Source organism: Rhineura floridana, chromosome 1, assembly GCF_030035675.1.
Source record: "Rhineura floridana isolate rRhiFlo1 chromosome 1, rRhiFlo1.hap2, whole genome shotgun sequence".
Taxonomy (NCBI): Eukaryota; Metazoa; Chordata; class Lepidosauria; order Squamata; family Rhineuridae; genus Rhineura; species Rhineura floridana.
Genome location: NC_084480.1, coordinates 183,490,608 through 183,718,025, shown reverse-complemented (window position 1 = coordinate 183,718,025; position 227,418 = coordinate 183,490,608). Strand labels below are relative to the sequence as shown.

The 227,418-nt window shown below is 42.2% G+C and overlaps 5 protein-coding genes across 12 annotated transcripts; 3 read left to right on the top strand and 2 right to left on the bottom strand.

The window, feature by feature from the left end:
* The first annotated feature begins 6,805 nt into the window (after positions 1-6,805).
* On the top strand, positions 6,806-53,333 carry MAJIN (membrane anchored junction protein). Of its 2 annotated transcripts, none has more exons than XM_061588693.1 (11): positions 6,806-6,891; positions 23,794-23,911; positions 24,524-24,569; positions 25,427-25,502; positions 28,429-28,554; positions 29,517-29,548; positions 30,854-30,963; positions 38,113-38,176; positions 39,149-39,224; positions 43,322-43,454; positions 53,130-53,333. In XM_061588693.1, the coding sequence occupies exons 1-11, from the start codon at positions 6,873-6,875 to the stop codon at positions 53,185-53,187; spliced, it is 858 nt and encodes a 285-aa protein (XP_061444677.1). In that variant the 5' UTR covers positions 6,806-6,872; the 3' UTR covers positions 53,188-53,333. The 2 variants fall into 2 exon arrangements, with proteins under 2 accessions (XP_061444677.1, XP_061444669.1); XM_061588685.1 differs by having other exon boundaries at positions 6,827-6,891; positions 23,791-23,911.
* On the top strand, positions 53,185-92,725 carry LOC133366029 (sodium-dependent neutral amino acid transporter B(0)AT1-like). 2 transcript variants are annotated; one of them, XM_061588672.1, is made up of 12 exons: positions 53,185-53,208; positions 69,216-69,356; positions 73,028-73,165; positions 75,226-75,407; positions 76,649-76,759; positions 77,650-77,762; positions 78,399-78,527; positions 79,915-80,071; positions 84,832-85,036; positions 86,089-86,248; positions 87,492-87,654; positions 90,726-92,725. In XM_061588672.1, exons 2-12 carry the CDS (start codon positions 69,224-69,226, stop codon positions 90,936-90,938), a joined length of 1,704 nt encoding a protein of 567 aa, XP_061444656.1. In that variant the 5' UTR covers positions 53,185-53,208; positions 69,216-69,223; the 3' UTR covers positions 90,939-92,725. The 2 variants fall into 2 exon arrangements, with proteins under 2 accessions (XP_061444656.1, XP_061444646.1); XM_061588662.1 differs by lacking the exon at positions 53,185-53,208 and adding an exon at positions 63,741-64,202.
* A 2,237-nt stretch (positions 92,726-94,962) lies between these two features.
* SLC6A18 (solute carrier family 6 member 18) lies at positions 94,963-158,060 on the top strand. The gene is given in 13 exon segments (XM_061588650.1): positions 94,963-95,008; positions 99,364-99,480; positions 107,202-107,342; positions 110,300-110,437; positions 116,713-116,894; positions 123,771-123,881; positions 126,155-126,267; positions 131,084-131,212; positions 137,022-137,178; positions 141,708-141,912; positions 148,866-149,025; positions 151,762-151,918; positions 157,836-158,060. Coding segments are annotated over 13 exon segments (1,839 nt in total). The 3' UTR covers positions 158,019-158,060.
* A 3,026-nt stretch (positions 158,061-161,086) lies between these two features.
* TERT (telomerase reverse transcriptase) lies at positions 161,087-193,594 on the bottom strand. 6 transcript variants are annotated; one of them, XM_061588639.1, is made up of 17 exons: positions 193,186-193,592; positions 189,703-191,605; positions 187,945-188,143; positions 186,800-187,001; positions 185,181-185,363; positions 183,659-183,820; positions 181,810-181,905; positions 179,968-180,053; positions 175,412-175,525; positions 171,031-171,102; positions 170,179-170,367; positions 168,855-168,981; positions 168,554-168,615; positions 164,837-164,961; positions 163,938-164,075; positions 162,601-162,649; positions 162,300-162,367 (listed from the first exon to the last, which is right to left on the bottom strand). In XM_061588639.1, the coding sequence occupies exons 1-16, from the start codon at positions 193,411-193,413 to the stop codon at positions 162,645-162,647; spliced, it is 3,891 nt and encodes a 1,296-aa protein (XP_061444623.1). In that variant the 5' UTR covers positions 193,414-193,592; the 3' UTR covers positions 162,300-162,367; positions 162,601-162,644. The 6 variants fall into 6 exon arrangements, with proteins under 6 accessions (XP_061444598.1, XP_061444614.1, XP_061444623.1 ...); XM_061588614.1 differs by lacking the exon at positions 162,601-162,649 and having other exon boundaries at positions 161,087-162,367; positions 193,186-193,590; XM_061588630.1 differs by lacking the exon at positions 162,601-162,649 and having other exon boundaries at positions 161,087-162,367; positions 186,800-186,989; positions 193,186-193,589.
* Positions 193,595-196,197: 2,603 nt separating this feature from the next.
* On the bottom strand, positions 196,198-223,248 carry CLPTM1L (CLPTM1 like). Its single transcript, XM_061588582.1, has 17 exons — positions 222,848-223,248; positions 219,689-219,789; positions 218,226-218,415; positions 217,198-217,343; positions 215,411-215,489; positions 213,989-214,106; positions 212,449-212,543; positions 211,339-211,423; positions 210,254-210,357; positions 207,742-207,807; positions 206,128-206,178; positions 204,684-204,766; positions 203,022-203,056; positions 201,132-201,187; positions 200,985-201,029; positions 200,141-200,256; positions 196,198-199,045 (listed from the first exon to the last, which is right to left on the bottom strand). The coding sequence occupies exons 1-17, from the start codon at positions 223,028-223,030 to the stop codon at positions 198,961-198,963; spliced, it is 1,638 nt and encodes a 545-aa protein (XP_061444566.1). The 5' UTR covers positions 223,031-223,248; the 3' UTR covers positions 196,198-198,960.
* Between the last annotated feature and the right edge of the window lie 4,170 nt (positions 223,249-227,418).

The following is a 227,418-nucleotide window of genomic DNA, read 5'->3' as shown; positions in this document are numbered from 1 at the left end:
CAGCAGGAGTCCAGAATGGCAAACAAAAGCACTAAAAATTTTAAAATATCATAAAAACAAACCTTAAAACACATTAAAACAAAACATTTTCAAAAATGTTTCTTAAAAAAAAAGCTTACAAAACATTTTCTAAGATTAAAAACATTTTTAAAAAGGAGGTTTAAGAACATATTATGATAGTCCATTTACCTGCATTACAAGGGCTGCAATGTAGCCAGTCATGGTCCCATCATCACAAGGATTACTATTAGTGCAACGGGACTTCCCCCCCTCTCTTTCCCCCTGCACACCCCCTTAACTTGTCCAAACGGCTCCTCTAACCCTCAGGGGCAGATTTGGGGAAGGGGGCAAGGTGCGCACAGAGGGAGGAAAGGGGGGAGAGTCCCACTGTACTAATGGCAATCCTTGCACTGACAGGACGAGTCACTTGAATACCACCCTAACACTATACTTTCTTGATATGTTAATAATTATTTTTTTTTAGAATGCAGTATTATATATTTTTCCTGATAATTTGTTTTAGCATTTTGGCATGCAGCCTGTCATTTACACGTGAGAAAAGCTGCACCTGCTGAAATTCCCTTTTCTACACAGGTAGACAAAGGCCCTTTCCTTCTTTGCACCAGGCTACAAAATGTGTGACCCAGCAAGCCAAATGCAGACCACTGTGGCCTGCCTTGGAGTTTGGGGAGAGGTCAGCAATCTAATAATTAGTTTGTTCTGCCTGCTTGGACTGCTAAAATGGAGAGAGAGAAATCAAACTGCTGACAGACCACAATACATGGCCAGTGGGCTGTGACTGGCTTGGTGGCTCATAGGAATACCTTGCCCAGTTTTCTGGGCATATAACTTCTAAAACACTCCTTTAAAACTGAAAGTTGGGGATGGCGGGTCAGTTTGAAATCTAAGGTGGATTGCACTTGTTGAAGCCACAACTATATTTTTGAGAAAAGGGGAGTAAGATCTAGACTAGGGTTGCCAGTTCGGAACCATCCAAAAACCTGAGAAAATGGGGGCGGGCCCTAGTGATGTCAGGGAGCGGGCCCTAGTGACATCAAGGGGCGGGCCCTAGTGACATCAGGGGTGGGCCCTAGTGATATCATTAAACATGATACATTGTATCAACCACAGTTGCTTGGAGCATACCATTCAAAAAAAATTCTCTGGAGATTAAAATAGAAATCTTACCTAAAATAGGGTGTTCCTAGGTCCATCTGAAGTGACAAGGTCATTCTTTCTCACAAGCTTAGGGTGATGCAAAATGGAAATGGACTGCCTTCAAGTTGATCCCAGATAGGGTCTTCATGGTAAACAGTACTCAGACAGAGGTGGTTTACTATTGCCTTCCTCTGAGTCTGAGAGGCAGTGACTGGCCCAAGGTCACCCAGGGAGCTTCATGGCTGTGTGGGGATTCAAACCCTGGTCTGCCAGGTCACAGTTCAACGCCTTTAGGGAACATTTAATCTAGTTTACTTGCTTCTGGGAAGAAGGGTTTACGTGCCCTCAGGCCAGCCCATTATTGGAAGAAAGGAGCTTAGTGTTGCAGAGACGTTAGATGGGAGCACAGATAGATGCCCCTGAAGGCAGCAACTGTAAGCATGCTTATTAAGGAACTAAGCCCCATAGCACTCAATAGGACTTACTTCTGAGCAGATATGGTTGCAGCCATGTTAAGGACAAGGGAGGGCATTCTAGGCAAAACAGACAAATAACTGGGTGTCAGAACAAATTAAACCAGAACTATCACTAGAAGCTAAAATGATGAAACTGAGGTTATCATACTTTGGACACATCATGAGAAGACATGATTCACTAGAAAAGACAATAATGCTGCGAAAAACAGAAGGGAATAGAAAAAGAGGAAGGCCAAACAAGAGATGGATTGATTCCATACAGGAAGCCACACACCTGAACTTACAAGATCTGAACAGGGTGGTTCATGACAGATACTCTTGGAGGTCACTGATTCATAGGGTCGCTATAAGTTATAATCGACTTGAAGGCACATAACAACAACAACAAACCTCCCTGATAGACTGTGGGAATGCTGTGGACACAATATATTTCAACTTTAGCAAAGCTTTTGACAAAATGCCACATGATATTCTGATTAGCAAGCTAGCTGAATGTGGACTGGATGGAACAGCTATTGGGTGGATCCACAGTTGGCTACACAATCATATTCAGAGTGCTAATCAATGGTTTCTTCTCAACCTGGGGGGGGGTAACTAGCGGGCTACTATAGGGCTTTGTCTTGGACCCAGTGCTCTTCAACATTTTTATTAATGACTTGGATGAGGAGGGGCAGGGAATGCTTATCAAACTTGTAGATGATGCAAAATTGGGAGGAATACCTAATTCCCTGGAAGACAGAAACAAAATTCAAAGGGATCTTAATAGGCTGGAGCATTGGGCTAAAAACAGCAGAATGACATTTAACAGGGATAAGTGTAAAGTTCTACACCTAGGAAAAAGAAACCAAATGCAGTTATTAAGATGGGGGATACTTGGCTCAGCAATACTACATGCAAGAAGGATCTTGGGATTGTTGTTGATCACAAACTGAATATGAGCCAACAGTGTGATGTGGCTGCAAAAAAGGCAAATGCTATTTGAAGCTGCATTAACATTTGGAGGCAATATGCCTCTGAAGGCCAGTTGCGCTTATTTATTTTATTTATCTATTAAACTGATATCCCGCCCTTCCTCCCTGAAGGGTCCTGCTTGCAGGCTTCCTATTACGGTTGGGGTGAGGAACTAGATGTTCTTATGTCCGTAAGGGAACCTGAAAACTACTGAAAGGTACCAGGAGAACAGATGGGCCCAACTCCTGCTGTGCAGCTCCCAGCACGGGCGGATGAAGCAGGGTGGCCAAGGCAAACTAAGACTCCGAGCCCTGGCCTGAGGCAGGATTGGACCAGATGCGAGGATCCGCTTCATTTACCCAGGAATGTTGGATGCAGACCCATGGGTGCTCTCTAGCCCAGTGCTGTCTGCACTAGCAGTGGCTCTCAGGGCTTCAGGCAGGGGTGTCTCTCAGCCCTACCTGGAGATGCCGCTGAGGACTGAACCTGGGCCCTTCTGCATGTGCAACAGTTTCCCTAAAAATAAAGTAAGACTCTAGTCCTTATGGTTCTGAATGAAGGGTGATTTAAACAGGGAGCTGCTTTATACTGAGTTAGGCCATTGGTCCATCTGGTTCAGCTTCAGCACTGTCTACAGCGACTGGCAGCGACTGTCCATGTTCTCTACCACTGAGTTACGGCCATCTTCCCTTGATTTAAAAGGGGGGGACGGGCTCTGGCCTGCAGGTCCCCCAATATCACCTGCTCCACAGGCTCTTCTCAGGCGGGAGGGTGTTCAGCACTGGGCAGTCTCTGCTTGAGGAGAATTTTGAAAGTGCACATTGGGCAAGCTGGCAGCTGACCCAAGGCATCTCCTCAGGCCACTGACCCACAGACAAAGCCAGCTGGGGCCTCAGGTTGATTTGGCTGCTGGTGGTCAATGGCTCTTGACAGACAAAAAGAGGCTTCCTACTCTGCTGCGGGGGGCTTTGCACGCACACTGAGAGGTTTAACTTCTAGAGTCTTGAGTGGAGGCAACTCAATGCTGAAAAAAGACTAGAAACTTGTTAGCAGAGTTAGGTTTGGGATCAAGAGCAGACCCAGCGCTGATGTGTGTGTGTGTGTGTGTATGTGTATGTGTGTGAGAGAGAGTGAGTGAGAGAGACTTTCCCTGTGAAGTAGCAGACTTTTACGCTGCAGCAATAACTGAGGATTCAGACTTAGTAAAATAAGGAACAGCTTGCTTCATTGAAGGAAATACACAATAGATAGGAAAGGGATTCTAGTTCTAGTAAACTACCTGCATTGGAGGTTCATGGACCTGACATGGCCTTTGCCCTCATGCTGCAGGTGAGAGAGACAAAGCAAAGACATCTCTTCTCTTCAAGAGACAGCGAAGAAGCAGGAAGGAGAGAGTTGGAAGGTGTGGTCAGCATTCCTAAGAGGTATCAGTTTTCAGGAAGGAAGATGAGCAAATGACCAAAGGAAAGGCACAGCCTAGCAACCTGGAGGTCTCCTCTCTGTCTCCCTCCAGACATGGAAACACCCAAATCGAGTTGCATTTCCACAATTCCAACACAAGTGATGCTTAAAATGGAAACTGTGATTTATCAGGGACAGGGATTAGGAAACAGACATTGTTCCTGGGGAACCTGGCCTGGTTTTCCCTGCCTTCCATCTGCAAGATTCTTTCTTTATTTTAAGACCCACTCTGCACCCACCTGTTCCCGGGGCTGCCAGCTTTCTTTGGGTGGCAGCCAGAAATTCAAGACGTAGAACTTTCATTGTCACAGAGATGAGGGGACGGGCCTGTTTACCTGCTGAAGTTCCATACACACACAAACCCAGCTGGAAAAATCACATGGCAACCTCATCCTGCTATACATTTTGCTTATTTAAACATTTGGTTTTCAACAATCCAAGGAGCAGTGGCAGACATGGAACCACCAGCTTTCCACAATCAGAAAAGGAAGAGGGGGGGCAGGGTGTGAGAGTGTGTGTGTGTGTGTGATGGAATTTCCTCCCCCAAGGTGTGGTGATGGCCAGAGACTGCTGAGCCCCATCTCTCAGGCCTCTCTCTCTCTCTCTCAGGCCTCTCTCTCTCTCTCTCTGGCCTCTCTATCTGGCCTCTCAGGGCTCTCTCTCTCTCTCTCTCAGGCCTCTCTTCTCTCAGGCCTCTCTCTCTCTCTCTCTCTGCAATCAGCTGCAGTCCAACCTGCTCCAGCTCCTGCCACCTGCAGCCTTCTGCTTCCAAACGAGATTCCAAACTGCTCTATCCCCGCGATGCAAACCGCAGCCAGAAACGCCCATCGCGGCTGCTCCTCCCACCCAGCAGCCATGCGTGTCAATCACGCATGCGTGCTTGAGGGGGACGTCCAAAAGCCGGAGATCAGCCTCTTCACACCAAATATGGCTGGAGGCCGGAGACGGCCCACTTTTGCTGGAGACTCCGGCAGAAAACCGGAGACCTGGCAACCCTAATCTAGACAGAACTAGCTAGTTAGATATAGAAAAGGCAAACATTATTTCCAAGGTCAACATTTAAGTGTGGGTTCCATGCATGCAGGCTGAGGTTAAAACAATGAACCTTGATTCTGGACAAATTATTATTATTATTATTATTATTATTATTAAATTTCTATACCACCCCATAGCCAAAGCTCTCTGGGCGGTTCACAACAAGCAAGACAGCAAAAATACAATTAAAACCATTTATAGAACAATTAAAACATACTAAAATACAAATATACTAGCATACTAAGATGCTAAAAGTAAGTTGAGATGTTAAAATTTTATCCTTACACCAACCCTGTGAGAAAGATCAAGCTGGGAGACTGTCAGTAGTTAACAGGCAGTTAAACCCATTAAAACAAACATTTCAGAATTTTCAGAGATACCTATCCAGAATGTGTATAAATTTATTTTATATTCCTATTTGACTGCCCAAACCATAGTATCCTATCCATTCTCCAAGGTGTTCAGGCTCACGAGTTCTCAGACAGCCTCCAATCCAGGTATCCACAAAGCTAAGACCTGCTTAGCTTCAGATATAGAACTAAGGCCAAGATGAAAAGATATACATTTGCATGTACTGTAGCAAAAAAGTTTTTTAATCAAGTCACATCCAAAGCTTTTTTCCTACATGCATATGAGAAAGCTTCTGAAGAAACTCAAGGCACAATTTAGCTTCCTATGCATGTAGCTTATGGTAGGATTTGGCAATGTACTCTGAAATATAGTCTCTGTGCTTCCAGACCATTTTCTGGGCAGAAGAGATTCTTCTATTCAGTGTTGCAATATAAAATCTATATATTAATTATAGTACAAGGGGTGGGATAGGGAGAGAAAGAATGCTTTACCCAAAACAATACAGAAGAATCCCTCCTGTACTTCCCGCTATGGAATTAAAAGAGTCTATTGTAAAGATAAATCATAACAAAGACCTTCTGTATTCAGTGCTTTAAAAAAAACAGAGTTTGCAAAGCTTGAATTATTACCATCTGATACTGTAGAGAAGTAAGAGTACGCCCTGGAAATGTTGACATTTATTTTAAGCTACAGCAAAAACTATATTGTCATAAACTGAATCCGGCAGTAACCTATTCCAGGGCTACTGCCACTAGATTATTAAATTAGCTTGTGACAGTACACAATCAAGAAAATATTCAGGTTTTTTAACTAGATGAAAAGTCAAGATCTATCTATGATTAGAAAGGCTGAAAATACTTCATTAGAAAACTCAATTCATTTGATCTCTCGATTACCACTGGAGTTTATTCCATGCCAACAATCATTTTATTATTTATTTTATTTAGTGTATTTGTATGCCGCTTTTCATCACCAAGTGATCTCAAAGCGGCTTCCATATAAAGAACAAAATAATATAATATAAACAATTCAGAACATAATAATAAAAAACTACAACAGTATCAATAATAACACCACAAAATATCATAAAACAGGCTAAAATCTCAAATCAGTGTCTTCACTCAGCTGGATATTGCTGAACAGAATATCCACACCACTGAGTTTACGTGTTTGTCCAAAAGTCTTCTCTGAAATCACAGTCTGATTAGGGAACCCTCTCCTACCAGCAGGGGTCAAATGTAAGTTGATAATGTCATGTTTCGTCTGCAACGTTTTTGGAATTATGGGCTAGAAGATACCAGAATCTGTTCTGGCATCTGCTGAGCTCCAGCAGGGGGTGCTATACCATTAAAACTATAAAGATAAAAGGGTGTGAGAAAGGCTTCACCTTCTGATCTGATGCCTTGATCAATGAGAGCCCTAAACTGAAGTAAGGACAAGATGGAGGCAGAGGTAGAAGGTAAGAGGAAGAACATAGTCTGAGGAAGGAGACAAAACTGGCCCTTGTTTTGCTACCCAGATGCCTGACCTCACTGACCCTGTCTCTCACAGGCAGCAAATACTTTGTCCTTATAAATCCTCTATCTGTACTCTCCCTTTCCCCTTGCAATGTTTATTCCTTTTTTCCTCTTATTTTCCCTCAGGAGTTAATCAAATTAAGGACATTTTAATGTAAAAAGAAATATAATTGTAAAAGAGGACAACTTCCCAGGAAACAAGTAGCAGCAACCTAGTTTTGTCAGTGTGGAGATAGCTGTTCTTTCTTGTTTTTTATCTTAGACTGGGAGCAGGACAATGTGTTCTGAGAGGGAGACCCTTGCTCTTCACTCGCAAAGCATTACGCTTCCTTTTTTCCATACAGGCCCGTCTGGGGCCTTTTCCCTGAGAGGCCAGGAAGGGTGAACCAATGTGCTCTGTTGTTTACTTGCAAGACAGGTTGTGCTGGTGACATCTTGTGACGATTTTTTGTGAAAACCCTATTCTGATAACCTTTACACAAGTATGGAGGGCAGTTTTCTTCTAAAAAGGACAGCTCGTGTACACACATGGAGAAAAACTTGATGATGAAAATAGTTTCAAGATAGCTCTACTTTGTGTTCCTTTATGGCTCCAAAGTGTATTCTGAGTGAAAATCACTCTCCAGTCACATTGACACAGTTGCCTGCCTCAGATGAAACAGACACTGCTTATTTTGCTTTTTTAGTGCACAAAATTTGTCCCAATAGCTTCATATTAATCTGGAGGGAAATATTTTTCCAGAAAGAGAAATTCTTAATGCATGTGGAGGGAAATCTGATGAAGAAAATCTGTAAACACCATTTCCTTCAGAAACGTCACCCTTGGGTATTCCTATTAAACTAGGAGTGCAGCCCAAATGGGACATTGGTGAGGCTGGTGAATCTGCTATTACTTCTCAAGCCAGGGCAGGAAGTGGGGGTGGGTGGGGTTTTTTTTGCCATATACCCCCCTCATCCCTGGTTACAATGGGGAGGAGGGAGTTAACTATACCAGCTTTAGTTTGGTGTTAAAGGGAGGGTCAACCCCAAGGCCTCTCTGATGAACTGAGGCTTCTCCATCCTGCTTCGCCCTGGAATGCCCCATTTTTGGGGCTTAATGGCTACTACCACCAGCAAAAGTCCCACCAGTGCTAGCTCTGCACCTACAGATTTATCCAAGAATAGTGCAGGCCTTTGCACCTGCCCCTCCACCAGAAAAGTTCGGCCAGCAGAGAGGCATCTCTGTTCCTTCCTAATCCTGCCAGCCAGCTGACCTGGGGGTTAGGATTGCACTGAAAATATTTTATTTGTGTGCCTTCCAACATGTTTACTCATACAAAAGTCCCACTGAATTAACTGGGACTTACTGCCAAGTAAATGTTTTCAGGAATGCAATCTTCATTTTATTTTGCTTCTGTTTCTTTTTCTACTCAGAAACAGTGAGGTTAACAGTGCAGACAGACAAAACAGTTTCAGAGCAGTGCTGCTGATTTAAAAATGCCCTCACCTCATATACAAATGTATATTTCTCTTTCCAAGAGTGTCCAAGAGTGAAAAATTGGTTCTGCAGATTTGCAGGGTAGTGCAGTTTGATCTGGAGAAAAGCTGGCTGTGGAGGATGCTGATTGACTAGTACTGATGATATCCCCAAAAATACCAGTCCCAGCAATTCTTCTCAAAAGTGAAATATAAATATTTTGGGTCATATCCAGTAGTGTCTCTTGTTCAGACAGAAAGCTCTTTGATCCAGCAGAATCTTCCATCAGTGGAACAGGAAGAAAAGCTATTTCTGCCAATTCCTCTGTCCCCAGCCACCCTCCCCTCCACCTTCCATACTTTAATGGAAGAGTTCCCCAATCCTTTGGAAGTTGGAACAGATTTTTTGGGGTGCAAGGGGCAGCAGGATAGAAATGTGCATGTGCAGCTTGAAGAAATTAAGAAAAAGGAAAATAAAATAGCCTAACCAAATGGAGGTAGGATAAAACTAATAGCTGCCTGCTGATATGTATGTGTGTCTTGAAAATTGAAAAGCCTTAGGCTGCTTATAGATGAATCTGTAAGCTACCAGTGGAATTGCAATGGACTTTAAACACCGTTAGATATATTACACTTTTCCTCTGAGTTCATTACTACTGCATTCTGTCCACACCAGTGAACATGGCATTTCCACTGAGTATTAATAAGGAACAAGGGATTTAGCACTATAATCTGAGCAGTATTTCTCTTAACAGTTTAATCAGTGTTGTGGGCAGAAACATTTCTGGGGATTTTTCCAGTGCTTTTCTTTTTGTCGACATTTTTCTATTTCATAAGTTCATTAGTAATTATGAGTGGATGTCAGCTGCAACTACAATATTAAGCAACCTTCACATTTTCAAAGTTTTTAGCTTTTACTAAATAACAAGTAAACATGCTAAATGGGATCCCATTATAGCCTTCATCCAGTCTTATGGGGTCCATTTGGACCCAAGGTACACTTTTCATTGTGCAAGTTACCCCTAAGCAGACCAACAGGAGTGTCCTGTTTTAATAATTTTTTATTAATAAACTTTAATAAATGTATACAATGTCCCTGAATTTCAGCCAGTTACCATTTACCGTTTTCCTTCTGGAAACGAAAAACCACCTGGGGCCAAAAAATACCACAGCTAAATGCCCTGGGGGAAAATTTCTGCCTTTTATTGTGTAATTTACACAAGAGTAGACCCACAGGGTTGTCCTCCTAGGAAATTGGCACAGGCTGTCACCCAGACAATGTCACTTCAGCCAATTACCACTTAAACATTTTCCTTCTGAAAACAAAAAAACCCACTGGAAACAAAATACTCCAGCAAAAAGCCCTGGGGGAAAATGTCTTCATTTTATTTTTTATTTTACACATGTGTAGACCTACAGGGTTATCCTTCTAGTATATTGTCACATACAGGTTACAGTTTAATGCTCTCAAATTTTAGGCAGTTACCACTTACCGTTTTCCTTATGGAAACAACAGAAACGTGTATCTAGAATATACCCAGAAATTTTGTGTTTAATCAATATGCGTGGAGAAGGGGCCAGCAGTCACTGCTCAGAAAAATTCTACCTCCTCCAAATAAGTGTTTTTTGGTTCAGGATCAAGCACACTTGTGCTGACAACAGAGACAAAAATGGTCTCTGAAGAGCAAAGTTGCCCCATTCTTCCATTGAAAAATCAACCTGTGTGATTTTCCCCCCACATTTTCATTCAGAGTGTTTTAAAAAAATTAAACGCTTCGAATGAAGGCTAGGGCAGGAGTGGGGAGCCTATGGCCCTCCAGATGTTGTTGGACTACAACTCCCATCATCCCTGATCACTGGCCATGCTGGTTGGGGCTGCTGGGAGTTTGATTCCAACAATATCGGCAGGGTTGCAGGTTCTCTGCCCCTGCTCTAGGGCATAAGAAAAAATCCCAAAGCAAACTGCAAAGTTTCCAACGCAAATTCCCCAATGTAAAAATTACCTTTGCCCATTGCAAAGGTTACTGTGTCTGCATACACGCTATGCTTTGAAGCATATTCAGAGCACATTTTTTCCTTCAAAGAATACTAGGCACTGTAGTTTGCCTCTCACAGAGTCAGAAACCCTTAAAAAACTACAGTTCTCAGAATTCTTTGAAGGGGAAAATGTTCTTCAAATGTAATTCAAAATGTGTAGCTGCCTGTTACTTCACTGCTCACATCAAAACCATCTCTTAACAAAACCAAGAGTAGCATTAAGAGTATCTACACCTAAGAGTATTGGGAAGATAGAAACACTGAAAACAAAGGATTACAAATGGCTGATGACATTGTGTGGATGTTGGCATAGTGATTTCACACTAAATGCCTAGTGTAGAAGCACTACAGGTGAATGATGTGTGAGATCACTTTTAAAATGAGAGATCCATGATTATAGGCAATTCTTAAAGATAAATAAATAATACAATATTATCCTTATTTTCAACCCAAATTAATCTTTCTAATGTAGAAATATCTGATGTTTTAGAATAAAATCTTGTTTGGTATAAATAAAATGGTTTGAAATAAAACATTTTCTGAAAAGCTGAACATGAGGTGGGTTTATTGCCAAATGCAAATGAAGCCTGTGGACAGCGTAATGCATGTTTGTCCGTGTGAAGAACTGACTTGGAGTCAAAGAGGGAGATAGTTATAACAGCTTCTCTGTTATTAAGCCGGACTGAATTCCAGTGAGTCCTCTTAGTGCTCCAGCCTGAATATGAGTTTCCGTGTGACTGCATCTTGGCATTGGAATCGGACAGGGTCAGGATGCACTGGGTGTAAGGGTGGATTCTCACTCCATGGAGATCCTCAACTGGATAAATTAGATGGGATAATAAATATGAATTTGATACTTTTTATGGTGAGGTGGCCGCTTAACATGAAGCCTACATAGGGTCAGTTTGGTTTGTCTTGCACCATCTGCTGGAGGTGCATACGAGCCTACTGGAGCAGGTTGGACATTGATACAGTCAGTAGTTTGGAATGTCTTGCAATGAGAAGAGATGCTTTGGGGGATGAGTGGAAGTACTTGGTCTCCGTGTCGTACCTGCAAATCTACTAAGAGAAGGTTTGGGACCTCTTAGGGACCTCCTTCCATGGCTTGCCAACAGGAAACGCGATCATGCCATTCATTCCCATTGACAAGCACATGCTGACACACATATTGACAAGCTCATATTGACAAGCTTATATGGACAACTGGTTGTCATATACAAACATTCTTTGCCCACATAGACCAATGCAAAAACATTCTTTAAGACTTTGTTAAGAAAACCAAAGAACATCGCTTTTCTTGGGATTTTAAAAGCAAAATCCCATTCTGTAACACTTTGATTATGTAATGAAAGATAGCAGTGGTTAGATAATCAAATCCTTAAAGCACAGTACATGAGTATTTAATTACATTCAATAATACAATGAATATCCACCAATTGTGGAATAAAACAGTTTTTGTGATCTTGAAGCATACTGCAGGGTGGCTTGTAAAGAGTTCATCTTCAGGAGACCGAATGGTTATGTTCAGTAGAAGCTGAACTGAACTGTCTATGGTTTGTTGATGCTAGCCAGAAAAACTTGAATAATGAGAAGAAGAATCAACCCCCTCCCCCTGAGTGACTGTGGTAAAAGGTTGCATATCATTGCCTTGGGACATCTTGCCAAAAAGAAATACTGGTGGTCCACTGCAGGATGATGACCAAAGTAGACCTTCTGTAGTCGGGAAAGAATAAAGCAGGTCTCTTCACTGTTATTGTATCAACACAGGAAAATGGCATGCCAGCTCCGTATCTGGGTCCTGGTTCTGGAGCAATTCACGTTAACCAAAGCTTTAGTACTGGCTTCATGCCAGTGATCTGTTAGGATCCAGTCAAAATGCATTTAATAAAATCTTCTGTGGTAAACACAAAAAGAACAACTAAAAATAAAACACTTCTTTGAAAAAAAGTGCTTCCTTAGAAAAACATAAAAATAAAATATTTACTGCAGGAAAGACAACATAAAAATAAAATATTTTCATGGCCATAGGTGAGACTTTTGGAGAGGAATGGAACAATAAAAAAACTAAAATTGTAGCAACCAACAATTCAGCTGCTTTGCACTTGGGCCTATTATTGGTGAAAAATACAATTAAAAGATTTCAGACAGACAAACAAATAACAACACGACACATTCTAAACTTTTTGGGATTCCATAGCGTTTCAATGTGCGGAGCATTGCACATGAAAAGTAGTCACGGATTTCCCTGATTATGGTGTCAGTGCCTGACTTAATTGCCGTCAGAAACTTGGTTCCACATGGATATCAACATTCACAGATGCTGGGTGCTCTAAAAAAAACCCTGTTCACCTTTTTTCCCCCTTTTTAACACTGCATTTCAAAGTGAGACAAAGGAAGAAGTTGAGGGGGAGTTGTTTTTTAAAGCTTGCTATGAAATACAGTGCAGCCTTCAATGTTTCAGTCGCAGTGAAGATTGCACTCCCTTCCCACAAGTTGAAAGCAGAATTTCTCACAGTGCTTTCAGACTGTGCTTTTGAGTGTTCCCTGACTAGCAAAGAAGGAAGGGGGTGGTGGTGAAACCCTCAAGTCTTTTGTTTTGATTTCTTCCTTATGAGATGATTTTACACTCTCCTTTTCCCAATACCTTAATTAATTTGCCCCAAGACATTATTTAACCACTACAAATAGTAACTGACTCTTTATTCTTTTAACTATTTTTCTAAGTATCTCAAACCTTCTGTCTATTTATTTATTTACTGGAATTTTTTTTTATTGTTTTAAATTTTTAAATTGTGTTTTAAATTGTTTTTAAAAGATGTGTTTTAAATTTGTATATTTGTTTTTAATTACGGTAAACCACCCAGAGAGCTTCGGCTGTGGGGCGGTATATAAATACAATACAATAAATAAAATAAACAAATCCCTTCTCACCTCCTCTCTCCACTAATCACTTACTTAGACCAACTAGGCAAACCTTTTCCTTGTATTAACATCCTGGAAAAAAGAAAGCTTGCTTATTGCACCATTTAAGCCATGTCCAATTTACTTGATGAACAATAAAGAAGGGGGGTGAAACAGCAACTCTTTACTGTATGTTGGTAGCCATAGACATTCTTTAATAACAGACAGAACTGGCAATCCTTAAAGAATACCATATTACATTTTGAGCAGTGAAGTCCTGAATTTGGAATGCATGCACACAACTAAAACTGGAGAGAGAAAGCACGTCAGGTGGTTTGTCCTTCCACTCCTTGGTTACAAGAAAATATTTAGTATTGCAGGCATCTTTGTCAATGTCTCTGTTTAAAGCAGCAATTCCCAATGTGGGCAGTAGCGCCCCCCTGGGGGGCATTACAGCCTTTCAGGGGGCGTTGGCGTGACTACAAACTTTAGGGGGGTGTTTGGGTTCATTAGGGGGGCATTGACATTTGGCGGTCTGATGCGACAGTTGAAGCATTTGAGTTTAATTTTACTTAATACACAAATCATTAATTTTTAAACTTTTGTCCCCAGTTAGAATGTATTTAATAGTCTCAATTCATGGAAATAACACTATAAATAGTGTGTGCTCTTTAGTAAAGAAATTCTGAATAGCAGCCAGTGTCATATCAAGGAATGGGGATATTAGCCACGCCCCAGCACTAGGTAATGTTCCGATGCTGTCTTGAGGGATGTTGGAACCAATCACGAGAGAGTGTTTGATAAGCTGGGTGTATTGGTGGAGGGCAGATTCTTCCAACGGAGTGCCATGTGCAAACGGGTGACGCAGACAGTTATTCGCTGGTTTTCTTCAGGAATGGGACACACTACCCGTTGTTTCTGTGATGTTTAAATGAACTTGTTTAACGAAACAATGCCAGTAAACTGAATGAGTTTGTTGTTAAGTATATTAAGTATAATAGGAAGCATTGGCATATACTTAATCTGAGGGGGGCGTTGGGCACAAAAAGATTTTGCAAAGGGGCGTTGGGTCAAAAAAGGTTGGGTAACGCTGGTTTAAAGTCTTATCTTCATGTCTTTGTCTACTATCTGAATGCATTTTCCCTGTTTCTTACCATGGGTCATCCAATGTCTGTAACCATTGGGCTTTATTGGCTTACCCGTATCTTCGTGTTTCTTAGACCTGAGTTTTTTTTTTTAAATTTATTATTTAATTTATATCCCACCCTTCCTCCGAGCAGGAGCACAGGGCGGCAAACTAAAGCAGTAAAAACACTTTAAAACATCATAAAAACAGACCTTAAAATACATTAAAACAAAACAACTTTAAAAGCATTCTTTAAAAAAGTTTTAAAAACATCTTAAATAAAAAAAACATATTGTTTAGGGGGGGAAAGGGTTTTAAAAAAATATTAAAAGCAATTCCAACACAGACACAGACTGGGATAGGTCTTAACTTAAAAGGCTTGTTGAAAGAGGAAAGTCTTCAATAGGCGCCGAAAAGATAACAGAGATGGCACCTGCCTAATATTTAAGGGGAGGGAATTCCACAAGGTAGGTGCCACTACACTAACGGTCTGTTTCCTATGTTGTGCAGAATGTACCTCCTGATAAGATGGTATCTTCAGGAGGCCCTCACCTGCAGAGCGCAGTGATCGACTGGGTATATAAGGGATAAGACAGTCTTTCAGGTATCCTGGCCCCAAGCTGTATAGGGCTTTGTACACCAAAACTAGAACCTTGAACTTGGCCCAGTAGCAAATGGGCAGCCAGCGCAATTCTTTCAGCAGCAGAGTGACATGTTGGTGATACCCTGCCCCAGTGAGCAGTCTCGCCGCCACATATTGCACCAGCTGCAACTTCCGGACCAACCTCAAGGGCAGCCCCACATAGAGCGCATTACAGTAATCCAGCCTGGAGGTTACCAGTGTGTGGACAACAGTAGTCAGGCTATTCCGGTCCAGAAATGGCCACAGCTGTCTTATCAGTTGAAGCTGGTAAAAGGCACTCTTAGCCACTGAGGTCACCTGGGCCTCTAGCGACAAAGATGGATCCAGGAGCACCACCAGAGGGTTTGCTTACAGGATCCTTTGCTGCTTTTGTGGGTTTGCTTACAGGTTGCTTTGCTGCTTTTGTGTCCAAATCTTTTTTGTGTAATGTATTTGAATCCGAGATAGAAATTCCTTTCCCTAATTTTGTGCTTAATTCTGATATATGTGGGATCTTCCTCTTTTGGAATTCTCTTGCTGCAGATGCAAAACAAAGCACAGTTAGTAGCACCAGCATATAACATGCCAAATACAATTGTGCTTCCATTTCTACCATGGCATGGAGTTTCACTGGTGAACACCCTGTTTGCAGAGCAATTACTCTGGGTTCCCTGTTACTCAGCCTGTCAGTGACTGTATGCAATAACACATTTGCATCAGTGCCAGAATTTGCACACACAAAGGGTGACAATGAAGAAAGCTGCTCCCCGCTGGAATCAGGGCTTTGCAACTGGTCCATTCTCATGCAGATGGCATCAGAAACCAGCTGCTGTTTTGGAAGCCAAATTGCATTAATTTTCAAAGTAAATTCAAATTCTGGATAGACTCTGCCTGAAGCTAGAAGCCCTATACACCGGGTTTTGTTCTGATCCAACGGCTGTTTGCAAGCAATGGATTGTTCATTAGGGAAAGAATGTTCATTAGCAAGAGACTGTAGTGTAGTAGACCCAAGGGAAACATTGAAATCAGTATTTCTTTCCATGAAAGTGGGCACATCTTGTTTGTTTTCAACCAAATCTGAAGCATTTAAATGAGGGTCTGCACTTTCAGAAGATGTTCGGTATGCTCCTCTTTCAGGACATTAATAGGACTTTGCTCAAAGACGAGCCTTCCTGGTTTCAACTGTTTCTGGGAGGGGAATTTCAACTTCTTTGGTTAAAGATGCCAAAGAGGGTTTTACACTGTGATCCATGACACACTATTTTAGGAGAGAATTGCCTCCCCCCATGGCTACAGATTTTGCACTAAAGACCCCGGGTTTTTGCAGGCTGGATTTGTCTGAAAAAACCAAGCCTGGTTTTCTGGCAACTGTTCCCAGTTCCACATTCATTCTGCCCCATAAAGCTGGCACTAACTTAGCCACAGTCATAGATGGAGCAGTGGGAACTGGCAACCCTATGCTTGATTGTGGACATCTTGTATGGGTTGCCCCTGCTCTTCTGAGTGAAGCTGTCTAGTGGAGCAGTGGGGGTGGAAACAGGAGAGGAGGTGGAGGGGCCATAGCTGGAGCCTGTACCTTCAATCTCCTATTTAAGGCCTCTGCCAAAACTTCAGTGGGTTGCTTGTGAAATCGATCCATATCTTCTCCCAAATTTCTAAGTGCATTCTACACATGACTATGGACGGCATCCCCAAAATCCACCAATTCATTCCCTTGTCTGGTCTGAGTAGGGCCATTACTTTGGTGGGAGGGAGAAAAGTTACTGCAATTGCTGCTGGAGTGGTTGAACCTAGGTCTCCTATCTCCCCCGTTGAGGCTAAATTAGCCCTATTGGAACGAGGGACCAGGAAAGGGTGTTAGTTTCTTCTTTCCTGGGGTCCCCGATTTGAATAACAGATGAATGAAGTCCTCTATTGGTATATGTGACAGTTTGAATTGGCTCCAGCTGAACCTTCTTCGGTGTAGTGGCAGCTTTTCAACCCCCTCCAACCTCTCGAAGGAGCTCAGAGACTTGCAAAATAGCCACACTTAACTCCTGCCAGGTAACACCTTCAAGATCCATTCTCCCTGTTGCTAACTTAGTTTGAGCATTTAACCCCATGTGCACTGCTTCCAGAAATTCTCTGTTATACTCATGCTGGCCATCTTCTCGTAGTCTCACATGGTCTGATAAATGTGCAAGGAATTTCTTCCGATTCACATAAACCTCTGGGCTTTCCCCTGTACTTTGACTCTCCATCACATATGCCTTTAACACATTCATCCCAGGTAAAAGCCTTAATCACAATTCTCATCCAATCATACACATTCCCTGCATTCACCATTCTGAACGTTGCCTCAGTGGAAGCTGCATCTTCCTCAGTGGCACAATACCTGGCCACCTGCATTAGATCTTGAGCATCAGCAGTAGGATATATTTCATCTGCCGTAGGGCTCATCCAGACGACTGCAAAATGTGTGACAAGCCCACTATGTGTGTTTATTATTTTTCGGTCGTCCAAATGACGTCTTGTGCTGTTACGCATTTTCGCGGGTTAAATCCGCTCCTTGCAATACCGGCAAAAATGTGATTTGCTGTTTAAAATCAGGAATCATCCACTGTGCCTTCAGGAGGTAGGATGCAATACTGCAGACTTTACAGCTGATGGGTGGTTCTTGGGCATTTCCCCTTGCCCCTTCTCCTCATTCCAGCCAATCATGTATCTGCACTTTTGTGCATGTGTGAGAATAAGCCCGGGAAAATTGAACCAATCATCGCAACGGTGGGGTGTTGGGGGGGTCGGCAACTACTGCGCAGATGCATTTTATTTTTTGCCAGCCTGCAAACTGGGCAGCCACTCTGGGTGAGATCTGCAATGCACAGCAAGCGAGAAAGGGGCTGCTGGTCAGTTTCACACCTGCCTCCAGAAAGCTTTGTCAACTTCATTCTACTGGCTGGGGTTTTTGCTTCAAATCATTTCGCTGTGGGGAGGAAAGGGAGAAGGAGGGGGGGGTGACACGTTTCTTGCTTTTTTGGAGAAATAAGTGCAATTAACATAAGAACATAAGAAGAGCCTGCTGGATCTGGCCAGTGGCCCATCTAGTCCAGCATCCTGTTCTCACAGTGGCCAACCAGGTGCCTGGGGGAAGCCCGCAAGCAGGACCCGAGTGCAAGAACACTCTCCCCTCCTGAGGCTTCCGGCAACTGGTTTTCAGAAGCATGCTGCCTCTGACTAGGGTGGCAGAGCACAGCCATCACGGCTAGTAGCCACTGATAGCCCTGTCCTCCATGAATTTGTCTAATCTTCTTTTAAAGCCATCCAAGCTGGTGGCCATTACTGCATCTTGTGGGAGCAAATTCCATAGTTTAACTATGCGCTGAGTAAAGAAGTACTTCCTTTTGTCTGTCCTGAATCTTCCAACATTCAGCTTCTTTGAATGTCCACGAGTTCTAGTATTATGAGAGAGGGAGAAGAACTTTTCTCGATCCACTTTCTCAATGCCATGCATAATTTTATACACTTCTATCATGTCTCCTCTGACCCGCCTTTTCTCTAAACTAAATTGCCAGTTTGTGTATCTCCTTATATATCCATAAAGGCAGAAAAGCATACATTCCATAAAGGCAGAAAAGCATACATAAACATAATATTGCAAATACAAACAAGAAAGCAAGCAGGCTTCAAATGGGTAGACCTGGTGGCCTGGTCTACCCATTGAAATGCATAGACTTTCCAGAAGCCAGGTCTACCCATTGAAATGCCAGATCTACTCATTGAAACACATTGGCTGTTGTGACGCCATGTCAACCCATTGAGACGCATGGGCTTTTCTGCCCCCAGTTCTACCCGTTGAAAGTAATGGGCATTCCCTGCCCTGCATATGTGTGGTTTGCTACAGCGTCCCTGCCGCCCGGAACCATAGAGACTGGAGAACCATAGACCAAGAAACGTGTCACCCCCCCTCCTCCCTTTCCTTCCCGCGGCAAAATGATTTGAAACAAAAAACCCAGCTAGTAGAGTGAAACGGACCAGCAGCCCCTTTCTTGTTTGTATTTGCGATATTATGCTTAAATGAACGTATGCTTTTCTGTCTTTATGGATATTTAAGGAGATACACACGCTGGCAATTGCACTTATTTCTCCAAAAAAGCAAGAAAGGTGTCACCTCCCCCTCCTTCTTCCTTTCCTTCCCCTGGCGAAATGATTTGAAGCAAAAACCCCAGCCAGTAGAATGAAATTGACAAAGCTTTCTGGAGGCAGGCTGAAACTGACCACCCCCCTCCTTCTCCCTTTCCTTCTGCTGCAAGAACTCCTTTACAGCCATATTGTGCTTTGTTGCAAAGGGGGAGAGGAGCATATGCCATTTTTTTGCTGACCAATTGGTTGATAGGGGGAGGTTTTAGAGGCGGAGCTTGGAAAAAGCAAAAAGAATGTAGGGGTCTTACCGCTGCGTGTGCGTGTGCAAAAAAGCATTTTTTTTAATTGGGAAAGAGCGAACTAAAAGGCAAAGTGAGGACTATCAGATGACAAACCGAATATGGAAACTGTGGATTATCCTGCTCTGTTTGGATAAGCCCCTAGTTAACCATGTCAAAGCTGTATCCTTATTCAAAGAACCTAAACTATCTGCCACTGCCTTTGCTTGTGGAGGGCCCCAACGCACAATCTCTTGTACAGTGTTATTATGGGCTGGCCCATTTGCCGTGGTTTCTACCACATTTTTCATTGTAATGGGTGCAAGTACTTGTGACGCCTTGCATTCAGGATTTAAAGGAGCAGATGGTACAGCATCCTCCGGGAGATTGGGAATGGAGGGGGGAAAGTCCCATTCTTCATCCCCATCACTCGAAACATGCATGACTGTGGCCACCAGCCCTTGTTGGATCTGTAGCTGTTTTTCCAGTTCCTTAATTTGAGCCCTGCACTCATCATGGCTAACATTCATCCGTTGCTCTCGTGCTGTAACTACCAGGTGTTGAGCAATTAATTTTGCCCTAGTACATTCATCCTCTTTCTTTTTCAAGTCCTTATTTGCCATCTCAGCCTGGGCTAATGCCTCGTCTCACTCCCTCTCCATTTGTCTTAAAGAAGAAGCTCACCTGATTTTTTTCTGCTACCATATTCATTTGTTCACAGTCAAAATTTTCACACTCATTTCACCACTCTTCCTTCAAGTCTACACTCTCCTTTTCAAAAGCATCTCATTCCATATAAAATGCCTCCACCTTACTCCTTAACTCCTGATTTTTCTTGCATTCTTCCTTTAAAAGATCTGACAAATCATGACATGCTTTATAAAGTCTCCAAGCGGCTGCCGTACTTTTCTTTGATTTTGAAGGCTTATACTCTTTACAATATCCCTCATAGGCTTCATTCATTGTTTTTATAGGGTCATCTGTTTTAAAACAATGATCACCCCCACACACCTTCTTTTGTTAGCCGACCATTTCTCTATTTTAGATAGGCCCTCTGCCTCCTGACACATAAAGCTTTTTGTTCTCCCCATGGCTGCCTCTTTTGCCATAGCTTAGAAGTCTCTAACACCAAAAGCCAAATGCAAAGAGTAAAACAGTGCACACATAAAACAACCAAACCTAGTCTCAAAATAAGTTCAGGGATGAGCCACCTTCAAATGCCACATTCCCAGATCAAGTCACTCATGAGGAAAGCTGTTGCCACCAGCTTCTCCTCCCAGATGACTCTCAAAAGGAAAAAGGGGGGTATCTAAAGGGACAGGAACCGGTCAGGAGTCTCTGCCACCCAGAGCACTGCTTCTTCCCAGTGCAAATCCAGCTTCCACCTTTTCCAATTGCCTAGCACCACCGGCTCAAGGCTTCGTTCCCAAGGATTTTGCGGAAGGAGAGGGAGACACAAGTGTTACCAAGGGATTTCAAAATGGGTGGGACCCAGTTGAGGGAACCCACTTAGTAGCTTCTGGCCACTACAGGGTTCACCTTCTCTATCTAGTATCAACTTTGGCCAAACGCTGTTCCACAATGGCCACCACCGTTTGCCGAAGCTTTGTTGCCAGGGAGGGAGATAACAGTGTGCCAAGGAATTTCTATACTTTAACCTCTAAATGTTAACACAGCATTTAAAGGACATTTCCCCACTTATTTTAAACCAAGAGACAGCAAAACATGATAACAAAGGAAAAGGAAATCACACACATTCCAGACACATTTGGCTACCTGTTTCCCTGGATTGCAGGACTATTCACATGTTACTTTATTTCCTGCCACCCTTGCTGCCTGCGTTACTCCACCAATCTGTTACGACACATGTCTATGGGGTCTGAGTGTGTGTGAATCTACCACCCACGTGTCCCATTAAACTTGAGAGGAGGGGGATCTTTTGCTAGGGATAAACAAGCGCTTTGCTCTGAAGTGTGCCGGTATAACCCTCAAAATGCAGGTCCAAACCATACTAAAACAAAATTTGCTTTTATCGAGAGAAAAGAGAAGAATAGCATTACAAAATTACTGGGTGCATGGCAATATCCTAACCCATTCATAACTTTAAACTAAAGAGACCAAAGGTCCCTATTGCTATAAGGAATGACAGGTAGCAGAGATTACCTATCCTAGGCCCAGGAATGAGCAATGGAATACAGCTGAAGTGGTATGAAGGAGCTCTGCCCAAAAAGCAGGAAGGAATTTCTTGTCTCAAGGCTTGCCCCGAGACACAGACTCCCTTCCTGATCTGTGGCCTGCAGTCCTGCGCTGCGTTCCTTGAGAGCGTAGTTATACATGTTGGAGCTCAGATCACCATCACTGCCTGCCTAGATCTCAAGCCCTGCTTTTTTATATATACTTTCCCTCTTACAAATCAATGTGAAAAGAAGGGGTCTGGGTATAAGGTGATCTCATGTTGTGTGTGTGTGTATGTGTGTTTCTTGCTGACAATCAGAGAAACCAAGGCTACTTTCTAATGCTTTCTTTAAACAATGGGATTCTTCTGCTGAGCTTGAGGGAAGCCTGCCAAGGAAGAAAAAACATTTTTTTCAGTTTCTCTTTGTTATTTTAGTTGCCCATTGCTTCTGTCCTTTTTTCACAGTACTGCAGGAATGCACGAGTCAGAAAATGGGGTGTGGGGTGGGAATTATAGTCCAGAATACTCCAGGGCCTTGCCACCCCTTTGAATCCACATGAACCACAGTGGGGGTTAGCCGAGCACTTGTAACAATGGTTATCATACAGGTAATTTTCAGATTCTCAGGCTTACTAGATTCAGGAAAAGTTAGTGGAAATTTGATAATTCCCATGTCTGTAAGTGTACATCAATTTTAAACCCATCAATTTGGAAACTATCCGCCAAATGACACTGACTTGCCGTACATGAAACATATGTAAAAAAGCATGCAAGTTAGTACAGCAGTAAATAACATCCTAAACCCACACATTTGTGTCCATAGTATTGACGCTGTGCTTTTTCTAAGTGCTCAAAACTGATTTTACTACCAGCACAATAATCTCTGTGATGTCCGAGTAATATCCTGTTTGGGGAAACTGTCCCTCTTGATAAGCTAACGTTTGTGTTTGTGCTATCCTTGTGCTTTAATAAATCAGTAGTTTAAGAAAGTGCTGTGTTCTTTTAGTTGCACTGTTCTGAAAAGTAACTTCGTGTAAATCAAGTAAACAGTGTATGTTTGCATTTTGCTATACAAATGTGTTCTCCTTCTTGGCGATAATATCAAATATTGGAACAACGATGATGTAAACTAGCAAGATTAGGTGAGGTTCCTAGTAACTTGAAGGTTAATCGGTATTCTATAGCATTATGGCTTACATATGGATCACAACATGACTTAATAAGTAGTGCTTATCTTCACAAACAGATCATTACTTTAACATCTGTTAAGAACGTACTGTCCTCTCTAATGATTCTGGAGTCAGAAAGGGTAAGAGAATAATGGATCAGCTTAGTTTCCTATTCATATTAGTTTACCACTTTATTTCAAACTCTTGTGGTACTGCTTTTTGAAAAGTAGAATTGTTGGAAAGAAAAGCAAAAACTAAACTCCTGAGGAAAAGCTTGAAAAACAGCAATAGTTCTTAGGAACTACATATTGAGGCAAGATTCAAACATGTTTTTAGTATGCTGGGAAAGCTTATATAAATGTTATATGGCCTGTATGCAATAGAGGGTAGAATTGGGACCGGGCTGTACATTTTTGTGGCTTATTTATAGTAGTAGTAATTTTTCCACAGTTTTGTAAGGCAGGCTAAGGAATAAATTCATATAAGCAATTAAAATCTGAGTAATTTATGATACCTGAAAACCCAGCCTTTGCAATTATCTAAGTTGATGTAACAGAATTTATAATTCTGGAATTTAGAAAGATGTGTAAATTTTTACAGTTTTCTTTACGTTGTTAATTATAGCATTATGGACGTGGGCCACAATGGAAAGAAGTCCAACTTTTGCATGAATTAGAGCTGATGGGGTACCAGGGGGCAGAAGTAATTCCTTTTTTTAAAAAATCTGTAACAATTTCATTTCAAGTTTGAGAGTCATCATAGATCTATATTTTGGCCACATACAAAAAACTGGACCGCTATATTTTAATATACTCACCAAGCCCATAAAACAGCAACTTGTGCACTACACTTCCAGACAAGTGTGTAAAACCAGGCCAGCTCATTACACCTTATTTTCTTGCTTCAGACAATGGAATTGGGAGGATAAGATGGATAAGATTTTCTTCTTCTTTTTAAGTAGGTTGGTTTTCTGAACACACATCTTTAAAACCATTTATATATCCAGTACCTGAGACAAGGTTTCTTCATGCAGGAGTGAATGTGTATAAATTTAAGATCAAATATGGCAACTCTATGAGGTAAGTATGACAAGTCAATTAATCTGAAAATCTTCACTCTTGGCAGTATAGAGAAATTGTTCAAAATGGGAAATGGAAATAAAAGATACTCAAGATCTCAGATGTCAAAAGATGTCAAAATCAGAAATCATATTAGAATATTACATATATTTAACCTAAAGCTGGTTCAGAATTTTGACTAGGAGAATAAACTGTAATTTTTTCTCCACCTTCTCATTCTCATCCCTCTATCTGCAGTGTGAGGATAACAGTATTGGTCTGCCTTACAGGCTTGTTGTAAATGGAGATAATTTATGTGAAGCACATTGAACAGTCAGCAACCAATATAATAAGTTGTTGTTGTTGATGATGATGATGTTTTAATTCATAATGTTAATTTTAGATTTATCCTTGTTTAAACTAGCTAGAGCACCTCCCAGTTCAGACCTACCAAGTAGCTTGGGTTAATTTAAAACAGGAAGTAAAAACTTCTGTTCTCTTCTTTAAAGCTGCATTGGCGAGGAAGGAGGAATGCATGAGCAGATACTTCTTGGATCTAAACTAACTGCAATGTGTTTAAATGCTCATTGCTCTTGTTTTCTGCAGTTCTCTTTTGTTATGTTTATTTTACAGTACTAATGACGACCTTTATGGAAGTATTGTCAATGAAGAACTACAGGTAAGATATGAAACAGAGATTTGTGTATATCAGAAATTGTCATGTGACAGATGGAGAGTTTAGACAGGCCTCTTTGCTTTGGGGAAGCAGTATAGTGCATTTAAGGGTCAAGCTCCATTAAAATAGTTACGAACCTAATAGGGAATGGTTGTTTGGGAGTTTCCTATTTGCTGGGAGGCATACTTGCAAAAATGTGGCTGTTCCTTGTGTAAGAGCTGGTACAGCATTTCCTTATGCAGTCTGAGTCACCAATGATGATCTTTCTGTTCTCATCATGGCATGTAGTATTGCATGGATGGCAGTCAGCTTTGTTTCTGATTGGCTTCTGGGTCTTTGCAGTGCTGAATAAACACTCATGAGACCCCCGCCCCCCATAATCTCTGCCTTGCTGTGCCAAGTCTGCAATATGCCAGTCCTGCAATAATGTCTCTTAATTATTGTATTCTCTTTATTAAGAAACATATAACAGGCTTTTTACAATTTGGTAAAAAGGAAGTTCAGAGACGAAACTAGTATGTCAAAACCTTTTTTTTTTTTTTTAGTTTTAGCAGCTATTTCCCGGTATTACTTGAGTGAAGGAAGATGTTAGAAAGTATACTGAGAGGGCAGGGAATTTGTGACTGTGTGGATGTGTAGACTCCAGCTGCCATCAGGCCCAGTGGCCAGGAATGATGTTGCAGTTCAGCAACATCACAAAGACCAAGGATCAGCATTAACAGGTTTTAGAAGTGAGCTTGATAAAATATGAGAACAGCCTTTTCACAGGAACTCTGACTAGGCTAGTCCATTTTATTGTGTTTAATGACAGAAATTAGCAAACCCTAATAAAGTTTAAGAACTTTCTTCAAATCTTCCAGGATGCTATTCGAGTAATACTTGGAAACCTTGATAATTTATATCCATTTACTACTGAACACTTTATCATTTTTCCGTGTATCCTTTTATCAGTGTGAGCTGCCCAAGTAACGTGATGGTGTGGGGGGGCATAGGCATCTAATAGAAAAATAAATAAATAGACATGAAGCTAATGTGGGAAAGTATGACAACCTATTTCACATACAAAACACAGAAGTGTCTCTTTTCATCACATCACAGTGAGAAGCATTTATTGGTTGTAGGTTGCCATGGAATATGCATGCAGTGAAATAGATGCACATGTGTTCATAATGCATGAAGGTACACAGCAGAGATGCAGTCAATATTAATGGGCATTTAGATGGGGAAGAGGATAAGCAATAGGAAGCCAGGGAGCATTGGGATGGGAACAGTGTGCATTTCAACTAGGACATGAACTAACATGTGCAGTAATAAGCTGGTAACGTTAGATGGCAAACAAAGATAAACAGTGACATTAAGAAGCTGAGAAGATTATTCTTGGATATGAATTATCAGCACTCGTGAGACATTAAAGGGGCACTTAAATTGGAGGGAGAGATAAGCATTTTTAATGGGAACTAACAAAGCAGCATTTTGAACAGGTACAGGCAGGGCTTTTGTTGTGACAGTACTCACTGCTACAGAATGCTAGCATCTCTTTTTTACTGCCCATGCAAACTATTTTGTGCTGGCAGCACCCATGGCACTTTTATCAAGGTATGAGTACCGGCCTCAATTTTTTTTTTTACCGAAAAAGCACTGGCTACGAGGCATACTTATGCTACAATATGAACTATGCATTTGGAAAATCCTGCTGAATGCAAACATTTACATAACTGCTTTTTTTTAAAGAAATCACTCAAACACATAACATCACTTTTCAGCAGGGTGAAAAGACTTGTGGAAATAATAGAGAACATTTTGCACTCAATGCCAGTTTGTATATGTGGTCCAGGTGGTAAAGTTGTGTTTATGAAGTGGTCTCCACCCTGCTATCAGACGGTTGCTTAAAATTACCTATTCTCATTGATTTCCTCCCCTCTAAGCATTAACTGTCTTTGTCTAAGCATAACTTCTTCCCGTCGCATCATCTTCCCACCTTCTCCTGCTCTGTCCTATTCCCATCCATAGCCCTTAGATCAATTATTAGCAATTGGCAGCCCCTGGATCAAAGGCAGTTCCCAGAAGTGGGCTGCTTGTCCTCCTCCCTCCCCCTCCCCCAGTTCCCAGTGCAGAGACACTGGAGTGGTGTGGGCAGAGTGGTAGTTGACAACATGGGACTTATTGATGTAGAACACTGAGGGGGGTGGAGCCTGCAGCTCCTTCTCAAAACTATCTGCTCATTAAAACCTTATTGAAGTTTTTTAGCTTGATTCTTTTTAGTTTGATTTTTTTTCTTTGCAGTTTTCTTGTTGTTGTGTGCCTCCAAGTCGATTATGACTTAGGGTGACCCTATGAATCAGCGACCTCCAAGAGCATCTGTCATGAACCACCCTGTCCACATCTTGTAAATTCATGTCTGTGGCTTCCTTTGTGGGATCAATCCATCTCTTGTTTGGCCTTCCTCTTTTTCTACTCCCTTCTGTTTTTCCCAGCATTGTTTTCTTTTCTAATGAATCATGTCTTCTCATGATGTGTCCGAAGTATGATAACTTCAGTTTCATCATTTTAGCTTCTAGTGATAGTTCTGGTTTAATTTGTTACAACACCCAATTATGTGTCTTTTTCGCAGTCCATGGTATCTGCAAAGCTCTCCTCCAACACCACATTTCAAATGAGTTGATTTTTCTCTTATCCGCTTTTTTCACTCTCCAACTTTCACATCCATACATAGAGATCGGGAATACCATGGTTTGAACGATCCTGACTTTATTTATTTAGTTAGTTATTTATTACATTTATATACCGCCATTTTGGTTAATGATTGTGCCAAGGTATTGATAATCTTTGACAAGTTCAATGTCCTCGTTGTCAACTTTAAAGTTACATAAATCTTCTGTTGTCATTACTTTAGTCTTTTTGACATTCAGCTGAAGTCCTGCTTTTGTGCTTTCCTCTTTAACTTTCATCAGCATTCATTTCAAATAATTACCGGTTTCTGCTAATAGTATGGTATCATCTGCATATCTTAAATTATGGATATTTCTCCCTCCAATTTTCACACCTCCTTCATCTTGGTCCAATCCTGGTTTCCATATAGATTAAACAAATAGGGTGATAAAATGCACCCCTGTCTCACACCCTTTCTGACTTGGAACCTGTCGGTTTCTCCATATTCTAACCTTACAGAGTGGAACATAAATTCATAAAATAAATAAACTAGGTGGAAGGATTAGATCTTTAATTCTTCTTAAATGTGTGTGTTATCCCTACTTTTCCTTATGTCAGTGTAGAACATATTTGGCTTTGAAGTTGTGTAGCTGTATCGGTAGGTCGTGCTGCTGTGTACAGGTTTATGTGTTCACACAGCTTTTTATATACAGCTCCTCATTGCCTCCAATTCTGCACTCTCACATTGATGCCTCTCTTTTCCCTACTGGCTTCCACACATAACTATGTCTTAGTGTGAAGAACAAGTGTACTGGTGCGAAAAAATCATGGCTGCTTTGCTTCTTGCCTGCTCCTGCCACCACACTAGCGGGTCGAAACGAAGCCATGGTTTGGCTTAACGTTTTGTCTGAATCTAGTTTGTTTACTCCAAACAAACGACAAGCAGAAGGGTAAGAACAAACCTTGTTTGCCTGGAGCTAGACAAACCAAGAGACCAAGTTTTGATGTAACAGTAAGCCAAAGCATGGCTTAGTTCTGAGTATCACAGTGGAAGCAGGACTGGGGAGGAGCAAAGTGGCCTTGGTTTTCTCACTGTGCACCACTGTGAATATTAGTAGTAAGCAGTACCACTGTATTCCTATACATCATTTTCAAAACTTTTTCTTTGTTCCAATATACCGCTAAACTGTTGAGCCTTAACTGCGCCTTTCAGATTTAAACAAATGGGAAAAAGTGTCAGACTTGAGATTCATGCATGGTGATGCATTTCTTATTCCCTATCCTTATGTCTGCACTATCTATGTAGAATTAAATTCCCTGAAGCAAAGTGTGTTGTGGGGTAAGTTCAGAAGTTCGAAAAGGAATATTTGAAGTCTAAAGATATGCGACCTGACATAATTGCCACATGAAAAACAAACAGTTGATTTTGCCTCTAGGATATTCCTACTTTTCCAAGTAAGGATAGTCCCTGCCCCTCTTGTTGATGTGCATCGTAGGCCAATTAAAAATTCTGATTATCTATCTATGGGTCTGTAAAAACAATGTTATTGCAGTCGTATGTCTTATTACCTTCAAATTTGGACTGAGAGTAAAATAACTTGGGTCTACTAGAATGTTCCTTCTATTTCCATGGGGCAGACTTCTCAAATCTGGAATTGCCAACGTCACAGACTATTGGCTCTGTCTAGATTTGTACTGAAAAATGTATAACAACACTAAACTCACGTTCTTGGATCTGACTTTACAAAACTTTCATATCTCCCCCAAAAGAATCCTGGGAATTTTAGTTTGTTGAGGTGCTGAGAATTCTGTTAAGAAATCTCTTGCCCAATGATTAGAGGGAGGTTAGTTAGGACCTTCATTCATATTCTTTAGATGCCAGTAAATAGTTTTTCTTTTAACAATACCTTTTATTGACTATATCTCTGGAAACTGCTGCTTTTTGGTCTTTTCATGATGATACTGGATTTCTATATGGATTTCAAGTCACCTTGAAATTTCATTTGAGGATCTTACATGTCCTTTGAACCTTGTGTTGAATATAAGATTTAAAAAGTGAATTTGCAGTGAAAGACTATGGGATGTTAATTGTTTCTTTGGGCATCTGTGTAACAGCCAGCTTTTTGCCAATAGTAGGGTTAAGAGTTTTTGGGATTATCTTGCCTTTTCCTTGAAAAGTCTTGCTATGCTCTTGTGGATTGCAGTTCATGTGTATAAAGGAATATGTTATGTGTAAAGTGTGCCAGTGAATAAGTTGGTTTGGCCTATTTTTTATCAAGTACTGTATCTTGCATATTTCAGGTAAAGCAGGATATAGAGAGCCCTGTAACTCTGTGAGTATTTTCTTTGAATTTTCAGACAATAGGGTGGGAGAAAGAAGGGAAATCATTCTGATGGAATGAATACTTTAATGAAATGGGGGTTGAGGAGAAAACTGCTTCAGCATGTGTTTAAATATGATGGTGTTTATTGGCTTCATCTGCATGATCTATGTGCTTCAAATAAACCAAAACAAAGTGAAGCTTGTTGCAAATTGGTGCCTTGGGCAGTAACCCTATACACACATACCTGGGAGTAAGGCCCGTTGAACCTCATGGCTCTGAGTAGACAATGTATAGGATTGTACTGTTACTGTGTGTCTGTAGTTCAGAACCCAGTAACTGATAACACCAATGGTTTCAGTGGAAATTGTTCCTCATTTGTAGGTACAATTAATATAGGAAAGGGGGCAATTTAAATATCATGGCCCCTTGTGAGCACTGCTGAAAAATGCTTCTACATGTAAATGACTTACCCTGTGGCTGGGACTGATCATGTCTAGCATTTCCACAGGGACACTGCCATTCCAGGATAGTAGTTTTAATGCAGACACTTCATTTGATTATCCACAATCACATGGTAAGTCACTGGCAAACATTGTTATATGGTAGCAGTCACTATGGAATCTATAACATTTAAACTGGTTCTGAATTTCCTGCATTGCAGTATGTTAATGCTTTAAGACTGCTTCCTTTCTAAGAATTTTTTGGTTTGTTTGGGTTGATTTGGCTTTCTCTTTATGTTCTCCCTTGTTCTTTTTTCTTTTATTTGTGTTCTGTTGTTGGCCTTTAGGGTTAAATTGTATTTTTGTTTTTGCTGTACTCCAAAAAATTTAATAAAAATTATGTTAAAAAAAAGATAGCGGTGACACAGTCACCTGGCAATACATCTTATTGAACAGAGTATGTAATGTAGAGTTGGGCTGAGGAAACATTTTTTCTAAGTCCACTTTCCCATGGAATGGGGAGAGCGGCATGCTATGCAGAAGAGATATCAATATATTTTTGCTAAAGATTACTATTATTGTTGTTGTTATTATATTTATTATTTGCCCTCTACCAGCAGGTCCCAGGACAGGTTACAACAGTTTCAAATTCAATATTAAAACAGTAAAACAGCAATAAAGAGCAAACCTTACAGGTTTTCAAATGCATTTTTGTGTGTCCTTTTTTGCAGTTTCCCCAGATACTATTTCTAAATGTAAAGAACACACAACCAAATATCAGAAACATGTTTATATTATATGTTAGTACATCATCTTACAAGTCTTGCTGATATTTTTTTATAAATAAATATGGCAATTCAATACATCTTTAAAGGACAACAGTAGAAGTGAACTTGGAGAGACTGTGGACACAGAAAGAACTGTTAAGTGGAGAAGACTGGAAAGCACAGTAGAAATTTCACATCCACAGTTATATGTGGACAGGTCAGTGATTATTTTCTCTCTAATTTTGAGCACAAACTCATTGTTCTTATATTTAAAAAGTTTGATGGCATTGCTCAGATGTCCTGTTAAATAGGTTCCATTTTCTGAGTTGTTGAATAGTGTGTGTGCTTTTGCAAATTGTGCTATATATACACACTTATAGGACTTTATAGAGAGAAGGTGGTGCACATAAATATACATTTCTTTGTTTTGGTTCAGAGGGGAGTAAGGGATGAGGCTTGCTTTATTTCCTGGTAAGGTGAAATGGTGATGTCATTATCTCCCGGTGATTATTTCATCTGACTCATATGGTGACAGCTGATATTTCTAAGTCAGTAAAACTTTAAAAACTCGAGTTTTCCCTGCTGTGATAAATACCAACAGGTCAAAGATTCAGAAGAGTTATCTAAAGACTAAGAATTGTTATTACCACATGGAGCATATTTAGATAAAGTATTCACCATGAAACAGATACGTATAAGCACTGCATGACCCTTTTACCTTGTGAAAAGTGAAAATATAGCATACAATAAGCTTTTAATTTCTAATTTCTAGGATTTTATTTATTTGTTTATTTATTTATTATATTTCTATACCGCCCAATAGCCGAAGCTCTCTGGGTGGTTTACAGCATAAAAACATCCAATATACAATTAAAAACATATATCAAACACATTGAAACAATATAACAAATAACTAAACATAGTTAAACACATGGACACGACAAACACAATCCTAAAATGTTAAGTATAAAAACGTATTAAATCAGTTAAAATATAAAGCTGTTTAAGATGTTAATGTTAAAAATTACTAAAATTAAGAAAGTGAGTGATAGATGTAGGTGTTAAAAGTAGATATTAAAATGTTAAAATGCCTGGGAGAACAAGAAGGTTTTTACCTGGCGCCGAAAGGATAACAATGTTGGCGCCAGGCGTACCTCATCAGGGAGAGAATTCCATAATTCGGGGGCCACCACAGAGAAAGCCCGTTTCTTTGTTTCCTTGTTGTCACCTTCTGGGCTTCTCTCTGGGTGGGTCCCCGAAGGAGAGCCTTTGATGTTGAACATAGTGTACTGGAAGGTTCATAACGGGAGAGGCGCTCCATCAGGTATTGTGGTCCCAAGCCGTGTAAGGCTTTATAAGTCAAAACCAGCACTTTGAATTGAGCCCGGAAGCGTATAGGCAGCCAGTGCAAGCGGGCCAGGATCGGTGTTATATGTTCACATCTCCGAGTTCCTGTTAACAATCTGGCCGCCGTGTTTTGCACGAGCTGCAGCTTCCGAACCGTCTTCAAAGGCAGCCCCACGTAGAGAGCATTGCAGTAGTCCAATTTTGAAGTTACCAGTGCATGGACAACTGAAGCAAGGTTTTCCCTGTCCAGATAGGGGCGTAGTTGGGCCACCAACCGAAGTTGATAGAAAGCACTCCGTGCCACCAAGGCAACCTGTGCCTCCAGTGACAGGGATGGTTCTAAAAGAACTCCCAAACTACGAACCTGCTCCTTCAGGGGGAGTGCAACCCCATCCAGGACAGGTTCTCCCATCTGGTCAGGAGAACCACCCACCAACAGCATCTCAGTCTTATCTGGATTGAGCTTCAATTTATTCGCTCTCATCCAGTCCATTACCGCGGCCAGGCATCGGTTCAGCACCTTGACAGCCTCACCTGAAAAAGATGAACAGGAGAAGTAGAGCTGCTTGTCATCAGCATACTGGTGGCAACGCACTCCAAAACTCCTGATGACCGCACCCAGCGGCTTCATGTAGATGTTAAAAAGCATGGGGGATAATACTGACCCCTGTGGGACTCCATATTGGAGGACCCAGGGTGCCGAGCAAAACTCACCAAGCACTACCTTCTGGAGACAACCCGCCAAATAGGAGCAGAACCACTGCCAAGCAGTACCTCCAACTCCCAGATCAGCAAGTCTCCCCAGAAGGATACCATGGTCGATGGTATCAAAAGCCGCTGAGAGATCAAGGAGAATCAACAGGGTTACACTCCCCCTGTCTTTCTCCCGACAAAGGTCATCATATAGGGCGACCAAGGCTGTCTCCTTGCCAAAACCGGGCCTGAACCCCGATTGAAATGGATCTAGATAATCGGTCTCATCCAAGAGTGCCTGGAGCTGATCCGCAACCACTCTTTCTAGGACCTTGCCCAAGAATGGAACATTCGCTACCGGCCTGTAATTGTTAAGAGTTTCTGGGTCCAAGGAAGATTTTTTCAGAAATGGTCTCACCACCGCCTCCTTCAGGCAGCCAGGGACCACTCCCTCTCACAATGAGGCATTAATCACTTCCATGGCCCAGCCGGCAGTTCCAACCCTGCTAGCTTTTATCAGCCAAGAGGGGCAAGGATCCAATGTAGAAGTGGTTGCACGCACCTGTCCAAGCATCTTGTCAACGTCCTCGAGCTGCACCAATTGAAACCCATCCAACAAAGCATGACCAGACTGTGCTCCGGATACCTCATTTAAATCCACTGCTATAACACTGGAGTCCAAGTCCTGACGGATGCGAGAAATTTTGTCCTGGAAGTGCCTAGCAAATTCATTACAACGGGCTTCAGATGGATCTATCATGTCCGTAGGGCCAGAATGTAACAGCCCTCGGACAATCTTAAAAAGCTCCGCCGGCCGGCAGATAGAAGATTGAATAGTGGCGGCAAAATATTGTTTCTTTGCCATCCGAACTGCCGCTAAATATAATTTAGTATAGGCACGTACCAGTGCAAAACTTCATCCATCAGGGGTTCGTCTCCATGTGCCCTCAAGCCGTCTCCTATGCTGTTTCATCGCTCTCAGCTCTGGAGTGTACCATGCAGCTGTATGAGCTCTACCCAGGAGAGGGCGCTCAGGGGCGATCATGTCAACTGCCCGGGTCATTTCGGTGTGCCACAGTTCGACCAGGGTTTCGACAGGAGCCCCAGCCTTATCAGCCGGAAAACTCCCAAGAGCCTTTTGAAAACCATCCAGATTCATTAGTCTCCGGGGGCGGACCATCTTAACAGGTCCCCCACCCCTGCAGAGGGGGAAAGTCGCTGTAAGTCTAAACTTCAACAAGCGGTGATCTGTCCATGACAAAGGGGCTGATGTAAGACACCCTACCTGCAGATCACCTTCATCCTGTCCAGTTGCAAAGATCAGGTCCAGAGTATGGCCTGCCACATGCGTTGGGCCAATAGTATATTTGATTATGTTTATATGAAATGTACTTGTGTTTGGTTGTAAGTCGCCCAGAGTGGCAGAGTAACCTCTGCCAGATGGGCGTCTAACAAATCTCATAAATAAATAAATAAATAAATAAAATACTAGGAGGAAATTAATAAGGTGGAATTCCACAACAGAACAGTAACTTGACTTCCTAGTAAAAAGTGCTATCTTGTTAAGTGGCTATTTAAAGAAAGCACTTAAAAAAACAACAATTGAGAGTGGTTATTTTCTTGGTACAGACTTGAGGCCAGTCACACATAATGCTAAATCATAGGTCAGCATTGCATGAATGATCCACAGCAACCCTTGGGCTCATATGTGCCCCCCTCCCTTCCATACAAGAGGCGATTGGAAGTATCTGCCTATACTTTTAATCTGAAGAGAGTTGCCTGTTACATTTAAACTTGGAGAACTCTGGTTAGTTTAACTCTAATTAGTTCAAACTAGGGATGGGATTAGGGTTGCCAGGTTCATGGCCTGAGACTGATCCTGCATCTTTGGGAGAAGAGAAAGTCAGCCAAATGCAGGTGTTCTTGCAACCCTGTAATTGGAAAAACCATGAGGTGGAATTCTCCCTTCCCCCTGTACAACTTTTAAAGATACAGAAGACCTCTTGGAGGCCGGGCCTGGCAATGAAGAGGTCTTCTGTATCTTTAAAAGTTGTGCAGGGGGAAGGGAGAATTCCACCTTGTGGGTTTTCCCATTACAGTGTTGCAAGAACACCTGCATTTGGCTGACTTTCTCTTCTCCCAAAGATACAGGATCACTCTCAGGCCATGAACCTGGCAACCCTAGATGGGATCTGTTAGCTGGTGCCTCTTCAAAAGCATCAGTTTGAGTTCCTTCTTTGTCCGCTTTCTGCTGCTTTTACCAGTCCGATTTTTCCCCTCCAAAAATTGATATTTATATTTTTTCCAAGAATATTGATATTAATATTGATGTATCAATAAATAAAAGAAAATTCCAGTATTTTGAAAGAAAAAAATTGATAATTTGAAAAATATTGATCAAGGAAAGGAAAGCAGTTTTGCCACTGCCTCCTTCTGTGGTGTGACTGAGGCTAGTCAGTTTTCATCTTAGCAAGCAAGCAGAGACCAGCTGAGAAAGAAAGCAGCTTTTAGCGCGCCCCCTTCTCCTAGAGTCAATGTGGTTGAGACTTGGCTTTTTTCCTCCCGTTTGGAGTTTGTATTATTGGAGGGGGAGGGATGGCACAGAGGAAGAGTATGGTGGAGGGGAAAACCAGTGTCAGGGGAAAGCCACTGAAGTTCGGAGGAAACAGGATTGCTCCGCAAATTTGGAGAATATGCAGACAACTGAAAAATCTAGTACTAAATCCAAATTTAGCGGAATTCTCGCATATCCCTAGTTCAAACAAGCCAGCTCAACCTGTATTTTGAACCTGGATTGTTTCTAACTAGAGTGTAATCTAAACATAGTTACCCAAGTTTGGATGTAATAGTAAATGCTTTTCAGATTAACAGTATAGGCAGATAGTTCCAGTCTTTTCTTCTGGTATGGGCTAGGAGAAGAGAGCAGGAGCACTCGAGCCTGAAGTTCTCTGAAGTTTATACACATAATGCTGACCTGTGGATTGGGGATGATAACTTTTTTTTCTGTTGAGGTGCTACATGTCCTTAGGGGCATTATTTCAGAGGCCACATACTGGTGGTGGGCTAGAGGCTGCGAGTAGATCCAGGACTGCATATTTGTCACCACTGGTTAAGGGTGAGATCTGAACTGGCCTGGCCTGTATATTTCCATCACTTTCCCATCAAACTATTCAAGGTGATTTCCCACCAAAAAATATGATAGCAATATGGATAGCAATATGACTAAAATATAGAAAATCACATAGAAAATCAAGAAATGCAACTGATAAAAACAAAAATCAGCAATAAAATTATAATGAAAAGCCAGAGCAGACTGAGACATTGAACAAATAGCACTTGAGGTGATTTTCACAACACTCAAAAATAGAACCACTTTTAAAAATTAAATAAATCTGTTGTGTAGCAAAATGATTACTTTGCAGTATATCATAAACAACCAAACAGATCCACAATAATATTGTACAATAAAACTTTAAAATGTTAGAGGTTAGAACTTAGCAGTTTGTTTTTACTTAAATCATTTTTCTCCTACAATAATTAAGTTTGATTGTTCCGCTTATTGTTGGCCAAATATCCTATTTATAAAAAGTTATTTGAAATGGATGTTTACTCTTTTCTGTATTTTTAATTATTTTCAATAACCAGAGAGCTTCGGCTATGGGGTGGTATACAAGTATAATAAATAAATAAAATAACTTGTTGCAGAATACAAAGGAGATACACATTTTATAGTGTTTTTATAGTCCTCCGTGCCTGAGGACTGGAAAGTGGCAAATGTAACGCCAATCTTCAAAAAGGGATCCAGAGGGGATCCCGGAAATTACAGGCCAGTTAGCTTAACTTCTGTCCCTGGAAAACTGGTAGAAAGTATTATTAAAGCTAGATTAACTAAGCACATAGAAGAACAAGCCTTGCTGAAGCAGAGCCAGCATGGCTTCTGCAAGGGAAGGTCCTGTCTCAGTAACCTATTAGAATTCTTTGAGAGTGTCAACAAGCATATAGATAGAGGTGATCCAGTGGACATAGTGTACTTAGACTTTCAAAAAGCGTTTGACAAGGTACCTCACCAAAGGCTTCTGAGGAAGCTTAGCAGTCATGGAATAAGAGGAGAGGTCCTCTTGTGGATAAGGAATTGGTTAAGAAGCAGAAAGCAGAGAGTAGGAATAAACGGACAGTTCTCCCAATGGAGGGCTGTAGAAAGTGGAGTCCCTCAAGGATCGGTATTGGGACCTGTACTTTTCAACTTGTTCATTAATGACCTAGAATTAGGAGTGAGCGGTGAAGTGGCCAAGTTTGCTGACGACACTAAATTGTTCAGGGTTGTTAAAACAAAAAGGGATTGCGACGAGCTCCAAAAAGACCTCTCCAAACTGAGTGAATGGGCGGAAAAATGGCAAATGCAATGCAATATAAACAAGTGTAAAATTATGCATATTGGAGCAAAAAATCTGAATTTCACATATACGCTCATGGGGTCTGAACTGGCGGTGACTGACCAGGAGAGAGACCTCGGGGTTGTAGTGGACAGCATGATGAAAATGTCGACCCAGTGTGCGGCAGCTGTGAAAAAGGCAAATTCCATGCTAGCGATAATTCGGAAAGGTATTGAAAATAAAACAGCCGATATCATAATGCCGTTGTATAAATCTATGGTGCGGCCACATTTGGAATACTGTGTACAGTTCTGGTCGCCTCATCTCAGAAAGGATATTATAGAGTTGGAAAAGGTTCAGAAGAGGGCAACCAGAATGATCAAGGGGATGGAGCGACTCCCTTACGAGGAAAGGTTGCAGCATTTGGGGCTTTTTAGTTTAGAGAAAAGGCGGGTCAGAGGAGACATGATAGAAGTGTATAAAATTATGCATGGCATTGAGAAAGTGGATAGAGAAAAGTTCTTCTCCCTCTCTCATAATACTAGAACTCGTGGACATTCAAAGAAGCTGAATGTTGGAAGATTCAGGACAGACAAAGGAAGTACTTCTTTACTCAGCGCATAGTTAAACTATGGAATTTGCTCCCACAAGATGCAGTAATGGCCACCAGCTTGGATGGCTTTAAAAGAAGATTAGACAAATTCATGGAGGACAGGGCTATCAATGGCTACTAGCCATGATGGCTGTGCTCTGCCACCCTAGTCAGAGGCAGCATGCTCTGAAAACCAGTTGCCGGAAGCCTCAGGAGGAGAGAGTGTTCTTGCACTCTGGTCCTGCTTGCGGGCTTCCCCCAGGCACCTGGTTGGCCACTGTGAGAACAGGATGCTGGACTAGATGGGCCACTGGCCTGATCCAGCAGGCACTTCTTATGTTCTTATGTTTTTACTTTACAGAAATGCAGCTAAGAATGCAACCTGTTTTTATGACATAACCAAGCCAGATGTTGGCTTTGATAAGGTGAGACTTCAAAAATACATGATTCACCTAACTCAGGTATACACTGTAATTTTTTTAACATTAGATCCAGATTTGATCTGTTAACATTAATATACTACTACTACTACTACTAATTATTATTATTATTATTATTATTATTAATGATAATGATAATATAAAGTTGAAATGTGTATTTAAATGAGTTGTTCAGGAATTCAGATTGTCTCTTGTACTGATTAAAGTTAAAGTATGAGTCCTTTCTAGACTAAACTGATCATAAATTCAGTGTAAGCTTCATAGAATACATCTGCCTATGCCTTCTTTTCAATTGCCTAAACTTTTGCTTAGTTTATCTCATGTCTTATCACCCTACTAATCACACCCTTCCTCCAAGGAGCTCTGGGGGCAGTGTAAATGGGTTTCTTCCCGGTTCAGTTTAATCCCTCCCAAGTACTCAGATCCAATATCCTGATAATGATTCTTACCTTTTTGTACATTTTCTTACCACTGTTCACAAGATCTGCTGCTGCTTTGCAGATCTCTCTCTTCCCTTACAGTCATTGGTATTGTCTCTTGACAGTACATAGTACATATTAAGGGTCGCTGCAACATAACATGGAATAGAGACAAGCTGGAGATTGTATGACCCCGCCTTCTCCTCTCACATGAATTTTCCCCATCCTTTCTACATGGTCTTTTGTGCTAAGCTAACAAATGGATATGAAAATTGCAGACAAGAGCGGGAGAAGTTAAGTTTATACAAGTTTGGGGCTTTTTATAGATGCTGCTCTGTAGTTTTAAAATTAATGATGAATTAATTTTAGCTGTCCTTATATTTTAATTATATATTTGTTTTCCATTGAAACTATTGTTTCCCTCCTTGAGATCTTGTGATATAGGTGGGGTTATAAATATCCTAAATCAATAAATGAATGTTAGAGGAGACGGATAAAATGCTGAAATTCTTTTCTTTTTTTGTTTCCCTTTCCACAGAATCAGCCAGGAGCAACTGAGTGTCAGTGTTGTGGCTCTGCCTCTGTTAACAGTGGTTATGAAAATAGGAGTTTGTGTAAGTATAAAATTATATACGGCCCCAATTACCGTAGTGACGGGCAAAGGAAGGTATGGCGCTGTGAGAAGGACGTGCCAGGTAAGGGGAACGCGGTCCAGACATGTTGTGGCTGTGCCTTGTTCCGGTCCTTCCCACACCCGCAAGGTTGTTGGTAGTCCTATCAGCCAACTCTCAGATCTCCAGTTGCTGATATTAAATGCCAGATCGGTATATAATAAAACCTCCCTCGTCCACGATTTGATTGTGGATGAGGCAGCCGATCTGGCATGTATAACCGAGACCTGGGTGGGTGAGCAGGGAGGAGTTGGTCTCTCTCAGCTCTGCCCACCGGGGTACTTGGTTCAGCATCATGGTAGATCTGAGGGTCGGGGAGGTGGGGTTGCTGTCGTCTATAAGAGTTCCATCTCACTCACCAAGCACCATGTTCATTCAGTTACTGGCCTGGAGTGTTTGCACCTTGTGTTGGGCCAGAGGGACAGGCTGGGAATCCTTTTGGTGTACCGCCCACCTTGCTGCCCAATGGCTTCCCTAACTGAGCTGGCGGAAGTGGTCTCGGATATATTGTTGAGGTCCCCCAGACTAATAGTACTGGGGGATTTCAACATTCATGCCGAGACCACTTTGTCTGGCGCGGCTCAGGACTTCATGGCTTCCATGACAGCCATGGGGCTGTCTCAATATGTTAGTGGTCCAACACATGTATCGGGGCACACTCTAGACCTTGTTTTTGCTACTGAGCATGGGGAAAGTGATCTGGATGTGGGGAGTTTTACAACACTCCCTTTGTCATGGACAGACCACTGCTTGCTGAAGTTTAGACTTTCAGTAACCTCTTCCCTCTGCAAGGGTGGGGGACTTATTAAAATGGTCCGCCCCCGGAGACTAATGGATCCTGAAGGTTTTCAAAGGGCTCTGGGGGATTTTCCGGCTGATAGGACTGGCGCTCCTGCTGAAGCCCTGGTCGCTCTGTGGAATACGGAGATGACCCGGGCTGTAAACACGATCGCTCCTGCACGCCCTCTCCTGTGTAGAGCTCATACAGCTCCATGGTATACTCCGGAGCTGAGAGCGATGAAGCAAGATAGGAGGAGGCTTGAGCGGAAATGGAGACGAACTCCCGACAGATACAATTATGCGCTGGTTAGTGCTTCGACTAAGCTCTATGTAGGAGCAGTGAAGGCAGCTAAAAAACATCATTTTGCTGCCACTATTAAATCATCTCTTTGCCGCCCAGCGGAGCTCTTTCGAGTTGTCCGGGGGCTTCTCCATTCAAACCCTCCGGACACGGTGGAATCATCGGAGGCCCGCTGTAATCAGTTTGCCGATCACTTCCAGAATAAGATCTCATGTATCTGCCAGGACCTAGACTCTCAAGTTATAGCAATAGATCCTAGTGAGATGTCCGGAGCACAGTCTTGTCCTGTTTTGTTGGATGAGCTTCAGTTGGTTCAACTCGAGGACGTGGACAAGGTGCTTGGACAGGTACGTGCAACCACTTCGGTACTGGATCCTTGCCCCTCCTGGCTGATAAAAACTAGTAGGAATGGAACAGGTAGCTGGGCCAAGGAAGTGATAAATGCCTCTTTACGAGAGGGAGTGGTCCCGGGCTGTCTGAAAGAGGCAGTGGTGAGACCACTCCTGAAAAAGCCTTCCTTGGACCCAGACAATTTTAACAGCTACAGGCCAGTGGCGAATGTTCCATTCCTGGGCAAGGTCTTGGAACGGGTGGTTGCTGGCCAGCTCCAGGCGCTATTGGATGAAACTGATTATCTAGATCCATTTCAATCGGGTTTTAGGCCCGGTTTTGGCACTGAGACAGCCTTGGTCGCCCTGTACGATGACCTATGTCGGGAAAGAGACAGAGGGAGTGTAACTCTGTTGATTCTCCTGGATCTCTCAGCGGCTTTTGATACCATCGACCATGGTATCCTTCTGGAGAGGCTCGCGGAGTTGGGAGTTGGAGGTACTGCTTGGCAGTGGTTCCGCTCCTACTTGGCGGGTCGTCTCCAGAAGGTAGTGCTTGGGGAACATTGCTTGACACCGCGGGCTCTCCAATATGGGGTCCCGCAGGGGTCAGTTTTGTCCCCCCTGCTTTTTAATATCTACATGAAGCTGTTGGGAGAGGTCATCCGGAGTTTTGGAGTGCGTTGTCATCAGTATGCTGATGACACGCAGCTCTACTTCTCCTTTTCATCTTCTTCAGGTGAGGCTGTCGATTTGCTGAACCGCTGCCTGGCCTCGACAATGGACTGGATGAGAGTTAACAAACTGAAGCTCAATCCAGACAAGACTGAGATGCTGTTGGTGGACGGGTTCTCTGATCGGATGGTGGATATATACCCTGTCCTGGACGGGGTTACACTCCCCCTAAAGGACCGGGTTCGTAGTCTGGGAGTCTTTTTAGACTCTTCCCTCTCACTTGAGGCTCAAGTAGCCTCGGTGGTTAGGAATGCGTTTTACCAACTTCGGTTGGTAGCCCAGCTACGTCCCTATTTGAGTAAAGAGGACCTTACATCAGTGGTACATGCTCTGGTAACCTCACGTTTGGATTACTGTAATGCGCTTTATGTAGGGCTACCTTTGAAGACAGTTCGGAAGCTACAACTAGTGCAAAATACGGCGGCCAGATTGCTGACAAGGACCAAGCGGTCCGAGCATATAACACCTGTTCCGGCCAGCTTGCACTGGTTGCCAATATGTTTCCGGGCTAGATTCAAAGTGTTGGTATTAACCTATAAAACCTTATACGGTGTGGGACCACGATACCTTGCGGAACGCCTCTTCCGATATGAACCGGCCCGTGCACTACGTTCTGCTACGAAGGCCTTCCTCCGGGTTCCAACTCACAGGGAGGCCCGGAGGGTGATGACAAGATCTAGGGCCTTCTCAGTGGTGGCCCCCGAACTATGGAACAGTCTCCCTGAGGAAGTACGCCTGGCGCCGACTCTGCTCTCCTTCCGGCGCCAGGTCAAAACCTTCCTATTCTCTGAAGCATTTTAAGTTACACTGATTTAATTTTAAAAATGTTTATTGTATTGGATTGTTGATTGTATTTTAGTATTATTTTGTTATTTATTGTATTTTTATGCTATTTTATGTTCACCGCCCAGAGAGCTATTGCTAGTCGGGCGGTATATAAATTTAATAAATAAATAAATAAATAAAAATAACGGTAGAGATATGATCCTGCAAAGAAGTGTGATATACTATTGGGCTTGGACTGGGAACACCAAGATGAAACTTCTTCTTAGCCATGTAGCTGGCTGGGTGACCTTGGGCAACCTTACTTGCAATGTTGTTGTGAGAATAATACCTAGAATATAGGAATCTGCTTTATGCTGATTCAAACCATTGGTCCATCTAGCTCAGTATTATCTACAGTGATTGGCAGTGGCTCTCCAGGGTTTCAGGCAGAGAATCTCTCCTAGCCCTACCTGGACACGCCAGATTTTCTGCTGCAAAGCAGATGCTCAACCAGTGAGCTATAGTTCTTCCCCTCGAGCTTCTTGGAGTTAATACAGGAATCAAATGTGGTAATTATAAATTGCCAAATTCGTGAAGATTCTTCCTGTTATTTATTTCTTTTGATGATGATGATAATGATTATGCATCCTTCACCAGGTCCCAGGGCAGGTTACAGCAGTTTAAATTTCATTATTAAAAACAATTACAACAGTTATGCTCCGTTCTTTAATGTTTCTATTTTCAGGACAGCTTGCTATAAAGAACAAGACACAATTTTTTTTGTTAAAAACCCACCCAAAATCACGCAATAAAAAGATTTAAACAATTAAAAACAACAACAGTAGAAACAATTCCAGCAGAGATTAAAAACAAATTCAAATGATGAAAAGCCCAAGGTAAATAAAACAATTATTTTTGCCTAGCACTGAAAAGATTTCAGAATAAATCCTGAGTGAGCTTCCCTAAGGAGAGAGTTCCACAGATGGATTGCTGTACCAAAAAAGTGCTATATTTGATTACCAACCACCCGCCTTCTTTCATATAGGGAAAACCACTGCTGATTTTACACTTTCTGAATGGAATTCAGAGTAACTATGCTCTTTCACTATGTGATTGTTCTTTGATAATAGGGGAATCTGTGCCATATGTCAGGACAAAAAATGCAGAGAACCGCCAGCAGAATCAACAAGCAGCAACCATGCAAAAGAGATCAGAGAAAAGCACGGAGTTAAAAACAAAAGGCTTTTTAGAGTTATTGAAAAGGTATAATGTAATAACCTTGAAACATTGAGACTTCCTAGCAGGAACCACTACAGTATTCACAAACTTCAATAAGGGATTTATCCAGAGATTAATTTGATCCCCAAAATCCACTGAGGCTATTAATGTAATGATGTGTTTTGCGTCTGTATGACAATAAAGGTGGGTATAGCACTGAAAGCAAGTATCTTTTTATTTATGTATTGTTTTTCCAAAAGTATTTTTCCATATAATTCTAATAAATCAGTAACAAGAATATATTTGGGACAGGAGGCAAGAACATGGGAAGGGCATGAGGTAGAGAGGAAGAAACTGTCAATTATTATGACAGGCAACTGAAGAACTCTGAGTCATTGAGCATTGTCTCAGTAAAGAAGGACTAGATAGTCACATAAAGCGAGTATCTTTTTGTTGAAACTGTTGGAAGTGGGGCAAGAGCAACTCCTGTTTTGTTATTTTGTTTAAGCTCCAGAAGGAAGATAGAGCTAGGGTCCTCCAGATGGATAGGCTTGTTTACCTTTTACCTGTGATGCTCTGACTGACTTCCTTCTGTCGCTAGACTGTGACGCCTTTAAGGAAGCTTACCTGCCCCTCCTCCTTCTGCCCTTTCCCCTCCTTTGTCCTCCGGCTGTCCAGGAGAGAGGAGACTCCCTTTGTCTCTGCTCTCTCTCCCAGCATGGGGCTGACTCCTACACCTAGGAGTTATGCCTCCAACTTAGCTAGTTAGTTAGAACTAGGTGTGCCTTTTCTATCTACTATGTATTTCTCTAAATAAATTAGCTTTTCTTATTTTACTAAGTCTCCAGTCTCAGTGATGCTGTTGCAGGGTAAAAGCCTGCTTTCTTAGGCAAACGCATGCACACGCTGGCAGACTCGCATTTCAACATCTGCTGTTACTCTCTGCTGCTGTGGTGCTGCTTTTAAACGAAATTAAGCAACACAACTACACACAGCGCAACAGAAACCACCAAGTTAGTTACACTCTTTCCACTTTAAGCAAATGCTGAAGTGGGACTGCAAGATTGAGAAGAGGGAGGGGGAGTGCACTAACCCAAGGCTTGCCACAGCCCATTCCTGCTCATGAACACTGCACTAAATTATGGTTGATGTGGGAATGTGATCCAGCTGACCTCCTAATGAGATGTTAGTCTCCATAATAAAGATGCAAAATTTCTAGTTGTAGGACCACCCAGATTAAGAAGTACATGCTGTCTGTCAAACATTACAAACTAGAGGAGGAAGGTGGGAGGCAGTGGGGAGGTCAGTGCAGTGCACCCCACTGATGTGCCTGCACCACACCCACTTCCCTGCCATCTCTTTCCCTCTCCCTCCCTGCAGGCAGCAGGGACACAACTGCAGGGAAGGTAATGTTGTGGTTCTACTTTGCTGAGCCACCTCTGAATTAGTTACAAAATTCAAAAAAGAGATGTAATGTTAAAATACTGAATACCCATGTCTTGCTCCATTAAAATACTTTAATTTTCCTCAGTACAATTTTACAATCCATTAATTAAAATTTGGTAGGCCTGCCAGGGGCTTAATAATAGTATAGTCATGTACATTATGTCGATGATGGAGAGACCTGTGAGGCGTCCTTCCCTGGCTCTCCCTGTCAGGTTCTTACCTGCTCGTGGCTACTGCCTGTCACTAGGCACCACCAGGGACTTCACCAGTCCGGACCGCCCTCTCTTATGGTTTCTCTCCCCGCTTTAGCACAGATCTCAACAGATCCCCCTGCTAGGCAGCACCACCAGTCACGTTCTATAACCAGTATCCCTAGAGACTCTGCCTGAGTCTCTCTCAATCAGGTTACTTCTGTGACTGCGTGCTTAAGCTGTCCCACTCTCTTTGTATCAAAGCAGATAATTCTGGTATGCTCTGGATACTTGTGGTGTTATATTATTCCCTTCACCGCTGCCACCATTTGTTACCCTTCAGCCTTGGTATTTACCTTACCCTCCCTTCTGGTCTGTGAAACCCCAGCCAAGGATCAGGCCTTTGGTAAACCAAATTAAGTATTTATTGAATAACACAGATAACAAGATAACAAAGATTACTTTAACAGGCACTTAAGCATATGGTTTTATCTAATACTAATCCGAACTCCACCCCCCTCCTTCTCCACGCTCTCCTGACATACACCACCAAACACTTCTCAAACAACTCTCAGAAAACCCCCACACGTCCACCTCACATTCCCCAACTTCCACCCTCTCAAGCAATCCACTCTTCCACCCCGATTTACCTGACATCCTTCCATTTTATACTCTCAGCCATTTTAAACATTCAGCCAATCATACAGCATTCTACTGCCCATTCACTCCCCCTCCTCTCTCACTCCACTTACCATGTATCTTCTATTCAAACAGCACTTACCATATTTACACTAATACAGAATCATCACATTTCCCCCCCCTTAAAACAACGGCAGAGTATTATTCCTGTTCCAGGATTTATACGCCGCGTTAACAAATAAACAAGTCTGTATGGGGAAAATGTCTTTTTTGTTCCTCCGTCTGGTCACGTCACTGCAGTCCCAGCCACTTGCCTGGAAAGTCCATCGGCCAGTACATTGTCCTTGCCTTTTATGAACTGGAAGTCCACTTGATAGTCTTGTAGGGCCCAGGACCACCTCTGCAGCATAGTGTTATGGTTTTTCATAGTCTGTAACCATAACAAGGCCCGATGATCCGTTGTTACCGTGAATCTTCATCCCCACACGTATGGGCGCAACTTGTTCAGTCCCCACACGATCGCTAGGCACTCCTTTTGGACCAACGAATAGTTTTTCTCCCTCGGCGTCAGCTTGCGACTCAGATACGCCACTGGATGTCTGGTGCCTTCTCTCTCCTGCAGCAAGACGACTCCCAGCGCGAGGTCTGACACATCTGTAGCCACGATGAATGGTTGCTCATAGTCCGGTGCTATTAATATAGGTCCTTGGCACAAGGCTTGCTTCAGCAGATCAAAAGCCTTCTGACATTCATCCGTCCATACCACACGCTCAGAACACTTTTTCTTTGTCAATTCATGCAAGGGGGTTGCGATTTCCCCAAAATTTTTCACAAACTTCCTATAAAAACCAGCCACACCTAGAAATGCCCTAACTTGCTTTTTGGTTAAGGGGATAGGCCACGCTTGTATTGCCTCCACCTTGCTCCATAAGGGGGTGATTTTCCCACTCCCCACCTTATGTCCTAAATAGACCACCTCCTTCAACCCAAACTGGCATTTCTTCACTTTTATTGTGAGGCCTGCCTTTCTTAATGCCTCTAATACTGTTATCAGGTGTTGGACATGCTCAGGCACCGACTTGCTAAAAATGGCCACGTCATCGATATAGGCCACTGCAAAATCTGACATGCCTCGCAACACAGTATTGATTAGCCTCTGAAATGAACTTGGTGAGTTCCTTAGTCCCATGGGTAAGGTCACAAACTCGTATAACCCATCTGGTGTACTGAAGGCAGTTTTGGCTCTGGATTGCTCGTCTAGTTCCATTTGCCAAAATCCTTTACAGAGGTCTAATGTAGAGATAATGGTTGCTGCCCCCAATAACTCTAACATTGCGTCCACCCTAGGCATAGGATACGCATCTGGGACAGTAATTTTATTGATTAGCCGATAATCAATGCAAAATCTTGTCGTTCCATCTTTTTTCGGAACCAGGACAATACTTGAGGCCCAGGGACTGATGGATTCCCTGATCACTCCTAGTTCCAGCATATCTTCTACCTCTTTTTTGATTTCACTCAAAACTTTCCCATTCACACGGTATGGCATAGATCTGATTGGGGCATGATCTCCAGTATTAATGGAATGTTTGGCTATACTGGTTCGGCCAGGTCTATTGCTGAAGAGATTCCCATAGTTTTTCAAAACTCTCAGAATCTCTTCCTTTACTTCCTCCTGCACCTCCTTTGACCATTCCAATTGATCTACCCCTCCTTTGTCTTTGCTTTCCTGTACCAAATCTGGAAGTTCAGGCCCACTTCCCTCAGGGAATAAGGTAACTTGCAACACCTGTGCATCCCTGGTATGGTAAGGCTTTAACATATTTACATGAGCCACTTTGTTTTTGTTTAAATGGTCTGTGGTAATTACATACGTCACTGTGTCAAGCTTTTCTCTTATGGTATATGGTCCTTCCCAGTTAGCCTGTAATTTGTCATGTTTCCTGGGTATGAATGCCATAACCATATCTCCCACATCATACACACGTTCCCTGGCTGTTCTGTCATACCAGTAACTTTGCTTCTGCTGAGCTTGACTCAAATTCTCTTTCACCACTTCCATCATTGATGTTAATTTATTGCGGAATTCCAATACAAAATCTACTACAGATGTTTTGTACTCTCCCAGGGTTCCTTCCCATGAATTTTTTAACAGTTCCAAAGGTCCCCTCACTTTTCTAGTAAACATTAGTTCAAAGGGTGAGAAGCCTGTTGATTCTTGAGGGACTTCTCTGTATGCAAATAAGAAGCATCCCAAACGTTCATCCCAGTCTTGTGGGTGATCTTGAACATAACTTCTTATCATGCCCTTCAAAACGCCATTAAATCTCTCAGTCAATCCGTTAGTGGCTGGATGGTAAGTAGTGGTCTTTAGATGTTTTAGACCACAACACTTCCACATACATTGCATCACGTCTCCCATGAATACACTGCCTTGATCTGTCAGCACTTCATGAGGGAAACCCAGCCTCATAAAGATTTTTAACAAAGCCTCTGCCACTACAGGGGCTTCTACAGATCTTAATGCTTCTTCATCTGGGTACCTGGTGGCAAAATCCACCACCACCAATAGATATTTCTTGCCATGCCTTGTGGGTTTGGAAAAAGGGCCCACCAAATCTATTCCCACTCTATAAAAGGGTTGTCCAATTATAGGAAGGGGCTTTAAGGGTGCCTTAGTCTTTACTCCGCTTTTTCCCACCTTTTGGCATATACCACAAGATAGACAATGTCGTTTTACATCTTTGGAGATGTTTGGCCAATAATAGTGTGCAGCCAATCTCCTCTTGGTCTTTTTTATTCCCAGGTGTCCTGCACATGGGACATCGTGGGCTACCTCTAGCAATCTGGTTCTGTATTTGCTAGGTACTATCAATTGCTTCACTGGTTCACATTCATCCTTTCTCTCAGCAGGCATCCACAGTCTATACAAAATCCCATTCTCACACACAATTTGATTCCTCAGCTTGTCAGTAAAGGGAATCTCTTGTGTCAGGGCTTGTTCTTTTATTTGGTTCAAACTTATATCTTTATTCAGCTCTTCCCTGAATTGATCTGCCTCATCATTATCAGAGACCACTTGATACAGTTTGTCTCCTTCAGCTGGCCTGCTAGGGGTTGCTATGGTGACCTGAGGCTCGCAAACAGATTCCACCCTGTTTCCTTCTGTCCCCCTTAACATGGCTTCTTTTTCTCTGCCAAGTTGCTGTCTGGTCACCACATATATCTTCCCCTGTGCCCCCATAACATCTCTTCCCAGTATCACTGGTTCTTGTTGGTGGGCATTAATACCGACTTTATATTTTCCCTCTTTATTTCTCCATTTCATTTTCACTAGGGCTATGGGTAAGCTTTCTGGATCTTCCCTCACTCCTTGGATAGTCACTGTTTCCTGAGGTAATATTTCCTCAGATTTTATCAAATCTGGCCTCAGTAATGTCTGAGCGGCACCAGTATCAAGCAATGCCCAATAATTTGCCCCTTGAACACACACTTCCTCTCTCAGACTCGAATCCAAGTCTTTTACTTCTGTCCAGTTTATCTGACAGAACTGAACCTTTTTTGCTGTTTCTAAAGCCTTGGGTTCTGTTTTCACTGCCCTACTCTGAGCAGGATTACTACTGGGGTTGGCAACCTCACATTGAAAACGTAGGTGCCCCGGTCTACCACATTTGTAGCATAATTTCTCCTCTGTTTTAGGGTACACAGATCCACTCGGGGGTGTCCTGTGCCCTTCAGATTTTACTGGAGGACTCACTCGCTGTGGCACCACATCCTTTCTGCCACCATTATATGGTCTGGGTTTAAACTCTCTTGATGTTTTCCCCACCCAGCCAGTTCTGTTGGAGGCGAAGTGATCTGCCATCTCTGCTGCCTCCTGCACCGATGTAGAGGAACGGTCTTTGACAAGGAGCCTTATTTCTGGTGGTAACTGATGGTATAATTGATCCAGTATCATGAGGCTTTTCACCTCTTCCACTGATTGAGCTTTTGCACTACTCATCCACTTTCCAAATATATCCATCAGCTTTGTTCCTAGTTCAACAAAAGACCTCCCTGCTTGGATCTGACAGTTTCGGAATAACTTTCTAAAATAGTCAGGTCCCAGTCTGAATCTTTTGTAGACTGCCTCTTTAAACTCAGCATAAGTGACGGGCTTGTCTGAGGGGAAATATTGGTATACCTCTGCCAATTCCCCTTTGATCAGGTTTGATAAATACTGCATGTATTTATCTTCAGGTAGCCCCCACAATTGAGCTGCCTTTTCAAAGGTTGTGAGATAAATTTGAGGATCTTGACCAGGCTCATAGACAGCAAAGTCCTTTGGAGTAATTTTTATTTTTGCTCCATCTCTGTCTTTCCTTGTCTCCTCAGAGTGAAATTTCTCTCTATCTAATCTTAACTTTTCCACCTGTAATTCAGCATCCACTCTCATTCTCTCAAATTCCAACTCCCTCTGTTTTTCCTTCTCTGCTGTTTCAAAGACCCTCTGCTTGTCTTTTTCCTCAGCCTCCCTCCTCAAACTCTCAGTTTCCATCCTCAACTTCTCAGTTTCTAACTCTCGCTGTTTATCTTTTTCCTCAGCCTCCCATCTTAACTTCTCTCTCAAATACTCTATATAAGCGGGATTGCTTAAATATCCTTCTGGGGTCTCTTCCCTGACAGGTTGTTTTTGCTGGGCAGTTGCAAATCCTATAAGTGCTACCCTCAATTCATCTACCCCTTTACCCTCGTGAGGTAAATTGAATGTTATACACTTCTCCACCAGCTCCTCTCTTTTCATTTTTATGTATTCAGCCATGGTGTTTGAGTTCACTCACTCTTTGCCACACACTCTTTGCCAGTCACTCTCACAAGTAATCTTGTTTTGTTATTTCTGTTTGCCACACAACTGTTAGGGATTCTCTAGTATGTGTACCACCGCTACAGCCAACACCTGTGACGTAGTCTCCTTTGTTCGTATCCCACCGCTACTGCCACTACGTGTGAAGCGTCCTTCCCTGGCTCTCCCTGTCAGGTTCCTACCTGCTCGTGGCTACTGCCTGTCACTAGGCACCACCAGGGACTTCACCAGTCCAGACCGCCCTCTCTTATGGTTTCTCTCCCTGCTCTAGCACAGATCTCAACAGATCCCCCTGCTAGGCAGCACCACCAGTCACGTTCTATAATCAGTATCCCTAGAGACTCTGCTTGAGTCTCTCTCAATCAGGTTACTTCTGTGACTGTGTGCTTAAGCTGTCCCACTCTCTTTGTATCAAAGCAGATAATTCTGGTATGCTCTGGATACTTGTGGTGTTATATTATTCCCTTCACCGCTGCCACCATTTGTTACCCTTCAGCCTTGGTATTTACCTTACCCTCCCTTCTGGTCTGTGAAACCCCAGCCAAGGATCAGGCCTTTGGTAAACCAAATTAAGTATTTATTGAATAACACAGATAACAAGATAACAAAGATTACTTTAACAGGCACTTAAGCATATGGTTTTATCTAATACTAATCCGAACTCCACCCTCCTCCTTCTCCACGCTCTCCTGACATACACCACCAAACGCTTCTCAAACAACTCTCAGAAAACCCCCACACGTCCACCTCACATTCCCCAACTTCCACCCTCTCAAGCAATCCACTCTTCCACCCCGATTTACCTGACATCCTTCCATTTTATACTCTCAGCCACTTTAAACATTCAGCCAATCATACAGCATTCTACTGCCCATTCACTCCCCCTCCTCTCTCACTCCACTTACCATGTATCTTCTATTCAAACAGCACTTACCATATTTACACTAATACAGAATCATCACAAGACCAAACATAAATTTTACACCTTTGACAAAGATGTCTTGTGATGGATGCTCAGGATCAGACTGATATTCAAAGAGGTTTGTGGACTATGTAGGTCAAATCCAGTTGCAGACAGGCAGAGAAATCCAACTCATGGGGTGCCGGCGGAAGAGGAGCTGGGGGCAAGGTCTGTGTCATCCAATTGCTATTGGGGAGCCTCCAGGCTGCCTGAACGTGGGCTCAGCTGGAAGCTGTGTGCAGGGACCGGAAGTAAAAGCCGGCTCTCACGAATACTCCTACCAGAGAGTAAGCACTCTCCATTGACTTCCATTGTAATTATTTTCTTGACCGACTTTTTTCTTGGCTTAACTTTGGCATGAATCGGGACCTGGAGCAGTGCTCCAAACATGAGTAGGATGTGGCATAGGTTGCCTCCCATGGCCTCTCCTCCAATACGCCCCCAGAACACCCCTTTTTTGGGTGTTACTCTGGCTTCCACCAGCTCCTCTTCCACTGGGCTGGGCTTCCCTGGCAGACCCTCAGCTGAGCCAGCAGGGTCCTGGTTCCACCGCAGCGGAGCTGGGATGAGGGGTGTCTGCCGGCGGAGCTGGGACCCTGCTGGCTCAGCTGGGGGTCTGCCACATTTAACTGCGCTCAGCCTGGTATAAATAGCAGTTGGACTGAGCCCTTAGAAATTACATACAAATAACAGCTATAGTGAGAAGAATGTCAAATTCTTTATTTTTGTATGATTATTCCAGTGAGTCAATGTTTTATAGTGCAATCCTGTGCATCTCTACTCGGGTAAGTTTGACTGAGTTCAGTGAGACTTACTAATGGGTACGTGTGGATAGGATTGCAGCCTTAATGTTTGTGTTATAATGTGTTAGTGTGGACTGTGATTAATTTATTAAATTATGATGAATTTTATAGTAAGCTGCCTTTGGAGAGTTAGTCCTGAAAGATGGTATACAAAAATGGAAAAATAATTACACGCACGCACGCACAGAGAGAGAGAAAGAGAAAGAGATACTTTCCTTGAAAAAGGGCCATTGACTTGAAAAGTTTCAGGAACATTTTTTAAAATGAGTACCTCTCATGGAGACATTTTATTTTCCTCCTTTCCTTAGCCACTTTTGTATGTCACATTCTTAGATAATGTACCTTGTTAGTTGCCTTGCAATTGTTTTGTATTTGCTTTATTTTTATTGTAAAATCGAGCTTATATAAATTGTTCTTTTCTAATGCTAATTCTGATTAAATTAAAAAAACACCTAAAAAGCACCATTGAGGGTTTCATAAAATGTATAATACCAGTGACACTAACTGCTTTGCAAAGAACATGACATTCAGTAATACAGTTAATTTAATTGTTGTGCATTAGGAATAAGTGATTGTGTGCAGTTGGTATAGTGTGTATGTTTGCACATGCATGTTTCTTCAGTGGTGCAATAATATCTCTGTGTGTGTATGTTGTGGTGAGGTGGGTGTGGGGATGGGAATGGACTTGATAACCAAAGCTTTGAAAGGAACGCAACACAAATGTTCTAGTGTGCAGTATAACAGAGGTTGCCTTTTCCTTGAAAAGCTCATCTTGCTGAAATTCTGCTTTGTCAAGCAATGTTCTCAGTGCGATGTCATTTTTTTCATCCCCTACAGCACTCTCTTTCCACCGTTATTACAGCGCATTTTTAGTGGAAGCAGCCAGCTCTCCTGAAGTATTAACAACACTGGAAAGGTATCATTACCTGTATCTTTAGAATTACAGGGGCTCTGTTTTACATTTGGTGTTTGTATCCTCATTTCAGCTTTAAATACTTAGTTTAAAGGTACAATTGATTTTAAAAGTTTATTAGAGATGTATTGCCAGTATTTAAATTGTTAATTTGAATTACACCTTTTAAGAGGCTGTACTTTTTTTTTACTGGAATAAACTATTACTTGCAGATAGTAAGACATGCCTGTCTTGTGTTTTTCAGTATTTAAATAAAGTTAAAATTGGTTGGTAAAAAATATAATATATCATCTCTATCTGTCTTTCTAAGACTCTAGGAAGTGGCCTTATACTGAGTCAGACCATTGGTCCATCTAGCTCAGTATTGTCTACATTGACTGGGAGTGGCTGCCCAGAATTTCTCTCCTAGCCCTACCTGGAAATGCCAGGTATTGAATCAGGGACTTTCTGCATGCAAGGCAGACATTCTGTCACTGAGCTACGGCCCTTCCCTGATCTGTCTATAAATCATTTGCCGTTGAATTTCCTGCAGTTACGCCACAGTCAGGGCTTTTACAAATCTCTGGTCCTGGTTTGCAGATAGTAAACTTTGGATATTTTAAGCATGTCATCTTCAGCTGATAAAGCAGAATTAATTTCTGATTCTTGCCATTTTAACTTACAGTAACAGCCATCTTCTCAGCAACAATTTATTTATTTGAAGGTGTCCATTAATGCAGAAAATGCTGTTGGTGCACATGATATACATGTGTGTACCTGCTAATTTCTGTAATGTGTGCCAGCCCTCAGTGTAAGAGTGTTCATGCCCCCTTCCACCCCTAGCTTCTGTCTGCCTTTGCTGCTCACATGTCTGTAGCTGTCTGCTACTTTCTAGACAAATGTTAAGTATGGCTTCAGAGAGTGTGTTCACATCAGCTTCTTTTCCCATGGAATATGATACAAGTTGCAGCAATTCCTGGGTGGAATTCCAGATCACTTCCTGACTGGTTGTGGGGAAAGTAATATTTTATTTAAATATGGGAAGATCAGATATGCTTGTCAGAATGCTCTTTTCTGCTAATCTTGTATCTTGTTCAGCTGATAAATCTGTTGACTGAGCAGAGATGGAAGAGAAATTCAATTCAGTTCACATTTTAGTGTGAATCTACCTTGTTTGCACTTCCCAAAACAATAAATGAACCAAAATGCAGTTGTCCTTTGAAATTAGTATTTATCTGAATTTCGCAATGCTGTTGTCCAACAAAAAATGAGCATATTAGGAGAAATGCATGCTAGTGAATACTAATACTGGTGAACTTTAGTGAGTAGTTTCTCTGATTAGTATTTTTGCTGCTAGTGGTTCAAACTGTACATCTACAAGCCCGCCCCAAACAAACTTACCTGTAGGCAAAGGTGCCCACAGGGGACAAGGAGGTGCTTGACCCCCTGAAATTCTAAATGTAATGGTGAGTGGAATGGATTGCCAATGGCTTGTAGTATTAATAAAACGTGCCCTCCCTTAGAAATATTTATGTGGATTCTCTTGCCTGCAAAAAAGTGGGGTGGTTTATGGGGTGAGAAAGGCAGACACCATGGCCACTTTTGGCAGCCAGTGCCAATGGGCTTGCCAGCTGGACAGGGCCACACGATGGCCAGAAGCTCTTGGCTGTTGTAAGAGTTCTGGGACCCATAATCTTGTGAGGCATGGAAGCAAGAATTGGGCTTGGCGTATATAAGGCCTTGGCCCCTGGCCTCAATCAGGCTGGATCAGCAGCATTAGAACACTTAGGCTTGTTAGCCGATTGTGGCCTATTGCCGAAATAAAACACAAACACCATTCATTGGGTTAAATCATGCGCCACTTTATTAAACGGAATCAATTAGAATAATGAACCTGCAGAGGGGAAATCAAGTGCGGGAGCATTCTGATGATCCAGGCAAAGCCTGCTTGCAGCCATAGGGCGACTAAACCTTGCCGGAGCCCGGGGCTGCCCTGTGCCAGACCCCAGCTCAGGCCACACCCTGAAGATGTGTAGGGGGTCCAACCCGCATCACCATCCCCCGGAGCCGTGAAACTCCGAGCGGATGAAGCACGTTGGCCCCAAAGGCGGCCCGTGTTCTGCCCCCCGGGCCGTATAGCCCTGAGCTGCAGGCCCCCGGACCACCAATCGCCCCCAAAGGCGCCTAAAGGTGTCACCTAGCTGCCCTTTCCTTTTAAACCTTTTCCCGCACTTCTTTGCCACAAGTGACCATTGACATATTAAAGCTAGAAACAGACCAATCAGCCTATTAACCCCAAAGGCACCCGTGCTAACCCTTGACCCGTCCCCCCAACCACAGTGTGGAGTAGGCAAAAGAAACCTGCCAGCAAAGCGAGGCAGGCAGGCCAAAAATTCCTAGTCGGCCCCGTAGCGACCAAATGAATCACACTGCAGCAGAGGGAGGGTCGGGCGGGCACCACCAAAATTCAAAGGAGGGCGGGAGGCTGGTGGAGTGGCCATAAATGGCCTTCAGCCGCCCCGCCTCCTTCCTGTGTGTCACGATGGCGCGCCGCGTGCACACATGCCCACCCGATGGCGGCCTGGGCTTCGGCTGTGGCCGCAAACACGCCCCTTTGCCCGGAAGTACCGGGCACGGAACGGGATTGCGGCCTATTGCCGAAATAAAACACAAACACCATTCATTGGGTTAAATCATGGGCCACTTTATTAAATGGAATCAATTAGAATAATGAACCTGCAGAGGGGAAATCAAGTGCGGGAGCATTCTGATGATCCAGGCAAAGCCTGCTTGCAGCCATAGGGCAACTAAACCTTGCCTGAGCCCGGGGCTGCCCTGTGCCAGACCCCAGCTCAGGCCACACCCTGAAGATGTGTAGGGGGTCCAACCCGTATCACCGCCCCCCGGAGCCGTGAAACTCCAAGCGGATGAGGCACGTTGGCCCCAAAGGCGGCCCGTGTTCTGCCCCCCGGGCCGTATAGCCCTGAGCTGCAGGCCCCGGACCGCCAATCGCCCCCAAAGGTGCCTAAAGGTGTCACCTAGCTGCCCTTTCCCTTTAAACCTTTTCCCGCACTTCTTTGCCACAAAAGGGGGACAAGCCTCTGCTTAGTCTCCCTTTACCCCACACCCGATAAGAATCTCGTGCAGACCCCTCTGCAGGTCCATCAGGAAGATGCCATCGTTGCCCCACGAACTGCATGTCCACGCATGCCTGCTACTAAGGGCCTTGCCCTCCATGTCTGACCACAGCAGACGACCCAAGGCTACCGAGGCCTCAACTGCATGTCCTCACATGCCTGCCACTGAGGGCCTTGCCCTTCCTGTCTGACCACAGCAGACGAACAGAGGCTATTGTGGCCTCAACTGCATGTCCTCACATGTCTTGCCGTTCAGTAACCAAGGTAATTCCCACCCAGGGGAATGACCACCACCTGCAGAACCTTCCGCCCTGAACCCTGCTGGAACAACATGGGTGGGAGACCATTCCAGTGCATACTCTGTCGACCCAGCCACCAAACTGTGGCCCACCATCAGAGGCCCAGCTGTGAACCAATGTGCGTTTGCGGCCCCAAGGCCAGCCTATGAGATCATGCCATGGCTGCAGAGTAGGCTGCGCATCTGCTCCATCCCCGTCCAGCAACCTGCCAAAACAGAAACAATCGTGAACAGTTGGGTCATGGACCTTCAGACTCGCCCCCATGGTGAATGTATTCCATGCGCCCCCTACTTCCACCTCCTGACGGCGTGCACCTGCATATACCAAAACCAAATAGACCGTCCCAGGTAGGCAATTCCACTGCCGGGTAGGCAACCCCCATTCCGGAGGAGCATGTCCCTCAAACCCCCATGGGTCTGCTCCCAGGCACTGCGACACTAGACTGAAACTTTATAAGGGAAGATCCCTCCCCCTGAATATCAGGCAACTAGGCCTGTAGCTTCAGGCCAAAAACACTATGACGCCGTCATGGGGAAGTGTCCAGTCCAGGGGGAGGGTAAAATAATGTGGACTGAGTCTTGTACCCCTGGTCTGCCTGGAAGTCTGACTTGGCCCCCAAACACCCTCGCCCCCCATCCGGAAGGCTCCAAATTAAGTGTGAGGGCCGCTACATGCAACTGCTGAGCTTTGAAGCATGATGGTCACAGGGCACCTCCCTGATCAACAATCCCTGGCGGGTCAGGTGAACATGGAGGATGAGGATAAGGAGTATGGGGGTGTGCATGGGCCAGCTGGCCAGCACATGACATATCCCAAGACATCTGAATGGTCCTAAAGGCCCCCTGCCAGCCTACCTTGCGACACACTGACAGACAAGCTACACTCCTACCATCTGTGATGAATTCCAGCACGTGATTCATAGGAATAGGCCACACTTTGCATAGCCCCTGCCAGCCCCTAACTCCCAGGAATCCCCTCCTGCCCTCTGATAGCTGGTGAGCATGCTGGGGCAGCAGATAGGCATATGGCCATCTCTGACTCCCTTTCCCCATCTCCCAGTATGCGGTATGGGACTAGCCGAGTCGGTCCTTCCTCTAACTGAAACACCATTGACGCGCCGCAGGAAAGGAGGGGGCCACACCACAGGTTGGCGCACAAAGCAGCCAAAACTTTGAACTTGTGGTAAGGCTGTGAAATCCCTGTTATGGCACCATCACCCCCACCGTAGAAGGCCCCCAACACCTGAAGGGGAGGAAGCAAACACCTTCCCCAGCCCCTGAAAACTGCAGGATCTTGATCTGCAACAGTTCAAGCTTTTCCAGGGCAGCCTGCAGCCCTGGGTCCAAAAGTCAGTCTTAATACCCTGGAAGGTGAACACTGGGGCAGGATCTTCCCTTTCCCCAGCTGCCAAAGGAACCCCCCAGTTCATAGCTACGCTATAAACTGTGCCATCAGGTGCTAACATGCACCCAAAGTCTGCCCTACCCGTAAACTGTAAATCATGAAAGTAGTGCCCCACTGCTTCTGAGCCCTCTCGTCTCCTGACTGTCCCTTCCAAGAAGGGGCTGAAGTGCTCCATGCAAGAATACAGCAGCCCCTAGGTAATGCTCTGCTGCACAGTTGACTTAAAGGGCAAAACTCAGCAGCTCAAAATCCACCGTGTGTAACACCCGGCAATGCAGGCAGATTAGCTGCCACACTTGCCCATAAGGCATCACTGACTGACCCCACTTGTATGACGGATGGTGAATCAGGTAGACTTTGCCCACTGCCACTTTGGGCACTATATGGGGGGGGCACTGAGAGAGCAGAGGTAGGGGATGATGGGAAGGGGCCAATAACCCTGCCCAGCTGTATGTCTTCATCAATTGTCTCCTGGACCAGTGCATCCATAGGATCCGGAAAACCGCATAATAAAGAAAAACCACATCATAAAATGAGTCTCCCCATAACTGGGCAGTCTGCAAGCAAGGTCCATAGCCCTCGAGCGTAGCTGGGAAGGGACACTTTTCTCGAGCAGCCTCTGCTGGGGGCTGCTTCCCACTCCTTTGAGGGGCCCTGGCCCCACATATCCTTCTGGCTTGTTGTTGTGCCTTTAATAGCAGGTTCGTATTCAGCAGTTATTAGATGGCATGGAGTTAAGCAATGTCATCTTCTAATGTCTGCAGATCAAATGACTCTTAAAAGCACAGGACTAGAGGCCTGTAAAAAGGTGGGCACCTTATCTACAGACCAGTTTGTAAACTAGCTAAAGAGAAGATGCAAGCAAATGTGCAGCCTGCACGTGATTAATTCCATTATGTTTAAATAATTTACTCAGAGAAATATGAATTGGACCAATCCTATGCATACTTACTTATGAGAAAATCCCCGAGTGTATCGTTACTTCTTCCCCTGGAAGGGTGCATATGATTGCACACATACAGCAGAATCCTATGTGTGTTTACTCAGAATATCACAGATTAAATGGGTTTTAGGACAGAGGTTTATGGGACTTAACTGATGGAAAGGTTCATATATTTTTACCTGGGTTTTGAAGAACGTATTTGGGGGGGGGGGAGAAGCTTGACAGTGAAAAAAGGGGGGATGAGTTCCCTTTGCATTTTGGAGTTGAGGTAGTTTTGGAGGTGAGGTTGCAGCACTAACTGGGGTCCCTACTGGCTCCTGCCGCCTCCCTTCTGTCTCCAGCTGCCCCCCACCCTCCTCAAAAAGCCTCTGCTCTTTGTAATTACATTGCATTGCTCCAATCCAAATGGCCGCTACGTTATGACAGAGCATCTTTCTAGGTTATTCTGCAAAAGAAGTGGCGGCCACAGGCAGCAGGAGGGTGAAATTTAAAAGAGGATTAAATTTAAAAGAGGATTAGACAAATTCATGGAGGACAGGGCTATCAATGGCTACTAGCCGTGATGGCTGTGCTCTGCCGCCCTAGTCAGAGGCAGCATGCTTCTGAAAACCAGTTGCCGGAAGCCTCAGGAGGGGAGAGTGTCCTTGCACTCGGGTCCTGCTTGTGGGCTTCCCCAGGCACCTGGTTGGCCACTGTGAGAACAGGATGCTGGACTAGATGAGCCACTGGCCTGATCCAGCAGGTTCTTCTTATGTTCTTATGTTCTTAACCCATGGCTGCTAAGCTCTGGAGGAAACCAGGTTAGGGAAGGCTGACTTATAATCATAAGATCACCTAGCTTTTCATTTTCATAAACTGTTGTGGTACCTCAGTTTGGTTCTCCAGCTGAATCCCTTTTTAAACAGTATTGTCACACATTGTATCACATTGATTCACCATTCTGTGCAGTGAGGGCCCAAAACTTTTTGCTGCCTAAAGACAAGCCAAAATGGCACTCCCTCCTTCCCTCCACATACATACATTACAGCCAACACTGATATCCCACCCTTCTGTTGCATTTTCAGTTCTCAGGGAAGTGAACATCAGGAGTTAAAATAATTATATATATCCCACAGGAATTAAATGATTGACAATCAGGCACCTGGTTGGCCACTGTGAGAACAGGATGCTGGACTAGATGGGCCACTGGCCTGATCCAGCAGGCTCTTCTTATGTTCTTATGTTCTTATGACAACAAAAATAAGCAGCTGTTTTTTAAACAAAACAAAAACACTCAACTAAATTGTACTGAATGGTTTTGATGTTCAAACAAAAAATCAACCACCTGAATTTCCCGCTATCCAGGGATCTGCAGTTCTGACTCATTTAAACTTCAGATGCATTTTCCATCTCCACTGCATATTAACATATCCTCCTGCTAGGATACTTTGAAAAACATGGATTAAATGCTAGCTTGCTCTTTATAGTTCCATGGGTAGATCGAGATAATGAAGCAGCTGCCTTTTTATGAACAGCCACAGAGAATCAACAGGACTAATCAAGTAGTTTGGGGACCAAAATCTTTATTAACCTCATTGCCATGCTCGAAATTCTCACTGATGCACAGGATGGTGCTTTCAAGATAAACCAAGAAGCCAACCAAGTAATTAAAAAGAAGCTGGTAAAGGTCCCTGGCTGGCACTCATTGCATGATTAACAAACAACAAAGCACTAGTTTAGATCTTATTTTACCGAGTGCAAGGGCTGAAAAAGACCTCTTGATGGCAACTGGGAAGAATAGCATAAGCAGGCTGATCCTTTCTATGCTACTTAGAAGTAATTCTCACCGTATTCAGTGGGCCTTATTTATTCTCTAAGTGTGCTTAGGAATGCAACCATAAATCTTCCTTACACCACCTCGCCGCGGCTGAAAGTCCTCCCGCGCCTCGCCGCCGCCACCGGAAGTCCTCATGTGTGTCGTCGCAGCCGCAAGGCCTGCCCATCAAAGGCCTCGCCATGGCCGGAAGGCCTCCCGCGCCTTGCCCGCGCCGGGAGGCTCCCCGCGCTGCGCAGCAGCCGCCGCCACAAAGCCTCAGCCGCCAAAATTCAAAGGAGGGCGGGAGGCTGGTGGAGTGGCCTTAAATGGCCTTCAGCCGCCCTGCCTCCTTCCTGTGTGTCACGATGGCACGCCGGGCTTCGGCTGTGGCCGCAAACACGCCCCTTTGCCCGGAAGTACCGGGCACAGAACGGGAATGCTTGGGGAATAAAAGTGGCATGATAGCCAGGTCAGCTCTCCAGCTAATAGGCTAGGCCTTAAGGCTCCCTGCTAGGGATGGGTGAGAATTTCAATTCAATTTGCATTTCAAGCAGAATTAATCAAATTTGCAATTTCCGAAATGAGAACCAAAAGACAGCCATCCTTCGAAATTCGCATTTATTAGAATTTTGGGGTGCAATTCGCAAACTAAACATTTACAAAAATGCATATATTAAGGGAAAGTGTGCATAAAAATGAATACATGAGTGAAAGTAACCTGCAAAAAGGCATGAAATGATGAGAAATGGCTTGCAAAAATGTGTACCTTTGTCAACACTGCCTACAAAAATGTGTTTATTTGGAGAAATTCACACTAAAATGGTGGAGAATTTTCATGAGGATTTTTAAAAATAAAATCACAGATTGCTGTAGAAATGTAGAGAACTGAATTTAACATTGGAGAAATGAGAAACTGAGAGAACAGAAACAGACAGACCTTTCCATCCCTACCCCTCGCTCTCCGTGTTTTCCCTCATTTGACCTATCAACCAGTCTGTATACCGATAAAGCTGTGGCCTGTTTTTAACCCATGATTGTCCAGCCTTTTCTTCCCTTTTGCAAAGAGCAGCAGCAGCAGATCATTCTGAAAGGAGAAAGAATAGGAACGAGTTTCTTATCTAACCTCCTGGGGAAAAAACTGCTGGGTACCTACAGAGTCACTCTAGTAACCATGTAAGGAAATTTCCTGACCTGGCTGTTCTCATTCTGTGGCACCCTAGTCATGGAATGCCCTCCCCTTGGAGACCTGGATGGCACCAAGTTAAAACATAGCTTTTTTTACCCAGTAATTTGCACCATGTTGAGGGTAATTCAGTATTTGACCTGTGCTGTTTATTATTGAGTATTTAAGATTTTATGCTGAATGTGCTTATTATGTTTCGTGGTTTTTGGTGTTCAATTATTTTATATTTTTGTTTCGCTGTAGTATCCCACCCTAAGATCAATTGTTATAGGGCAGATTAGAAACAAATAAACAATAAAATTCAACTCTTTGGGTGATATTACATGTTCAAGCCTGAACTTACAAGACAGGATGGTTCACAACAGAGGCTATTGGAGGTCGCTGATTCATAGGGTCGCCATAAGTCGTAATCAGCTTGAAGGCGCATAACAGCAACAAACATATTCAGGAGCAATCATGAGGTTCCCAATCTGGGGTTGCTCCTACTGTGATACAGAGTGCGATACAGAGAGCCGCACTGGTTGCCGATGTGTTACTGGGCCAGGTTCAAGGTGTTTCTATTGGCGTATAAAGCCCTTAACAGCTTGGGACCAATTTCCTTGCAGGACCATCTTACCCCATATGTGCTGACTTGACGTCTTTGATCTGTCAAAGTGGCACTTTTACAGGTGCACATAATGCTTGTTCTGCATTCGTAAGAAATGGTTCTTTTAGTGTGGCAGCATCTGCATTTTGGAACTCCCTGTCTATTGACAACAGGCAGGCCCCTTCGCTGTACTGTTCTTGGCGCCTGCTTAAAACTTTTGTGTAAGCAAGCCTATCCAGATGCATAGATGTTGATATGTTTTAATCTTTTTAGTCTTTTGCTGTTCTAGCTTTTAAAAATGTTTTTAATTACTTGTTTTTAAGTTTTATTGATAGTTTTAATGTCTTGAAAACTATCGAGGTTTCTTACAATCAAGCAGTATATAAATTTGGATAAATAAATAAATATTAAGGAGAGAAGCAGTGGGTGGGAAAGGGAGTGTTTAACCCTTTCCCAGCTCACCTTCTTTCCTTTGTGAACTCCTACTTGCCAAACGTGTTGTTCCATCATTTGTTCTCTGTCATAAGAAACTTTTTAAAGAAGGTCTGGATAAGGGCTTGGTACTCAGTGGATGTCATTGCCTTTAATAGGGCTTTAAATGGGCTCCTGCTGGGAGGAAGGGCAGGATATCAATCAATCAATCAATCAATTAATAATAGGTCCTGAGTAAATTGTGTATTTTCACTCTAATCTACCTCACTGGGCTGCTGTGAGGATAAAACTGTGTATGCCACTCTGATGTGATGAATAGTAAGAACAGCTTTTCTTGCTACTTCTAATGAAATTCAGAGCACCTTAACATCCAAATAAAATCAAGAAATCAACCTTTTGGCTTCAACATGTCATACCATTTATTTAAATATATGTGTCTTGTTAAATTTTCTAATCTACTGTTTCATTTTTACCCAAATTGATCAGTAGCCCTATTGATTTTGCTCCCTAAGAATAGTGAAATGTAAGTTGTGTAGAGACAATAATTCAGGATGTGCAGGCAATGCACTGGGGTGAGGTCAGCAGGCATATTTTCTAACACACGCACACACTGAGGGAAAAGAGAATTACAGGAACTTGCTTATGAGCTTTGATTCTGCTGGGGTAGTTTTCTCCACTTTTTCTGTGGCAAATGATGGTTAGCAGAGGGGTGTGGCAAGGGCTATTTAAAGATACTGCTTTATGTACCTTGCAGCAAATTGCTCTGTGAATTACCATGACTTGTATTGATAGTTTTGATACCAAGCAATCACAGTGTTCAGTTGGAGCTTTGGCAGATAAGGCATTAATAAGTCTGTGAGTAACCTTGGTTAATCAAATGACTTGCTGACGCTTCCTTTCCGCCCCAAGTCAGCACCATCAAGTTTAGTGTCAAAGGTTTACTACAAAGAGCAGAAGCCAGCAGTCAAGGCTCCCATTTTGACCAGCCCCAGAACCAGCTACATATTCTTGAGCAAGGATATCCAGCAAGAGCCATCATGGTAAAGCTGCAGCTGCCAAACCCTGGCCTGGAACTGAGAATACCTTCCCACAAGGAACTGGAAACCATTGAGGCTACAGAGGCAGACACAAGACCCAAATGGGATAATAAGGCACAATACATGCTCACCTGCATAGGGTTTTGTGTAGGCCTGGGCAATGTATGGCGATTCCCCTATCTTTGCCAGAGCCACGGAGGAGGTACGTCTTTGATCACACAAATGATGAAGACAAGCATTGACTGGATGAAAACTGCTTATATAGTACCAAAGATAGTACATGCTTTTCTTCATCACTATGATTTTCAATAACAAAAAAACCATAGTTTGGAGACAACCTGCAAAATCATATATCATTTGGGGAGATTTGTACATGATGGTGTTACATAGTCGTATTTATTCAAAAGCATGTCCTATTGAGTTCAATGGGTTGTAATCCTGAGTATAATATGCATGGGATTGCAGCAATAGTTACAGAGATAACAAATCTCTCTACAAATGGTTATGATCATAAAGTTAAGAAATGCAAGCCAACATTTCTTGTGGTTTCTCAGTTGTTCTCATTCATGTTTCACTAAAAAGAAAAAAAGGTGGGGACTAGATGGGCTGCTGGTCTGATCCTGCAGACTTTTCTTAAGTTTTTATGTTATTAACTTCTTAATTACAAACATGAGAGGATTTAAATTGCTCTGTGAAATTAGCATTACATAAATGCCAAAGTTTGTATATAGAATTTTTGTTGTGAACAACCCAGTTTACATGAAAGGCAAACTGTGTATGACTGTTTTTAATTATTCGGTTAATATATGTTGCTTTAAGAAGCCTTTTGCTTAATCAGAGGTCTTTCTAACTTCAGGATTTCATGCAATTAAAATAGGTCCTAAAGTAGATACCATTGCAGCTGTTTTGCATTATAGTATTTATTTTGGGTCAATCTTCTAAAATAGGAGAATATAGTTAAACACTTTATAATACTTTAGGGCCTATGCATGTTCATGCAAGTCTCCTTTTCCTTCAGATGAAAAACATCTGTATTTGTGTTTATAAATGTATCCCCCATGTCTATTGTTAGTAAACTCTTGCCTTCTTAGATACAGCATATTTCAGCTGTCCTAGCTCTTTCCAGCTTTTTGTTTTGGGGCGGTATAATTTAGAGACTGAATCCAAGATAGCAATTACTTCAATAACACACTGCAGAGGGGCTGGGGGAAAAATATAGTTGCTGTTTATTAAAAACAAAACTCCAGGATAGACCATCATTTAGCAAACATTGTTTGTTGCCTGTTCTGGGTCTTAGACGGGTTATATGGCTGTGGTTTCCTAAACTGATATGCTCACAATGGAAGCATTCAACCTCAAACATTTTGCTACAGGAGACATATACTTAAATAGTTTCCCAAACCTTTGAGACCTAGGGTACATGGTTATTTTCTGGATTAAAACTGAAGGCACACTTCATTTAAGATTCAAAAGGTATTATTTATTTCTTTATAAAAGTATGTCTATAGCACTATATCATAAAATATCAGGGCAGTGTACAACAATAAAACATAAAATATCATTACAAAAATACAGGCAGTTAAAGTGGCTGGGCTGCATACACACCATACATTTAAAGCACATTCTCACCCACCTGTAAGGGAAAGTGTAGGTCCATGAGGGAAAAACTAAAATTCCTAGGATTCTTTGGGCAGAAAAATGATTTAAATGTATGGTTTGTATGCAGCTTAAACAGCTGCAAAGGCCTGTTGGCATGAAAAGGTCTCCAAGAGACACTCAAAAGTCAAAAGTGAGAATGCCTGCCCAACCTTTGCTGGAAGAGTGTTCCACATCGTGGGACCAGCGAATGGAATGGAACCCTGCTTTGAGAGCAACGGCAATGGTTCTGGGATTGCACCAGGTCTGTCAGCTGTAATGCAGGGTGCATTAGGAAATTCTGGCACACTCTTTGTCGATCAGAATGTTATCATTACTCATAGATTGGCAAGGTGGGCATCAATGCATGAGGTTTCTCCACTCAAAGGTGCATAAAACAGTGGATACATGATGGTTCAGTTTTTCAAGACCTACTTCAGTCCTTGCAGCATGCTAGCGTATCTCTCCCAGGACACAGTTTGGTATCACTGTAATATGAAAATGGCCAACCAGTTTAGAATTACAAATTGCAATCTTACCATATCATGGGAAAGAGGAGGGGACTTTCACGGCAACGTTTTATGAAAATTTTGCTTTCTAAATTGTGTATTTTTTTAAATCTATTCGACTTATTAGTCGCTTATCTGGCTGAATTGTCAACCACTCAAAGCGACATACAAAGCAGAACATGTAAACATCAAAACATTAAGAGACTAACAATAAAAACTAACAATAACGTAAAAGCAACAAGTTCCAATAACAATAGGGCTTCTCTCCTGTATAGTCCGTATAGAAACATAAGAATTGTATTGCTATTTCAGAGGAAGGCCAGTTTCTGTGATCCTCATCATAAAGTTTTCCTGAACTGTACCACTTACTGTATACATTTGAGTGGTTGCAAGTATGTTTGAATGCTCCCTAACATTAAAGCAACTACACAGAAAACCATTGTGTCACGAACAAAATGGTTCAGTTTAGCTTTCTCTTTGATATGCTATTTTTCTACGCTTTATTTGATTGGCTATTTGTAGCTCTTATATAGCATCCACATAACTTAGTTCTCTGTGCAGTTTACAGACCATTAAAAATACAAAAGCAAAACTGAAGATTTAGACAATAAAACCAATTATAGATAATACAAAACAGCAAACAACAAAACTAAAACCCAGCATACACACAGTACCTGAGAACAATTTAAAACTAGCATTAGCCCCAGATGAATACACCCATTGTAATACGTCTTCACCTGGCTCCTAAGAGATCAAAGCATGGTTGCTGGGCGAGCTGCTCTTAGGAGGATAATCGGTTAGCATTTAAAAATGCCAGCCCTTCCCCACCTACAGCCTGAAGTGATCCCTTGATTTTGATTTGGCTGCCTATATAAATTAGCCCTTAGGTCCACCTAGTCCAGCATCTGCAAGAGTGGAAAGTGAGATGCTTTCGGAAACTTGCCAACAGGAGGGCCAGTAATAGCCATCCCTTGGTTGTCTGTAGACAGTTTTTGAGCTAGATGAGGTTAACATATATATTTTAAAGGAATCTTGTAATGTAATCAATTACATTTAATTCAGTGTAGTTGTGACCAAATTCTTAATGTTGGATGTAATAATTAAAATGTACTTAAAGTTTGTTTTTAATACTGAAGAATAACCCCCAGTGGGAAAAAGATCTCCAATTTATCCATACCTCTCTACAATTATCCCTCCTGGACCCTCAGCAAAATAACTCAACTGGTTTATCAGCAACCAGCGCCTACATATTGTTCAACTACACATATAGACTTCTCTACCCCCCCCATCCAAAAGCAAACACAAGATACAAATGACAATGTGGGGGAGGTTGTAACTTTTATTTCGATGATCATCCTGGCTTTAGCCCATTCTAAAAGAGAATCAGTGCCCAGGTGGTAGTCAGAGAGGCTTCTTGAAAACTTAGGCCATTGCATTCACTTGGTTAAAATCCATATCTCACAAAATCTCTTTGTTAATCTATTTACTGAATCTCCACCTTGCCAAAGTGCTAATCCACTCAGTATAATGATTGGCTTGACATGATACAGTCAGGCCAACAATCTGAGCAAGCCTCAAACTGCCACGGATGATTTTTCTTTTTCGTTTTAAAAGACCAATTCAGGGATTTTTCAATCCTGTCCTCTTCCTTCCTCCCTGTTTCCACAGCATTTCGGATGTGTTAATCTTTATCTCAGGAAAGGGTTTGATTTAAAAGTGAGTCACACATTCTCACTCAGGACACGTCAATTTCTAAACTTTAAGTACTAAATGTGTTACATGGGTGGCATACTGATTAACAAGATCATTAAATATTAGTAAAAGAAGTTTGCATTCCACAATCTTAGATGCACATTCCTCTTTGTTATTGGCAATCCATAATAGGTAAACATCAGCTTAACATTCTTTTCAGTGTATGGTTTTGTATGCTGGGGCGCTGACCTTCATTATAAGGTATACTTGGCACCCAAAACTTCAAATGTTCAATGTAAACATGTCCCACTTTCAGACTTCTGGTAATCACAATGCGTTCCAAATTTCAACTGGAAACACACTTGCATTTGTACTAGTTTCAGCGTGTCTCCACCTCTGTTTTCTGAAACCAGGGCTGACAGTGTTAGTCAAACTCTGCCACTTTTTACTCCAAAACCTGGGAAATGGGAGATAGAGTGTGTTTTACCTTGAAGTCAGCTTGACACAGATCAAAACTGATTGGCCATCAACCCCATGGCCACTCTGAGACATGTGTAATAGAAATGCTTTGCTGTAGGCTCAGGCAGAGACAGTGATTGGCCCAGTGCTTTGCTGTGGGTGGTCCTAAAAGGTCTGACATCAGCAGTGGGGAAGGGAGCAGGGCCGGTTCTAAAGGGCAGCCAGGTGGGGCACTGGCCTGACTGCCCCTGGAGCTACAGGGGACCCCTCCGCTCCCCTTCCGTGATCCATGCCCCCCCACCTATCTGTCTCCTGTCTTTTACCATTGCCCTTAACGAAGATGGCGGCCGTGGTTTCCCTAAGGTACTGAAGCCCCTGCTGCCATCTTAGTTGATGGCAGAGATGCGCGCGCGTAGCACGCATGAGTGCCATCAACAAAGATGGCGGCGGAGGCGTCATCCCCTTAGGGAAACCGCAGCCGCCAACTTCGTTAAGGGCAATGGTAAAAGACAGCAGACAGGTGGGGGCGTGGTGGGGCCGCGTGCTTGCGTGTATGTACGTACGTGCGTGTGTGTGCACACACACTCACAGCAGGGGCCAGGGCAAGCTGATGCCCAAGGGCCCCAGCACTCCTGGAGCCGGCCCTGGAAGGGAGATGTGTCCAGCTGTTGGCAAATATGTTTCAAACCGCAGCCAGGCAAAATGGTCTCATTGCTTTTGAAACAATTAGTGTGCACGTAGTTAGTGATGTGAAAGTAACTTAATTTGATATACTTTACTTCATGTTCCAATTTTTAAGAGGGAGATGCATAAATGTTCCATTGTCAGACAATAAAATAATTTTAAAAGTGTTGCTTGTCCACATAGGGCTTATTATTACATGATTTAATATTACATGATTTTGGATTCTACCCCTACAGGAGCTTTTATGATCCCTTTTCTCATTTTGCTTGTCCTGGAAGGCATCCCATTGCTCCACCTTGAATTTGCCATTGGACAAAGGCTCCGGAAAGGTAGTGTGGGAGTTTGGAGTTCTATCCATCCCACCCTGAAGGGAGTAGGTAAGTTTTTTTAAAAAATAATAATAATAAGAGCACAACAAACAGCGTTTATTCCACTTGGCAACATGTCTGTATTACAAGTATACATATAGAGTGGAATCCAATTGGTGTTGCTTCAGTGTTGGCTCCAGTGGTAGAGTCCACTAATGGAAGGGGAAGTGGGTTTTGCTGATTTCCTATCCCTTGAACTTGCAAATCCCTGTCTCAGATCTGTTCTTGAGGGTTGGAGAACCAGTCAGAAAAGATTGGGAGGGAGGATGTGGAGGGAGAAATAAGCTAAAATCACATCCTCTCCTTTTCGGTAAGTAGATATCTCCAGTGGATCAAAAGCCTTTGTGACCACGGAAGGGCAGCAATTGGACACAACCCATAGAACCTAGCTAGAGTGAGTGCATCTGAAATTTGCAACTGATAGAAGCGGCAGTGGCAGAAACAGCAGAAGGATAATTTCATCAACATTTGACTGATGAATATTTAAGGGGAAAATCAAATGAAATTAGGATTGCAGAACCGCAGCAACAGCCTCTGCTGCTTACCAGCAGATGGAGGAAGTGGCAAGGTTGGGACTGTGTGAGTGCAGCAGTGGGAGTACCAGTTTGGCTGTGCTTGTGTGCCAGCACACACAACCTTGCCACCTCACCCCTTGGTAAGCAGCAGTTATGCCCCTGCCGGTGTGTGTGTGTGTGTGTGTGTGTGTGTGTGTGTGTGTAATTACTACAGCTCTACCTCACTGGGCTGGGTTTTTACAGTGTTTTACAAGTTTTACACTGCACATTTGAAGTTCTCCTAAAATGCATTCACACTAAGTATTTAGGGTGGAATCACCATGCTCATTCATTCAAATTTTATAAGGAAGGGGGTACATGACATCATCATCCATTTGCAATTCTCCTATATTTTCCCAGTGCTTCTTCTTTTTTCTTATAGCAGAAAATCCGACTTCTTTTTGAGAAGGATGGAAGAGTAATGCAATCTACATAGCTGTAAATACCTGTAGCACTATGTTTCCATCTTCTTTAAGAGGCGTGGTTTTGTCATGGGCAGTGACTTATCATCAAGAGGTGAATCTATCACAAACACACAAACAATGCAGCACACATTAACTATATCCTTTGCTGGGCACACTGTTTAAAATTAAAGTATGATCAAAATACTGCTGAATGAAAGTAGCACTGTAACACTATAATGCCAATTTTTAAAAATAAAAGAATTTTTCTGTCACCATTTTAGCAATGTGTTCCTAATTAAACAATTATCATCATCATCATCCTGATCCTGATCCTGCCCTTCCTCCCAACGGAGCCCAGAGTGGCACCTCCAATCCACACTTCCAATAAAAAACAAACATAACACTTTTTTTTTACATTTCATGTCTGCCAATCAGAGCTTGGAAGTAATTAATTACAAGTAACGAATTACTTGTAATTCATTACTTTTTTGAGGAATGAGTGGGTAATTCCTTTACACTTTGATTGCAATAGAACTAGGAGTAATTTTATTACTTTTGTGGAGTAATTGTAATGTTTCCAGCATTACTTTTGGGCATTACTTGGAGGGGGGGAAGCAGGGGAAGTCTTCTTCTCCATTGACTTGTGGATGAAAATCATGTGCCTCAAACTGGGCTTCTGTGCAGTGTCACTCTTCCTTTGTGCTCTGTGGGTGCTTAGGAGGTGACGAGGGAGGAGGTGGAGAGTGAGACAGGGTGGAGTGGAGAAAATTGTTTAAAAAAATGGACGGTGGTGGAGAAGGATGGAGTGGAGGGAGAAAGGAGCCAGAGGGCAAGAACATGGATAAAGGAGAAGGAGGCAGCAGCAGAATGGAGCTAAAGAACTGTGGAGGTGAAAGATGACCTCGTGTGTGTGTGTGTGTGTGTGTGTGTGTGTGTACTGTGTTTGCACTTGGCACACAAAGTGGCCTCCACCACCCCCTCTGGCTACTGTGCTGCATTTGCAGTATTTTAACTTTTTTGCATCTCAGGGGAAAACGTTTGCTTGTGTGAGTGTCCCTTAGTTGGTGGCAGGGCAAGGTCTGGGAGGTGGGTAAGTAAGAGAGATTATCCTGAGTGGGGGGGGGGGTTGCACTTAGTTTGACATGCAAAGATCTGAGTAGTGGCCTCTGCCTCCCTCCCCACCTCCCTTACCAGCGGAGAGACCACCATTGCTATCTTATGGATAAAAAGAATTATTCTACTACCTCTGTATGTGTGAGTTTATTTTTAAAGTTGTTTTAGGCCAATTAGATATGCAGCAGCCAAGCCCAGCACTTTGTAGGCATTTTTTTAAGTAACTGAAATGTAATTGTAGTGATTACTTTTGAGAAAAAGTAATCAGTTACTTTCAGAGCAATTGTAACTGTAATGGTAATTACTACTTTTTGGGCCATGCAATTGTAACTGTAATTTATTACTTTTAAAAAGTAATCTTCCAAGCTCTGCTTCCAATGAGCAATCATGCTTAAATGAATAGGTATTTAGCACTAAATAAATAATTAACTTATTTTTTTTAAAGCCCCCAAGGTATGTAACTGGGGCCTGGCAACAGATTGATATAATCCATCAATTCTTAAGCACACCTGAGAGCCTGGTGAATCTCTCCATGTCCTGGCCAAGCCCATTGGAATCAGACTCAGACCTGCAGGTGTTTTCCTCTGTTATGTTTAATGTGGAAATTCTGTCTAGAGTGTTTCATGGATCACCTTACAGGTTACACAGGATTCTGCATCTCTACACAGCATAACCAGGCATGACTACTCAAACCTAAGACATCGCAGCAATTAAACACACACACACCCAACACCCTTAAGTAGATTTGGGATGGGCTCTTTCTACTCGCGTGAGGAAGGTTTCACAGAATGGGATTGTGTGAGCAAGCAAGCAATCCTCCTAGTTGGAGAAGTGGAGGCCAGCTGAGTCTGCCGGCGCAGCTGTCTGCATGTCTGGGGTGACGATGGTGGCATCTTATCAAGATCCTCTTCCCCTAAAGCAGATTTGGTGGTGGCAGTGGCGGCGGCTTGGTGAAGGAAGGGTGGAGGGGAGGAGAAGGGGCTGGCTCCTGGTCAGCCAGCGTTCCCTGTGTTTTATCTGGACCTCAAGGGAAGGAGCTGTCAATGTCAAAAATGCTTAAGCATTCTGCTTCACCACCTCCTTGTGGCAAGCCACTGGGACCCTCTCCTGGGTCCCATTTTGTATCATCATCTTCTTGACCACTGCATGAACGTTCCACGGAGCTCATGACATTCAGGGGTTGGAGTATTTCTAAATATAAAATTCTAGAGGGAATCTTCCAAAATGAGCACAGGACAAGAATGATTTGTTGAAGGGGAAGAGACAAATGTATCAATATACAAAATCCAACAAGTTGCCCTTGCATACTGTATATTGGTGAAAAAATATTGTTGACTCTCTTTCTTGGCTTGAGATTGAGACTGAAATTTACATACACGCTGATCGGGGGCCAATTTGTATTTCTGCTGTCTTTTGTTGATTATTTTTAGAAAATGTCACAGTAATTTGGTGGGGAAAGGGGAGGGGAGCGGGATACATTTTCAGAATTTCCTTGCAGCACCTAAGGTTTATTCTGTTGTCAATTTCATTTCTAATGGCTCCTCCTAATTGTTAATTTAAAAAAAAAGAAAGAAAGAACTGCTTAAAGTCTTTCCCTCTGTTCCTACAGGTATAGCAGCAATGCTTGTCTCCTTTCTTGTGGGCTTATACTATAATACCATTATTGCCTGGGTGATGTGGTATTTCTTCAATTCTTTCCAAGAGCCACTGCCCTGGAGTGAATGTCCACTTAACGAAAACGGAACAGGTATAGAATATGGCAGGAATGCTTATAATAGTTAGCAATCTATCATATTGATGTTTCTCTTTACAAAGAGCATAATAAATATGAAAGCAATTGCAATGCCAGCTTTTACCAAAGACCATTTGAAATTAATGATTTAGGACGCAATCCAGCTGATCTTTCTGCTGGGCTTGGGGGACTTGGATGCTGCGCACCTCTGGCTGTGCTGGCAGGCTCCCAGCAACACCGGGCTCCACTGACAGCAGACCTCTGCTGTGGCTGAGCTGTGCCACTGCCAGGAGCCTGCCGGCACTGCCAGGGGTCTGCCAGGGACAGACAGCCTGGCAGATAGAGGGTTGTGGAAGCCCCCAAAACAGGGCATTCTGGGAGTGTGATGGGGGGATTTACATGAGATCCTCCTCGCATTCGGAGCCCTCCCCTGGTCCTGATCCGCTCAGAAACTCTGTTGGACAAAAGGTGGGTGCAGTAAAAAAAAATTGTAATGTTCGTCTACGGCCCCTGTTCATTTGGATTGCTCTGTTAATCTGTTTGCTGGAGAGAACAACACTAGTAAAGTTTCCTTAAGATCATTTTATATTGTAAGGCTCAGAGTAGGATAATTTTTTCACCTATTGTACATAATGTGTTGGATCCAGTAAATTAGTTGTCCTTACTACCAGTCTACGTCATTCTAACATTTAGCAACAAATACAGGCACATCTATGCTGTCTTATACCAAGTCAGACCATTGGTCCACGTAGCTCAGTACTGTGTACTCTGACTGGCAGTGACTCTCCATTGTTTCAGGCAGAAGCTTTTTCCAGCCCTAGTAAAGCTTCCTTAATTAAAATAGAATTTGACACCTGGATGTACCTACATTTCGGAGTACCTCACCAGTTTTGCATGTTCAAAGTTTGCCAGAAAGAGGGAGCGATATTTGAAAATGGTTACCCTGTGTCACTTAACATTTCTATAAATTATTATAAGGTATATCAAGTAACCAGTACAAATGCCAGAAAATTTTCAGACTGAATCCCTATAAAATTCCCACAATGTCTGAAATTAGTTTAGTTCATGTTCCTTGAAGTGGAAGTAGGGATTAATCAGTTTATTAGTTAAATGGGTGTCTCTGATTAACTGGGCAACAGGCTATTTCAAATATTTTTAATACAGTACTTAGAAGAGCCATATGAGGGTTAGGTGCCTTCATAGAAGAAGCATTACCTCCTGTGTGTGAGAGAATAAGTGAATGCCTGTTCTAAGAATGTGGCTGCTATGATATGTGATGGTGCCTCAACTTTGGAACACCCTCCCTAAAGAGGCTCACCTGGCACCAGGCCTTTTGTAGATTATTGTTGGAATTATGTTCTATCCTGCTTTTGCTTTTTGAGGTTTAGCTTTGTTTTACCAAGTTTATTTGTTGGTGTGACAGACAGCAGGAGACTACCCTGCAGTGCGCAGCCAAACATTTTCCCTTTCTCCTTATGGGAGCGAGAGATTCCAACTACAACAGCATATACATGCACCATCCAAAAACAAAGGCAGTGTGCTTTTTCCTTCAAAACTATTGCTTTAGTCATATGACAGGGTATGGGGATCAATCAGTTAAAATACACTTCATTGATCCACTTTGATTTCTTTAATTGGGCAATAACTGTTAAAATCTGTTCACAACTAAGTGTCACAGGTCATTTTCTCCTTCCTTGCAAAACTCACATTCTTTCTTGCCAATGTTCTGGAAGTTAGAAATCAGGCACTGTCTCTGCTAAATTTCAGATGCCAGGTTAAAACCATTTTATTTCAGGAGGCCTTTGCACTATGAATGCTGTTCTGATATTTCTATTTCTGGTGTTTTAATCTGTGTTTCAGATTTTGTATATTTTATGTTTTAGTCTAAGCCACTTTGAGACATATAGTGGAAAGTGGGGTATAAGTTCTTTATATAAAATAAGAGTACACACTTTGTTTAAATTAATGAGAGATATGCGAGAGAGCACTGTGATTTTCATTACAATGGGGCTTGCACTGAGGAACTTCCCACTAGATTACACCATAAGTTAATAGGACTGTGTGTTTGGTTTCAGGTTTCTTGGAAGAATGTGGAAAGAGCTCTCCTGTTGATTATTTCTGGTACAGGAAGACATTAAACATCTCCACTTCTATCGAGGATTCTGGAACTGTGCAGTGGTGGCTTCTGTTAAGTTTAACATGCGCCTGGGGAGTGCTGTATGTGTGCACGATCAGAGGCATTGAAACAACAGGAAAGGTACTTCTATCTGATATGCATGAAGGAAGAGCTGCTTCTTATGTTCTGTTTTCCACACTTGGAGTGGCTCCTGTAAGGTATTCCAGGGAGTGCATTTAATTAAAAATATTACATTTTAGTGGTTGCTACAGGTACCCTGGATGGGGAAAGAGAAAGTATGGAAGAATATAATTGGGCTGGGAAAGGGTGAAACATTCTTCTTGTTGCCTGCCACTTCTCCCCTGTAAATTGTTCCCCAACCTACCTCAGCACTCACTTTATTATTTTATGTATTTGTTGCATTTATCAATTGCCTCATGCAATGAACCTCTAGGCCAGGGATGAGGAACCTTTGGCCCTCCAGATGTTGCTTAACTACACCTCCCACCGGCCCCAGGAAAGCACAGCCAAAGGCCAAGGATGATGACGTACAATATAAAACAAGAGTTTAAAAACATGTTAAAATACAAGCAATTCATAAAAATAAAAAAGCTTAGCAACAAGAAAAGCAACAGATATCAGCACCAACACACACACCAAAGTAAAAGAACCACATACAAGACAACAAAGAGAGGGATGGAAATCCCATGTTTGCTGCTGCATGTCTAGCTGTGGCCTTGTTAGTAAAAATAGACTCTTGTCTCAATATGTGACCTGTAAACTCTAGAGAAATTGCAATCTGTGCTATCGGGAGGCCATGTTTTAACGTATTGCTGAATGACTGCTGAAATCATTTGTGTGTATATACAGATGCAAGCCAGATTCTTATATTGCTAGTGTACTATGGGATTTCCTTTCATGTGATTCAGTCTCTGCCTGCTCTAGTAACATCTAGATAGAAAAACCACATGGGGAGAGGAGTGAGTGATGTGATTGTGACTAGTCCAAGGTCACCCAGCAACTACATGGCTGAGTGAGAATATGAACTGTGGTCCAACACTCAAACCACTACATCACACTGGCTTGCTTAGTGTTGCTGTTTGCAGTTTTTCTCCAGATTTTCCTCCTTTCCATGCAGTTTTTAACTGAAACAAATTTACTTGATGCTTTCAATTTTTGTTGGGGTTTACATAGTGCTATCAGTGCACATGGCACTTTATGGAGTAACATAGAGAAAGACAGTCATCTACTCTGAGAAACTAACAATCAAAATTTCAATAGTGTCGGTGGCAAGAGAGCTAGGGAAGGAATGAGAAAAATAAGGATAACAAAAGAGGAATATTCATGTTGTGCATACTCAATTGTACACATTCCTTCTACAGGCGGTGTATGTAACATCAACACTTCCTTATGTTGTGCTTACCATTTTCCTGATCCGTGGCTTAACACTGAAGGGATCGGTCAGCGGAATTAAATATCTCTTCACACCTAATGCAAGTATTGTTGGATTTTTTTCAATTAAGCAGCAGAATTGAAATTTTATGATTTTAGCATCAGATGAAAAATTAGCCATTTCCAGCATTGTTTATCTTCTGGATATCATTAAGACTTCAGTGACCAAAGTCATTTAGATTTTTTTTTAAATGTGGCGCACTTTGCCCTCATCCATACATTGCCTGGGGTGTTTGCATAGTGGAACAGTGGTGTCCCTCCCTTCCCTTACTCACCATGCAGATGGTTTATGAGCTGAAATGGCATGCAAATATGCAGATTCAGCAGTTTTCCAGGTGACTTGAGGGGTTGCAGTTCTGTTCCACCTCGCCGTATAAACCGTCAAAATCTGTCGTGACTCTGATTGACTCATCTCTCTGAAAAGGAGCATGGAAGGAGCCACAGTTCAGTGGACACATACACAATTTACAGGTCAGTCCAGGTTCAAACACTGCCATATCAAGTAAAAAGATCTGAAGTAAAAGACCTGGGAGAGGCTGCTGCTTCAGACCTTGCAGGGCTGTTAGCAGTCAAAGTTGTCAGGAATGGACTAGATGGGCCCAAACTGACTTGATATAAGACAGAGTTTTTATCACCAAGCTTCTGCCTGGCTAAAAGCACACATACACATAATCTTCCTTGCCTTCTTATCCATACCATACCCTTCTTTCCCCTGTTGACTGTCCACTCAACTGTGACCTGCCACCTGCCTTCTGGATTATGCCTTGAACTACAGGAATAGGATAGTCTTAGTGGTTGGGTTCTCCCATGCCACACTTTATGTTAAACTAACAGATTGCATGCTCAGAGTCATGGTCTGTGCTAGGATTTCCTTTTGTTCTATTTAAGCTGTAGTTATTTCATTTTTAAAGCCCTATTTTCTGTTCCTCAGGTTGCTGAATTGGCTAATCCAGTCACTTGGCTTGATGCTGGAGCACAAGTATTCTATTCTTTTTCACTTGCCTTTGGAGGTCTCATCTCATTCTCTAGTTACAATTCAATTCAGTAAGTTGACATTACAAATAGAAAGACTTACTCAATTTTAAGAGCATGATTTCATAATTTGTAGTAATTCCTTTCTTAATAGTAACACTCACCAGCCCTATTTCATTACCATCTAGGAGTAGAAGGGCATAATTTTCCTGGTCAAAAGCAAATGGGAAGAACAACATAAGGTAGCTAAAAAATGGCGGCCTAGAAAAGTCCTCCCTTCTCCTTTCTCTCATGTTGAAGACTCTATGTATTGCTATCTATAGTGCAATTCTTATAATGGAAGATGTAGAAAACTGAGCAACCAGGACAACTGATAGATCACAAACACACATGGTGTTGTGCAGAGAGAGAGAGAGAGATCCATTTATATCCCACCTGTCCTTCAAGGAATTCCAGGTGGCATAAGTGCTTCTTCTACTCCACATATATATTAAACCCTCACAACAAAACTGAGAAGTACGTAAAGTTGAGAGGCAGTAACTGGCCCAAGATCACCACGTGAGCTGCTTAGCTGAGTAGGAATTTGAATCTGGATCTTCCAGGTATTAGACTTACACTTCAACAATATATATTGCATGCAAATGCAGGTAAAAATAAATTACAGGAATAATATTCTGAATTCATTTGTTTCTATGTTTTAATTTCCAGCAATAATTGTGAAAAGGATGCTGTAATTATCTCTATGATAAATGGTTTCACATCCATTTATTCAGCCACTGTCATATATTCAATTATTGGATTCAGAGCAACAGAGAGATATGACGATTGCTTTGGCCAGTAAGTTGCTTTTCTGTTTTCCAATTAACACATTCCTGATTATTGGATCATTTCTTCCTAATATCTCTACCAATTGCACAGACAACTATCATTCCAGGGGTTTATGGAATCGGTTGTCTGTTCTAAGAAGTGAACAGCACAGATGGAGCTGGCAGTGGCATGGGAAAACGGAAAGAGCCTCGTGCCCAGCAGTGAACATGCTGTTGTTAGATATTTTTCACTCACAGATCACCCGTGTAAATTAATATTCCAGTAATATTAATATTCTAGCCTTCTTACTTTCATAAATGTGATGTTACACATAAAGGTGATGTCTCTCTATTTTGTATTTTCCCATTGTCCCTATAGCTATATCTACTTATTGCTTTCTAATTCTTCTGTTGCTGAGTGCATGTGGATTATGAAAAAGATCCTTACAATGGGTTTTTCCCCTGAGGTTTTGGGTAATTATGGTCTAAAGAAGGCTCAGCTTTGATACTCAAAGGATAATAGACCTAGATTTACATCATGTGAGAATTGTAGCCGATAACTTTCAGTCTCCACTAAGTAATAAAGTTGAAGCCTTTTAAGTTGAGACCTATCCCAGTCTGCGTCTGTGTTGGAATTGCTTTTTAATACGTTCTTAAACCTTATTTTAAAAATGTTTTTAATCTTAGATGTTTTGAAAGCTTTTTTTAAGTAACGTTTTTGAAGATGTTGTGTTTTAATGTGTTTTAAAGCTTTTTTATGATGTTTTAATGTTTTTGGTGCTTTTGTTTGCTGCCCTGGACTCCTGCTGGGAGGAAGGGTGGGATATAAATAAAATAATAATAATAATAATAATGATAATGATGATGATGATGATGATGATAATAATAATAATAATAATAATAATAATAATAATAGTAGTAGTAGTAGAATTATCAGAGCCTCATACTTGTAGACGTTAACTATTTACAAATACAGGAGAGCATTTATGCACATTCATTTTAATATTTTGCCCTTTGCTCTCAGCTTAGCCAACAACTTTGTCCTTATAGAACAGGAATCTTTTGGTCATAGTCTTCCGCATTTTATGTAGGGAGCTAAGAGAGAGGCTAATTCTAGCTTTACTGAGAACTCTACTTGTAAGAGCCACTATTACTTTGCTATCTTCTTATTTAATTGATGACTCTGTTTATGTTACTGATAAGGTAGCTAAATTCTTCCTATCTTCAATAGAAATTAGAAAGTAAATGGTGAAAGAACTTACTATTAGGCCCTCTGTAATCTATCTGTATGATATTTAATGCATGAATCTGTGACTATAATACATTTATTTATTCATTAATAATTATAATGATGAAACCCAAGAGCTTTATGTGATAAAACTAAAGAGGCACTGACAGTTTTCCATTCCCATTTGCAGAAATATCCTCACTCTGACAAATGCATTTGATTTGCCAGAAGATAACATAACTCAGGAAAACTTTGAAAAAATGCAAGCTTGGTACAACGCAACAGAACCAGCAACTTTTGCGACTCTTACATTTAAGACTTGCAACTTGGAATCATTTTTAAATGATGTAAGGTGATGATGTAAGGAAGGAATATCATGTAGAATGATATATGTGCATGCTGTGGCAAAATGATAGCAACTTAGCAAGAGTAAAATGAAGGGCTTTATATCACTAATATTCATAGTAAAAGGGAGAGGAAGTGTAGAGGAAGCTTAGAAATGTTTACATAGTATACTGGTTATATGATTTTCCACTTACAGTTTGGCTCCGAGATTTTTCATATTGGATTAGATTTCCTTTCCCTTACCCACCAACTTACCTGTTTGTATTTAAACGCTTGCATTTCATGTTCTCCCATGAAGTTTTTTTTCCCCTTGACACTTTCCGGGCCAGTACAAATATAATAGAATAGGCATGTCAATTGTCTACACCCCCTACCCTGCTCCTTATCTCTGTTGTACAAATTTCACAAACTTCCCTTGTTTGCCTTAACAATGCTTACATTGGCACTGATATTAACCATGGTTAAGGTTAATCAGGATCTGAAACCAGGATTTGGATCTGGTTAGCTGATCCTAGTTAAGTGGAAACAGGGTTAGAATTAAACATGGTTAAGATGATTGCCAGTGTAATGCAACTGTGGTGTTTTTTAAAAAAAACACAGTGGAAGAATCAGAGAAATATGTGCCATATAGGTGAAGCCAGAGACACATGTTTTCATATTGTTGAGCCTTGATTGGCCAACAGCTCGCTGGCACATGTCCCCTGTATGTTTACAAATGTACCATTACTTTACACCCTTTAGTTTGCGCTGCAGCAGAGAATGCATATTTATCAACACACAGTGGACATGAACTTCTCTTAGGAATACCTGAGGCCGACAAGGCTACTTTATAGTACTGTATAGTGCTTTCTATATAGTGCTTTCTGTGCTGGGCTAAACCTTTTTGATTCTCTCAATTCTAAAAAGTGATTCTAACAAGCAGAGATGATTTGGTGGATGAAGTGGCAGTTATGGGAACTCTGGGTGAAAGTGACCACACCATACTTGAATTCTTGATTTTAACAGAAGCAAAAGCTGAGAGTAGCCATACACGCACCCTGGACTTCAGGAAAGCTGATTTTAATAAACTCAGAACAATTGTAAGTACCGTTCCATGGCAAGAGACCCTAATGAGAAAAGGAGTCCAATGGGTGTGAGTTTCTAAAAAAGGAAATTCTAAAAGCGCAATGTCAAGCAATTCCATCAAGGAAAATAAGGGGGAAACAGCAGAAGAACCCAATGTGGCTTCACAAAAAGCTTAGAGAGGACCTGAAAACAAAAAAGGACACATACAGGAAGTGAAAAGAAGGCTAGGCCACAAAGGAAGAGAACAGGCAGGTATCACAGAATTGCAGGGATGGTGTCAGGAAGGCTAAAGCTGAGAATGAGCGGAGGTTAGCGAGAGATGCTAAAAAAAGCATTCTTCAGGTATGTCCATAGTAAAAGACAGGGAAAAGAAATGGTGGCACAGCTACTCAGTGAGAATGGCAGAATAACAGATGACAAAGAAAAGGCAGAAGTGCTCAATTCCTACTTTGGCTCAGTCTTCTCCCAAAAAAGGGTCTATGACCCTCCCAGGAAACATGAAGTAGAAGGGGCAGCATTGGAGCTTGAGAATGATAGGCAAATGGTCAAGGAATACCTAATCACTTGGAACGAGTTCAAATCAGCAGGGCCCAATAAACTGCATCCTAGAGTATTGAAGGAACTGGCTGAAGAACTCTCAGAACCGCTGTATATTATCTTTGCGAAATCGTGGAGGACTGCTGAAGTGCCGGATGACTGGAGGATAGCTAATGTTGTCCCTATCTTCAAAAAGGGCAAAAAGGAAGTACTGGGGAACTACAGACCAGTCAGTCTAACATCAATCCCTGGAAAAACTCTGGAGCAGATTATAAAGCAGTCAATCTGTAAGCACCTTGAAAACAATGCAGGGATTGCTAGGAGCCAACATGGATTTATGAAGAAGAAATCCTGCCAAACGAATCTTATCACATTTTTTGATTGGGTAACCTGCCTTGTAGACTGTGGGAATGCTGTGGACATAATATATCTCGACTTCAGCAAAGCTTTTGACAAAGTGCCCCATGATATTCTGATTAGCAAGCTAGCTAAATGTGGGCTGGATGGAACAACTATCAGGTGGATCCACAGTTGGCTCCAGAAACTTACTCAAAGAGTGCTTATCAATGGTTCCTTCTCAAACTGGACAGAAGTAACGAGTGGGGTACCACAGGGCTCGGTCCTGGGCCCAGTGCTCTTCAACATTTTTATTAACGACTTAGATGAGGAGGTACAGAGCATGCTTATCAAATTTGCAGATGATACAAAATTGGGGGGCACAGCTAATACCATGAAAGACAGAAACAAAATTCAAAGGGATCTTGATAGGCTGGAGCATAGGGCTGAAAACAACAGAATGAAATTCAACAGGGATAAATGCAAAGTTCTACACTTAGGAAAAAGAAACCAAATGCACAGTTATAAGATGGGGGATACTTGGCTCAGCAATACGACATGTGAGAAGGATCTTGGAATTGTCGTTGATCACAGGCTGAATATGAGCCAACAGTGCGATGTGGCTGCAAAAAAGGCAAATGCTATTTTAAGCTACATTAACAGAAGTATAGTTTCCAAATCGCGTGAAGTATTGTTCCCCTCTATTCAGCACTGGTTAGGCCTCATCTTGAGCACTGCATCCAGTTCTGGTCTCCGCACTTCAAGAAGTATGCAGACAAACTGGAACAGGTTCAGAGGAGAGCAACAAGGATGATCAGGGGACTGGAAACAAAGCCCTATGAGGAGAGACTGAAAGAACTGGGCATGTTTAGCCTAGAGAAGATAAGACTGAGATATGATACCACTCTTCAAGTACATGAAAGTTTGACACACAGAGGAGGGCTGGGATCTCTTCTCATTCATCCCAGAGTGCAGGACACGGAATAATGGGCTCAAGTTGCAGGAAGCCTGAACATCAGGAAACACTTCCCAACTGTTAGAGCCTTACGACACTGGAACCAATTACCTAGAGACAGGGCCGGTTTTAAAGGGTGGCCAGGTTGGGCACTGGCCCAACGGCCCCTGGAGCTACAGGGGGCCCCTCAGCTGCCCCTCCGCTCCCCTTCTGTGATCTGTGCCCCCCATGTCCCCCCACATCTCCCCACTTACCTGCCTGCTGTCTTTTACCATTGCCCTTAATGAAGATGGCGGCCACGGTTTCCCTAAGGTACTGAAGCCCCTGCCGCCATCTTAGTTGATGGCAGAGATGCGCGCGTGTAGCACGCATGCAAGCCATCAACAAAGATGGCGGCAGAGGCTTCATCCCCTTAGGGAAACCGTGGCTGCCATCTTGGTTAATGGCAATAGTAAAAGACAAGAGACAGGTAGGTGGTGTGGGGGTGGGTTGCGCACGCGCAAATGCGCACACACCCCAGGGCCCAGGGCAAGCTGATGCCCAAGGGTCCCTGCATTCCTGGAGCCGGCCCTGCCTAGAGAGGTAGTGGGCTCTCCGACACTGGAGGCATTCAAGAAGCAGCTGGACAGCCATCTGTCGGGAATGCTTTGATTTGGATTCCTGCACTGAGCAGGCAGTTGGACTTGATGGCTTTATAGGGCCTTTCCAACTCTACTGTTCTGTAATTCTGTGATAAGCTTTTTTCAATCTTAGATGAAGTATTATTTGTATCACCTGGATTATTTGTATAAGGAACATAGGAATAGCCAAGTTGGATTATTTATTTATTTCAGATAGTTATATTCCACTTCATATTCAGAATTTCTAAGCAATGTACATAAAATGTTTTTTGTAAAAATGTACAAAGAATTGTATGGTGATTATTACGTTATGAGATTACTTACTCATCCACATATGTTTCAGAGTCACATAAGCAACATAAACAGGTCATGCTCCAAACATGCCACAGTGTTAAGCCGAGGTTTGTTCTTGACTTACCAATCATGGTTTGTTTGAATGAAAGAGTTCCTGGGTTAGATGTAATGTAAAGTCAGGGATTGCAGTTTGTTGCCTCTACTCATGCCAGGGAAATGCTGAAACGGGAATCATATCCAAACAGGAATCATTTCTGCCACCCTGGGCTCCTATTGGGAGGAAGGGCGGGATATAAAGTACGAGTAGCGCTGCAACTAATGATGCAGCTGGGTCAAAGCCGAAAGGAAGCCCAGAGGCTGATGCGCACAGATGCGAAAGGAGAGTCCGGAGTTGTACGACACACGCAATAGGAACATGGAATGTGAGAAGCATGAACCAGGGAAAGTTAGAAATTGTCAAGCAAGAAATGGAACGCATCAATATTACAATACTTGGTGTGAGTGAATTAAAATGGACGGGAATGGGACATTTTCAATCAGGCAACTACAAAAAATTTTATGCAGGAAATGAGAAATCAAGAAGAAACTGGGCCATTGTGTGACCCAAATGCAAGTATTATATATGTATATGTATGAGAGAGAGAGAAAATTCTGTTTACCTTCTCTGCAACATTCATAATTTTTTATTTTTTATTTTACATATGATTGTTGGTGCTTGAACAAAAACGATTATTTTCTCTGGTTCTGTTCTTGCGGACTGCCTTGGGCACTTTGATAGAAAATAGTAATAATAATGAGTAAGGGCACAGCATTTGGATGCTAATTGATATAGTTTAGTTGGCTTAGGAAGTTTTCCATAGTTGGTCCAATTGGAATGCCTCACAAATTTATCTTAAAATGATTAATATTTTAAATATTTTGTATGTCTTATTATACCAATTGGTATTTTTTGCAGGGTGTTGAAGGAACTGGCTTAGCATTCATTGTCTTCACTGAGGCCATCACCAAAATGCCTGTCTCCCCATTATGGTCCATCCTCTTCTTTATCATGCTGTTCTGCTTAGGTTTATCATCTATGTTTGGGAATATGGAGGGTGTTATGGTACCACTGCAAGATCTCAATATTATACCAAAGAAATGGCCTAAGGAACTTGTAACAGGTTAGTTGTAAATAGTGGTATAATTACGGTGGGGCAACAGAGGGATTGCAAAATGGTAATCAGAAGCCAAGTGGTACACTGACATTTTAAAAAAATGAATTATGTAAATATGTTCAGTACGAAATAACAAAACATGTTTAAAGATGGTGGGTAAAAAGTCAGCAACTTGCTCAGTAGTTCAGGGATGCAAGTAGGCCAGACAGAGTAAAATCATCGCAGCTCCTTGTTGACTCTGCATTTGCTGCCAAACACGGTAAAGAAAATCCTGCTACTGAATATTGCGGTGGAGGGGAGAAAATTGCAAGCATGTAACTTTGGGTAGCTGTCAGCTTTTTTGTTTTTGCACAACAGTTCTTCTGAGCTAGATCTGCCTGTCTGAGGAGAACTTTGAATTTCAACAACATTAACCTTACCCGACTGTAACCATTCTTAATTTGCCTCCATACCAGTTCCTGGGGATGGAGGGGATTTCTACCCTGGACTTAGAAATGACTTATCAGTAACTGAAGAAGACCTTTCTCCTCTGGTGTCCCACGGACAGAATAGCTTTGTTCACACATTATGATAAACTATAGATGGCACATTTTTGGTCTGTTTGTGTTCTCCCTGCTAGTGTCCACAGGAAAGAAACCATGATCCTTGGCTCAGTGGTTTGTCTGAATCAGAGATCCTGCTTTGTTTCTGTCCCAACAAACCACAGTCTGTGCCCAAGGATTGTTTTTTGATTAGTGATCATGCTTTGTTGGAGCAAAACAAACTATAATCCCCGATTTGGATATAACACTAAGCCAGGGATAGTGATTTCTTTCTTCCCAACATGAACGGGAGGTGGGTGGGAGAGACAAACAACCCAGAAAAGTGTGTTTGCGATAAACCGTTAACTATGGTTTATGTGATGTGTGAAAATTGGGTCAATAAATGTTCTTGTCCAGCTAATTTGATGTCTGAGGTATTGCCAACATTTCTTATATTATTTATTTAAGTTTTCAGTTAATCTCTCTGCTTTATATTTTATTTAAGAATACACAATTGTGTTTGCTGTACCTTTACAGGTTTGATTTGTGTGGGGTCTTACTTGATTGCCATTATTTTTGTGCTGAGGTCTGGAAACTATTGGCTGGCTCTGTTTGATGGTTTCGCTGGATCCATTCCTTTGCTGATAATCGCTTTCTGTGAGATGTTTTCAGTTGTCTACATATATGGTATAGACAGGTAAGATGTAACATGTTCTCAAATAGAAAGCATCTCTGGATTCTTACTGGGATTTCCCTAGCCAGAAACACTCTGGGTGGATTGAGGCAAGCCACTTATTCTCTCACCTCCCCATCTGAAGTGCAAGGAAAATAATTCTGGTTCATCTTATAGGAGCATCTTATAAGCTGTGTAAAATGTTATAGTGTGTGTAAAATGTTTTGTCCCCTAACAGGTTCTGTATAAATGCTACATGCTATTTATTCTAAACAGTCATTTTGAACGCACATATTACAAATGAACATTGTGCTGCTTCATTGAAAGGTTCTGATAAACACACTTTAATGGGGCTCATGTGTGTTACTTGTGGCAGAAGGCGACTCCTCACATTGAGGGGGCAATCCAAATCCAAGGCAGCCAGTTAGGGGGGCTTTGTAGAGTAGGAGGCCACTGCTGTATTTACAGCACTGCCATGCGTGACAGATAGGGTGGAAGGGGGGCCAGGATGATGGCTGTGCTAGCTTGATGCTACCACATGACGGCAGAAGGACTAGCACAGCCCCTCCCCACCTCTGGAAGATCTCATTTGGGGGGCTTCTGCTGGAGGGTATCCTGCCGACGGCATTTCCATCTGCCTGCTTTGCGGACTGAAAGGAAAACTATGCATCAGCAGAGTATGCTTGTGTCACTCTGTCAGTGGCAGCCAGCAGGAAGGCGAGCTGAGTGGAGGGCCACCTTTGGCACAAGGGAGGTTTGGATTGCTCTGTGAGATTTCAAGGCATGGGGTATCTTGTTCCCTGCACACCCATATATAAACACAAGACTCAAGTTATTTTCTGTGGGTCAATTTTTGGTTGTATTGTGGTATGTGTATCCATCTCTTTTAAATTTAATCTTGGTTCGAACTTGTCAACATTGTTGTCATTACAGCAAGTTTTTATTTGTACTTGTTCGAAGACAGTAGGAAGTGCTCCTGTGTCTTGAAATCATGCCCTGACAACTGGCTTTGATCTATGTCTAAAGTCATACATGGGTTTACATCACTTGGTTTCTCTGTGTTCAATAACCAGCCTTTGAACGTGGGAACCAATTTGTTGCAAGCCATAGATCTTAGGTAATGCAAGCAGATGTGAATGTTCTGTCTGTTGTGTCATATCTGTTCACATATGCCAGTTATAAAGGAACGAATAGGCATGTGTGAATCAGCCCGTAATCTGTCTAAAACAGTGTAGCCTCTCTAAACTTTCTTTCTCTTTATTACCAGATTTAACAATGATATTAAGTTCATGATTGGGCACAAACCCAATATTTTCTGGCAGGCTATGTGGAGAGTTGTCAGCCCCCTCATCATGTTAGTTATCTTCTTGTTTTACTTTGTGGTAAAAGTGAATGAAAAATTACAATACATCACCTGGGATCCCGATTACGTAAGTAGTACACAAATTCAAAGAACCACGCCTCAAATATTTTATGAGCTTCTCTTCAGTCATGCTGCACCCACCGTGTCTTTGTCTTTCTCAAACTGTAGTTGCAACCCTTGTCTCTCTCTGCCCCCCCCCCAGGATTATTTGCTGAAGATCTTGTTAGGGCAGATGGGGAAAAGCAATTATCTGTTCTAAATTGGCTACTAACTGAAAGTAAATAATTGATCTTCAAGTTACAGCACTTCTGCTTTGCAAGGAAACTCAGTTCCCTTTGGAGGTGCTGTGGGCCAGTGCCAGTAACTAGACCTGGCATTAAAGTGTGTGTCTGCATGCACACAGCTGCACAAGGTGATATGTAATAGCAGGTGAAGGAATTAAAAGTACGCAGCAGGGGTAGATGTTGGCTCAGTGGTAGTTAGGGTTAGAAAGAGCTGTCAGTGTTGGTCCTCATTTCCATTCTTATGAGTTTCTCATATTGCCAATATTAAATCCAATTCTGCAGCAATTTGCAATTTTTAAAAAAATCCTCATGAAAATTCTTCAGCGTTTTAATGTGACTTTCTCCTACTAAACACATATTCGCAAACAATTTCTCCTAATATAATGCATTTTTGTATGTTATTTGCACTAATACCGTACAGTAGGGCCCCATTCATACAGCGGGTTACGTTCCGGACCCCTGCTGTAAGGCGAAAACCGCTGTAAAGCGGAATGTATTGAAGATAATGGTGCGCATTGCGCGAAAATGACACGAAAATGGTGCGCGACGAGCATAAACCGCTGTAAAAGCGGAACAAGCGCTGTAGGAGCGAGGCCTTTCTGCAATTGACAACCGTTGTATTAGCGGAACGCTGTAAAGCAAAGCGCTGTAAAGTGGGGCTCTACTGTATTTGCATTTTGTGCATATTTTCCCCATAATATATTAATTTTCATAAACATTCTTTGTTTGGAGACCTGCATTCCAACATTCAGATAAGTGTGAATTTTGAAGGATGGCCATATTTTTGTTCTAATATTGTTTTGGAAAGTGCGGATTTGATAAATTTGGCTTTAAATGTGAACCAAAATGAATTTCTCCTCCATCCCTAGTGGTAGTAGAGCATATCTTGCCTGCAGAAGGTCCCATGCTCAATCGCAGTCACTGGATTCTCCAGTTAAAAGGATTAGGTAGCAGGTGATGAAAAAAGATTTCTGCCTGAGGCTTTGGAGAGTTGATGACAGGCAGAGTGGACAATCCTGAGCTGGATGAATCAATGGGTCTGACTTGGTATGAGGCATCTCCTATATTCTATTACTGACCCACTATGAAGAATAATTTTGTAGCATCTGTGTTGAGTTTAAGGACGGCTGTGCTCCGTTAAAGGTGCTGCTGGAGAAATGTTAGAATCTTACTACTCTATAATAGAAAGAGTGCTTCTGCTGTTGTTCAGTGAGTCATCTTGGAACACCTTATGCAAACAACTTTCTGGCTGCTGCTCTTCAAGGAATAGCTGCTAGCCAGAGTAACTTGTCTCTTACTCTCTTTTCCACTGACAGTAATATTTAGTAGCTGAATGTGCTTTGCTATGTTGGGCAGTGAGCCAAGGAGAACTGCAGTGGTGCTGCTCTTCCCAACCTGCTGCTTTCACAAGGTCTCTGAGCAACCTGAACTGTGGCCTTTTATGTACTGTTTTGAAAGGATGTCTAATTATTCCAAACCATAAAGAAAACATTGCATAACTTAGATGTTGTTGGACTCCAACTCCTATTAGCCCAAGGCATTTTGTGAGTAAGAGTTGTGTGTCCAAACAGACACTCGGTCCAAGCTTTTCAACACCCAGTGGAAACAATTGGGCACATACAATTTAATCAATGTACCAAGAACACAAATTCAGATTGGAAGCCTCTGACACACAGACTAGAGGTATGAAATTTTATTGAAATTGAATAGAAACAGTAGAACATAAGGGCACATTACACAATAATTCTTAGGATTCTTACAAACCACCAGTCTTTTCGAAAAACTTCTTAACAAATTCTCCCTACACACTGTGACGTCTGGCTCTCTGAATCTTCGTTCTTTGTTTGTAATTCTGCTACAGTAGGACATGCATCACAAGCAGCAGTTTTTTAAATTTTAATGCATTTACTGGTATTTAATGATGAGTAGGCAGGCTAGTAAAAATTGCCCCTCCCAGCATGGCCAATGGTCAGGGATGGTGGCAGTCGCAGTCCAGCATCATCCATAGGTTCCCAGCCCCTGCTCTAGGTTATTTGGGGATCATTTTGTGTCCCTGTCGAGGCTGGACTTAAATATGGTGCCTGCTTATGCTTTTGCTGTGTCATCTACCACGTTTGACTTTATGTTGAAGTGGCACAGATGTGTGCACATCTGCACCCTACAAGTGGTTTCCCTGTGCCAGTGGCTTCCTGTGGGGCAAATGCATTGTCTCTGGGAATTCCTGCTTTGGGTTTCAAACATTCTCTTGATCCTACTCTTTGCACATAAAAAAATTGACCGACTGCATTCACACCATACATTTTTTCTATTATTCCACTTTAAATAGTCATGATTTCCCTCAAAGAATCATTGAAAGTGTAGTTTATGATTGGTACTGAGAGTTATCAGGAGCCCACCTATTCCCTTTGCAGAGCTATAATTCCCACAGATCCCCAGGAAGAGGGATTAACTCTGGGAACTGTAGCACTGTGAGGGAAATAGGGGCCTCCTAACAACTCTCAGCATCCTTCACAAACTATACTTCCCAGGATTCTTTGGGGGAAGCCATGACTGTTTAAAGTGGAATAAATGTAAGGTGTGATTGTGGCCCTACTGAGAATGTCCGTTTTTCTGTATTTATTTTCCCATCGTGGAAACTATTACAGCATATTTAAAACTTTCCCATCGTAACTTCTCTGTATGTGGAAAGGGAGACATTCCGTCTAGTTCTTTGCCTTAGGTAGCACCATGTCTAGACTCCCTGCAATGCTCTATTAGTATAAAATATATACCATAATATATGGATGTCTTTAGGTTTCCATCTTATATGTACCACACCCTTGCAAGTGCCTGAAATATATCTTTCTTTCCGCAGGAACTATTCCCCAAATCAAATCCGAAACTATATCCTAACTGGATTTATGCTATCATTGTAATCCTTGCGGGAGTGCCAAGCATAGTGATCCCTGGATTTGCTATCTACAAAGGCATCCAATGTTTTGTGAGGAGGCAAGATCCTGGACGGCAAGATCTGGTCAATGCCATATCAGAGGCATCAATAAATGGAGAACTGAAGAATAAGGTGTAACTCACTCTCTCTCTCCTGAAGTGTTACAGAAAGACTTTTAAACACTGCTGTCCCCCTATCCTGAGATCGGACTACTGGAGCTGTTAAAAAGGGTCCCAGAGCCTAAATGGGACAAATATACCTTGAATGACTGTCTTTACCAGTTGTGCTGGTTTAACAGACGGTTAATGCTGATGCCTTTTTTTTTTACCAAACATGCACCTGTGATGCTCTCTTTCTTCCCCTATGTGTGCCACCATGTTGCACAAAGGTAATAATACAAATATGTATTATTAAACAAATGGTATTTGAGTGGGATGTGCACACAGTTGTGATTTAAAAAAAAACACCCTGTGAATATTTCAGTAATTTCCTTTTTGCCTCAAAATTGCTAGCAAGCCATTCTGCCCATTTTAGTTGAACTACAAAAGAAATCACTGCTTATATAGAAGCAGCTGAAGGAACAATTCCTTCTGAATAAAAAGGATGGAGGAGCAGACTAACAGACTTAGTGGAGCAATGCAGATGTTAAAATGCTAGCTTTTTGCAAATGAGGAGTACACTTCACATTCTCTTCCTTATCAATGCTAATGGTTGTCCTAAAATGACGATTTGCAACCATGGTTTAAGTGGATTTGCAAACTATGGTTGGTAGGGATGTTGTAAACATTAACCATGGTTAACATTGGTATGCATGTAACTCCTGAAACTAGCCTTCGCCAACCTGGTTCCCTCCACGTGTTTTGGATTACCATCAGTCCCAGGCCAGAGCTTGGAAGTAACTAGTTACAAGTAACGAATTACTTGTAATTCATTACTTTTTTGAGTAACGAGTGGGTAATTCCTTTACATTTTGATTGTAATAGAACTAGAAGTAATTTTACTACTTTTGTGGAGTAATTGTAACGTTTCCAGAATTACTTTTGGGCATTACTTGAGGGGGGGCAGGGGAAGTCTTCTGCCCCTCTGATTTGTGGATGAAAATCATGTGTCTCAAATTGGGCTTCTGTGCAGTATTGCTCTTTCCTCATGCTCTGTGGATGAGTAGGAGGCGATGCAGGAGGAGGCGGAGAGTGAGACCGGGTGGAGTGGAGAAAACAATTATTTTACAAAATGGATAGTGGTGGTGAAGAATGGAGTGGAGGGAAAAAGGATCCGGAGGTCAAGAACATGGATAAAGGAGGAGGAGGAGGCAGCAGCAGAATGGAGATAAAGAACTGTGGAGGTGAAGTGTGAGTGTGTGAGTGTGAGAGAGAGAGTGAGAGAGAGAGTGAGAGAGAGAGTGAGAGAGAGAGTGAGAGAGAGAGTGAGAGAGAGAGTGAGAGAGAGAGTGAGAGAGAGAGTGAGAGAGAGAGTGAGAGAGAGAGTGAGAGAGAGAGTGAGAGAGAGAGTGAGAGAGAGAGTGAGAGAGAGTGAGAGAGAGTGAGAGAGAGTGAGAGAGAGTGAGAGAGAGTGAGAGAGAGTGAGAGAGAGTGAGAGAGAGTGAGAGAGAGTGAGTGAGAGTGTGAGAGAGTGTGTGAGAGTGTGTGAGAGTGTGAGTACTGTGTTTGCACTTGGCACACAAAGTGGCCTCCACCACCCTCTCTGGCTACTGTGCTGCATTTGCAGTATTTTAACTTTTTTGCATCTCAGGGGAAAATGTTTGCTTGAGTGAGTGTCCCTTAGTTGGTGGCAGGGCAGGGCCTGGGAGGTGGTTAAGTGAGAGAGATTATACTGGCTGGCTGAGTGGGGGGGGATTGCACTTGGTTTGGCGTGCAAAGATCTGAGTAGTGGCCTCAGCCTCCCTCCCCACCACCCTTACCAGTGGAGAGACCACCATTGCTATCTTATGAATAAAAATAATTATTCTACTACCTCTGTATGAGTGTGTTTATTTTTACTGTTGTTTTAGGCTACTTAGATGTGCAGCAGCCAAGGCCAGCACCTTGTAGGGTTTTTTAAAAAGTAACTGAAATGTAATTGTAGTGATTACTTTGGAGGAAAAGTAAAGTAATCAGTTACTTTCAGAGCAATTGCAATTGTAACGGTAATTACTACTTTTTTGGGCCATGTAACTGTAATTTATTACTTTTTAAAAGTAATCTTCCAAGCTCTGTCCCAGACAGCATGGGGAACAATTAGAGATAATAGGTGTTGTAGTCCAAAACATCTTTAAAGGCATGGTTAGTCCCAACAAGGCAAGGGAAGGGCGAGTTTTGCGAGTGTGTGCCCTAGGGGCTAGCCCTTGCTTTTCAAACCATGGCTTCCAGGGAGCAACTGCAGTGGCTCTGTTTCTCAGTCATTCACCAACTCACTTTTATGAGAAGGGGCAAAACTCACATAGGCTATGAGACAAAAACAAATATGTTGAACTGAGTGCCAAAAATAAAAATTGTATGAGTAACTCAATTTGTCATGAGGAGAGGGAGTGACTACACAAAAGAGCACATGTGGTGGAGCACATGCTTAGCATGCAGAAAGTTTCAGATTCAGGGTTCAGCATCTCCAAATAAAAATATCAGTTGGCAAGTAATGGGGGAAAACCCTCTGCCTGAGATTCTGGAGAGCCACTGCTTGCTAGAGAAGACAGTGCTGGGCTAGATGGACCCCACGGCTCTCTCTGACAGCAGCTTCATAAGCTCCTCACAGAGCAGCACTCAAAATAACAGGGCTCCAATGTGCTGTATCTAATTGTACAGAAAGAAATGCTGATACTGGAAATATTTACTAATTTTTGTAAGGTGCAATCTCCGTCTTCCCGTAGGCTTCTAGGTGTTGTATCTCTCACTACAAGGCCAGGTGGAGAAGGGCATCTCTTTATGAACCGAGTGTGAGAAGAGAAGAAACATAAGCAACACTCTCTATAAGCTAGCTTCATTTATTATAACTTGTTTATAGGTGTTTTCAAGAACCAATTGTCATAACCTGATTTAGACTTCTATCCCTTGGAATTTTTATTTTATTTAAGAGAGACCATAAGGTCTCAGGATAGGTTACAACAAAATAATATCCAGATAAAATACATAAGAGTATCAATACAAATAAAACAGCATAAACATAACCATATAAATTCAGCAAAAGAGGTGGGTCCAACAGAACAAAATATCCTAATGGTCTTATGTATTATACAGCTACAAAAGTGGCTGTATATTATAGTCAGCATGGATTTTTTGCATTCCGCAGTGTTAAATTGAAAATATTCCCCATGCCATTCTGATGCTTCCCATATGCTCATTTCAAAACAAAACCTATGCACAAAACAGTCAGAGAGAATCGAGAGTTCAAAGAGTAAGAAAAGAGGGGAAAAACACTCCTTTGGGACTTTTTTCTGTCAGAGTTCTCATAATCTGTTGAAATTAATTAAAAATCAGCCATGTTCACAGAGTACCTGTAATCCTATTACTGATCTTGCCCCATACTCTGACCTCCATCCTCTGCAGTTTAAAAGTTAAAAAAATACCTGGCTGATTTTTAATTAATTTTAAGAAATTTAGAATTGAATTCAGTGATAAGGCTGGGCATGCTCAGTAAGAACCAACGGTCAGGTTTCTAAAAGCCAGACTCACAGCTGCTGGGCTTGCCTAATCAGGGGGCTTCACCCACACCAGACCTTCATTTCACTTTAGAAAGTCATGGCTTCTCCAAAAGAATCCTGGGAAATGTAGTTTGTGAAGGGTGCTTTGGGGAGACTCCTATTCCCCTGACAGAGCTCCAGTGGCCAGAGTGGTTTAACAGTCACCCACTCTGATTGAAGCTCTGTGAGGGAAACAGTGTCTCCTAGCAACTCTCAACATCCTTCACTAACTACACTTTCCAGGATTCTTTGGGAGAAGCCATGACTGTTTAAAGTGAAATAAAGGTCTGTGGCCAGTGACAGCTTTGGTTTAAATTTGGGTGGGAGACTACATATGCCTGCTATAGAATAAAAAGGTGGGGAAACCCTGACAAAATTATACAGTTCACAATGTTTTCCTTTTGGAAAGGAAAGGGGCTTTCCCTCTGCCCAGTGCCCACCCATCCAATCTCCTCCTCCCCTCCCTGCCCCTCCCCCAGGTCAGTTGCACCTATGCTAAGCATAATTGCACAGGAGTAAATACCACTGAACACAAAAAGCATGCAAATGATCAAACCTGCCCTCCCCTCCTCCTTTCTCCTACCCCTCCCTCTTGTCCCTTCCCACCCCCTGCCAATCCCCTCCTCCTTTCCCTTCCCACCCCCTGCCAATCCCCTCCTCCTTCCCCTCCCCTCCTCCTCCCCCATGGTCAGTTTTACCTATCCCAAGTACGATTGTACAGAAATAAATCCCATTGAACTCAACAAGCATGCATATGATCAAACCTGCCCTCCCCTCTTTCTCCCTCCCAGCACCTCCCTTTTCCCCTTCCCTCCCCCTTCCTTACCCCTCCCCCTTCCTTTTCCAATCCCCTTCTCCCCTCTCCTTTCCCATAAGCTCAGAGGCACATGTTACCAATTTCTTCCAAGCTACACGCGAAGTGGATTGGATTGCGAAAGACTAACCCAAATTGTGTTTGTATTTTGACAAATTTGTAGGGCAGTACAATATCTCAGAGAGGACTTCAGGTCTCCTTCTCCCCTGGTGCATTCACTATAGCTGCCCGATTTCCCTGCTTGTTAAAGTTTGATAGAAATATCTGTTGGCTATAGGTATGTTCTTAAACCAGAAAGTTTTTTACCTGTTAGTGAATTTATATGATTTCAAACAAACAAACAAATCTATTTGCTCCAAGCTCATGCCGTAAGGTAGCGGAATGATGCATCCATTCCACTAATGATGTGGAGGGAGGGGGGACTTGCAGGGAGAACTATTAGTTGAGGGTGGAGACATACTGTAACTGTGGCCACTATACATGTTTTGTGGCTGAAGTGGCAACCAGAGCTGAAAATAAGACAACTTTCCCAACAAACAGAAACTATGTATAAGGGAATAGAAAGGCAGACATTTCCTGAGTCCCAAGACAGTAACTTTTTTTTTTAGTCTTTCTCATCTGAGCATCGCAAAGCATCATTTTCCTTATTCTGGAAATGAGAGGACTAGTCATTTCCCAAAAGTCATGAGCTCCCCAAGCTCGGCTGTGCCTGTGTCCATCTTACTCTGATTGTGTGCAACACTTGGAATGGGGCTGGCTGCACAGTGCTGCTGCCGCCTCTATGCTTGGAGCTTCCTTCCCTCAAATAACCTATGAATAGGAATAAGGGGATGCAGAAATTAAAACCAAAATTGCAAAGCAGTTCTTTATAGCATGATGGTGGCGCAAATAGATTTTTGCTTCTTTTGCTGCTGAGACCAAACAACTTGAGATACAAATATTAAGAAGAACCACGTGGAATTCACCATCTTGCTTGGAGTGGTGAGAAGAGTGCGCTGAAAGAAAGAGTCCAAACTCTGAAAACCTTCATTTAGGGAGGCCACAATAATCTGACAGGTTCACATTCTGAAGCAGATGTTGATATGTGCGGACAATTCTCCCATGCCCACCTTCTATTGGATTTACCTTCTGTTGGGTGGGGATATTGAGGGCTGGATATGCAAAGTCTTGCATGGGCTAGATGGAGGTTTAAGAATGGGAATATATGTCTGAATGCGCATCCCATTCAAAGCAATGGGCAGCATTTGCATCTTGTTGCACTATCTGAATTATGCTTACAGATTCTAAAAGCAATATCATCTCAGATATTCTGGTGTTTCCACAGATACCAGAGATTTAGCAGAAACAAAGAAACAAGTGTCACACCTGTCTACAGTCATTAACATTCCATACCAAGATCCTGGGAGGTTTGGAACATTCATTGACTGTCATGTATGTACTGAGTACATAACATTTACTGCAGACAGGAAGAATATAAGAAGAATGATGTTAATCACAAGTTTGGTTAAGTGAATGGAAAAGTCAGTGTACAGTAGGACCCCGCTTTACAGCGATTCGCTTTACAGCGATTCGCTTTACAGCGATTCGCTAATAGAGCGGTCTCAATTAGACACAATTAGACTAAAGCCCCACTCATACGGCGCTTGTTCTGCTTTTACGGTGGTTTTCGGGCATCGCACGCCATTCTATTCAATGAGTTCTGCTTTACGGCAGTTTTCACTTTACAGCGGGGGTCCGGAACATAACCTGCCGTATGAGTGGGGCCAGAGCTTGGAAAAGTTACTTTTTTGAACTACAACTCCCATCAGCCCTAGCCAGCATGGCCACTGGATTGGGCTGATGGGAGTTGTTGTTCAAAAAAGTAACTTTTCCAAGCTCTGAGAGGGGCCCTACTGTAGTGTTGTGAGGGTGGCTCTGAGTCATTTACCTAAATCTATTTCCATTGGTTTGGTTGTGAGGGTGAAATGGGAGCATGCCATATATGCTGCTTTTAGCAATGTCTTCTAGAATCCCTTCGGGATGGCACCAACACTCTGAAATGGCAGGTAGCAGCTATATCTAGCATCCTGGGACATAAAAGGAGGAGTTTCTCTCCTGACATCCTTAGCTCACCAGATTTCCAAAAGGAATGCCACTCCTCAAGCATCATACAGTCCACATGTTCCTTACATACAACCAGAATGTGGTGTTGCCAGCCCTCAGTAAGCCGCCATTCAAATGCTGTATGGAATAGAACAGCCTTCATGACAGCCTTTTGTTGTTGTTGTAGGGATCATATCAGCATATAGTGACACACTGGTGGTTAATAAAGAGCTCTGCATTTTCCAGAGACCAGGGTGTGTGTGCTGAGACCAGATTCCCCTTTCCTATTAAAGTCAGTCTGTTTCAAGGGTCCAAGGAAGTAGTGCTCCTGTCCTTTTGTCAGAATTCTACTCATCAGGAGTGCCACACTCCAGCAATTAAGAGTGTATTGCTCTATGTTTTGACATATTCCCAGGACTACGGACTCCCAGGTCACAAAATATCCGTTTGTGATCTTTAGGCCATCCTCTCTAGAAGCCAGAAATCTAAGTCTACCATTGCCAGGTGGCTAAGGGACTGCACCATTCACTCAGACAAGGCAGTGGAGAAAGATGTTCCTTCAGGCATCACAGCCCATCACATCCTAAGAGGGGTAGCCATATTGGCTGCTTATAGATCCTGCCCTTCCACTTAATTAGTATGCAAGGCCACCACACAGTGGTCCAAGCATAATTTTGGTAAGACACTACCAGCTTGATGTCTACTCCTTTTCAGAAAACGTGTTCTCCAGTGGATAAATCAGATATGAGAGTAGGTCTTTCCCACTCAGGGGAGGTTGAAAGGCTCTTCTACATCCCAGCAGTAAAAGACTGGCTCACCTCAGAAGCTCCAGAGAAGGGAACATTTAGACTTACTTTAGACTTTCAATTCTTGGCAGTTCCTCAATGGGGCAGTCTCCTCACCCTTTGAAAGAAGACAAGGAGAGGGATACCCTTGGGACATGGCCCAGATTGGCTTGGGTTCAGGACAAACACATATTTAGAAATAGCTGTGGCTTCTTTCTGTTGCTCCCCTTAGTTCCCTTCCTCGGCCTCTTGCTGTTTGGATGGTTCTAGAAAAGGGCCTTTTGTTTCTCATAGTTGTTATCCCTTGCTAATTTACCAAGGACCAAGCCTTTAGCATGGTAGGCCCTGTCCTGTTGAATTCCATGCCGACAGAAGTCCAGCAGGAGGAGTCATCTTTGCTTTCTTTTAGATGCCTTTTAAAAATGGTACTGTTCAGACAGGACTTTGAATTTTTTCACCAAGTTTTTATTGACATGTTACCAACATGTTTTTACCAATGTTATTATTGTTGCATTATGTATTTATGGTGTACACCACCTTGCTATATTTCCTATAAAAGTACAGTTGATAGATGTTTAAATAATAAAATTAAAATAAATAAGTGGGAGTTCTTGCTGGGGAGGTTGGTGTTTTGATATTCCTCCAATGAGTGGAAGGAAAGTGATCTGCTTCCATAGTCCAGATTTGGACTGGGGTTGGAGAAGAAGTCTCTCCCCTATAGCACCATTTCCTGCCTGGTTACCAGAGGAAGGTCTTCCCAGCAGTAACAAACTGCCCTACCTCAGAACCTACCTCAGGACAGAAATCTGAGGTAAGTGCATTTTCCCTGCCCTTTATTGAGGTGATGGGGTCCACCTTTCTACTGAGGGGTTGGATATATGGCTAGAAGATCTGCAAAGAACTCTCTTGTAGGTCTTGTGGTTTTGTGGTGGGAGGCCAACAAACTAAAGGTAAGTCCTTTTTGGGTGTATGTACGTTGCTAGGTTGTTTTATGTGGATACATTCTTTGGTGTGATGTCAGAGATGGGAAGTTCCATGTTTAGAATTCTTCAGCTGGTTTTTCTGTCATTCACCTGGCAAGTGATGAGGTTCAATTGTCAAGCTGTTGCTATTCTCAGAGAAAGAGGTAGTGAAAGAAAAAAGAGGTGAAGATGTCAACAGAACCTGCAGAAGTTGTGACGGTGTCAACAGAATACACAGAAGCTGTTGAAGAGGAAAAAAGGCCAACATGGGATAATAAATTTCAATACCTTTTAAGCAGCATTGGATTTGCTGTAGGCTTTGGGAATGTGTGGCGTTTTCCATACTTGTGCCAAACTTATGGAGGAGGTAAGAGATCAAGGTTTTTATTGGCCATTAGTTTTGTGATTGTCTGTTCAGGCTGGACTAAAAACAAGGTCCTCATGTTCTAAAAGAAGTATCATTATTCCATTATTGTGTATTGATTTCATGAAAACACATTTCCCACATTAGTTGCATATTTTTAAGGTATTTGACACTTGATCTAAGTTAATATCCCAACTCATTCTTCTTCTCCTTTCTGTGTGCTTTCAGACCCCCTCACCATAAAAGCCAAGCTGATCATTTCAATTAAGTGGATTAAAATGATGCAATTGGCTCACTTCCAGTCCCCCCAATGCAATATATAGATTAGCCAATTAATTAGAAGAATACATGCTATAACTCTATACACCAGCCTTTGCTATAGGAGAAAGGTTGTCTTTAGTAAATTACAGTGCAATCCTAACATAACTCCACACAGATGTAAATTACACTGCATTCAGTGAGGCTTACTCCTAAGTAAGTGGGTATTGGATTGTAGCCTCAGCAGTTTAGTATCCTCAGATTGTTGCCTGAGGCTGTAACAGGAAAGTGCTAATGTATCTTGTGAAAAGGCACAGTAGACACCAGAGATTTCTTCATATCCTTCAATCAGGCACCACCATAAATCTTCATCAGCCTCAGCAGGCTACTGAGCAGTATACTTTTAAAAGACACACTAAAATCAAGGAATTGCCCAATGAATTGCCTTTTCATTTAAATTACTTGGTTTTTTTTCAAAAACGTGGCATGTCATAGGTGATTGTTTGAAAGAATCTGTACTATCTGCAATAGTATTAATGACCTGGACAACTCCAGAAAAGAAAGTGAAGTTTCCTATAGTGAATCATTTTCTTTTGCTTCTGTTTCTGTGAATATGTGAAGTACAGCAACACTTTGCAACACTAAAAAAAGCTCCAAAAACAATTATGGAATAATGGCACTGACGATTCTGCAGAATAGTTTCCAATGGACATGAGGAGTGTTTCAGGTTGCACAAGATAAAAGTGGGAGGTGAAACATATTCAAGCAAAATTCTACGTGTGCTCTGTGTTTTTAACTGACCATACTCACATTTCCTTAAGTGGACTAGTTTAAGCATAGCAGGCTGAAAACATGCATCTTGGGCACACCAAGTTTGTTTTTTCCATTGCTTAATACTTTATCCATTGTTTTTTCCATTGCTAGAATCATTGCTTATAGCAACATGTTGTAATCACTGATTTTACATCAAACTGCAGTTTTAGATTTAACTGTTAATGCGCTCAAAATAGAAATACAGCATAACCTCCAGTTTGAAACACAAAAGGCTGCTCCATCATATGACATTGACCAATAAAAAGGCTTTGAAATTAATACAAATAAATTTGACACAGATTTCTAGGATGAATAATGAGAGAAATATAGTTTTCTAGGTTAGATTCTCTGTAGAAACAGTAGTAACAGAAAAAGAAGCAAAGTAAGAAGAACACCATCAAACATACAAAAATGTAATTCTCCATCTTTGGAGATGGCAGGTGTTGCCACCACTCACCATATGCTCAGAGGCACATGTTACCAAATTCTTCCAAGCTACACAGGAAATGCATTGGACTGTGAAAGACCAATCCAAATTGTGTTTGCATTTTGACAAATGTGTAGAGCAGTACAACATCTCAGAGAAGAGGTCAGGTCTCCTGCTCCCCTGGTGCATTCACTATAGCTGCTCAATTTCCCTGCTTGTTAAAGTTTGATAGAAATATCTGTTGGCTATAGGTACATTCTTAAACTGCAGGGTGTTTTTTTGCCTCTTAGTGAATATTTAACTAGTTCTTTCTAAGGTATGAAGGAAATCTTGGGCTGACTCCCATTAAGGGGAATCAACTGAGGATTTAAAGTAAGGTGATCACTAAAATATCACTAGCGAGAGAGAGAGAGAGAGAGAGAGAGAGAGAGAGAGAGAGAGAGAAGACAAACCAAGTGCTACAAATTAGTGTTTATTGTGAGCACATCACATTTCCAGGTGAAAAATCATCCCTCAAAGGCATTGTAAATGCACAAATATCGTAATTAGGAAAAGGATTATTAGTACAAAAGAAAGTGGACTGAAATATATTCTCCTGAATCCATCCTAAACCATTAAGATGTAAAATTTCAGTGTAAGAAGTACACTACAAAATGTAAAATATACATAATATAAAGTCTAACAAAAGTCAGAAAAAACAAGCTCCTAATAATGAAACAAGCCCCAAAATAATTTCTTAAACAAAATATACTATGAGACCCCAGCAATACGTCTGTACACCAAGGATATTGCAATAAGTCCTGTTATAGAAATCAAATGGCACTAGAACCAATTTATAATTAGGTGTTATCAATGAGGCAGGATTCTAAAGAGAAAATAATTACGCCCAAGTGCATTGCTTAAGGCTAATCAAATGAAAATAGGACTTTTAAAACCTTGTTGACATAAAGAACCCTGAAGCTGCACCAATAAGTGATAGGCTGAAAACCTGAATCAGATGGTAAAAAATAGCAGGTCTGAAACAGAACAGTTAAATATGGCCAAAAGAGAACAAATGTATTGCCCCCCCAAAAGTGTGAAAGTGGACACAGAATTGCATAAAAATTGTATATGCTAATCTATTTATATAGATGCAAATTTAAAAATAATTACTATAATTTAAATACATCTCACTATAGTTGGGAAGACTATGACCAGGTGACCTGTTTGCCTGCTGTCCAGCTGCTAATTGTTGACAGGTGAGTCCAGGACCTCTCCACTCTCTTCTTATGGTTCTTAATCTTTAAACCAGACTTTTAAAAGAAGCCACTTTCAAATAGAAGACTGTTCTCTGGCAGCCTTTCAAACTGGCTGTCCTCTGTAAAGTAGGACACAAGGCCATCTAATATACAGAGACTATTAATCTAAAGAGACTAGTTAGCACAAGCTTCCACAATTTTGCATGCGTGTCCATGACCCCCACATATCAACATATCCTGTAGAGTCACTTCCCTTCCAGCATTTACCTTTACCAGAGCTGCAAACTTGGAGTACGGTGATATACCAATGATTTATAGCCTTTCTCCTTAGCTTAGTTTATAGCCTTTCTCTTTAGCGATGGCATTGCTTTTCAAACATTCTGACCATCCATCATCAATTTCCTTTTCCAAATGCATATGCCATCTATGAATGCAAGACACTTTTTTTCAGGCAAACTAGCACTTACTAAAATATTAACATATGGTGAAAATCATCCTTTTTACATGAGGCCTCAGAACCTAGATCACTTTGAAAGGATGGAACAAAATGGAAAAACCTGCTAAAACAGAGGTGGGTAATGCCTGACCTGCAGATATTGATCAATACGATACTTAACCCCGGCACACTCTGCTTTCCTAACCAGTCTCTAGTACTAACCAGTCTCCTGTATTCCTCACTTCCATCTTATCCTGGGATGCAGTGCATGTGAGAGACAGATGTCTCACAGAATCCAACAGGTGCTCCCCTGTATCTAAAGCCTCTGCCACTATCGTGCCAATATCTTTTACTTTTGTTTCAAGCTTTTAAACTTCTTTCTGCACTTGTGTCACATCTGTTCCAGTATCTCCTCCAGAACCTCTGCTCTTATCATATATTTGTTGAAGCTGGATCAGTATCTTCCGCCAGCTCAGTTTCTGCTATTGTTATTGTTGTTCAAGAGGGGAGTGATTACATTTCCTAGCCTTCTAAGTTCTTAAAGGCAGAAGAATTTTTATAAGTGGCTATCTTATCTTTCCAAGGATAAGGATTCCTTTGAGGATAGCAGGGAGCTCTAGTTTCCCTGCGTGTAAATGCTGGTTTCACTTGGAAGTGGTATGATGGAGGCATGGCTACTCCTAGGATACACAACCATCTCTTTTGTCCTGTCATTGGCTCTCATGCAGCAGGCTTTTAAAGAACTACAACATTTTGCAAATTCTGTTTATTGGAGATTTACTTATTTATTCTAAGAACTTACATGCCCCCTTTCAGAGCAAAGCCCTCCCAAGACAGCTTGCAAAGACAATTGGTTTCATACAAATATAGGCCAGTTTAGCTTCATATACCTAGCAGCTGGAGAGGTGCCTAAGTGCTGCTTCCTCTCCCCCTGATGGCCTCAGCAAGTGACAGTTGACAGACAGGGAGCTCTCAACTGGTTGGAGACAGTGGATGCTGGGTCCTTTAGGGCAATTGAGGCCACACTAACCACAATTTGCCCTCAGCCAGCTCCCACCTGCCTTCTTTTTTACTTACAACTAGTCCAGAGTAGGGTTGCCAGGTTCAGGGCCTGAGACTGATCCTGTATCTTTAGAAGAAGAGAAAGTCAGCCAAGTGCAGGTGATCTTGCAACACTGTAATGGGAAAAACCACAATATGGAATTGTCCCTTCCCCTTGCACAACTTGTAAAGATACAGAAGACTTCTTGGAGGCTGGGCCTGGCAACCAAGAGGTCCTCTGTATCTTTAAAAGGTGTGCAGGGGGAAGGGAGAGTTCCACTTTGTGTTTTTTCTCATTACAGTGTTGCAAGAACACCTGCACTTGGCTGACTTTCTTTTCTCCTAAAGATACAGGATCAGTCTCAGGCCCTGAACCTGGTAACCCTAGTCTAGAGGGTTGCACTGCCTGTCAGCTTCCTTATTCTCAGTATTACCCCTTGTAGAACTCAGAGGGGGGGAGGATGGGGAGAAGAGCTAGAATTAGTTGGTTCTGTCTGTCATTGGCTCTGGCTTCACCTATCATTGGCTCTAGCTATACTACTGTTGCATTTGCATTTCAGGTGTTACAATGCAATATAGAAGCTGTCTGTGGTGGGTAGTGTCTCAAGTAGGCCTTTGAAACACAATTGTCCTTTACAATATAACACATCGGGGGGGGGGGGAATCTACCGCTGCAAGCAACTATAGGAGCTCAAGAGGTCCAAAAAGCACTAACCCTGTCCATGTGTGAATCAGCCTTCAGTCTGTCTTTACTGTTCTGAGTTACTTATTTAGAGCATGATAACATAGTCAAGGACTGAGGACAGACATCCACTGTTAGTATGAGAGGCTGGATGTAGGCAGTTTGGTATATAGATGCAGAAGCCAGGGAGAACCATGTTCTAATCCTCATTTATCCAGCAAAGCAAGCTAAGTGACTTGGCTAACTACCTCTCAGTCTAGCTTATCTCACAGAGTTATTGTGAGGGAGGACATGGGGATCTGCCCCCTTGAGCTCTGTGGGAAAAGAATAGGATACAATGTGACAGCAGACATTTTAAATTGCATTGAAATGCTCTTGATAAAGTACATGCTGACATGGAGTTTAGACTAAAGTGGATAAATTACATCCTTACTGCTTCCAAGAGATAAAAAGGTGAACATGTCCCTAATTTTTCTAACTTCAGTACTTCACTCCAACTCTATAACTGGCACTCAGAGCTTATTAGTGTTACTGAATAACTTACACCTAAAATGCCTTGCTCACCACCACTGACAATCTCTCATATACAACCAAAGCTTTGGGTCTTCTTGGGATCATTATTATCCTCCATTGTTACTGATTGATTTAGTTTTACTGCAGGATTTAGTGCCTGGGTGAATCAAGTTATTTACTTTCCCTGACTAAATGGACATGGATTTTTTTTTAAAAAAATTTTTTTTGCAAGAAGCACGAAATACAAATAGACATGCTTCTAGGCAACTGAGATGATAAAAATGTATTTAAAAAGAGGGTGCTTGTGTGTTCTGACTCTTAACGCTGATTCTAATAAATTATTTAAAAATATTCACCAGTCGTTGTTGAAAAGTGCAGAAATTAGAAATAAATTAATATGTCCAAGAGCAACTTTCTCTGGGGCTTCATTCCTGCTTGTAACCTTTTGTAATCTCTTTTGCTCATAAAGGAAGATGGCTCACTGAGACCTTACACAGACCATGTGAACTATGACCACTGCACCTCACCCTAGCTGATTGACTTCAGGGAATGAAATCATAGCCAATTAACTTGGGCTTTAGAAAGCAATGCTGGCAAATCAAAAGGGACAAATCTAGTTTGTTCTACAGTTGATGGCCTTTAGGAACACTAAAGTGGGAGGAGGTAACTGATTGGCAGAGCATCCTTTCCCAGATTCGAAGTATCATATGACACAATCATAAAGTTATCTGGAAAAGAGAGACTTCATTTTCCTGTCAAGGAAATACTGCATATTTAACTTTGTCATGCAACACCCCCCCTTGATGTTTTAAAAAAGAAATGCTTTGTCACAGAATTGGTGTTGATTCACTGGAATACACCATAATGGTCTTATACAGATGTACCATAAACTATAGGTTAGCATGAACCTGCTCCCCCTCCCCTCCCCCTGTCTGGTGCAGCCTTGAGGAGGAAATTGGAGGCATCTGCTTCCAGGTTTAAGGACTTCCAGGTTGTATCAAAACAGCTATGATGTATCCAATTATAAACCACACTTTGAAGTCAGGCTGTAATTAAACTGTAATTAAAATTAACGATGTTTATCCAAGACTTATTGATAAACCTTGGTTAGTTCAAGTAGAAAGAAAACTATGGTTCAGTGACCTTTTTCCTTTCAAGGACCACAGTTCCATAGGGGCAATCCTTTGGAGGCTGCATGCCTGCAGATGGCAAAGCCAAAACCGAATTGAGTGGGGTTTGTAGCATGGCATAGCAATATTTCATGATAGCTTCCTTCTTCCATTAGCATGGACCAGAAATGATCACTTGCAGAGGGCTTCCACCCACCCCTTTCTATAATGTTTTATCTATTTAACAGAATTCATATACTGCTGGATTGTAACAAAACCTCTAAGAGGTTTAAAAGAAATATTAAAATTATCAATAAAAACATTTAAATCAAGTAATTAAAACATTTTAAAGAAAATTATAAGCAGCAGTAAACTAGAAAGAGATTAAAACACATCAACATCTACGTGTCTGGATAGGCTTGCCTAAACAGAAATGTTTTGAGCACCAAAAAGCATACAATGGAGATGCCTGCCTGATGTCAATAGGCAGGGAGTTCAGAAGTGCAGGTGCTGCCCCACCAAAAGAATGATTTCTTACAAGTGTGAAAGGAGTATTATGTGGCACCTGTAATAGTGCCTGTTCTGCAGAACTAAGTGGCTGAGTGGCACCTATGGGGTAATAATATATATATTAATAAAAACAAACTAAAATGCAATTGTAAAAATACTTAAGAAATCCACAAAGCGAACAGCAGTTTTGTCATCACTACTACCTTCTATAACTTCTGCAACAGCAATAATTTGTGCAGTGGAAATATTAACAATTAGTCCTATGGTATCATCTTTTTTACACAGACCAAAGCAGGAAGAATGTAATAATAACTACTGTTGACTTCAGAACTCCTCCCCTGCCATATTTTTTACTTTTCTTGCAGACCACCAATAGTGAGACTGATCTGTAAAAACTGGTTTGAAGCCTACAGAAACATTATAGCTTCACCAAAAGGGAATAATTCGTAACTGCAGAACTGCAGTCCCTACACAGAGCTACGGTTCCCAAGAGCCATTAACAGTTAATGTGGAACCCCTGAGGTTTTCTTATTGGAGTTAAGAAACTCTGCTAGCTTTCTAGAGGAACTGCTACCCCTCCTTTTGTTTTACTGTATTTACCAGGTGCCTATCAGATACTGCTGGTATGAAGAAAATAATAAAAGGTTAGAGATGGATGAGGGTATGAGTTAACTGTGCTCGGCGATTGTTTTTCTAGGGGCATTCTTGATTCCATATGTCATCGCACTTCTGTTTGAAGGAATCCCAATTTTTTTCCTTGAATTGGCCATAGGGCAAAGCTTGAGAAAAGGTAGCATTGGAGTCTGGCATGAGATCTCACCTTACCTGGGAGGACTTGGTAGGTTTCTGTAACTGCCTTTACTCATAACTGGATAATGTTCTAATCGTTGTTCATTCCTGGGAATGCATGGGCTCTATGGCACTGTACAGTGATATGGGGGAGATAGGCATCATTCCATCAAGCATAATTCCCAGCAAAGTCAGGTAGCTGAGTGCCTATCAGTTTGGAAGCAAAACAGGACCACCCAAAATTAAAGTAGTAGTTTTCATGAATTTGGGAGATTCTGTAGGTACACCAAAGTTTAGATATTGGTAAATAAATAAATACAACTTTAAAAAAGAACACTTAGTAGATGTACCCCTTCAAATGACCTAATAAGAATTTGTGAGGTCCCAGGGATTACAGAATGGTGATGGCTATTGAGCCAAGAGAGAAAGAGAAAGTGTGAGAGAGAGGATCTAAAGCAGTGATGGAGAACCTGTGGTCTTATTTTATTATTTATTTATTTATTATTTGATTTATATCCCCCCCTTCCTCCCAGCAGGATTGTCTTCCAATCTACAACTGTCATAATCCTTGACCACTGGCCAAGCTGGTTGAGGCTGAGGGAGTTCAACATCTGGAAAGCACTTTGTTGGCTACCCCTGAACTTAGGGCCACATGTTCCCCATTCCTGGTCTGAAGCAGAGTGGGAAACCTTTTTGGCTCAGTGTGCTAGATCTTTATCCCCCCCCCCAATTTTGCACGCCAACTTTGACAGGTAGGTGGGACCACTCACCTGTCAAAGTTGGCCTGGATGCATGGGGGAAGATAGTCACCAAGCAGGACTGAACTCTCTGTGTATCAGCTGATGGGCAGGGGGGTTCAGTCCTTTTTGCAGGGTTTGGGTGCACAAGAAAATTCCTTGTGGGGAACTCTCTCACGCACCCAAACCAAGCAGGTTTGACCTGCCTATATGTCACCTGATGGTCTGGGGGTTCAGTCCTGCTTTCTGTAGGGAAACAGCAGCATATCTACTTGCCCCACACTTGATTTCAGATATGACATCAGGTGCCAGATGAGTGGGCATGGTTTGGGAAAAAACAGCCTTGAGGGCCAAATGGGGAGGCCTTGCCTACCAAATCTGGCCCATGTGCTGGAGGTTCCCCACCCTGGTCTAAAGGAATTGTGCAAGTCTATCCATCAAGTTTTATAGATGCAGAATGTGTCAGCTGAGGAGGAGGAAGGAAAATGGAGGGCAGAAAAATGACCTGATCAAGCTCCAAGTTTCAGAGAGTGAGTATTCTAGAGAAGAGGGATTAGGGTTGGAATATGAATGCTGTGAAGTTAAAAAAAAACCTTCCCTTTTGCAGAACTGTGTCCCCACTCCCAGCCTCCACCCTGGATGATATAGCAGGCTAAGGTCTGCCAGCCCTCTAGTATAGCAAGGGAAATACTGAGAGAGAAAAATTTGCCCTGTTCCCCTTCCCCCCTCCCACCAGCAAGGCACGGATCCGGTTCCAGTCTGTCTGGAGACCTGAAAGTGGCCAAGAGCCAGCTTACACATGCAAACATTTGTTCTTTTCTCATCATTTGATTACTCATCACTTGATCACTAGTCACTGAAAGCTGATTTACATATGCAAAAGTATAGCTTGATTTCTTTAGACTTTATTACTGTGTTCTTGAGCACTGGCAACAGATAAATGTATGAGCTCACTCCATTGAAAACGATGGCATTTGAGGTTCTGGCTGCAATGTTGTGGTTTTTGTAATGGCCCATTCACACATGCAAATCCTCACTTGATGTTGCTGTCACGACACAGTAACTGCACAGGCATGACCAGGTCTGCGTACATGCATTGGCGCCATTGAAAAGAATTGTGTTTGAGCTGACATTGGTAGGGTGGTCACTTACAAATAGCAAAAAAAATATGAAATGCATCACTAAAAAAGAAGATGCTGATTTGCGTGAAGTTTCCATATGCTAATTTATATGCACAGATGCATTAGAAATAATGATTACAATTTAAGCAGAAATACATCTCATCATAATAGGGATGACTATGAGCATGTGACCTTTGTGACTGCCTGCCTGCTCAGTCTGCTGTTCAGGTGCTAACTGTTTACAAGGCCCTTGTCCTCCCCTTCTCGTGGTCCTTTATCATTAAACCAGACTTGGATTGGACAGCGCTTCAAATAATTGAGGATGACTTCAAATGAAAGCCTGTCCTCTGACATCCCTTCAAGTGGAGGACTATTCTCTGTAAATTAGGACACATGGCCATCCCAGTAAAACATGTGCGATTAAAGTTCCACCTGGAGCGTTGAATCTGTGGCAGTCCCTTTACTGTGCCAATCTAGGAGCAGTCCATGTGGGGGAGCACAGCTGCAGAACCCCCTTCATGGTGCGGACATTGCTGCAGCTTTCCTGAGCAGGGATGGGGCAGGTCTACAAGGTCAGGGCTGTGCAGGTGCTCTAGTGAGAGTGCTTGGATTGGCTCTGCCTGTGTGCCTGCGCAGCCCTCACCTCCCCCCCAACCCCATCTGGGTAGGCTGAAGTGATGTCAGTGCCGAGCTAGTGTCTCTCTGCCCCTCCACAGCTTGGATGACTTGGTGCTGCAGTCATCAAGTGATAATATGCATTCACAAATACGTCCTAGGGATTACTGAATTTCCTTTTAGGCCTCAGTTGATTTTGTGGCCTATAATTTCCACCCTCTCTCAGTGTCAGCTGAATTACATGTGATAAAATGACATCCATCTTGATGGAATTTCCTTAAAAAACAACAACTCCCCCCCCAATGACTCCAGGCCTTTATAACTACTTGCATAGGTCAAAGGATAAGCAATTTGTTTATACCAAAATGTAATTCATATAGCGATGTTATTCTCAGGTTTGTCACAGTGATGCAATGCACTGGTCTTTTCATTGTGTGACTTAGTCTCTTGCAATATGTATGTTAAACTACAAGTTGTTAGTTTGTTGGTCTCATTGTTCCTGCCGATTCTGTGTATGCTTTAATATTCCACAGGTTACGCTTGTTTGATAGTATCATACATAGTGAGCCTCTATTATAATATGATTTTGGCCTGGGTGATGTGGTATTTTGTAAGCTCTTTCCAAGACCCATTACCTTGGAGTTCCTGTCCAAAAGATACCAGCAAACCAGGTGCGTTCCCAAGTCTCTTGCTGCTTACAGTTACCAGTATCTAATTTTAAATGTGTTCTTCAGCCACTGTATTACCTTTTTGTATCCGATAAAAAGACTTCTAGGAGGAAAATGAGCAACTCTCCAGCTTTGTTTCTGCGCTGCTTTGCCTCGCTTATCCAAGTCTGTGGTTAGGGCCAAAGTAAGTGTAACAGTGGCAGATTCAGGTGCAGCCCTGGGTCTAATGGTGGCCAAATCCTTATGAAGTGGCAGGGCTGGCAGGGTTGCAGCATGGATGGGAAGGGAGGGTTCAGATTTCTCCTCCTACCCAGCCACGGTGCACTTTAAATTGTCCTCTCTCTCCTCCCCTCCCCCAGCTCTTTGTGGCAAGACTCGGCTTAGTTAGTTTATATCTAGGGATTGCCGAACATGTCAATTTCGTTTTCCCTCAATTTCTTATTTTTACAGTCTTAAATTCAGTTCTCCATATTTCCGCATCAGTTTGTGATATTTTTTAAAAAGTCTTTATGAAAGTGTGCCAGCTTTTTAGTGAGAGTTTCTCCTAACATATACCTTTTTATACGCAGTTTTGCCTAATACACGTTTTTGCAAAGCAATTTCCTCTAATTTTCTATATGCACACTTTACTTTAGTATAAGAATTTTGAACACATTACTTGGCTGGATACTGCAAAATTTGGAGAAATGTGGGTGTCAAAGGATGGCTGTTTCAGTTCGCATATTGTTTTGGAAAGTGCGAATGAGGTAAGTTTGCCTTTAAATGTGAACTTGGTTGGATTTCTCCCCAACCCTGCTTAAATTCTATGGACATGCATCTAGAGTGGCATCCCGCAGGTATGCTTCCCAAATCACAGATTCCTAAAGGAGAGAGGGGCAGAGAAAGCAGTGCCTATAAGATGTATAAAAGGAGTGGAATATCAACTAAGCGACACAGCAAAATAATATAGCAGCGTGTTGGCAGAGTTGCACCACTTTGGAATGCAAGTGCGGGATCACTGTTTGGAAAAAAAATCTACTTCTGATATATATAGTGTTGCGCGCCTTCCCAGTCTCCGAGTGGTGAGATTCCAGGGGCCCTTGCACTCATCCTGGGCTTGGTTTCCTTGGGAAGAAGGTCAGTGGAGACTGCGGTGTCTTTATGAAATATGGTCTATTTATTTACACACATTCCAACCTGAGCTTAGGATGGAGGGGTTCAAGGCATCAGCAGTCCAATATCCAGCTTTCCCATCAGTGTTACAGGAGGCATCCTAAAGCCATGATGCAGAGCAGCAGTCTCTCCGCCTGCCTCCAGTTTCCAGCCATTCTCAGACACAACTCTAAAGACACTCAAAGCACAAACCTCTGCTAGCCGCCAAGGGGGGGGGAAGGCTCTCCTGAAGAGTTTCAATGACAAAAGGATCTTCCTGGCCCATTCACCAGTTGCTAGGCACCTCAAAGACCCATTAGCAAACTGGCCACTCTATTAGCTTAACAAAAGAAACTCATCTGGCCAGCAGAGCCAGCCCCTTACCCCAAGGCACAGGATTCCAAATCAGAGGCTGGAAGGGAACTCACAGGGATCATCCATTCCAACCCCCAAACTCACAACACTATGTATGTAAACCTATGTGTAGAAAATAGGTAGAGAGAAGTTCTAGGTAGCACTATACCCAATATATATGTCATGTATAGGCCAAAACAATTCAGAGGTGGTCTAAGGGTTTTTAAAACCCTATTTTAACTTAAAATAGGTTGTAAAATAAGATTCAGGGGAGGACATAGGAAGGAGGCGCTGTGTCTCCTCCTGCCCCCCCCCCCACTGAGAGCAGGTGGGTGCAACCAGCACCATGCAGGATGGAAATAGAGGTAACTGGGAGGATTCTATCCTGTGTGGTGCCAGTCCCTGCTCCTTTGCAAGCAGCTGCCTATGAATGAGCAGTGACCCACACCGCGCAGGGTGAATCCTTCTGCTTACCAGCTGATAAGCAGGATTTCTTCCTGCAGGGTGCTGCTCTTTTGCAACTGGCTTCTTTGCATGCAGGGAAGCCACTAATGAAGAAGCAGCAACCAGCATGGGGAGGCCTGGGGGGAAGGAGAGGCCAGATGGAAAAGCTACCTATCTTCTCCCATGAATAGGTGCCTCTTTTTCCCGGTTTCTCCTTCCCCCACACACCTGCCTCTCCTTTCTTCCTGACATCCCATGCCCTGATAGACCAGGATCATTCTGGGCTGACCAATCTGACCCATAGAGATCTAGGGCTGTCTCAACCCAATTCAGCCGTGGACCAAATGCCTCTGAATAGGCCCAATTTGGCTCAGGACTCAGCCGAATCTGGTCCACAGCCCCCAGAATTATTACTGCATTCAAAGTAGTGTTAATTTTGACTTCTTGGGCTTTGGCTCTGTCGATGCAGCTCATTAAGCTCCAACAACCATTCGTCCTGCCAGTTGTCTTGCTCTGTCAAATTATTATTTTCTTACATTCATATCCCCCCTTTATTTCATCAAGAAACCCAAGGCAGCATACATGTGATTCCCAGGCAGTCTCCCATCCAGGCACTAACCAGACTCGGAGTTCTTTAGCTTCAGCAAGCTGATGGTCTCACTTGCCTTCAGACCATAGTCTGGGTTGATTAAATAAGGTCTGATTAAAAGAAAAAACTCTGCAAGAGGAGTGTGATCTTATCATCCCCACCTTCAAGCTCTCCCTGGTTTTTAGTTACTCCCTTGACTTTTTTCTCACTCCAACCTTCCCAAACCCTGGAACTGTCCTTACTATTTTGGAGATATTAAATAAGTGGGCCCTGTATTTTTTTGAGTTAATAATCTCCATACAAATCTCTTCTCATCTTTTTGGTTAAGTTCAAGCATCGTTATGTATATGCAAGGAGTTTCGTCCGTCATTGGTTCCACACTATGGCATTCATTATGTTAGGACCTCCTCCTGGTAGACAGTCAAGATTTCTAGCAAGAATGACACCAAGGGGCAGAGTTTCCCCCTAGTTCACAACCAGCCCTGCCTGGTTATCAGGCTGCTGGTTTTTGTTCTGACCCTGCTTGAATTCTGCTTCAGCATCTTCTTTTGTTTGTGGTGAAGAGGCACCCCTTCTGGATAAACTTGGGCCATGCCTGGATGCACTCTGGCCTCAATGCCTGAGGAAAAGGGCATCACTGAGGAGTGAAGAGTGTCCCTAAGAAGAGATTCCTTTCCTTTCGTGGCTAGGGATGGGGGAGAAATTTGATTCAGTTTGTATTTAAAGCCAAATTTATCAAATCTGCACTTTCCAAAACAATATGAGGACCAAAACACAGCCAGTCCTTTGAAATTTGCACTTATCTGAATGTTGCAATGCAGTTCCCCAACCAAGCAATGTTTACAAAAATGCATGTATTAGCGTGCAGGAAATGAATATATTGGTGAAAAAAACATACAAAACTTAATTATATTAGGATAAATTGCTAGCACAGAAGTGTACATTAGTAAAAGCTACATACAAAATCTGCTTCTGAGGAGAAATGCACAAAAAAGCTAAAGAACTTTCATGAGGATTAAAAAAAAACAACCCACAAATTGCTGTAGAAAAGTGGAGAACTGAATTTAAGATTAGAAAAAAGCACACGAGAAACTGAGGGAACCAAAACTGACAGGATCATTCCATCCCTATTCCTGGCACAGTTTTCTGGGCTTGTTTTCTTCCTGTCTCAGGAGCGCAGTCAGATTGCCAAAGCAAACGAGGCTGGTTAGGACCACTGCTTGGCTAAACACATTTCCGTTCTTCCAATCTGGCCAGTAATGAGGCAGAGTGACAGCATCTTGTTGCCTTTGCAATTGTTTCTTTGCAGTGCAAGCCCTTTTCTCCACACTTCTGGGTTTGGGGGAAATCAGGAGGAAGACAGAGGGACCAAACAAGGTCCAGATCCAAAGCACAGGCTACCCACACTCCCACCTGTGTAGTCCAAACCTCCAAGTGGCTAAGGATGGAGAGTTGGCACTCCAATCCTGGTTCATGGGTTGCAGCAGCCATAAAGTGGCACCCTGCAGCTACAACTACAGGGCATAGTTGCCAAAAGAGCAGTGGTGTTGTTATGTGCTTTCAAGTCGATTACGTTGTTATGTGATTTCAAGTCGATTATGATTATGATTATGACTTATGGCGACCCTATGAATCAGTGACCTCCAAGAGCATCTGTCATGAACCACCCTGTTCAGATCTTGTAAGTTCAGGTCTGGGGCTTCCTTTATGGAATCAATCCATCTCTTGTTTGGCCTTCCTCTTTTTCTACTCCCTTTTGTTTTTCCCAGCATTTTTGTCTTTGAATCATGGCTTCTCATGATGTGTCCAAAGTACGATAACCTCAGTTTCATCATTTTAGCTTCTAGTGATAGTTCTGGTTTAATTTGTTCTAACACCCAATTATTTGTCTTTTTCACAGTCCATGGTATCCGCAAAGCTCTCCTTCAACACCACATTTCAAATGAGATTATTTTTCTCTTATCCCCTTTTTTCACTGTCCAACTTTCACATCCATGCTGTAAATCATTGGTCTTCAGCTGGTGGGTTGGGTTGGGATCCATTCCTCGTTCAAAGCCTGACCTAAGGTGGGTCCCAACAGCAGCACAGCCACCGTACAAGTATATGGTTAACAATTACGAAATAAATCCCCTATTGCATGTGTGGTTTGGAAAGACAGAAGACGACATCTGTCGGTGATACCCAAAAGGATTTCCTGGTGCATCTCCTACTTTCTCACCCTTTTTAATAACCTCACAAATGTTACCAGCAGCAGTATGAAAGAGAGGCAGTGTAAGCTATAAGGGAGAAGGATGGCTCATCTTAGTCTTTTATCTCCTGAAGCAAGCCACCCCTCTCTTCCCCTTATGAGTGTGGAAAGCACACACAATAGTGCTGTTTAGAGGCCTAATAAGGTGAGCTACCAAGCCCAATTGGTGTTTTCACTAGCATGCAAAGCTATTTGTCTTGGAACCCAAGCACCTAAAGGAGTGGATCACTCAGTATCAATCGTCCCTGTTGGTGCTGGTGCCTCTGGCTGCTGCCCGATTTATACTGGCCCATTACAGGGTCTTCTTGGTGGCGGTCCCATTTGTGGAATGCTCTCCCTGGTGACCTGCATCTGTCTTTATCATTACTAACCCTCAGGAGAAATTTAAAAACATTACTGTTTACTCATGCTTTTGATGGCTGATAGATAGTGGCCATGGCAACCATGAAATTAATAACTAGGAGGGTATGCGATTGCTTTTACATGTTTTTAGATGTTCCAAATGTTTTAAATGTTTTTACATTGTTTTTAGATGTTTTAAATATGTTTTCATTTTATTTCAAATTGTAATGTTTTAACATTTTGATGTCTGCTGACCTGGGAGGGAGGGGAGGGAGGGCAAGCAAATTTAATAAAATTAATTGATGGTAAGAGCTGCTTTTCTATATCCCAAAAGTTAAAGGCTGCCTCTCCCTGAAACCACTGGAGAATGGAAAATTACTGTAAATTTCTGTTCTCATAAATTCTGGGTGGGGCAGTCTTTGCACCCACTTTTTTTTTTAAAGAGGAAGGAGAGAGAAGGAACTTTCAAAGGATTGAAGGATAAGCCAGAGCTTTTTTTTTAATGTCTGAGCAATGTAGATATCCAGTGGGATTTCTTAAGGTTTCTCCCTGCTCTCCCCAGGATGTGCCTCTTGGTGCCTCTTACGTTATCAAATGTTTTTTTCTTGTGATGTATATATTTTGTTAGGACTAGAGGGCTTTTTTCCAGGCTTAGTCTGAGAGCTGAGAGGAAACCAATTATTTTCATGTCATTCTTGTTAGAAGCCCTCTGTGTCAACCAGGAGGAGGTTCTTCTCAAACCCACCCCAGAGTCCGAGCGATAAGCATTTATGATAGATTCAATTTTTTCATTTTCTTAAAAAAACAAGAAATGAGATGTTAAAAATGCAGTGGACCCCCTGAAAACTGAACTGGTGCAGAGTGGGAAAGATGGTGCCTACCACAAAATGAACTTTCCTTGGAATCAAGTGAATAATGTGAAATACAGGTTCCTCAATAATTATTCCAATGGTGTATGGAAGTTTTCCACAATTTGATGACCTAGCCCTACCAAATTATTTATTATTTTCTTACCTCTTAGACTACAAATCCCATCATTCCTGACCATTGGCCATACTGGTTGGAGCTGATGGGAGTTGTAGTCCAAATTATTTGGAGGTCATCACATTAGGAAAAGATATATTCTGTGACTATCGATTTTGATAATGCCTGCTGTGCTTGTTATTTCAGAAGTTATTGAAGAATGTCGCAGAAGCACAGCTACCAATTATTTTTGGTATAGACACACTTTAAACATAAGCACGGATATTATGAAGAGTGGTCCATTACTGTGGTGGATGGTTTTATGTTTGGCAGCTTGCTGGCTAATTGTGTTCCTTTGTACAATTCGAGGAATTGAATCAGTTGGAAAGGTGAGGAGAGATTATTACAGGGCATCTGCATTTCACTGTCCTAGTCCTCACTGACTAGTGAAGCCATATTTGGATTGTTGTGATAAAGCCATATTTGCAAATGAGGGCACTGCCCCTCCCAAATGATAATTGTGCTCCCCCATGAAATTTTCCTTCAGTCCCCAAATTTGTAGCATTGCAGTAACTTAAAAATACAATTTAGGCATCCAAAGAGGGGGGCAGAGCAAAGTTCCCGAGGGAGTGCAAACACAGCAAATATAAGAGTTAAATGAAGTGAACACAAATCTTGATGGATGGGTGAGGGAGATGGCAAACCTAAGGGTTTGCTTTTGGAGGAAGGAAAGGTGGAAAGGACAGTATGGTTATGCACTGCAGAGTATCCCCCCTCCCCTGTAATGCTCAGCCAACTCTTTAGGTGGTGGATGTTATTAGTGCATCTGGTGGGTGTGCTTAAGCTTTTGGGCCTAGACTGTGGAGCAGCCTAGCTGGGTTCAGGGCAGGACGTGAGAAGAAGCAGAGAGGTGAATGAGCTGGCACTCCGAGGCCCAGGAAGCCTAATGAGACCTTACTAACCTAGCCCAGGCAACGGGGAGCTGGAATATTGTGTGTGCGCACACATGTCTGGGGGGGCATTTCATCTCTGGTTTGTTAAAAAAGTTGAAAAAATCTGGTTCTGTTTCAAAATGATTTTGAAGAGTATAATATGGCAAGAGCCTTAGTTGCAAAAGTTTTAGACCTCCACCCAACTGTGCAAATGATCATTATAAATAATTCACCTTATTTAACTTTTCTCATGAGAACTTATGTACTACTAAAATAGAATATGTGTGGTAAGAGCCATCAGAAGCAGTGTTAGCTGGCCGGCCCAGGGCCTTTCTGTAGAACAGAGATTGACTGCTCTCACACTGCACTTTATTCCGTTATGCTGATGATTTCTTACCTGGTAATTTGTGCAGGATATTTGATCTTTCACACAACGTACAAGCTAGTTCTGGAATTCTAGTGGAATATAGTGCAAGTTTAGTGCTAGTTTTTGTGATAAACAGAAATACCAGAAACAATCCGTTTGCAAGCTTAGGAACCCAGAAAATTGCAACAGTTTTTCGCTAGCTGCAGCCACTCATGGGACAGGCATCCCAGCATGCAGTGCATTCCCGCCCTTTAGGCACACTTTTTTGCCTGATGAAAATTGTATCGGTATTCCAGCGCAGGTGCGAGTAGCACCAACATCCCCCCCCCCTGTGTCTGTACAACTAAATATATATATGTCAGATGCTAAAGGGAAAGGGATTGCATGGCTACGGAATGAGACCTCCCTCACAGAGATGAACTACAGTGTGCCTGTGTATAATGTGTGAGGGACAAAAACAAGATGTTCACTACAGCCATGTGGAAGACAGTTGTGCAAAATGCCAGTATATCGGCTGGAAAATCTACTGTTCCTTAATGCAACAGGTACTGCGGTGCAAAAGGAGTTTTAGAAATTGGGACAGAAACGCTACCATTTTAATCTGCTAAACTAACGCAATAAGCTCCATGTCTGAAAGCAGCCATTGTGTGCTTGTACAGCTGACTCTAGCACCTGTAGTTCAAAGAGACGTATAGTTCCTATGTGACATGCTATCAAGCATTTTCTTATGAAAAGTGATGTTTATAGGCGTTGATTTAATTTTTAAAGTGGAACTTCTCTTAATTGCTTTCCTGACATGGCAAAAGAGACCAGGGTAGTTCCGGGAAGCAACTGCCTCAGGACAACTGAACTCGCAGTTCTCAATTTTGACATATGTGCGGACACCAAACAGGTGTTCAGTGCTTCATCAAAGAAAAACAAACTTAGTAATCTTAGCTTTTTAAATGACATATTTGAAGGAATTTCAAGTGAACAGTTCCTCAAGTTTACAGAGAAGTCACGGTGCATTAGACTTTACTGACAGTTCAGATGACTTGCACAATATACATTTACTTGCTAGTCACTGTTATTTAGTTTACACAACTATTCCGCATGTGGAAAATATTTTATTTTAAATTGGTTTACTTTTTTGTAAACTTCACAAGTCATAGTTGAGGGCCTTGCGACCGAAAGGCAGGGTATAAATAAACATTAACATAACATAACATAATATAACATAACATAAAAGTTCCTAATTAAAATGCATAAATTGGGGCTATTTTTGTCATTACCGAAGAAAGGATGTATGTAGCCAAAATAGCAGCGCCTGTGTATAAGAGGGATACCCTGGCAGACTCAGGAGAACTCTAAGGCTTACAGAAGTACAAAAAGGAAAGAAAACCCCAAACTGCCCCATAAGAATGCAATAAGAACAGGTGCGAGGGGGAAATAGAATGGAGTGGTTGTAAAGGAAGAAGTAAATGACACAGAGATAAAAAGGTGACAGAACCATCTCATTGTCTGGCTAGGATATTTCCTGGTTCACACTGAGGAGGTATTTTAAAATGTTCTCAGAGAAGGATCTAAGAACTAGGCATAGAAATCAACGGAGAAATCCAAAATTTTAATAATAGCTGGGATTGGGCATCAGTAAATCCACCCCACTCACTCCCAAAGGTAGCAGCAAGGGCAAGAGTTCTTGCTTTTTCTTACTTGGTGTTTAATTAGTATGAAATGTTTAAAAAATATACCTTATTAAAAATATATTTACCTTATTAAAAATATATCTGCACATAGAAACATAATGCAAATTGCAAAGCAAATGCAGTCCATTTTTCATATCACAGGTTGGAAGGGGTTGTGGCTGGGAGAGAGTGGTCCATGATAGCCCTGAGGTGTAGCTCACCCTGAACACTGCAAGTCAGACAGACTTTTATTATTTATAGCCAATGGCCATGGCACGTGACAATTCAGGCTCTATGTTTACAGCAGTCTTGCAGTGTTGTCCAGCGGTATAGACCTCCATTGCAAGTGAGGGCTGGACTGAAACAGAAAGTACAACCACCCTTTTGGATGCAGAGCTAATATCCTTTCCCTTGCAGGATGTGGGGATTGTGTTGGCTTCAGCATTAATACCTTGCTTTATGTTTGTGATATTTCCACCAAATGGTTCCCAATGCATAAAGCAAAATTATGGAATAGTTTTTGTAAGGAACACTGCTGGGAATCAGGTTGCTTTTTTGAACATATCCACTCCATTCCACATCTCTCAGCAATTACACAACACCCTGTTGGATAGAACTTCTCCATCACTTCAAGTCACCTCAAACACAAAAGCTTTTCAGTGGAGTTGGGTTTAGCTGCCAGTCATCCAGTAATGTATTCACTAATACACACAAAAAATTGTGGTTTCAGAACATACCTATAGCCATCAGATATTTCTATCAAACTTTAAAAAGCAGGAAAATTAGACAGCTATAGTGAACACACCAGGTACTGCCCTACAGAGTTGTCAAAATGGAAACACAATTTGGGTTGGTCTTTCACAGTCCAATCCACTTCCTGTGTACCCTGGAAGAATTTGGTAACATGTGCCTCTGAGCATATGGTGGGTGATGGCAACACCTGAGGACTGCATCTCCAAAGATGAAGAATTACATTGTATGTTTGTTGGTGTTCTTACTTTGCTTCTTTCCTGTGTTATTAATGTTTCTACAGAGAATCTAACCTAGACAATTATATTTCTCTCATTATTCATCCTTGAAATCTGTGTCAAATTAATTTTATTAATTTCAGACCTTTTTACTGGTCAGTGTCATATGATGGTGCACAGCCTTTTGCATTTCAAACTGGAGGTTATGTTCTATTTCGGGTGCATTAACAGTTGAATCTGCAGTTTGATGTAAAATCAGACTGATTGCAATATGTTGCTACTTAAGCAATGAATCTTGCTGTTGGAAAAAACAAATTTGGTCTGCCTATGATCCATGTGTTCAGCCTGCTATGCTTAACCGCACTCCACTTAAGGGTGGGCGTGGTGAATTAAAAAGGTAGAACACACTTAGAATTTTGCTAGAATATATTTCACGTCCCACTGTTTTATCCTGTGCAAACTGAGACACTCCTCTTGTCCACTGGAGACTATTCTGCAGAATAGTGAGTGCCATTATTCCACCAATTGTTTTTGGAGGTTTTTTTAGTGTAAATTATGCAAAGTGTTGCTGTACTTCACATATTCACAGAAACAGAAGCAAAAAAAAAAGATCTCTCATAGGAAACTTCACTAAAATTGCAAAGAAAATAAAACATATTTAAAGTGACTATCTGAACGATATCAACTGTTTTAATATAGTTGCTTCCTCCCTGCTAAAACAAGATCAGCACAGCACATGCCTTGTTTCTGTTCTTTGGGCTGATTGCAGGTGTTGCCAAAAAGCAGGGAGGGAAGTACCCAAAAATGCTGCAGCCAAAGAGAGGGAGACCCTCAAGGTGCCAAATCAGCAAACAGCAGAGAGTAAAAAATGAGAAATGTTTATTGCAGCCCAACACGTTTCGGGTATTGGCACAACCCTTTGTCAAGAGCAATTTCCAAAAGTCTCTCTGTGTATACAGACATCATGAAAATCAATTACAAACTGAATTCTAAAATATGAAAAGAACTACATACATATATCTGCTCAAAGTAAACAAAACAACACTGCATGATACTGGCCAGATACTAAAATTAACAAGGAAAGGGCAACCAAAATAAAACATAATGAAAAATAAACACTGAAAACCTTTTGAAACCTTAAACTGTTTACATATAAACACAACAAAGAAAATATTAAACAGAGCTATTAACTGAGTAGGATAAACCATAACAAAGAAAACAGAAGAAAGGATTAGAATGAATGACTCGGAATACCTTGATACAAATAACAAGTTGGTATCTCTTCAATGTGGCAAACTTAATTCTTAGAAACAGCTGGCTCTTAAAAGAAGAAAGATAAAGAGCACACCCTCTCATGTGGGCGTAGCCACTTACTAAAAGCAGAATGGTTTCTGAATTCTGAAAGGTATATGATGCTGATTTCAATGAGAGTAACTAATTCTTAAAGGCAGATACAAACATCGATATAGGTGGCACTAGCTGAAGTGTAGAGTAAAAATGCAACAAGGGCATTGATCTGAAATCTTCACTGGAACCAATGGAAAGGAAAAAAATAAGTGCATGTGCTGGGATTGTGTTTGCATTTTGATAGATTTGTAGGGCAGTACAATATCTCAGAGAAGAGGTCAGATCTCCTGCTCTCCTGGTGCATTCACTATAGCTGCCCAATTTCCCTGCTGTGTAAGGTTTGATGGAAATATCTGTTGACTATAGGTACATTCTTAAACTAGGCAAGGTTTTTGCCTATTAATGCATTTCTCTGGTTTTTAATCTCATGGGATCCTGCACATGTTTGCTGATAATGGATTGATTCTTTGCATGGTTATTGAGTTCCACGGGATTTACTCCCCTGCAATTATGCTTAGGATAGGTGAAACTGACCATGGGGGAGGGGGAGAGGGATTGGAGGGGGAGGAGGGGCAAAAGAAGGGGGAGAAAGGGGCAAGAGGGAGGAGGGGAGGGCAGGTTTGCTCATTTGTATGTTTTTTTAGTTCTGTGGGGTTTACTCCTGTACAATCATGTTTAGGATAGGTAGAAACTTACCTGGGGGAGGGACAGGGAGAGGAAAGGGGGAGAGAAGGGTAGGGGTAGGGAGGAAGGTGGAGAGAAGAGGGATGAGGAGGGTGGGTAGGCGGGCACTGGGCAGAGGGAAAGCCCCTTTCCTTTCCAAAAGGAAAACACTGAGAACAGTTTTTCAGGGTTTCCACCACCTTTTTATTCTACAGCAGGCACATGTAGTCTCCCACCCAAATTTAAACCAAAGCTGTTCCTTGCCACATCCACACCTGACCTTTAGACAGTCATGGCAACCCCCAAAGAATCCTGGGGAGTGTAGATTGTCTAGGGTGCTGAGAGTTGCTAAGAGATGCCTTATTCCCCTCACAGGGCTAAAACCCTCAGAAGAGGGGCTGACTGTTAAATCGCTCTGGCCGCTGGAGCTCTCTCAGGGGAATAGGAGTCTCCTAGCTACTCTCAGCACCCTTCACAAACTACACTTCCCAGGATTCTTGGGGAAAAGCCAGGATTTTTTAAAGTGGAATAAATGTCTGGTGTGGGTGTGGTCACCTGATTAGCTAAGCCAAACAACTGTGAATCTGGCTTTTAGAACACTGACAGTTGGTTCTTACTGAGCATGGTGCGCTATCATAAAGTCTAATGTTAAGTTTCTTAAATTAATTAAAAACCAGCCATGCGTCTTTTAAACTTTTAAACTTCAGAAGATGAAGGTCAAAGTGTGGGGCAAGGTCAGTAATAGGATTACAGGTACTCTGTGAACATGGCTGATGTTTAGTTAATTTCAATAAATTATGAGAACTCTGACAAAAAAAAGTCCAAAAGGGGTCTGGTTTTGTTCACTCTTGTTTTACACTTTGAACTCTTGATTCTTTCTGAGTGTTTGTGTTTCGCCTTGAAAACTTAGAGGTTTGTTAAGCAAGTGTTTCTGAGTTCAGGACTATAAGTTTTCTACGGTTTTGTTTTGAAATGAACTTATGGGAAGCAGCAGAATGGCATTGGGGGATACTCTTATGGCTGTATAATATGAATGTGAAGTGTGTAAATCAACTCAGCACAGCTTCTGGAGCTTGGCTGTTAGTTTTCTGTATGCTTCTGAGGTAGCTGGGAGGGAAACTGCACAGATTTCTGACTTCAGCACAGCTCCATAATGGAGCAGCTCTAACAGCTCCAAAAGTTTTGTTGTATGTTTTGGGGTGCCTGGGAGAAACCTGGCTCAAACTGAGGGGATGTGCACACCAACAATAACCTCTCAAGTGTTATTCTGTTTCATGACCTGTTTGACTCTTTCTCTCTCTCTCTGCTTTGCCCTTTCTCCCAGGTAGTATATATTACAACCACATTTCCTTACATCATTCTTACAACATTCCTTGCTTACGGACTGACTCTCCCAGGAGCTGTTGAAGGGCTAACCTATCTCTTCACTCCTAATGCAAGTATTTATTCATTTTATTCTTGGTGTTCCAGTGGAAGTATTGAAAGTGTGACTTATAGTCCTTGTCTTTTAGAAGTGGCTCTGAATTTTAATTTTTAAGTCATGCTGTTTCTTTTTTTGCCACCTAATACTAAGGTTCCCTACAGATCCTTAGATACCCCTACTAGAATCTTTCCAGTTTCCCACCCCCTCCTATAAATCACAGATCCTCATATGATTTAGAGGATGGGCCCTTGCTATAGGGGATTTGTAGGGATCTCTGTGGTCAGAAGATGTGGGGTTCCAGAAGCCTGAATGCATGTGTGGAAGCCCCTTGGCCATGGCCCTTTGGATGTAGGCTATCATCTGTAAACATTAATTTGACCAGTGTTAACTTGCCCTCCTTACTTGCACCTTCTAGGCAGATCTGTTTGCAGTTCATCCAAGAAGTTATTATGGGAGAGTGTGGAGTCCTGGGCAGATGGGACATGAATTACCCCTAGGACCTGAAGTGTTTGGTCAGTGGATCTTTTCCACCTGTAAGTCCATGGCCTGCTTCCAATTAGGGGAGCTAGATTGCGTTTTGGAATTAGCATGATTTCTGATTATGCCTCCTCAGGGTCCATCCATAAGTTACTCAGGGCCAGAGACATCACAACTGATAATATATTTGGCTGTTCAGAGCCAATATTGAACCATTCTCCTTTGATGGAAATATATATACCTAACAATAAATAATAATTTATTGAGGAGCATTGTACAGTTAGTTATATTGTAAGTGACATCATATATGGTGGATTAACTTTCTCTGAGCTTTGTATCATTGAAAGAAAAATGTTTAATAGTAATCTGTACAGACCAAGAAAATATTTCATAATTAAAATAGCTCAGACTGCAGGGCTGGAAATTACCTTGGAAAGCCACTGCAATTTTAGATGATCTGAATAAGCCACCATACTTGCATGAGAGCTCACCAGGTTGCATAATGTCTGACACTGTTCGTATTTTCCGTATATAATTTTTTTCCCCCTGGGAGACGGTGAGTGCCAAATCCTTCACTTGTGCATAACAGTTCATGAAACAGAAATGTTATAAGCGAGCCATATGATGTATAATATATGGCAAAAACTATACTCCTTTCAATACATTGTTCAGAGCAATTCTGTGGGAGTGTAGGAGGAGAATTTGTGGTGGAAGAAGCACCGAATTCCAAACCCTGCCAGGCCAATCTCTGACATACCTTTTCCTCCCTTACCACTGTTGGTGTCCTAATGGTAGAGAAGGGACATCTATCCTGTAGACTTTTCTCTCCACCCATGGAACCAGGGACCATAGGATTATGACCTAAGAGATGTTTGGGTTAGTAATGTGCGTCAGAAAGCTATCAGACCTGGAGACCCGCTCTGTTGAAATTATCTAGACCTCCCCATTCTGAACTCTTAAGCTGCTTGGCACTTGATTCCCTACAGGCTATAATGTGGTGGGCATTCCTCTCATCTTATGGGATGACAGCAGTACCTGTGACTCCATGGGTGAGAAATTTAAATACTTCAGATCATTCCTCAGAACATTTTGTTCTGAGAAGCCAAGGACACCTTTCTCCTCGAGGAGGCAGTTGAAGAGTGCAGCCTTCCCTTCTGTCTTGGGGAGGGGCAGGATGGTGTCCCAAAGAACTGGGAATCGCCTCTGGAACCTATGAAGAACAGACATTCATGTAAGATGTATTCGTTTCTAGAATTCATGGACATATGCAACCCTGGGTCAAATTTCATTGTTAGGTAGAAAGGACAGAACTACATGCAAACATGGAGTCCCCCAATCTGCGTTTCACTTGTAATGCTAGAACTTTGCAGAGGTGGAAGGGGCATTTGCAGGGGAAACCAGTGGGCATTGGAGCCTCCATGCCCGCCAATTCTTCCCTCCAAATGCTCCCTTTGGGTGCCTTTTGTATTGTTTCTCCTCTGAGCAAGTTCCAAGACTGGAAGAAGCCCTGGGTATAGAGAAACACACCCCAGTGAGCGTTTGTGAGTATCACCAGACATGGAAAAAGTTAAGTGCCCTCTCCCACATATTGATTCTCACCCTACTACAAGGCCCCTGCATTTACATTTGTGAAACTCTGGTTTGCCAGTATAATATGTTGTTCTGTTTTGAATTTGTTGAATTCAGCAAACACACTCGTTTCTTCAATACTTGCCAAGAAGGCCCCCATTACTGAAATATGCGCAGGAATTATAAGGCTAATAATTGTTTAGCACTGCCCTCTGTTTTCTTTCTTTTTTTTAAAATAGGTGAACAAACTCAAAAATCCACGTGCCTGGCTTGATGCCGCCACCCAGATTTTCTTCTCTCTTTCTTTAGGATCTGGGGGACACATAGCATATGCAAGTTACAACCTCCCAAGGTAGGCATAATCTAACAGTTTTGTAGCTTTTGCTCACAACATGGGGATGAGCTCTTTTCAGCAGGCACCCTTCACACATTCAAAATGGTTTCCACATGATAATCCTCAGCTATTTCTAGAGATAATGACAGACAATCCATTCAGCCCATCCTGGAGACCAGGAAAAGCTGGTGCTTTGTTCACTTGATGCTTCACTCCATGAAACATCCCTTTGTTCACTTCATGTTTCAGCTCACGACAGTGCCAGAGATGAAACTTTTGTTCTTTCTCTAATGCCAGTGTTGGGCAAGTAACCCAGTACACAGACTGTCACACAAAAACCACAGTTGGGTGCAAACACATGACATCATGTGAGGATCTCCACACCGTCACCTGCAGGTTGCTGTATGGGAGAAGGTAGAGTGAACATGCAAGAGGGGATGAGGTCAAATAAGTCTGAGAAATATTGTTTTATGATTAATAAGGTCCCACAGAAGTCAGCTACAAAGCTCTGACTTAGAGCTTTACTTTTTTAAACAAACAGAAGCTTCCCTGCTTCTCTCATCAAAAAAACCCACAACATCCTCCCAACCCATCCCCACATAGTTTGTTTGCATTGTATACTGTGCTTCTGAACATTTTTTTTACAAATGTTTTTAGGCATTCTGCATTTGAGAAGAATTTCAAAATTGTTATACAAAGGCAAATTCAATTACATTTGTGTTTTTAGTCCTGGACATTCAGTGTCTGAGAGTTGTTAGTAATTGCTGCTATCAGCTAGAGTGTCAGACTTAAGCTAGGTAGAACTAGATCTCAGTCCTTGCTCTGCCATGGAAGTCACTGGGTGACTGAGGCAGTCACAGACTCTCAATATAATTTACTTCACAAGGTTGCTTTGAGAATAAAGTAACCTGCTTTTATGCAACCCTGGGATCCTTGGATGAAAGGTGAAATTTAAATGTGAGAAATAAATAATATTATAGTACACACCAGTCTCCGAATGATAAGAAATTTTAGAGATTCCAACCCATGGTTGGTTTCCGTTAAATGAGATCATGAGGATATTATGACATTTATGATAAAAGGTTTTATTGGGACATATATACAGGCTGAATATAAAATGGAAGGTTCACATCGTTAACACTTCAACAGATCCTGCTCTCACAGTAGGGAAAACCCCCAATGCCATAGCATTGGATTTTCACAGAGAGCAAGTCAGGCCTTGTCTTTTTCAGGCTCAGTTCTAGGACTGTCGTTTTTCTGTTTTGCACACTCACATAATAATTGATCGTATCACCTCCAGCTGTGGGTGGGTGGGAACTCACGGACAGAAATACATGCCTCCTTCTGCTCATCTTCCAGAAGTGTCTTCAGCTATTTAATTTCTGAGGCAACACATCACTTGTACTTGGCTATTTCTTTAGGTATGCAAAGGCCCATCCTCCCAGCCAAAGGAAATCTGCAAGGCCAATCTCTGCTAACCAGTTTAACCTCTTTAGTAGTCTCTTTTTCTGCAGAATCCAATGTTACAACTATATAATCACAGGGGACCACACGACTTAATTTAGTCCAGCCCTCATTATCATTATAAATGTTCATTGCTTCTTGCATTTCTACAAAGTATGTGTGTGTATGCTGTGTTCTGGAGGACATTCAACATAAGAACATAAGAACAGCCTGCTGGATCAGGCCAGTGGCCCATCTAGTCCAGCATCCTGTTCTCACAGTGACCAACCAAGTGCCTGGGGGAAGCCTGCAAGCAGGACCTGAGTGCGAGAACACTCTCCCCTCCTGAGGCTTCCAGCAACTGGTTTTCAGAAGCATGCTGCCTCTGACTAGGGTGGCAGAGCACAGCCATCATGGCTAGTAGCCATTGATAGCCCTGTCCTCCATGAATTTGTCTAATCTTCTTTTAAAGCCATCCAAGCTGGTGGCCATTACTGCGCCTTGTGGGAGCAAATTCCATAGTTTAACTATGCGCTGAGTAAAGAAGTACTTCCTTTTGTCTGTCCTGAATCTTCCAACATTCAGCTTCTTTAAATGTCAACGAGTTCTAGTATTATGAGAGAGGGAGAAAAACTTTTCTCTATCCATTTTCTCAATGCCATGCATAATTTTATACACTTCTATCATGTCTCCTCTGACCCGCCTTTTCTCCAAACTAAAAAGCCCCAAGTGCTGCAACCTTTCCTCATAAGGGAGTCGTTCCATCCCCTTGATCATTCTGGTTGCCCTCTTCTGAACCTTTTCCAACTCTATAATATCCTTTTTGAGATGAGGTGACCAGAACTGTACACAGTATTCCAAATGCAGCCGCACCATAGATTTATACAACAGCATTATGATATCGGCTGTTTTATTTTCAATACCTTTCCTAATTATCGCTAGCATGGAATTTGCCTTTTTCACAGCTGCCGCACAATGGGTCGACAGTTTCATTGTGCTGTCCACTACAACCCCGAGGTCTCTCTCCTGGTCGGTCACTGCCAGTTCAGACCCCATGAGCGTATATGTGAAATTAAGATTTTTTGCTCCAATATGCATAATTTTACACTTGTTTATATTGAATTGCTCTTGCCATTTTCCCACCCATTCACTCAGTTTGGAGAGGTCTTTTTGGAGCTCTTCGCAATCCCTTTTTGTTTTAACAACCCTGAACAATTTAGTATCGTCAGCAAACTTGGCCACTTCACTGCTCACTCCTAATTCTAGGTCATTAATGAACAAGTTGAAAAGTACAGGTCCCAATACCGATCCTTGAGGGACTCCACTTTCTACAGCCCTCCATTGGGAGAACTGTCCGTTTATTCCTTGACTTTGCTCATTAACCATGCTGGCATCTTCTTGGCCCTGATGGTACCTTTTCTGATCTGCGGTATGCATTCCAGTTGAGCTTCTAATATAGTGTTTTTAAACAACTTCCAAGCATTTTCGAGTGATGTGACCCTCTGGACTTTGTTTTTCAGCTTTCTTTTTACCAATCCCCTCATTTTTGTGAAGTTTCCTCTTTTGAAGTCAAATGTGACCGTGTTGGATTTTCTTGGCAATTGGCCATTTACATGTATGTTTAATTTAATAGCACATTTAATAACACATTGAACAACATGATTCTTCATCCTCGTATTGGGTAGAAATGGGAGCATAGTTGGGGTCAGTGTATACCAGGACAGCTAGATTTTATTTAAAAAACTGTAGCCCCATATACCATTCCCATTCCTGTTTCTGCCTCTTATTTTTAGAACACACAGTAAATAAACTGTGGTTGAGGCAGTCATGGTCACCACACTCCCACTCTATTCAAACCCATCTTTATCTAGATCAAGATGCAAAGGAGGCACTTGAGTGCATTTAATAGTTATGCCGAAAAAGGAATGTTGGCAGGTGCAAAATGACGTGTAGGTCAGAGAAATAGCTGTTGAAATTCTGTGTTCTACACACAACTATTGAAAGGTTGTATCAGTCACAACACCCAAAGTCCAGTTTATACATGAATATAAGGGATGTGCTAAAAGAGCAGCAATGAAACGTTTAGCTATGTGGGGCTCCATCTGCTTAGTGTCACACTTAACCCAGGTTGGATAAGCCATCTGTAATATTGTCATGCTATCATGGGGCACTCTTCACACTGTACATACCTAGGTGTGCTAATGTTGCATGCGTAGTCACCAGCAACCCCATTTAAAGAAGGTGCTGAACATGTGGAGCTCTGTGCATATAAAGGTTTTGCTTTGATTTATTTTACTTTTACACACCAGCATCACATTTAAAGCAGGCCTACAAGATTATTATAGCCAGGGAAACTATATATTATAGCAGGAGAAGGCTCCTAGAAGATGGAGTTTGAGCCATTTTAGCTTTTCTTGCCCCATTATGGCAAGCTGCACCTGCAGAGGCAGCCCAATAAATGTTGCTGTCTGGAACAGATTCCAGATGCCTCCAAGTCCACTGCTTTAAGATGTCTTGCTGCATCATCCAGACTCCAGTTCCTGCCTTCATCGTTCATCCCTACATTCCTTCTGCTGTGTGGCAGGCCGGCAGGCCCTGTATCCCCTTCAAAAGTCTCTCCTCTTTGCAGATATTTAAGGTTCTTTCCATCTGGGAAGCCTAAAAGGAAAAGATGGATTTGAAACTTCCAGAAGGTGACAAAGTGTCATTGTCCGAGGGCATACACTTGCTTACATTTAGAATTAGCCTGGCAGAATGTGTCCTGGAATTGGCAACCTCCACAGTTATTATAGCTGGATGGATTAGAGTGGGTGAAAAATGTCAAGTGGCTTAAAAGCCACAGAGTGAAAGTCTGTTGGCACAGAGTGGGGGTCCTTCTTTGTGTGAGAGACGGAGGGCAAGTGAGCAGGCTGCCATAGGGGAGAGATGGGGTGGGACTTGTTGCAAAGGCCATTCGGTTGTTTAGTCTGTTGAATGTTCTGTTTACCAGGTGTTTGGTTAAATTGGGAATTCCAACTGTTGTCCTTATTTCAGTTTAGCTTTGCTTGCCGTATGATGGGTGTGTTAATTTGTTGGTATTTATTGGACCTGTTTTCATGATTTTATTTATCTTTTTTGTATATTATTTGTTTCTGTATACAGTATCTTGATTACTTTGTTCTACTGTTCCCTGCTCTGGGACTGAAAATACTCAATGAAGAGTAGGTGTTTTGTTCAATTGTTTTCTGTTTGCCGCCCTGGGTTCTTTTGGGAGGAAGGGTGGGATACAAATTCTACAAATAATAGTAATAACAACTACAACTACTTCAATTTATTTAATAATAAATAAAATTATGAGAACTTAGTGCTGTCATTGGTAACATTTAATCATTTTATCTTAATTTTTCCCTAGAAATGACTGTGAAATAGATGCTATCATAATAGCAGTAGTGAACTCTGTGACGTCTATGTATGCCTCCATTCCAGTTTTTTCGATTCTGGGGTTCAAAGCAACAGTAGGCTATCGGGAATGCTTGCAAAGGTGAGCCATTCAAGTTATGAACCAACTTAAACTGTTGATCCAAGCTCTCTGTCCAGAATCTGTTTTGTTTTTCATTGTGTAGTATGTTGTGTTATTTTACATTTAAGCCAGTTTGAGGGACTCTACCGGGTAGAATTATAATACATGTGCGGCATAGAACACAAAATGTACAATCCTGCATGCTCCATGTGTATGTTCATTAATGTAGGTATAATTCTTCATATTAAAAACAATTCAAAGTCTTTGGGCCTTCAAAGGCCTTCTGTATAACCCTGCCAAGTTGTAAAAAGAATTACCACACAACAGATTGGATGTGTGATAAAACAGTAACCAGTCTCTCTATCATCCTTCTAAATGGTGAGGACTGAACTTTACTGTGGCCCAGAAGGTCATGGAAGGAACATTTTTCACCCCATCTCCCCTTCCCCGCAGCCTGCTATGACACCAGAAAAGCTTTTCCAGAGGGTCAGGGTGCCTCTTGGGCCTGCAGACTCTTTAGAGAGAACATTTGAGGATGAAAGTGGCAGAAGGGTATGAGGAACGGAAAACTTTTCTTCCATGAACTTCCTCGATTTAACTTATATAAGACATATAGGGTTGTATTCAACGTAGCATTAAGTCGCTGGTTCCATCAGAGCAAGGATTTCTCCTTGCGTAATGGAATGCTCTCCCCCTCTCTTTCCTCATTATCCCCTAAATCTGTTCTAGGGGTTCCTCCAACCCTCACATGGGGGTAGGGTTGCCAGGTCGGAACCATCCAAAAACCTGAGAAAACGGGGGCGGGCCCTAGTAATGTCACGGGGTGGGCCCTAGTGACATCACAGGGCGGGCCCTGGTGATGTCATGGGGCGGGCTCTAGTGACATCACGGGGTGGGCCCTAGTGATGTCATGGGTGGGCCCTAATTATGTCATTAAGCATGATACATTAAGTATCAACCACAGTTGCTTGGAGCATACAATTAAAAAAAAAATTCTCTGATTGGAAATTAAAATAGAAATCTTACCTAAAAGAGGGTGTTCCCAAGTCCAGCTGAAGTGACAAGGTCATTCCTTCTCACAAGCTTAGGGAGCATGGATGCAAAATGGAAATGGACTGCCTTCGTCGGTCCCGAATAGGGTTTTCATGGTAAGCGGTATTCAGAGGTGGTTTACTATTGCCTTCCTCTGAGGCTGAGAGGCAGTGACTGGTCCAAGGTCACCCAGTCAGCTTCATGGCTGTCTGAGGATTCAAACCCTGGTCTGCCAAGTCATAGTTCAACACTTTTAGGGAACATTTAATCTAGCTTACTTGCTTCTGGCAAGAAGGGTTTACGTGCCCTCAGGCCAGGCCATTATAGGAAGAAAGGAGCTTAGTGTTGCAGAGATGTTAGATGGGAGCACAGATGGATGCTGTAGTTTGTCATGGGTGGCAGGAACTCTAACTGCGAGGGGGAAACTACACTTCCAAGGATTCTTTGGGGGAAGTCATGCACTTTAAATGTGAGTTGGATGTGCATTATTTCTTGCTGTGAGCTGCTTTAGTTTCCTCTAGAAGCTAACAAGTAGGGCCCCAATACCAAAACAAAAAAATAAAAATTAACACATGGAAGGAATACACCAGGCATAGGGAACCATAGGACTTCCAGTTATGCCTCTGGTCCTGGGGAGTTGCAATTCAGAGCCATCCAGAAGGCCTAAAAAAAAAAAACAAGCAAAGCCCCCCCCCTTTTTTAAAAAATTAAAAGAACATAAGGTTGCCAGTGGTAAACTTACCAGAGCCAAACCCACAACATTTTAAAGGAATTTATACACCTACACACCTGATCATGTGTAAACAATTAAATAGCTGAAGTTAGTTCAAAGCTTGTAACTAAGCTACAATCCAATACACACTTACCTGGGAGTAAGTACCATTGAACACAATGGAGCTTACTTCTGAGTAGACATGTATTGGTTTGTAGTAAGAAGTGGGGGATGATTATATTGGATGGCAGTGGTGAAAACAACCCTTAATCCTCTGCTGAATTTTCCTCTGAGTAGCTGCTTTTTGTGTTTATTTATTTAAGGCATTTATACCCCACCCTTTAGCCAAAAGGGCTGGGAGACTGTTACTTGCGTCTGCTGTATAATGGCCAAGGGTGTTGCTAGCAGCAATGCAGTGGCAAATTCAGGAGTGCAGGGTCCCTTCATGAAAGTCACAGCCACACCCCTCCCACCTTTCCCTCTTCTGCTGCTGGGTTGAGAATGAGATCCTTGCTAATGCATTCTTCCACAACAGAGGTCCCTAGGAGCCTATAGGCATGAAAGGGGAGTGTATTAGCTACTGAGAAGAGTCTGCTCAGTGACTTACCTCCTTTTACTCTGATTGGCTCCAATCAGCAGGAAAGGACAAGGATGCATGTTAGAAGACTCTTCTAAGTGGCTAACACACTCCCCTGTCATGTTGATTGGCTCATAGAATGCTGGAAACACAGGGATTCTGCTGAGACCCTGCTCCCAAAAAAGTAAGGCATCTAAGACTCCCCGAGACCCTGGACGACTACACCCTTGTTGCTAAGTTCTTGAAAAACTCTGGGCAACAATCTGCATAAATGTATACAGTGCTTCTGGGCAAATTAAAATAGTGTGTGTACACACAATATATTTAAAGCATGTTTCTCCTTCCCCAAAGAATCCTGGGAACTGTTGTTTGTTAAGGGTGCTTGAAATTTTAGCTGTGAGGGGTAAACTACATTTCCACAATTCTTTGTGGGAAGCCGCACACTTTAAATGTACGGTGTGTATGCAGCCTGGGATCTCACTGGCACTGTAGTTTGCTGCCCTATGAGCAAAATAAAAATAAACATGTGTTTTGAAAAAGTAGGGAGTAGCAGATCTGGGTCTAGCAGAAAAGACCCAGGGCTCAACCTCCCCTGATAATGCCCCTAGCGATTGCAGATTATTATAAATAATAATTAATGCAGTTTATAGCAAGCAAAAAAGACGGGTCTCTGCCCTGAGATGTTTAGAACAGAAAAATAAGATGAAGTCTTTCTTCTGGTTGACCCAATTCATTTTAGAGGAAAAGACTCTAAAGCCCATCCCAAGCCTAGTTACTCCAAAGCAATCCTCACGAAATTCAGTGGGCTTTCTCCCACCCAAGCGTGTTTAGGATTGCAGTCTTCATCCTTGAGGAAGAACATGCTTTCTTGGAAGTAACTATCATAGGAGGTTCCCAAAGGGGGCACAAGGCTGCAGCAAGTTTTTCTGAGTAAATGAACACTTACAGAGAAAGAAAGAAAGAAAGAAAGAAAGAAAGAAAGAAAGAAAGAAAGAAAGAAAGAAAGAAAGAAAGAAAGAAAGAAAGAAAGAGAAAGAAAGAAAGAAAGAAAGGGTGGAGAGCAATTTCTGGTTTCACCAGCCCATGTATCTCCACCCCGAGCAGAGAGTGAGTCTGCTACAGGCTGCTGGTGCTTGGGAGAAAAAGGCTCCCAAGCATGCAAGAGAAGAGGTGAGGGAGCCCTGGGATCAGTGAGGGAAAGAAGCGGAAGGGGGGGTAGAGAAGGGGGAGGGAGAGAAATACCAATGTTTCTCACGCAAAATAAAAATAAATAAATAGACAAAGAAATCAAAGGGGGAGGGGAGAAAGGGGAGGGAAGTCAAGGACAGGGAGAGAGGATGCCTCTAAATGCAGGGGGGAGGAAGGTGGGACGCTATGCTGGGTGAGCTGGAGCTGGAAAAGAGGCAGCGCCCGATGTGTCATCCTCTTATTGCCTGCACTTGGAATGCCACTGCTCCCCGGCCACAACTGCTCATCAGCTCTAGAGCAGCTAGAACTCCCTAAAACCCTCAAATCCGGGGCATTTGCCAGCCAGCCAACTCACCTCCTACTTGCTCCAATTTGCTCCACGCCACGGAAGAAGCCTGGGTTCGGCTCTCATTGGGCCTCAGGGGCAGCCAATGAGAATGAGAGGTAGTGCTTGGGAAGGCAAATGGAGTCCTTCCCCTGAGGTGTGCACGTCTGCATGCAAAGGAGAGAGAGAGAGAGAGAGAGAGAGAGAGAGAGAGAGGAGGCAAAGCAGATAGAAGAAGCAAGGGGAAAATTGGCGTCTGCATGACTGGCTCCTCGCTCCTGGGAGTCCACAATAGCCGGAGATTAAACAACATGGGGGCAATTCTGGCCGGAGGTGAGAAAAGCAGGGACGGGGCCGGAGTCTCCGGCTGTTTGCCGGAGACCTGGCATCGCTACATGGGGGTCACACACAGGGAGATGAGAGGGTGAGCAGTAATTCTTGTGATAGCACTATGAGTTGAACACCGCTCATATGTTTATTATGGGCTGTACTCAGCTAAGTCCGTATGCTTACTATGGGCTGTATTCAACTAAGTCTTACTCAAAGTAAATCTACAGAAATGAATGGACCTAAGTCATGTCTGTTAACTTCAATGAGTCTACTCTGGGTAGGATTAGCATTGAATACCACCCTATATTATTTTCTTGATGTTATGATTAGTGGTCATGTCAGCACATAATCACCCTCTTCTGCCATGCATTGCTCATCCACTCCTTGGTTTTCTGAAGAGCTGGGCTTGATAAAATGAGCAAGACAATGGCTAGAGCACAAATGGCAAAAAACTCTTGCCATTTGTGTTTTAGCTCTTGTCCTGCTTGTATCAACCTGCTGAGTGGTAAGGAGAATTATCAGGTGCAGGTATAGATGCAAGTTGTAAAATGTTCAACCTCAGGGACCCCCAAACAACCACCTTTTGAAACCCAGAGTTACTGATGATGCCACAATGTAAGCTGTTATCTGTATTCACCCAATGTTATCTAGTTTGAAAAGCAAGTAGGGAAGAATACTATCAGAAGCAAATTGTTTATTTATTTATTAAATTTATATCCTGCCCTTCCTCCTAGAAGAAGCCCAGGGCAGCAAACAAAAACACTAAAAACACTCTAAAACATATTAAAGACAGAAGACTTTAAAACATATTAAAAAATCTTTAAAAAACATATTCAAGTAGCTTTAAAAACTTATAAAAAACTCTTTAAAAACTTCTAAAAAAGTAATTCTGACACAGACTGGGATATGGTCTCTACTTTAAAAGGTTTGTTGAAAGAGGAAGGTCTTCAGTAGGCGCCAAAAAGATAACAGAGGTGGTGCCTGTCTAATATTTAGGTGGAGAGAATTCCAAAGGGTAGGTCCACATCACTAAAGGGCTACTTCCTATGTTGTGCAGAATGGACCACCTGATAAGATGGTATCTGCAGGAGGCCCTTACCTTACAGTGATCAACTGGGTATATAAAGGGTAAGATGATCTTTCAGGTATCCTGGTCCCAAGGTGTATAGGGCTTTGTACACCAAAACCAGAACCTTGAACTTGGCATGGTAGCTAATGGGCAGCCAATGCAATTCTTTCAGCAGCAGTAACGTGTTGGCAATACCCTGCCCTAGTGAGCAGTCATATCACCGCATTCTGCACCCTCTGCAGCTTCTGGACCAACCTCAAGGGCAGCCCCACGTAGAGCGTATTACAGTAATCCAGCCTGGAGGTTACCAGTGCATGGACAACAGTGGTCAGGCTATCCCGGTCCAGAAATGGCCACCGCTCTCTTACCAGCTGAAGTTGGTAAAAGGCACTCCTAGCCACTGAGGTCACCTGGGGCGCTAGTGCTAAAGATCCAGGAGCACTCCCAGACTACAAATCTCTTTCAGATGGAGTACGCCCCCATCCAAAGCAGGCAGTTGACCAATTATCCAAACTCGGGAACCAATTGTTGATAGTTGTCTTTCCCAGGAAAGGTAGCCACGCAAATAATTCATATTATTCCTGCCTTTACTGACAGAAATATTAAAGACCTTGCTAGTGCATTTAATCTGAAGAAGGAAAGTATCACAACGGACAACTATACCATTTGGCTCAATTCCTTGAATCGAACATCTCCCCAAAAAATTGCGTCTCTCAAGCTGAAACATTGTGATCTTCAACATTTCCTTGACCAGGTATTGTAACTCGCATTACAAAATGATCCTGTCATGAAAGAATAGTCTGCACTAATTTTGTTGTGCTATCAAATGTTCCTACTGCCCTGCCTCAACTCAGTGGGCTCTATTTTAATGAGAAATGCATGTCTGTGGTTGGGATGGAAGGAACTACTTTTGGAATGCACAAAGGAGACCCATTGGCACCCTCCCCATCCATTCCATTTCACAAACTGCTGTTTAAAGTCCCCTAAGTCTCAAAAACTGTTTGCCATGTGGCATGAGGGGCAAATGCATGAACTAAATGCTCCCTTGGGCACAGAGAACTTCTTGGCATGGTTTTTGGAAACCAATATGAATCTTTGGGTGAGATGTACTTATTTACACATTATACAGCCACGAAATCCATTATAGCTGGCATGGATTTTTCGCATTCAAATGTTAAATTGAAAATACCCTCCATGCCATTCTGCTGCTTCCCATAAGCTCATCTCAAAACAAAGCCTTACAAAACCTACAGTCCTGAACTCAGAAACCCTTGCTTAACAACACTGTAAACTTTCATGGTGACACACAAATACTCAGAGAGAATCGAGAGTTCAAAGTGTAAAAACAGAGAAAAACCAGACCCCTGTTGGACTTTTTTCTTTCAGAGTTCTTATAATATGTTGAAATTAATTAAAACTCAGCCATGTTCACAGAGTACCTGTAATCTTATTACTGACCTTGCCCCATACTCTGACCTTCATCCTCTATACTGTAAAAGTTAAAAAAAATTGCATGGCTGATTTTTAATTAATTTAAGAAATTTAACAGTAAAGTCTATTATAGAGCTGGGCATGCTCAGTAAAAACCATCAGTGTTCTAATAGCTGTCTACGAAGATGGAGAATAACAGTTTTGTATGTTTGTTGATGTTCTTAATTTGTATCTTTCCTGTGTTACTACTGTTTCTACAGAGAATGTAACCTAGAAAATATTTCATTATTCATCCTAGAAATCTCATGTCAAATTTATTTTTATTAATTTCAAAATCTTTTTATTGGTCAATGACATGTGATGCCGAAGGCAGCCTTTTGTGTTTCAAACTTGAGGTTGTGTTCTATTTCTATTTTGGGTGCATTAACTGTTGAATCTGAAACTGCAGTTTGATGTAAAATCAGACCAATTACAATATGTTGCTACTTAAGCAATAAATCTAGCTGTTGGAAAAAACAAACTTGGCCTGCCCAAGATGCATGTGTTCAGCCTGCTATGCTTAAACCACTTTCCACTTAAGGAAAGGTGGGCATGGTCAATTAAAACACAGAGCACCCCTAGAAATTTGCTAGAATATATTTCACCTCCAACTGTTTTATCTTGTGCAAACTGAGATACTCTTCGTGTCCATTGGAGACTATTCTGCAGAATAGTCAGTGCTATTATTTCACAAATTGTTTTTGGAGGTTTTTTAGTGTAAATTATGCAAAGTGTTGCTGTACTTCACATATTCACAGAAACAGAAGCAAAAGAAAATGATTTACTATAGGAAATGTCACTAAAATTGCAAAGTAAATCAAACATATTTAAAGTGACTATCTGAACGATATCAACTGTTTTAATATAGTTGCTTCCTCCCTGCTAAAACAAGATCAGCACAGCACATGTCTTGTTTCTTTTATTTGGGCTGACTGCAGGTGTTGCCACCACTCACCACGTTACCAAATTTTTCCAAGCTACACAGAAAGTGGATTGGACTGTGAAAGACCAACCCAAATTGTGTTTGCATTTTTATAAATTTGTAGGGCAGTACAATACCTCAGAGAGGAGGTCCCTGATTCATTCACTATAGCTGCCCAATTTCCCTGGTTTTTAAAGTTTGATAGAAATATCTGTTGGCTATAGGTACATTCTTAAACCTCAAGGTGTTTTTGCTTGTTGGTGAATTAACACCAAGCCAAGAGCCTTGGTTTAATAAACTACATTGTGTATCAGCTGTGTGTGAGTCTAATTCCTTGCACTTCACTTCTCCCATAAAGTAAGCAGACTTGCAGATCAGAATTACATCTGAGGTAGGGATGGGCAAATCTGACAATTTTGGTTTCTTATTTTTCTAATTTTAAATTCAGTTTTCCACATTTCCACATCAGTTTGCAGTTTTTTTTAATCCTCATGAAAATCCATCAGAATTTCTCCTAATGTACACATTTTTTGTATGTAATTTCCCCCAACATACACATATTTGCAAAGTAATTTCCCCTATTACAATGCATTCTTGCATATTATTTTCACTAATATATGCATCTTTATGTACACTTTACCCTTATATATGCATTTTTGTACTCCTTACTTGGCTGGAAAAGTGCATTGCAAAATTTGGAGAAGTATAAATTTCTAAAGATGGCTGTGTTTCAGTTTGCATATTATTCTGGAAAGTGCAAATTAGGTAGGTTCACCTTTAACTGTAAACTGAAGTGAATTTCTCCCCCATCCCTAGTCTGAACCTAGGTTCAAAGTTTATTTGTCCCTCCCAAATCAAGATTGCTATCCAGCCCTAAGGCATGGTTTGTTGTTTGCTTACAAATTCTGGCTTGCTAGATAGAAACAAACCATAATCCCAGGTTGAATATTATGTCAAACAATCTCCTTCCCTGCTTGTGCAAAGGGAGGAGTGAAGCAAGAACAATTTGCCCGTGTGAATTAATATACAGTTTATGCACTGTATGCTTTTGTAAGTCAAGGGAAAGTAGGGGTAAGGCTGACCCTGTTGATAGTCCCTTCAGGAGTTGATGGTTATATACTCCCTGCCCTTGACATCATGGTTTCTCGTCACCAGCATCAGTGTATCATGGGTCTTTCTGGAACAGGATGCTCATCAGTGCCCTTGAATTGATAGTAGTCATCCAGGTGCCTTGTGCTTTTTATCCATCTGTCCATGACAGAGTAGCACAGGTGATGAGAAACAACACTGACACCATGTACTATATCCAAATGCAGGGAGGCATGAGCTCTCTATCCCTACTACACCTGTCAGTGCATCTATGGAACTGGAGTGGGTCTGGTCACATTTCATGAGGGCTTTGGCAGCTTTCTCTGAATTCTTCTGTGGAGTTCCCCTGCTGTACCTCTGCCATGCTGCAATGTTCATCCACCGCTACTGCCTTGATGTGAGGGCCCAGGCAGACACTCCTTCAGAAGTGCTATGCTCAGCTATTTGGTTTCATACCACCTACTCCGCCTTTAGCAAATAAGGAAGAACAGGCTGCTTACCTGAAACTATCTTTCAACGAGCATCTGTGGAGAAACACAACTCACCTTTCTTCTCCAGAACACAAACGACTGTGTTGGTTAATAATTTGAACTGCAAGGGAAGGTGAGAGCAATGCTTTAGGATGCCTGCACATAGAGAATGGTGGCAGGATGCTTAGCCTGAGAAATTTCCAAAAAGAGTTCTTCTCAGGTGGCAGAAGCCATATGCATATCTGCACATAAGATCACTCAAAGAATCACAGTTATAAGTAAGCAATCTCTTCTTATGACCACTAGCTTAGATGGTTTTAAAAAGGGGTTGGAGGATGAAGCTATTAACCATGATAAATAGCCACCATGTTCAGAAGTGTATGCCTCTGAAAACCAGTATGCCTCTGAGGACCAGGTGCTGGGGAGCCACAGAAGAAGGCTGTTGCCTTCATGCCGTGCTTGTGAGCATCTTGGAGGCATTTGGTTGGCCAAATGCGAGACTAGATAGACCTTTGGCCTCACCCAGCAGGGCTTTTCTTTTGTTCCCTGGCAGCAAGGTTAGTTTTCATTCATTCATTAATTCATTTATTTATATATCGGATTTTCCACAAATACATATGTGCTCAAAGCGGTTCACACAAACAACAGATGGTATAATGCTGTAGCACAGCAATACATAATAAAAAGTATAATCACGACAACATTTTAAAAAGTTAATATACATCAAAGTGTCAATGAGCATAAAGCTCAACAACAAAGCTAAAGCAAAAATATTGAAAACTAACCCCGAAGCTGATATAAAAATCTCTTCTATCTCCTTGATCCTTATGCCTCAACCCAAAGTACCAGTCTTCTGGAAGAAGCTTCCTTTTGAAGGCTCCCAGGCTGGTGAGTGGGGCAAGGCAGGTGGTAATAGCCATCCCCTGATGACAAACATCAGGTTTCCCTTCCATTCTGTGGTTGTACTGATAACATGAGGCAAGTGGAAACCACTGAAAATTAATATACCCCTGAGAAAGGCTCTTTCGTTTGCTCAGTTGTTTCTGAAAGAAGCATATGAGATTATTAGAACTGTTCAGATTGAACTCCTATTAGACATCCTGACCACTTTTTATTTGACCTCTCCCTCTCTATCTGCTGTTTTTTAACCAATGGAAGCCTGTAATCAGCGATGACTGCATCTTCTTCCAGATGATGACTAAACTATGTTTTTATTAATTTAAACTGCCAATGTTGGGTGATCAAGCTTTTGCCTCTGCATTATAATGAGTAACATTTAAAAATCAACCTGGCTGATTTTATCATGATCTTTTCAATTTGTGAATTTTGCAGAGTGCTTCTGGAACTGGTTTGGCCTTTATTGTGTTCACAGAAGTCGTCATCGAGATGCCTGGAACTCAAGCTTGGGCAATTCTGTTTTTTCTCATGCTATTCACTCTGGGTCTATCGTCTATGTTTGGACTTGTTCAAAGTGTCTTGACTCCTATCATAGAGTTTCAAATTGTGGCTAAATACTTACGCAAGGAGTTTGTATGTGGTAAGGATAGTTTCCTTTAGACGTCATCTTTAAAAACTCGTCTATGCTGATAATAACACTTAAGATTAATATAATGCTTTTCTGTGTTCAAAACATATATTATTTCAGCAGTCCTTACAAGAGCAGCTTAGTATTATCTCATTATTAGCATTATCTTACTATTGCAGATGGGGGTTGACGTAGAGTTCATGGATGAGACAATAATAGGATTAGTACCATCCTGGCTCATAGCTCACTCTCTTAGCTGCTACTAGTTGTCAACTTGCTTCTAGATTATTCTGATGTACTACAAATAAAATACCAGAAACATATTCAACAATTTTATCAAGTTTCTTGTTGCAAGAGACGTTCTTCCATGTTAGTCCTGTCCCTGTAATAGACTTCTATAGAAAAGTAATTACCGAAGGTAATTTCCACTTCAATGATATAGAAGTTATGGTTTGGAATGAAAACAAATTGAATAAACATCATTAACAAGTTGTCAAAAAACCTGTAGAAACCATTTCTAAAATGGCCACCAGCTATCCATCTGCAGCAGGTATTTCATGTAGTACCTATATCCATTGAATGTGTGTCAAACTACAGTTTTTTTGGTGTAAAAAAGTCAGCAGTAACACCCCCCAAAATTGCCTCAGTTAACCTTTTAAAGTTCTATAGGACGGTTCAAGGATTTTTTAAATTTAAAAACAAAACACCAATATGCAAACAGAGGGCAGTCATAGCAGCTAAATGAAATTACAAAAACGAACATGTAAAAGTAAATGGATGAGAGGTGGAGACATTATCTGGGCATTCTGACAGCTTAGCTCAAATCTCATCCTTCGCCAGAGGTAAAAGCAACTTGAAATTCACAGTTCAATAATGCCCATCTTATTTTGAAAAGATATCCTGTCTGGAGAGTCAGGGCTGCAGGAAGCAAAATAAATGAATGAATAAATTTACAAGCATACTTTGATACAGCAGCAGTCAGCAGGGCAGCATGCTTGGCTTCTCAGTGCTGAGCACTGCTGTGGCTTACTCAGAGCAAGTTCAGCATGATGTGGGCATGGCAGCAGGAGTGTTGGATTGACCCTGAGTCACCAGGCCCATACCGTACTGAGGTCCTTGTGTTTTTGTCCCTACCCCTCTTGGTCAGCAGCAGTGATGCACAGTGTTGGGAAACCAGGCATGTGATGCTGCTCTATCCAACTACTTTGATGCCTGCAAAGTTGTCTGGGGTCAGGCCTTTGCAGTGATGATGAGAGACACGCATGATGGGGCCTAAAGCTATAAAAAATGCCAATGGGGCTTGGGCCCTCTGACAAAGATGCTTGCACAATTTCATGAGGAACTTTCTGAGGAATGGTCACAAACTATAGATCCTTTATGGCAGGCATGTCTAAAAAGCTGAACTAAATTACTGCCACAGCTAATGAAGCACAAATCTGCTATAAAGACCATGGTGTGCTCCCCAGCAGACTTCCAACTGTGGATAAAAGATTTGGAGAACAGGAATCGCAAGCCAGTTAAGGATCAGAGGGCCCCCAGAATGCACAAATTCTTGCCCTGCTTGATAAAGAGCAGTTACATTGACTGTTCTCAGACTTAAAACTGGTAGTGCAAGATATCGCATGTTCATAGGGCCCTCTGCCCGAAACCTGCACCACAGGATCAGCCAAGAGATATTGTTGGATATACAAGGTACAATGTGAAAGCCAATATTATGAAAAGAATATAGGGTTTAAATAAAGTAGAATGTGTGGGAGCCAGAGGACTGTTTCTCCCCCCCACCAGATTTGAGCCCAGATATCCTCTGCTGCTGGGGAGAATTTAAATATTATGCAGAATAGTTGAAAAAGGCATGAATCTGGCACTGGAGCAGAAGAACTAGGGGGATGATTGACAGTGGCAGAACGGAATGCAGGGCAGAGATGGAATTATTTACTATCAGTCATTAAAGAGTGTCAGTTGGAAAAGGACAGTTAAGAGTTGGAGTGAGTGAGAGTTAGATACTATAGGGCAACATAGGGTGAGACACATCTGACAGTAAATGTCTAAAAAAGATAGTAGCCATGGACAGAAATAGAAAGAGATAATTGAATATAAGGATAAAAGATGTATGGAGGCAGAAGGAATTACAGATGCTCCAAAGGGGAATAGGAGCGAGAGTGGCTCAGATGGGAGTTGTAACTGAGGGTAGAGGCACACTTACTGTTGTGCTGGTTCCAGTGTGTCTTTACCTTTCTTTTCCCAAAATGGGAGCACACAACGCTAGTTACACTCTGCCCCCTTTTACACTTAAAACCTGGTTGAATCAGCTCCAGTGTTTTGTTTTTAATTCAGCTTCAGGGAGGTTTCACAACTGATTGGTAGACTGACTGCGTTGTCTTCCAGGTGTAGCCAATAGAAATGCTTTGCTGCAGGTCCAGGCAGGGACAGTGATTGGCCCAACACTTTACTGCAGGCAGTCCTGAAAGGTCTGAAGGGAGTAGTAAAGAAGGGAGGTGTGGCCAGCAGAGGGCAGAGTCGCTTCAAAACATAGCCAGAAAAACCATTCTGGCTCTTTTGAAGAGACTAGTGTGCCCACAGCCTGAAATTCAGAAGAGTCCTGATCAATTCACATCCACAGCGGTTTTGTATGGTAGTACTGGGAACCAGGATATTTGAAACGTCAGTGTCTGAAAACCCTGGAAAGTCAGTGCAAAAAGAGCATCTTTGGTTGTCCAGGCTGACTTAGGTGAGCTGTTGAAGTTGTTATCTGAAAGAAGCAAAGAATTGGAAGCTAAAATGAGAGAGTGGACTTGCAGAAGTGGAAAAAGAGCGAGCTCAAGAGTAGGAATCCTTAAATGAGTAGGTCAGTGGATTAAAGCAATCTAATGGAAATCTGCAGAAGCATGTGGCAGTTTTTTAATGGAACTGAGGAAGGCAAAAGAGCAATGAGCTAGTGTGGAAGAGATTCTACAAGGAAATAAATGACTATATTGAAATAGTTAAGTTCTACAAGAGCACTGCTAATGAATTGGACAGAAAAAAATCAATTCAAGATGCGATGAGATTGCAAAGACTTCTGAAGAGGCATGTGAAGCTAACAAATTTAGGATTGGATAAGATGGAGCATCAAAGGGTGAAATGGGAAAAGACCTGCAGAAAAATATTTGCATGCTGGAGTGGGACAATTCGAAAGACCAGGTTTCAGCCACCAAAGTAAAGTGATCTGCTTTCCAGAGGTAGAGGTATGATATGTTAATCCGATACTTGGGAATCCAAGTGAAGATGTGAGTGGCACTTCAGCAACACAAGAAACTAACAACCCTACTGGAACTGTGAGCAATTATTATATGACTCCTGGAAGGGATGTCTTTACTTTGAAAATGGCACCTGGTGGATCTCATTCCTGTTTCTGAAAGGACTTGGGCATGAGGGTTGGGACTTAGCAGACTGTATGAGAAGTACTTATCACAGGAATCAGGCCATCAACTTTGGGTGTACAGCTGTCTTAATGCAATGTCAACAACGTGGAAAAACTCATCACAAAAGAATGGATATACAGGCTTAGTAAAACATCAACAGCATATTTATTTAACATATAAAACACCATAAATTATACAGCCATGGTCATGGCTATATAGTATAGCCAGTATAGATTTTTTTTTGCAGTCCATCATGTTAAATTGAAGATACCCCCTCCCCCTGCCATTCTGCTGTTTTCCATAACCACATTTGAGAACACACCCTTACAAAACGTATAGTCCTGAACTCATAAATGCTTGCTGAGCAACCCTGTAAGTTTTCATGGCAATACACAAAAACTGCAGAGAGAATCCAAAGGTTAAAGTGAAAAATGGGATTAAAAACATCCAGACGCCTGGTGGACTTTTTTCTAAATTGTTATAATTTGTAGAAATTATTAAAAATCAGACATGTTCCTAGAGTACCTGTAATCCTATTACTGTCCTTGCCCCATACTCTGCGCTTCACCTTCCAGTTTAAAAATTTTAAAAATGCACGGCTGATTTTTAATTGATTTAAGAAAATCAACATAGGAGTCTATAATAACATACCACATGTACACAAGGAAACAACTGCCAGCCTTTTAAAAACCTATCTAACAGCTGTTTGGCTTGGAGCCAATGTAGTTCATTCACTAAGCAGGGTTGGCTTAGGTTTAAGTTTGGATAAGAGACTACATATATCTACTGTAGAATAAAAAGGTTGGGGAAACCCTGAAAAATGGTAATAATGATGTTTGTCTTTTGGAAAGAAAAGGAAAGGGGCTTTTCCTCTGCCCAGGGCCTACTTACCCAAATGGTGGTGGGTAACTGTAGCTTGACTATCTCTGTTCAGGAAAGGATATAGCTGGCACACCAATGAATGAAAGACACTCCTTGCCACCAAGGCCACTTGAGTCCCTAGTGACAAAGCTGGATCTAGGAGCACCCCCAAGCTACGCCCGTTCTTTCAGGTAGAGTGCAACCCTGGCTTTAACAGATCAGTGATGTAGTTCCTGGACCTGAGAACTACTACCACTGTATTGTCAGGATTCAGCTTGTTTCCTGGCTCACATCCAGCCCATTAATGCTCAAGTCATCAGTCTGCCCCTCGTAATTCAAATGACACAGATAAATACGAGAATGTCATCCTCCTGTAAGTTGAAGGCTTCACTAGATGTAACTCAAACTCTGTATCAATGCTTTTATTGTCTGAGGTAAAACAAATTATCTTCTGCCTTGACCTCTGATGGTAAGTTGCCATGTGCTGTAGGCATGAGAAATCTTGATTCTCTGGCATGGTAATTCCATCACCAACCTATAGGACCCGCTTTTGAACAATGGTACATTATACAGTTGCTGTTGATGTTAGAAACATAGGTGGCACTTCAGAAATGTGTCTGAACAGTGCCATGATAACAAAAGTGATGGAAGCTCTGCATGTTCAAAGTTGTCCAGTGCTGCCAAGGTAGCAAAAGGCAGTATATAGCATATTATTCATATCTGTTAGTATTCAGAGAAATACATCTTTGCAATTTCATGCATGTGCTACAAAACTAACAATCTCTTGTGAAGATGCTAGGGAAATCAGACTAAAAAATTATCTTTCATGTGTATTTTGATACCTGCTATATAACTTCAAAAGGTTTACTGGTACAGCTTTGGGGGTGTTATCCTTGGCTTTGTTACACCAAACAATCTATACTTGATTTGACAAAACTTTTATGGATGATGGTTTCATGGTTCATGAGATTAAGTGCTGCAAGAGAATGGACAGTGGCCATTTGAGAAAATGGCATCCACAGACACCAACCCGTTTGTTATATTTACCCAGTTTCCCCCCTCCGTTCCAAACAATGTCTTCTGTGTCATCCAAGATGAAATTGTCTTCAGTAATTACTTTCCTACAGAGGTCTAATACAAGGACAGAACCAATCTGCAGTTTGATAGGACTTCAGCGTTATAGGCCAATTAAATTGGTCAACCAATGCAAGATAAGCAGAGCAAGATACGGTAAACAGAAGGCATTGGAGGAGTAATTGGGTAGAGTGCCTTCCACTTCACACAGTACTCTTGCCACATACATAGTGGCTTGTTTCAGGAACTGGAAGGGCGGACCTCTTCTTCTGTCTCAATCCCTGAAAAAAGCTCTGATTATGTTAGGGGCAATCCTAATTTTGCCCACTGCCAAGCAGTGCTTAACGGAGTGACAGGGCCACCACAGCATCCCAGCCCCACTGTTGAGGTGAATGCTTTGTGTGCTGTGCACACATACCTGCCATCAACAAAGATGGTGGCCAAGGCTTCCCTCAGCGGCTGATACCTCTGCCACCATCTTGATGTCAGGCATGTGTGTGTGCATGCATGCCATTAACCAAGATGGCGGTGGAGGCATCAGCCCCTTAGGGAAGCCCCTGCCGCCATCTTGGTTGATGGCAGGCATGTGTGCACAGTGAACACAGCATTCTCCACAGCAGGAGAGGTAGATTGTGCAGGCAGGCAGCACAGGCTTGGGGCAGGCTGGTGCCCAAGGGCCCAGTCATACCTGGCGCTGGCCCTACTGGCTGGGGTGGAAGAGGGGGTGGGGGCCAGGCAGATTGCTGTGACATCCTGGAGCCGGTGCAATTGGGCCCTGTGCCGTCATATGATAGCAATGGGCCATCTTGGGATCCACCAGATCTGGGGCCTGTTCGGTTCCTGTCCACCTCTGGAATGTCACAGTGGCTTACTGATCAGAACAAGACAAGACAGTACCTGTCCTCAGATTTACAATCTAAAAAGATGCAACACAAAAAGAAAATTAATTGGGGGGGAAGATGTAACCAGCAAACTCAAACTATCAGTCGTTAGTTACGAGTTCTTCTCATGACCAGCTGGGATGGAAACAGTTCCAAGAGAGGAAGAACCAAAAGTAGCTGCTCTCTCAGCTATGCCAATAGAATGCCCTGGGATCCCTCCTCTCCTACAGCCTGATGAAATGCCAGAGCACAGCTGATAAACATGGGTTCCCAGTACAGTACAGGTGTGGGTGACCCAGCCTTTGTTTAGTTTGATGTAATGGCTGCTGACTGAGTCTTGTGGCACTTTATTGTGATATAGTTGAAAGCCTATGCAACAATAAACTGGGCAGTTTTTAATGTGCCACAAGACTTCTTTTTGGGTGTGCTGGTTGTACATGTTCTCCTTTGCCTGCTTTTCTGAATCAGTTTCACTGGGTGCAGTTAGTCTCCTACTGAGCAGACACTTCCTCTGGTTTTAAGGAGGCTGCACGGCCCTCATTAACTTCTTAAGGAGAAGTGGGTGGGCAGGTCTTAGGGAGACACCATTGCAATCTGCTAGACTGAGAGGTGGGTTTGAGAGATCTAGTGTTAGGCAAGAACAGAATGGATGTGCCAGGACTAACTATAAACACACATTTAAACACTTAATTGCTAGGTTCTTTTATTTCCTTTTCATTAACAGAATAATACATGTTGTTGTCTGTAGGTATCATATGCCTTACAGCCTTTTTGCTGGGTCTGTGTTTTACTCTGAGATCAGGAAACTACTGGATCGAAGTGTTTGATGGCTATGTGGGATCCATGCCTTTGTTAATCATTGCTTTCTTTGAAGTGATTGGTGTTGTATTTGTTTACGGAATGAACAGGTAATATCAGGCTCTTTCACATACATGTCTGAATAAGCCTTGAAGTGCTGTTTCTTGCACGGTAATAACAATATTAACATTAACAATAATCCTTAATCACAGTAATAGCATAGATATAGCACTTTTGCACTTCAGTGTCCTTTACATACACTATCTCAGTAATCCATAAAACAACTATGTAAGATGGATGAATATTATTCTAAGGCCACCTAGACAATTCATTGTAGAAGTGAAGTTTTAATTGGGGACTTCCTCATTTGCAGTTCAGCTTTTAGATAATTGACTATTCTAGCTGTCAATAGCTTTCTGAACTAGCCTATGTTTTTTGCACCCTCTGAATGCTAATTTTTTACTACTGAAATCATGTTCCATGAATACCAAACCTGTTAATCAGGCTAGTGTCAAGAAAACATGTTTATTAGTTTTATTAAACCCATCACCTTCACTCAAATTGAGAATATTTAATGTCTGAGAAGAGAAATGCAGGCCGTTATTGTACCAACTTGTGGTCAGAGTGCAAAAGCTTCACAAATGTTATTCAAATGGATGAACTTTTATGCAGCATGTAAGATATATGAAAGCAACTCACACAAACAACTCAAGTCAGACAAACATGTGGCAGGATTCATAACTAAGCATTTCTATTAAGAAATGAGCACACTGTGTAAACCTAGGAGGTACAATAGAACTAACCCAATGAAACATAACAGCACATTCACTTAGATGCTGAGATGCCTGCAAATTCTCAACAAGTTAACCTAAACCACTGCACTCAGGATTTTATGGCGGTGATGGAACTCCTGGGAGTGATTGGCCAAGTTGACTGGGCAAGACATGGGGGGTGGAGGCGGGGAGACACGCAGAAAGGTCTCTGGCTTCCATTCACTCAGACACTAGAGAAGGGTAGATTTTGTATTTTGCTCCTGATAAAGAGAACTCAGCAGGCAAGCCTGGGGCAAAAACCCCTCTGTCTTCAGTCACCTTTTTTTCTATTTCCTTTGTCTCTCCCTCCATCTCCCCCCTTCCACTGCAGTCCTCTAGGACAAGCTTATGGTAAAAGCTAGAAAGCGTTCTGTGGTTATAAGGTACAACTGCAGGGTAGGAGGAAAGATATAGGTATGGAGTAGAGAGCAGTAAAAGATGACAGATCAGGCAAACGGGGGTTAGGAAAAGGAGTGGAGCAGAAACTCCCTTGGGGAGCCTCCATAAGCATGGAAGAGTCTCCCTTCAGACAGAGGGGCAGAGCTAGTGAGCTGGTCTCTGCTGTCCCCCTCAGGTGGTAATGTAACACTTAAACACAATATTTAACCCTAATGCCTGAAGAGGGTTTACATAGTAAACTGCTGTCTAATCTGCATTACAGAAGGGGAATGTCTCAAATGAATACTCATCCTTATGTTTTAAAAAACAACCACCTCCACATAGATGTCATGGAGAAGGGTTCTAGCTGCACTTTCTCCCTTTCATGGTAGCTTTCTATGTGGAGGGAATTCTTTTTATGAAGAAACATGCAATCAGACTGAAGTGCTGTCTCAAGTGGTGCAGCCCAGGTTTACCATCTCAGCGAGAAGTAGATCTGATTTCTGCAGGATTTCAGTATCAGTCAGAAACAGGCATAATTCATCTCTGGATCATGGAAAAACACCCCATGGATAAAGCTGGCGAAGAATGACACTTTCATTTCCCCATTTTACTTACTTTATTCTGTGAAAACAACATTCTAAGCAACAAACATTATTATTGGCCAAGTGGCAACATAGCATACTTGGTAACGAGTGGAACAGAAGGCCATTTTCAACATGCACATACATCACTTATCAGTACAATCCTATACATGCCTCCTCAGAAGCAAGTCCCATTGCATTCAGTAGAACTTACTACCAGGCAAGTATGCATAGATTTGCAGCCTGAACGACTCATAATTTGATGACTTGTTTATTATTATTATTTATTAATTACATTTATACCCTGCCTTTCTTTTCATGATGGAAACCCAAGGTGGCTTACAAATAGTTCCCAGGCAGTCTCCCATCCAGGCACTGACCAGACCTCACCCTGCTTAGCTTCAGCAGGGAGCTAGCCTCATGTGCCTTCAGACCATAGCCTGGGACCAGATGACTTGCATCTGACCATAATGGAGAATTTGATTATTTGCATCTGAATATACAATAGCCCAAAACTTTCCTACCTCTGGTGTTTAACTCATTCATGCAAGTCATCACTTGGTATTAGGATGGCCATGTATCCTACTTTACAGTCTGAAGAGCTGTCCGGGGACAGCCCTGTATTTGAAGGAGTCCTCTGTTTGACGATCTCTCTGCTTTAAAAATAAAGAACTATAAGTGAGTGCAGAGGCCTTGAAGTTGCCCGTCAACAGTTAACACCTGGGATTTAAGACTGAATAGGCACACAGGTCAGGTGATTCGTCTTCCCCACTATGGTGAGATGTAATGTATTTCCATTTCATTTACAGAAATTATTTCTAAATTAACACACATAAAATTTATGGAAATCTGTATCCTCTTTGGTCTGCATTTTTACTTTCTTTTTTTGGTGATGCTTAAGCAGCCACCCTACTTGATGCTACAGTCATCAAGTGATGAATATGCATGTGTGAACTAGGTCACAGGATGTATGGGAATGTTTACTTGGCTTCGTTTAATAAGATGTGGAATGCAAGTGAAGAGGCTCTACTGTCCACAGATCTGTCACTAAATGTACCAATTTCACTAACAGGTTCTGTAAGGATGTGGAATGGATGATAGGACGGCGACTAAACTACTACTGGAAGGCATCATGGCAAATTATCAGCCCTATGTTAATGGCCGCCATCTTTTTCTTCTATGTATCTGTTCAAAGGCCACTAAGCTACAGTGCATGGAACCCAAACTATGTATGTTACCTCTACACAAGTAACTGATTCTTAGTGTAATTTTTATGCATCAAAAATGGACCACTGGTCTCACCTGAAGGGTGATTTTCCTATGAGTACGGACATCACAGCGGGTATTAGCTCCACCTATCGTGCGAAGGCAAGAATGTCTTTGAAGTCAAGACTAGGGGCGTCAGGCCCCTCCCACTCTCCAGTTCATTCGCAGCGAGTCTGAGGAGAAATATCTAAAAATACAAGAACAAGGCCAACAGGCCTGGCAGCAGGAAAATAACACAATAGTACCATGCATAGTAACATGACTCCAACATAGCGGTATAACAGAACTAGAAGTCTTGACTTCACTCTTAAATTTAAATATAATAGCGTAACAGTAATATATAACACATTAGAAAATATATAGTCATCCTCCAACTGGGAGGGTCGTGATGTCCGTACTCATAGGAAAATCACTCTTCAGGTGAGACCAATGGTCCATTTTCCCTATGAGTCCGGCCATCACAGCGGGATGTACCAGAGCAGCCCATACAGGGTGGGACCACATGCTAATCCTGATTAAGAACCTGTTGCAACACTCGTCTGCCAAAAGAAGCGTCAGCAGAGGCATAGCGATCAATTTTATAATGCCTTATAAACGAGTGTGGGGTAGACCAGACTGCAGCCCTACAAATATCGGCAACAGGAGCATTAGTGGCAAAAGCAGCCGAAGTGGCAGCTGACCTGGTACAATGAGCCGTTATACTAGCTGGAACTGACAACTTCAGAGACTCATATGCTAAAGTAATACATGCCCTTAACCAACGGGATAAGGTAGAATTGGATGCTTTATGTCCCATAGACCTTGGATGAAAGGATACAAACAGAGACTCCGTTCGTCGAATCTCTTGGGTCCTAGACAGGTAGGTCTTGAGAGCCCTCCGGACATCTAACGAATGCCAAGCCTTCTCGAGAGGATGGGTAGGATTCGGGCAAAAGGAAGGCAAAACAATGTCCTGGTTGCAATGAAAGACTGAATCGACCTTGGGACGGAAGGATCAGTCTTCAGCACAACTGAATTCTTATGGAAGACGCAGAGGTGTCGAGCAGAAGACAATGCGCCCAACTCCAAAACGCATCTGGCAGATGTGATTGCGATCAGGAACACGACCTTGAAGGACAGCATACGTAGGGGCACAGTCCTGATGGGTTCAAACGGAGGGCGTTGCAAAGCCTGCAGAACTTTCGGCAAACTCCATGAGGGAAACCGATGGACAACAGCCGGAGAGCGTAGGGCGACTCCCCTCAAAAAACGTTTGATGAACGGATGTGAGGAAATAGGAGCTCCAGGAGAGGACACTGAGAGAATGGATGACAGAGTGGACGCATGTCGACGTAGAGTGTTGGGTCTAAGTCCCATCATGAAGCCGCTATGGAGATATTGCAGCACCTGTTGCATGGTGGCCTGGGATGGATCGTGGTGGTGGAACTGGCACCACTTGGAGAAAGCCACCCAAGTATGTTGATAAATACGAGTGGTAGATGGTCTTCTCGAGGCCAAAATATCAATCACAGCGTCAGACAGGCCAGCTGACCTCAAATGTCCCCGTTCAAACACCACACTGTTAGATTGAGCCAAGTAGGGTCCTGGTGCCATACTGGACCCTGGGATAGAAGGTCTGGCCTGACTGGAAGTGTCCAAAGATCCATCATTGACATTGCCAGAAGATCTGAGAACCACGGTCGGCGTGGCCAAAATGGTGCTATCAGAACCAGCTGTGCCCTCTCGGTTCGCGCCTTCCTCAAGGTTTTGGCTAACAATGTTATGGGAGGAAAGGCGTACAAGAGACCGTCTGGCCACGGTATTGTCAGAGCATCCATTGCTTCCGCTGTTGACTCCAGGTATCGGGCAAAGTACCTGGGAAGCTGGCAATTGCGACTGGAGGCAAACAGGTCGATTGAGAATTCGCCGAACCGACTCTGAAGACGATGGAAAATGGCTGGGTGAAGTTTCCATTCCCCCGGAAAAACCTGTTGTCTGCTGAGCCAGTCTGCTGTCACATTCCAAATCCCTCTGAGATGTTCTGCTTTCAGGGATTGTAGATGTTGTTCTGCCCAGACAAAGATGAGGGAGGCTAGGTCCTGCAGAGGATGAGACCTGGTGCCCCCCGGTCTGTTCAAATGTGATTTTACACACGTGTTGTCCGTTCGAATGAGGACATGGTCCAAAGGGAACAGAGACTGAAAATGAAGTAGAGCTAAATGTACAGCCTTTAGCTCCAGCCAGTTGATGCTTTGAGTCTGCTCTGTGGTGGACCAAACCCCCTGAACGTACTGGGAGTTGCAGTGGGCTCCCCAGCCGATGAGGCTGGCATCTGTGGTTACAACAGTTCTGTGTGGTTCTCTGAACGGCGTGCCCTTGGAGAGGTGTTGGGACCTCGTCCACCAGCGGAATGATAGGCGCAGCGCGGGGGTCAAGCGAACCTTGTGATGGTTGGAGCTGGCAATGTCCTGTTGAAAGGGCAGTAGAGTCCATTGAAGATGCCGAGTGTGGGCTCGAGCCCATGGCACAATATGGATTGTAGAAATGAACATTCCGAGCGCCCTGGCTAGAAGCATGATGTCTGCTGATGTTTGTTGCATCAGGGACCTTGCGATGCTTGTGATGGCAGTGATGCGATCTGGAGCCAGGAATACCATTGCCTGCAGGGTGTCCAACATTGCCCCTAGATGTAGTAGGCGTTGGGTTGGTTGGAGATGGCTTTTGTCGAAGTTGACAAGCCAGCCGTAGGTCTCTGCCCTGGAAGCGTGGGTTCCAGGAGCCCCTGAATGAATTGGGGTCATAGGATCTGAAGTTAATAATAATAATAATAATAAAATTTTATTTCTAGGCCGCCTATCTGGCCGAATTAACGGCCACTCTAGGCGGCGTACATAGACTAAAATATAACATAGAGTAAAATATAACATATAATACAAAACAAAACCCCAGTAGTCTATAGACATCCCGAGCAGCAGGTTCACGCACACATACACACACACGGTCTCTGGCCCCTTCAGCAGTTGCTGCTTTTGTAGCTGGAGAGAGACAGGGCCCCGCCCTTCCAGGCCAGGTGGAAATCAGCCAGAAATGCAGGGAGCAGGTCTTGCAGAAACACACAGGTAGATGGTCTCTGGCCCCTTCAGCAGTTGCTGCTTTTGTAGCTGGAGAGGGACAGGGCCCCGCCCTTCCAGGCCAGGTGGAAATCAGCCAGAAATGCAGGGAGCAGGTCTTGCAGAAACTCACACAGGTAGAAGTTGCGGCCTCGTCCTCCTGGCCGCGTTCCTCGAAAGGGCTGGTTAGTACGGAAGAAAGGAGATCGCCTGAAAGGCCTGTGGTCGATGTTCTGGACAGTGGCCAGAACCGGTTTGTGGGCGTCTTTGGGATCAACCAGCACTGCCTTTAGAGCTTCCTCGCCGAAGAGTAACGATCTGGAGTAAGGAGCCCTGGACAGATTCATTCTGGCCGCTGAATCAGCTTGCCAGTGGCGAAGCCAGAGGGTCTGTCGAGTGACTATCTGAGCCGTCATGGCTCGTGCCCCCAATTGAGTGGCATCCAAGGTGGCATCGGCCACAAAAGCTGCTGTCTTACGCAACTTTACCAGTGACCTTCTGAGGGCGACAGGATCAGGGTTAGTGTCCTCTAGAAGATCATCCAGCCACATCATAGCTGCTCTGGAGAAAATGGAGGCCGAAGCGGAGGCACGCATGGAGAGGGCAGTGGCCTCGTGATTTTTGCGGAGGGCGAAGTCTATTCGTCGCTCAGTAGCGTCCTTTAGTTGGGATTCCCCTTCCCTGGGCAAGAGAGAACGTGAAACGAGGCGAGCGATTGGTTCATCTATGCCAGGGACGTCTAACTTGGTGGCAAAGTCCGGAGCTAGGGCGTAAACCTGTCAGCCAGGTTCTTGAAGCGGCGAGAATGGAATGGGTGAGCCCATTCTTCAGAGGCCAATTTGGCAATCGGGTCTGGCACCGGGATGTAATGTTCAGTAGGTGCAGGGGATTTGAGAACCTTGGCCCCTTTGATGGCTGGGGTGGAGGAAGTTGAAGGCGCAGTCTGGAGACCAAGGGTATTAACTACCCTGCGTGCCAGGGGCTGATAGTCTGAAGCATTAAACAAGCGATACGATGTATCCTCCTCATGATCTGAATAGTCGCTCCAGTCATCTCCTTCAACGTGGTCAGTGAAGGTTGACTCCTCCGCATACGAGGCTTCGTCAATACATCTGCCTCTGGCTACATCAAAGGGGTTAGGTGAACAGGAAGGATGAGCTTCATGACACGCACGTTGGTCCATGTTGAGTTGGGGTAGGCGGAGATAGATGGAGCAATGGCGGCCGTCTGGTAACGAACTGGGGGAAGGGTAGCCCAGCACAGTCTCGCAGGGGGAGCCGCGGGGCCGATAGCCGCGCTTGCGGCTCTAAAAAACCCCAAGAAGGAGACTGCCGAGAGAAGCCTGTGACGGATGAGGCAGCAGGAAGGCAAGCCGCCGCCGGCTGCAGAGCTCTCCGCGGCGAAAATTAAAGTCACAGAGATAGAGGGAGAAAAGGAGCCGTATCAACAGGCTCCGGAGAGGCAGAACCCCGGCAGGCTGAATTAAGGCGGCAGGCTGAAATTAGGTGTCTGGGAAAAAGGGCAGGGAGCCGCAGCCGCAAGCTCCCGCCTGGAAGAGAACCGCAGCCGTGGTCCCTTCAAAAGCTCCACAGAGCGCGGCTTGAGCAGGAAAAGCGCTACGGGAGAGACAAAGCCGCGAGCTCCCGATGGATGGCAAAGCCAGGGAGGGAAAGGCTCAAAAACGGCCAAAAAAAGGTAGAGAACCGCAGCCGCAGTCTCTGTGGGGACCCTCAGACAAGCAAGGGAAATAAAAGTAAATGGAAGGCTAAATACAAAAACATGGAGAACCGCAGCCACGGTCTCTGAGGGAACCCTCAAAAGAAGTAGAAATAAACTTAAATGAAGTTAAACAGAAAAACAGGGAAAGGATGGACTGGGGAGACACACAAGAAACACTATGTTCGCACCCAGTCAGAACAAATAAACAGACAAATACGAAAAAACTTAGCTAAATGCTACGCTATAGTATCTCAATCTTGTTCATACGAAGGCAAGAATGAACTGGAGAGTGGGAGGGGCCTGACGCCCCTAGTCTTGACTTCAAAGACATTCTTGCCTTCGCACGATAGGTGGAGCTAATACCCGCTGTGATGGCCGGACTCATAGGGAAAATAAATTGAGCTGTCACTCCAATCTTGCAGTTATGAACCCCTGAATAATTAAAGATGTCATTCTTAAGCACAGAATTCCTCGGCCAACACAGATGGTTCATTATCGCTGACAGTCCATGTAGCTAAGGGCTGGCTCATGCTCTTACTCAACTGGTAATCCAATTTAAATGTTTGATGAGGTTTCATGCTGGCATTCTTATTGCTGTTTGTTTTAGCTTGATATGTGATTAATGGTTTTACATTTTGAGTTTATTATTTTGTAAGCTGCTCTAAGAGCATTGCTGAAAAGCAACCTAAGAGTATTGAAGGCATACGTATATACTGTTGAGACATTTCATGAGCTCGCCAAGGCTCTTAATGATTAGGCTTGTACTGATTCACCATAAAGTCTCAATCGACATAAAAATATAGAGATGCTATTATTTTCATAACAGAAAAGCATATATGTAAATAATAGTATATTTTTAGCAGACACAATACACAGAGCTCTTCTTTTCCTTTTGGATCACTGGCAACCTTTGTTTAGCTCCCACTTTGTACTATTAAAAGTTGAGCTGTAATCTTGAACTCATTTACCTGGGAGTAAGCTCAATTGAACTCAACAGGATTTACTTCTGAGTAAATATTATAGAATTGTACTGTTAGCATGGCTTTCATCAGTGCATTTTCTTCTCCCAAAGGAACATTTTCCTGGAAAAGAGCCGAAACATTATCCTGCCTGGGTTATATTCGTCTGTGTCATGCTTGCAACTGTACCGTGCTTGATGATCCCTTTTGGAGCCATTTACCACCTTTGGAAAACTGTTTTGAAAAAGAAACTGCTCCAGGTGATACATCCTGACGCCAGCACTGCTAGTAACTGATCTCACTTTTGTTTGAACAAACTGGTCACATGTTTTCCTCACCATACCCTGTCTATTTAAAAAAAAAGTGTCCCCAATTTTAAGGTTATCGATCAGTTAATATGTAAGGATTCCTGAGTAAACCAACAGAACTTTTTCATGAAAGCAGTATGTATTTAAATAAATACATCTTTATATAGCACTTCAGAATGTTCATAATGCATAATTGTCTTGTAAGAGTTATTACACCAGACCAGTAAGGTGGATCAGTATTCTTATCCCAATATTGCAGATGGGGGGCTGAGAATAAAAGGAAACAGCTTGCCTAAGGCCATTTAATACACGAGACTTGAAAAGGGGACTTCCTGATTCATAACTCAATCTCTTATTCACTTCCAGGGATTCCCTATCCTGTCACAGTAACCTATTAAGAGTTCTTTGAAAGTGTCAACAAGCATAGATAAGAGTTGATCCAGTTGACATAGCTTACTTGGACTTTTAAAAAGCTTTTGACGAAGTACCTCAACAAAGACTTCTCAGTAAGCTTAGCAGTCATGGAATAAGAGGCGAAGTTCTGTTGTGGATCAGGAAATGGTTAAGTAATAGGAAGCAGACAGGAGGAATAAATGGAAAGTTCTCCCAATAGAGGGATGTAGAACTTAATTTCACTTATATGCTTATGGGATCTGAACTAGCAGTGAATGACCAGGAATAACCTTGGGGTCATAGTAGATAGCTCAATGAAAATGTCAACCCAGTGTGAGGTAGCTGTGAAAAGGAAATTCCATGCTATGGATCATTAGGAAAGGAGCTGAATGTAAGTGCCGATATCAAAATGCTGTTACACAAATCAGTTGGAATCCTGTGTACAGTCCTGGTCGCCTCACCTCAAACAGGATATTGTTGAGGTGGAAAAGGTTCAGAAAAGGGCAGCCAAAATGATCAAGGGGCTGGAGCAACTCCCCTACAAGGTCACAGCATTTGGACCTTTCAGTTTAAGGGAAAGGCAAGAAAGAGGTGACATAATAGAAGTGTATAAAATTACGCATGATCTAGAGGAAGCGGATAGTGAGAAGTTTTTCTCCCTCTCTCATATTACTAGAACTCATGCACATCCAATGAAGCTGAATGTTGGAAGATTCAGGACAGACAAAAGAAAGTACTTCTTCACACAGTGCATAGTTAAACTATGGAGTTCATTTTGGATGGCTTTAAAAGAATAGACAAATTCATGGTTATTCTCCATCTCCATGGTCAGAGGCAGTATGCTTCTGAATACTAGTTACTGGAAACTGCAAGAGGAGAGAATGTGCTTGAGTTAGGTCCTACTTGTAGTCTTTGCACAGACATCTGGCTGACCACTGTGACAACAGGATGCTGGACTAGATGGTCCCAGCAGGTTCTTATACCTTATCACAGTAATTGGAGGGATGTAATTAATTATATACCCCTGCTCCTGGCAGAGAGGAAAAGGACTGATGGAGGGAACAAGGATATATTGAGATGAACAGGTATTGGAGGAGGAAAAAGACTCCAACCATTCATATTCTCTCTCTTTTGTATTTTGCTCAGCAAGAACTAGGAAAATGAGGAACTCTTCCCCATTAAAAATGACTGCAAGGCTCTTGTCCACTTCCACTCTCCTGGTAAAAGGGGGAAAGGAAAAGCCCTGTGGAGGAGCTGTATGTACATTGTTTGTGCCAGCAAACAATTCCTCCGTGTGTCCTGTCCCCACAGTGTAGTTGGGAAATGGCTACTGTGACTTATGGGAGGGGCTGTGGAACAGGAGCTCCCACAGACAATGACACACAGAATTTCTGTTCCTATTTTCGTGTCCCTCCTTTAAAAAAAGGAGTCTGTTCCCATATATGCTGTAGGATTTTTTTAAAAAAAGAAACATTCCTCTTTGCTCTATCCCATACTGTTCAGGTTTTCTCTCACACACCTCTCTTGACATTAGCAGCAGCAGCTTAGTTCCCAAAGTTGTTTTCTCCTTCTGACATAGCTGAACCAGCAGCCAAGGAAGTCCTCCTCAACAGCTTCATGCCACTTGGTCTCCCAGGTCGTAGTCCCAACGTCTTAACCATTACACCACACTGGCTCTCTTAAACAAGCTAGTGCAAATTAATTAATTTTTTAAAAAATGAGGGGAAAACCTAAGAAGAACCTGCTGGCCCATCTAGCCCAGCATCCTGTTCACACAGTGGCCAACCAGATGCCTACGGGAAGCCAAAAAGCAGGACCTGAGCACAAGAGCACTCTCCCCACTAGGGAATCCCAGCAACTGGCATTCGGAGACATACTGCCTCCAACAGTGGAGGTAGAACATAACCTTTGTGGCTAGTAGCCACTGATAGTCTTAATCTCCAAGGAAAGAGAAAAGCCCTTCTCTCTCCTGCAGAAGGCTAGTCATTTAGCCTAAAGCCGAGAGAAAATATCCCAAGGGGGACTTCTCCCTTTTTACAAAAACCAGTGTGTGTACATGCACAGATAAGCAAGGAAATTACCTTAGACAATTCCATCTCCCTTTCCACAGAGGAAACCTTATTCTTTGCCCCATTTAGTTTGCTCTTTTTGCAAAGCTGGGCACTAAAAAAAGGAAACAAAAAAGGGAAAAAATGCATATACATTTTAAAAACACCACTGAGGAGAATGTAAAGGGGAAAGGTGCACCCAAGAAGGAAGAGGCATAGGGCTCAGCCTACCAAAACTACTCCCCCATCAAGATGGGAAAGTAGCAAATAACCGAATCAGTGGAGTTTGCGCTACTATTCTTTTTTGTTTTTAGTTTTCTGCAGTCGGGAAAACATTGAACAATCACTGGGAAATCAGGGACTGATGGCAAAATGATGAAGTTGTGTGGACACCCTCCAAAATACAAGTGAACAGAATATGGCAGTTCCTCAGCAAGGGGCTTGTGTAGACCTTATGACTGATTACCCCCCCCCCTTTTGCTGGATTCAGCCTTCTGAATTCTAGTTAAATCACAAATTGTATTTGCTAAACTGCAAATCTGCATTTTTGCTAATGATGATTCTCCCTATATCCAAAAGACTGCAGTTATTTGAAGAAACAGAAACAAACTAGAATGGAGAAAAACAGTATTTTATTTATATCTAACAATCTGACCACACCCATGTCATTTATATTTCCTATAGACAATTTAGGATTACAGCTCATAACAAAGAATGCAACAATAACCTTGAATATTCCTTTTATTTCCCAGTTAATATGGCAAATGAACTCACTATTATGTCAGCAAAGCACTTGTAAGGGGAGAGTGGTTTTTCTGATGTAGGTTAATTAGCAAACAAGCTACTGTAGTATCTCAAATCTTTATATGCTTTAAAGCACATTCTATTCCCAGATTCACCACAGATATGCTGTTTTGAGAGCTAAGAAGAAGCAAAGTAAACCCCTGGCTACAGTGAATAATGGAAATCCCTTGTAAATGACTGGCCTTGCTGATAAACCATGTGTAATATATTAATAGGACTGTACTGTATCAAATACATAAATAATTAAATATGTTAGAGAACGTCAAGATTACTCAGGTTTAAGAGAAACTACCTGGTTCTGACATCAACAATTATAAAAAACATGCCATCTTGTAAAAAAACAACATGGCCACATTTTTCTAAAGTTTACAGCAGGCTTAGTAAACAGAACATAGAAACCTGCAGTCATAAATCACTTTTTAGTTCAGGCAAGAAACCAGAATAGGCAGCTCACCATTCTCGAACTGCAGAAAAATATATTTTCCCCTGCCAATTCCAGGTTAAATGCAGGTTTTACACAGTAAAAAAAACACTGGAGCACATTACATTATTTACTTTGCTAATAAAATATTTTCAAAATGTGGCTTTGAGCTCATGTATTCATGGAACTAAGCATAACTCCTGTGTCGAGACAGACAACAGTCCAACAGGTACCTAATTACTACAATTTGAGATATGTGACATTAATTTATCCACATTTTTTTTAAAAAAAACTGGGAAAATATTTCAGTTTACCTACAAGGGGACCATAATTCCCACTCTCTCCTTGCATGGTCAAAAGATACAGATGTCTGCTCAAATCTGATGTCTGATTTAAAAAAAAATATCTAAAGAGGTTTAAGATTTCATCTCTAACTGACCAAAGCAAAGACATTAGAAAGAACCTATTATGTTCCCAGCTATTTCTCAAAAGATCTTCCGAGACCATGCTTAGAAAACTTAGGAAATTCTAAAAGTGGAGTCTCAAGAAGAATGTGGTTATAAACAGTCAATCCAGGATGGCTTTGAAGTCTTCATACAGTGATGGTTCTGTCACTTCCTTCAGCAGCTGCATGGTAGCTTCTGGAATTTGACAGAGCAACCGTTTTTTACCTGTGAAGATGGTGCAAAAACCAAATCACTCACTGTTCAGACAAATAATTCAGAACAGTGTTAGGTACCCCCAGCCTTTTAAAATGAGGACAGCCATTTTTCACCAGAACAGTGTCTCTGGGATGCATGGCACACACCATCACATTCCTTCACTCCCAAGGACATTTGCACCCTCATTTTGAAAGAGCACATGATGGCAACCAGGGTTTCTAGCTGCTTGAAGTGCCTATTACCTGTGATAAAAGATGGGGAAAGTTTTCAAAAAGCAGCACTCGTACTACCCTGTAACACAGCAGGCAAGTATAAAAGCTGAAGGTTAACTATGTTCCAATTGAGAGGTGCAGATCAGGTCAGTTTGCATCAGAATATGAACCGAATGAATTCATCAAGCGCTGCTACCACTGAGTGCTTATCTTAAGACAAGAAATGAATCAGACACAATAGGAATATTCTAAATCTTCCTCCTCTACGCAGAGCTGTACCCAGGAAATGTTATCTTTATGAGGCCCCAGAAAGAGACTCCAGGAGAGAGGCCTTCAGCTCCCAACGGTGTGTCTTTATTTTGGCTTGCATACAGGCTAATAGAGTGGCTTTGCTCCATTAGTTTGCTTGAAGGCCAGATGCTTTGGGCTGGCAGAAGGGAGGTATTTCTGGAGTCTCAGACTGCCTTGGAAAATAAAGGTAAAGGTGTCCCCGCACTTATAGTGCGAGTTGTTTCCGACTCTTAGGGTGATGTCTTGCGATGTTTACTAGGCAGACCGTATATATGGGGTGGGATTGCCAGTTCCTTCCCCGGCCTTTCTTTACCCCCCAGCATATGCCGGGTATGCCTTTTACCGACCATGGATGGATGGAAGGCTGAGTGGACCTCGACCCCTTTTACCGGAGATTCGACTTCCTCCTTCCATTGGAATCGAACTCCGGCCGTGAACAGAGCTTCGGCTGTGTTACTGCCACTTACCGCTCTGTGCCACGGAGGATCTTAAGCCTTGGAAAATAAACCAGGTTATTTTTGACTTCTCTGGAAAGAACTTTGTTTTCCCCAGAATGAATCCGAGGGGACAGACTATAAGTGTGCCCATCCTAATAATAATAAAAAAAGCAACACAGCATTGCTGAAATCTGCAACAAGGCCATTCAGTTCAATGTCTTCAAGAACCATCCTTATCTTAAATATGTATAACAGATTAGCTTTTATTGCAATAATTATGCTAGTGCCAGTACTGATGCAAATGCAAACATGAAGACCTAGGGAATATTAACTTTACATCATAAAAATCAAAAGTCCTTAATGTACCATAATTGTATCTATAAATATTTCAGGTAAGTGGGAAGATGATAGGCTTCAATGAGCATTCCCCTACCCCAGGAACAATACCCTAATTTCTCAAAAGCATCCCTCCCTAGGTACTTATAGTTTTTTTCTTGCCAAGAATAACTATCACAGAAACTAAAAATAAAGAGTCACCTTAAGAATAAGTTGGCATTTTTGTAGGAAAATCAAAGTAAGAGAAATTAACAGCATTTACACTGCTTAGCATGAAGAACGTCAACGTGGAGAGGTACTTACATTGTTTGAGTGGTAGAAGAAGACACTTGTAAATAACTCTGTGATTTGCTAATTTAATACTGAAGGCATGACAGGAGAGCCATTGTACTGCTTCGTAAGTAAGTGGAGCTGAAGCATCAACAGGAGAAAAAGCTATCTCTAAGAATAAAACAAATCAACACTTGAGTTCATTTAATGAAGAGATCTTATATTCTACCCTTCAACGTTTTTTGTGAAGAAAACATTAGCTTGAATTTGAGGGAGGGCCAGAGGTCTGTGGTAAACACGTGTTGCATGCATGTCCCAGATTCAATTGCTAGCATATCAGGTTAAAAGGACTGGGTAGAAGATTTGTTAATTGCATGAAGAGGCTCCGTGCAATTAAAGGGTGGGGGCATAACCCTGGCATGCTGCCTGTCCTCCTACCTCTACTCGTACCTCTTTATGTTGGACCAAAGTCTAAAGGGGACTCCTTTATGCAAGGACATAAAGGACATTTTTAATGCAAGGATGTTGTGCAAGAAGTGTAGTCTATGTGGTGCCCTCCAGATGCTGCTTGGGTATACAACTCCCATTAGCCTTGGCCACTGATAGGTGACGCTGATACAAGCTGTAATGCAACAGGATCTGGAGGGCACCATGTTAGGTAGCCATGCACTAGCCAACAAGGCTCCTCTTCACAACCCACGCAAAAGAGTGGCTTGTGGGGAGGGCACAGGATGAAAGGGTTAAACAGATCCTCCTTGCATGTCATGCTTCTGATCCTAGCCACCTCACGATGCCTATTTAGAGCATGCAACTTTCAGTTACATGTTTCATGTCATGTGTAGTTTTGCCCTAAGCAAGAAAAGTAAGTCAGAAGAGCCACTCCAGCAATCATGTGCAGAGGATTGTCTTTTCAACACATTTATTTCACCTACCTGCATTTTTGGCTTTTAAAACAGAGAAGCAACATGAAGCAGTATCAGAGATTATCCTCAGGAAGAAACCAGGATTATTTTTAATTTGGTGGTTAAAGGGAAGCTGAAGAACACATGCGTGAAACCTAGAATAAAAAGGCTTTTCAGATTGCATAAAACCCACTTAAATATGCATAGCATTTCAGCTCTATGAAGAAGTAAATTCCACAGAATTCAGTGGTAAAAGGAGTTTGTGTTTTGCAAGCAGGCTCTGCAGTGGGTGAAACTAGACAAATGTCTGAGAAAGATATGGCTCTGGCCCCAGTGAACACCTTGCTACTGCCTTGTACACCATCTCTGTGTTTTTCCAAGAGACCTCCCTGCTGTCTGGGGTGCTCTTACATCCCTTTACAGCGGATGAGCAACATTACACCAAGATTAAAGAGCTAACCCAGGTAATTTCCAATGACATGCAAAGCTATTCCCATTTGGCCTTGACCAAAGTGTACGTTCTCTATGATAAGCAAGGGCAGGGGAACAAAAATAAACTCCTGCAGGAGACAAGATCTGTACACTTATAAAGTCGTTAAAAGATTATAGGAACTTAAGAAAGTGAAGACAGGAATTCTAATGCACAAGGGCAAGGCTGAAAGGAAGCAGGTCAAAGTCCTGACAGATTTCATCCAGACATAATGTTCCAGAGTTAAAAAAATGGTTAATGAATTACATGCTGGCCACCTAATTTATTATGGAGGTGGGAACTAAAGAGGGACAGTCATGAGGGAACAAAGAGATAGATATTGAGTATATGCGGCTTTTCTTTCAATTTAAGTGAATTTAATCAGATGCTGATCTTCAGTATCAGTTTTGATCTGGAAATATTGCAGATCTGTTCCTGGTTATGTTCACTTCAACTCAGCATCAACTTAGGTAAAACTCTAAATGCAGATAAACTTTGTACGTTCCATATTTTGTTGCTTTTGGTTTTGCAGCATGATGGTGGTCAGAGGCAACCATAACCAACTCTTGGGGCAATCTGTAGGACTTAGGTTACAAAAACGTGAGAAAGAACTATGAATTAACTCTGTGCTTTGCCACTATGGTTGGTACTTCTTGGTCATGCTGTTATCACCTTGATTTCCCTCACACAGTCATTGATCATTCTGCATGGAGTCAAAACTAATTTCCCACCCAGTTCCTTTTCATTAAAAGACCCGAGACGTGGACAAGGTGCCTGCAGTGGCTCAACTGGCCATGTACCTTCTTGACCCTTGCCCATTATAGATGATTTGAGTGAGCTGTGTGTGTGTGAACGTGATGGCTCCAGGGTGTGGTGAATGCATCTTTGTGTGAGTAGTGGTGCCTACTGCTCTTAAAGAGATGACACCTGCTCCTGGAAAAAAAACCCACCCTGGATCCAAGGGTTTATGATAACTATAACGCTTGGTTGAAAATGTCCCCTTTCTGGAGATGATGCCTAAGAGGGTGGCGGCACTCTTGGAGAAAACTGATTATCTGAACCTATTCTAGTGTGGGTTCAAGCTTGGCTGCCCTAAATGGATTACCTCTATTGGGAAAAAGACAGGGCAAGCACAATGCTATTGCTCTTTTTGGAGGCCTTTGATACTATCAACCATGGCTTCGTACTGGAGTGGTTCTGTGGACTGGGAGTAGGAGGCAGTGTGCTGAAGTGGTTCCACTCCTACCTGGCAGAGCCAGTTCCAGAAGGTAGAAATGGATGACTGTACCTTGGCCCCTTGCAGCTATGCTGTGGAGTGCTGCAGGGTACCATCTTATCCCCAAGACTGTTTAACATCTGGATGAAGCTGTTGGGAGCAGTCGTTAGGGGATCTGGAGCAGATCACAGCCAGCTCTAGTTCTCTGTTGCATCTGAATAAGGTGTGGCCATGCAAATCCTAGACTAGTGCCTGGATACAGTGGCGGTCTGGAAGAGGGTGAAAAAGCTGAAAGTGAATCCTGGCAAAACAAAGGCCTTGGGGATGGCCCGTGTGGACCTGCTTGTTTGCTGAGATCGTAAGATGAGACCCTCCTGGTTGCATCACAGCTTGTTGAAGTTCATCCTGTGGCAACCAGGAGCAGGGTCTTTTCTGTTGTGGTGCCCAGCTAACGGAATAAACTCTCCTGTAAAATAAGGCAAACACAAACTCTGATAAGTTTTCAGCATTTGCTAAAAACTCATTTGTTCACTACTGCATTTGTTGATTATTAATACCAAGCTTTGTAGTAGATATCTGGCTTACTGTGAAAGTTGATGTATTTCGTGTAATTTTAATGTAGTTATTTTTTATTTATATAATCAGTTTTCAGCACCACTTAAGACCTTCCTCTTTCAACAAACCTTTTAAGTAGAGACTTTATCCCAGTTTGTGTATATGTTGGAATTTTTTTAAAACTCTTTTAAAAGATGTTTTTAAAGATGTTTTGTTTTAATATACAGTAGGGCCCCGCTTATACGGCGGGTTAGGGACCAGGCCCCTGTCGTAAAGTGGAAATCGCCATAAAGTGGAACCCATAGACTATAATGGGTCGCGTCATGTGAAAATGCTGAAAAACCACAAAACCGGCTTTAAAACGGGGAATTTCCCCTAATTGAAAGCCGCCGCATCAGTGGAACGCCGGAAAGCGGGGCCCTACTGTATTTTAAAGTCTGTTTTTAAGATGTTCTAATGTTTTTAGTGTTTTGTTTGCTACCCTGGCCTCCTTCTGGGAGGAAGGGTGTGATATAAATTTAATAAATAAATAAATAAATAAATAATCACGGTGGAATTTTTAAGGAAGGGTGGTATAGAAATATTTTAAATAAGTAATAAATAAAAGGGCTGGTTTTGCATTGGCAGATTTCTCAGCGAAGCCTCTGCCTCTCCTGTTCTGTAGGATATTTGAAAGAGAGAAAAAAGGGCCAGAACAGTAAGCTATGAGGGTAGACACAAGCAGCAATTTTCACTCTGGGTCAGGCCGTTGAGAAGGTGGAGCAGAACAACTGGGCAAGCCTTACTGGCAAGAAGCCTGTAGACAGGTCAAGCCTCAGCATTTTCCAATGTATGGGTAACTACTGAGATCACCTCAAGGAAAGACTGGATTTGCAAGTCTGATTTATGCAGGACCAGGTTAGGTAACTGGGAGAGGGGGGAAGCGTTTGCCAACGTCTTATTTCCTGAGGCTTGAAATAAAGTAACATAGGGAGAGATAGACAGAAGCATATGAGGCCAGGCAGCGGTAACTATTAAAAGAAATACTGGATTAGTAGGGAGCCCTGGATCCAAAGGCAGTGCAACCCCTATAGAAACAGTCCCCTGTAAGTTACCCATGTGTGTAGAACAGACAAACCTTAAGTTACCCATGGGGACACTTATGAACTTGGTGACAGCTCCCCAAACCATAACATCATTGTGTAACATCATCAGCATAATAAGAGGCAAGGCAAATGGATTGTTACAAGGAACTCACAATTGCACTGCAAGTATAGCGCTAAATTAAAACAGATGGTCTGCACTTAGAACCTAAAACTGGAAACCAATCAGCTGTTGAGACATCAACACAGGGTCAAAAGGTCTGGACATTTTTAATACTGCAGGGTTTGGAGATATATTAAAAACCTCTGTGTAGATGCACCTTTAAAATGACATGACATAGCACAACAAAAGGTGACATTTTCCTAATCCACAGCACCTTCCAGTGGCATTTCATAGTATTGAAGCTTTGAAAATGATCACATACCTGTAGGCCTGCAGCAGAAGTATCTTGAAAATATTAACACAGACTGTCCTAAGGCTATTGACCTAAATTTAGAGGGAATAAATAACAGAATGAAATAAAAGAGCCACACCAGGTTAAATAAAAAAACAATAAAAGATAATGTGTAATTTGAGTATATTATGGAGAAATTCAAAGGAATGGGAATTGCCCTAGCTTTCACTAGTGCTGGAAGGCATTAAATGCTCAGACTTCTCCGCACATTTGGTTTCATTCTGCCTAAAATGCTTCTTCCAGGTGTCACAACTGTATTGCACTCTCTTACCTGTAAATCTAAAAATAAACTGTGGCATTTCAGCTGCAGGACTACAAGCAGTTTATTTCTCATGCTCACACCAGCTTTGCTGCTGGACTTGAAAGACAAGCTTGACCTGATAGATTTACAGGCGTAACTGCAGGGGGGGGGGAGAAGAGATGAAGAAGAGATAAAGGGAAGAAGCAGAAATTAAGCCACCTTTTGATCCAAGCAACTTTCTTACTACAGGAACTTTCTTTCTTACTACAAGCAACTTTCTTACTATTATTTCTCTTACTACAGGAACAGAATGAAGTTGGATTACTTAATTTTTTCCCTTTATTCCTATGCAGTCTTTACCCAGCAGACTCAAGAGATAAGTATTTCTGCTTTAATGTGTTTGTCTGATGCTGAGAAACATGGATACTTTCTATTTGTCAAACGTCAAAACTTCATAATCACAGGTCCTTTTTAGCGTGCAAAAAGCAGCAGAATATTAATGACGTTACAGTACAATGTCTTATACCACTGGTGGTTTGAGTAAGAACATAATTACCTGTTTTAGAAATATGCCTTTGGGGAGGCAATACTAAAAGCAGTGGTTCCCAACGTTTTATCTTCCCCAGGACCACTTGAAAATTGATGAGGGTCTTGGCGGACCACTTAACGATTTTTCCGATTCTTATAGCAATCGTAATGCTGTCCTACATGCTGTATGACTTTTAGCTGTACTTTTATTGCTTCTTTTATTTCTTATGTTGCATTTTACTGCATTCCGTAGAATTCAAATTGTGATACAATATATAAGAAATAAAAGAAGCAATTAAAATTCAGTATGAATATTTAATATGATAGTTTTCTGTCTTCAACCACAAACCCACAGACATGGAGTGGACCACCTGAATGAAGTTCACGGACCACTGGTGGCCTGCAGACCACAGTATGGGAAGCCCTGACCTAATGCTTTTTTTAAAAAATAAATAAATCAACAACTATTTCCCAATTGCTAAAGTTAAACAAAAAATTTTTAACCACAAACAATGCACACTTGTCAGCTAAAGAGGCAATACTCCCTACATGATCAACCCCATCAACTGGGCTTGGTAAATTTGTCATCTGCTTGGTACAGGGTGAAAAAGAAGAGAGGCTGCCAACTTGCTGAACAGTCACATAATCGGTCTCAATTCTTTCATCACAGAAGCTGCCCAACACTAACATCAGACTTCCACAACTTGTGATCCACCAGTCCAACGGATGTTAGACCCCACTGACTGATCAACTAAAACTCTCATTAATTAATCTACTGATTGCAGTATGCAGTCCTAACATTAATGTAAATAATACTCCGATTTACCTGGAGTAATCGCAATAAATTTCAAGAGTCTGTGTATCAATTAACAATCCACACCATGGGATTACACTATGAGCTGATAACTGTTGGAAATCTGAACATCCTGGGACATCTTCATCAACCGGAAAATTCACTACTGTCTTTGCTGGGTTTATAACAAAACCATACTCTGGAATGCCCATTGCCAGAGTCCTAAATTAATGAAAATGCATGGTTAGAAATGTTATCTACACAGGCACATAATACGTTACACCATCTACCCTGACTTTTGTTCTGACAATAGATTGTTTTTTTAACAGCAGACTTCCTATAAATAGAAACTTGAGAGTTATCAGTTGTAGAGAATTTTAAATGGATTCCTAGGACTGTGTTGCTTTAACCCGCAGTACAATTGTTAATTTTCAGCAGCCCTGTGCGCTAAAATATCAGAATTCTGCTCCAAGAACAAACTAATTTTTAGTCTTTTATAAATTATGCCAATTAATAAGCTTGGAGAGAAATAAGGAACTACACAGGGCTAGACCCATCTCCTGACCACCTTATACAAAAGTTGGAGAGGTAGCCAAGATGTCAGCAGGCATGATGCACGTATTTCTTCAAGCAGATCTTCACAACCTTAAAACACACATGCACACACAGCATGCCAAGATTCCCTGGAAACTCAGAAATAAAAACCACATTCACCTCTTTATCTGCACTTTTGTGGAATGGGAGCATGTAGGAGGTTATGGCTGCTGCCATCAACTAATCTGTTAAGAATGTAGAAGGCAAACAGAGGACAAAGAGGGCAGATTTCTTTCAATTCCTCAGGTAAAAGTAAGTCAATCAACCAGACTTGCATACTTTACATCATACCTCAAAAATCTTTTTGCTTCTGTTAAATGAGGTGTGGCAAGCAAAAAGTCATCTGTCAAACGCATGAGTACCCTGGAACATAATTTTTTTAAAAAAGAGGTCTTGAGAATTACATAATTTTGTAGCAAATAAGAATGATAAAGGCTTATATTATTCACATTAGCTCTTATTCTTTATTCCCACAAAGTTTATTAGAATTTCAGTTTTCTTCCGCCATTTCTTCCATTAAAAAGTAAAAACACAAAAACACACACACAAAAATGTGGATTATCCAAAAACCAACACTTATATGTATTAGACTGCCTCTCTTAACTAATAGTTTATACCTCATAAACAGGAGTGTTGCTTTTATTGCCAATATTGTTTCGGAATCCATTTGGAGAAGTGAGTTCATATCATTCCAATTTATTTGTTTAAATATTACATGATGAGAAGCTGATTTGTTTGCTAATTAGCCACTGGGCATAGAACAGGCACCTAGAAGAACATTTTATGTTTTTATGAGTTCTTAAAGCAAAAGAATGCAAGGTATGCTTGCTTTCCTGCCTCCTACTTGCTGGACTTCATTTCCCATAAAGTTAATCTGAGAATGGCTGTAGACAACTATTACTGATAACAACAAATGTCCACCCTGCTTCCTGGCAATAACTTCAAAGTGGCTTATTACAAAAATGCAACTAAACATTTAAATATAAATCCAAATTCATCCCTCCCCGCAAAATAATAAAACCAAGAGTTAAAAAACCCCACTTTCTTTCTGTAGGGACCTTCACATGAGGAAAACTTAGGGCAATTCTATAAGGTGGTTTATTGAGGACTTACTGAGAACGAGTAGAAACCCTTTTAGCCAGCTCCAGCATATATTCACTGAGAAGCAGCCAAGGAAGATGAGGAGACCGTACAGCTGTTTTTAACACTGACTTACTCCCAAATACAGCCCAGGAGCAAGGTTTTAACTAAGGTTCCCCTGTCATAAGACAGGCACAAGGTCGATATTTATCCCAAAATAAGATGTGCTTGTTACTCTTGGCCAGAGAAAAACCAGAGGCTTAATCGGGGTTGGCTCTCTTGCTTCATTCTGTGCTTTGCAGAAAGCGTGTCCAAAACAACATCATTGTCAAAAGGCCAGCCCATACTTAGTTTTATTTTACATTTAACCCAGATTTCCCCTTAGCACTAAAAACCCAGTAATTAAAATAACAGCCTTTCATACATCAGTAGTAATTGCAGGTGTGGAAGTTCATTTCCTGACAAGGCAGTTTGTTATGTCCGCAGTAGGGATGTTTCGGTGGGTGGCCTCTGTCACCACACCACTACTTCTACTTGCTCCTCACCTGAGCACAACCTAGCCATTTTCTTTCCACTGGTCCCCAACAAAGAAAAGAAACTTATTTCCACCAATAGCTTAAGATCTCCACACAGTAATTGGGAATTACCTGGGAGACTGTAATGGCAGTACACACATCAGGCTTTTAAAAAATAATACATAGGTATTGTGCAAGGCTACTTTATCAAGACCTCAATATTAAAACAAACAACACCCCCCCACACACACACACCAAAAAAGTACAAGGCTCCATTTTGCTCAATGTGAAACATGTTAACTGGCCGAATAAGGCTGATAACGGCTGGATAGGCTGGCAATGTTTGCTCATGTGCACTTCCCGGGATTTTCCTTTTGAAAGATGTTGTGGGCACAGGTACAAAAATAACCCATGCATCTGCTCAGAATGGAAAAAGTAGTGGAGGGTGTGGGAAAAGTGAACGAGGGACAGGAAAACACAGTCCAGAAACATTCCACTAGTGTGGATGGCAAGTGGCAGAATAGCTATAACTTTTTTTTTTTAAATTAATTTTTATTCTAATTTTCAAAACCAAAATAATACAAAAAGAAAACAACACAAATCAATAACTAATACAATACAAAAAAATACATATATATAAAAATATTGACTTCCGATTTGTCATAGTTCAGCTATAAATCTATAATATATAACAAAGCTATCTCTTAATAGATTATAAAATCACCTTCCTCCAGCGGTTATCTTAGTTGGTTTCAAATCTCATTAACATCATATCATTTTAATATTCCACAAAAAGTCAAAGAGAAGTTTCCAATCCTTGAGATATATATCAATCAATTTTTTTTCTAAATAAACATGCCAATTAATCCAGCTCATCAAATCTACTAAATCCAGTAATTTCAAAACACTATAATTCAACTATAAATCTATAATATATAACAGACCTATCTCTTAATAGATTATAAAATCACCTTCCTCCAGCAGTTATCTTAGTTGGTTTCAAATCTCATTAACAACATACCATTTTAATCTTCCACAAAAAGTCAAAGAGAAGTTTCCAATCCTTGAGATATATGTCAATCAATTTTTTTTCTAAATAAGCATGTCAATTAATCCAACTCATCAAATCTACTGAGTCCAGTAGTTTCAAATCGCTCTTCTGTCATTATCCATATTGGGTCCATCTTCCATCTTTACGCACCCAAAAATCTTGCTGTCATAGTCATATAATAAAAGTCTGATAGGAATTTCCTCCATCACAGATATTTTCTTACCATCAAATCCAAACGTAACACTGAAGTATTGTTTCAAAGCCGCATCTCTGCTCCTCTTTTCCACATGATACACTAGTACATTTCTTGAAGGTTTTTCCATTGACACAAAACAGGGATTAATTCTATTAACTTTCTCCATTTCAAGTTCCATCAAATCCTTCCAGTCCAGGAATTTTTTTGAACCGATAATATCTTTATCTCCAATCTCTTCAATTCCTTCAGAGACAGCGCTGTATTCCAAACTGTAATATTTATCTCCAGGATCCGTCACAACCAGGAAATCCAAATCTTTTTTCATGTCCATATTTAAGCCAATCTCCATAGATTGAACCTTGCCTTTAATTTCTCTTTCATCCTTTTTTTGTTTTCCAGATCTATCTTTATTCTCCTTTCTCATAGAATCCTGAGTTTCTTTCAGCTCCTGTCTCATTTCATGAAATTCAGTTCTCCACGCTTGTCTATTATTTCTCAGTTCTTGTTTTATTGAGTTAATCCCATCCATTATTTTCTGAAGCATGTCTAGAAATAAAGTCCCTTCTTGTACATCCATGATCTTCTTAATTGCCATTCTTAAAACCAAAAGAACAAAACTCCTTCAATTTTCAATGTCCCAAGCAAAGAGCAGTTTATTTCTTTATCCAGTTACAAAGGAGTTAATCTTTCCAACCAACTAACGTCACACGCTAGACAGTCCTTATCTCTTAAATGTCCAGAAGTGCAAAAACAGCTTTTAGTTCACAGCGTTCAAATAACTAGTAGCAGAGAGAATGAGCAGATTCGTCAACAACAAAAAAGTAGATCAGAAAAAATAGTCCCTTATATATATTACACAAAAGTCTTGTAAATCAAAAAGATTTCTTATCTCTCCCAATCAGAAAGCTCTCATCCGTTGTAATCTTTAAAATGCAATTTTCCATGTCAGCTTTTTGCAATAATAAAAGAAGATAAGCTATTTATATTTTCTTCCCCCTTAGTTCCGTAAATAAAGAAGGAAAGTCTTACCTCATCTAGGTTATCTTAATTGCTGTTACTTTGACAAATCTCTTTAGCTATATAGATAAGAAAATGATAAATGTAGACAGGAGGTTTGCCTGCTAGTCCGTTAAAAAAAAACGGGTCACTTATCCAGCTGAGCTAGCATAAAATCCTCACTCTGTCTGAACTGCTGGAAGACAGACAATTCTGACGAATTCCAGGCTCCAACAATCGAAACAAAACTATGTGGCAGATCTCACGCTTCTTCCTTATCCGGAAGAAATCATCCCCAGTCAGAAAAAACCCTTCTGACTGAACTTAAAACTGGTTAAGTTTCATCCAAGACGGGAGCCCGTGTCAGAGGCAGCACAGGCGGAGGGATCCTCCTGGGAAGTCGGCAGAATAGCTGTAACTGAAAAAACGAGAATGCCTGGCAGCTAACTTGCCAAATCTGCGTATCTAAAAATTGGATCTGAACAAACTGTTTGTGATGCAAGGTCGCTGCATGGAAGCACCCTTAGTTTGTGACAGAGGACTCAATTGTGCAGTGGGATTGGCTCATGCCTGTCACAAAGTGGAACTCTCCCCTTCAAGTTTCCTGCAATGCGTGGTTTATATTTATATTTGAAACTGTAATGTAGATAATTTCTACATTTCAACTCTAAATAACTCCTCCAACTCCTCTCCATCTTTGGCCAGGAGAGTTTATGTTGGCCTTCCCTGGCAGGGGCTATACAGTTGATGCTGAATGACTGTGAAGCTTTGAACACAAGGGAGTTTGGGCACTTGGGAACAACTATCCGGCCAAGTAGCAGAGTGTTACCATACCCATCTTTTTGCACACCACACAGCAACTTGTTCTCCATGTCTCCATAGCAGAGATTGCACAGCAGAGTGGACAAAATGGAGCCCTGGGGGATTCCACAGCATTGGACATAGTACCTGGGAAATATCAGGAAACAAAAATTGACCATCACAAAAAGTGAAAGCTGATAGCAGGCACTAATAAGAAGCTCACTGCTGTCAAAATATAGCTAGACTACACTTTTTAAACATATATATTTAAATTAAAAGAATATATATTTGCATAATGATATAATGCATTTTTAATACAGGTGGTTAACGTTTTTGGCCTGAGATTCACATCCACTTTTGGCCAACCCTTTGGGGGCTACATGCCAGCAGTGGTTGTGGCTACCCCACACCTATGCACACACATAGACAAATAGCCCCCTGCTGCTAATCAGCTAAGGATGGGGGGAGGGGAAGAGAAGGTCACTGCCCCCTATCAGCTCATCAAATGATCAATCGGATGAATGGGAAAGGGGACCATTTGCATCCCCATCAGGGCAGTGGATTAGGCAATGAGACTTGGGACAGAAAGAATTGCTTGGAGGGGGAATCTAATCCATGACCCTTGCACCACTTCCTCAACACAAAAATCCACCTCCCTTGGGCCAAAGTGGCTATTAGTCACAGAGAAAATATACAGGCACAATACATAAGTCCATGTCTATAAAAACAGTAAGAATTTCTGGATCAACTGCCATCCCATATTCGTTCTCAGCACCCATTACGTAGATATATCATCACTGAGTAAAAAAGCTCTATCCTGAGCGGAAACTGAAGGCAGCAAACCATGCAGTCAAAGAGTAGCCAAGATGGTGCCCTCCAGATGTGGTTGGACTCCATCACTCCTGGCCATTGCCCAGGCTGGCTGGAGTCTTGACCTGTCTCAGGTACTGACTCAAGACCTGCCTGTTCCCTCATCTGCTGACAATCCCAACTTGCTCATAGTACTTTTCCATGGGCCTAAACATCAGGGCATGTTTGCTCATGTACCCACCAAACCCAGCTGCAAACATGGACACAGCTGTAATGCTCTCCCCAAAAGCAATAGGCAGGGGAGATCCCCCACCAGGCTTCTCTATGCTTCCTTTCCTTGGCCTGCTAAGCATGCAACAGAATGAGATGGAATAATCCTGTAGCAGTAGAACAGATTGTATTTCAGACAGTGAATAGAGGCAGGGGTGGGGAAATCACGTTTTAAAATGGTCCCCTATGTTAAACACACAAACAAAAAACAACCCCAAAACAGCAAGGATATTTGTTTCCTATATGGTTGTGTTGTTTTTCTTACTCACAGGAAGGCTGGAAAGCAGCAAAAAATTGCATCCTCCCCCCTACCCCAAATGGCAATCTGAAGTGGTACAGTCTACTCTACCACCTCAGAATTCTATCAACTCACTCTGCTGCACATCTAGACCAGACCTTTGATGCTGGTTTAGTTAGGGTATATTATTTCAATTGAGAGAGAGGAAGGAACAGCACTCATGAGCAGGGAGAGCAAATGGAAGGCATGGCAGTGAAAGAGATGAGTGGGACATCTGCTCCTCCTAGCCCACCACATTTGAGCCAGATGTTTCAGCTTAGCCCTCCTCTCCTCTCTCCTCTTTTTTTTTTAAGATGGTAAGCCTATGGACTTCCAAGAATCCCAATATTTTCTTTCTTGCACAGAATCCAGTTCTCTTAGAGTCTTAATAAATCACTATTTCTATTGAGTGCTGGATAATCAAGATATTAAAAAAAACAAGGGATATACATGCACGTGTGAACCAGTCCTCAGTCTCAGGCCCCTTCTGCACTACACATTTAAAGCACTATCATATCACTTTAAACAGCCATGGCTTCATCCAAAGAATCCTGGGAAGTGTAGTTTGTTAAGGGTGCTGGGAGTTGTGAGGAGACCCCTATTCCCCTCACAGAGCTACAATCTTCAGAGTGGTTTAACACACAGTCCCTCCTCCCAGGGAACTCAGATAATGGGAATAGGGGTCTCCTAACAACTCTCAGCACACTTAACAAATCATAGTTCCCAGGATTTGGGGGGGGGGAGTAAACCATGACGGTTTAAAGTGCTGTGATACTTCTTTAAATGTGTAGGACAAATGGGGCCTCAGTTTGAAATCTCTCTCTCTCTCTATAAGAAACCAAGTAGGAAAAGGCTGGAAGACACCCCTTCAAAACACATGTTTTTCCAAGCAGTCATTTATTCCCCTTGGATTCTTCTCTATTACCAGCTAGTAATTCTTCTCAACCTCCAGAACCCTAGTGGACTTCTCCAAAAGAGAAACATTGATAATCAAGAGATAGCCCAAGTGGGTGCCCTCAGTCAAAATAGATTGGTGTAACATATGCTTTGCATGCACCAAGTTCCATATTCAGTCCCTAGAATCTTGTTAGAAGGCTCTCTGTCACCTGGGCTGGAAAAGGCCACTTTCCCAAGACCATTCTGTCAGTCACACAATACCAAATTAGAGAGCAGACAGATCAATGCTCCAACTCAGAAACACAGTAGCCTGCCTTACTCTGCTGTGGCTGCCCTTAAAGTGCTCTCAGTCATTTCTGTGCTTTTGAACTGCATGGATTTACACAAAAAAACCAAAACTGTTTTGTAGAGTCTTATGAAGTGGCATATTAGTCTGCATTCAGCTCACCACTGAAATGGAAGCATTCACAGAGAGCCAAAGGGGGCCATTCAGACAGACGTTGATCTTTTCTTCTTGTCAAATTCAATCACTTATGTAAATCTGCCCTTCAGAAACATCGCCAAGGTACACAACACTGGCTGTAACTATTTATCCAGTGTATGTAGCCTGTGCCCTCCAATACTCATCTCTGAGCTTTAAGCTTTTCCAGTTAATTCCAAAATATTAATGGTTCTTTGGTCTGGAAGGCCATCTAATTCTGCCCAAAGTCAATAGTTTAAGCAAAAATAACTTATCACCCAAAAGGCAAATTCATCATATATTTCTACAAGTATTTCACCATATTGTCTGAGCAAGATATCTGTTACTCCAACAGCACTCAGATCACAGACTAATAAACTCAGCAGAGGCCTCCACAAAGGAAGGGATCTGGAAGCAGTAAGAATCAGCCCTGACAAAAAAGGCTGCAGGTTCATTAAGCAAGCAGATGTACTCATTGCTTGGCAATTCTCAGTACTGATGATGAGACACTCTTCTGAGGGTTATTTTGAAGTCAGAGCAGTAATTTGAATCCAATATAGAGAAAGTGTAGATCCAGGCTTGAAGGAGTGACACAGGGCATAATATGTATTGGGATTAGCCCTGAAACTGGTTTTGAATGTCAGCAGTCAACTCTGGAATGCATGAAGTGACAAGGGGAGTGGGTCTGAGCATGTACAGAGTGCATTTTAAAAAAATAATTGATCAACAGTAGTCCATCTATAAAAACCAGTATCTCATAGGTACAGGAACCACTTAAAGGTAAAATTGTCATCTTGAACCTCAAACTGTCAAGTTACTTTTAGAAGAAACCACTATCTGTCTGACTAATGCAAAGAAGTTGCTTATATTACTTAGCCATTAATTTTCCTATAAAGATCCAGCAAACATTTTGGATCCTAAGGATAAAGGGTGAAAAATGAAAGGCTCAAAGAGGAAGAGCAAATGTGTTTCAAAAATGAACTTTTTGTTGTTTGATTAGATGTCTATTCTTGGAAACAATTAAAATAAGGACAGAGAACCAGATTTGAATGAATGAAATTCTCCTTTGGGCAGCCGCCTCAACCTGTTCAATTAGCTTCTCCATTCTAAAAGCCTCTCATATTTTCAAAGAAAGCTTTAAAAAAAATACATAGAGATTAATGCCTGAGATTACTGGATTTGGAATAACATTCAAGATTTACTTTCCGCAGGGGTAAACAACATTTGTTGTTTATTCTGGAATAAAACAAGACCCTTGTGTAGCACCTTAAGGGCTAACAAATTTATTATGGCAAAAGCTTCTGATGAAGTGTCCATAAAAGCTTATGCCATAACAATTTTTTTAATCTTTAAAGGCACTGTTCTTCAACCTTGAGTCTTCAGATGTTGTCAGACTACAACTCCCATTTACCCCAGCCAGTTTAGCCAATGGCCAAGGATGATGGGAGTTGTCGTACAACTCCTGGGGACCCAAGGTTGAAGAACAGTGCTTTAAGGTACCTCCAAAACTCTTTGATGTTTTTATTCTACCTCAGAAACTACCTCAGCCCCTGGGATGCATCAGGATGTAACGCTGGGCATACACTATACTTAAGCAAATTAGTCTGTGAACATCTGGTGCATCCAGCTCAAACACTCCTCCCTTCCCTGAGCAGGAAAATAAACCACAGAGTGGGAAGTTTAGTGATGTGTCTGCATCAGTGCTCATGGTTTGTCTGTCCCAAGGAAACTACAAACCAGGAAGCTAAGGTTTGCTCTTGGATCCCCATTCATGGTTTATTTGGGAGAAACAAATCATGAGCAGTGTATCACCAGGCTAAACCATTTTGGTACCTAAAAAATTCACATATCCTAGGAAAATAAAAGAGACTTTACCTCTCCTCAATCTTCAGGATAGAGTTATGAATCAACTGCAAGAAAAACTCACAGAGACTGGACCTGCTTTCCTTCAAAGAAAGACTCTGAAGAACAAAGAACAAAAATCCCAATAAAGAAAAAATTTGAACTCTGTATATTTTAGCAACTTGAAAGTCAACAAATTAAAGAAAGAGGATTCCCTTCTCTCACCACCAAACAGATAATGCCCATCACCTAACACTGCTGATCACCTATTGACAGCAATGGGTGGATGGGGAGGAATTACACAAGTGTTAACCATGGTTTTCATATGTATACTTTGTATGTGTGCCCATCAGCAAAAAGACAGCAAATTACAACTGTGGAAGGGTCATTCTTCACACAGAAACATGACCCCAAAAGATATACAACATCTAGATGTTCAGTGTTGATATTAAGGTATAAGCAAAGAATGCAGATTTACACAAATCAAAATTGGCCTAGTATTAAAATTTTAACACCTATGCTTGCTTCAAGGTTAGATGTGTTTGTAAAACATGCTTGGGCAAGCTTCTAAGAATCGGTTGTCACAAGAAGAATGGAAGCCCTTGTACAAAAATTTTCTGTTGACATGTTTGAGATGACAAAGATGTCTGTCAGCACCATCTACTGGCGAGAAGTGGCAATGGCATGCACTCAAATAAAACTGAAGGGTTCCATTGGGTAGTATAGAAATAGAACTGATGCAGCACTTAACGTGGCGTTTGATGAGGCTATCCAAAAGGAGAAAAAAAGTGTATGGTTCAGTACAGTTCAGCTAACTGAGGTTCCATACAATTTTCCTTTTGGCATAATTTAAACATTCAATAGTTTCACAAAATCCTCTCTTTTACCAATATTATCAATCTCAGAAGTCTCCCTTACAGAGAAAGATCTGGAAAGCATGGGGTCATAGAACCCAGAGAGTCACAATATAACTCAGCCTGCAGGATCCCATTAAGAGGGTTTAAAATTTTAAAAGTGAAAGCTGTACAATACAAGATGTAGTCAACCTTAATGCCAAATGAACAATTTATCTTGAAGTTAAATGTCACCCTGCTTTTCATATAGCAGAGACGGTGAAGAGTACTGGCTAATGGTACAGCCCTATGCCTGTTTACTCAGAAGTGAATCCTACTGAATGTAGTGGAGTTTACACCCATGTATGTGGGTTTAGGATTGCAGCCTAACGGACAGAGTTATGACTCAGTAGTCTCCTGCTCAAATCTTTCCTCTGCCATGAATTCACTGTCTGCCATGAACTCATCAGGTGTTAAAACAAATTTAAGTGAGCTTGGGGCTTGCATGTTTTCCCCTGCCCTCCTTTGTTCCTCAGGCAAGACTGTAGTTTAGCTTGTTACCCAAACTCTAAACTGTGGTCAATCCAAATTAAGGTTAACCGCAGTTTGACAGGTTCAGATAACATGACAAGCTAGAGTTAATAAAAAATGAAGAGAGGTGTGTGTGTGAGAGAGAGGGTGGGTGAGTGGGTGGGTGGGTGAGTGAGTGAGTGAGAGTGAGTGAGAGAGAGAGAGAGAGAGAGAGAGAGAGAGAGAGAGAGAGAGAGAGAGAGAGAGAGAGAGAGAGAGAGAAGTGCAAGGCTTGCCTAGAGTTTGTGACAACCAAACAAATCCATTGGTTGGCCTTAGACAAGCCTCTTTCAATCTTAACCTCCAAAGCAGCAATGCAGAGTTGAGAATCACCACAGCCTACCTTCTAGGACTGCAATAGCGGACAAGGTAATTATGTGCAGCACTCAAGCACTATATGAATGCCAAGGATTTGTTAATAATATCAACATTAATTAGGTTACAAAAAAAGAAATGGTTAATAGGCCCTTACCTGCTCAACTATTACTGCATTTCGCAGTGAGGTGCTCTGCTGAAGATGACACACAAACTGTTTCATATCAGGCCTAAACTCCTCGGAAGTAGATACCTGCAAACATACTTAGATTAAAATATCTTAGACTTTTGAGTTGATTTCCAACGAAGTAATTATATCAGAGGTAACGATTATAATGAGTTTCATCCCAAGAAAAACATGCAGAGTGGGGCAGGCAGAAGCCCTCTCCTCTTCCCAGAAGCTCCACCCACAGCTTCTCCTAAGGGTCAGGGGACCTGGCTGAGGGGGGAGGGGCTGCCCCAATGGTTCTTTCAGGCTATTCTGTCAGGAGCTGATGGTGTATATGTGCTCCCTGGCCCTGACTTCTTCCCTTCTTTTCTTTTTAACTCGCTGATAAATAAGAACAATAAAGCTCCTGTTGCATTCAGAAGCATGACAGAAGTATTACTTTCCAAATGTCAAAGTAAAAAAGAAAAAAAATCCAAAGAAAATTATAAACATCACCACCGCAACCAACCTCATGTGTATTATGTGTACGCACGGGAGCACATGCACAACAGGAATAAGCTATGCACTGAGCTTATGCCACCATTTGGAAAGTGGAAAGACAGTCTTAAACATAAACTCACTAATAGCCTCAACTTTGGAGGCAGAACAACTACAAATTTTTAATCTTGAAACAAGCAAATTATGTTTTTTCATATACATTTCTGTGGTGTAAAATAAAAGGAAAAATCCTGCAAAAAACAAACAAACCCTAGTTCACAGACCCTTTGTCACTAACCTGATTACCTAATGTCGTGTTACTTCAAAATTGAGGCAAAACCAGGGATAGGGCCAGCCCAAGACATTTTGCTGCCTGAGGTAAAGGAAAAGATGCCCCCTCCCCGGATTCCACATACTGAAGCCTGCTGTACAGGGAGTCCAGCCTTACTTCAACACTAGAGACAAGCCAGAATCCTCCACCTCAGTAGAGGTCAGCAAGCTACCTTAGGGGGTCCGGGGTCGGCCACATGCCACACACCACCTTGTCCTCCAACAGAAGAGAAAGACAAAGGGACTATTGCTCCGTTCCCCCACCCTTCAGCAACCACCTCCTGAAGCAGCTTCCTCATTCTGCCTAATGGTAGGCCTGGCAGAGGAATTGCAGCAACAGTAGAGAACAACATGGAAGGAGGGCTGATGCTCAGGAGAACAAGTCAAGCTAGAAAGGACGGTGCCTTACTCAACTCTGGCTGGTAGAGCACAGTCAAATGCAGGCATTGCCTCCTACCTAAGACTAGCTGAATTCACCTCTATAAAGAAAACTGTGATAAGGATGAGCAATCTTGAAGAGGGCTCCATAAATCTGCTTGCGAGTGATGAGTGCACCTCCTTTAACTAGGCCAGCAAAACAATCCCCTTGGGGGTCTCACATGTCCAGCACAAGGACCAGCTTCCTGTCCAATTTTTTCAGGAGCAAGGTGCTGAGGCTCCCACTTCTCACAAAGAATAAACATAAAAGGAAAGGTCCCTTCTTTCCTCCACATTGAACTTAAGTGAAGGAAGGAGGGGTGGTTATTTTTCCCACCAGCTGGACTTTGGCACGAGGCATCAGTGATGTGCCACTGGAACCTGTGACAAAATCCTGGGGTGAAAGAGCAAGCACCATTTGTGGGACAGGCAGGGGACACAGTTTTTGGCTGGCTAGTAAACCAAGCCAGAACATGTGGACCTCTAGTCTTAAGGATGGCCTTTACTGAAAGATCTATCTAAGGAATATTTATATACACATTATGCAGTTGACTTTTGTTTTGCTTTTCAGAGAATAGACTACGCACAAAGAAAAAGGAAAGATTCATCTTACGTGTCTCTTGTAGTATCTTCTCATAAGTCCGTTTCTGGTCTTCATGATCACTGCATAGCGACGTATTTTGTAACTGCTCTTTTTATCTGGAGCAAGCATTTGCAAAATCACTTCTACCAATTTGTTATGGGGAATGGTATCATACGCTCCTGTGACATCAGCCTGAAACAGAATTTTTTTTCAACTCTCCCGTGTATCACATGTCAGACTAAGTAAAGAACTAACAAAAGAAGTATGTTTACTAACAACTATAGATATATTTTGTAGATGACAACGAAAGGGATTTATGCAGTACTGTCAATAAAGCATAGTGCTTTACAAACAAAGAGGACAGGCCTGTGCCCCAAGGAGCTGACAGACTAGAATTCTGTGCAGGAAGAGAGAGCGGGAAAAGGCACAGATGAGGTTGACAGGGAACAAATCCATGCTGAGTTCAGTTACACACGCTTAGTCTTAATAGTGGATGTGGACTGAGGATATGCTAAAGGCTCCATGGACAAGGTAGGTTTTCAGGAGGGCTTTAATTGAGAGCCAGTGTGGTGTAGTGGTTAAGGTGTTGGACTACAACCTGGGAGACCAGGGTTCGAATCCCCACACAGCCATGAAGCTCACTGGGTTACCTTGGGCCAGTCACTGCCTCTCAGCCTCAAAGGAAGGCAATGGTAAACCCCCTCTGAATACCACTTACCATGAAAACCCTATTCATAGAGTCACCATAAGTCGGGATTGACTTGAAGGCAGTCCATTGATTGAAATTTCAACCAATAAACTAGGGAAGAGCAGCTGGGGGGAGGGAAAAGGAAGCTCCTGCCCTGGAATTGTGGTGGGGGTTGGATTTCTGCAAAACTTCCAAATCCTTGGCCTGAATCTGTCCAAAACAAGGAAACTTGCTGGGTTGTGTAAAGGCTTCTTGCTGTTGGAATGTCTCTCTAAATTATGCTGCATGCATGTTGTAGACAGCAGCCTCTGTGACTTCAGGTGTACGAGAAAGAGTGCAAATATGTGTGTGAGAGACACAGAATGTGCGAGTGTGTTTAAGACAGACTGGGAAGAACTATGTGATTCAGTGGCAGCCTCTTCAGAATCTTCTCGGAGCTAGCACATTCCTGTAGCGTCAGTGCACCGAAAACCCACTGCAAGGCCCAGCATATAAAGGAGACTTGCCTCCACTGACTCAAGCTAACCATCTCCAAATCTGCTACAGTTCTGTTCAAGGCAAAACTTGGAAACCTCATTTGAATTCTATCTCAAGCCTAGCATGGAGCATAAACTCTAGTTTAAAAATGTTCATTTCTTGAGAACTTACTGGAGGCCTAACAGACCAACAAAATTGGGTACCTAGTGCCACAACGGCAAAATTAAAGAATATTCCTGATTTCCATGTTTACTTGAAAGTAACTGCCACTATGTTTAATGGAGCTTGGTCCCAGAACTATAGCCTAAAGAACAAAACTCCTCAGTTTTGTCTACTTAAGAAGTGGAAAACATCAGACCAACATAGACACTGAGCTTCTCATCATACCTTCACAAAGTAGAATCTTGGCATTTCACCGTTTAACTCCAGAGCCTTCAAAATAAACTTCTTCCAAGCAGCATAAATATCATCTTTTCCAAACACAGAAGACCCAAGCAATATGGGGTTCTTTATTCGCTCATAATTTAGGACACTAAATAAATTTTTAAGTTGTATGTTGAAATACTGAACCTAAGGGGAAATTAAAGAAAAAAAGAAATTCAGGAGCATTAGGGTTTCATATGTGGCAAAACATTCTTATACACACGCAAACTGATTGCTCTCTTGGAAGAGACGGCAAAAGGACTAGAGGAGAGTTTCCACATTTTGCCTCATTAGCAAAAATGTGGAATTATTGTAAACACAGGAGCCACTGCAGCAAGAGGAGATTGTCAGGGGAAATCCATTCTGTAAGGGAGAGGAAGCTGCATGGAAGAGAGCGGCTGTCAGGAGCACAACCATCAGAAAGCATTTTGAAACAGTGGCACTAAAATCACTTTCAGTATTTTTGTAAGAGGAGTGGCTCTGAGTATCATGATAAAGAGCAGCTACAACAAGCTATCCTAGGTGGGAAGACTCTCATCCCCTTCAGCTTGAGCTATACTCTATCACCCCCATCATTTGTGTGCCAACAGGGTTTATTCCCTGAACACAAGGAAGCAGTTTTGCAGTCATATCTAGAGGCATGTGCCGTAAGCAAGCATGGTAACAGCTGTCTATCATCTTTGAGAAACCTAGCCAATGGGTGAGGTGCCAAAAGCCTGGAGACAGGCAAATGCTGTCCCAATCTTCAAAAACGCAAACAGGATCTGGGAAACTACAGGCTAGGCAATCTGACTTTGATAGCAGAGAAGATTCTAGAACAGATTATAAAGCAGCTAGTATGCCAAGCATCTTGGTAACAATACAGCGATTAGTAGAAGCCAGCATGGATTTATCAAGAATAAATCCTGCCAGACTAACCTTAGAGCTCTCTCTCTTTTCACTCAAAGAGTGCTCATCAATTGCTCCTCATCAAACTGGAAGAGATTTTGAATGGGTTGCTACTGGGCTCTGTCCTGGACCCAGTACTCTTATCAATGAGAGGAGTAGAAGGAATCCTTATCAAATGTGCAGATGATGGGAGGGAAAGCCAACACCCTCAGGGGCAAAATTCAAAACTGACTTTGATAGTTTCAGCCCAGTTTTTCATTCTAACAAAATGAAATTCAACAGAAACAAATGCAATTTAGGCAAAAAGAGGGAGTGAGGAGCAAATGAATGGGTATAGGATGGGGAATGCTCGACTTGGCAGTAACATGTGAAAAGGATTGAAACTTGGGACTGAAGTCAATGAGGAGCTGTATGACACAGCAATGAAAAAAGGATAATGCAATTTCAATAGGATCAAACTTTGCAAGTCACAAGTAGTAACAACTCTACTTATTCCACAGAAGCCAGACCTCATCTGGAACACTGTCTCCAGTTCTGCCTGCTGCTATTTAAGGAGCATGTAGGAGGCAAATTGGAAGGGGTTCAACAGAGGGCAACAAAGATGAGCAAAGAAGCACTTGCTCATCAGATCACTGGCTGACCAACAATTATACAAGCCAACTTCATGCAGTTAAATAACTAAAGAAAATACGGACCTTTTGGTCTCTGAGCGTTTTGGAGAACGTTTCAGCTCCTACCACACTATTCACCTTGACTACAGGTCGAAGCCCATTTGGTTTGGGGATGAACCGCAGCGTTGATGCCAGGGGAACACACTTCCTCTGCTGCAGAGTTTCAATCTCCTCCTCTAATAAGGTACGAAGGTGCACTTTGGTCAGGTGGCTTCTAGAATGGAAGCTAAAGTTAAATTAACAGACTACAAAGCAGATCATATCATTTTATCTTGAGTTTTGATTCTATACAGTACACAGGTCAGAACAGACTGCCATCTCAGTGTTGAAGAAGACTTTTAGAACATTCTTTTTCCATTCTTTCAGCCGACTGGAAATTGAGAAGGATATTCTTATTCATCTAAAGCAGCAAGCCATGTGGCCTAACGTTAATACAGAGGAGAGGCAAGAGATTTCTACAACCCATCTAGGTCTGATAAACATGATTACTCAAAAGAAATCTGAACTGCCTTCATGCACAATGTCCACGAAAGTATTTAGAATGGAAATCCCATCATGGAAACTATGGAACCCAAGATCAACAAAAACAATTGGGGGGGGGGGGGAGGGAAGAGAGGCTGAGATGCCCTCCCACAATTTGAAAAAAAAAATGGGGGGGGGGGACAAGCCACAAGGGCCCATTGTGCTCAGGATGCATGCTCTCACCACCTGTGCCTTCATAGGGCACAGTGTACACATGTAGAGCAACTCAGATGAGTAGAGATCCTGGCTCATACATAAGTCTCTCCTCGTGCAGAGGAACTCTATGTATGTACATCAGTCCAAGCTTAGAGCCACTTTCGACACGCTCCAAATGTGTGGATGGTGGGTGAAACAGCCACTGGGGACATCAATGGCAGGGATAGCCTGAAACATCCCTCACACATTATCTCAACTTGTTTGTGCATATGTATGCCATGTGACCGTGCCCCCTTAAAATTAACACCACAAAATTTGGTTAACTACATCTGAAAGGATAATGAGCATTAGAGTCCTAGTCTTGTCCCTCTACAAATAGCATCTACCCAGAGGAAGTCATGGGGGACTGTGTAACGGGAGCGCACATTTTTCCTCATGCACGGTGCAAATTACAACCGTTATAAATACCAAATAAATATGTTTATAAATACCTGACTCCAATCCTCTCTAACTTCCTCCAAATGGTCTTTCTGAAGAAAAAAAGTAAGTTCTTTTGAAACATAGTCTCTGTGATATAGAAGAAAGATCGGAGGAGCTCTGCAACATACGAATCCATCAGCCAATATAGGAATTTGGACATCAGATCTTCACGAAAACGATGCTCGGAGGCAGGAACAAAACGGCCATGGTCTATAAGCAGAATCCAAGTTTAGTGATACGGAACACTGGGCAACAACAAAGATTTCAATTGTCACTGTTGAGAAAGAGCTTTTAAAAAGTCTCTGCCATGACTGAAGTACAGGCTGTAATCCTACAAAGCAGCTCTCCTCCATGTGAGAAAATGGCATACATACAGCTGGGGACACCACTGATGTTTCAGCTGCATTGTAAGACAGACACTGTAGGTCCTGTTCTCTCTGATGCATACACCTTGCCACACAGCAGGACTGTCAGCTTCCTCAGCCCGAAAGCATAGGTGGAAGGCCTGTAGCTCAGTGGCAGAGCAACAGCCTTGCATGCAGGAGGTCCCAGGTTCAATCCCCGGCATCTCCAGGTACAGAGTGGGGACAGACTCCTGCCTGAAATGCTGGAAAGCTGCTGCCAGTCAGCGTACAGCACCAAGCTAGATGGACCAATGGTTTGACTCAGTATAAGGCAGCTTCCTATGTTCTACAGAAACTGGCAGGAATGGGGGTTTCTTGGGCCATGAAAACACAGTAATACCTCGCATTAACGTACTCAATGGGACCAGAGCGAGTACGTAAACCGATAATGTCCTTAAAGTGAAGCACTACCTTTTAAAACTTTACCTCTCCTTCATGAAGAGCCTCAAAGCCCTGCGCTAAAGCCTCTGCTGCTGCGCTGCCGCGCCTCCCACCTGATCCCGATCGTGCCTCCCAGCTGATTTGCGGCGGCGTGATCGTGTCTATTTCCACCCCCATGCGCTAAAGCCTCTGCTGCTGCGCTGCGTTTCTGGAGAAATACAGGCATATGGAGCATGTAGGTTATAGTGAGGCGACGTTAAGTGAAGCGACGCTAAGCGGGGTATGCCTGTATTTGTTTAACATACACATACCACATGGACAAGCAAGGAGGCCAATAAAAGGATTAGTGAACTAGTAAGTTCTGTGGACTTAACTGAAAAGCTGAAGCTGCTAGAGAATGTCAAAATCCTATTTTGAGTTATTCTGGTTGCTTATCTCATCAGTGGGCTTGGTCTGCTAGACAATGACGCACAAGAGGGCCTTTGCTATTGTGCCCCTCCCTCTCTCCCAACTATGAAATACCCATCTATTGGAAATTTGGACTGCGGAGATTCCAATGGGTTCCACTGGCAAGTAAAAACAATCCTATTCTCCCAGGAATTTGGAGTAAATTAGTAATCACTCGTACATTTTATTGTTCTCATGCTGCTGCTCTGTTGCTTGTTTTTATTAATTGGGTTGTTTTAAACAGCAGCTACATTTCACGTATTATTGCAACGACAGCCAACATGGTGCCCTCCAGATGTCATTGATCTACAGCTCAAATAAAATCTCTGGCCACTGGCCTACCTTAATGGGGGCTGATGGGAGTTGTAGTCAAACAGCCTATGGAGGGCATAACATTGGCTATCCCTATATTACCGTATTTTGTGCATTGTTGGAAACCTTTCTGCTATCATGTTGATGTGATGAAAGTTGGCCTACAAAATTAACAAAGTCACTTATATGAAATGTTGCTTTTAGTTTATTAACCATGGTCAATACCTTTGGTCAGACGAAGCCAAGCACAATCACTGACTCTCATTTTCCACACCAGCTCTTGTAATGAAAATGTAGCAAACTTCCCCAGAGAGATGAATCGTTTCACATTCTTGTAGAAGCGGCATTTGTTGCGGTTAGAACCCCAGAGTGCTGCAGGGACCACTCTCTCTAGACAGTCCCTCACAAATGTGTACACTTGCCAGTGGCTGCTATGCTGCTTAAGGAACGTGACGACGTCAGAACTGGAGGAGTCTCGGGGAGGTTGCTCTTTACTTCCTTTTTGACTCAACTCAACTTTTTCAAAGCTCCTGTATGAAACCCCTGATGCTTCTGAGAATGGGCCCAAACCACATGGCATACTTCTGGGACAATTCTCTGCAGTGTTAGCCTCCTGCCTCCTTGTCAAACCTTCACCCTCTTGATGGCCTTTTTGCTCATAACTCAGTCCTCCTGGGCCAATTTTGTCCAGCTCAGAAACCCAAATGGGACAACTCTTTTTTAACACCACCAGGTAAGGACACTTTGCATGGTTCTGCAACAGTTCTTGGAACACGCCTCTCATCTGCCAGTAACGTTTTGGAAGCCACTTCTTTTTCCTGTTGCAACATGGAAGACCTGAATTGCCAGGCTGCTTCAGAATCTTACTATGCAGGAATATGGTTTCTACCAGCCGCCATCCCCCTGCTGGATAACTCTTTAAGCGATTCAATACAAATGATTTAGGTAGACGTTCTTTCAACTGCCAGCGAGAATACAAGAGAGAGCGCCTCTCAATCCGAACAGCAGGAACAGAAATTCTATTGGAAGACTCCCAAACTGGCTTAGATGTACATGCTTTAAGGCTTCTGTCTGCAGCAGCATTTTCTGCGGTCACCAGCTGTCCGGGACAAGCATCAGAAGCGCCAGGTGCTACTTTTGGCCCCCAAGTGTGGGATTTTGTTTTGCTGCTGGAGTCAGAGAGTGCTTTACTCTCACTACTTAGCTTTAATGCCCGGCCACAGAAAAAACCCTCTTGATTATCAAGAGCTGTACAATCAGAGGTTTGTGCTCCACATTTGCTTTTTTGAAGAACAGTTGTCACAAGACCTAACTGTTCCTCTGAATGCAGCCTTACACATCCTCCAAATGTGTTACCACCACCACCCAAAATCAATTGTTTATTGCTTTCAGGGGGAACTGGGATTCTCGTTTCTTTTTCCAGCCCTTCCTCTGTGTGCATGATTTTCATTCTCTTAGCACTAATTTCACAGCCACCCTTCCACTTCCTTTTCAGAAATGGTGCTGTTAACGGCAGACACTGACTGGGGATTGGCTGGCTCTCTAGGTAGTCACTGGGCCTTGTAACCACTTTGTTCATGGTGGGACTCAGTCCAGCAGCTCTTTGAATTACTGAAGATTGCTGACAGTTGCGGTCTAAATCTACTTGTATTTTGCACCATCTTTGCTTTCTAGAGTTCCATTTTCTCCAGTTTGCCTTTGCAACGTATTGCCTACAAGACCGAAACCTTCCTTGCAGGTAGCTCGAAAAGACGCTGTGTGTTTGTCTGGGATACCTGTGCCTAACGAACTCAGAAGAGGGTGTTGCACTTCTTAAAGCAAGCTCATAGATGGGTTGGCCACAGATTTGATAACAACAGCTGGGAGGCACAAGCATAAAGAGAGCACAGTGCTCCAGTAGATACATCATGACATCATCTCCAACTCTCCTCAGCACCATTTCCCAGAGAACACTCTGGAGAATGGTTTGCGATGTATTATTAGGCATGTGGCTACAAATATTAGGCATCCAAAGCAGCTGGTGATTATTCTCATTCAACAGGCCATAGCCAAATGCCAGGACATTCTTTTTCTTCTTTTCACAAATTCTCCGAATGACTCTTGCAACAACATCATTATGATTGGAAACCTGCAATGTAGCAAAAAGCAACATTTTACTTAGCAGATGCTTGAACAAACCATAGAGACTGGGTTGTACTGGATGCTACAATTCTGCAAGAGAAAACACTCTTTTGTTGTGTGACACCTGGACAATAGCAACCCTCACATGATGCCCCTCCACTCCCCCAAATTGTCTCAAGTATGTCACTCAGGTACTTCATAATGATGCCTGCTTGCACGATTTAGTTCCCCTTAAAGTGGGGAAGAATAAATCACATGAATGGGGCATGTTTTCCAATTGGGTGCTGGCTTGGAGGTAGTGTGTCAAACATCCTTTCAAGTCTGTTGCGGAGGCAAGAAGCCTGCCACCACTTTACAACGGCTGCTTTTGTCACCAGTGGCACAAAAAGCAGGGCAATGACATCCTAAGAATCTCTAAACTTTTATGAAATTAAAAAGCAAAATTTCTAGTCATTAGGGTCTACATAACTCCTAGTTAAATCTTAATATGGCAGAAAAATTGTTGGTTGGTAGCAACCAAGGTGTGGGACTTCAGTGCCAGCATAGTTTTTTGCCTGCCTCCCTGTAACCAGCAAAACCCAGAAATTCGGAGTGGGGAAGGAGGGAGCATCTTTAGCCAATGAAAGAGTACCCAATCATAAGTAGTCTACTCTCTTTAAGGCGATCCTAAGCACTTGGCAATCATTCCATTGCCCTCACTGGTCAGAATACGGGGAGTTTATTTTATTGGGCAATTTAAAAAAATACTGCCTACATGTTTATCCTTACATATAAGTGTTTTTTTTAAGGCTGGACAATTACTTTCATTTTAAGTTATGGACGGACTCCAACTACCATCAGCTGGTCACTGCCAATGGGACTTGTGGTTCACCAATATCTGGAAGGCTGCAGGCTCCCTATTTCTGTTTTAAATGAAGGCTAAAAAGCCCTGTAGGGATCATATTCCCTCCTCATCTCATGACTATAACCCTATTTATGAGCCACCAGGTAGAATACAACTTTCAGAGGTACTGAAAAATTATTTAAGCTTAGCCTAATGCTCATATAAACATTGGCGTGTCCCAGCAACACATAATTCATACATCAAAGGCTGGTTCTCACAAACAAATAGCACTTACTTTTGCCACAGAATTGCGTACTTGAAGAACGCAGCTGTAATCACAGAAAAGTAGCGGCTACTACAGCCATGTGGCTAGTCCACATTGAGGCTACATCCTGCGCAACCTATGCATAAAGTGTCACGTGTATACTGCCCACGCATACTACTTTTTGGAACATGTTCAAATGGCCACGTAAAGTGTCAAGTCACAGCTAACGGTGGTTTCTCATGATGCGTACATGCCCCAGTAGAGGCACCTCTCCTAAGTATCAAATGTGCGGGTTGCATGTTTTTCTGGGCCTCGCCCATCATCTGCTGCAGGACTTCAAGCTTAGGCCTTCCGGTTGTTTTAAAAACCCGACCGTCTGCTTGTATTAAATACTGCTTGCGACAAGGCTTTCAGGGGCTTTCCGAGCCCCACGCAAACTGGGGGAGAAGCAAGTCTAGAGCGCAGCGAACAGCACTTGCTTCCTTGCCTGCCTACCTACCTGCTGGAAGGTGAACAGCGGAGGAGCCTTGCACCCGGCCGGCCGCCCCACCAGGCAGTGGTCCACTAGGCTGCGGTAACACTTGAGGTCGTCTTCCTTCACCAGCGGCTCTGGATGGCTCTCGGCCTGAGCTTGCAGGCGCCGGACAAAGCCTTCCAGTGGCAGCACTTCAGCGTAACAGCTCCGCAACAGGCCTTGCACTGCCCTCCGGCACCGGCGACGCTCCATCAGGGAGCCCAGCTAAAGCGCGATACGCGCAGAGCCCGAGGCAATACTCCCCTCCTCGCATCGGCGGTTCGGCAACCCCACCCAAACTCCGCCTCTAACCCTTATTGGCTGCTTTGGGTGCACCGAAGCGCGGGAAACGTTGCTACGCGGTTTGGCGAGGTTGCCGGTTTCCTATCTTTCGTCCCGTGTTCTTATGGCACCCCACCCTCCGCCATTAAGAGACTATGTGAGCTGTACGAGGTGGTGGGGTGCGGGTCATGTTACTAGAGAGCGGTTGTAACTTCTGCAGGCTTACAAAGGACTAGATTTCAGTGATGAAACGTACAGAGAAGGATTAGGTTGAGCCTAAGGAATCTAAACTGTATACCGCTGAAGACAGCTAACCTCACCAGATTGTCCTAAAGATTATTGACACACTTGTATGCTAGACGCGGCCTGAATGCGCTAGTAGCTAGAGCAACATACTAGGCCCAAGCAGTAGTGTAGTGACAAATTCAGAAGTGCAGGGTCTCTTCATGATCGTCACACACACCCCACACACAGCCACGCCCCTTTTTCCACTTTCCCTCGTCTCCCTTGCACTCCTTTTCAGCTCTGAGTCCACACTCCACTACAACAGGTTCTTAAGCGCCAATCAGCATGAAAGGGGAGCCTGTGTGTTAGCTACTGAGAAGAGTCTTCTCAGTGAGTGATTAACCTCCTTTTACTCTGATTGGCTCCAATCAGCATGAAAGGACAAGGACTATCTTCAGTGGGTCACAGTCCCCTTTCATGCCGACTGGCTTGTACATAAGGATCTGGCTAGGACCCTGCTCCCAAAAAAGTAAGGGGACTACAACCCCCCCCCCGAAGATCCAGGTCTAAATCCTCATTCCACCATGAAATTCACTAGGTTACCTTGAGCCACTCCCTCCCTCTCAGCCTAATCTGTGAGGATAAATGGAGGGGGTGGAGCAGAACCCTGTACACTGGTTTGAGCTACTTTGACGAAAGGCGATATAAATGAATACAATCAAACAAAAGAAACAGTACCTTGAAGGGAGGGCCCATTGATCAGTGGTGGAGCACATGTTTTATATGCAAAAAGTCCAGGTTCACCCCCACCGCCATCTCCAGTGGAAAGGATCAGGTAGCAGATGTGACAAAAAACCTCCCTCTCTTCAACACCCTGGAGAACCATTTACAGCCATAGACCATTGTGGGCTAGAAGGGCAAATAGTCTGATCTGGGATGAGGCAGCATTATTAATAGAGCAGTTATGATACTTTGCAGAACTGACACATGCACTTATCGCTTCTCCAGAGCTGACAACCTAAAATCTTGCTACTCTGAATAGGGCATGCAGCCCCATTCTACACATATTTACTCAGAATTGAACCACACTGAGTTCAATGGGGCTAACATCTAAGCAAGCCAGCAGAAGAGGACAGGCTTTGAATAGCAGTTATCCAGAAAAGGGGTAAGGGGTGGGGGGGTGGGAGAAGTCCTCACCTAAGTAGGGCCTGCTGTTCATTTTTGGTTATTTAAAAACTCCTGTAGTCAGTGTCTATGTAGGGTCTCAGAAGTCAAGTTGATCTAGTCTTCCCGATACAAAATACCCAATGTCACAGAAAGCAGATGTCATTGCAGGGCTCACCATACATGAAAGGAATAATCTCCAGCACCTCAATCCTGTGCACTGTGTGACAAGGTTTACTTGCATCATCCATATACCTACAAGTCATAATTACATGCATCCCTGGGACTTCTGAACCTCTTAATACCAATGAAATCAGACAAACACCAGCAAACAGAGTCCTTGAGATTACTTTCCCTTTGGCTCCGTGATTGAAGGTTTCATTTATCTCCCCTTCCTCAAGTACAGAAGACAGAACTATAAAGAAGTTCAACTAGCTTCAAATTGCTCCTTGCTAAGTTGCTGCTTTTGAGCACGGGAACTGAATCACCAACAATGGAGTAGCAGTCTTCATTCATGAGAGCCAAGTGCATTGGCTGTTAAATGTAAACCTGCAATTCTCCAGTTCTAATCTCCCCTCCTTTGGCATAGACCTATTAGATGAGCCTAGGCCACTTGCTTCCGGGCCCTAGAGCCTCATCTTTCCCTATCTGTAACATGTTGATGATTGTAGACTATCAATCTACCTTACAGGTTTGCTGAAAAGAACATCTAAGATCATGAAACACTTTGAACACTGAAAAATCAGTTTTACAATTTTTCTGAATGACACATTTGTGAAGAGCAGCAAAATCAGGCTCCTGCTGATTTTTTACTTTTCAGCTTGATCAGACTTTGGACAAGGCTTAGACTGGGACCTACGTCATCTCACAGGGTTGCTGCAAGGATAAAAAGGGGAGAATCCTCCTGAATAGCATCCTGATCTTGTTTCAAGGGGATATAAGTGGTAAAGATATGCACTTGTAATGCTTCACCTTTATTCTCTCCCTAATCCTTACAGTAACCTGAATTGTAGATGGGCAGAGGAAGAACAGCCATTTGTCTGTCTCCTTAATGGATGAAGAGAGACTGAGGTAAGACTCCTTCCTGGATCACACAGCATTAGCCATTATATCAGCTCCAACATGCACATAGGGCCCACAACTTCAAAATCTCTCAGGGCCATTCTCTAGAGATCACACGTCTCAAACCAGCAAAAAAAGGTCAAATGCATTTGCACAGATGACCTCTTGTCATTTTCTGATGGTTGACTGCATTTTCAAATGAAGTGTGGATGGTATCCTTGAACAATACATTAGAACTTCAAGAAAAGAGAGGCACCGAAAGCATACCCATAAACATTTATTTTATATGGAATGAAAGAAACAAAATCACTGACTGGGATGGGAGACTAACCAGGCCTCTCTGAATTGACAAGACACTTAAATGTTACCAAGTATACTCCTCATTCAAGTTTAAAAATAAAACATGTTCATTGAAATAAAACAATATTTGCACTGCAAGTTATTCAGCTAAGCACAGATATTCTGTACTTTTAGACACCAACCAGAAAAAGAACCTGTGATATTAATATTTCTGCCAAGAGGTTATTCTTTATAGTTTAAACACAAAATAGGAAGCTTCCACCAGTTTGGAAAGGGAATGGTCTAATTTATTTGAAGTTTAGGTTTATGATCTTCTTCCTTTTTGAAGAGCTTTTAAAAACATAAGGAATCCAGTCAAAGTTAAGTATACTTAGGGCCTATGATTTTTAAGTGCGTAATCTTTTTCCATTGAAATAAATGGGAATTAAAATATGGGTCTAATCCAGTCAAAGTTCACATTCAACACAGTAGCATGACCATTTCTGTTGGAGATAATTTATGAGATAATTATGACATAAAAGAATAGTTAAAAAGAATGATTACAAAGGCACTTGATAGCACTTCGAAATATTACTGCTTGCCAGAGAAACTGCAGCTAGGAAGGAATGTTGAAAGACAAAGTTACCAAAATTTTGTATTTCAGATTTTGGAAACTACTTCAGAAACCTTCAGCATCCAGATATACATGAAACTGAAAGCTGAAGACAACGGCCAGCACCACCCAACTAAAGTGAACCATTTGTGGCCCAATTATTTCCATGGGAATGGTTCCAATGAAAAAATAAGTCGTAGAACTACTTTATGGAAGCTGCATACATCCCACCCACCTTTAATCATCCAAGTTCTGTGTTCCGAAATAAAAGTAAACTTACCAGAAGAAAGAGTTCTGGGGAACCAATATTGACATTTTAAAAGTTACTGGGTCAAGTACGCTGGTATCTCAAAACTAAGCAACCTAATGCTGTCTGAGAGAATCAAGTACGAGTGGATTTTTGGATGCTATAATGGGGAACACACACACGCATAGTCAGCAATATTGAACAATACCTTTCAGCAACAAAGATCACTATTAAGCATGCTCAAGCCTCATTCAAGTCAATGGGCTTCAGCATGCACAGCTGGGTGTGAGGTGGCAGTTCTACGCCTCAATCCACTGAATTGGGGTGGGGGCAAATGGTCCAACATGCATAGAGTTTCCTCACCTGCTTGCTCAGGAGGTCCATGTTTGTTATGTAGTGCTCACAGAGTTCTGGACTGGGGGACTAAAACTGTGATTCCAAACTTTTTATCCAAAAGTAAAAGTTCCATGGAACTCAGTGGGGATTAAACCTCAAAATGGCATGTAGGGTTGTAGCTCTATTAAATATCATGCTGTGAAGATCTTTTATAATGCAATTTCATTTGCAATTTGAACATGCTTAAAATAAATTACATTTCAAGAGAAGTAGTGACAATATTTGATTAATAAAACACAGCATCCAAATTTCTAAAAGGATAGTTGAAACAGATTATGCCCCTGTACCAAACCCCTTCCCAAATCATGGCAACTGGAAAATTAATTTCCCTTACCAGCAGATTTAGAACACAATTTCCTTCTCTTCCAATGCCTGTTTTCTACCTGTTGCTTTAAGCAACTTCCCCCATCATTATATGTTGATATACAAGAAAAAAGGTCTACAGTTTCCCTGATGAAGTATAATTGGCACAATAGTGTGTCATGCAAATATTTACATTTTTTTAAAAGGTCTTTGCTTACAGTGTAATGGGTCTTACCCGGGGGGGGGGAATCTAGTTTGGGAGGAATGAAGAAGTTTTAACTCTAGGGCTGAAGGAAAGTGTTTTGCCCTCTACAAAAACAAAAACCTACTGAATACTACTTGTTGCATGTGCTCAATTGGACTTATGCTAGTAAGATTCTGTCATTTGAAAAATGTATTTTAAAAAGTTACAAACTTTCTGTGTCCAATGTCAGCTTAGACGTGTTTGGTACATACAGGTTAAAGTGCCTTTGTATGTTGGTAATATTTCAGCCCATTTCTACAGCAATAACAAGTTTCACTGTGAGAAGCATAGATGGCACCTCTGTCTAAAAATGAGATGCCTGTGGTGGGGAAGGTGATACAAACCAAGAAGTACAATCCAGCCAAGCACTTTTTTTAATCCACATGATTTCAAAGAGTGACATAAACATGTACTTAAATTTGTTGCACTGAAATAAGTGGGATTTAAAAGGGCTTAAATATGGCTGGATCATGCCCACGGATTGGCCCAATTGAGTACAAAAGCTTCTTAACAGAAAGGTTTGAAGGTCAAGGGTTGGCCCACTCCCCACTTTTGTTGCCTTTTTATAATTATTCACAGTACGCTCCTATTTCTCTTAGCCCGAGTAGCGGCTTTAAAATGCATACAACCACACCGCCAGTTACTGGAGGATTCAAGACATTAAGGAGGACAGAGAGACAAATATTTATGCAGAAACTTGTACTGAAATTCAAAATGTTAATCAAACCTGGCAGAAATATTGGCAGACTTCTTGAACACAAAAAATATAACAACGAAGATAGATCCAAAGGCAATCAAAACATATTTTGGCAATGCAGATGATATATCGTCCATGAAGTTCTGTCATAAGCTTTGAAGAATACTCTTTCGCTTCGCCTCTTCTTACAAGCCAGACAACATAGGCAGCCAGTATCAGTCCAAAGAGACTCCCAGAGTTATCCTAAGTTATTCTTTGTGGGGTTTTCTTTTCGGCTTCTCTTCGTAGGATTCTCCATATTCATTCACTCTGCTCTTATCCACAGGATAAAGCCTTATAGATAAAAAGAAAACAGTTAATACCTCCTTAAAAAAGAAAGGAGCCTCCACAACGTTATACTTTTCCCATCTGTAACCTGTTCACTTTTTCATGCATCAGCTTGCAAAACCAGCATATCTTTCTTTCAAATGTCATCAAAATGGTAATTATGATTCTTATTAGCAAAAGGTCTGTCAAGATTGATGGAAAAAGGATTGAAAAGAAAGGCGACTACCATGAGCGAAGCCAGGTCAGATTCAAAACCTGGCCTGGGCTCCCAAATACTGTGAGGAATACTGCCAATTCCACCCTCTACCGCTTCCCCATGTATGTCTCTGAAGTGGCAAAAAAGGATACTGCCCCCCTGCCCCCTTGATGGGGGCCAAGGTACTCATTGTCAGATTTTGTCCATGCTGCATCTTCCCCAAATGCAGTGTGCTTTATTTTTTCACCCTAGCAATGAATGGCTGTCATCTGTTTATACAGAAGAACAGGAGTGTTACGTCTGCGCTAGCCTTTAGCTGGGTATATTGAATAGCACTTGGGAAATCCTGACATGAGTTTTAGAACAGTTGTCTATTGCTGGGTGGCTACTGTCCCTTCCTGCTTTACATACCCCTCTCTGTTAGATTGTACACCTGCAGACAGGAGTTGCCTTCTATTTTATTTTTTGTACAACACCTAACTGATGTTTTGGAGCTTCAGAAAGCCTAAATGTATCCAGTTCTTGATAGTGTCATACTCTAGCATGACCAAGAAACAGAAGACATGATGGAATTGGGAAGACAGGAACAGGTTTGGTTCTTAATGGCTGGGTTGAGCAGGAAGCATAAATTAGGGGGCATCATAGGGTTAGGAGCTGAGCATATCCTTTCTACTATTTATTAACGTAATTAACAGCCTGGGAGTATCCTTCAGGATTGTGGACTTCCTCTCAGTGCTTTATCTGTCCTTCAGTGTTGTAATTACCACCAACATTAACTAAGAATTCCCTTTTAAGCAGGATTTGAAGCTGTCCACTGTATACAGAGCTACAAAGCTTTGCCATTTTTGACTGAAGAATCAATTGTGAAAGATGAGTAAACAGAAAGTTATAGGCAGAAGCCATACCATCTTTGGTAAAGGTAGACCAGAAACACCACATCATCTCTAAAACATGCCAGCCGATGAGATGTTGGCATCGTGATAATAAATGCAAAAATATCATCAATGAAAGTGTTGAATGCCTGGAAGAAATGATACATGAGAGAACAAAGCATATTTAGCAGCACCTCAATCATGTGATGTTCCCAGCAAACAAAGTTTTCAAGCATATCATCCATGCTTCATAATGCAATATTTAAATAGAATACCTGAAGCTAAAAGGACCTCAAATTAAATATGTAGCCAGCTAGGCCAGTCTCCCAGTAAGCCTTAAAATGGCACCTCACTGTTCTGGATCTAAAAATTAGCGTGTGTTTTTTGAGGTGGTGGAAGAGATAGTTTGAGTACAGAACCTATATGCAGAGGCCTGAAAAAGCTCAATCTGCACAATGTTTTATGACTGACAACAAGTAATTAAAATAGCCCTTAAATATGGTAGAAATTATGGGGACAAACATGTTGGACAGAGGCAAGATGTGTAACTCTCAGTAGAAGCTGAAATATCTAAAGGCTTATTGAATGTAGACCAAGAGCTAGACCTGGAGGCCTACTCAACTTGTGAATGCAGTCCAAATATGACACATTATACCACATTATCCAGGGGACACAAGGAGTAATATAGAAGAGTTCTGGGCATTCCTCTCAACCATGTTAATAGTTGTGCTAGATACTATAATTGCAACCTTTCTATTTATCTTCCTCTAGGCAGGACAGCAGTTTGGCCACCAACTGCTGCTCAATTTTCAATTATATGGTAATAATTAATGGATCAGAACTATAAATCTTAAAACTGTCAAATGAACTAACTTACTTTATATGTGAATGCCTTCCAGGGCAAATGTGCAACAGATTTCATCTAGAAGAAACGAAACCATATATTCATATATATATTAGAAGTAGCGAAAGAGGCTATACAAAACAAAAAAGGTAAGATATTCATTTAAACCTTCAGATTTACCTTATAATTTACAAATAGTTGCGGCAACATAAATAGAAATCCAAAAGCATATACTCCTGTTGGGGAAGAAGACATGAACTAGTTTGAATCTTTAAAGAACAAAGTCTTAATGGCTTTAAAGCTTTTTATTTCTATCTTACTTGCATATCATATCCTGCCAAATGTGGTGTGGCCACATGCGATACTGAGTTTTTGTCCCCATTTAGGCCGACAAGCACCCTAACATCACATGAGGCTGTACCACACTTGGCACAATAAGTGCTTCCTTCCCATACCTTCATCAACCCAGAGTCCTCATTTCCCCATGCCTCTATTTTACTAGTAGTAATTTAAAAAACTCAGCTAAAAGATAGCAAAACACATTAAATCATTTTGCAATTCCCAAGTAACTTTATTTATTTATGAAAGAATGTATAGACCACCCTCAAAATGCCAATCATGTAACTGGGCTAAATTCTTTTGGAGATTAGGGAGGTTTAGCTCCTTTACTCTGAAGCATTACAGGACGACCCCCCTAAAAACAGACTTCTAGTACATGCCCATTTCTATGCTTGAAATGTAGCTAGGATAATGTTACAGCTATGAAATGGAAGAATAAATGAAGCACCTGAAACGCTCTTGGCTGCGGTTCTATACACACTTATTTGGCTAGAAGCCCGACTGAATTTGATTGGCCTTGCTCTCAAGTTAGTGTTGTGTCGTTATTATCACCCATTGCAGTTGGCTGCAGCAGAGGTGGTGGTAAGATAGCATGGACCTCTCCATTAGCTTCATGGTGGGATTGACTGCCATTTAACTCCCCGCCCCCCCCAAACTGTCCCTCGCAGTGGCCAATCCACCTGGCTATTAAACATTTATGTAACTTGAGAAGGAATTAATGCCAGAATTTGCTTGCTTCCCTGTCACCTCCCCACCATTTCTTCTTTTTGCATAGGATCTATTAGATTTCAAGCCTGCAGACAGGGACTGTATATTAAAAAAAAAAAAAATCTGGTACACTGCCTTAGAAGACTTCAGGTGTTTTATAAACCAATGCTATGTATTCTTACAGCAGATGATGAAAATTGTACCTTACTGCTTTCTACTACAAGTGTCAGCTGCTAGTCAGGAGGCTTTACTAGCACAGTATCTGCCAGCTCCTTTTCTATTTATATCGAGGTGCTACTGAATAAGGTGCACAGCCACCTACATGTTCAGGGTGCATAAGGGAAGCTGATGTAACCAACTGCATGTTTTGAGAATGAACCGGAGAAAGAGCATCGGCTACATAAAGCAATAAAGAAATCATGTAAAAACGAAGTTACACACTCCAGCTGCCATAAACCCCTGCTTCTCTAGCCATGTTAGCTCAATGCACTGGCACAGGGATTTCAATCAAGAATATATAAACTAAGCTTCTAGGGGAACCCGGAATATCTGTATTGACTGTACAGCATGTGGGGCAGCTCTTTCTATGGTAGACCTTTCTGGGGAGCTGGGGGCTCAGCTGCTGCCCAATTATGCTGACCCCTGATGTGAGCTCTGGGTCCAGCTCTTGCTGTACTGCCCAACTTCACAATTCCAGTGAAAAGATCACATCTGATTGCACCCCAACATGAACACCACACATATAATTAGAACTAGAAGCTAGTACTCTTAACACTTATCCCTTATGCCCTATTTTTCTACTTGCACGGTGTTGCTGGGTTGTTGTTTTTCTTTTAATTTGAGAAAGCATTCAGAGTTGCGATTTCGACTCAGCCCAGCAAGTGTCACCGCAGCTGATTAGAAGAGACAAGTTTCCAGAAGTACTACTTTCTAAGGAACCCCTTTCGAGAATTACCTCAGTTTTTAGTCTTATTTGCAATGTTCTAAACTTCAACAAAAGACATAAAATGAATTCGCACTTACCATTGACAAAGCTGTTAATTAACCATGAATACCAGCTAAAGAGGGGGAATAAAAAGATATTTTCTTTTTCATTCGTTTTTCATGGGACTTTCATTCTTTTCATTCAATTAAAAATTCAGAACATTCAATATTATTTGCTATCTTATTGTTGATTTTTCTTTTTTAAGGAACACCACCACATACAAAACCTCTTCCCCCTCCCTTGTGATTCCTCCATACTTTAATATAAGGCACTTAATCTGTCAGCATTCACAGATGTATTACAAGGTACAACATTAGAAGGTAATATGTGACATTTAGGATAAACCTATTGTAATCCCCCCTTCCTCCTGACATAACAGCAGTAACATAATGACAAAATGGTAAATCAAAGCTAAGGAAAGGAAAAGAAAATTTAAAATAAACGAAGACTCATCCATATTGATATGATAGTGGCCTTGAACATCTGGGAGATGTCTGAGGGAAGCACCTCAAAAGGACAGTTACTTTGTGCATAGCTTGAGGAAATACCTGCAGATGCTTTCAAATTTGGCAGGGTTCCCCCCTCTTGTCAAGGCTGTCCACTCATGTGCCAACAGTTCAGGCAACACATAACCCACTGCTCATGAGTTTTGGCTTCTCTAAGACTGAGGGATTAGTACTTCTCTGAGGGCCAGATACCTAAGGAGCCATCCCTTCCAATCTTGAGTGACTGGAGCCAAGTCCAGTACTGCACAAATAGGTGCTAACTGAGTAAATAGTATTTAGGGATATGTTTATTTAGTAGCAACATCTTTCTAAACAGTTGTACAATCTGGCAACTCCTGATGTTAGGACTTGGCAACAACTTTTTAATGGCTGAAAGGTTTAAGAGGTTTTTTTTAAAAAAAGAAAAGGAATTAGACAATCCAGGTATAAGATGTTAAGAAGGAGGCATAAACTATGAAATATAGTTTTACTATGTGCAAAAAGCATTTCCTGGTAATGAGCATTTCTACGTAATTAAAGGAATCACACTATAAATATTGAACACATGGAACAACAGATTGGCTCTGTTCAGACAACTGTCAAACCACGGGGCTTGGCTGTCAGGAATATGCTGGGGGCCTGCACAATCTCCTCTCCTCTGATGTGCATCCATTCTCTCCTCCACTCCCTAGTTCATGGTAAGTGTAGTCCAGCCTTTCCTAACCTGGTGCCCTTCAGATGATTTAAATGACAACTTCTCTCAGCTCTGATGCTTGTCCATGTTGGTTGGGGCTGACAGGAGTTGGACTCCAAAACATCAGGAGGGCACTATGTTGGGGAAGGCTGACATAGTCAAAACCAGGCAAACTTTGGTTTCCATCAACTTTGGTTTGTCTTCAAGCCACAATCAGAAGTCACATTTTGGAGTGGTTTTTCAGTACATTCCTGATAGCCAAACCATGGTTTTCACATAATTTCTGAACTGGAGCATTATGGTACCACAGCGATTTTAGCATTCTCTGTCAAAGTGCTGTTCTTTGCAAAATTAACGGAAGAGAAACAAAAAAACCGAGACAGCTATTTAGCTACTAGGATAATAAAAATACCATTTCCAAACAAACTGCCTTCTTTGACTTAAAGTATTACAAGGCTATATAACAGACATTATTTTAAACTGTAAATTTCAGTTTTTTGAAATAATTCAGAGCACCTTACCTTTTATATTTGATATTAAGCAATGAATAAAATGCACCTCCAATACACAATGGGTACAGTAAATATGATAAATATTTCATAGCCTAAGAAAGAAAACAAAGGGTTTTTTTAGTGAACTTTATTAATATCTTATTTCAGTTGTATCCCATCTTTCTCCATGTGTCATAAATGGATTCCTTCATGCCTTTTATCCTCACAGCAACTGTATCATAGAAGTTAGGCTGAGAGATTGTGATTGATCCAAAGTTACTCAGGATTTGAACTTAGGGTTCTCTGGTCCACAATCAACATCTTACCCACTAAAACAAACTGGCTCTCATTATGTTGGAAGGTAATCATTAACAGTGGAAACCACAAAAGGGAAGATGTCAAACTCTCATTCCAACTCTTGCATCTGCCCTCAGTACATGATGGGATTTTGTTATACACACAAGAAAATGGATCAGGCCAGTTTTCCATTTATGTAGTATGGAATCTTCACAAGAATCCAGGAAACACAAGTTCTCTCCATTTGAATCCAGAAATTTGATTGAAAAGACCAGCACCTAAAAATGCATTTTTCAGAAAGTGTGCATGTGCAATGTTCTAGATATTAAGAGTCCCAGCCCTGGTTGATTTAGAGGGATCACATTCAACTGATGTTACCCAAATGACCAGCCAAGCTACAAGTTGCATCACTCTGTTTTGGCTGGAGATGACTATCCAGGAGAAGTCAATACCGCTCTGGCTAAGGCTGCTAATTTTCCCCTTTGGGAGGACTTACTTGGCTCAAAACTGTAATTATCCGGTGCCAAGAACCCAAAGACCACAATTCTCTGGAAAATTAGTCATCCCAATTTCAACTGTCCTATTTGTGGCAAGATTACAAATAAGGCAGACGCCTTGCAGCATATTTGCAAAAATCTGATTCCTGGACACCTGTGCCAGACATGGTGCCTTGCTGATCCCATAGACCTTTCAGTCTGCATTTACACTATCTTCAGCACCTATAAATATGACTGCTCTCCATTTATCCCAGTAGGGCAATTCTAGAGAACTGCCCTGGAACTTTCTGATGGTGGCTCCACTATGGGTTTCCATATTGTCTCTTCTATCCAAGTGAATGTGTTAGGCCACTAGGGAGTTCACAATCTGGAGCATGATGCCAACATCACTGGTTCTCATTCCTGCCCACTCTTGGCCTGTTTTCTCCATTTTTATTCAGAGCTTGGCCAAGGCCTCATAGCAGCTCTTTCTTTACTAAGAAATTCCCTAATAAATCTGTTCTACTCAGTAAAAGTCTACATCAACTGTCATGCATTTGACAAAGTGGGCTTGACGCCATGGCAGCGTATGCTGTAACAAATGTGTTAATTTTCAAGATGCCACAAGACTCTGTTGTTTTTACTGCAGGAGACCAACACAGCTACCCCTCTGGAAATGAAATGTTAAAGATTTCTGTTACCTGGGTATCATATTCCTCGGTTTTCTTTTCTGACTCAGTAAATGCACCAAACTGTATAAAAAAATAGAAGAAGTCAGGGTGACCATATGATCTACTGTTTTGACCATTTTTATTAGAAAGAATAGTTTATTTAAAAAATGTAATAAAGAACGGTACAAGCCACTTTACGTACCTTACTTAGATGGATAAACTTACAAGTAAAATTCAGTGCTGCCATTCTCCCTCCCATTCCCAATTATCTGTTCTGGAGGGGTTAGGGGACCCTCAGAACAGTGTGAATGGTGGAGCCCGGGGGGGCCGTGGGGCAACTGAGAATTGGTGAAAATAGCCTCCTTGTCTGTTACATTAGCAGACACCTCTACTGAATCAAAAGCTATTCTGTGAGTGGAACAGTCAGCTTTAGATTTTGCTCTAGGTTTCCAATGCAGCTTTAGACTAGTTCAAAGAATCTTACTCTGGCCAGGATACAGAATTTTAAGGAGTCATTTCTTGGCTGCAGACAGGCAGATTTTAACAAATATTTATTAACCACAACTTATTACAGTAAGAAATGCTTTTATCTCCCTGGGACTTAATGTAAATAATCATTTTCTTGCCTGCGCCCTTAAGTGTTGAATTTACATATAGCAGGCCACTTCTCATAATGTTGATTTCAATTTTTATTAATCAGTTTCTATATAGATAGATATGGCATGCCCAAAGAATTCTTAGCTGTAACTGATAAAAAAGACAAATCGGGACAGCACTTCTTCCCTAGAGAGGCTTACCTGGTGCCCTGTGTTTTTTTGGTACCAGGCAAAGACCTTGTTATTGTCCGAGGCTTTTTAAACAGTGGGTATCTTTTGGGTTTTATTGGTTGTTTACCTTCTTTTTAATATATTAGGGTTTTTAATGATGTTTTAATATTTTATTATAAGCCACCCTCCCTGATAATTAACTTGAACGTGGGCTATCAATCTAAATGAATAAATAAGGGTTCAAACATGTAATTACTTAGGACCACTTCATACACAGAGTTTTATCTTACCTTATCAAGTAGAAGAAAAATTATACAGTATGGTCATTTTTACACAATCATGACTGTGTTTATTTTGCTGGGGTGCATTCCACCCACCCACCCGCACAACTCTTAATACCCATGCAGGTAAAATATCTTGTGTGAAGTGGCCCCTGTTTAGGTCCAAACTAAATGTGATGCAAGTAACCTATTATTTTTATTTACAAGTGCCAACTGGGGCTCTGAAATGAATCAGAGCAGCAATACAGTGAAGGTGTTCCAACTTTTTTCCAGTTTGCTTCTCCCAAAGCTGCTATAAGCCCAGCAGCAGCAAAAAGTTAAGGAATCTCCTGATATGGGCAAAGAGCAGCTCTGAGGGTTGGAATTTAGATAGGGAGAAATATGGGATGGGAAGAATTATCCCCCTTCCCAAAGCTGCTGCTCTGATCCAGTTTGGAGTTCCCTACTGCAGTTATTAAGAAAAATAAAAGTTCTTACACATTATACGTAGTTTGGCCCTTAGTGGCATAATACACTATGATTAGAGTGACTCTAAGAAAAAAGGATTTGAATGGAGTGAGGTGACTTCTATGGAAAACAGTTAAAAAATAATTTACCTTAACTGCCGGCATCAGGCCATTCCAATCAATTGTCATTTTCAGTGCCTTCTTCACTTTCCAAAGCTGGAAGGTAAAATTATTATCTGAATAGCTCCATGTATTGTATTGTTTTATTATCTGATTTTGCAGAATTTTATACTCTTAATAGCAGTTGTCAGAAATGAGACAAAGGGCTACAGCCATCAGAAAATCTAGTCACAAATAGTAAATCCTGCATGCCTATGGAAAGACACTCCAATTATAAATTCCAGCCTAGCTCTACCAAGGCAGGGTGGGGAACCTCTGGCCTCCAGGTCAGTCATGGCTCCCCAAGGGGTTCAGTTTGGCCCATGAGGTCATTTCCCCCAAACCATGCCCACTAGCTAAGGCCCCTAGGATTTAATCTCCACTCACCAGCTGAGCGGGGATTAAAGCTCTGGCTGGATGTGCCAGAGAGCTCCCTGCAGGGAGCACTAAACAGGATTGCCCCCCACCCACATCAGCTGATGCGAAAAGAGAGCAATCCAAACAAGTGCTATTTGAAGCAGTTTCCCCCACCCCACTTAAAGATTGCTGGAGTGATCTACATCAAAGAGTGTTGCAAAATAAGCACCTGTTTATTCATCGCCATGCGATGAGCAGCACCTGCCAGATTGACATTTGGAAGTAGGCACTGGCTCTGGCAGGAACTGCTCTGTTGCACAGCAAAGAAAAAACCTGTGTCTGCTTGCTTTGGAAAGCCTGCCTGACACTCATCCTTTTTGGAGGTTGAAGGGTTGTGTGGGGCAAGCTTTCAAAGCCTCCCCACCCCCCATTCCAAGATCTGATCGCAGAGCTTGAAAAGAGGAGCATGGGGTAGGCTTTGCGAGTGCAAGGGATTTTGACAAGTGTCTGTGGCAACTCATGTCAGTCACGTGATGCCATAGCGATGTCATGTGATTGCAAGCTGTATTGCCCTGCCCACTTGTCAAGGTTACCCCATGGGGAAGGGCCAGATATAGTTCTGATCCCTGGAACCAAACAGGTTCCCCATCTCTGAATTACGTCTGTAAAGACCATCACTGCTATGACCACAGACCAATGATGTTCTGAAAGCTGCAATGAGTAAAATATATGGGAACCTACAATAAAATGTTGCAGTTCAGCTCCCAACAGGAGCCCTCTTGTTCAGGGCTCCAGAGAATCTGGAGTAGCAGTTCTGCAGTGCTGGCTCAACTGCCCCATAACATTTCAGAGGGCCTACTATCTTTTTAAAAAATTCATATTTCTTTGAATTTACAAAGGAATATACTTCTGCATATCTGCAGAGCCCCCAAGTATTCTGAAGTCACAGAAGGCACATAAGGTCAGCTCTCTGCTGAAGCTAAGCAGGGTCAGGTCTGGTCAGTGCCTGGATGGGAGACCGATTGGGAACCACATGTAAGTTGCCTTCCGTTTCTATCATGAAAAGAAAGGCGGGGTATAAATGTAATAAATAAATAAATAAAATACTGTATTTTGGGGTGGCTCTATGTCTCTATCAATAATAAGCACCCAGGTTTTGTATTAGAAGGAATGATGATGATACCGACCTCAGTGGGATAAACATTTTATCCCACCAAGTGAGGCTCAAATTATGAATACACCAATCTTAACTCTTTAAATGATATTTCATATTTCACACTTTAATTTTGGGCTCCTGCTGGGAGGAAGGGTGGGATATAAATTCAATAATAAATAAATAATTCCCCCCCCCCGTTGCTGTCGCCCCTTATACAAGAGGTCTACTTGAATCACCAGTGTAGTGTGTGAGCAGGGTACACTATTGCAGCGGTTTCCATCAACCCAAAAAGTAGCTAACTAAAACACAAGTAATTATAGTTGAAATCAGCTGGTTCTCAGGTTCACATATGTGAGCTAGTTTCATGATATAAAGAAAAAAGTAACATATTAATAATCCTTTAAGATTATTAACACCACATTCAGGGCTGTGCCATGCTGCCATTATGTCAGAACTTAGAAAAATATAGTATTTGGCAGATAATCCTTATGGCTACGAAGATATGCCTCAAAGTGAACTGTTGTTGAAAATTTAAGTGGTCAAAAGATGAGGCTTCAGTGCCCCAGCAGTGATGCAAAACAGCAAGAAATGGTAAATTATGCAAAATGAGACTATGCACATTTGTTTAATTTATGCAAACAGCAAAATTGAAGGTGTTCTAGTGCTCAATTTCATTTTTCCAGCGCAGACCACGTACTACCCGAGCTATACCAGCCCACAGATCAAATAGGTGGCATAGTTTCCGGTTAGCTATAATTTTAAAATTTACCATATAATGTCAAGATTTGTTGTTATATTCAACTAAATTTCATGACTGTCATTTCAACCTATGCACTTGTTAAAATGACACATTCATTTGGAATTAAGCCAATTTACCTAATGAAGTAAATTGGATGAAGTCAGTTTAAATGCACTCATTCTTACCAAGCTGCTTTGAGGACATGGCTGCCTGTGCTCAAGCAAAACATGTACAGATATGTGGCAACTCACCTCAATCACTGCCCCAACACCAGCTGGAATCAGCACCAACAAGCTTGTTTGTTCATCCAAGAGGAAAAGAAATATTATCACGGTACTAAAGCATCGCCAAAGCACTGTGCAAAAGAAATTCACATGAGTACATTGTGGATGTCAAAAGAATGCATTTCTACAGTTCAGAGAACTCTACACCTAACTTTACTTAAAAGTGACATTCATCTATTTTTAATAGTTATGTTTCTACTTTTAACTGGCTCCAGGTCTGAGGGGGCCCTGGGCAAAGTCTTGTTGGTGGGAACCCCCACATGACTCTCTCCCTTGGGGGCTGGCCAGCCAACTTGGGCAGGGTGGGAAGCAGTGGTATAGGCGGCAACAGCAGCACTGGATCTGAAAGTAGCGCTGCACAGCTACAGCAAGTGATCTGCCATTTTAATCTCCCTGATGCCCTTGGCATAGCATCCGAATGTGCAACATCAGAGAGGATTATAGAGGCACCTCCTTTGCAGCAAACTGGCACTACTTTCAGTGCCAAGTAAGAAATTCTTAAGGGGGCCCACCTAGCTCAGTGCAGCTGCCTACACTGGGTCAGGTGGACCCTTTTAAGAAGAGCCGCAGAGAGCAACAGAACCCATTATAACTCCTCCCTAAGCTCTTTGACACACTGTCCCTCTGGAGCAATGCTACTCCAGGGAAATTGTGAAGAGTTTAAAAAGGTGGTTCCTTTGTTTTAGCCACTTAGCACTTGTTCCAGCACTGAGAGGCAAAGGAGATAAATGTAAAAGAGTCATAGCTCAGTGGTAGAGCACCTGCTTTCCATGGAGAAGGTTCCAGCTTTAATCCCCAGCAAGTCCAAGTAGGGCTGGCAGGGACTCCCTGCCTGAAACCCTGAAGAGCTGCTGCCAGTCAGAGCAGACAATAATGAACTAGATGGACCAATAGTCTGATTCAGTATAAAGCAGCCGCCTGTTCTGTAAATAGGGCCCAGCCACATCAGCAGGGGAGGGCCTTGCTGGGACACTGCATTTGCCCTACCTTGGGCTTGGGTAACCATGGAAAGATGGCACAGAACGCTCAAAGAAAACAAATACATTCCATACCTGCTTTTGTAGACATGCCAATCATGCTCTTCTTTTTCTTCCAGAAGCTGATGTCATTTTTGAATGCAAGGAAATCAAAGAGAAGCTGCAAGTGCCAAACACCACAACACCAATTTGTTTAGAACTGCCTTCAAAAGGGAGCAGTGGAATTACATTTCCACAGTTGGCAAAGCCTTGCAAGCAAGTCTACGACAGTTACCGGCCCATAACGTTTTTACTAGCTGCCTGACCAGATATAACTATGCTTGTGGCATTGCAATGGCCTAAAAACAACAACCCAGCACTTCCAGTTTACAGGTAATACCTTGTGTAGTTGTGGCAATTTTTACTTGCCACATTTAACCAGGCAAGTGGCTATTTTCAAGCCTCACTTAGTGGGAAGTACATCAGTTGCTAAAAGCCATCTAAATACAAACACGGTACCAGCAATGTTTACACAAAGCAATAGATCCTGAGATTCCTGATGATCTTCCTTAAAATCATCAGCAGTTAAAAATTTGTCATAAGCCCACTTGCAAAAAAGTTTCCTCCCAGTTATTTTAAGTGCAGGTTTTTGTTGGAAATTTAGCATGTATGTCACATGCATCACAGAAGTGTTGATATATCTGACCATTGCAATATATATTACTGTTGCCAAGCTGAAGGATAGTCAAAGGTTCAGAAATTTCCACAGCAATAATTATATGTTTAAGTTGATTGAAAATTTTAAAGGGAAAATATCTCAATATAAAAAGCCATATTTTATCTCCCCCTTCTGAAACAAGATGGCCTGGTTTAAAAGATAGTCTACCTGTGGTTTAGATTATGGTGAATGAGTTACAGTGAAACTCAGGATCAGTCTCTTTTGCATGAGAAGAAAGGTGTTAAGCGAGGAAGAGATTAAGATTTGCCCAAGGCTGAGATGTGTGACTGTATTTCAACCTGAGATTTTCACACTCAGATCCAACACTCCAGCCACTATCCCACCATCTTTTTGCCTTAATCTGAACATTTTTTCAAACTGAACTAGTGCTATTCTAAACTGAAGTAAACCAACATAATTCCATAATTAATTATTAGATGCCTATCAGACATCAGTTATTAATGTCTAAACATGCACAATCCACTTACATGGAATGCTGCTACAAAGAACGTCAAAGCAAGAAAATAGAGGTTTGTATCCACAAAAATTCCCTTCACTTCATCAGCATCTTTTTCTGAAAAGCCTTGAAGAATGAAGAGGACATTAAATGACTGATGAGCAAGCTGAAGCAGAAGTTCCTAGAATCCTAAATAGCTTATATGCGAGAAGATAAAAACACATGCAAATAGTATCACATTATGAAGGAATGGAAGAGCAACTAAGGATCAGTATATATGAATAATCAGACAGATCCTTTCTGTTGCGGGAGGACACGAAACTCAGTATATGCTTTACATACAGAGTTGAATCTCTGGCCATCTCTAGTTGAAATAACCTCAGGTAGCTGGACTGGGAAAGGATTCTGTGTCAGATCTTGGGGAGCTGCTGCCAGTTAGAGCAGAAAATACTAGGCTAGACTGGCCAATGGCCTGACTTAGCTTAATGCAGTTTCTTAGGTTTGCTCTTGATCAACAAATAGCACCAAAGCACAGGTTTTTATTGCTATTACATTCTGTAATGTATCACACAATGCATTTATGAAACCAGTGGTTCCCAAAATCCCACCCCCACGGACCACTTGAAAATTGCTGAGTTTCTTGGCAGACCACTCAATAAAATACAAGGTGTTTCTGGATCCTCATCCTCTATCACCCCTTTAAAGTCTTTTCCACCTGGCAGTATATTCCTGTCTGTTCCAGAGCAGCTGCGGCAGCCATTCACAACAACTGCTCCTGTCTTTCACAGACACGTCACGGACCACCTGAATTAAGCTAATGGACTACAGTTTGGGAATCCCTGAATTAAACAATGCACAAAATCTTGCCCTCCATTAAAAGCTGACTGTACCGATACACATCCTGGGTGCAGTCCACTTAACTGAACTGCACTGCAGAAAATGCAAAAATATCTATTGCCTTGGACTGCATCCATTGTGGATAAGATAGATTCAAATCAGTACTTTCTCGATATTAAAGTGATGTCTGCACACGCAATACCAGTTCAGGCTGTTCCTGGGGGCACTGCAAGGCTGCATAATGACTGGATGAATACCTTCTCAAGAAAAATATTTTACAAGCAAATCTGGCATATGAGGGCCAAACCGAGGCTTCAGTTCTTATTCACATCTCTACTACATTCAGGGAGTTGTTTGTATGGAGAAGCATCAGTTATGCTGCCATCCCCCCAATGCAGTCTGAAGTGGTACGGACCAGGAACAGTTTCACCATTACATTTGCTTTGTATGCTTTGCATGAGCAAGAGAGAAAACCAGGCCACTTTGGATAACCACTAGACCAGGGGTGGGGATTCTGTTGGGTTCCCTACTCCCATCAGCCCCAGACAATGGTCAAGGATGAGGGCCTCAAGTTTCCTAGCCCTGCTCTAGATTTCAAAATGGCACCTCTGATGTTTAATTTTTTTTATCATTCAAAATCAAAAATTCTGCACTGACAGAATTTGTGGCCCTCAATACTATTCTTATAGAAATGTCCAGCGCACTCCACTAATCCTGTGGAAACTGAAGCTTACCAAACTGCTGTAGGGAGTACACAGCATCTTGCATGTGGATCCAAAATCTCAGTTTTCCCAGGGATATTTTATCATATGACACTGTCAGTGGTAGCTCTGTTGTTGAACGGTTTATAATCTGCATTACGTTTAAAAAAATTACAAGATTAACACTGACATCCATTAACCACTTTAAGACTACATTTTTCACTTGCCTATAAAGTATATGTAAAAGGGTAACATCATACAGTGGGCTATTTAAAGTATTAATGTGGTAACAAAAAAAGAACATGACATCATAGATATAGGATGGTGTCAAACTAAGTCATACCCAAAATGGACCCACTGAAATCAATGGACTTAAGTTAGACATGACATTCCACTCTCTCAGTTATGCTACATTCTACAACAGTTGCACAGGCAGATGGGATTTCCATAAGGCTCAATTGAGCTCTTTAATTCTTCTTCCCCTGGCAGCCCTCAGCCTGGTGGATGTAGCACCAAGCACAATGAAAATGTCCAGTCCTTGCCAAGAATAGGAGGCCTGTACTCACCTCCCATAGTGACATGGAGGTACCTTAATCTTCCCCAAGGTGCTGGTGCAGTCCATGTCACGTTCAAAGAACAAGCAGCCTATGTGCATGGCTTTAGAAAGCAGCAACAGGCACAACAGGAACTGTGCAAGGGCTACATGTACTCAGTCAAGGGCAAGCAGGAGAGGAGGAAAGTGAAAAGGCTCTATACAATCTTATGAAGTTTCCCTCCCACATGTTGGAGCTGCATGCCTGGAAGGGATAGCACATCCCTAAAATGTTTGTTTTTCAATATGCTTTTCAAATCAGAGAATCACAGAATAGTAGAGTTGGAAGGGGCCTATGAGGCCATCAAGTCCAACCCCCTGCGCAATACAAATGTAAACTGCTGTAACAGAAACAATGGCATTTTAGCATGTGTTTTTAAGTTGCTTTTTAAAAATGTGTTTTTAAATTTGTATATTTGTTTTTAATGTTTTTAATTGTTGTAAACCGCCCAAAGAGCTTCGGCTATGGGACGGTATACAAATGCAATAAAATAAAATAAATAAATGGGCAGGATTCACTGAAAACAGTTGTGTTAGTACAAGGATTAGTGCCAGTACAACAAGATTTCCTCCCCTCCCCTCCCCCAAATCTGCTCCAGGGGTTGGGGGAATCCCCAGAACAGATTTACGGGGTGTGCAGGCAGAGGATGTTCGCCCTAGCAATATGATGAATAGAACAATACGATTTTTATGATGTTTTAAAGTGTTTTTAGTGCTTTTGTCTGCCACCCTGGACTTTTGCTGGGAGGAAGGGTGGGATATAAATCAAATAACAAATAAATAAAACAAACAAACTATATGAATGTTCATTAAGGCAAACAGAGAATGATTTACAAAACGTAAGATGACATATTGTAGCTCACCATTAAATCTTTCACTCTGTTGCTTAGCTGATCAATAAATAATATTGGAAGATAATGCACCGTCTTGTCCAACTGAATCCTTAGTTTTAAAATAGACTTTATTGTAAATACATTTAAACAAATAACTCCAACTCAACATGTATGTTACTATATGTATCTTTAGGAACAAAACATGTATTCTAGTATCAGTGTAAATATTTCTCCATATAACCGATATGAAAAATTTCTTAGACCAAGCAAACACTTAACAGTTGAAGTTCTCTGAGGAAAAACGAAAGTCAAATTTACTGCAATTTTTTACTGTGGATCAGTGCCTATGGAATTTGGGTGGCTCCTCTTTTCAAATTAGCCTTACAGTAGGGCACCGCTTTAAGGCGCTTCGCTTTACGGCACTTCGCTAATACAGCGGTCTCAATTAGACGCAATTAGACTAAAGCCCCACTAATACGGCGCTTGTTCCGCTTTTACGGCGGTTTTCAGGCATCGCACGCCATTCTTTTCAATGAGTTCCGCTTTACAGCGGTTTTCGCTTTACAGCGGGGGTCCGGAATGTAACCCACCATATGAGTGGGGCCCTAAAGGTAAAGGTGTCCCTGCACTTGTAGTGCGAGTCGTTTCTGACTCTTAGGGTGACGACTTGCGACGTTTACTAGGCAGGCCGTATATATGGGGTGGGATTGCCAGTTCCTTCCCCGGCCTTTCTTTACCCCCCAGCATATGCCGGGTACTCATTTTACCGACCACGGATGGATGGAAGGCTGAGTGGACCTCCACCCCTTTTACCGGAGATTCGACTTCCTCCTTCCGTTGGAATCGAACTCCGGCTGTGAGCAGAGCTTCGGCTGCGTTACCGCTGCTTACCACTCTGCACCACGGAGGATCTGAGTGGGGCCCTACTGTACTTACTTAAAACAACTTGCAAGCTAGAGTTGTTTTAAGTAAGTAGGGCCCCACTCTACTTACTTAAAACAACTCTAGCTTGCAAGTTGTTTTAAGTAAGTAGAGTGGGGCCCTACTGTACTTAAAACAACTTGCAAGCTAGACAAATGTCACTGACCTCTCAACTGGTGGCCCCTGAGTGTGACATGTCACCTGGATTGCGAAACCCGGACATAAAAAATAGCTATACAGGAGCAGTATTTGAGACAAAGAAATGTGATACAAGACTAATTTGGGGCGGCACACTGGGGCTTGATTTTAATATCCATCTTGCAAAAGCTATTTTGTGAGGTCCTACAGTTACGTCGATACCAAAAACTCACAAAATTTAAATCAAGTGAAACAATCAACTTTTTTATCTATTACATTTTTATACCACTTTTCTCCAAGCAGCTCAGGGCTGCATACAAGGGTTGCCCCATTTTTATCCCCAACACCTGAGGTAGGTTAGGCAAAGATAGTGATGTTCCAAAGGCAACCCATGAAGCTTCAAGGTTAAATGGAGAGTTGAACATACATCTTGCTGGCTGAAGTCCTATAATCTACCCAACACTACACAGAGTCACTACCTTACCACCACTGTCCAGAAAAGACATTTTTAGTAGCGGTCGTGCAGTTGGCAGCAGATCCCTCAACCCATTAAAATAAGTGTTCAAAGTCTAGTCCATTTAAAAAAGGCTCTCAAAATGGCAGCATGGTCACTTCAGCAGCAATCAGCAATTAATCTATTGAGAGCTAATCTGTATAAGTATACCCTAAACCAGGGTTTAAAGGGCTGCTCTTTACATAGCATAACTACATTGTTGAGTTTCGGATTAACAACAAAAAATAATATTAAAAAAACTTACATTTTCATGTATCTATGTACATCAGCGGGGAGAGAGGATCCATCAAAGACAAAGTCTTCTACCATGACATTTAAGGTCAGCCTGGTCCTCCAATGTGAGACAGGCTCATCTAGGGCATACGTCTGCTTTTTTTCTGCTTCAATTTGCTTTTTAATTGAAAAGAAAAGATACAAACATTAAAAAATAAGAGGTTTAATTCAGAAATCCTGGTTTATGGCAGTGAATAGCAGAAATATTACAAAAGAGGCAAGTTTGGTCAAGCTTGCTTACAAACTCTGGTATTTTTTTTTCATCTTTATGGCGTAGTCATAACAATCTAATCTGAATAGTTAAGTAAAGCTTCCATTCTTCTCTCCAGGCAAATCTCATGGTTGATGGGGAACCTCAAAAAATGGTGAGTAAAATCACCAAGTACTCACCAATCACGATGGATATACATTTGTGACCTGCATTCATGCTCTCAACCACAGATGTGGCTTCCCAGCATTCTACCTCTCACTTAGAAGCCAAGTAATTCACATCCCACCCACAAACAGTTGCCCTCAAAGGGGAGACACCCACTTTGGTGTCACCCCCTTCTAGACTGGGGTTGGCTCACCACCTCAAAATAAGTAGGCTCCTCCCCTGAAAAACTGCTATAACTGTGGCAAAGTTCTTACTCTTGCTTTTCATGGGTGAGCCTAGGTGGCCAAAACTTCTGGCTTCTCCAGCAGGTACTGTATTTGCCCATTTGGGTTCACAGTTTAAAAGATAATGTACAAGATGTACAGAGGCAAAAAGGAGCAGCAAAAGTTGTCCACAAATTCCACATAATGGCAAAAGTCTCTTACTATGGCAAACAACTGTCATAGCCCTGCCTTCAAAGTACTGAAATGAACATGTGGGTGTTCTAAGTATTCCTACTGAAGGTAGAGAAACACTCTGCATGCTTAGTTAAGTACCATCACTGTTATTCAGTGGCAAGATATTCACTGGAAACACTGCACAATCTCAGAAATCTCCATCAACAATAAGAAAAAAAAATTCACCTGGGTGACAGATTCTCCTGTGAGAAGATTAATTTCTTCTGGTTTAGGGACCATATATGTAGTCAGAGGGCTTACTATATGCACTTGTTTGCCATCACGCCAAGGCAGAATTCCAGCATGATGGAGAAATATGTAGGCATATAAAGTCCCATTATTCCGTGTTTTCTTTGGTACAGACACATTAACTGTTCTAAAAACAAAACAAAGACATTAATTATATAAATAATGTTTATACTTGGTCTTAGGCATTGGGTACAATCATGATCAGTTTTGTCTCAGATTACTAGCATTTTAGGCACTTAAAGTGAGATACTGTGATAAAGTTACATTTTTAAAAATTAACTTTATGAAAGCCAGTAGATGAATGATGGCAAAATAGCCGATTCCTACTTCTGTTTTGATCTTCAGTTCTACTCTGACTGATTTTCAATTGTCTCATTCTTTGATTTTGTTCTAATGAAACATTTCAAATCTACAGGCCTTTTTAACTGCCACAATTGATGATGAAAGTATAAAATCATAAAATTTATATAGAAGGCAGAATTTCACCAAACAGAATTCCCTGCAGTCACCTGCCTGGTCACCAGCCAGAACCCTACTCTTGGGATAGAAACCACCTTGCTGGTTTGCAGGGAGAAAAGGGGAGAATGAGAGCCACCTCTGCATTGGGTTCTTGGAAAGAGCAGATACAGCACCTTCTCCTGCAAAAGCCTATTGGGAAGGGAAAGAAACTGACCCTGCTTTTTTCCATTGAAGTTTAGAGTATGAGAGGAGAAAGAAGAGGTTTCTTTCCATTCTTGTTTGGTTTGGTAGGAGGCAGTGGCAAGGCAAAAGCGCAACTTTCTGCTTACTTTCCCTTCCACCCCTCAATCTTCCGTAGAAGAAAGCAAGGGCAGTGTTTTCTTCCCATTGGGGTTTTGCAGATGGTGAGAGCAGTCAGAATGATACTTCAGCCTTCTGCCAAGGAGCAAGAGAAGTCCTCTTCCTTCCCCAAATTCTCTGCACATGTCACAAACTCAAAGAAAGGAAAGGTAGGTGGCAGCCCACAAATAATGGGTTTTGGTAGCAAAGGTTTATGGAACCTTGCACCTGCATCAAGCACAAATCCTGCCTAGAAAATCAAAATAGATGGGCTTAGAACTTCAATCTAAGTACACTGGATCTGGAAGTAAACCCCATTAACATCAGTGAAACTTACATCTTTCTTCTCAATAAACATTCTAAAAACTGGGGCACAAGTCAGATTATTTCTAATTTTTGTAAACTGCTTTGAAATAATCAGTAAAAGGCAATATATATATATATATATTAAAAAAGAGAATAAAAGGAAATTATGGCTTGAAAGATTTCATGAAAAAACATGGGGCATGATCTAGCCAAAGTTCAACACCTTCAAAACATTTCAATGACAGAGATTATAGAACGTGCTTAAAAGAACACTGCAAAAATAAATCCATCAATACCTTTCAAATTTGGACTCAACATCAAAATTCTCCACATTCAAAACCAGATCAATATTATTCTCTGTGCCTATGTTTGATCGTGTGGTCGTGTAAACACTTAGCTGAAACAGAAAAGGAACAAACAGTTAGTGCTTGCACAAAGGCTTCTTTCTCTCATGTTACTGTGCTGGGTGCTGAAAAGGGGACAGACTGTACTCTTGCCATCCCTAGCATTTATTCCCTATCTGCTGCTAGCCTGCTCCCTGAGCCCCACCCAACCCACATGCTTTGGTCAAACAGAAGGAAAAAGATAAGAGACGCTTACTGTCTGCTGCTCTTCTTCCTTCTTTTTCAGCAAAGCAGCCTACGCACCTTGTGCCCCACCAAACCGAACAGAGTCCATTAGCCCATTCATTGTTCCTTACCAGGAGCTCACTAAGCCCCCCTTGCTTTGCTTGCTGTCTAAGGCTGTAGAAACAGGAAGGCTGTCAAGCACATGGCAGACCATAATACATGGGTGGCGTGCAATATTAATTGGGGGCATAAGAGGTGTAGGCTTGTTTAACTAGACTTAAGGTCCCCCCCCCCGCTTTGATAGGCCTGGGAAGGGAAGAGACCACAACTCCTGAAAGGCTCAGAAGACAGCCACCAAAGGTCTTTGACTGGTGCTTGCCAGCTTAGGAGTTAGGTTTGCAGGATAACACATTAGGTGATTCGGTAGAGGGATAGATCCATGGATAGATGCAGGAGAGAAGTTTTTCAGTGCTTGCATGCAGACTGTGAAACTCTCTTGCATGGAGATGTTTGACAAGCCCCCCTCACTGATGGATGCAAAGGCCTTTTTATTCCAGCAAGCATTTAACCTTCTATCTTACTGATGTTTTCATACCTTCCTAAAGTGTTTGCATTTTTATTTTCTGACCCTTTTTTCACGGTAACCTTTTTTAGTCGTTTTATTGTTTGAAATGCTTTGTTATTTGTTTTATTGAATTGATGCAACTCTTCTTGAGTTTCTCTTTTGAGAAAGTGTGGGGTATAAATCATCTTCTAACAATAAATAAATATAAGAGTTATTCTACCCCCTGGCCCACTCTAGTGCCACCCTTGCCTGAGACACAGTCAGCATCACTGGCATGGACATAAACTATCCCCGGGGTCCACACATCAAATTTCACCAGACCATCACGGGTCACAACTGGGCAGGTGTTGTCCACATGCTGCTCAGGGAGAGTAAGAACTCGCCCTCTGTGTCCAATTAATCATCATATTTGGATCTGTGATGGATTCCCCTTCTGCTCCAAGATTGTGAAGTGTTTGGGGGATGGAAGGTGCCCTTCTTCTGTAAACACTGTCTCGAGTTTATCTGCATGAGTGACCATAGGTTTTCGCTCCTTTTTTTCGTGTACCTGTTTATGGAACTCCTGTAGTTACTCCTGTGGTTCATGTTGTGGCAGATCAACCTATGATGATTAGATGGTCCTTTCCAAATCTATCATTCTACAATCCAGTGCAAGATATACAAATCTGTTCCTTCACATCCTCCTACTTGTAACCTCCAATTGCCAGCAGTAATATTTTCTACTTCTTGCTCCTGATAGCATAATACACTGATACAACTGGGCAGGATACAGAGAACATTCTGCTGTACTGGGGAAATGGAGGAGCAGACAACATCAAGGCCTGTCATATTGCTCACAGTCATTCCTTTTCTCTTTCTCTCTCTCTCACACACACACTTGAAGCCCACTACAGCGGAAACAAATTTAATCACTGGACTGGCCAATGCACTATAAATGAAAGGCATTAATATGGTCCAAGAAGCGGTGGACCATCCTTTGTCAGGAAAATCAAATCATAATAGTAGGAAATGCAATGCACTTGGTTGCAAAGGCCTCATAACATTCTTACAGTGCCTAGGAATTTGAAATACCTATCCACTTTTGCACTGATGGCTATGTGACCTCTGGCTTCTAGACTGTGGCTGCATACACAGCATACATTTAATGCACATAATTTCCTCTAAAGAGTTCTGGGAACTGTAGTTGGTTAAGGGTGCTAGAAACTGTAGGGTTCTTTGGCTAAAGGCATGTGCTTTAAACGCACAGCATGTATGCAACCTGTAGCACCCATTCATGCCAAGTGCCACATCTCTTTTCGGCACAGCTAACTCTTATAATTCGATTACTCACAGAAAGTTGATGTGCTAGTGCCTATGAATTTGAATGAGGAAAAATACCTTCCCAAACCCAAAAAGAAACAATGTCAAAAGGGTTTTTTTTTTTCCATTGAGAACTGGCACTTGTATTTTAAACAGCCATAAACTTAGCATTTTTACAGAACTTTAGAGAGTGCTTAAAGCATTGCACACATATTATCTCCTTAGAACTCTCGTCAATAGTTAGTTCTGACAGGTGACTGCTCTTTAGTCCCATTGTCACAGTGCTGCTCAGCTCTAGAATGGCAACAGAATGATGGCAATCTGGTTCAATGTAGCAATTCTTACGCTTTTCAATAATCCTGTATACTCAGTATCATCAGCCCCATATAACATGGGGGGCAAGGGAGGTTGATGCTCAGGGATGGTGCCTTGCTTATAAGACCAACGAACGAATTGCCTTGAGATATGAAGGGATGGGGATGTGGTGGAGGCAGCAGTAGCACTTCCTGGTGCACAGCGCTCTCTTAGCCCAGGGATGGGGAGAAGGTGGGCTGTACCAAGCATCACTGGTCAATTTTCAGTAGACCACTTAGCATCTACTGGTGGCTTGAGTTTTTGCAACGGACACTGAACCAGGTGGGCCTTGGCCTAACCCAACAAAGCGCTTCTCCCGTGGTAAAGTTCACACTTGGGGTACAACGCAGGTCAGTTATACCTTCCGTTGCTAAAAAGACCCTCCCTTTACAAGTTTGGAACACGTCATTGGCTTAAAAACAAAACACTCAGAGCGTACAACGCTGAAGTTAGCCCACCTGACCGTGCTACTACAGTTTTAGGTGACGTGTTCCTCCCCAGTTCCGCAAGATCAAACAACCAACACAGAGAAAAAGAAAAGGGACCCGCGAAAAGGAAGCGCCGCTTTTCAATCAATCTGTAGGTGACTGCCATCGGAAATGGGAGAGGGAGGGAGAGAGAGACAGAGAGAGGGAGGAGAGAGAGATCCTCCTTGGCAAGCGCCTCACCTGGAGCTTGGGCCGTCGCGCCAGGTATGGCCGGATACAGCCATCGTTCCCGTCGGCGTCGCGGGCGGCAGCGAGGCAGGGCCGGGTATGGACGATGCCGTACATCACCCAGCAGGTGTGCGCCACGTAGACGGCGAACAGCCCCACCGCCAGCCCCGTCAGCGAGCTGCGCCTCGGCAGCATCGCCCCCCCGAACCGGCGCAGCGGCCACCACCGGCATCGACCAACAGCCCACGGGCGACGCAGGCACCGACCGCACCAAGACCAGGGCCGTTGCCCAGAGAGTCGGGACAGTCAGCCAGCGGGTCGGCTTTCCTCTCTACTCGGCTCTTCCTTCTCTCAGGAACGGAAACAGAGCTGTCTCTTCCTGTGGCATTCTGGGAAATGTAGTCTCGCTGTTTATTGCAGGGTTTTAGCAGTCCCCTGCGTCTCATCCTCCCCAAACCCTTTCGCGCCAGTTCTCCGCTGTCGTTTGTTTTTAACTGGGTTTGATGGAAAACCTCAGTCCGGGTTACCATCAGACAGCATTAAATGCTCCTCCATAAATATGCAAGAATGAGCGTAGGACTGTTTCTCCCTTTCACACGTGTTTGTGTAAGTGTGTAATTCGGTAGCCTCAAGTCCACAAATGCCTTAACAAAAACGGTCTTTGAAGGCGCAGCAACACGTTTTCTTTAGTTTCCAGAGCTAGAAATTGTTCCATTTTAAACTTGTACAAATTGACTAACAACATAATCAAAAGTAAATCTCACCAGTGGCATACCTAGCGTATTTGAAGCCCGGAGCGGATCATTTTTTAACACCCCCCTCCTCTAAACAACAAAATTATTTTCAGTAATAATCTTGAAATGAAACGAATACTAATAATGGCCAGAAAAGAAACGCAGACAGTGAAATTTTTCTTTTATTGAACTTCGTATATATAATCATGCCAGTAATATGTTTTTAATAAAGTTTTAAAAAAGTTTTTAATGCTGTTTTGTCTTAATGTATTTTAAGATTTGTTTTTATGATGTTTTAAATTGTTCTTAGGGCCTTGTTTGCCGCCCTGGGCTCCTGCTGGGAGGAAGGGTGGGATACAAATAAAATAAATAATAATAAATAAATAAATAAAATAAAATAAAAAATAAATATTACAGTACAAAAAGAAAAAAGTAATGGATTAATACAAAAAACTGGTTGCCCAAAACATAATGGATTTCTTTAGGTGTTCTGCGGAGAACCATTTGCCTTTCACCTCTGCTCTGATTCCCAATCTGCCCAGAACTGGCTGGCCAAAGTCTGGCATTCTGCCTTCCACACTGGAAAGCGAGAAGACCCACAAGGAGGGCAGGAAGGCAACAGCCCCCTCCCCATTGCTGCAGCCAGTGCTGGTGCCAGGCTATTTTGCGCCCTAGGCAAGGCTAACTACTTGCACCCCCCCCCCAAATGGCTAACTTCAATTTTCAAAAACAGATGTCTTGTAGAAAAAATGAAAAGCACAAAACTTGAAACTGCTAAATTTATTTCAGTTACATTTTTTCCAAGGGTTAAAAAAACTAATCTGTATAAAACTGTGCCCCTCAAAGATCAGTACTGCGCCCCTCTCAGGTCTGCACCCTAGGCGGCTGCCTAGTTGGCCTAATGATAGCACCGGCCCTGGCTGCAGCTGGTATTTAGTAGCAGACTACCTCTAAAACTGGAGGTTCTGTAAAGCCTTTATGACTGGCAAGCACATCCGCCCTCCCCCAGTGGTGGCTCCATATCCGTGGGGCAGTGGAATCCCCTCTAGGTTTTCGTCTGAACTTTCAAGTTGCTGGCTAAGCCCCTGAACCTATTTTGGGCCTTGGTTTCAGTATCTTGGATAGCTCCTCAAAAGTCTGGATCAAAACCAGGAGTGGATTCCAGTGCCCCATTGACATCGGAGCCACCAGCCGCCCTCCTCAAGGCATTTGCCTGACTTTTTAAAAGCCATTTGAGCTCGTAGTCCTCATCACAACTGGGGAAGCAGGCTACATGAATTATTTTAATCCTTATGAAAAGGTCTAGCCCACCCTTATACTGCCCATGAAGAACCTCTCAGAGCAGCTTACCACAATTTGAAATCACAAAACAATAAATATATTATAATACAATGAATATGAGAATAAAAACACATAAGTGACATCACATTTAAAAAATCAATTTAAAAGCAACCACGGCAGCTATCGTAAATGAGTTACATGCCATGTGTAAAAGTTCTACCTTTTGTCTGTCCTAAATCTTACATTCCACCTTGTTGCGTGGTCCTAAATTTTATTATGATGAACATTTCTCTTCACGTTGATAGAGAAAGGTGGTTCTCCCTCTTGCATAACGCTAGAATCCAATGAAGCTGCATGTTGGAAAATTCAGGACAGACAGAAGAAAGTACTTCATCATGCACCGCATAGTTAAACTGTGGAACTCATTCTCACTGGAGGCAGTGATGGCCACCAACTTGGATGGCTCCAACAGAGGATTAGACAAATTGATGGAGGATCATAAGGCTATAATTGGCTACTAGTCATGGTGGCTATGCTCTGCATTCATGGTCAGAGGCAGCATGCTTCCGAATACCTGTTGCTGGGAACTGCAGGAGGGGAGAGTGCTCTTGCACTCGGGTCCAGCTTGTGGGCTTCCCATAATAGACATCTGGTTCTCCTATGAGAACAGGATGCTGGACTAGAGGAGACATGATAGCCGTGTATAAAATGATGCCTAGCACATGGAGAAAGCGGATACATAGCAGCAAACCTCGCACAACAGAAGCTGGGATGGAGGAAGCGGAGGCCCACGATCAAGTCTTAGTGGGAGCTGGCAGGGCTCTCTCTCCTGGCCGGGGGCACTTTTTCGCAGCTCCCCGGTGGCTCTTCTGAGGGTTCTCGTCCCGGCTTCCCCCTCCCCCCGACCAGTCATTCTCTGGGCAGTCCCTTTTTTCTTCCACCCCCTTATTGCCTGCACCCGGAGTGGAGCGCTCCCACCGCTTCACCCTTTGTGCGCCACTGAATCTCACTGCATTCAATGGGGTGTAATCATGCAGAAGTGGGTACAGGACTACACTTCAAAGCCACATTCACACCTTACACTTATTCCACTATTGTTCCACAGTCATGGTTTCCCCCACAGAATCATGGGAAGTGTAGTTTTTGACAGGTGCTGAGAGGAGACCCCTATTCCTCTCATAGAACTACAATTTCCACAGTTCTTTGGGAAGAGGGACCGACTGTTACACCATGCTAAAAACTGTAGCTTTGTGAGGGGAATAGGAGTCTCCTAACAACTCTTCACAAATGATTCTTCCTAGGATTCTTTTGAGGGAAGCCATGCCTGTTTAAAGTAGAATAATAGCGGAATAAGTATATGGTGAAGAGGCTGGTATAAGCACAGTGGGGAGGAAAGCCTGGCCAGGAGTCCAGAGTCTGTGAGTTCAAATCCCTGCTCATGTCTCCTGGGTGTAAAGGACTAGCTAAAGATCACCCCACAGTGAGTGGCTCAAGGGTTACATGCCCCGCCACCTGCGCAGCCGTGGGCAAGCTGCATGGTCCCAAGGAGCCCAGTTGCCCCCCAGCTGGCAGTTGCGGACAAGGGAGGGGCTGGCTTGCGTAGCTGTGTCAAGCTGAGCAGGCCCTAGCCAGCTGGGGAAGACTAGCCTGAGAGGGAGGCAATGGTAAACCCCCTCTGAATACCGCTTACCATGAAAACCCTATTCATAGGGTAGCCATAATTTGGGATCGAGTTGAAGGCAGTCCATTTCTGTTTTTCAAATATATGGTGTGAATGTGGCCCAAGTTTCATTTAGGTGACAATCAAATCCTCCCCCCCGCATAAAAAAAATGTTGAACAGCCCTAGCCTTGCCTCCAAAGCATGTTTTCGTACGCTTGGGAGTGGTAGCTATGGAATTTTGGTGTGTGCTGCCAAATTCAGGAACCCCCCCCCCCAAAAAAAAAACCTCAGGTGAGGGAAGTTTGTTTAAAGTTCTTTGCCCTTATGAGTATAAAGACAGACTTTGAAGTGTTTATGTAGCACCTAGAGCATTCTTCAAAAAACTCAATAGCCTGCATAATTCATTTCCAAAGACAAATATATTATGAAAACTAAAAAAAAAGCAGAAAAAAAGAAAGAAAAAGCAAGGACATCATCCCTTGTACACTAGCCAGATCACTACAATCATCTGGAAAAGTCCTTTGGACTGTCTCAGTTTCCTCATATTCATTTAGTTTCTACATGAACAAAGGCTTTTAGCATGCTGACATCAGTAATTTGGAACACCGTTCATGTATCTGTCACTTGCTGAAGATGTATTTGTTTTGCTAAGCGTTTTTAGAGAATTTGATTCAGTGTTGGTCATTTTATCCTGTATTTTGTTTTAAAGTTTTGGATATTTTAATGATTGTACTGAACACCACCTTGGTATTTTTTTTAACAAGTTGGTGGTTTATAAATGTTCTTATAAATAAAAATAAATGAGTCCTATATAAATTGAGCACATGGTTATCATAATGGGTGTTTCTCCCAAGTACACAAAACCCTTCTCTTATCTTCAAATGGCATGGCAGTGCTACTTCTGCCC

Bases quoted from the DNA above. Each gene is read 5' to 3' on its own strand.
- MAJIN (XM_061588685.1), top strand. The intron at 23,912-24,523 runs GTAAGTATGACA...TTTATTTTACAG, and splicing joins AAATATGGCAACTCTATGAG to TACTAATGACGACCTTTATG. The intron at 43,455-53,129 runs GTATAATGTAAT...CATCCCCTACAG, and splicing joins TTTTTAGAGTTATTGAAAAG to CACTCTCTTTCCACCGTTAT.
- LOC133366029 (XM_061588662.1), top strand. From the start codon at position 64,001: ATGGTAAAGCTGCAGCTGCCAAACCCTGGCCTGGAACTGAGAATACCT. The intron at 73,166-75,225 runs GTATAGAATATG...GTTTGGTTTCAG, and splicing joins ACTTAACGAAAACGGAACAG to GTTTCTTGGAAGAATGTGGA. The intron at 86,249-87,491 runs GTAAGATGTAAC...CTTTATTACCAG, and splicing joins TACATATATGGTATAGACAG to ATTTAACAATGATATTAAGT.
- TERT (XM_061588596.1), bottom strand. From the start codon at position 193,413: ATGGAGCGTCGCCGGTGCCGGAGGGCAGTGCAAGGCCTGTTGCGGAGC. The intron at 170,368-171,030 runs GTATGATGTAAA...TCATTAATTTAG, and splicing joins GAAGCAAAAAGATTTTTGAG to GACTCTGGCAATGGGCATTC. The intron at 168,616-168,854 runs GTAAGAGAGTGC...CTCTAAATTTAG, and splicing joins GTTTATTTTTAGATTTACAG to GTCAATAGCCTTAGGACAGT.
- CLPTM1L (XM_061588582.1), bottom strand. From the start codon at position 223,030: ATGCTGCCGAGGCGCAGCTCGCTGACGGGGCTGGCGGTGGGGCTGTTC. The intron at 214,107-215,410 runs GTGAGCTACAAT...AACGTAATGCAG, and splicing joins ACAGAGTGAAAGATTTAATG to ATTATAAACCGTTCAACAAC. The intron at 201,188-203,021 runs GTAAGTGCGAAT...CTTCCCCAACAG, and splicing joins AATTAACAGCTTTGTCAATG to GAGTATATGCTTTTGGATTT.